The 248,033-nt window shown below is 52.8% G+C and overlaps 1 protein-coding gene across 2 annotated transcripts; it reads right to left on the bottom strand.

The window, feature by feature from the left end:
* Positions 1–12,891: 12,891 nt before the first annotated feature.
* EPHB2 (EPH receptor B2) lies at positions 12,892–226,117 on the bottom strand. Of its 2 annotated transcripts, none has more exons than XM_043909168.1 (16): positions 225,910–226,117; positions 152,241–152,305; positions 148,233–148,917; positions 68,493–68,648; positions 66,883–67,218; positions 50,401–50,525; positions 40,560–40,722; positions 37,604–37,712; positions 36,516–36,583; positions 24,679–24,801; positions 23,857–24,104; positions 21,788–22,003; positions 20,292–20,441; positions 18,793–18,986; positions 16,901–17,056; positions 12,892–14,119 (listed from the first exon to the last, which is right to left on the bottom strand). In XM_043909168.1, exons 1-16 carry the CDS (start codon positions 225,968–225,970, stop codon positions 14,011–14,013), a joined length of 2,964 nt encoding a protein of 987 aa, XP_043765103.1. In that variant the 5' UTR covers positions 225,971–226,117; the 3' UTR covers positions 12,892–14,010. The 2 variants fall into 2 exon arrangements, with proteins under 2 accessions (XP_043765103.1, XP_043765104.1); XM_043909169.1 differs by having other exon boundaries at positions 36,516–36,580.
* Between the last annotated feature and the right edge of the window lie 21,916 nt (positions 226,118–248,033).

Genomic DNA, 248,033 nt, shown 5'->3' with positions numbered 1-248,033 from the left:
TTCCAATCTTTTTTTAAAAGATTTATTTATTGATTGGCCGTGATGGGTCTTGGTTGCTGCATGCGAGCTCTCTCCAGTTGCAGCAAGCAGGTGCTAATCTTTGCTGTGCGCTGGCTTCTCACGGTGGTGGCTTTTCTTGTGGAGCACAGGCTCTTGAGCACTTGCTCAGTAGTTGCGGCACATGGGCTTAGTTGCTGTGGAATCTTCTGGAACCAGGGATAGTACCCTGTGTTCCCTCCATTGCAAGGCAGACTCTTAACCACTGGACCACCAGGGAAGCCCCAAATCCAGTCTTTAAAACAGAAGCAGAATTATTCTGGAGGAGGTGGAGCTGGGAGGCGAAGCCCAGTCCCCCAGGTCCTCACTTTTTTCCTGTCCATGGTCCACTGGGCACCTCCTTGGAACCCAGGATTGTAAGGCACAGTGTTTTAGGCCTCTTCCCTGGTGAGGAATCAGGGGGCCTGTGCACTTCTGTTTCCTCCGGTTTTCACATGACTGCCCCTTCTCATTCCTTAGGTCTCTACTCAGATTCTCCCCTTTCCCTGCCGCTCTGTCTAACATCTGCCACCTTCTCGGGCTGCTGTCCCGGAGATCTTCTAGTTTCCTTCCCAGGACTTGTGACAGTTTGCCTCTATTCCATTGATTTGCTTCAGTAAGGGCCGCAGAGTTCACGAAGGCAGGGGCCTTGTCTCTCCTGCTTCTGGGTACAGCCCAGTGCCCAGCATAGTGCCTGGTGTGAGAACACACTCGAAAATGCCTGCTGACGGAAGAAGGAGGCTCAGAGAGGGTCAGCAACTTGCCGAGGTCACTCGGGGATGAAGGTCAAGTCATCCAACATCATCCATCATCAGTCTCTGGCCATGGTGACCTCTGTGGGCAGCTGAGGGGGAGGATCAGGACTGGTCAGACACATGAAGGGCTGGTTGCAGAGAACCATGAACCTCTCAGAATAACCCAGAGGGACTGCAGGTAATATGGTGGGGTTTCCCTTCCAGCAAGATCAAGACTCATGAAGGAAAGACCTAAGCCAGGGCCTCCGGTTGTGGGCCTCAGGCCAGGGCGGCTAGGCCACAGCTTTCCTGCCTACAGGAGAGGGAAGAGGGAAGAGGGGAAGAGCCCAGGGTCTCAGGGAAGAAGCCCGAACAAACTCCTTCTTGAAGATTGGATTGATCAGCTGTTCCTGCAAGCCTAATGGAATTAAAAGGAACAGCTGGAGGAAGGCAGTGCTGGAAACCCAAGGGAAGACCCTTCAGGATGGAATCCCAGGCTCAAGGTTGAGCAGGGGGCTCCCTGGCATCCACCCAATCACACCATTTAAGGAAACTGGGAGAGAAGGCAGGCAGCAGTTAGACAACGGTCCTGGCAACCCTTAGGGCAGGGATCGGACAGTTCATGTCCTCCAGGAAGTGAAGTGACTTGCCCAAGGTCAGAGGTTAGCAGTGGGGCTCTGCCGCCTCTCTGCAGGGCCCCACAGCTCTTCCTGCCACTTAGAGAGGTATGAACCAAGGGGGAGCTTTTGGGGGGCAGGTCACTCGAGTACTTGCTAGCTGGGCTGGGTATTCCTCACCCTCCCCTGGATCTGAGGGCTCCTTCTTTGGCATTAGAGGCTCCAGGGTTTAGTGTTCCAGGAATGGGAGGAAGGGTCCAGCCTCAGGATTGATTTTGAAGAGAGGGGAGGAGGAAGAAGAAATTCAGTAAATTGTGCTGAAGTGCCGGAGGGATGCAGAAAAGAGGTGGACAGAGAAGATGCCAAGTCTTCTCAAGCAGGGAGTTTGAAAGTCAGTTTTAGTGTAAAATATACCTGAGTGCTACCCCACCAAGCTGCATTCATCTTGACCTTGAGCAGTTAAGACACCCCTGTCTCTGTGAGCCTCAATTTCCACTGTTGTAAAACAGGAAGAAGGCCCAGGGTAGTAGTACTAGAGCCGGTTCCCACTGGCTGGCAAGAGTCAGCTGTTACATTTTCAGGAATTTTGTGAAGCTGTTGTTAGATGCCATCATTAAAAAGTGAAATTCTATAAATTTACATTAGTATACAATATATTCAATACAAAGAAAACACAAATCACTTTTCTACCTCTTTTACTGTGTGCTACTGTTATCTGTGTTCTTGAGGTTGTTGATATCTATCGTATCTGAATTTTGGGAACATTTTATAACCATGTGTTGCCGAGCTCTGTTCTCTGCCAGGGCAATCTGCAGCCCAGAAGAGGGCCCTCCCCAGAACCAGGGCGATGCAGGCACACTCGTCTTGGACCAGTAGCCTCCACAACTGTGAGAAACACATTTCTGTTGTTTATAAGCCAAAAAAAAAAAAATGCTACCCAGCATCTCTTCCAAAGTCTGTTGTCTAGTGACTCACACTGGTAGTTTGAAATAGACCTTGTTGCCCTTTTATGCCATGGAAAACGGCCATTGCTACACATCACGACTTGATTTATTTATCATTTGTTGATTGTCTAGGCCTAAGAAAGTAATGGATAACATGTTAATGCAGATTAAGTAGAAAAATGTGACATGGTGAATAATAACACAAAAAAACTGAAGAAATATTCTTGCAGTATTTGAAAACTATTACCTGATTCAGCAAAGAAGTCACCCATGTCGTTGTGGAGCAAGTAAAGTCCTAAGATAAGCCTTTGTTGTTTCACTTAAGAACAGGAAATATAGTTGATTTTCAACGTTATATTGGTTTCAGGTGTGGAAGGTAGTGATTTCGTGTTTTTATAGGTTATGCTCCATTTAATATTGTTATATAATATTGGTTATACAGCTCTGTGCTGTATATTATTTCCTTGTATCTTACTTATTTTATAAGGTCTGTATAGTCCTTATAAAGCTATGGCTTTTCCAGTAGTCATGTATGGATGTGAGAGTTGGATCATAAAGAAGGCAGAGCGCTGAATAATTGATGCTTTTGAGTTGTGGTGTTGGAGAAGATTCTTATGGGCTTTCCTTGTGCACAGATGGTAAAGAATTCGCCAGCAATGCAGGAGACCTGGGTTCGATTCCGAGGTTGGGAAGATCCCCCGGAGAAGAAAATTGCTCCCACTCCAGTGTTCTTGCCTGGAGAATTCTATGGACAGAGAAGCCTGGTGGGCTACAGTCCATGGGTCACAAAGAGCCTGACACGACTGAGCGACTGACACTTTCACTTCACTTTCAGTTTCAGAAGACTCTTGAGAGCCTCTTGGACTGCAGGGAGATCAAACCAGTCAATCCTGAAGGAAATCAACCCTGAATATTCATTGGAAGGACTGATGCTGAAGCTGAAACTCTATACTTTGGCCACCTGATGCGAAGAGCCGACTCATTGGAAAAGACCCTGATGCTGGGAAAGATGGAAGGCAAAAAGAGAAGGGAGTGGCAGAGGATGAGATGGTCAGACAGCATCACCAACTCAACGGATCTGAATTTGAGCAAACTCTGGGAGACAGCGGGGGACAGAGGAGCCTAGTGGGCTATACTCTATGTGGTCGCAAAGAGTCAGATAGGATTTGGTGACCACCATCACCAACAGTCTTATTTATTTTAGCCTGGTAGTTTGTACCTCGTCATCTCCTTCTGCTGTCTTGTCCCTCTCCCCCGCCCCACTCCTCGGTCCTGTTGTTTCACTCTTGTCTTACCTGTTGACTCAAATGGAAGTGTCAGTCAGCATTTGTGAAGTATGTTTGGCAAGTTGGTTGGTACACGCTAAATAGCACACCCCTGGTAATGAGCGTCTCTGATGGTTGTGGGCATTTGGGGATAAAATGTGGGTGGTGGTGCCAAGGGGTAGCAGTTTCCATCAGCTGCCTCCTCCCTGAGCCCTTCCCAGTAAACTTGAAAGCTACAGATAAACAGCATGGTTGGGTAATTACAACCTCCAGAAAAATTTCCTAGTTCCTCATCTCAGCCAGATTGACTGCTCCTAGGTCCTTATTGTAGAGACATTCTCAGGCCAGCAGCCTGGACCTGAGGCACAGTATTATCATTAAGTCAGGAGTAGGGAGTTGGGAACTCAACATTCAGAAAACTAAGATCATGGCATCTGGTCCCATCACTTTATGGCAAATAGATGGGGAAACAATGGAAACAGTGATGGACTGTATTTTGGAGGTTTCCGAAATCACTGCAGATGATGACTGTAGCCATGAAATTAAAAGATGCTTGCTCCTTGGAAGAATAGTTATGACCAACCTAGACAGCATATTAAAAAGCAGAGACATTACTTTGCCAACAAAGGTCTGGCTAGTCAAAGCTATGGTTTTTCCAGCGGTCATGTATGGATGTGAGAGCTGGACTATAAACAAAGCTGAGCACTGAAGAATTGATGCTTTTGAACTGTGGTGTTGGGGAAGACTCTTAAGAGTCCCTTGGACAGCAACCAGTCCATCCTAAAGGAAATCAATCCTGAATATTCTTTGGAAGGACTGATCCTGAAGCTAAAACTCCAATACTTTGGCCACCTGATGCAAAGAACTGACTCATTGGAAAAGACCCTGATGCTGGGAAAGATTGAGGGCGGAAGGAGAAGGGGACGGCAGAGGATGAGATGGTTGGATGGCATCACCGACTCGATGGACATGAGTTTGAGTAAGTTCCGGGAATTGGTCATGGACAGGGAAGCCTGGCGTGCTGCAGTCCATGGGGTCGCAAAGAGACACGACTGAGTGACTGAACTGAACTGAGGGGATTGGGAAGGGGCACCTAGGTAAGGCAGCCAGTAAGGGGGTAACCTTTGGTTCAGCTTTTCTGCCTCCTGCCCTGTCGCTGTGCTTCTGGGTCTGCACCTATTGGCCCGGACCTTTGCCAGGGTGGGGAGCAGAGGGCTCATCTCCGCGCCCCCCCGGCCCCGCACTGCCCCCCCCACCCCCAGCCCAGCCCAGCCCAGCCCAGGATGCCAAACTTGCTCTGGGGCTCAGTCTGACCTGTTACCAGCCTCAGCCCCCAGGGGGCAGCGTGGCTCCATGGAGGGAAGGCCTGGCTGCCTCTTCAGTTCCTCCTCCTGCCTTCATCCCACCAGGCCTGGCAGGGCTGCTCCTGGGGGCAGTAAGAGGGGAACTGCTTACTGAGCCCCTGCTGTGTGCCAGGCTCTCTGCCTGGGCACTCTGGCGCCCGTTAACTGTTTAACCCTCATAAAGGTCTTGCAAGGTGGAGTCTGTTAGACTCTCCCTGCCTGAATGTCATGCCATCAAGCAGACCTCCTCCCCCCGCCGCTCACAACCCTCTGATTTCTGCCCCCTTCATGTTTATGAGCCCCGTTTCAGCCTCAGCCCCACGCTCCCACTAAGCACCAGGGTGTTACCCAGATGCCGGTGAACTTCTCCAGGTGTGATCCCGGGGACGCTGGTCCCACGAGATGCTCCTGGCGCGGTGGGAAACCCTGCAGATGATAACAGCTTCTTAGAGGTTCGCCCCTGGGTCGGGAAGATCCCCTGGAGAAGGAAACAGCAGCCCACTCCAGTATTCTCGCCTGGAGAATTCCATGGTCCGGGGAGCCTGGTGGGCTGCGGTCTGTGGGATTGCAAAGAGTCGGACGCACGACTAAGCACACAGCACACACATTGTGCTTTTGGCACATTTAAGGCTCTACAATATCCCGAAGTAAAGAGATCTGATCCACCTGCCCAGACCCAGAATTCGCCTAGTGTATTTGACCATGGAGCCCGCCCCAAATACCCGGTTTTGAATCTGACAAACGTTCATCCAGAGCCTCCTGTGAGTCAGGCTTTGTCCTGGTTGCGGAGAACACAGCTCCGTGTGTGGCAGCGGTGGGCCCTGCTTCCTCCCGGCGGAAGGCTGAGAGCTGACAGTTGTGACGCTGAGTGCTTGACATGCTTCATTTCATCCTCATGTCTACTCCAGGAGATCGGTCTTACTGTCCCATCTTAAAAGACGTGAAAGTGAGGCTCCAAGCAATGATGCGTCCTCTCCAAGGATGTATAGTTGACAAATGGCCGAGTTGGGACTTGAATCCTTAGGACCCCTCAAAGCAGAGCTCAAACTCTTAAACATGAATGAGTGTTCTTAGAACACTTAGGAATTACTGCTCGAGTTCAACATCCAGGCCAAATCCCCACCCCAGCCTCAACCCAATCCCAGCCCCAACCCTGACTCCATCCTTAGCCTTGGAAAACTCCTAGTCATGCTTCAGAACCCTGCTGAAGACCTCCCAGGGCCTCCTCTTTGTTCCCTGGGGAACACTGGGGGAAAGTACACTGCAAGTCCAAGTGGTAATTTTTGCAATTCACATTTATTTTGGGAAAAAAAAAAGAGGATCTGCTAAAAATACTCCTACAAAGGCATTGGGGAAACAGGGTCAGGGTTGCTCACAGACGCAGCTGGTGAGATTTCTTCGGTCATGATGGGGGGTTCGGGGAGCCAGGTCCGACCCACAACCATCAGAACCCCAGCTGCGTCCCTCCCTGACTCGCCAGCATTGTTGGGGAAGCCCATGTTCTTGACCAGAAGAAACAGATTGTGTGAGACCACAGCACACCCCAGGGGCCGCTGCCGAGAGCTCTGGCCTTTGTGGCCGAAGGTAAGAGTGAAACTCCAGGAGGGCGGTCCAAGGGCCCGTCCCCACCGCCTGTGGCTCAGACAGCAGTTCCAGGAGGTCAGGGTCGGAGGGAGCGTCCAAGTGCCCACAAACAGGGTGCCCCTCGGGGCCTGGATTTGATTGGCACAGGTTCTGACAGTGGAGAGGGCTGAGTGGGGACCAGAGGTAGCAGCTTAGCATGGTGACTGTGCGGGCAGGCGCTGGGGCAGAGACCGTCGGCCGACCTGGGAAGGCCACCACGCACGTCTCTTGAGTTCCCCGGTCTGTGGAGGGATGGGCCCCATCTCACAGAGCTGTGGGAGGATTAAGCAAGACACTGGGTATAAAAAGTGAAGTGCGGCACCTGGCACGTCGTTGGCACTCAAGAAATAGCAGCGATGATGAGCGTTGGGGGCTGGGTACAGCCAACCAGGAGTCGCTCTTTTCTGGGCTTGAAAGAGGCTGGCTGTGGGTGAGTGTCCCTGCCCATGCTTCTCCGGGCCAGCCTCGGGGGCTCAGCTTTGTGCCCCCTGCCCGCCCGAGTCCCTGTCCACGGCGGGGAAAGCAGCCAGACCGATAACCGAGCTCTGAGCAACCCAGAGACACCTCTTCCAGCTGGTCTCCCGGATTCCATAGGCTCACCGGTCTCAACTGGGATGTGAGGAGGCCGGGGCTGTGTCGCCATGGAAATTGCATCCTGAGTGTCGGAGGGAACTCCCCTGACTCCGGGCTCTGCAGGCAGGACCTGCCCCTCTGGTGCCCAGGGTTAAGACTCGGGCTCTGAACAGGGAGGCGGAGACCTTGGGGAGGGTCCCTCAGTGCATCCCTGGCCAGCAGCTTCCTCTCTCAGGGGCCAGAGAGTGTCCGCCCCAGAGGAGTCCCTCCCTGAACAGAGCCCCTGGGGCCCCTGCCAGCCTCCTGACCTGGGCTCTCCAGCCCCCCAGCCCCTGGGCCCTGTGGCCCGCGCGGGGCTTTGCTGCAGCCTGGGAAGTCAGCCCCCTGGCTGCCGGGAGGGCCGGGGGTGGGCAATCCTACCCCTCTACCAGGGAGAGAAGCCCAGCATCCCGCTCAGAACGACTCAAGCTCGAAGGATGGCGCTGGTGCTCATCTTTGTTTTGGGCTGTCTCCCTCCCCATCTCTGTCTGTCTGTCTCTCTTTGTGCTTTCACTGCTGGGACCCTCGGGTGGGGAGCAGGGATGGACAGTGGGACTTGAAGTCGCATGGTGGTGGAATCTTAAAACACGGAATCCTTCTGTTGGAATCTTAGAATTTTGAGGTTCTGCAACCTAGAATCTTGGCATCTTTTGCCCAGGAAACGTTAGAATTTTGAACTCTTGCAGGGTCAGCAGGGCCCTCAGAGTGTATGTGGTCCTGGCTCCGACCTCCTGCCTCCCCTCTCTCTCATTCCCTTCCTCCAGCCGGGGCCGTTAGACCAGGAGCAGAGACAAGGACCTTCACTCCCTCGTCTTCCTCTAGGGAAAGCCCTAGTCTGGGGAGCAAGGGCTGGTGGAGGGGAGTTATAGGAAGCCCCAGGTCCAGCTGGAAGCCCCACCCTGCCTGCTCCTGGCCCACCTGGCCAGGTGTTGAGTGACCAGGCCTGGATCATAGCCTCCAGGTCTGTGCGGTCTGCATGGGGTGGCCCTGGGTGGGCTCTTGGGCCCCTCTGAAGTATTAAGTTCCTGCTGCTTCTTTGCTATATCAGCTTTCCTGAAGCAGCCTTCATGCTGTGAAGCTAAACTCAGACAGACTCTGGGTCTGGGGTGCTGGGGGGGCAGTTTGGGGGGTGCGGTCTTTCTAATTTTCCTGAAAGCTTAGCTCAGAATACATTCCTCAGGGCCAGCCCTGCCCCCACCTCAGGGGTCCTAATCCCTGTCTGAGTTTGGGCATCTTATCTGCCGATGTCCTGCTTTTTTCCTAATCCCTGTCTACGCCAGACCCTCTCTCTGTAGACATCAGGGCGCAGTTCACCGTGGGGGAAGTGAAGAGAGGGTTTCCATGTCTGGAGCAATCTCCCGGAGGAGCTTGTTAAAAACAAGAGGCTCCTGAGCCCAACCTTGGCTCTTGTGATTTAGGAGGTCAGGGTGGAGCAGGCAGACAGCCTGCCTGGCTGGACTCCTCTGGGAATCATCTCTGAGACTCTGGTTCCTCCCTTGTTGCGTGGTGGGTGTGACACCCTTAGGGTCCCACGCACGGGCCTGGCCCAGGGTGAGCGTTCAGTGATCAGTCGCTGTGGTGTCAGCCTCCGGAGCCCGGCCTCCGATGGGCTGTCCCCTGAGCCCTCCGGTGTCAGAACAAAGGCCAAGTCATTTCGTTTGGTTTCCTTAAAGGGGGTGCGGCCAGCTTCGAGGGCACAGTTGGTACTATTTTATGGCAGGAGCCATTTCATGGGACAAGGGGTCAAGGCGGGCGGGTGGAGGGCGCGTGGGTGGCGTGGCTCTCCTAACCCGCCCCTGGGTTCCCCAGCATAACACACTATTGATAGGGGCAGGACCCCCACCCCCTCCCAACAGTGTGGGTCATCTCTACGGGGCCGGGGTGAGGGGGGCGGGGTGCAGAGATGGGCTTCCTGAGCAGTTTGCATGCCACTTACCCAGCCCCCAACCCTGTCCACTTCCATCACTCCACTCCGCCCCCCCTGAGGGAATGCCCACCCACCTGCCCGCCTTCCAGAGCTCTTACCACCTCCAGCATACTCGGCTCTGGCCGTGAGTGGCGGCTCTCTCAGTGGCTGGCCTGGAGGTGGTGTGGGCCTCTCAGCTGGATGCAGCCGAATTAAGAATCAGGCAGCGCAGAATCCAACCCTGCTGTCCCAAGCAGCTGGAATGACTCTTTGGATTTTCTGCATCATTGAACGAGGACGGACGGGAAAGGAACCAGTGGGGCCTGGATTCTCTGGGAATAAATGAGGGCTTCTCCGGGGAGGGGGGGAGCTCTTGCCCCCCAGGGGGTGCTGGAGGGGGAGCTGTGAAGCATCCTGCTCCCACCTGATGGCTGAACCGACTCCTCCTTCTAGAACCTGATGCTGGCGCGGCCACTCTTCTGCTCAAGAACCTGCTGTGGCTGGGCCGTCCCTCCTGTCCAAGCGGCCTCAACCTTCGCTAAGCCAGCCCCCCAACTTCCAGCACTGCTGTGGCCCATCCAGACACGACGCCTCACTTTTAACCATACTGGCCTGTGCGTCTTTGGGTGCACTGCACCTCCCACTTGGAGTGACCTTTCTCCGAACCTCTGGTACCGTCAAGATAGCCTCCTCCACGAAGCCCTCCCTGACCACTGCAGCCCCTTTGACCTTCCCCTTCTCTTAGCAACCAGCGTTCAGACTGCCAGGTGCTTCATGCTGTCTTAACTGAGCGTGGTGGGGTGGGTATTGGAAGCAGGTAGACCCAGCCTGGTCTGCCCCTTCCTGAGCAACTTGTTTCCTCCCTCTGAGCCTGTTCTCCCCCAGTCCATCCCCATTTATGGAAGGAAATAGCCCCTCCTCACAGGACTGGGGTGCGTAAAGTGTTTTGCACCCTTGGCACACCCAATCCAGGCCTCTTGTTTTAGACGAGAGCCTGAGGCTCAGGAGGGGAGCTGGCTTGCCCAGATCCGTGTCTTAATGACAGAGTCAGAGCAGCCACTCAGGCGGCAGCGTGCATCTTCGCCAGCATCATGCCTCAGCCTGACCTTTGAATGCATGTGCATTATTTCCTCTGACAAGTCTTCCAGCCTTTGGTACCACTGATGACTTCAGGGGTGCAGGGGGGAGCCAGGAGCAGCTGAAGGCCCAGCACCGGGGTGGGCAGTGGTCTGGGGGGTGAGGATTCTGGAGTTGAGCTGTCAAACTAGTGACTGCACACAAGAGGGCCAAAGAGGGCTCCCTGAGAGGGACCGGCCAGAAAGGATGGGGAAATTCACACGGATGCTGTCTGGGCAGGAGGCACCACTGGCTGGAGTAAACAGCCCCTGCCCCAAGTCCCTAAGTGTCTCCCCGGGTGCCACCCCAGCCCCTCCTCTGGGGCCTTTCGGTCGAGCCCTGAGGCCATCATCTCTTCTGATCGGTCTGCCCACATCTTAAACCAGTTTATCGATATTTGGAATATCATCCCCCAGGAGGAGACCTGCTGATCATCAAAAGTAACCCATCTGGGGGTGGGGGGGCTTGCGGGGCAGTTAGGAGTGGGGGTGATGTCATGGCTACTCTATTACCCTGCCTGGCCCTGTGCAGATCTGCTGGTCACACCCTCTCACAGCAGCTGGTCCCCATTTCCACGGTGCCTCGGCCCCTGTTTACAAGGCAGCTTTCTTTCCTCAAGTACCAACTGCATGCAGGGCAGCCGGAAACGCCTCTCCCACTGCTGGGCAGGTGGGGGCTGGCACTTGGGAGGCTGAGCCAGGCAAGGATTAGTAACCAGGCAGCGGGTGGCTCCGGGCTGTGTGTCTGGGTGAGCGGGCAGCGTTGGGGAAGGCGCTTGGCAGCGTGGCCCACCCTCCCCACTGAGAAGCAAGCTAGAGGTGGTGGGCAAGCTGCCCCAGTCGTGGGGAGACCTAAGCATCTGGCTGCACCCGGGACAGTCACGGTGGCGTCCGTCTGCTACCCTGAAGTGGGGACAGAGGGTCTGGGTAGCACCCTTGCTCTTGAGAGGCAGGCACATGGACCCGAGGAGTTGGGCCCTGAAGGGTGGATGGGCAGATGAGCTGGCTAGCAGACACCAGCCTAGCGGCTTAGGACAGGAAGCCATCTGACAGGAAGCAGTGAGTGCCAGCCCCCTGCGGGGCCCCCAGCAGCGGGGCTGGGGGTGGGTGGGGGGGCGGGTTGGGAAGACGGGGCGTTAATCTAAAGAGCATCAGGGCAGCTCCCTCCAGAAGGTGACCTTGTGTGCTGGGACAGCTGCCACCCGTGCTGGGCATCTTTGGGGCACAGAGGGCAGCTGGCTGGGCCAAGGCTGGCCGGTTCGTGGGAAGCCAGCCAAGGCCTTCCCTGTGGCTCACTCTGCTGCTCCCCCTGGGGGTCCGTGCTCCCCTCTAAATCCCTTCCTTCCCCTTTCGTCTTGGGCTCTGAGAACAGGTGAGTGACAGACAACAGGCCGGTCCGTGTGGGATGCTTGCTCAACCCGAGGGGCCTTTGGTTGACTACCTGCGGCCCGAGTCTTTCTCAACTGGTCAGTCTCCTAGACAAAGGCAACGGTCCTGAGATGCGGCAGCGACCCTGGCTCTCCCCTCCCCAGCCACCTCCTCACACAATCAGAAAGAATTCTGATTGTGAGTAGGAGCCCGTCTGCTCAGAGGCTGTCAGAGTCGACCAACATAAGATGATAATAGCCGTGGCTTTGATGAGGGGTCCACAGGTCCTTCAGGACCCTCACACTCTCTCATCACAGCTCACTCAATTCCCCGGGCCCCCTTCATCTGGCCCAGATATGCTAAGGGCACAGCGGTCAAACTCCCTGCTCCTGAGGTATCCTGCAGTGGCTCGCCCTGATTCACAAGACATCAGGCTCCCAAGTTCTGAGCCGCTTCCAACCCCACTTTCATTGCCTGTGCTTTTGACAAGCCAGAACCAGAGAAGGTCACCTGGATCACTGGCGTCCTCCATGCATCTTCTCAGCCCCAGGACTTCTTGAACCCGGAGGAAGGAACGGTCCCTTAGAAGAGCATCATGGGTCACTTGACGTGTCCCAAGGGTGCCAGAATCTCTTGTTGCTTACAGAGAACAGGGGTCATTTTCTAACTAAAGCCTTTATTTCCATTCAATCCACTAACTGATTGTTCCGCTCAGGTACCTGCATTTGCCCACAGCAGAGAGTCTGGCTAGACCCCTTGACGGATGGGTTTTCTCCTGGCCAAGGCCTTCAGGCCTGGGCAAGGGTCCAGTGGAAGGTAGGGGATGGGGAGAGAATCACGGGCTGTCCCGCCAGGGGAGGAGAGGAGCCCGGCAGCGCATGGTCTGCGGGTGATGCGCTTGAGGGCTGGGGTATCACAGTGAACGATCCGGGTCCTAGTCTCTGGTGCAGCCCGATTGAGGCTTTCCAGAGACAAAGTGGAGGCCATCTGGCCATCTGAGGGCACTCGGGAACCTCGGAAGGGCCGATTTACCTTCAAAGTACCAGACAGACGGGGCCAGAAGGAGCGCCAAGATGCGGGCAGAGACTTCTGACCCCGCGGCCGTCTCTCCCTTCTCAACCTTGCTCTCAGAGACAGTCCTGGGGTGGGATTGGTCCTCCACCTTGGCCCCCTACCCTCCGCCCAAACCTCAGTCTCTGAACGGCCCAGATGGCCCCGAGGCAGTTGGCTTTGGTGAGGCCTGGCAGCACGTGGGAAACTCTCTGTGGGGCGGGGGAGGGGAGAAGGATGTCAATGAAAACCATATAAAAAATCCAGAAATGTGCATATAAAATCTCGCCCTTGGTGTATTGCCTAAGTCAGTAAGCAGAAAGCACCTTCTTCCTGGAGAAGGATCAAGTCCTCAAAAGGTAGGAAATGTCAAAGTGTCACTTCATTGTCATTAAAAAAAAAAACAACAAAAAAAAACAACCAACAAGTCCCACCCTCCCCACCCACCCAAACCAAATCCACCCCTGACCAAAAATACCCCCGAGTCCGCGAATTGCTGTAAACAAACCCAGATGCAGAAGCAGTCCTTGGTGGCAGTCGCAGCTAGTCCTCCGGATGGGGGCTGGTGGGAGTGGGTGCCCCGCCGGGCCGGGGCCGAGGAGCCGCGCCCGTGACCTGGGCCTGGAGCTTCAGGTCGAGGTGGTGGTGGGTGCCGTGCCCAGCCTCAGGAAGGCTGGCCTTTCAGGTGTCCCCATGTTCTCCCTGACCCAGGGGAACAGAAGTCCCTTGCAGCCCCGGGAGCTGACAGGAGAAACAAGTCTCTTTCATTGGAGTTTCTAAAATATTCTCCAAAGACATAAAAATTCTTCTGATCGCCCGGTGGCAGTGCGATTGGGTTTTCCCAGGCTTGTTCCAGGGGTGGCTGCCTGTCCGCCTGTCCGTCCGCTTGGCACGTGGCTGCTGAGCAAGACCTGGATGAGCAGCCCCGGGGACAGGAGAGAAGGGTGGCCCCTGCCTCTCCCTTTCACATTTGTTTTCCTGAACTCGTTTCTTGGCTCCCGCCAGGTCACCTTCCCAGAGGGAGCTGGAGAGAAACTGCTTTTGATCTCCAATGGGACAAACTGCATGGATCTCCCAAGCCCTTTTTTTTTTTTCTTTTTCCTCCAAGAACGATGATCACTTTCCTTATGAGAATCCTCTTTAAAAAATATTCCTCGGTATTTCCCGCCCCCTCCCAGGATCCATTTTCTCTTGTCCCCATTCCCTTTTTTCCATCATCTGAGTTGCACATATTCTTGGTGACGTCTCCTGGCTGGAGCGCTGCTTGGTTCTTCCTGTTGCCGGTGGCCTCCTGGCAGGTGGCTGCTGACCCTGCGGTGGACCGAGGACCGGGGGCCGGCTGGGGGGCGCGGAGGGGGCGGGGCCTGGAGGAAGCGGTGAGCCGAGGCAGGTGAACGTCAAACCTCCACCGACTGGATCTGGTTCATCTGTGCCCGCATCACCTGGATGCTGTTGAGGATTTTTTTCTGGTGACCAGCCAGGGTGACCCCAACCCGGAGAATGTCCCTTTGGGAAGAGAAGCACACGTGGACACGTGAGGGTGGGGGGACCCCATCCAGGTAGAACCACCTGGGCTATTCCAGGGGTTTCCCACTGGAGAGGGGAAGGGGGAGGGGAGCTGGAGTGAGTGAATGTTAAGATGGGGGGAGCAGGGGATTGGGAGTGAGGGCACCTAGGTGCACATGTCTCCTTTGCTGCAGGAGGGCAGAAGGGACCCTGCATGACCCTGCAATAACTAAGTATCCATTTGTTCACTTTTTATCTCTGTTGATCTTCCTACCACACATCCCAGTTCACAGAAGAGAAAACAGGCTAAGGGGAGTCCTGTGGTTTGTTCAAGGTCACTCAGATGGTCAATACTGAAATCAGATTGATTATATTCTTTGCAGCCAAAGATGGAGAAACTCTATACAGTCAGCAAAAACAAGACCGGGAGATGACTGTGGCTCAGATCATGAATTCCTTATTGCCACATACAGGCTTAAATTGAAGAAAGTAGGAAAAACCACTAGACCATTCGGGTATGACCTAAATCAAATCCCTTATGATTATACAGTGGAAGTGACAAAATAGATTCAAGGGATTAGATCTGATAGACAGAGTGCCTGAAGAACTATGGATGGAGGTTCGTGACATTGTACAGGAGGCGGTGATCAAGACCAGCCCCAAGAAAAAGAAATGTAAAAAGACAAAATGGTTGTCTGAGAAGGCCGTACAAACAGCTATGAAAAGAAGAGAAGCGAAAGGCAAAGGAGAAAAGGAAAGATATGCCCATTTGAATGCAGAGTTCCAAAGAATAGCAAGGAGAGATAGAAAAGCCTTCCTCAGTGATCAATGCAAAGAAATGGAGGAAAATAATAGAATGGGAATCACTAGAGATCTCTTCAAGAAAATTAGAGATACCAAGGGAAATTTTCATGCAAAGATGGGCACAATAAAGGACAGAAATGGTATGGACCTAACAGAAGCAGAAGATATTAAGAAGAGGGGGCAAGAATACACAGAAGAACTGTACAAAAAAGATCTTCATTACCCAGACAATCACGATGGTGTGATCACCTGGAGCCAGACATCCTGGAATGTGAAGTCAAGTGGGCCTTAGGAAGCATTACTATGAACAAAGCTAGTGGAGGTGATGGAATTCCAGTTGAGCTATTTCAAATCCTGAATGATGATGCTGTGAAAGTGATGCACTCAATATGCCAGCAAATTTGGAAAACTCAGCAGTGGCCACAGGACTGGAAAAGGTCAATTTTCATTCCAGTCCCAAAGAAAGTCAATTCCAATGAATGCTCAAACTACCGCACGATTGTACTCATCTCACACACTAGCAAAGTAATGCTCAAAATTCTCCAAGCCAGGCTTCAGCAATATGTGAACTGTGAACTTCCAGATGTTCAAGCTGGTTTTAGAAAAAGCAGAGGAACCAGAGATCAAATTGCCAACATCCGCTGGATCATCGAAAAAGCAAGAGTTCCAGAAAAACATCTATTTCTGCTTTATTGACTATGCCAAAGCCTTTGACTGTGTGGATCACAATAAACTGTGGAAAATTCTGAAAGAGATGGGAATACCAGACCACCTGACCCACCTCTTGAGAAACCTGTATGTAGGTCAGGGAGCAACAGTTAGAACTGGACATGGACCAACAGACTGGTTCCAAATAGGAAAAGGAGTATGTCAAGGCTGTATATTGTCACCCTGCTTATTTAACTTATATGCAGAGTACATCATGAGAAATGCTGGACTGGATGAAGCATAAGCTGGAATCAAGATTGCTGGGAGAAATACCAAAAACCTCAGATAGGCAGTTGACACCACCCTTATGGCAGAAAGCGAAGAACTAAATAGCCTCTTGATGAAAGTGAAAGAGGAGAGTGAAAAAGTTGGCTTAAAGCTCAACATTCAGAAAACTAAGATCATGGCATCTGGTCCCATCACTTCATGGCAAATAGATGGGGAAACAATGGAAACAGCGACAGACTATTTTTTTGGGCTCCAAAATCACTGCAGATGGTGACTGCAGCCATAAAATTAAAAGACGCTTGCTCCTTGGAAGAAAAGTTATGACCAACCTAGACAGCTTATTATAAAGCAGGCACATTACTTTGCCAACAAAGGTCTGTCTAGTCAAAACTATGGTTTTTCCAGTAGTCATGTATGGATGTGAGAGTTGGGCTATAAAGAAAGCTGAGCGCCGAAGAACTGATGCTTTTGAATTGTGGTGTTGGAGAAGACTTTTTTTTGGAGAAGACTTTTGAGAGTCCCTTGGACTGCAAGGAGATCCAACCAGTCCATCCTAAAGGAAATCAGTCCTGAATATTCATTGGAAGGACTGATGCTGAAGCTGAAACTCCCAATACTTTGGCCACCTGATGCAAAGAACTGACTCATTGGAAAAGACCCTGATACCAGGAAGGATTGAAGGCGGGAGGAGAAGGGGACAACAGAGGATGAGATGGTTGAATGGCATCACTGACTCAATGGACATGAGTTTGAGTAAACTCCAGGAGATGGTGATGGACAGGGAGGCCTGGCGTGCTGCAGTTTGTGGGTTTGCCAAGAGTCGGACACGACTGAGTGACTGAACTGAATTGAAAAGCCAGTGGGTGGCAGGAGACCTGGGTGTTGATAGGAATGTGATTTCTGCATTGGCCATCTTGCTCGTTGGTCCCCCATATCCCTGCTGAGACACTGTCTATTCCTCACTCTCCAGAGCCCCCCTGCTTGGCGGGATGGGTGGGGAGGGGGGCTCACAGCAGTGGGTAGAGGTGGCTGGGCACTTACTCCATCATCATCTGCGACACGACGTCGAAGGAGGTGAAGCCGGCGTTGGCGAAGCTCTCCTTGTACTGCCCCATCTTGATGGCCTCCAGCCACTCGTCCACCGTGTTAAAGCTGGTGTAGTCGGGGATCGTGCGGTCCAGCAACGGCAGGTTGATTCTAGGGGGTGGGGTGGACGACAGGTTTGGTAAGCGCACGTGCTGACCTAGGGGTGAGGGTGAGCATGGGCGTGAGCACAGGTGCAGGCTGCGTGTGCGTCCATGTGTGAGAACACAGTGTGTATGCATGTGACCACTTCTGTGGGGGAGCAGGCGCGAACCCACATAAATGTGCACACGGGTATGCGTGAGTAGGTGAGAGTGAGTGTGTGTGCAGGCTCAAAGCGGGGGCTGTCTGGACAGTCTAGGGAAGCCTCTCGGGGACTGCTGAGAGGCTGGACTGCAGCGGTGAGGCGGGGACATGTCTCCATGCTGCTGCGTGGGGAGGGGGTTTCAGCTGGACTAACGGCGCTGATTTAATCTATCTATCTATCATTATTTCTGCCTGGTCTTAGTTGTGGCATGCCAACTCTTAGTTGTGGCAGGTGGGATCTAGTTCCCCGACCAGAGATCAAACCCAGACCTTCTGCATTTGGGAGTGCAGAGTCGTAGCCACTGGACCACCGGGGAAGGCCCATCACTGTGCTGGTTACCTGTCGTTTCCTCTCCCAGTGCCCTTCTCTGTCCTGCCCTACCCTGGCTATGCTACAGGAAGCCGATCTTGTGGACCGCATCGCCAAAGTCCAGACACAGCTGCTGGGGCTGGGGGGAGTGATTTCCGTGCAGACGAGGTATGAAGAGACCGTCATGAGGCTAAAAGCTCAGAGTGATTTTTATCCAGAGAATCAGGAGTGGTTGAGGCAGGGTTGTGGTGAGGAGGGATGGGCCGCGGCAAACACGGACATCTCCTGGCAGGTGAAGGGCTCGGGCCCAGAGAGTCTCTGGACACAGCCCGCCCAGGACCCTGAGGACATCTAGCCGGACACCCCTCAGACACCCCGTGTGGTCGAGGGTCCTGAAGAGTAAGGATGTGCAGGGCTGGGACCGGCCTGTGGAAGCTGCCCAGGGAGAGCCAGGGTGCCCTGGGGCCACTGGGCAAAGGGAAGCACCCGGATCCTTGAAGCTAACGCCTGCGCACCCGAGCCAGTCTCTGCCATGAGGATGGCAACCCCAGTGTGGGGGCATGCGTGCCTGTGTTTTCTGTGGTATGTGAGTACTTCTGAATGTGCGTGCTCAGGTACCTGTGGTTGTGTGTACGCCTGAGAGCTTGGGAATGAGTGTATCTATGTGTGTGAGACTGTGAGCATAAGCATGAGCGTTTGTGTGCAAATGTGCGTTCATGTATGTGTGTGGGACTGTGTGTGCGTGTGAGCATGGCTGTGTTGAGGAGGATGCAAATGCAAGTTAGAGCGTCCAGGTGAGGCAGGAAACTGAGTGAGGAATAAATCTATTCCTGGACTTCCCTGGTGATCCAGTGGCTAGGACTCCGAGCTCCCAAATGCAGGGGGGCCCCGGGTTCCATCCCTGGTGAGGGAACTAGATCCCCCACATGCCACACCTAAAGATCCTGCAAGCCACAACCAAGACCCAGCACAGCCAAATAAATATTTTACAAAAAGATATCGATAATTTCTTTTAAAAGTGTCCTCTCTGACCACGTTTTAAAAGATGCTTTCTCTACCACCCATCTTGGCTTCCTTCTCCTCCTCAAGATAGCCTGTGCTCTGCACTCTGCACCGCAAGGCAGGCAGCCTCCCCAAAAAAACCTTAGCACTGTCCTTCCCCATCCCAATTCAGATATCCCAGGAGGGGGCGGGGCCAGGCAGCGCTGGGGAAAGGGGTGGGGCGGGGAAGTACCCGGAAGAGAGCGGCGCCATGGCTTTGAGGCTGTTGGGGTTGCGGATCATCTTGTCCAGCGTGTTGACGATCTGGCCGAACTTGGGCCGGTGATTGCGGTCCTTCTGCCAGCAGTCCAGCATGAGCTGGTGCAGCGCGCTCGGGCAGTCCATGGGCGGTGGCAGCCGGTAGTCCTGCTCTATGGCGTTGATTACCTGGGGAGGGGCAGGGAGGGGTTGTGGGGGTCAGGTAAGAGCATCTGTTCTCTGGTCTTGCCCCCAGTGCCTTGCAGGACAGGCTTGTTTGGTTGCCACAGCAACCATCTCCACTTCCTGGATAGCAACCATCTCCACTTCCTGGAGGCAGCCCCAGTATGTGCCTCTCCTGGGTTCCCACCATCTCTGACCTCAGTCTGGCCTGGAAGCTGGGCGTCTGGCTCCCCTTCCACTCAGCACCCAAGATACCCTCTGTCTCAGGGTCCACCAGGCCCACCCTCCTGTGAGCAACTCCCCTGTGGCTGCTCTGTTAGGGGAAAGGAGCCCAAACACCTTTCCAAGATGTCCTGCCCGCAGGGCCAAATTTGTCTTCCCCAGCTTGACTGTGGGTGTCTTCCCTGCTCAAGTATTCATTCCCTGTTCTGCATTGTTGAAAATCAGAATTCCTAGAGGGGGACTTTCAAACACCCCACTACTGAACCTCAGCAAGCTTTCTGATCAAATTTTCACTGCTCCCCAACATGACTCCTCATCATCCCACTTCTGGGCCTTGGCACAGGGTGTTCATTCCACTTGGAGTCCTCACCTCTTCAAGTCTCACTACTGTTTGAGTCTCAGCTGTCGGTGTAGACCTCCTGGCTAACCATGCCCACGTTCCCTTTCCTGAGCACCTGCGGGGTTTGACGCCTGCCTTCTTCACTTTACCACCTGACCATACCTAGCACCTGATAACTCCATCTGGTTCCCTGAATGACTGTCTTGTCCCTCATATGGGTGGTGAACCCCTGAGGGGCAGACATGGTCACTTAGGTTGGCCACAGCTGGCTGCATCCTGAAGATTTGCTTATTTGTGGATGGGTGGGCCTTTTCTGGGCTTCCCCGGTGGCGCTAATGGTAATGAACCTGCCTGCCAATGCAGGAAACATAAGAGATGCGGGTTTGATCCTTGGCTCGGGAAGATCCCCTGGAGAAGAGAATGGCAACCCCTCTCCAGTATTCTGGCCTGGAGAATCCCACAGACAGAGGAGCTGGCTGGCTACAGTCCACAGGTTGCAAAGACCTGGACATGAATGAAGCAACTTAGCATGCATGCACGGGCCTTTCCTACTCCTGACGCCCCTGGAGACTCCAGGGTCCTGTGCAGATGTTTGAATCAACCAACTCTGTGCTGGGAGCTGCCCAGACCCAGGATCTCAGAGACCTTGCTTCTACCCACTGAAAGTCGATCAAAAGCCCAGGAGTTCTGGGTCTTCCCCTCCCGCCGGGCTGGTCAGAGAGGCTGCGCCCACCTCCTTGCAGACTTACGTCTTGGTTAGTCATGTCCCAGTAGGGCCGTTCCCCGTAGGACATCACCTCCCACATGACGATGCCGTAGCTCCAGACGTCACTGGCCGAGGTGAACTTCCGGTACTGGATGGCCTCTGGGGCCGTCCAGCGGATGGGGATCTTCCCACCCTGGAGAGCAGAACGGGGGGCGTCAATGGGTGGGAGGCTGAGCCGAATGGCCTCTGCTGGCGAAGTTCCCTACCCTCAGCCCCGTGCTGCACAATCACGAAGTGCCTTATTACTTCCCTAGACTCGCCCTGCTGCACTGGACCTGCGGGCACGTGCCTGTGACCTTCTCTCTGCATGAAGCGCCTTTTCCCACCCTGTCATCTGGTAACCTCCTCCTCATCTTTCAAGTCCCTCTGCACGGCTTTCCCTAAGTCCACAAAGGATGGTGCATGCTCTTACTCCTATGACTGAGGTCATCAGGAGGCACGTCTCCTGGAGAGGGGTACTCATCCCATTTGCCTGCTTGCCTGCCTCCACTCCCCTGGTGGCTCAGATGGTAAGGAATCCGCCTGCAATGCTGGAGACCTGGGTTTGATCCCTGGGTCAGGAAGGCTCCCCTGAAGAAGGGGATGGGAACCCAATCCAGTATTCTTGCCTGGAGAACCCCACTGGTGGGCTACAGTCCATGGGGTCGCAAAGAAGCAGACACGACTGAGCGACTAACACTTTTATTTCACTTTTTCACTGCTTCCACTTGAACTACCTCTGAGATCTTCGAGGGCAAGTACTGTCTTATTCCTTTCTGTTTAAAACTCTTCAACAGGGCCTTCTCTGGTGGTCCAGTGGTTAAGAATTCATCTTTCCAATGCAGGGGACATGGGTTTGATCTCTGGCTGGGGAACTAGGATCCCACATGCCATGGGGCAACTAGGCCCGTCCGCGGCAACTACTGAGCCCATGCTCTGGAGCTGCAACTAGAGAAGCCGCAATTGCATGCCTCAGTGAAAATTCAGCCCAGCCAAAAAACAAAACCACCAACCCCCACCCCGCCCCGCCTCCCTGCAACCCTTCAACAACCCTAACAGCTTTCAGGAGAGAGTCCTGAGCTTGGGCAGTCAAGGGTCTCCGAGATGTGGCCCTGCCTACCTCTCCAGCATGGTCGCCCACCACTTTCCCCGACAGCCTGTGTGCCCGTCACACCTGCCCATGAGAATACAGCATCTGACAAACTTTTATTGGCACTTGGCTTTCAGCTCAGCTATCATTCCCTCTTAGCAAGCCTTCCTCTGCCTCCCAAGCCTGGTGTCTGACTCCTCGCCCCATCGCTCGGTGGTGCTCTGCACATCTGTGCCCACCAGCCTGTGAGCTCCAAGAGGGCAGAAAATGGGGTTTACGTCTCTACCTCTCCGGGGCTCAGAACAGCGCTTGGCATGAGCAAGTGTCGGTGAGAACGTGTTGTAGGGGGAGACAGATGTCCGCCCTCTTTCCCGGCCCCGCGGCTCCACTGTCCCCTGCCTCTGTCTTACCAGGGCACTGGTGTACGTGGGGTCTGAGGTATCGTCCTCCAGAAAGCGTGAGAGCCCGAAGTCAGACACCTTGCAGACCAGGTTGCTGTTGACGAGGATGTTGCGGGCGGCCAGGTCGCGGTGGACGTAGTTCATGTCGGCCAGGTACTTCATGCCGGCCGCGATGCCCCGCAGCATGCCCACCAGCTGGATGACTGTGAACTGCCCATCATTTTGCTTTGGGAGAAGTGGAGGAAACACAGAGTGAATGGAAGCGTGTGCGTCAGATCTCTGGAGCATTCTCACAGTGGGACACCAGACCGGGACCTGTCGCCCTGGCCTGGGCTCCCTGTGGAAAGGACTCAGAGGCTCAGGGGCCTTAGAGAGGCCCAGGGGAGGCTGGTTTCAGCGTGGTGGAGAGAATGTGGACTCCGGGGCTGGTTGGGTTCTGGCTTTTCCCCTTGCTGGCTGTGCAACTTTGGACATGTGACTTAACCTCTCAGAGTCTTGAAAGTCAAAGTCGCTCAGTCGTGTCCAACTCTTCGCAACCCCATGGACTATACAGTCCATGGAATTCTCCAGGCCAGAATACCAGGCCTTTCCCTTCTCTGGGGCTCTTTCCAACCCACTGACCGAACCCAGGTCTCCTGCATTGCAGGCAGATTCTTTACCAGCTGAGCTACCTGGGAAGCCTCTGTTTCCTCAACTGTGTGTTAAATGGGAATAAGTAATGCCCACCTTCTAGGGCACTCAGTGTTCAACAAGAAGGCGCATGGAAGGCTCCTGGCACATACGAGGTGCTTAGTAAATGTTTGTTAAATAGCAAGTAGTTCAATGGCATACTTCTTTAAAAAAAATTTTTTTTATTGCAGTATAACTGATTTACAATGTTGTGTTAGTTCTAGGTGTACACCAAAGTGAATCAGTTATACATATGCCCAGTCTTTTTTTAGATTCTTTCCCCATACAGGTCATTACAAAGTACTGAGTAGAATTCCCTGTGCTATACAGTCGGTCCTCATTAGTTATATGTGTGTGTGTATATATGTGTGTGTATATGTGTATATATATATATATATATGTGTTGTTGTTCAGTTGCTAAGTCCTGTCTGACTCTTTCTGATCCCATGGACTGCAGCATGCCAGGCCTCCCTGTCCCTCACTGCCTTCCAGAGTTTACCCAAGTTCAGGTATACTGAGTCGGTGATGCCATCTAACAATCTCATCCTCTGGTGCCCTCTTCTCCTTTTGCCTTCAATCTTTCCCAGCATCTGACTCACTGGAGAAGACCCTGGTGCTGGGGAAGATTCTGTTTACAGTAGTATGTATGTGTCACTTCCCATCTTCCGGTTTCCCCTCCCCTTCCGATGGCACACTCCTGACTCCTAGTCAGCGCTCTTTGTCTAGCTGGTTGACTGTGACATCTCGGGGGGCCTAGGAACTTTCCTCTGTTGCCTTTTGCGCCAAACTCGTTCCCTGTACAGCTTTGGGGAAATCCAAACCTGGTGAAACTCTGGACTAAGGGTCAGGAAACCTGGTTCCAGTCCTGGCTCTCATCTCGAGCCTCTGGGTAACCTTGGGCACACTCTACTTCTCTTAGAGCCTCAGTTTTTCTCTTGGGTGTAAAGAGAAGGCTGGCTAAGTGCTTGGAGGGAACAGATTTCAGGTTGTATGCCAACTCTGATCAACTGGCTGTGGTTTCCCCGATAGAAAAGGATTCTGAGGTTGCATCTGGGTTTAGTGGGAGAGAGTCTGGGATTTATTAGCAATGCCTGTCCTGGGTTCAATCCCTCTATCCCTGGGTCAGGAAGGTTCCCTGGAGGAGGGCATGGCAACCCACTCCAGTATTCTTGCCTGGAGAATCCCATGGACAGAGGAGCCTGGACAGCCACAGTCCATAGGGTCGCAAAGAGTCAGACACAACAGAAGTGACTTGGCACGCATGCATGCCGTGGGTAAAGGAATAGAAAGCGGCAGCCAGCAAGCCATTCTTGACCATGATCCTTCCAAGACCTTTCAGGCTCTGACAACATAAAGCTATGTTTGTTCATCGCTCCTCTTCCTGCCCCACTGCTTTTGGCTTTCCCTACCCGGAGGAAGGAGTCCAGGGAGCCGTTTTCCATGAACTCAGTGATGATCATCACAGGTGTGCTCTTGGTGACCACGCCCTCCAGGTGGATGACGTTGGGATGGTCGAACTGGCCCATGATGGAGGCCTCGCTCAGAAAGTCCCGGCGCTGCTTCTCGGTATAGCCCGACTTGAGGGTCTTGATGGCCACAAAGATCTCTCTCTTGCCCGGCAGCTTCAGGTGGCCGCTGCATACCTCACCAAACTCCCCTGGGACAGACGCACGGAAAAAGGCAGGATGTCACTCAGCAGGTGGAAGCGCCCTCCCTCTTCCCTGTCACCTTTGCCCCTGGGGGCTGCAGGAGCTTTTTCCTCCTCCATGGTCAGTTAATCCTAGCAGACACAGAATCCCTTTAGAGAATGCAAGGGCCCCAAAGAGTCTCAGCCACCTTCAGGAGGAAGAGTAAACCCTTTGTGGCCAACCTGTGGTGTTTGGCTGGGCGAGGGGTGAGGATGTAGGGGGACCTGGGGAGATGGAGCGAGGGACCTGGGATGAATGGCAGGAAGGACAAAGCATTAGACAGAGTCCAGAGTACCGGGTCCCAGAGCTAGCTCAGTCTCTGATGTGATGTGTAAGCTCCATCCCTGGGCCTGTTTCCTCATGTGATGATGAGGTAGTTTTACTGGACATCTTTGGGAGCCCGTGCACCTTGGATATTCTGAGTCTTCAGGCCTTGGAGGGTCCTCTGAGGCATACTACCCTCCACCCCAGGAATACACACTGGGGTGGTCCTCCCCACCCATGGCTGAGGCCATGGTACTTGGGAGGGTACCAGTCACCTACCTGCTCCGATCACCTGCTCAATTTTGACACAGGAGATGTCAATTTCCTTGGCAAACTCCCGCACTGCCTCATTGGGGTCTTCGTAGGTGAAGGGGTCAATGTAGATCTTCATGCCTGGGGTCACTGGGAGAGAAGGTCAGGCTCAGTCACATGCACAGACTCAAGAGGTGGACAGATGGAAAAGTGTGAACCAGTCCCTCTGTGGAGGGCAGGACTCTCCCACAGGATCCCAGTAAGAGCTGGGCAACCCCCTCCATTGTCACTTGACCTCTCTGGGTCTCAGTGAGCAGGTGGCCACTGAGCTAAGTAGAAGGCTGAGGGGAACAGAAAGGTCAGCAGGGATAGCAAATAGGTTCTTATTTTTGCTCCAACTGTAATTGATTAACAAGGGCTTCCTCCAGCAGCTAAAAGACTGTGGGGATTGATTAACAATGTCTGTTCGAGCGTGGGCATGAAGGATAGATAGGCTTGTCACTCTTGTGATAGAGAATCAGGGGGTGCAAAGTAAAGGAAGAAGAAGACAAGGAAGGGGCAGAGGGAATTGGAACAAAAATACAGAAAGAGCAGGCAACAGACTGTGTTCTTGGTCTTTTGTTAAGGAGATCTCCCTGCTTTTCAAGGCCTAATTCAAGCCTTCTCTCCCCTCAGGAGACTTTTTGGCTGCCTCAGGCATCCCAGGCACTAGAGGGGCTGCCTCACAAGCATCTGAGTACCCACAGCTCCTAGGCCCACCTCCTGGGTCCCTCTGCTAGCCAAGTCTCAAACTTTTCTGGATCTCATGTTCCCTGGTGATCAGCAGGAGGCTGGACATGGGGCATATGAATTTAATTCCTGATCTGATATGGATGTTTATTTTTGATGCAGAAAGGAAGATGGTAACTTGGATACTAAAGACCCAATTCTGACCTCAGCAGTGAGTCAGCAACGTGCTTTGAAGGAAGGGAAAGACGATCCCTCGTTCCTCCTCCCAAAGGACTGGTCTTCCACTTCCCAGACCATCTGGCTCTCACCCAGCTGGGGCCTTCCTCTGGGTCCCCAGCTCCCTGCCCGCATTCTCCGCCTGCACCAGGAGCTGTGACTTTGGGGGCAGCAGCTCTAGGAATTGGGTGCTGGAGTCCCTGGACCGTAGCAAGGCTTGGCAGGTTGGTGAGTGGGGCCACAGCCCTGCTCAGCTGCGTGACCTTGGACTTGTTAGCTGACCACTCTCAGCCTCTAGTTCAGACATTCCAGTCGTCTAAGAGCTGGAACCTCTAACACAGGGGTTGGCAAAATGGCCCACTGCCCATTTTGTAATAAAGTGTCATAAATAAAGTTTTATTGGAACACAGCCACATACATTCCTTTGTCTGTGACTGCTTTCACGCTCCAGTGGCTGAGTTGATCAGTTACAACACAGACCATAAGGCCTGCAAAGCCTAAAATATTTACTGTCTGACCCTTTACAGAAAAGCTTGCCAACCACTGCTCTAACACATTAGTTTTATTTTGTATTATTTATGTGGGTGTCTGCCTAGCCCTTTAGGTCAGGGTTTTCTTCATTTGGGTCTGTGAACCACTTGGCAGCCCCAGGATGGGTAGAAAGGGGGCTGCTGAAATGGAATACATTATTATTGTCTTTTTGGATTAGAAAAATAATTTATGCTCCTATAGTTTAGAATTATATAAATAAATATTGTTGAAAATAAATGTTCTCCAAAAATCTATCTCTGAATATAGAAAATTTTTTTCTGGATTTCCCTTATAATTTTATACACATACATATGTATATTTGTGTTTCTCTGGGCATAGGATCCAAAACATTTAGCAGACTTAGAGGAGCCTCTGACCTCAAAAGAGGTTAAGAACCACCGTCTTGCAACTTTCCTACGGGTCCAGTGGTTAAGAATCTGCCTTCCAACGCAGTGGACTTGGGTTCGATCCCTGATTAGGGAACTAAGGTCCCACATACTGTGGGGTAACTAAGCCCGTGTGCTGCAACTACTGAGCCCATGTGCCACAACGAAGACCCAGCACAACCTAAATAAATAAAAATAAAACCATAGTAATTAAGTGAGATTATTTAAAAAACCCACCATCATGGGGGCCGGGGACGGGGGGGATGGGTGCACATTTTTTTCCCATCCCTCCCTGGTGCACTGCATAATGAACGCTCTGCACCCAGCTGACACTCCATGTGTGTAGGTTGACAGAATCTAGACGATAGAGACAGAAGAATAACAATACCAGTTTCCACTTTCTGAGCCCTTTGTCTCTGCCCAACACTGTGCCCGGCTCTTTATATGTATAATCTCATCTCCTCCACCCAACAGAACCTAGAGGTTGTTGTTTAGTTGCTCAGTCCTGTCCGACTCTTTGCGACCCCACGGACTGCAGCACGTCAGGCTTCCCTGTCCTTCACCATCTCCCTGAGTTTGCTCAAGCTCGTGTCTATTGAATGGGTGATGCCATCTTGTCCTCTGTTGCCCCCTTCTCCTCCTGCCCTCAATCTTTCCCAGCATCAGGGTCTGGTTCTTGGTAATTTGCATCAGGTGACCAAAGTATTGGAGCTTCAGCTACAGCATCAGTCTTTCCAATGAATATTCAGGACTGATTTCCTTTAGGATTGACTGGTTTGACCTCCTTGCAGTCCAAGGGACTCTCAAGAGTCTTCTCCAATACCAGTTTTTGAAGGGATCAATTCTTCTGCGCTCAGGCTTCTTTATGGTCCAACTCTCACATCAATAATAATAGTCATTTACAATAGTTTGTAAATGACTATTGGAAAAACCATAGCTTTGACCAGATGGACCTTTGTTGGCAAAGTGATGTCTCTGCTTTTTAATATGCTGTCTAGGTTTGTCATAGATTTTCTTCCAAAGAGCAAGGATCTTTTAGTTTTGTGGCTGAAGTCACCATCTGCAGTGATTCTGGAGCCCAAGATAATAAAATCACTGATTCCACTTTTCCCACCATCTATTTGCCATGAAGCGATGGGACTGGATGCCATGATCTTAGTTTTTTGAATGAGCTCATTATTCTCATTTCACATGAGAGAAAACTTTAGCTCAGAGAAGCTAAGTAATTTGGCCAAGGCCACACAGCTGGCAAGTGGCATAGCCAGCATTTGAACCCAGGCCTGTCAGAATTGAGCCGAGGGCCACTGCTCTGAATCACCATGCTCACTGCTTCCTGAAGGAAACCCACCCAGATCTGGCCCATGCTTCCTCCTCTTGGATTCATCTGTGATTCCTCCTTCTCCAAGTCAGCCCTCCCCAGAAAGGGGGCATCAGCTCCCTCAGAGATGCTCTCTTTTTTGCCCAGACTCAGTGTCTGGGCTGTGGCTCTTGGTGACTGACTTTTCGCTTCCCTGCCAATGGAACTGGGGGAAGGTCTTCCTGCTGGGCCAGCTGGGGAGGGAGGACAGGAATGGGTCAGTTCAGGGAGCTAAGGAGAAGCATGACGGGAGCTCAAAGCCTGCTTGGATGCCGCCAACCAATCAGATGCTGTCCCCAAGCCTTGGACAGGAGTGCTAGTCAGGAGGACTCCATCACTTCCAGCAGGGGTCCCCAACCCCCCGGGGCATGTGGACTGGTACCCATCAGGAACCAGGTCACACAATAGGAGGTGAGCGGCAAGCAAGTGAGCAAAGCTTCGTCTGTATCTATAGCTGCTCTCTATCACTCTCCCCAGAGCAGGGAGGAGAAGGGGATGACAGAGGATGAGGTCGTTGGATGGCACCACCAACTCAATGGACATGAGTTTGAGTAGGCTCTGGCAGTTGGTGATGGACAAGGAGGCCTGGCGTTCTGCAGTCCATGGGATTGCAAAGAGTCGGACACGACTGAGTGACTGAACTGAACTGATCACTCTCCCATCACCCCCAAGGGGGACCATCTAGTTACAGGAAAATAAGCTAAGGGCTCCCACTCATTCTGAATTATGGTGAATTGTAGAATTATTTCATTACATATCACAATGTAATAATAACAGGGGGCTTCCCTGGTGACTCAGATGGTCAAGAATCTGCCTGCAATTCAGGAGACCTGAGTTTGATCCCTGGGTTGGGAAGATCCCTTGAAGGAGGGCATGGCAACCCACTCCCGTATTCTTGACTAGAGAATTCCATGGACAGGGTTGCAAAGAGTTGGACATGACAGAGTGATTAACACACACTAATAATCACAATAGAAATAAAATTCATAATAGAAATCACAATAAGTGTGATGCACTTGAATCATCCCTCCACCCCTGCCACTGGTCTGTGGAAAAATTCTCTTCCACGAAACTGTCGCTGGGGACCTCTGGCTGAAAGGAGGTCCTTGAAGGCGAGTGCCTTCATCTGGCCTTCCAGTGCTCCGTAATGGCCTCCCCTGACAGCTCCCTGCTACCCCACATGCCAGCACAAGAAGTCACCCAGAGGTCCTGGACACGCCTCACAGTTCCTGGCCGCTCTGCTTCTGTTCCTGCGGTTCCCTCTACCTGGAGCACCCTTCTCTTCCTTTGTGTCCAGGTCGAATGCCACCTCCTCTGTGCAGTCTGCCTGGATCCCTCCAGAGGGGACCAAGGCCTTCTCAGGCTAGCACTGCCCTGTCCCCACACCCACTCCCACACACGTCTGTATGTCTTTTCTACCTCGTACTAGGGCTCCCGGATTCGCAGGCCCACAGTCTCCCACCAGCCCTTTCTGGAACACTCTCCTGCATGTGAGGGCTTGCTTTAGCCCCTCTCCCCCAGGGGCACAGAGGCCGTGTCTGTCTTGTTCTTGCTAAATCTCAGGGCCTGGCACACAGACAGTGCTCAATAAATGCTCACTCGGAGAATACTAGCCTTACTCACTGACATGCCCTTGTTTTCTCTCTCCACCTGTTTGGGGTCATGAATACCTTCGGGAATTTTATGAAAGCTATGAATTCTGCTTCCTGGCCAAGAATTCACATGTGCGTGCATGTGCCCACGGTCAGCATATAATTTTGGAATGTTCACAAGCCCTGGAAGCTCTAGGAGTTATGAACTCTTAAGTTATGAGCCCTTGCTCTAAAATGTTTTCCTTAGAGTATATTTGAGGATGGTATACAGTAGGTACTTAATAAATACTTTTTGACTACATGGCTCTGAGTGTTGCCGTTCCTGCTTCAGTGAGCCTCTGGTTTCGCCTCACCATTGATAACATGATTGGCTCACAGTTTAGCATGGTTTCACCACGTATCAGACCCTGTTCTAGGCACTTAATAGGTATTGACCCAATTAATCTTCCCTGACAATCTTTCTGGGTAAATACTACTATTAGACTGAACCCACGTGGATGAGATGGTTGGATGGCATCACCAACACAATGGACATGAGTTTGAGTAAACTCCAGGAGTTGGTGACGGACAGGGAAGCCTGGCATGCTGCAGTCCGTGGGGTCGCAGAGAGTCAGACACGACTGAGCGACTGGACTGAACTGACTGACTGAGACTGAGCCCTATGAAATAGTCAATATTTGACTCCTCCTGATCTATAAAAACGGCCATTTCATTTGGTCCAACCTAACAGTCCCCCCCATTTTTTTGATGAAGAAACTGGTATAAGAAAGGCTAAGTGGGGCTTCCCTGGTGGTCCAGTGGTTAAGAATCTGCCTGAGGGACACAGGTTCGATTCCTGGTCCAGGAAGTCCCACCTGCTGTGCAGCAACTAAGCCCATGCGCTGCAACTACTGGGCTTGTGCTCCGAGACAAGAGAAGTCACTGCAATGAGAAGCCTGGGTACTGTAATGAAGAGTAGCCCCCGCTCGCCAAAACTAGAGAAAGCCTGTGCACAGAAATGAAGACCCAGTGCAGCCATAAATGAATGAATGAATGAAAGAATAAGGCGAAATAACTTGCCCAAGGGGACATGGACATAGCTAGTTAGTGGCAGAAGTGTTGTTTGAATCCAAGTTGTCTGCCTTGAACGTCTACACTTAACAACTGCCAAGCTACCAGTTTATTCTGGGTGCTTCCTCACCTGTGTCTTGGGATAGAATGCGAGCTCCTTGTGGCCAGAGCTTTGCACAAGGCCTGGCTCCCAGGAGGGACATTTTATTTTTTTTTTATTTTTTATTTTTTTTTATTAGTTGGAGGCTAATTACTTCACAACATTTCAGTGGGTTTCGTCATACATTGATATGAATCAGCCATAGATTTACACGTATTCCCCATCCCGATCCCCCCTCCCACCTCGCTCTCCACCCGATTCCTCTGGGTCTTCCCAGTGCACCAGGCCCGAGCACTTGTCTCATGCATCCCACCTGGGCTGGTGATCTGTTTCACCATAGATAGTATACATGCTGTTCTTTTGAAATATCCCACCCTCACATTCTCCCACAGAGTTCAAAAGTCTGTTCTGTATTTCTGTGTCTCTTTTTCTGTTTTGCATATAGGGTTATCGTTACCATCTTTCTAAAGAGGGACATTTTCTTAACTGAAGTTGGATGAGAACCTTGGCAGACCAAGAGTCTTCAGAAAATATTGGGCTACTGTTTGGATGATTTATGACTGTCAGGGTCACCAACAGGGCCACGTGCCATCCTGAACCCATGTGGGAAATTCAAGATGAGGGAAGGAGGAACCAGGCATCCAGAGACCTGGATTTGAATTCTGGATCTGCCAGCAATAATGGTCACAAATGAGTTGCTTTATGAGTTTGAATTCAGGATCAACCACTGTATTGATCTGGCTGTGTGCCCTTGGGCAAGTTACTTCACCTCTCCCTATCTCACTTTTTTCATCTGCAAAATGGAGATAATAAACAAATCCCCTATCTCGTAAGGGGGTGGCAGAGATTAAATGAGAATCTTTTGAAAAGGTTTTGTTCAGTATTTGGCAACCAGAAAGCACTGAATAATTATTAATTGTTATCATGAAGAGTTGGCTATTACTAAATATTACTATTGTAAAGCACTTTAACATCCATTAATTCATTTAACCCTCATAAGTCTGCGAAAGAAGCCTTATTCCTGCTACTTCCCCCGTAAGGATGCCAGGGCTCAGAGTGGTTCTTCCTGAGCTTCCGATGACTTCTCCAAGGTCACCGAGCTGGCCAGTAGCAAAGAAGTGTTGAGAAACCCAGTGCGTCCCTCTGGCTCCACATCCGGGCACCTTAGATGTCAGCATTTGTTCAGCATTTGCTGGACAATGGAAAACACGAGCCCATGAGGGTGACCTTGGGTCAGTCACACACATACCCAGGCCTCAGCTTCCTCCTCTGTCCCAGCCACACAGGATTACTGGTGGATATATGATCACGGGGCTGGCAGTGTTTTGAGAGAAAAAAACAAAACAACAAAATCCTGCTCAGATGCAGGGAGTAGGAGCATGAGCTTGAGAATGTGTTGATTTATGAGCAACCTGTTCTATTCTGGAGTCTATTTTTAAAATAAATCCCCGCTGCCACCTGTTCCCTTGTTACTGACTTGCTGCTCTAAGTAGTGATGCTCCTGAATGGCTCCAGGTGATGGAGGGCGTGAGCCTGTCTTACTCAGAAGGGTGTAGGTAGCACAGCGTGGCCAAGATTGCGTTTGTACACCAGTGTTTGCCCTGCGCAACTGTGGGAACTCTCTGTGCCCTGGTTTCCTCATATTTAAAGTGGGAAATTATCAGGATTAAATGAGGAAATACACGTTGAGCATTAAAGTAGCTCTTGGCCCATAGAACACAATATGTTTAGCTATATCTACCATCATGATTTCATAACTTGGGGCACAGGATGGGGCGATGGAATTTATGAGTTTTATTTTTAACATACAGGTGGATTTTTATTTCTGTGTAGTTAAATTTGTCCACTTTTGTCTTATGATCCTCTCATTGCTTTTGTGCTCAGAAAGTGCTTTTCCCTCCACGTTTCAATTAAATAGTTACCTAAATTGTCTTCTGGAAATTTTAGTGGTTTAATTATTTTTACATTGATGTCTAAAAATGATTTTTAAGCTCAAGAACTTTTACTTTAAATTAAGTCTTCCCCAGAGGGGCCTCCCAGGTGGCTCAGTGGTAAAGAATCTGCCTACCAGTGCAGGAGACGTAAGAGACACAGGTTTGATCCCCGGGTTGGGAAGATCCCCTAGAACAGGAAATGGCTACCCACACCAGTATTCTTGCCTGGAAAATTCCATGGACAGAGGAGCCTGGTGGGCTACAGTGCATGGGGTTGCAAAGAGTCGGACATGACTGAGCAAAGTGTGCATACGCCTGTACACACACACACACACACACGCACACGCACACACGCACACACACACTCACAGAGGCTTAATGTCAAGAACACCCTGACTCTGCTCTTTATCGTATACCCCGTATCTAGTGCTGCAGCGAATCCACTGGCTCTACTTTCAAAGTGTGTCTGAAATCACCCCTTCCGCCCACTTCCCCCGCTGCCACCCTGGTCCAGCACCATCCCATCTTCCCTGGATTATCCCAACAGCCACCTCCCGGTCCCTGCTCCGTCCCTGCCGGGCACCGACCAGTCCATGTTCCACAGGGCAGCCAGAGAAAACCGTACGTGTGAAAACCGTAACTCCGAGCATGCCTGTCTTTTGCTTAGACCCTTCCAGAGGCTTCTCATTTCACTCAGAATAAAAACCAAGTCCTGGACTTCCCTGGTGGTCCAGTGGTTAAGAATCCGCCTGCCATTGCAGGGGACACGAGTTCGATCCCTGGTCCGGGAAGATTCCACATGCCGCAGGGCAACTCAGCTTGTGCGCCACGACTGGCCCAAGAGCCCACGCTCCGCAACAAGAGAAGTCACTGCAAGAAGCCCACGCACCGCAACTAGAGAGTCTCCACTTGCCACAGCTAGAAAAAGCCGGCAAGCAGCAAGAAGACCCAATGCAGCCCAAACAAACAAAAACCCTGCAAGGCCCTACGCTGGTTGACAAGAATCTGCATGTCGTGGCCACTCACACGTCCCGCTCCTGACCCCTCACTCTGTTCCAGCCACACCGGCCTCCTGCCTGTTCCTGAACCTGCCAGGCATGTTCTAGCCTCAGGGTCTTTGCACAGGCTGGTCCCTCTGTCTGAGATGCTCTTCCCTCAGGTTCTACACATCTCAATCCCCCAGCTCCTCTGCACCTTAGTTCAAAGGAAGCCCCTTAGTGAGGCCAACCCCTTCTACCCTGTTTAAAAACATAGCTCTGGGACTTCCCTGGTAGACCAGTGGTCAAGAATCTGCCTGCCATTGCAGGGGACACAGGTTCGATCCCTAGCCCAGGAAGATTCCACATGCCCCGGGGCAAGTAAGCCCATGTGCCACAACTGCTGAGTCCACGTGCTGCAACTCCTGAAGCCCTCGAGACCTAGAGCCCACACACCATAGCTGGGGAGTAGCCCCCTCTCTTGGCAACTAGAGAAAAGCCTGTGCGCGGCAACAAAAACCCAGCGCAGTGTTCCCAAACTAACATTAAAAACACTGCTCTAACCCCTGCTTGGAGAACTCTGAGCATTACTTTGCTGGGGTGTGGGATGAGTACAATTGTGCAGTAGTTTGAACATTCTTTGGTATTGCAAAATGAAGAAGTGAAGAATTAAAGAGGCTCTTGATGAAAGGGAAAGGAAAGAGAAACAGTTGGCTTAAAATTCAACATTCAGAAAACAAAGATCATGGCATCTGGTCCCATCCCTTCATGGCAAATAGATAGGCAAAAAATGGAAACAGTGAGAGACTACTTTTTTGGGCTCCAAAATCACTGCAGATGGTGACTGTAGCCATGAAATTAAAAGACGCTTGCTCCTTGGAAGAAAAGCTATGACCAACCTAGACAGCATATTAAAAAGCAGAGACATTACCTTGCCAACAAAGGTCCATCTAGTCAAGGCTATGGCTTTTCCAGTAGTCATGTATGGATGTGAGAGTTGGACTATAAAGAAAGCCGAGCACTGAAGAATTGATGCTTTTGAACTGTAGTGTTGGAGAAGACTCTTGAGAATCACTTGGACTTCAAGGAGATCAAACCAGTCAATCTTAAAAGAAATCAGTCTTGAATATTCATTGGAAGGACTTATGCTGAAGCTGAAGCTCCAATACTTTGGTCACCTGATGTGAAGAACTGACTTACTGGAAAAGACTCTGATGCTGGGAAAGGTCGAAGGCAGGAGGAGAAGGGGACGACAGGATGAGATGGTTGGATGGCATCACCGACTCAATGGACATGAGTTTGAGCAAGCTCTGAGAGTTGGAGATGGACAGGGAAGCCTGGCGTGCTGCAGTCCATGGGGTCGCAAAGAGTCGGACACGACTGAGTGACTGAACTGAAACGGAACCCCTGAAGCTCTGAATCACCCTTTTCTACCTTGCTTTTTCCCACAGCACTTTCATTTTCAGATATACCATACACTTTGCTCATTTATTCCATGTATCTTTAAAAAATTTCCTAGGATTTTTTATATTCTTTTTAAAAATTGTGGTAAAATATGCATAATATAAACTGCACAATTTTAACCATTTCAAAACCTGCAGTTCAGTAGTATTAAGTACAGTCATACTGATGTACAACCAATCTCCAGAATTCTTTTAATGTTGCAGAAAATGTAAACCCTATTTTTTAAAGTTTATCAATATTTTGCATTTATTTAAAAAATACCTGTCACTTATTCTTTTGAAGTATAGTTGATTTACTGTGTTGGGCCAATCTCTGCTGTACGGCAAAGTGACGCAGTTTTACACATATATACATTCTTTTTTTGTATTCTTTTCCACTATGGTATATCACAGGATATTGAGTATAGGTCCCTGCCCGATCCATGGGGACCTTGTTGTTTATCCACTCTAAATGCAACCGTTTTACTGTCCCTCCCACTAGAATGTAAGTTCCACCAGGGCAGGGATATGGGGTTTGCTTACTTGCGCGTCCCCAGCACCTGGAGCAGAGCCTGACGTACGTAGCGGGCCACAAAAAATACGTGACAACTGAAGGGATGCGCGGATGACCCCCTCACTGGGGACCATCTGAGAAGCTCTGGGGTACCCCACTGAGGACAGCTTGAGAGCCTACAGGGGACCCACTTGGAATTCCCATTTGCCGAGTGAGCCAAAGTGAGGACCCCCATCTCCCCTCCCCCACACAGATGGTCGGTTCTGCCAAGGTCAGACGGCAAGGAATCTATACTCTGTTCTTCTCTCTGCTTGGCGCCCCCGGGGGAGACATCTGCTCTGGGTGTGTCTGGCACATGTGCCCCCAGCCCTGGCCGAAGGTGGCATGGGACAGTGAATTAAACGGGGGCACCATGGCGGGGGGTGGTGGAGAACGGGCAGCCAAGGAGTCATGGGGCGGCACAAGAATGGGCCTCCCGGCTCCCTTCTCTCCCCTCCGTGGTCAGAGCCTGGGCTCCTCATCGTCTCACTCCGATCATGTATTGCGTTGGCCAAAAATTTCATTTTCTATAGCATTTATGAAAAAACCCGAACGAATACTTTGGCATACCCGATACTTATTCTGCCAATCTGTTCAGTGCGCTGGGCAGCCAGCTAACACCAGGGAGGCGGTGGGGACTGTCCAGGCAGGATTTCAGGTCCCCAGGTGCCCCCGCTATGATGGTGGAGGGACAGGGAGACGACCGTCACCACGCAGCCAGGTAGGGGGCGCTGTGCACCCAGGGTAGAGGGGGGATCAAGGAAAGCTTCTCCGAGGGGCTTGTACATGATGAAGCCTGAGAGAGTGAGCTAGCCAGGCAAGAGAGGGGAGAATGCACCAGGCCGAAAGAACAGCATGTCCACGTTCAGGGAACAGCTCAACATTCAGTCTGATGGCAGCAAGGGAGGAGGCAGACAGAGAAAGGAGGCTGGAGAGGTTGCTGGGGAGCTGACAAGGGAGGGATCCCAGGGTGCCAGCCCCCCCGGGGTATACGTACTGTGGCCGCTGGTGTAGTGTTGCAGCTTATCTGTGTACTCCGAGTCAGCACGTTCAAACCCCCGTCTTCTGGAACAAGAGCAAAGGGCTGGAGCCACCTGAAGGTGCCCGGGGAGATGGGAGCCACAGCAGGTGATAGGGAGAGGGTAGGCAGGCCCTGGAAACCATCTCCTTGCCAGAGGACTCCCTGCCAGCCCCTTGCCTAGCAGCCTCACCCTCCGTGGTTCCTCCTGCCCTGAGCCCTTCCCACTTCTCCAGCTTCAAGTCTAGGCTCACTGTTTCCCCTGTCTCCTCTCCAACCAAGCCCCTTTCAAAGAGCAAAGGCATCTCTGGCGGTGGCCCCTGGTCCCAGAAACCCAGAGACTTCTGTCCATCTGACCTTAAGACCTAGTCTGTTCTAAAGCGGGAAGCTCTTGGGACTTCCCTGGTAGTCCAGTGGTCAGAACTCTGCCCTTCCACCTGCAGGGGGCATAGGTTCAATCCCTGGTTGGGGATATAAGATCCTGCAGGCCGTGCAGTGAGGCCAAAAATAAAGTAGAAAGCTCTAAGGAAGAAGGGACAGTCTTTGCATTAAGTCCAGCAGAAGTCCAGGAACCAGCCCCACTCCTTGCCTTTGCACCTGCTGTGCCAGTCACTTGGATGCCCTTTTTCCCACCTCGTCCTGTCTATGTCCCCTCTCTTTCCAGCCACCTCAGCCAGCTGAGCTCCTCAGCCTGCTTCTGGCCCTGTTCATGAAGGGGCTTTTGCTAGAGCAGAAAGTGGGGCGATCTGTACCCTCCCCCCAGTCCCCTGGCTTCCTGCATCGTGCAGTCTTTCCCGCCCACTGTTCTGAGCTGTCTCTTTGCACTGAAGTATCAGCGTCTCGGTGAGCCACCTCCGCGGAGCGCGGACTTGTCCAGGGCAATACCTGACCAAAGGGATGGGCTGCCAACTGTAGCCGTTTAGGCGGTGGGAGGCCACTTGGGGGTCTCTGGGCCTCCCCGAGCCCCTCCTGCCCCCTCTGGTCACAGACCCTGTTCAGGGATGGCAGAATGGATGGACAGCCCTCTCGGAACCCAGGCCTGGCCCAGGCAGGGGGACACCACCCACCTGTTACACACAATGGCGATGACAACCACGGCGATGAGGAAGACCAGGCCGGCCGCCGAGGAGCCAATGATGAGTGGCAGCTTCTCCTGGATGCTGGTCTGGTACTCGGCTGGAGAGGAAGCACAGTGCACTGGTCTCAGCCTGGCTGAGGGGTCATAACCCCCTGCATCCCCACTGCCCCAGGTCTCCTGGGAGCCCTAGACTCTCTGCCACTCCGGATGAGCATCGGGTGGGGAACTGGCTGTTACTCCCTCACAGGTAACCTTGGACAAATCCATGAGCTGCTCTGACACTCAACTTCTCATCCATAAAATGGGCATAATAATGCCTACATCTCAATGTAGATATGCAAATCAATAATAATAATAGGCTGATACATATACAGAGGCAGGGCAAAACACAGACTCTCAAGCCAAACTCCTTGGGTTTCACTCCCAATGGTGCCATTTACTATCTGTGTGATCTCTGCTAAAGGGACTTATCTCTGTGGCTCAGTTTCCTCATCTATAAAGTAGTCAAAGCTATGGTTTTTCCAGAAGTCATGTATGGATGTGAGAGTTGGACTATAAAGAAAGCTGAGTGCAGAAGAATTGATGCTTTTGAATTGTGGTGTTGGAGAAGACTCTTAAGAATCCTTTGGACTACAAGGAGATCCAACCAGTCCATCCTAAATGAAATTAGTCCTGAATAATCATTGGAGGGACTGATGCTGAAACTCCAATTCTTTGGCCACCTGATATGAAGAACCGACTCATTGGAAAAGACCCTGATGCTGCTTGAAGGCGGGAGGAGAAGGGGACCACAGAGGATGAGATGGTTGGATGGCATCACCAACTCAACGGACATAAATTTGAGTAAGCTCTGGGAGTTGGTGATGGACAGGGAAGCCTGGCGTGCTGCAGTCCATGGGGTCGCAGAGAGTCGGACACAACTGAGCTACTGAACTGATACTGACTGAAAGTGGGGAGGATAATAGCTCCCATCACAGGATTTTTGTGTAAAACACTTAGAGTGGGACTTCCCTGGTGGTCCAGCGGTAAAGAATGTGCCTGCCAGTGCAGCGGACATGGGTTTAATCCCTGGTGTGGGAAGACCCCACATGCCACGGGGCAGCTAAGCCTGTGCACCACCACTCCTGAGCCTGCAGACTCTAGAGGTCGTGCTCCGCAACTAGAGAAGCCACTGCAGTGAGAAGCCCGCACACAGCAGTAAAGAGTAGCCACCAGCTCACTGCAACTAGAGAAATGCCGACTGCACCAACAAAGACCCAGCCCAAAATAAATAAATACATTAAAAAAAAAAGAAAAAAGGCCACTTAGAGTAACTTGTAGAACATAGTAAGTACTCAGTAAATATTAACTATTGTTGTTTTTAAGTGTTTCAAGAGGCTACCATGGGTAGGTATGTACCTTGTGTGATTCTCAGAACAATTCTATGATGTACTACCTGTAATTATCCCATTTATCAAATTAGAAAACTGAGGCTTAGGAAGATCGTGACTTGACTAAGTTTATACAGTTAGACAGTAGCCAGTGCCAATATTTGAATCCAGGTCTGTTTAACCCAAGGCCATGGGCTTAAGCGAGATAATGTGTAAAATGCACTCAGCATTGGCCCCGGTTCTTGGAAACCCCTCAGTGCAATCTCAATGGCATCAAGATCTTCACTATTTAATGTTTTATTGTTACTACTTCTCATTGCCTCCAGGCCCAGGCAGGAGCTTGTTGAAGTCAGGGACTAGGTCATTTCTGGGTCCTTATCACAAGCACATATGTGTTGAATTAATAAAGATCTTGGGACAGTCCCCCAGTTCCCAGGTCAGTGACCCTCAACCAACATACAAGAGGAATAGAGAGGTGGAAAACCCTGGCCATGAGGAAGGGGGATTTACAGAGGAGCCGAGTACTAGAAATGGTGGTGGAGCTATAGGGGAGGATTTCTGTGATAAGACAAGAATTCAGGGGTCCAGGGGCCCCCTGAAATGTTTAACTCGGCAAAGGCTGAGGCCTCTGTCCAGTGGTTGAAGCAGATGGTAAGAAGGGATGCTGCAGTCTGGTCATAAATATTCTGCTCTGGAGTTTGGTTGGTTGGGGAAAAGGCCCCCAGACTCACAGCAATGAAAATTATGACCTTAACTCTATTTGGTGAGCACTAACCATGTGAGACCGAATGCCAATCCTATGCTAGGGCCTGTACATTTACCCGCTTCCTGACACTAGTTTCATGATGATGATGATAATGAGTTAGCTGTTATCATCCCCATTTATAAATGGGAAAACTGAGGCTCAGAGAGGCAAGATGAGTTACTCAGGACCACACAGCTGGAGCTGAATCAGAACTGTAATTTCCATCTGTCAGGCATTAGAGCCTGCATTCTTTAACTATGCGGCTTCTCAACGATTATTGGAGCAGGAAGGGTGCTTAGAGACCATGTGGCCCCAGACTCAGACACACAAAGCACATGGGCTGCAACTTCAGGGGAGACATTACTAATCCATCCCAGCACTTCTCCCTGTTGAGTTCCGATGTCACTTCAGAATTCTTCTCAATCTGACTGCATGTCATTGGAGTGATGTATGGCTAAGATACGTTTGCTCTCTCAGATGGAATATAACACTTTGATTTTTATAGATGAGAGGAAACTGGACCAGGGAATGGAAGTGGCTTGCTCAGAGTAGCTTTGCAGGTTGGGGCTGGGCTCCCAAGGATCCTGGGAAAGGACATGATGGTAACAGAGGAGTCCATATCCTGTCTGGGCCACAGAAACAATGGCTGCAAATGTGGCTGGGCAGTTTGCACAGTGCACGGAGGTTCTCACCCAGGATGGAGGGAGAACTGACATCTGGAAGGGGGAAGGAGCCTTTTCTAATCTACACAAAGGCACTCTACAGAAGCGGTGGTCCTTGTTCTGTTTGTAGAGTCAATGCCCTCCTCCTGCGCCCTGGCCCCCGCTTACCTTCGGTCATGGTCTGGAAATACATCTTGCCACTGTAGCGCCCGTAGCCTGCCACGGTGCGTGCCCGCACCTGGAAGACATAGATGGCGCCGGCTTTGAGGCCCTGCACAGTGACCGTGTTGGTGGGGCTCTTTATGGCTGTGGCGTTGTACTCACTCAGCTCCTGCCGAGGAACAGAGAAAAGAGTTAGTGAGGCTGTGCCCAGAGTCCACCACCTCCTCCTGCCGCTTGGGGCAGGTCTGGCTACTGGACAAATTCTGGGGTTCCAAATTCTTCACTCCTTCCCTATAACAGGATGACATACCTGCATCTTTGGCATATGATTTGCAACACTTCCCACAAAAGAAGGAAGAATGTATTTCTTTGCCTCACAAATGGTGAGTTTGTTCCTGTGACTTGGGTTTGGCTCCTGGAATATACTAGAGGACGTAATGCAAGTAGGGGTTTTACAGGCACTTGTTGATTTGACTCGGTCTCCTGGGCTTCTGCCATCTGTCATGGTGAGGCTTAACTTGGGTAACCGCTTGTTCCAGAAAGGGAAACATGTGAAGAGGACCTTGACTTAACTCCTAGGCTGAAACAGCCCCACCTCAGTTGACCCAAAGACAAAAACCTATGAGCAGGAAAAACAGCCACTTCTTGTAAGACACTGGATTGTTGGAACTGTTTGTTCTGCAGCATCATCTCAATAATAGCTGACTAATACACATAGATTGAGTGGCCACCGTGTGCAGACCCTGAAGATGAAGCTGTGAGTTCTTAGAGACAGCGGGGAGAGGGTCCACCTTATTCACTTCTGCATCCCCCTCTTTGCCCCATGCCTCAGTGGATTAAGTGGAAGGACCCCCATTCAGCATCAGCATATTTGAGTGAGGCAAGAATTAAGACCAAGAAAGGGGAAATGATGCTCAGGGTCACATATATCAGTTGGTGGCTGTCTTAGGAGTCAAAACCAGGTTCCTGCATGGAACCACCTCACATATGCATGCTTTTGGATATCCAGGACCTGATGATGTTCCCTCCTTTGAAAGATGCAGAATGCCAATTCTGATCTGAGCACTGCCCAGGGTGACTTGAGGAGTCTGGGACTAGACAAGGATCCAGCTGGTGCACTGGGAATGGAGAAGTGCTTGAGCTGAGGCAGATGTTTACCAGGCTAGATGGTGCTTGTTCTGGTACCTGTCAGCTACCCAGAAAACCCTCCCCACATGCCCGCTTTGCACTAGACCCTGAGATGGGAACTAGGGGCCCCCAGTGGGTAAATCACAAGCCCTGGCCTCCTTGGGGAGGTCAGTTTAGTAAAGCAAATGGTGTGGAGGTCTTAACACTTGGAGGATCATGAACCTCTTTGAGAAACTAATGAAAAGCTATGAACCTTTATGTAGAAAAATGTGCATCTGAGTGTACAGATTAGTCATGTATATGTTTGGGTACACAGAGCCCTTAAAAACGTTCATGCAACAAATTCAGTGTGGGCAATGTTATCATAGATAATAATTGTAGCTACTATCCTATTATGTAATTATACAACTACACTGTAATTACAGTGTTATTACAGTATAGAGGTTAAAACAGGTTAAAAGTCTGAACTGGAGCCAGACTTTCTGGGTTCAAATCCTGACTCTATGACTTTTGTGATCTTGGGCAAGGTTCTTAACTTCTCTCTGCCTCCTTTACTTCATCTGTATTACGGGGAGGATAATCATAATAGCTACCTCAAAGGATTGTTTAGAGAAAGAAATGAATTGATCCGGTAGGGTAAGCACAGTCAGACCAAGGGTGTGTGGCCTGACCTGGGTCGGGGATAGCAGATGAAGCCTGGAAAGAGTCTTGATGAGTGGGGGGAACTGAAGTGGAATCTTAATAAATACAAGTCACCCAGGCAAAGAAAGGGGAGGGTGGTCCTGGAAAGGAGCAGTAGGTACAAAGGCAAGGAGGTACGAAAGAGCTTGGGATGTGGGAGCAGCAGCAGATAGGAAGTCTCTTTACCCACGCCAGATTGCCTGCCCCCTCCTCCAGGAAGCCCCCTTGATTTCCCAGCCAGATGTGTCTCCCCTCCTCTGAGCCCTGGAGCACTTGCTGTTGGTACCACAGGAGGGGGTTTCGGCCGTGTTCCAGTGCCCTGCGCCCAGGCTTATCTCACTCCCTTGATTGTAAATTCTGGAGGGAAGGGACTGTGTTTTGTTCCCCTGGACCAGGCACAGGGGCCTGCATGCAGAGTCCTTCCCCAATTCTAGACTTTCCATGACTCGGCTTTTGCTGGTCTCTCCTGCCACATCCCCAGGGTCCTCCAGGCTCCAGACATATGTAGCTGCTTCCCCTTTCCCTGCTGGGGTTGCCAGATTTAGAAAAACAAAACAAAACAGAATGCTCAGCTAAATCTGGATTTCAGCTAAACAATGACTGATTTTTAGTATAAGTATGTCCTGTGCATTCTTTGAGGTATACCAAAACATTAAAAGAAAATTCAAATGTAACCTGGTGTCCTGTATTTTATTTGCCAATCTGACCTTCCTTGGACACCCCGAGCCTTTGCAAGTGCTGTTGCCCATCTGAACTACACTTTCCTCATTTGTCAGGCAGTTCTCTTACTTATCATTCAAGACTCAACACAGTTACTACCTTGGCTGGGGAAAGTGGAAGTGAAAGTTGCTCAGTCGTGTCCGACTTTTTATGACCCTATGGACTGTGTCCACGGAATTCTTCAGGCCAGAATACTGGAATGGGTAGCCTTCCCCTTCTCCAGGGGATCTTCCCTATCCAGGGATTGAACCCAGGTCTCCCGCATCACGGGCAGATTCTTTACCAGCTGAGCCAAAAGGGAAGCCTAAGAATACTGGAGTGGGTAGCCTATCCCTTCTCCAGGGGATCTTTCCGACCCAGGAATTGAACCAGGGTCTCCTGCATTGCAGGTGGATTCTTTACCAACTGAGCTACCTAGGAAACCTGGGAGCCCTCCCCAATGTCCCAGTCAGAGGCTGCAGGTCCATTGTCTCCTCTCCTACCCATCGTTCTGATGTAAACGTGTCTTCTCTAAAGTCTGTGGAGTCTCTGGGGCATAGATCTTGTCTGGCTCATCTCTGGGACCCTCAGGCTGGGCACCCAGTATGTGCTCACTAAGTACTGACATAATGAATGAATGAATGAGTATTAAACTGTTGACTATTCACTTGTGGAATCTAGGGAGCAGTACCAGATTTGGCCAGTAGGTGCCGCTGTCCAACATGGGATGGGCTCAGGTTTGAAAAAGGGGCTTGGATTCTGCATACTAGGTGGGTTCCCCACTTAAGAGAGGCTAGAAGTTTTTGATTCTGTGAGGTAGATGGGAGGAAACTGCTAGAGGCAGAGTTGCCTTGGGAAGCTGAGGCACTGCCTGAGTGGATCCCGTCTCTAAAACCAGACACAGAGCTGAGCAGGGGATTGGTATGTGCGTTAGTTGCTCATTCGTGTCCGACTCTTTGCAACTCCATGGGCTGTAGCCCACCAGGCTCCTCTGTCCATGGAATTTCCCAGGCAAGAATACTGGAGTGGGTTGCCATGTCCTCCTCCAGAGGGTCTTCCCGACCTAGGGATCCATCCCGGGTCTCCTGCATTGCAGACAGATTCTTTACTATCTGAGCCATGCAGGGGACTGGAAGTCATTTCAGATGCCAGTTCTCCCACTGCTTTGCATTATAGTCTTGGGAAAAACCCTTCACTTCTCTGAGCCCCTGTTTTCTATTCCAGAAAATGGAGCAATAAACGCCAATTTTTCAGGGTTGTTGTGAAGATAAAGTCTGATCAGGCAGTGCTTGGCACACTGGAGATGCTGCCTAGAGCCATCAGTTTTCTTCCCTCTCCCCACTCTCTTTTTTCTCTCTCTTTGAAGTTCCATTATCTGAATAAAGATTAAGCAATGATGGATTATGGGAAGAAATTTAGTATGAAATTCACTAGCACTTCGTTTGAGGCCTTACACAGTGGACCAATGAGGCATGGGTGCATTTATTAAGCCCTCTCAGTCTCAGCGTTCTCATCTCTAAAGTGGAATAACACCACTATATACCATACAGAGTGGCTGTGGAAGTTTAATAGGAAAAAATGGGCAAAGCTTTTAGCATAGCAAGCCTCTGGTCTTTCCGGTAGTCATGTACGGATGCAAGAATTAGATCATAAAGAATGCAGAATGCCGAAGAATTGATGCTTTCGAACTGTGGTGCTGGTGAAGACTCTTGAGAGTCACTTGGACAGAAAGGAGATCAAAACAGTTAATCTTAAAGGAAATCAACCCTGAATACTCATTGGAAGGACTGATGCTGAAGCTGAAGTTCCAATACTTTGCCCACTTGATGCAAAGAACTGACTCATTGGAAAAGACCCTGATTGCTGGGAAAGATTGAGGGCAGGAGGAAAAGAGGGTGACAGAGGATGAGACAGTTGGATGACGTCACCATTTCAGCGGACATGAACTTGGGACAGAGAAGCCTGGCATGCTGTAGTCCACCGGGTCGGAAAGAGTTGGACACATCTTGACAACTGAACAACAACCACTAACACAAAAAAGAGTAAACGGAGGCTACCGCCATCATGGTTATCATCAACACGTGATAGGATAAGCCTTCACCAATGCTCATTAAATGAATGAATGCATGCAAAAGTGAGTGAATGAACGATAAGCATCTCCATGTCGCTACTGCTCCACATACACTCGGCAACAACCTGAATGCAGCCTGGCGTTTCATAGTTCACCCCCTCCTCCCCCGGCCTTTGCTCCCTCTCTTTGGAATATCCTTCCCTTCCACTTCTGCCAAGTAGAAGTTTCTGTTGAATAAACACATAAATTGATGTGGCCTACGCGGGCCCATCCGCCTCACAAATGACTCTTCTTGAGCTCTTGGGGGAGCCGAGGGGAGTGTGAACCTGTGTGCTTTGGGGCGGCTGCCAAAGGAGGCCACCTCCCCTGGGACGCCGGAGCCAATGGGAGCGGCCCGCCCGGGTCTGGCCAACGCCATTCGTCAGCGGCATCCAGAAGCCTTCCTGCGAAGCGGTTGTCAGCTCCGGGCTCCGGGCAGGCTGGGAAATCCCCGTGGAGCTGGGGAAAGGCCAAGCGAGAACCCGCTCCAAAAGCGCCCTCTCTGAAGAAGGCTGGGGGGTGGGGCCCACACGACGGCGGGGCTCGGTTCGGACTTCCCTACCTGGGAGGATCTGGAGCACTCGTTAAAGAAATCGATGGCAGGCACCAGAAGGACTCTGAAGTGCCGGTGAGAGCCGGCTTACCTAGAAATAAATCTCCCCACCAGCAGCCTGGCCGCGCCTCGCCAAGTGGGGCTGGTTCGTGAAGGCAGAGGTGGTGCGGGGATGTCACAGCCCTACCGAGGGTGCGGGGCAGAAACCACTCTTGATTCTCCTCCTACCCCTCCTCTGCTGGTGTCTCCTCTGAGACGTTCATCTGCAACTTTTTCTTTCTCTTCTTAGACCCGGCCACTCTCCTGGATCCTAACCTCTCACTTCCGTGTCCTCTGCACACTTGTCTGTTCTTGACTACACCTCCCTACCGCTGGCAAAGAACCCTCCTGCCAATGCAGGAGACGCAAGAGACGCAGGTTCAACCCCTGGGTTGGGAAGATCCCCTGGAGGAGGAGATGGCAACCCGCTCCAGGATTCTTGCCTGGAAAATTCCATGGACAGAGGAGCCTGGCAGGCTACAGTCCATGGGGTTGTAAAGGGTCAGACACGACTGAGCAGCTAGGCACACATACCCCTGGCAAGTACCGAACCTATACCTGCAAATCACACAACCTACATCTGTCCCGAGGAAAAGGCACCACCATCCACCAGGAGTCATCCTTCACGCTTCCCTGGTCCTCTGAGTTCCAAAATACTGGTTGAATTGGTCCTCCTCGCATCTCTGCTGCCAGCCCTCCAACTCCACGCCACGCCCATTTCCCACTTGGTATCCCATGAGAGCCCTGTGCTGGGTCTACCTGTGTCCCTGGGACCTCCCTTGCAGTCTGTTCTCCATGTGGCAAGTTATAGGAATCTTTAAAGCAATATGAATCAGATCACATCATTCCAAAATCTCCTGATGGCTTCCTATCAGACTCTATCAAATTGAGTCCAGACCCTAAAGGCCTGGAAGACCCACCACAACCCAACCCGCCTCCCTCCCCAAGCTCCTCCCCCACTGATCTCTCCCTCGTTCCTGTGGCTCTTCCACACGTTTCTTTGTTCACTGAAGGCAGCTAGCACATTCCTGCCCTGGGGCCTTTGCACAGGCTGTTCTTACTGCCCAGAAAAACCCCACCCTCATCACTTGTCTGTCTAGTGAACTCTTAGCATCTTTCAAGGTTCTGCTCAACTGTCACTTAAATGAAGACTTCCTCTCATCCATGCCAGAATTATGGGTATTTCCTTGGTGCCCCCCGAAAACTTTGCTGGCTTTTCTATGGTTTGTATCACATCTTGTCTAATGACTGTGTCCAAACCTGTCTTTTCCCCTGGACTGTGAAGTCTTCCATCTCCAGTCACATCCACAACTCAGTTAGAACTGGACATGGAACAACAGACTGGTTCCAAATAGGAAAAGGAGTACATCAAGGCTGTATATTGTCACTCTGCTTATTTAACTTATATTCAGAGTACATCATGAGAAATGCTGTGCTGGATGAAGCACAAGCTGGAATCAAGATCGCCAGGAGAAATATCAATAACCTCAGATATGCAGATGACACCACCCTTATGGCAGAAAGTGAAGAGGAACTAAAAAGCCTCTTGATGAAAGTGAAAGAGAAGAGTGAAAGAGTTGGCTTAAAGCTCAACATTCAGAAAACTAAGATCATGGCATCCGGTCCCATCACTTCATGGCAAATAGATGGGGAAACAGTGGAAACAGCGGCTGACTTTATTTTTTGGGGCTCCAAAATCACTGCGGATGGTGACTGCAGCCATGAAATTAAAAGACGCTTACTCCTTGGAAGGAAAGTTATGACCAACCTAGACAGCATATTAAAAAGCAGAGACATTACTTTGCCAACAAAGGTCCATATAGTCAAGGCTACGGTTTTTCCAGTGGTCATGTATGGATGTGAGAGTTGGACTATAAAGAAAGCTAAGCACCAAGGAATTGATGCTTTTGAACTGTGGTGTTGGAGAAGACCCTTGAGTCCCTTGGCCTGCTAGGAGATCCAACCAGTCCATCCTAAAGGAGATCAGTCCTGGGGGTTCATTGGAAGGACTGATGTTGAAGCTGAATCTCCAATACTTTGGCCACCTGATGTGAAGAACTGACTCATTTGGAAAGACCCTGATGCTGGGAAAGATTGAAGGTGGGAGAAGGGGGCCACAGAAGATGAGATGGTTGGATGGCATCACTGACTCAATGGACATGAGTTTGGGTAAGTCTGCGAGTTGGTGATGGACAGGGAGGCCTGGCGTGCTGCAGTCCATGGGGTCGCAGAGCAGACACAACTGAGTGACTGAACTGAACTGAACTGTGAAGTCTTCAGGTCTCCAGGCAAGCTTGGTTACTCTGCATAACCCCAGCATCCAGCTCAGGGCCCAGTCCAAAGCTGATGACAGCGAATGCTGAGTGAACTGATGTCTATCTCCCCATTGGCAGAGCCCAGCTGCCTCTTTCTGCACCCAGGCCCTGGGAGGAGGGGCTGACAGCTGTACCTCCGGTCTGCCCCGCTCTCATCACTTGTGCCTAGAATTCTCCATCAGAGTCTGGTCCCATCCACCTCTTAACAGTCATCCTAGAACATCTCTGGGAGAAAGCTGGGAGGCAGGAGGGCCAGGTGAAGAGTAAGAGCAGAGCGTCAAATCCTTGCTCTGCCACTTAGCAGCTGGGTGCTCTTGGACACTCACACAACTGCTTGCCTCAGTTTTCCCTCCTGTCTAATGGGATGAATAGCACTGCTGCAAGGAGGAATGGGGTTACCAGAGGTGATACCCTCAGCACATAGTGGGTGAGCAGGGGATAATTGCAGCAGCTGCAGGGCCTGCTGGTCCTGCACCCCTGGCAGGGGCCTGGGGATGCCTGGGCAGCTGCAGAAAGTAGGGCAGAGCTGCCTCGGGTTCACACCTCCGTCAGCCTCCCCAGCCCCTCCCGTCTCGGTAGGAAATGGGTCGTAGGCAGGACCCGCACTGGGATTTCTCATTTCCGCTCCCGTCTTTGGGGACAAACACTTTCAGTTTCATTTAATCATAAAGCTTCTTAATTAGTTTTTTTTTTTTTTTTAAAATTCTGGGCTGCTAAGCTATCCCTGCCAGAGCGGGTGGGAAGGCTGGCTTCTGCAAAGCCAGAGGCTCCCTGGGCCTGACAGCAGTTGGTCCAGCCACCCTGGAAGCTGGGTGCCCAGCTCCCTCAAGCCTCTCCATGGTGCAGTGAGGGAGAAGCTGATTGCCTCCCATCATCTGGGCTCAGGCCGACCAACAACACCTGGAGTGCCTACTGTGTGCCAGGCGGGGGTCATGGCAGAGACAAGGCAAGGACTCCACCCTCCACCAAGACTGCAGGGAGGAAGGAACTCACTTGCTCATTTGCCCAACATTTATCAAGTGTCTCCTTGGAGGCAGCCGCAGGGCCCTGGGAGAACGTGGTGAACAGGACAATTGTGGTCCCTGGTCTCTTGGAATGCACTGCTCTGAGGAGGGGATGAGCAAGGAAACGATCACAAGCCAGCTGGGTGAGGCTGGACAGGTGTTTGCTGAACCTCCGAGACTCACCAGAGTTCAGCTGAGCCAGGAGTTAACGGAGTGGAAGGGCTGGGCGGGGCCTCAGAAGGCGGAAGGACTGGGCGGGGCCTCAGAAGGCGGGGCTCCAGCCAGGCTGGCTGGAACTGCCTCCATCCCTCCCTCTCAGTCAGGGAAAGCCTTTCCATTCTTTTCTGTTTTTCAGTGGGCTTACCCTTAACTAATGCACATCCTATAGTCATTTACACCTTAGTCTGAATGAGGGCTCAGGGACCCCTTTCTCAGGGGCGGTCTCTGTGGCTCCCTGGGACGGCCTCAGGGAGCAGGTGAAAAAGCCATCAGTCAAGAGTTCCCTGGGCCTCTGATGGTCAGCTGCTCTGTCCCCCGCTGCCTCTGTACTGGGCACCACATCTGCCTCTTCTCCTTCACCTGCACAGCGACCCCCCCACTCTGACCCGAGAAAGGTGGTCTCATTTGTGTTTGACACGAGAGGAAATGGAGGCTCAGAGAGCAGAAGATGCCTGCTCAAGGTCACACACAGCTGGTTAGGGATGGAGCTGCGGTTTGAACCTACAGTTCCTCCTTCCTTGTCCACAGCTCTTTCTTTGACACCAGTGGCTTCCAACCCTGGGTCCCCGAGGGAGTCATGGGGGTCTGATTTAAAAGCTCAAAGAGAGACCCCTGTCCCCATACAAAGGGCACTCGGGCAAATGCAAACAGGTGTTTTACCTGGAATCAGAGCCACGTGGATTGGAGGCTCCGTTCTCTCTCCCTGTATGGAAGCTCTCTTGAGCAGTTTCAAATCTCTGCTTCAGAATGGATACACCACTAATTAGAATTTCAGAAATGCGGCTTTTGGGAAAACCAGTTTTCAGAACACCAGGCCCTTCAGGGTCCAGATGAAAGGGTCTTGGTAGGGAAAAGCCATGACCACTGCATTTTACTGAGATTGTGGCCTGATGCCTAGGACCAGAAAAGCAAGACTCAGAGAAGTCAAGGCACCTGCCTGAGGTCTCATAGCTGGGCAGGAGCAGAGCTGAGGCCAGGGCTCTTTCTGCTTCACCGGCCTGCCTGGTCTGGCCGGATGGTAGAAGCCCAGAGACCAGCCTGGGGGGGGCGGTCCCTGCGTGACGTGGGGGGCGGGGGGAGCGCCCGGGAACACAGGTACCTTCTCATAGTACTGCAGCTCATAATCCAGGATGACGCCGTTGGGCTGGTCAGGCTGGGACCACGACAGGGTGATGCTGTCCACGGTGCGGCTCACCTGGTGCATGATGGACACGGCCGAAGGCGCTGAAAGAGAGGTCAGAGGTCAGGGGGCGGGGCAGGCACGGGAAGGTGCAGCTTCTGAGCCGACCTCAAAGGTGCCCAGACAACAGACAGCTGTGGGACCAGAGACGGGGAGGCATCTGGCCTAAGTCACACAGCCAATCCGCAGGCGATGACAGAGTGAGGGGCCATGGGCGCTGCTCTCATGGGCCACCTTCAGGTTATGGACGCCGGCCGCTCCAGCCACACCCTCAGAAGCTCGGCCACGTCAGGTCAAGACAGAGCCGCTGGGCCCCTTCTCTGATCTGGCCCCGGGTGGGTTGGACCTAATGTCATTCATTCTCTCTCGAAGCTTACGGTCTATGGAGTCCCTAGACATGGTGATGGGCTCCAGAACAGGGAAGCAGAGAAGGTGGGAGATTCATTCGTTCCTTCAAGAAATTTACATTGAGTGCCTCCTAGGTGGAGGGATATAGCAATGAATAAAACTGACCGCCAAAAAGAAATATATAAAAATAATGTCATTCATGTCAATGTATGGCAAAAACCACCACAGTGCTGTAAAGTGATTGGCCTTCAATTAAAATAAATAAATTAATTTAAAAAATAAAAGAAAAAGAAAAATTAAAATCAATCAATCAATCAGTTCATAGCTACTCTGGAAAAGTCTGGTGGCTCCTTAAAAAGTTAAACATAGAATTACCCTATGATCCAGCTATTCCACTCTTAATCACATACCCCAGAGAACTGAAAGCAGCTATTCAAGCAAATATTTGTATATGGATGTTTACAGCGGTACTATTCACAACAGCCAAAAGGTGTGCTGTGCTGAGTCTATCAACAGATGAATGTCTATCAACAGATGAATGAATAAACAAATTGTGGCATTCACATATAACAGAATATTACTTAGGCATAAAAGAGAATGAAGCACTGTCATACGCTATGATAAAGATAAACCTCAAATCTGTGCTAAGTTAAGGGCGGATGCCAACTGTGTGGAATAGATAAGGTGATGGAGACAGTAAAGTAGATTGTGGTTGCCAAGGGTTGGGTGAGGGGGCATGGGGAATGCTGGGTTTGGGGTCTTCTTCTGGGGTGATGAGCATGTTTTGGCAGTAGGTAGAGGTGGTAAGCGCCCACATTGTGACCGCACTATGACGTCACTGAACCGTGCATGTTAACATGTTAATTGCATGTTATGGGAACTTCACCCATCCCTCCCTGCAGGGCTGCTGGCGCCCTCATGGAGGGGAGTTAGATGAACGAGACAAGAAGTCACAGGAGGTTGTGTTTGGAGCTGGAAGGACCCTTAGAAATAATTTAGTCCCGTTCCCTCATTTTACAGATGTGGAAGCTTAGGTCTGGAGAGGGGTGTAAGCTGCCCCGGGGTCATAGTGAAGTCAAGCTCGTAGCGCTTTCTTTGACTCCTTTCACAGAGCACCCCCCCACCCCCGTGCTAGTTGCCTTCTTCTTAAATGGAATGAACCTGCACAAAGCACCTACGTCGTGTTGGCCGTGGCCCCGGACCCTTCACGCACGTGTGTCCTGAGCTGACTGTTGACGAGGGGGCTGTATTAGCCCCACCAACAGGTTCAGCTCCCGAAGCTCAGAGTCGCACAAGGCTTCCTGAGATCACACAGCCCATCCGGGGGGATGCTGGGGTCTGAACCCAGGTCTGCTGCTCCCAGAGCAGGGTTCATCCAGGAATTCTGGCCTGGTTCTTCCCTATGGCGTGGCTGGAGTGGGGAGCCCCCTCAGCTCTCTGGGCCTGAGGGTTTCATGGTCCCAGGAGGGGCTGAGGACTCACTGGGGTTGGGGGAGCACCTCCTGTAATCTCTCCTGGCTCCTGGGTGGGTCCACGACAAGCGGATGCCCTGTCTCAACCATCTTGGCGATTATCACAGGAGGCTGAGGCTGACTCTTCTCCTCCCACCCAAATCCTGCTTTGCAGGGGCTCTGGCCACACCGACAGGAGCGTAGGCCAGGGACGGGTAGGGGGTCCTGGAGGATGAGCACTTGAGATGCATCATCTGTTTCCTGCTCTGTCTCCGCCCCTTCGTCCCCCGGGTGGAGGGAGCAGTCTCTCGGTCAGAAGACTCAGGGCCTGCTCTCCGGCCTGCTGCGAACTGACTGCCCTATGAGCTGCAGGCTATTAATATCCCCAGTTTATAGATGGAGAAACTGAGGCTTGGAGCTACTCAGTGATCTGCTCATGGCTCATGCAGCCAGGCAGTGGAGGGCTGACTCTTGAAACTGGTAGCTCAGGCTCTTCACCAGTGCAGCTCTGGTTACCGTGAGATCAGCCTGGTTTCAACCAGGCTGGGGCAACCTTGGGCAGGCGGCCCCCCTCTCTGGACCTGGTTCCTCCTCTGCACCGTGGGCACAGCTGGAAGATCCCAGAGAGCTTGCAGCTCAAATGCTACCTGCCTGTCCTTCCTGGTTGACCTTGGTCCTGGAGTTGCATCAGCCCAGGAGGGGCCAGCGTGGGCCCGAGCAGGTCCAGGCTTCCTTCTAGCACCTCAAGGAGCTGCGAAAAATGGGCCCGAGACATCCTAGAAGGGGTGGCATCACCCACAACAAGGACTTGGAGCCTGGACCAGGTGTCCCTGAAGTCCTCTGTTCTTTCTGCATCTGCCCTACCCCCCACCCCCAAGGGAGCTCGTCTGTCCCTCAATTCAGCTTCTTGTCCCGCCACGGGGCAGCAGGCTTCTTGGGAAGATTAGAGACCTGCCTCCTTGCAAGGAGATCCAACCTGTCCATCCTAAAGGAAATCAGTCCTGAATATTCATTAGAAGGACTGATGCTGAAGCTGAAACTCCAGTACTTTGGCCACCTGATGCGAAGAGCTGACTCATTGGAAAAGACGCTGATGCTGGGAAAGATTGAAGGCAGGAGGAGAAGGGGATGACAAGATGAGATGGTTGGACGGACTCGATGGACATGAGTTTGAGTGAGCTCCGGGAGTTGGTAATGGACAGGGAGGCCTGGCGTGCTGCAGTCCATGGGGTCGCAAAGAGTCAGACACGACTGAGCGACTGAGCTGAACTCCCTACAGTTTCCTCCTTAGTCAAACAAGGAGACTCCGTCTTCCTTGTTCCTGCCTCACTAACCACTGTTTATTGAGCACCTGCTAAGCTGGGCACTGTGTTAAGCCTTTGACATTCACGAGCCCATTTAATCCTCACAGCTACCTGTGAAGCAGAGCTCCTTCAGCCCATTTAGCAGATGGGGAAACTGAGAATCACAGTAAAGTGACTTGCCTGAAGCTACATAGACAGTAAGCAGCAGGACAAAGCAACATATATTCATGCTTCATGAAGTCACTTGAAGGGTTTTCAGGGCTGTGTGCATGAGTATAATCATAACAAGGATAAAGCCGCTAACCTAACTCTTTCTGAGTACTTATTCTGTGCCACGCCCTATTCCAGGCACTTAACACCTATTAACACAGCTGTAGAGACTTCCCTTGGAGAAGGCAATGGCACCCCACTCCAGTACTCTTGCCTGGAAAATCCCATGGATGGAGCAGCCTGGTAGGCTGTGGTCCATGGGGTCGCTAAGAGTCGGACACAACTGAGTGACTTCACTTTCACTTTTCACTATCATGCATTGGAGAAAGAAATGGCAACCCACTCCAGTGTTCTTGCCTGGAGAATCCCAGGGACGGGGGAGCCTGGTAGGCTGCCGTCTATGGGGTCGCACAGAGTTGGACACGACTGAAGCGACTTAGCAGCAGCAGCAGAGACTTCCCTGGTGGTCCAGTGGTCAAGACTCCGTGCTCCCAATTAGGGGGCATGGATTCAATCCCTGGTTGGGGAACTGAGATCCCACATGATAAACAACACCCCCCCCTCCGCCACCAAAGAACCAGACACAAGTGTAACACAGCATTCTCACAACTGCCCTATGAGCTGGGGGCTATTAACATCCCCAGTTTACAGATGGAGAAACTGAGGCTTGGAGCTATTTGGTGACCTGCTCAAGGCTCATGCAGCCAGGCAGTGGAGGGCTAGCCCTTGGAACTAGCCCTCAGGCTCTTCAGCAGCACACCTCTTGTTACCGTGAGATCAGCCTGATTCCAAGTAAATGCACACTGGAAATTAACAAGGAAATTGATAGACCCCCAGAGCTGGGGGTGGGGGGTTGGGGGGTGGTCAGAGCTCTCAGCATCTGGGTTTCCTCATCTGCAAAGTGAGCCTCATGGTTACACGTGTCAGGGCTGTTTTGAGGACGGAGGAGTGAAAACACTTCGGACGCATAGTGTGGTGTCCGGCACCTGGTCAGCGCCGTGAGTGATTGGGGGTGTGTCCCTGTTCGCTGGCCACTGAGCAGCTGACCTGAGCTTTGTTCGAGCCTTTCAATAACAGTGTGGGGTGAGGGTTAATAGCTGCAATTCGCAGAAGAGGAAACTGAGGCAGGAGACATGGGTTCGATCCCTGGGTTGGGAAGATTCCCTGGAGAAGGAAATGGCAACCCACTCTAGTATTCTTGCCTGGAGAATCCCATGGACAATGGGGGCTACATTGTCCAGGCTCCTGTCCAGGAGGAGCCTGGCCGGCTACAGTCCATGGGGTTGCAGAGTCACACACGACTAAGCGTGCGTGCGCGCGCGCACACACACACACACACACACACACACACACACGCTCTGAGAGGCATGATGACTTCAAAGTCACGGCTAGTGAGGAGCTGAGCTGTGCCTGGAGACTTGTGCCCAAGACTGCCCTCTCATTCGCCCAGGCCAGAGTCTTCTGGGGCCTGCAGGCTCGGAGAGTCCGGACGCAGTGGGACAAGTAGTTTCGGGACAGGCATAGGGACGGGGCTGCAGAGGCAGGTGGGGGCCAGACCTCCAGACTTAGGCTTTATCCCCGAGGCCCTGGGTGGCCATAGGACGTCTGCAGTAGGGGTGGTAACACACACAAGAAGGAAGGCCCACAGCTAACACCTGACACTTCCTTGTTCACTCCACGCCAGGCACTTCGGCAAATGCTTTACATCAATTAAGTCATTTAACATTCACAGCAACCCGATGAGGCTGGTATTATTATTATCCCCATTTCACAGATGAGGAAGTGGAGGCACTGAAGTATGAGGTAAACTGGCCCAAAGTTACCAAGCCCCGGAGCTGGGATGTGAACCCAGGCCCACGCACATCCATCTCCTGTCCTCTCCGCTGGCTGTGGCAGAGGCAGGCTGACCACGGAGGTCTGGAGGCCAGGGGGTCTCAGCGGGCCTCTGAGGACAGCGTGGCCCACCGCCCACCCGGCCATCCTGGCTCTGGGCGCTCAGCTGTTGGTGGAGGCAGGTCGCCCACGGTCAGGGGGGTCTGGGTTTGGTGGGCTTAGCTGGTAGGCTTGGGTTACAGGCAGCGAACCCGGGTTCTGATCCCATAAGCCCCGTCACCCTGGGTGTGGCAAGGAGGAGGCATTCGCCGGGAAGACGATCAAGGCGGGCCAGCGAGGGCTGGCCTTTCTCCTGGAATCCAGGGGGATTAACGGCGGAGAAAAGGGAACAGCTGGACGATCCCCCATCCCTCCTGGCTGCCCGCCGCCCACCCTGAGGTGTCAGGTTGCCCTGTGAGTTGCTCTTTAGGGAATTCTGGTATTTTCAATTACCAGCCGGGCGCACCGGCAGGGAGGTGGGGTCAGGGGCGCCCCGTGACCCCTGCAAGAAGATGGAGCCCCAGGGAGCGAGCACAAAAGAGGCTTGCGGGGGTCGAGAGGGGACGGGGGAGGCCAGCCGGGCAGGGCCTTGCTCAGTGGGAGCAGGTGGTCAGGGGCCCCGCTGCCCCCAGCAAGCCCTGGGGGGAAACTTCCAGTCTCTTCCTCAGCTGAAACCTGGAGAAGGAGCCTTTCCTTCTGTGAGCCTCTTTCTCCCCCAGGGCCTGAAGGAATAGGAGGAGGGGGTTTCTGGGGTCTTCTGGGACTAGGGTCCTTTGACAGGCAGGAAGTCGGGAGGCCTGTGGGTCTGGCTACTGCAAGAGGGTGTGGGTTTGGGTCTCATTCAGTGCTGAGCTCTAAGGAAAGAGACCCCCACTCGGTATTTGCCCTTTCACCAGAAGATTCCATGAGCTTAGAGGGGCAGGGAAAGAGTCGCTGGCACTGGGGGGGGTCAGAGACGCCACCCCAAACCCCAGACTCTCAGACCCCACTGCCTCCCTGACATCTTCCCACGCCCTCCGTGGATTCCACCGGGAATAAAACCCACGGGCTCCCAAGCGCCACCCACACTGGCTGCCTCTCTGTCCCTGATCACACTGAGGTCATTCTTGCCTCGGGGCCTTGGCCTCACGGTGTTTCTGCCCGGAAACCTCCTCCCCCAGCTCTTCCATGACCAGTGCCTCCTCGTCATTCAAGTCGCATCACCTTCTCAGAGAGGCCCTTCCTGACCACCAGCCCGGCCGCAGTCACTGACCAGGCCACATGCTCTTTTCTTTATAGCATGAACAGTCTTCTCTGCAGACGGGGGCCTTGTGGCTCTTGTTCAGTCTATCCCTAGTGCCTGGAACAGTATGTAGCTCAGAGCAGGCACTCGGTCGATTCTTGGTGGAGGAAGAAAGGAAGAGGAGAGGAGGGAGGATGGGAGGCTGGCTCTCATTTTTTAGCCCTTTCAGCAGCGGCTGAGTCCACTGACCTTGGGGTTCGTAGCCTCAGGCAACATCCAGGAGAAGGCTATATGGCTTGTGTGATGCATGCATTGCTCAGTTGTGTCCGACTCTTTGAGACCCTATGGACTGGATCCTACCAGGCTCCTCTGTCCATAGGATTCTCCAGGCAAGAATACTGGAGTGGGTTGCCATGCCCTCCTCCAGGGGATCTTCCCGACCCAGGGATCGAATCTGCATCTCTTACATCTCCTGCATTGGCAGGTGGGTTCTTTACCACTAGTGCCGCACAGGAAGCCCTTTTCACATAATAGCTATTGTGTTTTGGAACCAGTAATCTGAGGAACATATTTTGGAGGGGGAAAAAAGTTGGTCCAGGAGATACTATTATTCTTTCCCTTAAACCTGAGAAGAACTCCTGTCTGGGGCGGCAAGGGGCAGTTCACCTGCTCATTCACTCTTCCCTTGACTCACTGCCGATTTAGCTGTATCCACCTGGTGCCACACGATCAGACAGAGTCCATCTTACAGATGAGGAAAGAGAGACTCAGATCAATGTCTCCTGCCCAGGGTGCCTCAGGTCCCAAGCAGTGGGGCTGGGATCAGGACCCAGGTCTGCCTGACTCGAAAACCCAGGTTGTTTTTCTCTCCTGGTTGTTTGGCCCTATCCACAAATGTGATTTGAGCAGGCTGAGGTCTGGCTCTGGGCTTCATGTTGTGGAAACATCCAATGGTCCACCCCCTAGTGGGCTGCTCAAGCACCCCTGATGTCATCTGAGGCCACCCAGTGGGAACCGGTCCCACCCCAGCATCTGGACTAGCAAGGGGGGAAGAGCCTGGACCTCGAATCAGGGGACCTAACTCAGCCTTCTGTGGGGACAGTGGCAAGGATGCTGGCAAGGTTAAATGAAGACCTGCATCTAAAGTGTTTAGCACAGGGCTTGGCCCAGAGTAAAGGATCTGGGTACATCAGCCATGTGTCACTGTCTGGGCCACTCAGACTCTCAAACAGCGCTGTGAGTAGCTGAGTGCTTAGCAAAGGATCATGAATGGTGGTGGTGACGGTGGAAGAGGGGAGAAGGAGCAACATCCAGGGTTCAGGTCCCATCTCTTATGCTCAGGTGACACTATTACTTCAGGCCAGTTACCCCTTCCTCTGAGCCCCGCTAAAATGTAAAATGGGTTGTGGCAGACAGTATCCACTGCCTACCAAATATCCATTCTTCCTTTCTCAAATTAACAGAATCCTGGTTCTTCACTGAGCACATTCTTCCTTAATAAAAGATTACACTTTCTCAAGCTTTTCAGCAGCTAGAAGTGGCCATGTAACAATGTGCTTGCCAATGAATGATAAGCTAAAGTGTGGGACTTCTAGAGAGTCTCTTTAAAATGAAGGAGCCCTACCCTTGTCACTTTTCTTCTTCCATCTTGCTGCCTGGCATATGGATGTGATAGCTGGAGCTCTTGCAGCCATTTTGGGCTATAAGGACAAGAAACTGTGTGCTGAGGAGTCTGAATCTCTAATGATTCCATCCAGTTGCCCTAACTCCTGTTTTCTGACATCCTTTACACATAAGAAAAATAAATCTCCATTTGGTCTAAGTTACTATGTAGACAGGTTGTATTAATTGCATCTCTATATCTACAACCTTTGTCCTAGAATTTGTGTAATCCCCCTCTGGCTATGGCTTTGGGCTTGGCTGTGTGACTTGCTCTGGCCAGTGGAATTTAAGTAAATATGATATAAGCAGAGGCTTGAAAAAGCCCTCCCATGTACCTGATGGCTGTGAGAACAGACCCAGGCTGACCTGTTGGAGGCTGAGACACATGGAGCAGCCTTGTTGCCCCAGCAGTCCCTGCCAGGGCCATTCTTGACTAGCTCACAGCACTCCACCCCAAACATGCAATAGAGCCCTGACAAAATCCAAAGAACTGCTGAGCGACCCGGAGTAGCTGAAGCACAAACATACGATTGCTCCCTGCCAAGACCCATCCAGCCAGGAGACTCACAAGCTAGATAAGTGCTTCTTGCTTTTACGGTTGATTGTTAAACAGCCTTACTGTGGCAGCGGCTATCTGTTCTTTTTCTTGCTCTCATAGGCAGCCAAACCAATCTCAGCTGAGAGTCTAGGCGGGCAAGGCCTCCCCCTGCAGAACGCTTGGGAGGATGAAAGAGGTTGATGCGTGCAGAGGGCTCGGCCCGGGGAGGGAAGTGCCCTCTTCCTCTCTCTTCCTTTCCCCAGGCATGGGCCTCACTGGGGGTTCTCTTGTTCTGTCTCTTTCTGATCCTCTCCACCCCTAGAGAGAGAAGTAGGTGAGCACTTGCTCATGCCAGTTCTGGAGACCAGCCACTCTGTGCCCACTCCACAGGAGGGCGAAAGGATCAGAGGCGAACACGGCTGGTAGAAAGGGCTTCGGAAAGTTGAAAGTTTTTCCGTGAGAAAGCTGCGTGGAGTGACGTTACGGACAGAGGCTGTGACAGCAGGCCAGGGGGTGGGAGACCAGCTCCGCCAAGCACCTGCTGCATGGTCTTGGGCAGGCACTTAGGAAGCTGCCGGGGCCTCAGTTTTCCTCCCTATAAAAGGAGGTGTTTGCACTGGATGGATGCTAATGTGTTTTTTAATTTGACCTCTGTTACCTCCCGGGTGTGATAGGCAGGATCACAGCTCCCGAAGATGTCCACGACCTAATCCCGGAATTGGTGAATCTGTTATCTTACATGGCAAAAGACACTGCAGATGTGATTAAGGTTATGGCCCTTGAGATGGGAGATTATCTTGGATCATCCAGGTGGACCCAGTCTAATCACTTGAGTCTTTAAAAGAGGAGGGAATCTTTCCCAGATGAGAGTCAGGCCAGAGAGTGAGAGTATGAGGAAGACTTGACGCCCGGTTGCTGCTTCTGAGATGCGGCGGGGGTGGGGTGGGGTGGGGTCTCTGTAAGGACCAGAGAGAGTCCCCTGGGAGCTAGGGAACCTCCTAGATGACAGTCAGCAAGGAAACGGAGATGTCTCTGCTACAAACACAGGGATCTGAATTCTGCTAACACCCGAACGAGTGAGGCCACCAGCAAGCAACACAGCCCTGCGAACGCTTGAGTTTAGCCTAGACTTCTGACCCATGGAACTGTAAGACAAAAACTACATCTCTTTCTCCATTGCTAAGTTTGCGGCATCTTGTTGCAGCAGCAACAGGAACCTAACACAACTTCTGATTTCATTCGAAGCCCAGCTACCATGTACTGTGCCCAGGGCTTCTACCACATTATTACTAACCTGGCAACGATCTTGGAAAGCTGGGATGATGAAAACATGTCCATCTGGAAGGGGAAGACTCTGAGGCTCAAGGAAGTAAGGGTCCCTAGACAGCCTGATCCCATAGCTTGGAAAGGGGCGTGCTACGTGAGGGTGGAGTTTGTCAAGCCCAGCACTGATGCCTCTTTTCCCCCCATGACTCCCTAGGACATGACGATGGGGGAATCTTCCTAACGGGTCGTTCAGTATGGGTGGCCCCAAAGGCTGCACTGCCTCAGCCAAGCGGTGGTGTGGCAGGTCCAGGCACACGGCTTGCCCCACCTCTGCAGAAGGTTTGGCTCCAGTTTCAGCACTGAGCCTTGAGTACGCAGTGATGTCATTATTCAGGGTCTGTCAGTGACTTGAAGGTGGGCAAGTCATTTAACTCCTGCCTTTCCTTACCTGTAAGATAAAAGAATAACAGGACCTACTGAGGTTGGGGAGATTTATCATCCAGCACTTCGTTATCTGGCAAATAATAAACACTTGCCAAATTGAGCTATTATTATGATTAGAGTGAATATAGGATGATTTGTGTGTGTTTAGATTTCCTGTGTTTTTATTTTTTGGCCATGGGATCTCAATTCCTCAACCAGGAATCGAACCCACGTCTCCTGCATTGAAAGTGTGGCGTCCCAACCACCGGGCCACCAGGAAAGTCCCGATCCCTGCTTTTTGAGTACTGACCACTTCAGGCAGCCTCTGAGGCACCTTCAGAGCCTGAGCTCACAGCACCCCACAGGCGAGTGTGGTGATACCCAGGAGGAAGATGTGATCGGATGCCGGCTAAGTGACCTGTCTGGGCCTATGTGCCTGTGAGCAGCTAGGCTTGATTCAAAACCAGGTTTGTTTGCCTGATTCCAAAGCCCAGACCCTTCTCTCCACCCCTGGGACCAGGCAGAGACGCGGCTCGTCAGGGCTTGCTTGGGGTGAGAGTGAGTCCGCTGCAGCCCTGGAGGGCCACCCAGAGTACTGAGGCAGGCTAGAGGGCCAGCCCCCTGTGGCTGAGGTGCTGCATGCACCTAGGTCTGTATGGCTGTCTCCGCCCTGTCATCTGGATCTCGGCTCCCGTGCCACCTCCTGAGAGAGGCTCTCCTCCGATTCTCTGACGCCCTCGCCAAGGCTCCCCTTCCCTCTCCCCATCTGTCCCCGTGTTGTCTTGTATTTTTGTGTTGAGAACCATGGGCTCTGCACAGCCAAACTGAACCCTGCCTCCTCCCCTGTCCCAGCTGAGTTAGCCCAGGCACGCGCCTCAGCCAATGCTGTTTCCTAAACCTTCAAGTGGGGACATGCAGCCAAGCCTGGTCTCCTGCCTCTGGGCACCCCCATTCCCCACCAAGAGGACTTGTGAACACAGGCAGAAAGGCGTTCTGGAATGGCTGAGTGTGGTTCGAAGTCAGCGTGATGGCTTTATGAAGTCAGAAGACAGCTCTGGCCCCCGTGAATGCCAAGGGAGTACAAGCCAGCCCCAATCACTTGCCCCAAAGAAATACTTTTTCCTTTTAAGGCCATGAGCTAGCTATTTATATATTGAATTTTAGGGTCTGATTAAAACCGAGCACTGAATGCATTTGTCTGGAAATCCAGTCTCCGGCCTTATTTTCCAGCATCATCGGAATTCTCCACGCCTCTCCTCACTCCACGCTTTTCTAGACCCCTTGGCAGCTGCTCACGAAGCACCCACTGCGGTGTGCCCCCATCTAGGCACCAGGAAAACCACAGTGAGGGGAAGGGACCCATAGTGTACTGCCGAGTACTGACGCTGGGGAGACAGACAGGAACGAAATGATCACAGACACGAGACTAAAATCTCAGCCACAGGAAGCTGAGGGCCGTGGTGCTGGGGGCATGTGACCGAGTCAGGATGGTCAATGAAGATGAGCTAAGGTCAAGAGGAAGGGGGAAAGGCGCAAAGCATCCCAAGCAGTGGGAACAGCATGTGCAAAGGTCCTGTGGCAGAGGAGCTTAGTGCCTCAGAGGAAGACAAAGGAGAATTCCCCTCCAGTTTGCCTCCTGTATTCTTTTCTCCCAGGATACCTTCTTCCCTGCCTGAGTCCATCTCTGTCTGTTAGAAGCCTCTCCATTCTTCAAAGAAAGTAAAAGTGTTAGCAGCTCAGTCGTGTCCGACTCTTTGTGACCCCATGGACTCTAGTCTGCCAGGCTCCTCTGTCCATGGGATTCTCCAGGTAAGAATACTGGAGTGGGTTCCTACTCCAGGTGATCTTCCCAACCCAAGGATTGCACCTGGGCCTCCTATAATGCAGGCAGCTCCTTTACCTGTCTGAGCCACCAGGAAAGACCCCCCCATTCTTCAAAGATAAGCTCAAATGCCTCCTCTTTCAGGAAGCCTTTCATGGCATGCCTTTCTCCCATTCCCTAGGAGGAAATGATTTCTCCCTCACCTCCCAGGCCCCTCCTTGCGTCCTCATTCATGCCTTATTGTACATAAACTACATCCAGGTCTCATCTTCCCAACCACAGCAGAAATCTTCAATGGCAGGAGCCATGTCTTCTCCAGTGTAGACTTGGAGTCACACGGTTCTGGGTTCAAACCCTAGTTGAGGCCACTTAGTAGTGGGACTTTACATACATGGCTCCACTTCTCTGGGCCTCTGTTTCCTCCTCTGGCAGAAGGGGAGGATGTGGTGAGGGTGTGTGTGGTTGCACAGCCCTCAGCTGGGCTCTGGATGCCTGAGAGAGAGTGGGGCTTATCCTGGGGCTTGGAACAAAGAGGATGGGGAAAGAGTGGTTATGGCCCAGAAAGCCCCAGGGCTTACAGGGCTTTGTTGTTCAGTTGCTGTCACGTGCAACTCGGCGACCCCATGGACTGCAGCACGCCAGGCTTCCCTGTCCTTCACTGTCTCCTGGAGTTCGCTCAAAGTCATGTCCATTGGCTCGGTGATGCCATCCAACCATCTCATCCTCTGTCACCCTCCTCTCCTCCTGCCCTCAATCTTTCCCAGCATCAGGGTCTTTTCCAATGAGTCTGCTCTCTGCATCAGGTGGAAGGATTGGAGCTTCAGCTTCAGCATCAGTCCTCCCAAGGAATATTCAGGACTGATCATCCTTTAGGATGGACTGGGTTGGATCTCCTTGCAGTCCAAGGGACTCTCAAGAGTCTTCTCCAACACCACAGGTCAAAAGCATCAATTCTTCGGCACTCAGCCTTCTTGATGGTCCAGTTCTCACACCCACAAATGAATACTGGAAAAAACCATAGCTTTGACTATACAGACCTTTCTCAGCAGGGGTTTGGATTCACTTAAATTTTACCCTCCCAAATCTAATGGTAAGGAACACCTGAGCCACTTGTGAAAAGTGCTGATTCCCCGGGCTTATTCCTGGGGTTCTGATCCAGCAGGTCTGGGGTGGGGTCAGGGGACCTGCATTCTGGAAAAGCTTTCATAGATTAAAAAAATTATTTATTTATTGGCGGAGCTGGCTTCGTTGCTGTGCGCGGGCTTTCCCCAGGTGTGAGTAGTGGGGGCTACGCTTCATTGCTGCGCAGGGGCCTTCCCTGCAGCGGCTCCTCTTGTGGAGCACGGGCCCCAGGGCGCTCAGGGTCTGCAGTTGTGGCCCGCAGGCTTAGCTGCTCCATGGCATGTGGGGTCTTAGTTCCCGGACCAGGGATGGAACCCGTGTCCCCTGAATTGGCAGGCAGATTCTTAACTCTTGGACCAACAGAGAAGTCCCTCTCATGGACTTTTGATGCACAATTTGGTGGGGAAATTGAGGTCCAAAGGGAGGAAGTGATTTTCTTGAGTGCGATGGGTTAGAGGGCGGATCTCAGCTCCACCTCTCTTGTAACAGGACCTCACACCCACACCCTTTCCCAGGAGCCCTGCAGGCTGTGTTCACTGTGGACCACTGTGCCACAGGTGGTGGCACGGGTTTATGTGGCCTGATATCGCTCGGCCACTTACATTCCCGCCATCACCACAAGAGAAACAAGCCCAGGGAGTTGCTAGTCCAAGGAGGATGGGGAGACGCATAGAACTGACCCAATTCAGCCACATTCTGGAGCTCTGCCCAGATTGGTGCAGATTAGATAAACCCTAGCTGATGCCCAGACTAGTGAGTGAGGAAATGAACGTTATTATGGTAAAATTCTGGGTTTGGGGGTGGTTTTGTTATACAGCGTTATCGCAGCAATATCTGACCAATACAGTAAAGTCACAAAACAAAGGAATGACAAAACTGGGTTTCAAACTCAGGTTCCCCTGCGACTAACCCAGGGCTTGTTACTCACTGTTCCTGCCTTTAATCCTGAGGGCTCCCCCAGCACCTTCCTCTCTGGGGCCCTCATTTCCACTCTGCCCCACCTCTATTCTCTGGGAACTTCCAGCTCCAGACAGGAGGGGTCCACTCCAGCAGCCCTTGCTGCTAGCAAGCTGAGCATTGTTAAGTAGGCAGTTTGACTCTTGGGGATCCCGAATGGTCACAGGGGAGGCCTGCACACCTAGGGAAAGAACTCCAGGGACTCTGGGGAATTTCTAGCTTCTCCCAGTTGAAAAGAGTTCCCTCGTCTCCACCCCGCACTGGGAGCCTGGGCTTCCCTACCTCAAGGGCTTTGTCAACCTGGAGAGACTCGGAACCAAGGCTTCATAATCTGCCGCGTGTCTTTGCCAACAGCTGCTGGCGTTGGAGGGGTTTCTCAGATTGCCCGCCTTGAGTCAGCTCCATCCGGACCCCCATCCGAGGCGGGCTTAAATGCACCCGTGAGCCTACAAGGGCTGCAGCATTCACTCATAAACGTGCCCTCTCGGCCCAGCAACACCACAAGCACTCACAAACATGACTATGCTCTTTCTATGACACAAACACACGGATGGGCTGAGCCACCCTCAGGCATACAAACTCAAGCTCGGATGTAGCAGAAGTATGCACACTCACACATGGACACTCATCAGATCCCCCCAGTCCACGGTTCCTCGGAGGCACCATAGATGGTGCTGAGCACTGGAGTCTGTTAGACCTAGTCAATTCCTGCCTCACACCCTGCCTAGCTTTGTGACTCAACTTTTCTGAGTACCATCTGTGAAATGGGGACACAGATGCCTCCTACTCCTGGAGGCCGGGGGGTGGGTGGCAGTGAGGTCATGTATAAAAACACCCCTCAACCAGGTGGAGCTGGCTGCCGCCTCTCCTTCCATGTGCATGTGCATGCCTTTTCTTCCTCTCAAAATCCCATCTGTTTCCATCAAGCCCTTCAAAACTCTGTGAGTCTTTCAAACTGCAGGTCAAATTCTGCCCCCTCCTGGAAGGCTTCCTGGACCTCCATCTCTGGATGCCCAGCCCACTCACTGTCTGTCTTGGAGCCTGGTCTCCCTTCGCCCCACTTAGATGGGCCCCAGACCACACTCACAGCAGGGCCTTGCAAAGACTGCTGAGTAAATTACTAAGGCGCACACTCAGAAGGCCAACCACAGTCTTCAGAAGGAACTGCAGGAACCATGAAATGCTGGAAAATCTCACGTGTCCCTTGGATGGGGATGAGACTGGGAAGGGTCTCCTGGACCTGGCCATCTGGAGGTCCCAGGTGAGCCTGAGGACAACGGCCTTGGTGGAGAGGTGCGTCTGGAAGCTTGAGTGCCGTGGAGTGAAGGGGGATGAGGGGAGGTGAGGGGAGGTGGTGGGATGCATCATTTGGCAACTATTTTTTTTGTTTTAAAGGAAACCAGGGCAGAAGATGGGGGTGGGGACATGGGGGTCACAGATGGATTATTAAAGGTAAGCCTGGGGAGAAGAGTTTTGCTGGAATTAGACTGGAGGGGGCTGAAGGTTCAGAAAAAGCACATGTGGAAACTGCTAGATGGCCACTGAAGTCTGTCTCCTCACCTGCTGTTGTGATGGAGGTTTAAGTTAGGCTGGGAGAGATGATGTTTCCCGACCTCCTTTGCAGCTTGGGGAGGCCACGAGACCACGTTCCTTCCAGTGGACCGTGCCCAAGAGTGGGAGGCGCCGCTTCTGCCTACCTTGCTTAAAACATACCGCTGCCCCGGTCTCCTGTCTCTCCCGTTTGTACAGGTCAGAGAGCAGACAAGCCCGCGACTCAGCTTCGAACAGGCGGACGAGGAGCGTGGAGGCTCGTGAGACAAGAGAGAAGGAAGCCAGGTCCCTGAAACTCCAGGTGGATCAGAGCTGCCCCTGCTGACCTGGCCTGCTCACCCCTGGACTCTTACACGAGAGAGAAACATTCTTCTGTGTTCTTGGAGCCACTGAACACCGGGCCCTTTTGTTATAGCAGCTTTACTTTCGTCTTCAAGAATACATGCTCAACAAATGGCAGTGATTATGATAAATGCCACCATAGCCAAGAGGTAACACTGATTCTCCCAGGTGGCCGGATCACATGAACAGCCTTGGAAAAGAGGAAAGCGCTCTGCAGATGTGAGGGAGTCTTTAACGAGAGCTGGCAGGATACCTGTCTGGCCCAGCATGGCACAGCGCCGCCCGGGGAGCCCGCATCCGAAGCCGCTTACCTGCCTGGTTGGTGGTGATGTTCACGGAGGCAAATTGCGGCGAGAAGGGGCTCTGGTCAGTGACGCCGTTCACGGCCTGGATCTCGAAGGTGTACTGGGTGTGGGCCAGCAGGTCGCTGATGTAAATGCGCGGCTCGGTGAGGCCCAGCTGGCGGGGGGCGTACTGCACGTTGTCCCCGCAGCGGGTGCACGCGCCCCGGCCCGAGCCGCAACTCTTGCAGATGATGTTGTAGACCAGGTCCTCGCGGCCTCCCGAGTCCCGGGGCGGGGCCCACTCGAGCATGAGTGAGGTCTCGTTGACACTGGAGATCACGGCCTGGGGCGCGGAGGGGATCGCTGCGGAGGGGGGAGGGGTCTGTCAGGGGGGGTGGGGGTGCATTCCCCAAGAGACCGCTCTGTGCCCACTGCCCTGGCTCCAGCCTAGGCCTCCCCAAAGCCTTCCTCTAAACCCTTTCTCCTCTCCACCCAAGAGACATGCTTCTAGAATATAACTCTCCATCCTACTGTACCCACCTGCTCAAACCTTTCTCCCCGGACTCCACCCTCCTCCGTGTTCCTTACTAGGGACAGTCTTTTTGAGTTGGAATTATATCCACCCAATATCTATTTCCTGGAGAAGGAAATGGCAGCCCACTCCAATATTCTTGCCTGGAAAATTCCATGGACAGAGGAGCCTGGCAGGTTACAGTCCATGGGGTCACAAAAGAGTCGGACACGACTGAGTGACCAAACAACAAACATCTATTTCCCCCCTTTTCCTTATAACAGGACCCACCTTTATTGACGGTGGCAATATGTCCAACTAAAGACTCTTATTTCCCAGCCTCCTGGGATTAAGTGCTGGCCACTGATATACAGAAGTTGACAGTTAGGACTTTTTCTTAAAAGGAGATAGCTATAGTAGGTCCCCTTATCCCTTTCCCACTTTCCACGACTGAGAATGTGTGTGGTGGCTGGAGCTTCAGCAGCCACGTTGGACCATGATGTGACCCAAAGGGTGGAAACCGCCTGCTGCGGCTGGAAGAGCAGAATAAAGTGCAGGGTCTTGGGGAACTTCATGATTTACCGCGTTACCCGAGGGTTGCCTGTCTTTGGGTTTCCAAGAATAAATTCTTAAGGTTTAAGCTACAGGGGTCAGTTCTCTGCTACTGGCAGCTGACTGCCTTTCCTGTCTGATACAGGGCTGTGACATGGCCCTCGCGGTCACCCTGTTCTTGGAGAACCTTGGCCTGTGATTCAGGCAACCGCCGCCAGAAAAGAACACTGGGAAGCCTTTTCTACCACAGACACCACCTGTGTTGGCTCTTCTTCTGCCAAGCTTTCCATTCTCTGTCCCTTTGTGAATCAAGACCTTGACTTCATCCTGCGTGTGACTTAGCAGAAGGGGGTGAGGAGCCAGATGCCAGCTCTGCGGTGTCTCCGGTTGGCAGCACGACCACCCCAGGATGGTTCTTTCTAGCCAGTTTTCCGTTTCCCCTCCCACCAGGTGCCTGGCTGCCCCTCACTTAGGAAAGGTTACTGGAGCCGGACAGCCACCCCACCCTCTGAGAGTTCCTGCAGGTGGACTCGGGACTCGGTCGGGCATCCCATTCCAGGGGCCCTGGACGTACTTGTGCAGGGCATGTCCACGGGGTCCAGGTCTGCTCTGTAGTAGCCGTTGCGGCAGACGCAGTTGGTGGCCCCTTCTGAAGTGGTCCGGCTATTGATGGGGCAGTGGGTACAGGCCTCATCCCCTTGGTTGGCCTTGAAGGTTCCAGATGGGCAACCTAGAGAGAAGACAAGGAGAGTCACTGGGGAAACCAAATGAAAACTCAGGCCACAAGCCACGGAAGGACTATGCAACGTCCCAGAGGGGCCACACCGTGGGGTTCACTGATGGGGAACCTCACCTCTGAAAGCTCTTGAGGGTCTCCAGGCCCCAACACGGCAGTCCCAGCTGTGCCCAGAAGGTTCCCCTGAAGCTGGAGTTTGTCTCTGAAGCTGTCTGTGAGTTCAGCTGGGGCCCCTAGCAACCATCCCTTCCTCCTGCAGGTGGGCTGTACCACAGCTTCTAGGACCAATCCCGACTTAGTCTGAAGACTGTGACGAAGCCTAGGGCAGTGCCCATGGTCCAGGCTTGGTGACTAATGGCTGGCTGGGCTCTGATTCTAGTACCTAGATTCCTGGGTTCTAGGTGATTGCGAGGATAACATTGCAGGAGAAAAGTCCTAGCCCAGCACAGGGCATGTAGAGAGGTGATGTGGGAGAGCAGGAAAGGAGGCTGGCTTGGGAAGCAGACAGACCTGAGTCTGAGTTTCGGTTTGGCCCTTTTTCTAGCTGTGTGGCCCAGACAAATAGTTTATCCATTCTGAGACTTGTTTTCTTTTTTAGTAAAATTATGATGTGTGTGTGTATGTGTGCACACTTAGTCATACCCAACTCTTTGTGACCCAGTGGGCTGTAGCCCGTCAGGCCCATGAGATTTTCCTAGCAAGAATACTGGAGTGGTTTGCCATTTCCTTCTCCAGGGGATCTTTCCAACCCAGGGATCGAAACCGCGACTCCTGAATCTCCTGCAATGCATGTGGATTCTTTACCGCTGAGCCACTGGAAAAGCAAAATTATGCCAAGGCCCATTTCTGAAGGCCATTGTGAACATTTTGCATAAATATGCGAGGCACATGGCCCGAGGCCTTGCACAGTATAGATGTCCAATGAATAGTAGCTGTTAACAGCAGGTGTTTGATCTATTTAGTAAAGAGGGCTTGCAGTACCAGGGGCAGCCTGAGGAGGGCAGTGTTTGCACTTGGTGGGCATTCAACAAGCTGGGTTTTCCCCTGGGGTTTCGGCATTCTTCCCTGCTCTGGGGGCATGTTTAGGATTTGGATTCAGGGCCTAACGCTCAGCGCTTAGATTCTTCAAGAGGTGTCCACTCCTGTGTCTTCCTATGTGCAGACCCAGCCCCCCACCCTCCTCCTGGCCCTGGACTGGAAATCAGGAGGTATGGGGTCTAGGTCTTGCCCATTTCTTGGCCTCAGTTTCTTCTGCATTCTGGGGTTCATAATCTCAGCTCTCCTATGGTGCCTCAGGTCAGGGGGTCAAGCAAGGGGTAAGTGAGAGGTGGACCAGGAAGAGCTGTGCAATGTGCAAGCTCTTCCTGGGGATGTAATGTGGCTGGACTGCCCAGAGGCCAGGGGCTTCACCTGCCCCTGTGCATTCCATGCCCATGTTCTGTGTGACCTTTGGCAAGTAACTCCACCTCTCTGAGCATTAGTTTCCTCATATATTATAAATGGCTCACATAGATGTCCCTGAATCATTTTTCCAGTCCAGTCTAAGTCTTAGCAACTTTCTTTCCTCCCAGACCCCTCAGAGACGCTGCTCTCCTTAGTCTTACATGGTTCCCTAAGCTCCATGCCATGGGCTGGGACCCGTCTTCGGTCTGTTAGGAAGCGGGCTGCATGGTAGGAAGTGAGCAGCAGGTGAGGGAGGAAAGCTTTATCTGTAGGTACAGCCGCTCCCCATTGCTTGCATTACCACTTGAGATTGCACATGACTGTGGCCTTAAAAGTATGTTTGAGACAACTTCAAATCGCCACACATTCTGGATTCAAGTCAAGTTGGAATATCCTGAGATGGCCAAAAAAGCACTGAAAAGCCTGCTTCTATTTCCAACATCCTATCTACGTGAAGCAGGATTTTCTGCAATGACAGCAACCAAACAAGATGATGGAGTAGACTGGACACACTTTGGGTGTCACTGTCTCCTGTCACCCCAGATGGAACCATCTAGTTGCAGGAAAACAAGCTCAGGGCTCCCACTGATTCTGCATTATGGTGAGTTGTATAATTATTTCAGGGGCTTCCCTGGTGGTTCAGCAGTAAAGAATCTGCCTGCAATACAGGAGATGAGGGTTCAGTCCCTGGGTCGGGAAGATCCCCTGGAGGAGGGCATGGCAACCCACTGCAGTACCCTTGCCTGGGAAATCCTGCGGACAGGGGAGCCTGACTGGTTACAGTCCACGGGGTCAAAAAGAGTCGGACACACACACACAATTATTTCATTATATATCAAAATGTAATTATGATAGAAATAGAGTGCACAATAAATGTAATTGAATCATCCCACAACCATCACCCCTTCTCTGGTCTGTGGAAAATTTGTCCTCCACAAAACCGGTCCCTGCTGCCAAAAACATTGGGGATCACCACCTTACGTGACTTGAGTTCAGGGTACTTCACTCCTCTGTCATAGTTACTCATCAAGGGGACTCTCTTGGCCTTGTTCTTGGCTCCCCCAGGACTGAGCCATGTCTAATCCACGGCTTTGTCCCCTGCGCCTAGCACAGAGCCTGGCGCCGAGCAGCTGCCCCACACATACTCCCCGAAGCCGCCTGCTGAAGCGGAAAGGGCCTGGGCTTCGGGGACCATATCGGCCGAAAGGCAGGGAGGAGCGGAGCTTACTGTGCCGGCTGCTGAGCGAACCCCGGCTCCTCCTGTGCCTGCCTCTGGCCTGGAGCCAGATGCTTGTTTCCCCATCTGTAAAATGGGGCAATAGCATCTACCTCCTGGAGTTGTTGTGAGGATTACCTGGGTCAATTCAGGCAAAACTGCCTCAACAATTCCTGGCATTAGTAAGCTGTATCTGGTTCAAGCACCAGCCTGCTGGGTGACCTCAGAGAGGTGGTTCAGCCTCTCTGAACTACAGTTTTCTCCTTGGTAAGAGAGTGTCTACCTCCAAAAGTAGCCATGAAGGATTGCATGTGATGAACAGTGCCTGGCCCAGGGTCAGAGAGGGGTTGCAGTTCCAATCTCAGGGAAGTCTCCGTGATGAAGCAAACGGCGTTTCCCCCAGGGGTGCTAAAACACAGCACCCTCACTCCACCTGGGGTCCTACTTTGCCTGCCTTTTGCAGGGGAGCTTCCAGGTGGCAACCCCCCTAATTCTGCAGCCCTGGCTGGTGCCACCCTGACCAGGCTCTGCCAGGATCTTGGAGAAGAACTAGGTTCAGCCCAGTCCCTAAGGAGCTGCTGGACAAGGGAAAGACCGTACCTTGAAGCAACCAGCCAGGCCACAGCGACCCCAATGAGGAGGGTGGCAGGAGGTGCCTCATCCGTCACACAGAGGGGGAAAACCAGGGCTCCGGAGCGTAAATACGAAACGCATAGCATTTATTGAGTACTCATTAAGTGCTGGCCCTGTTCAAAGGACTGAACCCATAGGAACAGATCCAAACCCCACCCAGCCCTACATCAGAGGTAGTGTTTTCTGATGAGGGAAAGAAAGCAGAGAGGTGAAGTAGTTTTCCGAGGATGTGGGCTTACAGGGGCAGTGCTGGGATCTGATCTCGGCTGGTCTGACTGCGGAGGTCACATCCCTAACCGCCACACTGTTCTGCCTGTGAGAGACTTGCACTATGCCGATGGTCCACACGTGCTGGGCAGGGACTGGCGGCTTCTGCTCTGGGCGCCCGTCCAGGGCTTGCTGCGCTTTGTTGCGCTGGCCCTGGACACCCTGACCGCCCTCCCTCTTAGGCACCAGCCTTCCCCTGCTGGATGGATGAAGGGACAGCCTTGCCATCTCGGCCTCTCGGCAATGTCCCGTCCAGACACACGGGCTGCATCCCTGGCTCTAGCTGCGTGGTTGAGCTCTCTGAGCCTCAATGTGCTCTGCGGTAGAATGGGGCCACGGGGATCCCGTGAGGGCCACATGCTAGAGGCCAAAGGCTTTGGTCCCAAGACTGGGATCCTCCTGGCTCCCTCCCAGGCGAGAGCCTGCCCAGCTTTAGCACGCCTCTCCCATCTGCTGGCAGTTCCGTGGGCCTGGCCAGTGGGTGGCTGCCCGCTCTCCACTCCGCGCTGTGCCAGCCCCTCCATCTGGACCACCTTCCCGGCTGGCCTCCCTGCATCGCCATGTCCCGGTCCCCCTCTCTGATGCCCCAGTCTGCCTCCATCAGCAGGCTTCCTGCCTGGCCACCCCTCAGCCCTCCCGCGGGACATTCTGTACTTTCTGTATATTTGGGCTTCATGAAAACCACCCGTTGGTCTTGGGAAATGGCATCGCTCTCCACCTGGTCACCAGGAGCCCTGGGGGCCTCCTCCTCTCCCTCACCCACTGTGGCCAATCAATTACCAGGCCTTCCCTCCTCAGCAGGGCCTGTCCCTGGCTCTCCTCAGCCGCCCCCCGCTCCGCGGGCATCCGGAAAGCCCCTTCTGCCCACTCCTGAGCCTCTCATGGCCATCTGGCCTCCTGCAGCCCACCCTCCAGAGCCAGCTTTCCAAAGCACTGACTTTTTTTGCGTCCTTTGAAAATCCACAATGGCATATACAATGGAATATTATTCAGCCATAAAAAGGAACGAAGTATTGATACACGCTGCAACATGGATGAACCTTGAAAGCATCGTGCTTGGTGAAAGAAGCTGGACACAAAGGCCGCACAGTGCATGCTTCCATTTATATGAAAATGGGTAGACGGGGCACATCTAGAGAGACAGAAAGTAGCTGAGGGGTTGCCAGGGGCTGTTGAGAGCGGCGAATGGAGAGTGACTGCTAATGGCTACGGGGCTTCTTTCTGAGGTGATGAACATGTTCTAAAGTCGACTGTGGTGAGGGTTACACAATTCTGTGAAAATACTAAAAAAAAGAAAGGTCACTAACTTGTACAATTTAAAGAGGTGAATTTTATGGTAATGTGAATTGTATCAAAATAAAATTTCTATGTAAGAAAAATCCACGATCGCTCCCTAAACTCCTCAGGGTGCCCGGGACCCCAGAGCCGGCACCTGCCCGCTCTCAGCACCCACCGCCCCAAGCCTGACGCTGCACTGTCCACCGCGTGCGGCGCCTCCCTCCCCCAGCCCGCCCCCACGCCTGTGTCCCTCCTGCCCTCATTACCTGGAATGCCCTCCCTTTGTCATCAGGCACACTCTTACGCCCCGTTAGGACAGCACAGGTATCCATCCCCCTTCCAGGATGTCTTCCCCAAGCCACCTCCCCCAAAAAGGGTTGAGGGGCCTATTTGAACTACTTACACATCTGTAAGTATGACTGTAAACTCCCAATATGATGTTGGCTACCTAGCGAGTGATGGATGGAGGGAGTGAGGACCTGCGGGTATCCGCTCCGCTGCTGCGCTTGACATGTGAGTCAACAGGTCCACAGAGGGGCAAATAACACGTGGCTCTTTAGCAGCAGAGGCAGAGTCTGATCCCAAGTGTACAGTGTGATGAGGGTGTGCTGGGGTCTTAGCCCCCTACCAGCCACCTCTTCTCATACAGAGAAGGGGTCGGAGGCAGCCCCCAGTCCATGCTGCCCAGGGCCCCAGGGCCCACACTGCTCCTAGCATCTCAGCTGGGGAAGGCACAGAACTGCTAACACCTGAGTCTCGTGTATAGAAGTGGGAAGAAAACAGAGACAGCTGAGGTCACAAACTTCGGTGGCTTTACCCCAGATAGGTGTGGGTTCAGACAGGTCTCCTGCCCTCTCTGAGACTCAGTCTCCTCCCTGGAAAGGGAACTGACCCCTACGTGGTTTAGACGTGGCGAGAGGCCTCTGAGCGTGTCTCTTGCTCCACCTCGGCCTCCCTGCCAATCATCTGCAGTAGCTGGAGTGATCTCATGAGAAGAACCAGAGCTCAAGCTCACCACGGGGCCCCACGTGCTCAGAATGAATGCACGCACCTAGGCCTGGAAGGGCGGTTCTGGAGCCTTCCTGCCCCTTCCTGATACTCTCCCCTTCGTCTCTATTCCCTTCACTGACCCTCATCACAATTTGCAATCATATTAGGAAATAGCTTATCAACTTGTGTGCCATCTGTCCTTTTCCTGCATTTGGAAGTACCCGGAGAGGAAAAGAACCTGGTTGGTCTGGTTCTCCTTGGTTGCCTAGCAACTGGCAGAGTGGTGGGAACATAGTAGGTGCTCAGCATGCATTTCTTGAGGGAACAGATATGCCCCTTACAAGGTGTTGTGAGAATATGAGACAGTGGGAGAGAAAAGACTTAGTAAATGCCAGGTTGGGTACCACCGTTATCATGTCAATTTCACCAGAACTGCCTCAAGGCTCAGATCTCTCTCCACGTCTCACTTTTCCCCATGGGTCCTCCCATGGGCCTGTCCACCAGGGAGACCGAGTCATCCCTGGTTTTCAGACTGGAAGCTCTGCATCCCAGAAATAGCCACAGTCCCCGGACAAACCCTCCTGGATGCACAGCCCCATCTGTCTGTCACCTCTCTCTTCTGTTTGAAGGTCTCTGGATGCTCCGGGCGTGTACACACCAGTCCCTGTACCTGAATGCCCACCTCCCCCATCCTCCGATCCCGCTGGATCGGTGTGTCTGACATGTGTTCCTCTGGGAGGCCTGCCTTCCGCTGTCCACAGCAGATGACTCGACTCCACTGCAGCATATCAGGTACAGGTTACCCGGACAGTGATGTGCCGGTAAACGGCTATTTGGCGGGTGGGGGGAATGCCCTGATTTGTTGTGTTTGCCAATTGATATGGTGAAAATGCTCTCCCACCAGGGCAAATTTCAAGCTACCAATCTGAGATAACTAAACACTGAGTTAGGAAGAAATGCCCACAGTCAGCTCTTGTGAGCCAAACCAGCAAAACCCAGCCCATCCCACCACTAGACCTCACCTGTACGTCACCACCCATCGGCTGGTGACCCCTGGTTCAGGTAGGGGCCGGGCTTTAATCTACATCCTGAGCACCTAGTACAGGGTAGGGTGCATAGAAGGTGCTCAGTTAATTCAGTCTGCCAGATGAAGGCAGGTCTGTCTCTCTAACTGGACTGCGAGCAACCTGGGGTTAGGGGCTGTGGGTTTGATAGGTTAACACATGTAAAGTGCTTAGGATATAGAGCAAGTGCTATATAAACCTTAGCTGTTATTACTCATTCAGCATGTAGGGACAGTAATAATCACCCTTTATTACGTGCTTTCAAGGTGACAAGCCCAGTGCAAGTGATTTACACGGGTTCTCTCACTGAATCCACGCAACCACTCATTGAAGTAGGTTATCATTATCACCCCCATTTTACAGATGATGAAACTGAGGCTTGGAGGGGGTAAGTGAACGTCACAAGGTCACACAGCTACTAAATGGCAGAACTGAGGTTTGACTCCAGGTCTTTGTGGTTCCAGGTACTACCGGTTACAGGAATTATCAAGTGGCGGAGTGTCAGGGCTGGAGACCATTTTTCAGGCCAACTGAGGGGACAGGGCTTGCTGGGGTCACTCAGCAAGGTAGAGGGGCAAAGCCTGGGCCCCAAACCCAGGACCTGGAGCCAAAGTGGGCAGGCAGCACCTGCCTTCTGCAGATTCCTGGAGCCCTCAGCCAGGCAACCCGAGGCGGGGATGGCAGTCAGCCGGGAGGAGGAGAGAGGATTACGGGGAAACAGATTTTCTCCCTGCCTGCCCCCTGGGCTCCGGGGATAGGTGATAATTGACCGAGTGAGCCCTGAGTCAGGCCGAGGCGGGGCTCCATCTGGGCCTGGCACAGCGGGGCTGCTAATTGGCACAGAGCGATCCTCGAAGCCTCTCTGGCTGGCCCGCCGCTCGGCTCCCCCTTCTCTGCCCAGAGACTACGGGTTAATCCCCAAACAACTGATGGGCAGGGGAGTGGAGTGCTGTCAGGCCGCATGTGCCAGGCCTCGGGGTGGGGAAGCAGTGTCTCTCTCTTTCTGGGGGTGTCCAGCAGACCAGGGGAATCTGTCTGTGTTCTGAGTAGAGGCCGGCTCACCACAGTCTAGCTCCCACTCCTAAGAAATGGATGAAATTGAACCAGGGCCTGAACCGTGGAGCTCGCTGCCAGGGCGGAATCCCAGGCCTGCCTCTGGCTAACAGCGCAACTGTGGGTAAGTTCCCTAACTCTCTGTGCCTCAGTTTCCATGTTTGTATAATAGGGGGGAATGATGACACTGCCTTATATTTGCTGGGAAGATGACATGAGTTAAGGGAAGGAAGGCACTTGCTATAGTGCCTGCCTGGTTCATATGAAGGGCTATACAAGCGTTTACTTCTATTATATACATTCATTCTTGGCCCACCGCTTGCTTTGTGATAAGACCTGGGGATACAGAGACAAAGAAGATATAGTCTCTGCACTCAGGAGTGCGGGTCCATTTGGGGAGGTGGTGTGTTATGAATTTATTCAATAGGCACTTATTAAGCCCTTGTTATTTCACGGCTGGTGACTGCAGCTTGCTCCTTGGAAGAAAAGCTATGACTAACCTAGACAGCATGTTAAAAAGCAGAGACATTACTTTGCCAACAAAGGTCCATCTAGTCAAAGCTATGGTTTTTCCAGTGGTCATGTATGGATGTGAGAGTTGGACTATAAAGAAAGCTGAGCGCCGAAAAATTGATGCTTTTGAACTACGGTGTTGGAGAAGACTCTTGAGAGTCCCTTGGACTGCAAGGAGATCTAACCAGTCCATCCTCAAGAAAATCAGTCCTGAATGTTCATTGGAAGGATTGATGCTGAAGCTGAAACTCCAATAATTTGGCCACCTGATGCAAAGAGCTGACTCGTTGGAAAAGACCCTGATGCTGGGAAAGATTGAGGGCAGGAGGAGAAGGGGACAACAGAGGATGAGATGGTTGGATGGCATCACCGACTCGATGGACACAAGTTTGAGTAAGCTCTAGGAGTAGGTGATGGACAGGGAGGCCTGACGTGCTGCAGTCCTTGGGGTTGCAAAGAGTCGGACATGACTGAGCAAAAGGCTGCCATGTCTTCCTTTAACCAGGGCTAACTGCTGGCTGCCGTGGGCAGAGGGGCTAGGGAGTGGTCCTGGGCTCTGTAGTGCCTGGTTTGAAGGGCAGCTGGCCTAGCTTCCTGCCTTGAGATCTCCAGGAAGTTCTGGATTTGGGTAGTGGAAGGGTTTGGACCTAGAGAAGAGTCCTGGGCACAGAAGAGGGAAGAAGAGGGAGGGAGGGAGGCCAGGCCTCAGCTATGCTCCAGGTCCATTGCTCTGTGAACCCAGGCCACCTCCGGCCTACTTGGGTGGGATTGGGACCATCATGGCCTCTTCCAGCCATGGGACTCTGGCTGTGGACATGCTCAGGCACCCAGCCCTGGGCTTACACTCTCCCTGAACTGTGAAAGAACTGATTTGTGTATTTTCAGGGGTTTATGCTGAGCGCATGCTGGGACTGAGCTGGCGGTGCTCTTGTGGCTGAGTGGGCGGGGTTCTGGGGTCTCCTTCATGCAAAGTGGCTTTAGCATTTGCACGCTTTCCGCTTTGGCTGCTGAAGTTCAGCCAGGGAAGCCAGTGCCCCAGCACTGGGCTGGGCAGGGCGCTGATCCTCTGTGCCAGGGGCAAAGTCACATGAGGAGCGGGCGGCAGGCAAGTTCCCAGACTGGAAGGAGGAGCTTCCGATCTCTGGGTGTCTACAGGCACCGCCTGATGCTGGGCCAGGGGCTTCCGGAGCCTATAACCTCATCCATCCTCATTGATGGCCCTGTGCGGCAGGAGGTTTTACCCCCATTTTACAGATTAGGAAACTGAGGCTCACAGAAAGGAAGTGTTTGTCCCAAAGTCACTAAGAGACATAGCGGCAGAGCCTGTACCCTCAGAGTCCACCCTCTCACATGGTGTCCGAGACCCTCAGTGTTCCAACCTGATGAAGGGGGCCCCTTCTGGCCCTTCTAGATCTTCCTCTCTCAAGGGGGCGGGGGAGGGCCCTGCCCTTCCAGGTTAAACCCAAGAAGTGACTCGGGGGTCAACCCCCTGCTGCGGTAGCTCCTGCTGGGACCACCCAGGGGATGTCAGTCATCCTGCAACACCCCCGCCCCCCACCCCCACATGCCCAGGCTCCCCCTGCTTGCCCCTGCTGGGACCCTGGCTCTCTGGATCTCTGCCAACAGTTGGCAGGACTACAGAAGTCAGAAGGCAGCGGCGGGAGTTGTGTTAACATGCTTCCTCTCTGCCTGAGGGGGGAACCCAGGGTCTCCCCGGGCCAGCCTCCCACATGGCCATCTGCAGCGTCCTCTCCCGGCTCGAGACCCGTCCGGGGCTCTCTTGCGTCTGTGGTGCGTGGCGCCTGCATCAGCCTCGCCTGCACGGTCTACACGGCCAGCCTCAGCTGCCACGGCCTCCCAGCGGCGCCCTGGGCTCCACTTACAGGAGGCCGCCCCGGCTCCCCAGCGGGTGCGCTTGGGGTCACCTCTGCCTCATACTTGGGTCCCAGCTCCAGCCTGGCTTAATTCCTCTTCGTCCTTCACGTCTCGACTCCAGCTCCTTGTGGGTCCTTCTCCTGGAGTGCCGCCCCCCACCAGGGCTGGGTTTGGGGCCTCTCTTCTGTGCTCCTGAAGCACCAACCCTTTGCCATGGCCCCTGCACGATTACACGGGTGTGACTGTCTGCCTCCCTCCCAAGGCCTCGAGCCTGGGGGTGGCAGGAACCCACAGTGCCCGGCACCTCTCAGCCCCACGATCTGGCTGTGAGGTGATACACAGGAGGTCTCAGCAAGTGTTTGTTGATTGACTGACTGACCGAGGCTTAGAAAGGTGGAATCTTGGGCTTAAGGTCACTCCGCTTATGTGTGGACTGGAGGTTTGGTTCTAAGGCCTCCGGACCATGGTGGCCCCAGGACTCATCTGGGGTCTGGGTAGTGGGCTCTCAAAGCACCCTACCTTCGTTCTTCTTGGCATTTGGGTGACATCCGTCTCTGCCTCCCCCAGACTGTGGGCTCTGCGCACCCCCATGCCTTCCCTGTTCAGAGCTGGCCCTCCGTAACACCTCCCTGAATGACAGGCCCCAAGCGGGGGAAGGGGCGAGCTCACAGCCTCCTGGAGAAGGCAGACCCTGAACCCCGTGGCCGCAGAAGTGGGTGAGAGCATTTCAGTGCCAGCTCTCTGGCCCCGGGATCCTCTGTCAGGGCCCCCGGCCCGGCTCTGGCCCGCCTCCCTTCACGCCATCCCTGCGGTGGGGGTCCGAGAGCTCCCGCCCGCCCAGCAGGGAGCCCCATTCCTCCAATTTCCTCCCAATTAATCAAGCTCTGAACTTTTTAATTATCTGCCTGCAGGGTGACTCCCCACTCTGGTGAAGCAATTAAGGACATTTCCAAGTGTTGTGTGGCTGCCGGCAGGCAGCTTTGACCAGACCCTGATGGAGGAGGTGAGCAGAGGGAGGGGCTGGACACGGGAGGGGTGGATAGGAAACCCCTGGGGTCATGGGGCTACCGGGAGGCCGTCCTGGGTCCTGACCAGGGCTATTCCAGGGGTCTGCGGCTGCACTATTCTGGCGTGTCACCCCCCACCACTGACACGTTCATGCAATGGTCCTTTCTCTTCAGCTAGAATCTGGTTTCACGGATTCCCAACAGTTACCATGTGCCAGGTGCTGGGTTAAGGCGCTTGACAATTTTACTGTATCCCCACATTGACCCTGAGAGTAGGAAGTGTAATGATCAGAGGACGCAGAAGCTTAGACAACTCCAGAGATGCAGCCGGGATTTGAAGCCAGTTCCGAGTCCACAGCCGCTTTATCAACTGTCTCTTACAGAACAGCAAGCGTCGCCTGTCAAAGTGCCCCAGAACAAGGCTGGCGGCAGGAGATGCCAGCCAGCTTGAGAGCCGCTGAAGATCTCGGCCTCTCCCTGGGCAGGGCGGCTGGGGGGACGGGGCCCTGCAGGCAGAGTGGACAGGCTCTGCCAAGGCACGGAGGCCTGAAGTCACACGGTGTGTGTGTGTGTGCACGTGTGTAGCTACACAGAGGTCAGGGTCGCGGAGGCATGAAGTTCAAATCTGGGAGGGGTGGGAGGCAAGGCGGGAGAGGTGGCTGGGGTCTGGGTCACTGGAAGTCAGGAGGGTCTTCACCATCTTCTGTCCGAGCTCTTGGTTTTATGACCACAGAATACCTGACCCAGGGAGGCACAGTGACGTCCCTGAGCTCACAGAGCAAGTGAGTGGCTGATGGGGCTGGGGCTGCAGCCAGGAGTCCTGAAGCCCAGAATGGAAAGGATGAGACAGGGGCGGAGGGGCTGCAGCTGTCGGCTCACGGAGGCTGCCTCCAGGCTGGCCTCCTGGCCTTCGCCCCTGCCTCCTGCCCCCACCTCCCTACTTTGCGCTGGCTGCACCCGGCCCTCCACACACCAGCCAGAGGGATCCTGCCGGACAGGAATCGGCGGTGTGTTGCTTCTCTGCTCCAAGCCCTGCAACAACTGCTGCCTCACTTGGAATGAAAGCCAATAGCCGTACAAAGCCCCCTCTACCTCTCTGGTTACATTTACCCCCAGGGATTTTATTCTTCTCGGTGCAATTGTGTCCTCTTTTACCTCTCCGAACACACTTCCTACAACCTTCCCTCTCGTCCAGCCTGCTCCAGCCACACTAGTTTCCTGGCTGACCTGGAGTATGTCGGGTTCCTTCTAGCCTCAGGGCCTTTGCACGCGCTGTTTCCCTTGCCTGGCTCAAGTCCTCGTTCAGCTGCTCCTTCACTCCGCCCCTCTCTGAGCCTCACATCCCTCGTCTATAATTGGGGTTAATGTTGTATTCCCCGCCTTCCTCCCCAGGCTAACATGGGATCCTGATGAGAAAATGGGGAACAAACAGAGCTCCCCAAAAGCCCTCCCTCCATCTCGAGGCCACCACGGCAACAGGGCTGGTAAAGATCTCCACTGGGTCCTTGAGAAAACAGCACCTCTGACGAGCCGTGGGCTCCAGGCTCCCCCAGATCTGAAGCTGGAGCAACACGGTGGAGCTCCCTAACCTGTAATCCTCAGGACTCGCAGATGCTGGAAAAGCGAGTGTTAAATAATAATCACGATGTGCCCCGGGGGGAAGCCGGATGTGTGGGGAGAGCTTGACACATCTGGCAGGGCCCGAGCCCCCCGGCACGTCTGGCGGCTGTATTGACAGGTGGTGTGGCGGGTCACCGAGGAAGGGCCTGTCAGGCCCGGTCCTCGTATCACGGGGTGGGTGATGGCCGGACGGAGCTGGGAACAGCTCCCAAGGGCCCGAGGGCCATCGCCCCACTGTGGGTCGCCGCTTCAGACCCCACTTCAGGCCATCCACTGGACTTTACAGTTGTGCTCTGAGAGGCTGAATTAGGACCCAGAACCTGGGCCACCAGATTCCAAAATCCCTACCTCATCTTGTCTGCACTGGCCGCCCCTACTGGGGCTTGGGGAGCCTGGGAAAGCTCCCTCTCCTCTCCAGCTGGGCGGTGCATTTTCGGGGTCACCTCATGGAGCACTTCCCCTTTTATGGGATCCAGAAACGTGGTCATCAGCTCCACCTGAGACAGCCCCCTTGGGCTCCTCCCTCCTCCCACCTGCCCCGAGAAAGCCATGGTCATTAATAAAGGACACAATTAGCTGTCAGCGGAGAACATGTCTGGAATTTTTTTACCTGCTCTGTGAGTTCGGTTAAGGCAACAAAGCCCCAGACCCCCCCGGGGAAGCAGCTGCCATACACCTTTCAGGGGCCCCCCTTGCCCGGGCCCAGGGCAGGAGGGGGCCTGTGACTTCTGCGGTGTGGGTTCCGCAGGTCTGGGCCTGCGCAGGGTGGTGTTTTCCAGGCCAGTGGAGAAAGTGACAGAGTAAGAGAGATTTCCTGGCAGAAGTTGTTTTTTTCAACCCAACAGGCAATACAATTCAATACAATTTCCCCCTCCTTCCTGTGCGGACTTAAGGGTCTTTTAGAGCTCGAAGGACTTGAGAGAAAGGAATTAGTTCAGCCTCTCATTTTATACCTCATTTTACAGGTGGGGAAACCGAGGCCCCGGGAGGGGAAGTGACCTTGTTCGTGGCAGAAACATCTATGTGCTGCTCTTTCGGGTTCTGTATGCATCCCCGAGCTCTTTGACCACGATCAGAACCTGCAGTCAGCATCTTTGAAGTCCCCCATGGTCGCTGTCCAGGCTCTGCTGAGTCTCGACTATGTGCTGGGGGGCGAGGGTCAGTGGGGTCCGAGGAAAATGTGGTCCCTGCCCTCATGGAGCTGAGGGTCCTGTGAGAGGGACAGAGGGAAAGGGACAGTGGACAAACACGGACACTCTATTTGTGATGGCCACGAAGGAGACAAGGGAGGCCGAGGCAGGACCACAGGGGTCACTTTGTGGTCAGGAGAGACTTCTCTGAAATACGGCATTTAAAAGGCAATCCTTGGGGGAGAGGAATGAGTGGGAACAGGATTTGCAAAGATGGGACCAGTTCAGGGCCTCGGTTCCTCTCCGTGTAATGAAGCGGGACGTTACAGGCGCCTGCTACCCAGCTGCCTGGCCCCAGCTGACTCTGACCCTGGCAGGCACTTTCAGCCTGGGCACTCTCGTCTAAGAATGCCATGAGGTCAGGATTTGTCACCCCTATTCTGCAGACGAGGAAATGAGGGACTTCCGTGGTGGCCCGGTGGCTGAAGGCTCCATGGTCCCAGTGCAGGGGGCCCAGGTTCAATCCCTGGTTGGAGAAATAGATGCCACATGCCGCAACTAAGAGTTTGCATGTCACAAGTAAAGATCTCAGATGCTACAATGAAGATTGAAGATCCCGCGTGCTGTGAATAAGACCCAGCGCAGCACCCTGCCCCTGCCACTCCCACCCCTGCCCCCCGAAAAAAAGACAAGGAAACGAGGCTCAGAACAGTGAATTGCCTTCCTGGGACACCTGGATACCAAGTTCAGGAGGCTGGGCCTCCAACACCTGCCTCTCTCCGCCCTTCTGGGAGATTTCCAGAACTACTGCTCTGCCCCCAGTAACCCTGAAGGCTGGTCTGCTCAAGCCCTGGTGGCCTGTGACTTGAATGCTAATGAAAACCCCACTCAAGAGGTCCTGGCATTTGGCGCCTCAAGGAAAAGGGATTAAGAAACACGAATAGGGAGAGCCAGGAGCTTGCCTGCTTCACCCCGAGGCTCCTGGGTTGGGGGTGGGGGGTGGCCTGCAATCGCTCTCCTTCCTAGGGGTTCAGAAACCATTCCCCTTCTCCTGTCGGCTTCTGGGGAGCAGCAGTGAGCCTCAGCGAACCCAAGCCATAAATCAAATGTGCAAGATGTGGCTTGGCAGCCATCCCAGTGAAAAAGATCTGGGGGTTTGAGTTGACCACAAGCCAAAAGCTGCTGAAAAAGCCAATGTGGTCTTAGGCTGTAACAGTAGACGGAGATTGACAGCCCAGCATCACCCCCCACCCCCCGACCCTGCTGCTCAGGGAAGGTCAGTTTTGAACTCCACATCTAAGGAGGTCCAGTGAGTGATAGTGGACGGGTATCTCAGGCATCCAGCTGGTTGTCTATCTGCAGGCATTTCTGGATGGTGCTGGAGGGGCCTGGAGTAGGGTTCCAGGTCCAAACTCTCCAGGCAGCATTTTTCAGGCATACAGCAGAGCTCCCGGAGCATTTCTTCAACCTGGATCTCTGAGATGTATGAGTTCTCTCCTTAATCTCGGTCAGCCTCTGTCTCTATGTCCTAGCCTCCTGGACACTGGGGATTTGGGATCACATGTGTGGTCCCACCATGGCCTGCCCTCAATTAAAGACAGACTTCATTTAAAAAAAAAACAAAAAAACAAACCCAACATTCTAGATAAAGACTTTGTGCCCAGCCCCATGTTCGGCACCAGGCACAGACTGGAATAAGCCAATCCCTGGCCTTACAATCGCTATCTAGAATGGGAGAGTGAATATGATCAGTTAGGACATCAGAGCAGTTTTCCAGAGGAAGGGCCATTCGAACTGGGTGTTACAGGATGAGTAGGAGTCTGTGAGGGCCAGAAGAGGTGAAGGATGAACAGTGTGTACAAAGGCATGGAGGGGTGACGGGCAGGGGTGACTGGCGCGTGAGCTGTCTGGGAGAAAGCGGGGGACACAAGGCAAGAGAGGTGACCTGGGGCTAAGTCACAGAAGCCTTAGGCGCTCAGCGATGGAGTCTGGGGTTTTATTCTCTAAGAGGAGTGAAGCCAGTGGGGGTCCTGTGCCAGAGCGCAAAAGGTCATCATGTGCCCTCCGTCCGTCCCTCCCAGCTGCTTGCCTGGGCTCTCACCTTCTCGCAATACAGGCCCCCTCCGCTTGCCTCAGCTGACCCCCTCCCCATCTCAACTCTCACCCATCTCCTCTCTGTTTTCCCTAGTTCCCCAGCCTTTCCTCCTTTGTTGAAACCACTTCCACCTCTTCCATCATTAAAAAAAATGAACTGAGCGATTAACAACAACCATTAACACCATCTATTGTGACCCTGCTAAGTGCCGGACTGATGGCTTCATGTAAGTTATGGGGGGGCGGGGCTGTGCACCCCAGTGGGTTGGAGGCACAGGCTCTGGAGTCAGGGTCCGACTGGCCTTGGACCCTGGTTCTCCCACTGACTTTGGGCAGGTTACTTTTCTTTGGGCCTCCATATCCTCATCTGGAAAATGGGTCTATCAATAGGACTTAGCTTGTAGGGAAAATTCAGAGTCAATACCATAGTGTGTACAGTCATCAGCAGTTCCTACAGGAGTCCTAGAAGGCAGGTACTAGTGACATTCCTATTTAGAGCGGAGACAGTGAAGGCTTTGTGAGGATAAGTAACCCACCCAGAGCCGGTATCAGACCTAGGAGAGGAGCAATGGAGTGCTACATCTGAGGCCAAAGACGAGGTATTAACTATTCTATCACATGGTCTCACTTCTTCCAAGCTGGGGACTCGGCTGGGCCCAGGGACCTAAGTCTCAATGGGCTCCCAGCCTGGTGGGGAAGATGCCCAAGAACATAGGTGGTTTTCAAACAGTGTGACCAGTGTCAGGGGACGCATGGGGTAGGGGGAGGAGGTGCTGGGCCCGGAAGCCCAGAGGAGGGGACCTTAACTTTGTTTCCTGGAGGTGTTAACACTTGAGCTATCTTAGGAGATAAAGAAGGACAAGAGGAAAGAATGAAAGGAGGGGTGTGCTGGGCAGAGAGGGAACAGCCCCTGCCAAGGGGTGGCGATGTGAGACCTGCAGCTGGAACCTTGAGTCTCTGAATGTGGGGGTGCGGGATACGAGGCTGGGCAGGCAGGCAGGGGTGGCCAGCACTGAGCCTCCCACCGTGCCCCGTGGCCACTGCCTACAGATCAAGCAGCTCTGCCTACGGCTTGACAGCCTGTGAACCTACAGAGAATCAGGAAGAAGCCTGCTCAGTTCCTGGACTGGAACATTCTTGCATCAAAAAATCCCCCACGGCTGAGCAGAGACCCGGGGATCCCAGCCTCCTCTGCAGGGCCCTTCAAGTCTAACAGATCCCAAACCTTCCCAAAGATAGATGGCTTCCTTAACAGTTACTTTAAAAACACTCCTATCCCCAAAGCTTACAGAAATCCCACACCTTCTCAGCTTTAAAGGGTCGAAAGTTGAAAATTATGAGCCAACAGCAAGATTTGCAGAACAAGTGATCTTTGGCCAACAGCCGGGATACCTCACGACAAGTTGCCCAGATGCGGTCATTTAAGAGCGAACACCTTTAAGTGGCACTTCAACCTTCCTCTAAATGTCTCCTTTATTTGCACAGCGTGTTTATGGAGCCTGGAGCTGCTGTTCCCAGCTCGTGCTGGAACACAAGCTAGTTTTGTAAAAGAGAAGGAAACCGACAGAGAGACAGACATCAAAGCAAAGGATGATGACAACCCTGTAATCTCATAAACTCGCCTCTTATCTCAGTCCTTATAAAAACGGGGAGGCCTGGTTGTCACTAAAAGCAGCTCTGAAAGCTCATAAACTTGACGAGCACTTAGTTCTAGCACCCAGAGGGAAGGACTCGAATCCTTGAGAAGACTGGAGAGGCAGAATGGGGAGGCAGGGGAGAAGAAGGGGAGGGAAGGCCTATGCTGTCACCAAGTGAGGGCTGGAGAACGTAGCGTCCTCACTTACTTTGACCTCAAGGCACAACCCCGTTAGAGAGAGTCTCCTTGGTTACAAGAGAGGCCCGAAACCGCTATTTTAACATTCGTAATCTTCCAATAAATAACAGCTCACACTTAGAGCTTATTCTGGGCCAGGCACTATTTTAAGTGCCTTATGTGGATTAATTTATATAATCTCAAATTATACTGTAATGATCCTCATTTACGGGGGATACGGGCAGAGGAGTAAGTCCCTGGCCAAACATCACGGATTCAGCGAGTTGGCAGAGCAGGGCTTCCGAGTGAGAGGGGGGCCATGTGTTTTCCCTCATCCGCTGCTCGCTCATCATTCAAGGGGTCAGGCTCCAGGCTGGGGGGGCCTGGTTCATGTCTATCCCCTCCTCTCCTCCCATTCCAACATCCTGATGAACTCCCGGCCCTGATTCACAGCCGAGGAAGGTATGGCCCAGAGTGGTGGAGTGTTCCAGCCAAGAGCACGCAGTGGGCGCAGCTCGGACCCACCCCTGCTGCCTGGCTACCAGACCTGGGCACCTAGCTCCGAGGTTTGGACTCAGCCTCTGGGTCTGGCCTGCCTGTGAACCCCCAAATGGCTGGGATCAGTCAGGATCCTGAGGATCAGAATTCAGTGGCCGGGGACCACAGGTTTCGTTTACTCTGCTGGGCTTGGAGCCCCTTCCTGAACCAGAGGGCTCTAAAACCCTGCCTGCCTTTGTCTCCTCGGAGGGGCAAGTAGAGCACAGTGGTTAGCTCCCGAGCTTAACCCAGAGGTAACACTTCTAGCTGGGTGGTCTCGGAGAAGTCACATAACCTCTCTGTAGCTAGTTTTGTCATCTACAAAGTGGGTATAATAATGTTACCTCTCTCCCAAGATTGCTGAGATGATGGTTAATACACTTGAAGTACTTAGAACATTGCCACACGTGCCACACAGTGTTTTGAGCTGTGGTGCTGGAGGAGACTCTTGAGAGTCCCTTGAACTGCAAGGAGATCCAACCAGTCTATCCTAAAGGAGATCAGTCCTGAATATTCATTGGAAGGACTGATGCTGAAGCTGAATCTCCAATACTTTGGCCACCTGATGCGAAGAGCTGACTCATTGGAAAAGACCCTGATGCTGGGAAAGATTGAAGGCAGGAGGAGAAGGGGTGACAGAGGATGAGACTGTTGGATGGCATCACTGACTCAGTGGATGAGTTTCAGCAAACTCTGGGAGATAGTGAAGGACAGGGAAGCCTGGCGTGCTGCAGTCCATGGGGTCGCAAAGAGCTGGACACAACTTACCGACTAAACAACACCACGTGCAGTAAGTGCTCAACAAATATTACTGTGCTCTCCTCTCTCTGTGGGTATGCCCTGAGCCCTGGGTCTGCTGCCAAACCAGACAGCCTCTGCCCACCCCAACACCCCTTCCATTACAGACTGCTCCCTGACCGGGCCAGCCTCCCAGTCGCCTGAGCTTCCTGCCAGCCCTGTCCCTAGAGAGAAAGCAGCATTCCGAGTTCAAATCCCAGCCCCAGATCTTACTAGCTGAGGCCTTCAGGCCCAGGAACATGACTCTCTGAGTCTCTGTTCTCCTGTCTGGAAAACAAGGGTAATAACCCCTGTTTTAATTACACAGAAGTCAGAGTAGGGACTTAGACAGATGCGGGACTCTGCTTCTAGCTCTCTGTATGACCTTAGGAAAGTTGCTTGAACCCCTGGGGCCTCAGTTTTCTCAGCTGTAAAATGGGAGCACTCTGTAGGGCTTATCCTGTGAGGACAAAATGAGGTTACAGGCGGATAGTGCCATGTGTCTTCAGGGGCTCATTACGTGGCTGTTAGTATTACTCATTTCTTCTGGTAGGAATCATTCTTTCAACAGACATGAAGCCCTATTATGTGCCAGGCACTGTTCTGGCTGCTGGGGACACAGCAGCAAATAAGACAAGCGAGGTCCCCACTTGTAGAGCTTATAATCAAATGAGGAAGAAGGCCAACACACAGATATCAAATAAATACAAAGTGATGTCCTACAGCGTGTTGAGTTGGGGAACAACTCTAGCTGGGGCGGTCAGGGAGGGCTTCCCTGAGGAGGTGACATGTGAGCTGAGACCTGAAGGATGTGAAGGAGCTGTTGGTGAGCAGAGAGCAGGGAAGGGGATTGCAGGCAGGGGAAGTGCATGTGCAAAGGCCCTTTTTCAGGAGGGACTAGGGAAGCCCCGCGTGTCTCAGGAGGGCAGAGGCCCTCGTAGCTGGAGAGGCATTAACGAGGTCGAAAGAGTGGGAGACCAAGCCTCAGGCCTGTGGGCACAGAATGAAGATGAGAAAGCCCCGGACGGTGTTCAGCAGGGTGATGAAACGGCCTGTGACTTGAACAGGCGGAGATGACAGTGGATGGACAGGGCGGTGATGGTGAGCGTGGAGACAGGAGGGTGGGATTTAATGAGGGGCTGCCAGTGGTTTCTTCTGCCCCCAGGAACGCCCCACGCGGGCATGAGCGGGTGAGAGGGGAGTTGCCATGTTCTGCTCTGCGAAGGAATAGCAGTGTCTCCTTCCGGGTATTTTACTGTTTCAGCAGCGCCTTCTCCCCAAGGACGCTCAATCAGCGAGCGGACTGCCTGTTGAGAGTCCGTAATTAGGCTTGTGGGACAGGTGCCCGGCAGGGGTGGGGGGGTGGCTGGCAGCGACTCCTCTCTGGGCCGCGTGGAGCCCGTGGCCACGCTGTTCCTTGGCAGAAAGTTGAAAGGGAAGACAGCTGCTCCGGGCAGCTCCCGGCTCTGCTTTTAGGGTCCTCCAGCTGCCCTCCCCCAGCCTTGGGCATGGGGCTTCCAGAGCTACTCCAAGGCCCCGGAGGAACCCTGGCTCAGGGTCTCAGATCTTGCCCAGCTCCTGGCATCTGACCCTCTGCCCCTGGCCGCATCTTGTTCCCTCTGCACTCAGCTCATGGCGGAAGGGGTCAAGGATACATCTTGGCCAGGCAGTCAAAATGTCACACTGTACCTGTGCACCTCAACACTGGATCGCTCCCGGAGACACCAGGCCTTCAGCCCGGGAGGGCGTCAAACGGGGGCCGTTCAGGCATGAGCTCGGGGAGGGGAGGTGGACTTTGGGGCTCCCCTTCCTCTCCGATGGTCTCCTGCCGCTCTCATCTTCAAGACTGACTCACCTGCTCCCGAAACTAGACTGTAAATCACAACCTTCCAGGACAGTCCGCTTCAGCCTGAGCGTGGTCACGGGTGCCTCTCACAACAGCCCATGATGGGCTGTGATTACTGTACCCCTCGTGCTGATGAGGAAAGCGAGGCTCAGGGGGCAATGTGACTGCCCAGGGCCACACGGACGCCTGGGTCAAGGTCTCTACCTCCGACTTTGAGTCGAGCACGGTCTCCTTGGCACCAGGCCCTCTCTGCCACCCAGGTTCCCTCCTGCTTTGCAAGGACAGAAATGACAGCAGAGGGCCCTGGTGAAGACCAGAGGGATAACCGACAAGGCCGTTAATGGGGAGTGACAGGCGCGAATGGACAGCAAAGCACATGACTTAGGTGGGCTCTGAAACTGACCAGGACATCCAGTGAGAAATGACACAGTGGCTCAGATGATTTAGGCACGAACCCCCGTCATTTGTCTGCTATCAGGATTAGAGCCTGGCACATTGATCTAAGGTTCATTCATTCGTTTACTTACTCATTCATCCCCCAGACACTGAGAACTCGCTAGGTGGCAGGCACCTCGCCAGGACAGAGAGATGTCGGGTACAGGGCCTTGGCAACTGTGACCCAATAGTACAGCTCTGCCTTTTCCACTGGACTGGGAGCTTCTCAAGTGGTTAAGAGAGTGACCTTGGGATTTCTGTGTATTGATTTGGATCCTGTGATTTTACTAAATTCATTGACTAGCTCTAGTAGCTTTCTGACAGCATTTTTAGGATTTTCTATGTATCATGTCGTGTTATCTGCAAACAGGGACAACTTTACTTCTTCTTTTCCAATTTGGGTTCATTTGAGAGTGGTCTTTAGAGACCACATCCTGGCCGTGTGTGATCTCGGGCAACTCACTTCACCTCTCTGTAGCTCAGTTTCTGCAGATGACAAATGGGGATAATAACAACACCTATACCACCAAGGTTGGGCTTCCCAGGTGGCGCAGTGGTAAAGAACCCACCTGCCCATGCAGGAGACACAAGATGCGCAGGTTCCATCCCTGGGGTCAGGAAGATCCCCCGGAGTAGGAAACGGCAACCCGCTCCCAGTATTGTTGCCTGGAAAAATCCACGGACAGAGGATCCTGGCGGGTTACAGCTCACGGACTTGCAAAGAGTTGGACATGAGTGAGCGACTGAGCACACACAAACCATCAGGGTCACGGTGGGGGTGAATGAATAATACGGGTAAAGTGCTTAGAAAGGTGTGTCTGCACAGTTAATGCCAAGCTCTGCCCTTCCAGGTTCTTATGGATGCACAGGATTTCCCAAGCAAGCTCTTACCGTCCTGACAGGAACTGCTGGGTTTTGATTCTGACAATCATGTCCCAGCTTCCCGCCTCTTTTAAGCATCCTGGCAGAGAGTATGCAAAATGCACTTGTCAGGAACTATCTGTCAAGAGTGCCTCTACACTTGTGCTCAAACAGTCACCATTATGCCTTCAATACATATTTTCTGAATGCCAGACACTGTTCTAGGACTTTCAGCTACATCATCTTACTTAATCCCTACAATATCCCGATGAAGTTGGCACTATTTCCCACTTTGCAAAGGAGAAAACAGGCTTAGGGAGGCTGCACAACTGACCATCCATCCATCCAAGATGTACTGAGTATCCACTATGAGCCAAGCAGGCACTGTGCCAGCACTAGGTTGGAGTTCCAGCTAGTAACAAAAGATACCCAGTCCTTACCCTATCAGAGCTTCTGGTCTAGCCAGGAAAGAGTGACCTGTATTAAGCAATGAGCAGGGCCAGGAGGGCCCAAGTGAAGGAGTGCAGGGTGTGATGGGTGAGTTCAATAGGGGCCTGACAGTACGTGGAGTTGGAGGAAAGCAGCTTAGAAATTTCTCCTACCGTCTCCTAAACCTCTCCTCCCAGGTTCCATCTTTGCCCCTTCTCAGCATTCATCAGGGTCAGTGGCCCCCTCCCCCACCCCCCTGTGATGCCTCTCATCATCTCATGGGTCGCAGACAGCCTTCATCCCCAGAGAAGCCCAGTGTACCTGAACCCTGTCCTGCAGCTCACGTTTGCCACTTGTTTGGTGGCTGAGTGCTGACTGCAACAGGCCCTCCTTTGGGGGGGTCTTCCTCAGCCCCCAACCCCGTCTGTGAACACCAGCTTCCTCTCTTCTCCGAGTTCCCACAGAGACCTGTTTATATTTCCAAATCCCTCCATGGCATCATTATTTTCCTTCTGACTTTTCCCCCACCAGACTGGGAGCTTATAAGCAGGTCTTATTCATCTTTGAATCTAGTACACAGCTGAGCAGAGGATGGTTACTCAACAAAAGCTGGTTTAAGGAATAAATGAAGAAGCAGAGTGGGTGAGAGAACCTGGCTCTGAGTCCTAGCCTTGCTAATTCTGGCCGAACGGCTTTGGATGAGCCCACGGCTGGGATTTAGGGTTGGTATGCAAATAGTTCTGTGTCACCCTCAAACTTCAATCAGCTGGCTGGTAGCTGCCTGGAGCGTTGAGAAGGGTCCTGACATGGTATCAGGTTTAATGGAAGAGTGCTGCAATTGATTTGCAATGCCTGCCCTGGATTCAAGAGCAGTGGCAACGGGGGCTCCTTATTTCTGGTATCCTGGAAAGTCGTGGTTCTCTTTAAGGCCTTGTTTTTTTCCCAGCTATACAACGAGGGGACCAGACTCACTTATGTCTGACACTGTAGGATTCTGACTGAGCCCCACATTCACTTCCAGAATGATTTTTGTTTAGGGACAGGAACCACATGCTGGCTTAGCCCAGGGCCGAGCGCACAGCAGATGCTCAGGAAACGCTGGTTGGATGAATAATCTTCCTTGGTTATCACGAGACTCTGCAGGGAGAACAGGACTTACGCTTCCAGTTCTATATGAGGAAGTCAAGATTCGGGCCCGGAGCCACACAGAGCCCACACTAGTCCCCGTATCTGCAGATCCCTAGGCCACAGGGCTCATGCCCCGTGTCGGCGCCATGTCCCTTTCTCAGTCAATGAAATAACGGCGCCGATCAGCAGCCATATTGCAGTTGATTCCGCAGAGCATTTTCACTTTCATTCTTGCACTTGAGTTTCTTAAGGACTCTGGGAAGAAGGGGTGACCATCGTCCTCAGTCGGCAGACTGGGGCAGTGACGCTCAGAGTGGGCACGCGATTTGCCAGGTTGCACAGAGCTGGGATGCAAACCCAGGTCTCCTGGTTCCAACCCCGCCGCCCCCGCCCGCCCCCCAGTCCGGCCACCTGCCCCTGACGAACCAGCCCCTACATTCCACTGCATTCTCCCTTTCCTCACAGCCACCTCTGCTTCTTCGGGGAAGATGAAAGAGCAGAGACATGAAGGGGCTGTAACAGGAGCCATGCTCTCTCTCCTAGGAGGCCAAGCCCCACCTTGGGCCACCTCGTCAAGGGGGCGCCTGGAAGGGGAGAGATGGGGTCAGAAGACCTGAGCAGTGGGGCGCCAGCTAGACGCCAGGCCTCCCAGGTCTTCCCCATGACCCGAGCGTGGGCTCACGCCAGCTGGGTAAACAGGCGGCCCCGTCCAAGGGCGGGGGGCATTCCTGCCCCTCTCAGACTGCCTGTCTGTTGCTAAGGATTCTGGGAAGGAGGCAGGGAAAAGCTAAGGCCCAGAAGCAGCCACACACTGGTCTGGCATTGTCCTTGGGAAGACAGAGATGACCCGGAAACAGACGAGAAAATGGCTGGATCTGGTCTGGCATCCGCCCTCTCCCCGCTCTCCTGCTCCACACAAGTTTGCTTTCTCCAAGATCCAAGTTTGGATCTTCAACACTTTGCAGCTCCCAGTGTTAGACTTGGTCTCCTGTGACTCAACTTTTCCACCTGTAAAATGGGCCTGCTGCTGCTGCTGCTGAGTCGCTTCAGTTGTGTCCGACTCTGTGCGACCCCATAGACGGCAGCCCACCCGGCTCTACCATCCCTGGGATTCTCTAGGCAAGAACACTGGAGTGGGTTGCCATTTCCTTCTCCAGTGCATGAAAGTGAAAAGTGAAGTTACTCAGTCGTGTCCGACTCTTAGCAACCCCGTGGACTGCAGCCCACCAGGCTCCTCCATCCATGGGATTAATGGGCCTAGGGACCAACAATTCAGAACTAGAGCAACTCCTCCCCTTCCCCCATCTGTACCCTCTTTCCAGAGACCCTGTCCCTCCAGGAGGAGCAGCTCCTATAAACTCACAACATTATAAACATTACATCGTCTCCACCCCACCCCTCAGTCAACCAGGGCAGAAAAAGCAGGTGCCTGCGTGTGCAGGGGAATCAGTCCCAGACAGGAACTTGGGGATCCCAAAGGCCCCTCTGACAACGGGAAATCACCTCCTGTCTTTAGGCTTCAGCTGCTTCCTTCATAAGACCTGGGAGATGATGATAATTAGCCCTTTCTGGTTGAGACATTTTTTTTTTCTTTATATATTTATTTGTTAGGCTATGCCAGGCCTTAGCTGCAGCATGCAGGATCTTAGTTCCTCGACCAGGGATCAAACCCAGCCCCCTGCAGTGGGAATGCAGAATCTTAACTGCTGGACTCCAGGGAAGTCCCTGACTGGGACATCTTTTGAATGACTCCACACTTTCCACCTCTATGCCTTTGCTTACCCAGTGTCCGCATCTCCTCACACTCAAATTCAGCTCAGAGGTCCCCTCCTGAGTTATGCCTCCCCTGGTCTTGCCCCAACCCTCCAGATCTACAAGCCTCTCTTCCCACCTCCTGTGCCCCTATAGACTTGGTCTGCCTCTCTGAGAACACAAAAGGCCTGGGACTGTTGGCTCCTCAAGGCAGGGCTCTTTTTTTTTTTCAGGCTGTGCCATGCAGCATGGGGGATCTTAGTTCCCCAACCCCTGCCTCTGCCAGTGGGGGCATGGAGTCTGAGCCAGTGGACCGCCAGGGAAGTCCAGGGCCCTTCTTCTCAGCTGCCACAGCGCCCAGCACAGGGCCCAGAGCAGGGCAGGCACCCAGCAGGGGTCTGTTCACTTGACAGAAGACAGAAGCATGAGGCAGTCACACCCCTCCCTGGCCCCGGGTACCAGCTATAGAAGGTCAAGGGGGTATGCAGCTCTGAAATCCACTCATTTTCATGGTGCCCAGAGAAGAGGAGAGACAAGATCTGAGCCCCGGGCAGAGAGGGCTCAGGTTTTCAACTCTCCTGGAATCCAAAGCTGCAGGGCGGTGCATAAGGGCCACTAGAAGGTCAAGTTCAATTAATGGGCTGGCTCTAAGACATTAGCCAGTTGATCTCTGACCCAGCAGCAGCTACCACGCGCTCCCGTCTGTGTGCACGATAAAAAATTCCAATGCACAATATTCTAGGAACCAGGCAGCTACCTATCACAAAACCGAGATAGTGGTTCTCCTCCACGGTCTTTTCAAATAATGGGAAAATGAGAACAATCAAGGACCTCGACTCCTTGTCTGGTTCATCTCCGCACCACTAAGTGACTGGTGCAGAGCAGGACTTAGCTGAGCTGGGGGATGAGGCTGACCCCCGCCCCCCCACTCCACCCCGCCACCCCAGCGCATGGGCTGCGCTCTCAGCACGCCTCCCCTAGGATACACACACTCTGTGGAGTGTAGACGATCAGAAGTCTTCGGGGAAATCAAAAGCAGCTCTCAGGAAAGGCCGGGGCCCTGCTGCAGAGGCCGCTCTGCGGGGCTGCTGGGCCCCCGGGCTGGTGATTCATGTCTCGCTGGCCCAGGGTGGGAGCACGGGCCGAGTATGAGCTGAATTCATAAGACCTTCTCTGTTTTATCTCACAGATGTTTCTGGGATGGATGTGTCAAGGAAAAAAAAAAAAAAGGCTGAAGTTGAAAAATTCCAACTCAGCACATGTCCTCCAGCCCTTGGAGACGTGACGAGGGATTAAAACGCCTTTTCTCCTCATTTGCCCAACATCTCAGAAGAAAGCTAAATTGCATCCCCGTCAGAGCTGCTCTGGGCACCTGCTGGCTACGAAGACGACCTCCTCATTAGCCCGGCTCTCCTTTAGAAACAAACTCGCAAAAATCACATTATGGGGACGTGTGTGAACGTGCGTGGTGTCACGGACCCCTCGCTGCGTCTCCAGACCTCTTCCCAGATATCATGAAAGCTAACTTCTGAGTGCCTGCCACGTGCCAGGCGGCACAGCAAGCATCACCTCATTTTAGCCTCACAACCCACTGAGGTCTATGTTCTATGATCCCATTTTCTAGATGATTTGCCTACATGTGTGTGTCTAGTTGTGTGCACAAAATGTGCTCATATCTACACATCAGCCTTTGTCTCTTTATCTAGATGCAAACAGATCTTTGTGTCTGGGTCTTTGTACATACGTGCACATATATATATGTGTCCACACCCTCATGCTGTGTCCTTGTTTCACAATACAGACCAGTAACTGAGCTCATTCTGCGTAAGATGCTTTATTTCAATTACTGTTCTTTTATGTGATCATTAATCCTGGCAAGGCCAATGGTATTATCTACACTGGAGTAGATAAACTATGGTCCAGGGGCCAAACTGGACCTGCCACCTGTTTTGGAGAATAAAGTTTTATTGGATCACACCCATGATCACTTGTGTCTGAACTGTCTGTGCCTGCTTTTATACTGTGAATACAATGGCAGAGTTGAGCCTTATATTAATTCTCCGGCACTTTACAGTCTGCTGACTGCTAATCTGTTTCTTTTCACATGAGGAGACTGAGACTCAGACAGGGTATCTGATGATCCAAGGTCATGCGTCAGGTAAGGGTTTAGTTAGCCAAACACCTGGCCACCAGACCCTCTCCCACGTCTTGGTGCCTTTGTGGATGTTCACTGCAGTTGTGCCTGGACACTTGGGATTCTCTGTCCCTGTGCGCTTACACGCCTGGCAGAAGTTTTGTGTGTCTGTATGACCCTCTCTGTGTGTATAATCAGAAAAAAAAAATGTGCCATTATTATTTGTTGGGAATAGGGTTCTTATTAATTAGGCCATTCAAATCTAGTAACTTGTGTCTGCTTAGTCAATCAATTTCTGAGAAAGCTATCCTAAAACATCTCACTAAGAATGTGGATTTGAGAAGTCAGAGAAAGACAAATATCATATGATATCAGTTGTATGTGGAATCTAAACAAATGATACAGACGAACTTATTTACAAAAATGTAAAGACTCACAGACATAGAAAGCAAACTTATGGTTACCAAAGAAGAAAAGAAGGGAGGGAGAAATTAGGAGTTTGGAATTGACAGATACATACTACACATAGAAAATAAACAACAAGGACCTCATAAATAGTACAGGGAACCATATTCAATATCTTGTAATAACCTATAGTATGGAAAAGAATCTCAAAAAGAATAGATAGACATTAGAACTGAATCACTTTGCTATATACCTTAAACTAACACAACATTGTAAATCAACTATGTTTTGACTTAAAAAAATGAATGTGGATTTGACAATTTCTTTTTGCAAGTAATTTTTTTTTTTAAGTGTTTTGAGATTATGGTGTAAGTGCATGCAAGCTCAGGATTACTACATCTTCTGGGTGGATTTTTCATTTTGTCATTAAATAATGACCTCCTTTGTCCCCAATAATGCTTCTTGCCTTAAAGTCTTTTTTCTCCCTGATATTTATCTTGCCACCCACTTTATTATAGAGAATATCTGCTGATAGATCATTTTCTATCCCTTTACTTAACCCTTGGTGCATCATTATCTCTTAGGCATGTCTCTCACAAACAGAGCTGGACATTTTTCTCCCAGCTAAACTAAGAATCTCTGATTTTCAACAGTTGAGTTTAATCCATTTTCATGCACTGTGATTACTAAATATATTTGACCTTATCTACACTATCTTACATTATGCGTTTTATTTATCATCCATGTAAAAATTTTTTCCTCCTTTCTTGACTTCTGTGGGATTGATTAAATTTTCTGTATGCCTTTTTATTTCCTCTGCTGGCTCAATAGTTATATATTCTAGTCCTTTATGGCTACCCTTACATTTTAACTCTAATTTATTTTTATTTATTTATTTGGATGTGTCGTGTCTTTGCTGTGGCAGGCAGGCTCTCTTGGCTGCGGCATGTGGGATCTAGTTCCCTGACCAGGGATTGCACACAGACCCTCTGCATCAGGAGCGCGGAGTCTTAGCCACTAGACCACGAGGGAAGTCCTGACTCCTTAGATTTAAAATGTGCATATTTGTCTCAACCAAGTCAAAAGTTAATTGACATGCCCATCTACTCCCAAATGATCTTAGCATGTGTTTTTTCCCCAATCTCATCCTCCTATCTTCTATTAGAGTGGGTTGCCATTCCCTTTTCCAGGGGATCTTTCTGACCCAGGGATTGAACCTGGGTCTCTTGCACTGCAGGCAGATTATTTACCATCTGAGCCACCAGGGAAACCCCATTTTTGTTCCACCTATTATTTTAAAAATCACCCAAAGGTCTTCCTTTCTTTCAAGCTATGTCCATAGCATCTCTAATATGTTTGTATATTTCTGCAGGTGTGGGGAGAAGACGGCATCCATGTCAGCTTAGTCTACCATCTTCCAGAAAGTTCGCCCTCTATCCACACACACGTGTCCTCACCAACCCCCATGTGCACAACTGTGTATATGCCCACCTGTGTACTTGTGAGTCTGCGTCCGCCTGCATGTTCCTCTGTGTAAGAATAGCTGCAGTCATTACCAAAATATTTATTATGCTCCTTCTCCTTCTATAGCAAGCACCGTCAGGCCCACAGAGTCTTAGGTGGGGGCACTTAACGATTGTGACAAGAGCTAGTAAGTGCTCTGTCAGAGGAAGTCCAGAGGGCTGTAGGAAAACAGAGGAGTTGTACTTAACCAGGCTATGTGGTCAAGGAAGGCTTCCTGGGGGAAGAGGCTGAATGGAGACAGAGAAACAGACCAAAGTGGCCTGGCCGGGGTGGCTCACTGTGATGATCACGATAAAGTTAGAATCTGTGATTCGAAGTCCCTTAATCTCTCTCATAAGAATCCTCACATTTCTGAAGAACGAACAAAATGGTTGTGAACGTGCTTGGCAAGCTGCGGAGGGGTCAGGATTGTAAAACCACTGTAGCAGTCACCAGTCCTGAACTCCTACTACGTGTCAGGCGCAGTGTGGCTACTGCCCAGCGGCAGGAAGAGCTGGCATTGGTTTGCCCTTACTACTAGCAAGGAGGAATTGAAAGATCTGAGAGGTGACGTGACTCGTCCCAGGCCACGTGCAGACGGTACAGGCAGGGCGACTCGGGGCTCTGTGTTCGGATGGCCTGGGCTGTGCTCCCAGCCTGGATTCCCTTGTCCCTTCTTCCTGGCTCTGGATCCCTCTCCCCACTCCCTCCTCACAGAGCCAGGGGCCTCGAAGGCCCTCCGGGACTGCAGGAGAGGAAACTGGCACCATTGTCTGCTCCACTTGGGGCCTGGGGAAGCCCAATTCTTCCCTCCCCAGCGCCCCTCCCTCGCGGGGCTCCCTCTGCAGGTTTATGTGGGGCAGAGAATCAGGTTAATGGAATCCTGGCTGCCTCTGGCTAGGAGGTGGGCGGCGGGGACGGGTGTAGCCCCCTCTAGAACCCACCATGGTCAGCCCTCTGTCTCCAGTCCAGCTTAATACAACCCTGCCTGAGCCCTTGAAGAGCCCAGGGGAGGCAGCATTTCACACCTTCCTGAAGGAGGCCAGGTAAGCATGTCCCACCAATAGTTTCCATTGGGAAATGATTTCAGTGTTCATTCCCTTTCAAACATCGCAGGCAGCAGCTCTGGGTATCTATGCCAGCATGGTGTGGCACAGGGGTAAGGCTCTGGGTTCAGAAAGTCCTGGATTCCTGCCCTGCTCTGTCTGACCACAGGCAAAACACTTCCGGAGACTCAGTTTCTTCCTCTGTCAAAAGGAAATGATAATGGAGTTGTTTGAGCTCCCCAAGCGAAGTTCAGCTGGTAAAGAATCTGCCTGCAATGCAGGAGACCCCGGTTCGATTCCTGGGTTGGGAAGATCTGCTGGAGAAGGGATAGGCTACCCACTCCAGTATTCTTGGGCTTCCCTTGTGGCTCAGCTGGTAAAGAATCTGCCCGCAATGCGGTAGACCTGGGTTCGATCCCTGGGTTGGGAAGATCCCCTGGAGAAGGGAAGGGCTACCCACTCTAGTATTCTGGCCTGGAGAATACAGTCCATGGGGTCCCAAAGAGTTGGACACGACTGAGCGACTCTCGCTTTCACTTTTCATGGAGTTGTTTATAAGGGTTGATGGGTTTAAATGAGATGATTTGTGCAAACGGTCTAGCAGGTTGCCTGGCACATAGGGACTCAATAACTATTTCTTGTGTGCGTGCGTGCTAAGATGCTTCAGTCGTGTCCAACTCTTTGTGACCCCATGGACTGTGGCCCATCAGACTCCTCTGTCCATGGGGATTCTCCAGGCAAGAATACTGGAGTGGGTTGCCATGCCGTCCTCCAGGGATTCTTCCCAACTCGGGGATTGAACCCACGTCGCTTGTGTCTCCTGCATTGGCAGGCAGGTTCTTTATCACTAGTGCCACCTGGGAAGCCCATTTCTTGCATCGGCAATGTTATTAGTCTAAATAAGGTGCGTAGTGTCTACAGCTGTTTTTACGCAAAAATCCTGCCACTTTGCAGGATGGGGTTGGCAGGGGGCAGTCACTTCCATCCCAGTTTTGGTTTGTATCCAGTGCTCACACACCCTGCCGATAATCTGTCCTAGAACCTGGGGACCTACTGTGTGCAGCACACACTATGAGGAGCTTTAGTGAAATCGTCTTGCTTAATACCCCTCACCCTCAGTGGACCTGCTGCCCTGTCCCTCGACGGTGTGGTGAGGCCGCCAGTGTGGACCTGCAAAGCCACAGTGAGTGCCTGACACGCTTACCCGCATGCCCTGAGTTTACAGTCTGTCCTCTCATCCCAGGTTCAGACTCTGGGCTTCCCTCTTTACAGTCCACACTGAGCTCACCTAGCTCCCCACCTCCAGGTGACCAAATGCCTGGCCGTTCTACCTCTCAGATGTCTGCGGTCGTTTGAGGCTCAGTTTGCCTACCTATAAAATGGGTGGTTGGACTAAATGCTTCTTGTTGATTCTAAGACTGTTCGCATAAAGGGAACAAAAATGAATTGCAAACCTATTGGGGACAGGCATCCACTCCCTGCCAGGAGCCGTCTTCAGTCGCATATTACAGATGGGGGAACAGAGTCACTTGTTCCACTAACTCAAGTAATAGGAGGCCAGAAGGAATTGCATGGGCCCCATGTGGGTCCCACTCAGAGCCTGAGCATCTCCCGAGTCCCTGCCCTTAGAGCCTTGTTGGCCGCCAGCCTCCCTGGACAAAAGGCTGTGTGGCCAGCACCCGTCACACAGCCCTGGAATTCCCGCGAAAGCCCTTTCTCTGTGCTCTTGGAGCCCAGCCCAGGGTTGGCCCACCCGTCCTGGGAAGGAATTTGCAGTTTCTCATTTCTAAAGGAGGCAAAGCAAATTGCAGGCTCCTCAGCCCCCCTTCCTACCAGTCAGACTCAAGCGTTGTCATGAACTCGCCTGGCCATTTACCAATCCTGACCTCCCTAGCCTGGCTCCCAAAGCCTCAGCCCACGTCTCCCGCCCCACGTCCATCATCCGGCAGCTTTTGCGCAGGCCCACGAGAGCTGCCTGAGGTTCCTGAACGCACTGCACACGTGGCTGCCTCCGGGCCTTTGCTCTGCTGCCTCCTCTGTCTGCAATGCCCTTCCCGCCACCCCTGCTTTGCAAAAATGTGCTTTATGCCACTTCACTTTTTAAAAATTTATTATTTTTGGCCCCATCACGCGGCATGTGGGATCTTAGTTCTCCAACCAGGGATCGAACCTGTGCTGACTGCATTGGAAGCAATCCAGTCTTAACCACTGGATTGCCAGGGACGTCCCCAGAGCCACTTTGTTTTTTTTTTCTTTTTCACAAAGTACATTAGTACTGTTTTTGTTAAAAGAAAAAGAATCTGAGGAGGATTTTCGCTTTTATGATGAAGAAAATTGCATCTTGTCTTTACATCATTTCAGCTTATGAAAGATTTCACAGGAACACTGTGCTTTCAGACAGCAGGGGAAACCTGTATATCCCAATTCTGCCTCCCTCTAGGTCCCATCTCCTCCAAGAAGGGCTCCATGATGCCCTGGTCATTTCTCTCTGCTCTGACCCCTATCCACAAATGGCCCCGCGATTCCATTCCTTAGGGCAGAGGCCTTGTTTCAGGGCCCTGAATGGGGACTGGTCCTCAGAAGGTGACCTGAAAATGGCAACTGATGGAAGAGCTGAAGGGTGTTTGGTGAAAATCAGCATGGTCATCCTTGCAGACAAGCAGGTGAGGTCAGGGTGGTGGGGGAAGGCCTTTGAGAAAACCTGCACCCCTGACCCCTCACACCCTGGCTAGGAATCTGGGTGGGGCCCGCAGGGCTGACCCTAGGAGGCCGCAGGCTTCCTGCCTACAGGCTGGAAGAAGATTGCAGGCCCCGAAGCCACAGGTTAACAAAAGGAGAAGCACTGTCCGGTTCTCTCCTCTGGGTTTGTGTCGAGGGTGGGGAGGGGCCAAGGACAGGCCGAAACAACTCCTCCCTTTTTTTCTGCCAAGACTCCAGGGCCGGAAACTCCCTGGTGGTCTAGTGATGAGGATTCCACACAGTCACTGCTGAGTCTGTGGGTTCGATCTCTGGTCAGGGAACTAAGATCTGGCAAGCCCTGCAGCACAGCCAAAACAAGAAGAAAAGAGACTCCAAGACCTGCGGGGGGGGCTTGCATGTAGCTTCTGCCCACCCCCAGAGTTCCTTGTCCGTCTAGGAGGGGCTCACTTCATGGGCTGCTGGGAGGAGTAATGAGTTAGTTGGCGTCACATACTTTGCATAGGCTCCGGCAACAATACATGTAAAATGTTCTTCCAGATCTCACATTCTTGGATTCTTGAGCGTGACATTACAACACCTGAAGAAGATTGAAATATTCTACAGTTCTTGACTGCGACATTCTGCTACTAGAGCATTCTACAATTCCTGCCTTTAAGCCTACAAGTGTATATACTCTGCATGTGTGTGTGTGTTTACTGCAACAGGCCGCAGTTTCATGGTTGTAACATTTAAAACTCCTGCTTGTAAAGCTAAAATTTTAATATTCTAAGGTTATAAAATTCTATAATTCTATGATTATCACCTTTTTATGCCTGCAACATTCTCCAACTCTTGCTTTCTAGTCTTCCATGCGCTTATTCTTCTGAGTGCTACTATGATTACATGATTGCAACAGTCTATCATTCTATGATTACAACCTTTCTAGGCCTGAAACATTCTGAGATTCTTGCTTGATGGTGATGTTAAGACTGCACAATACTGTGGCCATAATAGGTGGAGGCCGTAACATCCTGGGAGGCCATGATCCCGGGCTGTCTGACCTCATGACCTTCCCTGAACGCCAGCCCCTGGCTGCTGGTGGTTCTCACAGGACACACGGTTCCTTCAGAAAGGCCTTCTGCTTTCTGTAAAGTCTGGACCCTCTGGCCTCGTCCTGCCAGAGCAGAGCTTGGGTCAACTAAATGTTCATCCGTGCAGATGTAGAAGGGGCCCCAGGGGCTCTGGGGTTGGGGTAGTGGGGGCTGGGGCTTCTGAGGCCTCCTGGATGCTTCTGCTGCAGCCCAGCCACAGCCAGGGGGAGGGCTGTGGAACAGCCCAGGCTCTGCTGCTGCTACATCCCACCAGGTTCCACAGAGAGGCATGTGCACCCTCTGATGAGCCCCCAGTCAGAACTAGTCAGGACTTCCCTGCTGGAGCAGTGGATAAGAGCCTGTCTGCCAGTGCAGGGGACACGGGTTCGATCCCTGGTCCGGGAAGATCCCACATGCTGTGGAGCAACTAAGCCCGGGCACCACAGCTGCTGAGCCCGTGCTCTAGAGCCGGGGAGCTGCGACCGCTGAAGCCCATGCGCGCCTAGAGCCTGTGCTCCGCAAAAAGAGAAGCCGCCGCAGTGAGAAGCCCACCTACCGCAACTAGAGAGAGCCTGCGCTAGAGAGACCCAGCGCAGCCAAAAATAAAGAAATTTTTTTAAAAAAGAAAAAAAGAAATAGTCAAACCACCACGCAGTCCCTCCAACTCCCCACAGAGCTGAGACCCGGGTGGTATCCCGGCTCTGGGCCACGGGCACAGATCTCTGGCCCTAATGGAACTGAACTGAAACCCACGCAGCGGGGCAGGGAAAGCAGAACAGGAGAGCTGTGGGCCCCACTCACTCTTGTTTTGCAATGCTTGCGTTTGCCTGGGAGTCAGCAAAAGTGGCCTCTTTTCCCCTATTCTGAGTGTGAGTGTGTGTGTGTGTGTGTGTGTACACGCATGTACGTGGGCATGTGGGTGTCTCTACGCATGTCCCTGGTGTGTGGGTCTTTGTATGTGCGTGGATGCGGAAGCCTCGTGAGACAGGAGTCAGCGGTCTGGTCACCTTTCTGCAGGTCACGCCTGCAGTAGCTTGCGCCCAGGCCCAGCTGTTTCCTGGCGGGATGAGAGAGGAAAAAGGAGCGTCAGCAGTGCTCACACAGGCCCGACTCCCAAACTGAGAATTTTTCCAACTCCGAGCGTGTCTCCCTGAACCACCCCGCCCCCAGCTGTGGGGGCGCAGGGGCTCTGGCCTAAGGTTCTAGCACTTCATCACCACCATCACCAGCATTAGCTCATTTTACTGAGCCCTTAGGATGTCCTAGGCACTTTACATGGAGTCCCGCGTTGAAGTCCTCACAGAGCTCCCATCGGGTAAGTGCTATCGTTACCCATTTTCCCGATGAGAGAAGTTAAGACTTTAAGCAACGCAGTCCAAAGTCGTCAGCTGACTGGGGTGGAGGTGCAGTTAAAACTCAGGCTTGTCGGACAACAAGGGCACCGCTCTGCCTACTGCTTTAGAGGTCAGGCCGGCGTCCACTGGCCCCTCTGCCAAGAACAGCTCAGGGAGCTTGTCCGTCCACCCGCCCGGGGGTGATGGGTAAACCTCTTCTGCAGGCCCTCCACTGTGAGCCAGGCACTGAGTGGGTGGAAGAAGGGGACATATGCCAGCACTTCCAGTTCCTGGCTGACGGTGGACACTCAAGGCAAGAGGATGACCGGGGTGGTGGGGGGCACATGCTTCAGGGGCTCCACGGTCCAGCAGACATATTTGGCTGGGGAAATCAGGGCGGGCTCTCTGGAAGTGGCATGGTCTGAATGGGATCTGGGCAACTGTGCAGGGTTGCTATGGAGAGGGGGACAGGTGTAGAAAAACGTGAGGCTTTTTCTCCTTTCAGAGGAGTTTTGTGCACTGGTGTGTGGGTGGAAGTGAGGGGGGAAGGCAGGAGCTCTGAATTCCACACTAATTTGCTGAGAATTTCAGGAAAAACTGGTTTGGCTCTGCTGGACTAGAAAACAAAGATCAACTGAAGGTCAAAGGCAGGGGGAGGGGGCCTATGGGGCTTCCAGAGAGAGAATTCACCTCAGTTCACAAGCCCTCTCTGGGTTCAGACCAGTGTCGGGCCATGGGGACGCGGAGATGAGCCAGAGATGGATCCTGCATTGGAAGGGTCTGCTGTCCTGGGGGAAGGCGGGTCTGACAGTGCTTCTCGGAGCCAGACAAGGCTCGGGCCCTGCGGAGAGGTAGATGTTCTTCTGTGGATCTTTATGGACTTTCTCTCCAAACCTCAGATGCCAGGCTGAGAAGTAAGGATGCTCCTCTTTGTGAGGCCAAGAGAAATTGGTGTTGCTTTAGAGATGGTCAAAAAAAAGATTTTTTTGTTTCTTTCTTTGGAATCAGCAGTAAAATCTAAACACAGAAATTCCTGAAGCCCTGAAAATACTACTGGGACCATACCTCCCTAAATTCTGGGGTTTGTAGACCCAGTTTGAGAAAACATGGGGTACAGCCTTGGCACTGGGGTCACAGAGAAACTCCAAACATATTCATTAAGCCCAAGGCCACAGGGAGAGGGAGGTGCACCCTGCCTTTCCTAAAAAGCACACACTTTACGTACATTAGCTCACTGCTTCTGGAAGTCTCGCCGAGCCTGTCCAACTCTGCAAGACTGTACTGCTTTGAGTAAGACAGCACCCCCCTCGCAGCCCTTCCTGCATCCTGTCTCTTCACTTCCCTTCACTCATGTCTGAAAGTGAAAGTCGCTCAGTCATGTCCGACTCTTTGCGACCCCATGGATTATACAGTCCATGGAATTCTCCAGGCCAGAATACTGGAGTGGGTAGCATTTCCCTTCTCCAGGGGATCTTCCCAACCCAGGGGTCAAACCCAGGTCTCCCACATTGCGGGCAGATTCTTTACCAGCTGAGCCACAAGGGAAGCCCAAGAATACTGGAGTGGGTAGCCCATCCCTTCTCCAGCGGATCTTCCCAACCCAGGAATCGAACCGGGGTCTCCTGCCTTGCAGGCGCATTCTTTACCAACTGAGCTGTGAGGGAAGCACTCATGTCTGCCAGCGCTCAATCACTGGATCAGGCCACACCCCTGCTCTAAATCCTGCCTTGGCTCCCCAGTGCCCTCAGGGTCAGAGTAAGCTCCTGAGCTGGCAGCCCTGCCTCAGAGGGGGCCTTTTCACTCCTCGAGCCTCAGCCCTCACCCCGCCCTACGATCCTAGCTCCCTGCGCTCCTGGACAAGGGGTCCCCACTTGGCTTCTGGGCTTTCCTCTCCCCAGCTTCTGCCACTGGCCAGCTTCCCCTTGGAGGATCCTCATTTGTCTCACTATCTTGACAGCTGCTTCTCCGGCTCCCCCCACGGGGCAGGCATGTTGATTTGTTTCCCACCTGCAGCAGGACCTTGTAACCAAGTCAGCCGTATCCTCCCTGGCAGCACCTGCTTTGCCTTGCAAAATGCGGAGGCCTCACCTGGCCGCCAGGCCGGCCCGAGCGCCCGGTTCCCACTTAGACCTCCTGTTTCAGATTTGGGTTCTCTGCACCACCTGCTCTTTAACTCCCCACTCCTGATCAGAGCGTGGGGTGGTGTGCTCAGGAAGTGTCTTGGCCACCCCTTTCTCTGTCTCTTCCACCTCCTGGGTGGGAGTGGGGAAGACGCCCAGACTGGCCGAGAGATTTAGAGGCGGTCGCACAGCTGGAACTGGGACCTGGGTATCCTGACTTCCGGTTCTGTGCTCCATTCCCTCCCTGATACAGGCTCCCCTTCAGCCCTCTCCACTGCTGACTCAGGGGTGGTTGTCACAGGGGTGGTTGTTTACTCTGCCTTGACCGTCAGGGAGGTGGGTGTGCAGATTCCCCTGAGCCCTGCATCCTAGGCGGGGACAGGGGGCCACGTCTAGATGAGTGCCCCATTCCACCAGGGGTCAGTGAGAGCAAGTGCTTTCATTAAGGCCACATACCTAGAAAGTTCCAGAACTAGGACACAAATCCTTCTGAACCTAGAGTCTGTGTTCAGAAAGTGCGGTCAGTGTATGGGGCCTGTTTTGAGTCCAAGAGGTAGTCACAGACTCTGCTCCTGACCTGTGCACGCTCTGGGAGCAACTGGTGGCCTGAGAACGCTCCCTTGAGATGGGGAGGAAAGCGTCCTGTCCCCAAGTTTTCTGCCCCCCAGGGCCAGGGAGGAGCCAGGCTGTCTGTCACCAGCTCTGCCCAACCTGAGGCTGCCTGGGAGTGCCCCCCAAGAACCTGGCATTGGCTGGCCCACCCTGCCCTGGCCGCAGGCACCCTGGGACAGAATACTCACAGGACTGCCATCCTGGGCTGGAGCTGAAAATTAAATTAAAGCCACGACAGGGACAGTTAATTAAAGCAGATTAGCGCGAGACTAATTAGGGACACTGACACTGGAACCATCGCACTCCAAGATGTTAATTAGCTGTTCATTAATGTCAGCTCCCTGTTCAAGAGAGAAATATGAACAACTCTTCTCCGGGGCTTCATTCCGGAGCTGAGTAAACAGGGGCGGCTGACCAGTGGCAGCCCCAGCCCCCACCCAGCTCCCCTCCCTCCCTCCCTCCCTCTGGCCCTGGTATCTGCCCACTCCCTTTGTCTCCCTCCTACATCAGTTTCTGAGCATTGGCCCTGCCAGCAAGACCCTGGACTCGTGGCAAGGAAGGGCTCAGTTGGAGCCCCCCCACCCCGCACCGGCCCCAGGCTTTGGAGGAAAGGTGGCTTATCTGCTCTGCAAGCTAGCCTTCTGCACAGGAAACCCTCTGTCCCTGCCTCATCACTCTCTGGCCTGGGTTAGATGGAGGCCACTGTCCTTCCCTCTCTTCCTTCCTTCTATTCACCCGTCCACACATCCATCCACTCTTCAGTCCCTCTATCGACACACTCTATACCTCCCATGTGCACAAACATACACACACTTTGCATACAGTTTTCATCCATCCATCCATTAGTTCATCCAGTCAACAGTCTAGCCATCCAACTGTCCATCGGTTCATCCATCCGAACATCTCATAATCCCTTAGGTAAAGAGAAAGTGTTAGTTACTCAGTTGTGTCTGACTCTTTGTGACCTCATGGACTGTAGCCTGCCAGGCTCCTCTGTCCATGCAATTCTCCTGGCAAGAATACTGGAGTGGGTAGCCATTCCCTTCTCCAGGGGGGGTCTTCCTCACCTAGGGATCAAACCTGGGTATCTTGCATTGAAGGCAGATTCTTTACCATCTGAGCCACCAGGGAAGCCCATCATCCCTTATATGCACATATAAAAATCTGGTGTACAATTTCCATTCATCCATCTATCCATTTGTCTATTCATCTACCCATCTCCCCTCCCATTCATCCATCCACCTACACATTCATTCACAAAACCATCTATGATCCATCGAGTCATGTGTTTTTCATTTTCACCTATCTACTGATTCTTTATATAAAAACTCACCTGCTTATCTACCTCTTCCCAAACATCAATCTTTCCCTTTGCTGATCCATTCATTTAGTCATTCATCTGGACATTCATCCATTTGTTCACTCTATTCACCCATCCATCAACCAATCTTCCTATCTACTGATTCATCCATCTATCCAATGAACCTACCAATGAACCTGCTGAATCTTGACATTCACCAGCCACTCACCCATTCACTCAGTTGCCATCATTCATTCTTAAAAACACCGATTCTTCCATCTACCTACCAAATTACCCATCTGTCCATTCCCCTCACACCCATCTACAGAACACCTCCTATGTGTCAGACACTGTGCTGGGTACTAGGGTAGAGGAGAAATACAGAAATGAGGAAAAGCTGAGTGGAATCTCTACTTATCCCCACTTTACGGATGAGAAAATCAGGATCAAAAAAGGTGAAGTTACTTGCCTAAGGTCATCCATCGAATTATTCATCCAACATTTCATTCAATTAATATTTATTGTATTGCCTGCTGATTACAAAGATACAGTGACAGACAGTTTTTAACTATAAGAGCATCACAGTCTAGAGCAGGGATCCTCAAAAAAACCTGATGAAAGTTTTTACTGTTATTCCTCTAAATGCACCTATGTACACAAAGAAAACATGTTGTGGACAATCTTAGTGAGTTTACAAACCTCCTTAAAGTCCATCCATCTATCTGTATATTTACGGGGCAGTTTAGAGTGATGCTAATGGAAGTAACCAATGATTGTCCCAATATCTGATATCCCCTCATTTCTTAATAACAGTCCCTGATTTTTAGTTGGACACATGGCCTCTTGGAATCAAGTCTACATTTCCTTCCTGTCCTGCAGATGGACTGTTCCATGTGATTTAGTTCTGGCCAGTGAGATGTTGCAGTGAGATGATGCAATGAGAGCTGCACCATAAAGAAGCCTGAATGTTGAAGAATTAATGTTTTCAAACTGTGGTGCTGAAGGAGACTCTAGAGAATCCCCCGGAGATCAAACCAGACAATTGTAAAGGAAATCAACCCTAAATATTCATTGGGTAGACTTGCTAAAGCTGAAGCTCCAACACTTTGGCCATTTGATGCAAAGAGCCAACTCATTGGAAAAAGATCCTGATGATGAGAAAGATTGAGGGCAAGAGGAGAAAGGGGCGTCAGAAGATAAGATGGTTGGATAGCTTCACTGACTCAGTGGACATGAATCTGAGCAAACTCTGGAAGGTAGAAGAGGACAGAGAAGCCTGGTGTGCTACAGTTCATGGGGTTGCAAAGAATGAGACATGGCTTAGTGACCAAATAACAACAGTGAAAGTGAAAGTCACTTAGTTGTGTCCGACTCTTTGTGACCCCATGGACTGTAGTCCATGGAATTCTCCAGGCCAGAATACTGGAGTGGGTAGCTTTTCCCTTCTTCAGGGGATCTTCCCAACCCAGGGATCAAACCTAGGTCTCCCACATTGCAGGTATATTCTTCACCAGCTGAGCCACAAGGGAAGCCCAAGAATACTGGAGTGGGTAGCCTATCCCCTTTCCAGCAGATCTTCCCAACCCAGGAATCAAACCAGGGTCTCCTTCATTGTAGGTGGATTCTTTACCAACTGAGCTATGAAGGAAGCCCCAATAACAACAGTGGATATTGGAAAAAATTGTAGGAACAATTTCTGGGAAGTGTCCTTAAAAGAAATGTGCATATCTGTTTTTATTCTTTCCTTTTCCCAGTTGGCTGGAATGCGGATGTGATGGCTGGAGCTGTTGCAGCCAAATTAGATCATGAGATCAAGACAGAAAGTGCCTAGGACCTTGGTGATCATGGAGCTGCCATAGCAGCCTTGAACTACTCTGGACTTCATTTAGTTGAGAGAGGAATAAAGTCCTATGTTGTTTAAGTCATTTTTATTTGGTTTTCTGTCACTCTCAATCCAAACTGAAACAGTTGGTTAAACAGGCATGCCACGGATTAAAACACCCGGTTTGAATCCTAGTTTTACCACTAACAATCTGAGTGATCTTATATAAGTCACTTGACCTCTGAGGTTCAGTTTCCCTACCTGTGATATGGCTATAATAATATATACTTCCCAGCGTAGTTCTAAGGAGGAAATATAGTTGTAAAGCTATTGGCATTGCCTCTGTTTCATAATTAAGAGCTCAATAAACAAGCCCTTGTTGTTGCCATTATTGATGCCACTGTTATTATCAGCTAATCCCTAGGAGTCCCATGAAAGCTGTAATTCCTGTAGTGCCATAGCTTTTAGGGGGATCACCATCACTTTACATGTAACACTTTGAAAGGTACATGTAAGAATAGGGAAACCCAGGCTTTGATGCCAGAAAGAGTTAGGTTCAGATCTTAATGTCACCATTTATTGGCTGTGTGCCTTTAGCCAAGTCTTGCCATGTTTTCGAGCCTGCCTCCTTTCTCACCTTTCCTTTGACATGGTGATACAAATCGCATGAGGGTGACTGTAAGATTTCAATCTGGGAACCTTGGGAAGGACCTGGGATGGGGTGACTGCCAAGGAAATGGGAGCTGTGGTCGTGGCTTCAGGAAGTTTCTGCTGAATGAAGGATACATGAATGGTGTGGGTATGACCAGACCTGGTCTCAGTTCTTATGAGGAGTAAAGTCATACCATCACTCATCTTTTGGCCTAACAAGCCTTGAGGGGTTAGTTAGGATACAAGAGAAAAAAAAGAAAAAAAAAAAACCACCAAAGCTCCATTTAAAAGAACCCAATCAATTTGCAACAATCCAAATAAAAGCCATTAGAGGTGGCTTCCCCACCAGAGACACCCAGGGGCCTTTTCCCCACCAGGATCCCAGGAAATTGATTGGCAATTACTGACACTAATGGGGGCCGGAGAGGCCTGGTGATTTCCCCGTCACTCTCTGGGGAACAGTGATGACACCTCAAGATCTGTCAGGCTGAGTCTTCCTGGGGCGGTCGAGACCCCAGATCTGGCCAGAGACAGGGCAGCCAGCTGGGGTTGCACCCCCTGGGGACCCTCACCCCGTTACTTATTTATAGCATCGTTTGACTCATGGTGAGTTAATGGCCCTACTGGGGCTGTGCAGATGGCTGGTCCCATGGCGGGAGGATGGGTAAGGGGCTGGGGTGGCTTCCAGGCCTGCCCTTCGACCTGGATCTGGAGTTGCATAAAGGAGGCCTCAGTCCTCACAGGAAGCCTGGGGGCAGAGAGGGAGAGAAAATGTCACCGAGAGGCCCAAACAGCTTGCAAGAGCTGGTGACTGGAGACGGACTTTCGAGACAGAATCAAGAGGCACAGAGATCGGCCAAGAGGGGTCCTCTGCTGGGTGTCCAAGCTGTGGAACTGTAGAGCTAGCCGGCCCTTGAGACGCCGTCTAGTTCAGACTTGCCCTTTTATAGATCTTGGCAGCTGAGGCACAGAGAGGAGAAGGTGCTGGGCTGAAGGCTCACAGTGCGGTCCTGGGGAAGCTGGGGCTACATACTGGCAGGCTGCCCAGTGAGCTGGGAAGTGAGGTTACCTGGGACAAGAGGGCTTGGGGTGCGGGTGTGGGAATACTTGCTCTCACTTACTATAGGGCCAACTCTGAGCCTGGAGATGGGGACCCCTGTCTAGTGGGCAGGGAGACATGTAAATAGACAACAACAGGACTTCCCTGGTGGTCCAGTGGTTAAGAATTAGCCCTCCAATGCAGGAGACACAGGTTCAATCCCTGGTCAGGGAACTAAGATCCCACATGCTGCAGGGCAACTAAGCCTGCTCTGCACCTAGGGAAGCCTGCGCCTGCAAGGAAGACTCAGCACAGAAAAAAAGAAAAAATAGATGATGACAGTTCAGAGGGGAAGCTGCTCTGATGGGGGTGTGGGTCCTCAGGGTGACCACCTCCCCATCCTGGCGCTTGGGCGATGAAGGATTCATGGAAGGAGGGCTGTCAAAGCCGAGACCTGAAGGCCAGATGGGTGTGAAACAAAGGGTGAGGGGGAGGGTGAAGAGAGAAGGGGATTCTAGGATAAGAGAATAATGTGTGCAGAGGCTTAGAGGTGGATCTAAGCGCATCCATCCAGTATGACTGGAAGAAGGGGGGTCGGGGGTGCCTGCTTTGGAGGATGGGAAGGAGGCGAAGGTTTATCCTGTGTGCAATCAGGATGCGTTTCAGGCCGTCACAACATGACCAGATTCTCCTTTCAGAGGCGTGGTTCTGGAACTGCCATAGGGGAATGGGTTGATGGGCAGGGCATGGCAGGGGGCAGCGAGGAGACTGCTGCATAAATTCAGGAGAAAGGAGGCCTGGATCAGGGCAGGGAGGTCGTGAGGCCAGAAGGGGAAGTGACCACTCAGATATTTAGAGAGGAAATGGACAGGGTTCAGTGTCTGACAGCCTGGAAGGTGTGAGGGTGCAGGAGGGCTGGAGGAGGACTCGGGGGAGGGCCTGAGGGAGAGGGGCTGTGGGGGACCGGCCAGGCGCACTGGGCTTCAGGGAAGAAAAGGATGTGCGCAAGGATCCTGAGTGTAGATGGATCGGCTGGCCTGGAGACAAGTGGAAGAGAGGTGACAGACTGAGGCTCAGAGAGGTTCGGTTTCTTGTCCAACGTCACACAGCAAGGAGGCAACACGCTGAATTTAACCCCAAGGCCCACACATTTCCTACCACTCGAGCTCCCGTTTAGGGAGAAGATCACAGAGCTGGGCCTGCTTTGCAGCTCCACACCTCATGTCCTGAGTATCTGTCCCACCTCCTAGCTTAACCCCATCTGGGGCTGGGGCTTCTCTTGCTTCGCCTGTGACGTATGGAGCTGGCCAAACCTCAGGCTGGCCTATCCTTGGCTATGGACGTGCTGTCTCTGGCCAATGGGCAGTGAGGCCGGGACCACTCCAGGCCAAGGCTTTAGGCCCCTGAGAATCCAAGTCAGCCAGAGAGGTCTCTCCTGTCCAGAGTGACCGCAGGGCACCTTAGACCTGCCTGCTCTGAGCTCTGGCAGAATAAGGCTGAACATGGATACCTGCTGGGTTGGGGCCTCCCCTAACCTATCCAGGAGCGCCCGCCTGGCAAAGAACATGCCAAGCATTGAAAATGCGGCTCAAGGCCCCATTGCCTAAGGCACAGAGGGAGCTGGGAAGGGGGTCCCAAGTGGGCATTCTGAAAGGCAAAGAGCCTGTGGTTGTGAGAGCCCACAGAGTGTTCTGTACGACCGAAAAAGCCACAGAATGTGCTTTGCGGAAGCTCTGAGTCAGGCAGGGGTGGATTCTGATCCTGGTGGGCTGCTTTCTAGCTCTGTGGCCCTGGGCGAGTCACTAAACCTCTCTCCGCCACATTTCATCTATAAAATGGGGATATTATCAGAACCTGCCTTATAGGGTGGCAGGGAGGATCCGGTGAGCTCACACGCTGGAAATACTTAAACAGAGCCTGGCACATGGATGTTGCTTGGCATGATGATATGATGACGATGATGCCACAGGTGGCCACATCAAAACTCACATCATTCTCGTCTGGCCTGGACTGACCCTACAGAGGGAGCAGGCCTGGTTATATTTATTCTTGGCCCGTTGTCACCCTCGGGGGTCGGCCGTGGCTTTGAGCGAAGCTGCCGGTCCGCCGCAGTATCGATCTTCCCGTCTCCCAGGAAAGCATGATGCATTTAGCACATCAGTTGGCTGCTGGTGGGTCATCTCAGCTGGGAGCCAGCCCGCCTGCCCGCAGCTCTGCAAGTGGGTCAGGGAGTTGCAGAAAAGTAAAACTTCTCAGAGGGGCCCCCAGGATGGCCTGGGGTTCCAGGGGGAGGAAGTCTCCATCAAGGCTCTCGTCGGAGCCTTGGATCAAGATTAAGGTCCTGGGGGCTTCCCTGCGGGGCTCAGTGGTAAAGAATCTGCTTGCTGATGCAGGAGATACAGGTTCCATCCCCGATCAGGAAAGATTCTTCATGCCTCGGAGCAACTAAGCCCGTGTATCACAGCCACTGAGTCTGCACTTTAGAGCCCCAGGAACCGCAACTACTGAGACCTCCTCCGGCCACAACTGCTGAAGCCCTGGCACCTTACAGCCCGTGCTCCGCAACAAGAGATGCCACCGCAGCGAGAAGCCCTTGCACCACAACTAGAGAGTGGCCCCTGCTCGCCGCAACTAGAGAAAAACCCACGCAGCAACGAAGACCCAGCACGGCCAGAGATAAATAAATAAATGAAATTAAGATTAAGGTCCTGGTTTGGCCCCTAAATTCCCCAGGATGACCTTAGGCAAATCACTCAGCCACCCTCAGGGCCATTACTTTAAGAGTTTCTATACCTTGCTCCCATGCATTGTCTCATTTAACCCCCACAATAAGGAGGGAGTTAGGCAGAGCGTGACTTACCATTCCCATTTTATGGAGGGGGAAACTGAGGTTCAGAGGGCTCAGCTGCAAGCCTGCCCCAGGCCACACTGTGGGGCAGAGGCTTTAGCCAAGCCTGGGGTCTGACTCCTCACCCCACGCTTAGTCCACACAGTGAGGAGTCTCTGGGGTAGCAAGAATTGTGGGGAGTCTGTGGGGCATCACTGGGGTAGCAAGAGTTTTAGCTCAGGAGGTGACAGACCCTGACTGTACCCCTCTGGCCACTGACATGAAAAAGGCAATGGGGGCTAGAGAAGGAGCTGAGGGAGTCCAGGAAGGCTGTGATGTGTGTGTGTGTGTGAACGGACATTCTGGGCAGAGCAAATAGCAAATCTGAGATATATACAGATGGGCGGGGACAGGGTAGTCGGGCCAGTGATAAAGAAGAGAGAGGGAAAATGCCAAGGGCGCCAGTGATGTGTGGAAAAGGCAACGGCAGGACAGGTCTTTGACCAGAGAGAACCCTCCATGGGGGCCTGGGCAGGAATGGGCGTTCTGGTCAACCAGGGCCTTCTGCCTATGGCTGCTCCTCCAGGAGTGGATACGGCACAGCTGGGCCTCGGGGTCAGGGTGGTCTGGTCTGAGCAGGACTGGCAGGCCAATTACTGCACCCTGGATACAGACCTCCCCTCATCCCCCAAATCCATACCCAGAAGCAGTCAGGAAAGTGTTAACCAGCCCTGGAGCTGGGTGTTCTCTGACTTAATCCTGCAAATGCCTGAGATGAGATGGGAGGGGGGACAATCCGGCCTGCAGAAGATGGCAGAAAAGGAGGCCCAGGGAGGTTAAGCAACTGGCCTCAGGTCACACAGCCTGTGAGTGGTAAAACTGGGATCCAAACTCTGTCCCCCTGCTGCCAGCACCCACGCACCTTCTGCTCCACAGAACAGCAGATGTCCTGACGGTCTTGGCGGCTCCCCAGGCCGAGTCCTTGGGGAGAAAGCTGGGAGCTCCTGCTGCCAGGAGCTCCATGTCCAGTGCTGCCTGGGGCTCTCAGCATGCTTCTTCCCCAGACCCCAACACTGTCTTGGGGGACAGTCAGCCGGGACCTCGAACTTCTCTGGAAACCATGCACAACAGCCTTTGCAAATGCAACATGTTCTGGGAACCTTTAAAATGGTTTTTGGAGCTTCCAAACAGCTTCCAGGACTGACAAATTGCTTCCAAAATGTTCAAATGCCTTTGGAATCTTCGAGCAGCCCCTGAGACTTGGACCAAAGCAGAGAGCCAAGGAAGGCCCGGGGCCAAGGAAGGGCTCAGGCCGCCTTCCCAGCCAGCGAGCCCGCCTCCAGATTCGGGCTGGCCGCGTCCAGCCTCGGCCTGCAGTGGGGGGCCCCGCCACTCCCTGGGTCTGGCAGCCCAGGAGCCCTGGGCTCAGAGGAGGCGGCAGCCTGGCTCCAGTTGCCCCTGCCTTGCTGGTGACCTTGGGCAAATTGCTTCTCTCTGGCCCTCGGGCCATGTACAGAACGGGATTTCCGTGTGAGTTTTAGGGGGCTATGGGTGTGCAGCCAGCCAATCCCTGGGATTCAGATCCAGCCCTCCCAGCACTCGGCTTTAGCCTGTGCAGATTCCAACGGGGGTGGGCTGGGCAAAAGCACTGCCTCGGTGGGGAGGGGGCGGGCGGGGGAGACAGGCGCTCCTGCCACAGTGAAGTGGCCTCGACCATTTCACATTCCGTGGGAGGTGGATTTGAAGCCCTGCCCTCAACAAGCATCTCCTCAGGAAAGGCCTCCGTGGGTGCCCACTGCCACCCCCCGACCCGGCATGGCACCCACCCCAGCACCGGGCAGCCTTCACGCGTGGCCACGGAGGCCGGCCGGTCTCAGCCACCCTGAGCCGTCTCCATGGTGACGGGCACAGAGCCGAGCCGGGCCTTTGAAGAATGGTCATAAAGGCGCAAACTTACCCCAGATGAGCCAGCATGCATTTGTGAAGCAAAACATCTCAGGCCAGCCCCGCGCCTCGTAAACCACAGATGCCAGTGGCCCCGGCTGGCCTGGAGAACATGGTTTCTGAGCTGCTACGCGTGGATCTCAGGCTTCCTCCCAGGATCCTGGGGCCCCACCCAGGCCCACCCTCCCTTCCCTGGTAATTGTGGAAGCAGATGCCCCTGAGGCAGAGTCAGCTTCTCGGCTGTGTGATTTCGAGCAAGTGCATTCACCTCTCTGAGCCGCAGTGGCCTCACTTGTAAAGTGGGCATGAGGAGGCTACCACGACAGGCTGCAAGGAGACTGAGATGGGGAGAAAGGGCATGGCAAGGTGCAAAGTACAGCTGGCTCCGCTCCACTTGCTCCCTGTCCCCGCCCTTCAGCATCACCCGTGTGTAGGGGCATAGGGTCACGTCCCCCTGGCAGCATCAGGGACTGCCCCCTCCTGTTCCCACAGGATCCTCTATGGCCTTCTGTGTTACAGCACTCAGCACGGTGAACTGCAAGAGTCTCTTTACCTGTTTCCCAGATGGGGGCTTCCCCGGCGGCTCGGTGGGTAAAGAACCTGCCTGCAATGCAGGAGACACAGGAGATGTGGGTTTGATCCCTGGGTGGGGAAGATCTCTGGGAATGGGAAACGGCAACCCGCTCCAGTATTCTTGCCTGGAGAATCCCAGGATAGAGGAGCCTGGCGAGCTACACAGTTCACGCGGTCCCAAAGAGTTGGACACGACTGAGTGACGAAGCACAGACAAGCTTGAGTAATTGATACTGTGCTTTACTATCTTCGCTGAGTCAGGTTCAAGGTTGGCACTCAACAGGTCCTCAGTAAATGAATAAGAATAAACAGACGTGGTGACGACCATTTCTGAACCTCCCGTCCAGGACTGCGGTCTGGGGAGAGCCTGGGGACATATTTTCAGGTGGAGGTGGGGATGGTGGGGGTGGAGGTGGTGGGGGTGAGGTACAAGACTGGTAACTGACAGGAAGACCAGCCAGGGTGCCCTGAGTTCTGCATGGAGGGCTCTGGATGAAAACTTCCATTCTCCCATTGAAGCTTCCATTTTGCAGGGGAGGAAATCAAGTTTCAGGGCGGTGAATCACTTGCTGGGGGGACACGGGCAGGGACCAGTGATGCTGGCACACATGCACTTCATCCAGGAGAATCTGGACATGCCCACCCATCCCCCAAGGCCTGTGATGCCTGCTGCTGACCTTGCCTCCCAGCCGACCCTCTCATCACTCCCCCTCTTCTTCCCTCCACCAGCATGCACCTCAAATGCAGTGTGGAGGTTGTCTGCCTGGGATGCAGGTCCCTCATGCCCTCAGGAGGAGCCAGACTGCACCCTGGACCAGGCATTGAGCTGCCCCACCGCCCCACCCCCTCCCAGCTTCTGACCTCTGATGTCCGACTTCACCCTATTTTTATTGATCCTGCCCCTGATGCGAAGAGCTGACTCACTGGAAAAGACCCTGATGCTGGGAAAGGTTGAGGGCAGGAGGAGAAGGGGGCAACAGAGGATGAGATGGTTGGATGGCATCACCAACTTGATGGACAGGAGTTTGAGCAAGCTCTGGGAGTTGTTGATGGACAGGGAAGCCTGGTGTGCTGCAGTCCATGGGGTCGTGAACAGTCGGCTACGACTGAACGACTGAACCACAACCCCCAATGCCTCCTTTATGCCTTCGTGTTAGGCTTCAAGTGATCCGAAACGCCCCAACCAGAGTGACCCACTCCAGCCGGCAGTGCCCCTGAAGACAAAAGACCCAGGGTTTGAATTCTGGCCCTGCCACTTATGAGCCGTATGTATGTCGCTAAGTTTGACAAGTTACCGAACCTCTCTGAGCCTGGATTTCCTCTCCTGGAAAAGAGGACCTGCCTGACAGGTTGTTGTGAGGATGAGACGGCCAGTTGATGAGTGTGGATGTGCTTTGTAAACAGAAAAGCACTGGGTAGATGGTGGACTTTAATTAAAGAACTATAATGGATTATAGAATTGAACCATAACTTAAGTACGTAACATAATATGCCCAATTATAATGAATTACAAACAATCAATCAAAAGGGTACTAGATGTCAGCAGCTGAGTGAGGGCTTTCGGGTGATAGAAGGAAAACATATAATGCAGATTTCAGCGCCTGAGCCCAGTGAGTGTGGTCTGCAGTCATTCACTCATCCCTTTGTCCATCAAGCCTGTCCACCCACCAATCCGTCACTCCGGCCATTCTTTTTTTTTTTTTCACTCCGGCCATTCTATCTACACTCACCAAGCTCCTGCTGGGTGCAGGGTGCTTGCAAAGCCTCAGATGGGATGAGCAGCATACCACTCCCACCCACAAGGGAGATGAATATCAGCTTCTCCTCATGGAGCCCCAAGGATGCCAGGACTGTTCCTAGGCCTTCTTTAATCCTCATACCCATTTTACAGGTGAGGACACAGAGGCTCAGGGAAGCTGAGACCAAGACCCAGGGGCTTGGAAGACCTTCCTGACCTTGGTGCCACATCCCTCTCTTCCACTGACTGGCCCTGATGTCCCCTTCTGGCCTTCCTGGCAACGTCATCTCATGTGTTTTATGATCACGCCACTCTCCACAGCCCCTGCTCCCAACTTCCTTCCTTCTGCAAGACCCCCTCCTTGCCCCCGCAGCTCAGCCGGGCGGGTCTGGCAACCTCTGAGTACCAACCCCGCATCTCCACCCTCACCCCGCCTCCCTGGCTTCCAAGAGCTCATAGTTTCCATCTCCAACCGTTCCTTATTAATTTTCCTAAAAATGTGTTCCATGATTGCACTGACATCACTACTGCTGCTACGAGTGGAAGCCTTGTGGAAAATCCCCAGGTGGGCCTGAAGGTCCCCCAGTGGCTCTGTGAGCCCACCTCACCACCCCCCACCCACCCAACAGGGCTGCAGTTTCTTTACTCTCTGCAAGGCTATCTTCTCTCCCTGGCCAGGCAGGACACCAGGAGTGAGGTGGCGCTAACGGATGGTGCTTAAATTTTGCCATTATTTCACACTGCTCAATATCCAGAGAGGCAGATGCCACGCCTGCATTTCACAATGATCTTCAGGGGTGCAGAGAGGTGGACTGCCTTGTCCCAGGCCACACAGCTAAGCAGGGCTGGACCTGGGGTGTTAAGCCTGCGTCCGACCTGCAGGCTCACCCCCTTGGCCTCCAGTACACTGTTTCCATCCTCCATTCTCAGCGCTCAGGATGGGTTATTTTTAGCCTCTATCTCGCCCAGGCCACCCACGGGGACAGCCTGGCTTGGGGACTGGCATGCTGAGAGTGAAAGTGAGGGGGAAAGATGACCTTCTGCCCTGGACATCCCAAGTGTGAGTGGGCTAATGGGGTCAAAACTGCCTTGCTCTGTGGTCCGGGTCATTAGGGTGCTAGGGGTCAGGCCTGGAGCAAGCGGAGAAGAAGAGATCACACATGTCGGAGCCCATCTTGGCCCTTAGGGATCTCCTAGGCTGGCAGTGTTCAGGCACAGGGTGGCTGGGCCCTTCCTCAGACCAACAGTATCAGACATGGGCTTAGAGGCCCAGGTGATTCGCATATACTCTTGGCGCTAAGAAGTATTCATTATCCAAACCCCCTTCATTGTACAGATGAGAAAACAGAGGCTCAGAGAAGGCAAAGAACTCACCCAGGGTCACATAGCAGGCAGGTTTTCAAGCTCCAGGCCAGGTCCTGTTTCTTCTGACTCCCCAGTTTAGGCCCCCTCCCTTGACCCCAAAGGCCGGGAATAGGGCATTTTAATAAAGGCCACTCGGGGGCTGTCAGCGGGCTGACTGGGTTGGGGAGGGGAACCTGGGGTTGCCAGAGCCCTTGCACAAATACATACCCTCTTTGATGTGTCAGAATGTCTGAATGTCCCCCATGGAGCTTTCCCAGACTTGAGGTGGGATGGCAGGGACCAAGCAACACATCAGGGGAGCTTAGGTAACAACGACCAAGAAGGGGCCTGAGTCGGGGTGGGATAGGAAGGCAGAGAGGTTGGAAGCTACACTTTCTGCTCTGACAGCTCTGCAGGCCATGGTCCTCACAGGAAGTCCCCAGACTCCCTGCCTCCATCCCCATCCACTGGGCAACTACCACGGGACAGAGCTTCCTCGCTCCTGTTCTCAGGGAACTCGGGGATACAGAGGTTAAAGGCCACTGAGACCTCTGATTTAGTTCCTCTTAGACTTTTGGGGAGACTGAGGGCCAGGTAGAAGTGACTTGCCGTAGGCTACAGAGTGCGTTAGTAACTGCCTGACTTGGGGAGGTGGGAGAGGACAGGGAGGGAGGCCTGTAACTCCTGGAAGACAGCAAGGAGGAGGTGGCCCCGTGGACAAGCAACCAGCTTGGCCCCCCCTCTCCTGCCCCGCCCTTTCATGCCACCGTGAGACCATCATGAAGCCCAGGGAACAGGAGAAAGTGTCAGAGGAATGGGGAACCCCTGCCATGTGGTACTGGGTCGGGGGGTGCCCATAGGATGGCATTGGCAACCAGGCTCCCGCTCCATCTCCTGGGCCTCTTCTGTTTGACTAGTAACCAGGTCGCCACTCAGTCGGTAAAGAATTCGCCTGCAATGCAAGAGACCTGGGTTCAATCCCTGGGTTGGGAAGATCCCCTGGAGGAGGACATGGAGGATTCTTGCCTGGAGAATCCCCATGGACAGAAGAGCCCGGTGGGGTGCAGGCCATGGGGTCGCGAAGAGTCAAACACGTCTGAACAACTAAGCACAGATCACCACAAGAAATGCCCGGTCCAGCCTTCAGGGTCCTTCAAGGTCAGCCAGGCCTTCAAAGTCCTTTGTCATCTGTCCCAACTGACTCCTCTGCCCTCTCTCTTCCTTCTCCTCCTGCCCCACCTCAATGATCTCACCAAACACCAGGCTGAACTCTGAACACTTCCCTGGCACACAGACCACTGGGGTGTCCATGCTGAATTCTCCCCTCTGGAATGCACTTTTGCCTATCTTTATCTGGCAGGCTCCTATTCAGCCTTCAAAGCCCCAAACAAGGTTTGTTTCCTCCATGAAGCTCTACCTTATCATCATAAGCATCTACCTTATCATCTACCTTATCATCTACCTCAAGTCAGCCAGATCTTCTTGGGATCGCGTTCGGTACAGCACACACCTCCCACACGGCACTCCCCAAGGCATGAAAGGGATCTCACATTCTTACTCTTCTCTATGTCGGGCACAGAGTTGGCACATAGCACGCATTGGATCAACTCTTGCTTCTGGCTCAACCTTGGTGCCTGATACAGGGCTATGTATGTTCAAAGACCAGAAAAGAGACCTATTCTATGGCAAGAAGCAGAAGTTTGGAGTCAGACAGATCTGAGTTCAAATCCTACCTCCCCTGTGTGACCTGCAAGATGTCCCCTAACCTTGCTGAGCCTCAGTCTCTTCATCTGTAAAATGGCAATAACCATGTCTATCTTGCAGAGAAAAGGTGAGGATTCAACATGGCAACCCAGGTAAGGAACAAAACGAATGACTATATATGTATATGTTATATATAAACATATTACTAGGTAATATACTAATAAGAATGAATAAAGACCCCAGTTCCCTGGAAACTTGTTCTCAGGCACTGATCCCTTGGAAAAACATCTTAGGAGGGTTTCCATCTGATCTGTAGACATCTCTGCACCCCGGCCTAAGCTCCACTTAATTGTCTTGCTCTGAGGGTGCCGAGTAAATACTCCAGGCCAGCTGGTGCCTGGAAACCGCCAATTGCCGGGGAGCAGCTCGTTAATTTTCCCCGACTCTGCACACAGACCCTGCAGCTTCTGCAACTCATCTTGGGAAATTGAGTGGAGCGGGTCAGGCCAGGGCCGGGGGTCGCAGGAAGTGGGGCTGGGGGTGCCAGGGGACTTGAAAGGGCCTGCAGAGGCACCACTGGGAAGCTGTCCAGGTTGGAGGAAGCCGGCCTGGAGCTGCCGAAAGGCAGATGGATCCCAGGCCTGGCCTGGCGCTGCCAGCTCTGACTAAGCTTTTGGGTCTCCGCTGTGGGGGAGGAAGCCAGGGCCTCGTAGCGAAGCTGGAGGCACAACAGCCCTGGGGGCGGCCAGCTCTGGGGGCCAGGAGGTCCCACGCTAGTGGAGGAGAGGCAGTGAGGCGTAGCAACAGAGGGTGTGACTCTGGGGCAAGGCTCCTTGGGTTTGGAGTCTGGCCTCGCAAAGTAATAATGTGTGCTCTAGGGTGGCGCTGTCCTTTATTGAGCCCATCTTTGCATGAAATGTTCCCTTGGTATCCCAAATTTTCTTGAAGAGATCTCTAGTCTTTCCCATTCTATTGTTTTCCTCTATTTCTTTGCACTGCTCACTGAGGAAGGCTTTTTATTTTTATCTCTCTTTGCTCTTCTTTGGAACTCTGCATTCAGATGGGTATATCTTTCCTTTTCTCCTTTCCTTTTCGCTTCTCTTCTTTACACAGCTATTTGTAAGGCCTTCTCAGACAGCCATTTTGCTTTTTTGCATTTCATTTTCTTGGGGATGGTCTTGATCCCTGTCTCCTGTACAATGTCACGAACCTCCGTCCACAGTTCATCAGGCACGCTGTTGATCAGATCTAGTCCCTTAAATCTATTTCTCACTTCCACTGTATAATCATAAGGGATTTGATTTAGGTCATACCTGAATGGTCTAGTGGTTTTTCCTACTTTCTTCCATTTAAGTCCGAGTTTGGTAATAAGGAATTCATGATCTGAGCCACAGTCAGCTCCTGGTCTTGTTTTAGAAAAGGCAGAGGAACCAGAGTTCAAATTGCCAACATCCATTGGATCATCGAAAAAGCAAGAGAGTTCCAGAAAAACATCTATTTCTGCTTTATTGACTATGCCAAAGCTTTTGACTGTGTGGTCACAATAAACTGTGGAAAATTCTGAAAGAGATGGGAATACCAGACCACCTGACCTGCCTCTTGAGAAATCTGTATGCAGGTCAAGAAGCAACAGTTAGAACTGGACATGAAACAACAGACTGGTTCCAAATAGGGAAAGGAGTATGTCCAGGCTGTATATTGTCACCCTGTTTATTTAACTTATATGCAGAGTACATCATGAGAAATGCTGGGCTGGATAAAGCACAACCTGGAGTCAAAATTGCCGGGAGAAATATCAATAACCTCAGATATGCAGATGACACCACCTTTATGGCAGAAAGTGAAGAACTAAAGAGCCTCTTGATAAAAGTGAAAGAAGAGTGAAAAAGTTGGCTTAAAGCTCAACATTCAGAAAACTAAGATCATGGCATCTGGTCCCATCCGTTCATGGCAAATAGATGGGGAAACAGTGCTGACTTTATTTTGGGGGGCTCCAAAATCACTGCAGATGGTGATTGCAGCCATGAAATTAAAAGACGCTTGCTCCTTGGAAGAAAAGTTATGACCAATCTAGATCGTATATTAAAAAGCAGAGACATTACTTTGCCAGCAAAGGTCCATCTAGTCAAAGCTATGGTTTTTTTAGTAGTCATGTATGGATGTGAGAGTTGGACCATAAAGAAAATTGAGCACTGAAGAATTGATGCTTTTGAACTGTGGTCTTGGAGAAGACTCTTGAGAGTCCCTTCGACTGCAAGGAGATCCAACCAGTCCATCCTAAAGGAAATCAATCCTGAATATCCATTGGAAGGACTGATGCTGAAGCTGAAACTCCAATACTTTGGTCACTTGATGTGACGAACTGACTCATTTGAAAAGACTCTAATGCTGGGAAAAGATTGAAGGCAGGAGGAGAAGGGGACAACAGAGGATGAGATGGTTGGATTACATCACTGACTTGATGGACATGAGTTTGAGTAAACTACGGGAATTGGTGATGGATAGGGAGGCCTGGCGTGCTGCAGTCCATGGGATCGCAGAGTCGGACACGACTGAGCAACTGAACTGAACTGAGGATGGTGCTAGTGGTAAAGAACCCACCTGCTGCCAATGCAAGAGACATAAGAGACTTGGGTTCCATCCCTGGGTTGGGAAGATCCCCTGGAGAAGGGAATGGCAACCCACTCCAGTATTCTTGCCAGGAGAGTCCCATGGACAGAGGAGCCTGGTAGGCTACAGTCCAAGGGGTCACGAAGAGTTGGACACAACTGAAGCGGCTTGGCACCCACACATGCTCTAGGGTCAGTTACTTAACTTCTTTGTGCCTCAACTTCCCCCTCTGGAAAATGAGAAGAAGAAAAATACCCATGTCATGGGTGCTGTAGGACTTAAGTATATATTAAGAGCTTAGAACAGCGCCTAGCATGTGAAAATCACTTAGTAAATGTTGAACTATTATTAGTATTGTACCTTCCTCCCCATTTGGAAACAACCTACTTGGAAATTCTCATCTGCAAATTGTGAGCCTGGACTTGACTCTGCAGTGATTTCACCACATACACCAGCTCCAAGGAGTCTGCCTGCGGCCCTTCTGGACTGAGCGGAAAAGTGTGGTGATGGATTGGTGATGTCTGTCCTGGACCTTGGAAGGGAGAGTGGAGGCCAGCAAATCTCTCATCTGCCTCCACTGGGCCATTTCATTGACTCAGCAGATATTTATTAAGCTCCTGCCCAGGTCAAGACTGGGCAAGGTCCCAGGCTATGAAAGTGAGCAAAAACAGACATGATTCCCCCCGATAGTCAAGAGTCCAGTGGGGAAGACCTTCATGGGCTGATTGCGGTACTGCATGCAGAGGTCAGGCTCCCTTTCTAACGCTTGCTTGCTGTGTGACCTTAGGCTAGTCACTCAGCCCGCCTGGGCCTCTGTCTCTTTATCCACAGTGGGCTTAGTGATCCCTTTTCTGCCTGAACCACTCACCTTTCTTGAAATTGCTTCTCTCTTAATGCCTGGACTTTGCTTACAATGCTTTTGCCCACTGTCCTCTTTTGAAAAATATTTATTCATTTGGCTGGGCTGGGTCTTCGTTGCAGCACACGGGAGCTTCAAGTTTCGCTCCAGCATGCAAGATCTTTAGTTGCAGCACGTGGAATCAAGTTTCCTGACCAAGGATCAAACCCAGGTCCCCTACACTGCTGGAAAAGTCTGCAAAGCCCTCTGCTATCACAGGGCACTGCCGCCGTGCATGGGTCTGTTCATAGCAGCTTCCCTTCGACTAGGAGCTCCTGGAAGCCATGGCTGTGTCTACGCTCTTTTCAGTACCCAGAGGGGGCCCAAGATTGCCTGGCACTTGGCATAGGCTCAGTCCCTGGGGGCCGAGGCAAGTGGAGAGGTAGACCAGATGACCATTTGAACTCTAAATAAAGAGGCTGGGCTCCCAGTTTGTTGAGATCCAACCAGTATGCTCAGCTCAGAAGGCCTCATCTTGATGACTGGTTCTGCTCCTTTCTAGTTCTGCCTTGCCAAGTTACTAAGCCATTCTCAGTGTTGGTATCTCCATCTAATATAATAGAATTACGCTGTGCAGTTAGAGTCTAGCCAGGGCCCTAGCATATAGCAGGTGCTCACTAAAAGTCCTTTCTCCCTTTTCCTTTCTTCTTAAGGGAGTACTCAGGGTCAGCATCTGTGATCAGACACAGGTCAGACACAGAGTTCTGGGAGAAAACACATGGGTGGCTCAAATTCTAAGAAGCAGAGCAGGAGAAAGGAAGGTGTCAAGTCCCTCCTAGGTGCCCCAGCTGGACTTGGCACCCACAGGCAATTCCTCGAAAAGCGAGACCCATGGCCCACGTGTGCCAGGCCACCCCAGGGTCCTTGGCTTTTCACGCTCCCCGGCCTCGCTGGGAAGCACTCCCTTCCCTTCCTTGAGCGGAGGCGCCTCTCTCTTGGTGCTGCAGCCTCCGTGCTGATAATAAAGGCACCTCTGTGCGTCTCTAGGGAAGCGGGGCTGGGGGCGGCGTCAAGGGGGGGCCCCACAAAGCTCCCGCAGCTGTGTGTTTGCAAACAGGGGAGCTGAGCTGTGCAGAGGGGCTGAAAGCACTAATTGTCTTTAATTAAAGGAGGTTGGAGGCAGCGCAGGCTTTGACAAAAGAGATTTCCAGCCTGTTACAGCTTCAGCCTGCGCTGGGGCTGGGCCGCCCGGGCGCGCCCCCGGCTTTGTCCCTGTGGGGCCTGGCCCTGCGGAGGGCACAGCCAACACCTGCCTGCTGAGGGGTGGGCAGGGGCCACGCACACGCAGTAGGACTCTGCTGCGAGAGCTGGGCTCCCGGGGCCTGGGAAGATGTCTTCGTGGTGAAGGTCCTCTCTTGCTCATTCACTCACTCAGCAAGCATCGCTGAGCACTTGCTATGTGCCAGGCCAGTGCTCAGAATTGGAAGGACAGAGACCTAACCGTCCCCGTGTTCAAGAATTCCACGTTCAAAGAGGCTGCATGGTACAGTGACCGCAAGCATGGACTCTGGTACCAGCTGGCCTGGTCTCAAACCCTGGCTCTGCTGCTTATGAGCTGTAGGATCTGGAGCAAATTACCTTTGTGGGTCTCAGTGTTCCCATCTGTAAAACGGGGATGATAAAAATGGCACACGTTTTAGAGGTTGTGTGAGGCTCACTGAGTTCATATCAAAGGTTTGCCCAGTGCATTTGACAGTTGTGACTCATTCCTTCATTTGTCCAACTCCGGACCCAGCTGCAGCCCCAGAGGCACTCAAGACATGGAAGAACCCTGGTCCGACAGGCTGGCTGGGTTCCAGCCCCAGCCTGGCCATTTTACTTGCCCTGCGGCTCCCCAGCCTCGGTTTCCCCACCTCCACAATGAGGTCTGGGCAGGATGGTGTGTGAGGGAGGGGCGCTGCCTTGCTCGCTCCAGTGTCCTGGGAATGGAGGCTCTTCTGAAGAGCGGGCCTTGCTGGGCTCCTGCTCCTGCTGCATACAAATGCGCTCAGCCTCCCGCGCCCAGCAGCAGCAGCGGCTTCTTCGGCTCATGCCATTCTTTTGTCTTCTCTCCCCGGGCTCACCCTGCCAGGTCCTCAGACACATCTGTGGCCCCCCTAGCAGCACATATGCACTGGCGATCTCTCTCCCTCTCACTCACACACACACACACTCACACACCCATACACGCACCTGCCTTATGCTCACCCCTGCCCCCACCCCACCCCCACTCGGCAGAACCTCGGTCTCCATCCCCTCCCACGCTCGAAGGCTTGCTGACCCGGGGTCCAGGCTGGGTGGGAGGGGGATTGCAGTGCGCAGCCTCTGATCCCCTGCCGCCCAGCTGGCTGGGCTGGGTGGTCGCAGGGCAGTGGGGGGAGGGGGCAGAGGGTGCAGGCGTCCTGGGGCCAGACTTCTCAGGCAGTGGGAGGGGAGGTCAGTTCCTGAAAGGGAGGGCCCAAGATGGGGCCCCCTGAGGGGCGGGGCAGGTCTGGAATTTCCAGCTTGGGGAGCACCCTGGGAGGTTGGGAGATGGTGACCCCACGCCCACTCTGAGGTTGCAGCCCCTTGTCTAAGCTCCTCAAGGGCCCTGATGAGGAAACTGAGGCTCAAAGAGAGGATGGGTGGGATTCAAGGATGCACAGTGGGGTCATGCCAACCCAGGGCAACACCAAAGTCTCTTGGAAATCAACAAGCCAGGCCGCCTGTGGCCAGCATGGGAGAGAGATGATGGGTGGATGACGCGGAGGTACGTGGCTCACCCCAAGTCTGCAGGGTTCTAACCTTGGTATGAAAGTGAGGGGCCAACCAGGCGTGCTTGAGAACCCCTAGACTGACAGACAGACTCCAGGCTGGCCAGATCGTAGGCTGAATCCCGGGCAATGGCTCCCACTGAGGCGTGGCCCAGTGTCACTCAGGATGAGACCTATCTCTTCCCTGTGATTCCTGACCCTGGCCCCGCAAACTGACCTCAGGGACAAATAGCCACTGATTATGGCTCTACCAGCTCCCCAGAGCCTGAGGGGGGTGACTTCTCCCGGCCACCTGCCTTCCACCGGGCTGTGAGTCCTCTGAGGGCAGAGCCTGTCTCTTCCAAGGCCACCCATGAGCGCCTGCTGTGTGTTGGGCAGAACATCCGAGCTTCACACAGCTCTTCCGGGCCAAGTCTCCTGTCCCCTTTTCAGAGGTGAGAAAACTGAGGCTCGGAGGCATGGAGAAAATCTGAACTGGGCTGTGTGAGTCTGCAGCCTTCTCCCCCACCTCGCCGGGGAGGGGCTCAGCAGATACGCGTTCAGCAAATCAACAGCCAGGCCAGCTGACTTCCTGGGTTAGCAGGTGAGGAGGCTGTGGCGGCCACCCCGGGGGTGTGTACCATGCCCCTTTCTGAGGGGGAAGATAGGGGGCGCTGCTTTTGGACCCCAGCTTGACCCCTGTGTCTGGATTGAGGAGAAAGTCTTCACTCCCCATTTCACAGTTTACCCCGGGCCCCAGAGGAGTCCAAGACGGGGTGCGGGGCGGGGTGGGGGGCGGTGGGGGCGTCAAGGGGTCTCCTTCAGATCTGAGGAGATCTGAGGGGAATAGGTGAGGAAGGGCGAAGGGAAGAGGGGAGACAAAGAGAAAGTGCCCAGCGGACAGACAGACAGACAGAGAGGTGGAAGATGAAGCCAAGACAATGGAGGATGAAGCCAAGACGGGAAACCCGATTAAGGTAGAGAAACCAAGAGACGGAAGGAGAAAGGAAACACAGGAGGAGGACGGGCTGCTGCTGCTGCTAAGTCGCTTCAGTCATGTCCGACTCTGTGCGACCCCCTAGACAGCAGCCCACCAGGCTCCCCCGTCCCCGGGATTCTCCAGGCGAGAACACTGGAGTGGGTTGCCATTTCCTTCTCCAATGCATGAAAGTGAAAAGTGAAAGTGAAGCCGTTCAGTCGTGTCCGACTTGTAGCGACCCCATGGACTGCAGCCCACCAGGCTCCTCTGTCCATGGACTTTTCCAGGCAAGAATACTGGAGTGCGGTGCCATCGCCTTCTCCAAGGAGGACAGGAGGGGAAGACAAAAGGAAGGAGAGAAGGAGGAGGCGAGGAAGGCAGGTGAGGAGGAGCAGTCAGGTTCAGAGGGAGGAGAGGGGCTGGAAGAGGCTGCAAGCCCGTGGGCAGAGCCAGGGCTGAGCCCAGGGAGGCCTCCACCTGGAGCTGGGGAGACAGAGGGGTGGGGGGGTGCGGAGGTCCCTTGCGGGGGGTGTCGGCTGTGCGAGAGTGTGTGAGTGGGTGAGAACGGGTCTGGGTGACTGAGCGCGTGTCTTTAGGCCCAGACAGGTGTGGGAAGCAGACCAGGATGTCTTTTCTGGCTCTCTTGAGTCCACACACACCCTCCCGTTTTGTATTCATGAGAACGGAGCTGAAAGATTAATTCACCATTAATATGGTCTTTGTGGGCAGGATGGGGACAGGTGCCAATTTGTTATTTTTCTTTTTTAAAGGTACCAGGTAAGGAAGAATCGCTCAATTGATTGATTGGTTTTCTCCACCCGTCTATCCATCCGTCTACCACTCACCCATTGAGTACCTCCTGTGTGCCAGGCATTGTGCTGGGACAGGAGAACCTAAAACATAAATACAACAAACTCGTATCTGCTCAGGCTGTGATAGCCCAGGGTGGGAGAAAAGGCCTGAGCTTAGATGCTGGGCCGTATGTTAACACGCCGTCTGAGTCTGGGCAGCCCCTCTGCCTCCCTGAGGCATTTTCTCACTGGTAAAACAGGGTGGCAGCTCCTGCTTCCTGGGCCGATGTGGGGTCCGCGGAGGCGCTGTGGGGAAGGGGCCTGGTTCTCGAACACGTGCTCTCCGGCCCTCTGCCGTCCCACCTCTGCGACAATTCTCCCTGAAGATGCTGAGCATCCAAAGCTGCCAACCCTTCCAGGCCCAGGAGGCAGTCATAGCTGGGGCGCTGGGACAGGAGATGGGTCAGCCCTGCCCAGCCCAGGCAGCTGCGGAATGAGGACGGGGATGAGGGTGGGCAGCTGCCCCTCCCCGGGAAGCCCCACACCTGCCCTGCCTCTCATGCCTGGAATATTCAGTTGGGGGGGGGGTGCGCTCCTCAAGCTATTTCGGCTTGTCCTCCAGGTCTCGGCTCAGGTGCCACTTCCTCCAGGAAGCCCTCTGGGACTCCCAGCCTGAAGTGTGGGCCCATCTCCACCCCGCATTTCTCCTGTGGGTCCTCACAGCCCCAGACTTCCCCTTTACACACCTACCACTGTGAGTTCCTGGAGGCAGAAGCCACCTCAGATCCAAATCTCCCTGGGTGCTTGGGCCCAGGACAAGGCCCAGTGCACTGTGGGCTCCAGCCGTTTCTGGAGGGGATAGAGCATTTGTTGGCCCATGTTCTGCCTGCTGCTCCTAGGGCTGGGGGTGAGGCTGCTATTTTCCCTGAGGGCTAGAAATCCACTTCTTCAGACATCAAATCCTTCCTTGGGGAGCAGGCATCGGGGACTCTCCTGACTTAGGAGGTGGGGGACAGGGTCAGGGTGATGCCGGGGTTAGGAGCAGGGGGTGAGGGGACAGGAATCCTAGCTCTGCCTCAGACTGGCCTTTGGTCCTTGGGACCCTCGTCTTCCGTGGCAGTAAACCAGGAGGATAACTTCATGGTGGTGGGCGGGGAAGGGCAGGGTCTTGGCCTTAGGCTGGTGGCCACACCAAGGAGTAGTTGCGGTGGGTGAGTCTTCAGACACCATCATGAAGTGGCTGCCCCTTTCCACTTCTCGGGGTTGCCTCTCCCGGTCACAAGTAAAGTGTTTTACGAATGAAGCTTCAAAATTAATATCCCACCCCTGCAAGCACTTAAAACCCCCGATGCCCCCACTAGGTGGAAATTCGGGTGTCTCCCCTACATCAGGCAAACCTGAGCCTGGTTGCCAGCTCCGCTTCGATCTAGCTCTGGAACCACATAACCCAAATGGGCTGGGCCATCACTTCCCCAAGCATCCTCTCTATCGGTCAAGGGGTGACCCACTCCACGCCAAGGCCACCCTGCCTCCTGTCCCCGTCCCCCCCTCTTCCCCATGCTGAGTTCCCTCCAGAGCAGAGGGGGGAATCCCCCACTCTCCCTGTGACGTGACATTCACCAGCATCACTTCTGGTCCCATCTGCGGAGAGGCCCCACCCCACCCCGGGCCGCTAATCCCCACAAAGCCCCGCGCTGGGCCTGGCATGACAAGCAGGCCCCGCGCAGCCCGCAAGCTCCGCCGGGCGTGCTCGGAGGGGCCGAGGCGGGATTCAGCGCCGCTGTCACTCTCTCTGCCCGCGCCTCTAATTGGATTCCCAACACGCAGAGGTCAGCAGAAACGCTGGGGAGAGGAGAATCAAAGGAAAGGGGCGCCCGGGAGATAAAGAGAGGCATTCTTCCCGGGCCACAAAGACGGCAGCACGAGGGATGGGAGGGGACCCCGGCGAGGGGGTGCCCAGTTGGAGGGGGCCGGGACCCAGAGAGCCAGAGCCGGCGCGCGGAAGGCCAAGGCTGAAGGGCCTGCCTTCCTCCAACCTGGGGCTTCCCCTCCTCTGTTCCCGCGGCACCTCGGGCTTGGACACCCTCCAGCCCCCGCTTTGGGGAATGGGGGTCCTTTGAGGCCTGACCTCTTTCTCCCACGGGAAGGGTTCTTGGAAGGCTTGAGAAGGCCCCAGAGTCAGCTGGATCTGGGTACCAATCCTGGCTTGCCTCCTGTGAGGTTCGGGCAGGCCCCTGCCACTCTTTGGCCTCAGTTTCCTCCTCTGTGGAATGGGGGTAACAGAGGACAGTGGGCAGGCCAGGATGAGGGGATGCTAGCTTACAGCACAGTGGGGATGCATGGGGGGTGTGGCACACAGTTGCCCCTTCCTCCTGGGGGCATCATGGTTCCTCTGCCAGCCTGTCCACCACCGGCCCTCATGTAGATGCAGCCTCTCTCCCCAAGAAGAAGGTAGAAGCACTGCATGAACAAAACACAGCCCGCAGATGTGAGAGAAACACCGATCCAGCCTGGGCAGGGGCCTTGCCATCAAGCCTGTACCACCGTTTGGGCCTCCTTGGCAGCTGAGAAGCTGGAGGCTCTGGGAAGTGAGGGGAGTGCCCAAGACCACTGCCTAGAAAACTGCAGAGCCTGGTGAGGAACTGACCCCAGCCCAGCACCATCACCGAAGCCCCCCAGGGCCCCTCCTGCTCTCCCGTAAATCGTAAGCAGATTCTGGGTGTATGTGCTGTGCCGACAACCAGCGGGGGGGGCGGGCAGGCCGGGGGACAGAGCCTCGCTGCAAAACGGGCCGATTTGCTCTAAGGATGTTGGAACTGCTGAGCTTGGTTCATGAAAGAGACATGAAGAGGACCTCAAAGGGAATTTCTAAGAGACAGAAAATCAATGACCCTGACATTCTGGCCCCCAGAAAGTGTGTGTGTGTGTGTATCCCTCCCTGACACACACACTTCACTAGTGGGGTCCCTTGCACGCACAGAGACACACATGCACACAAATACCCATTTCTAAGCATGTGTACATGTGGTTTGATACAATATATAAACGAACATATGTACTCAGGCTTGATTTCCTTGTGGGTTGGATATGCACAAATATACACACACCTACTTGACTCAGGACACACACGCACATGGACAGGGATGCCCTCACACCATGACGGGCGCACACACTCATTTTGTGGCATCTATGTTCCCCTGCGTGAACTGGTCCAAGTGAGCCAGCACATGCGTGAGCATGCTCCTCTTAGTACACACGTGTGCTGGGACAAGTCAGGCAGACAGAGGAAGCTACAAGCACAAGGGCAGTAATGACTAATGGTGGGCTCCAGGGTGAGCGTGTGGGCAAGGGCACATATAGGCCCCGGCCCTGAAATGTACGCACATGCTCTCATGTCCGGAGATGTTCCAATCGCACACGTGGAGGGATGTTGGGTCAGGGGGCATGCTTCTACACACACAGGCACACAAACAGACTCCTATCAGGCCCAGCGCACACTCTGTCACGTCTAACAGGGCCAGCGCACACATACATGCACATGTCAAGGATGCCCCGCACTGACCCAGCACACGCGTGTGTGTACACCCCTCCCAGGACTCCAGGGAGCTCCCACAGACAGACAGCTCTGACAGCAGCGTGTGGGGGGAACGCAGCCCAGGGCTGCAGTTGCCAAGGATACGGATGTGGGGCCCCCGAAGCTGCATGGTCCGCCCAGGCAGCGCAAAAAGGCCAGCGACCATGCTCGGGTCTTTGAAATGCTGCGAATCATATGGTGACACCTTTAAGGGATGACGCTGGAGTCTGGTTCCCTGAAAGAAGCCAAGGTAACATGAGGCTCTGGTCCTAGAATTTGCCAGGGACATAGGGGCCAGAGGCAGGAAATAGCTCTGCCTGGCCCTCAAGTCCCACCCCGGCCTCTGCTTTTGCTTGCCTGGACAACAGGGGTTAAGGGGCCTTACTTGCTGTGTGGCCTGGAGCAAGTAAGTCGCTCGCTCTCTCTGAACCTCAGTTTCCTCATCTGCAGAAGGGGATGATGAAAACCTTGAGCACGGAGGTAAGTTAGTCCAGGCTATGATCAGCACCGACCACATGCCACATGCTGGGTGCTTTACGTGGATTATCGCACTGAACCCTCACAACTCACCTGTAACATTCCATTCCTTACTGCACCCATTATTCAGATGGGAAGGTTGAGGCTTTTGGGAAGTGATCACACGCCCGGAGTCACACAGCTCGTACATGTCAGAACCGGTATGAGGATCAAAGCAGCTGGCTCTGACCCTTACCTTCCTGCTTGAGGGCACCAGGGTGTGGCAGGTAACAGGGGGTCACTATTCTCCTGTCACAAATGGTCACAGCTGCTCTGCTGGCCTCTCAAGCGGCACATTGAGGACCAGGAGGAACAGAATTAGAGGCTGTTGGTGCGTAAGAGTCACTCTATAGGTGGCAACTCTGAGCTCCAGAGGTGGGAGGGGCGGGGGAGGTGCTCTGCCAGGGTCCCAGGGTGAGTGGGTGGGGGGGCACAGAGCCCATATTTGGACCCAGGCACCCTGGGTGTGAGCTGCTCCTGTGCTGCTCAATCTGGCTAAAACAACGCCACGCCATAAGCATGTATTAAGCGCCTGCTGTGTACTCAGGCTTGCTTATAACTGAGAGGGGATGACCAGCCACCGCCAGCCCCCTGAATGAGGTACACACACTCTGATCTCCAGGTGCTTGGCCAGGGCACTGCCTGGTGCCCAACCCGAGAAACACCCCTTCCCCGACGGAGCAGGGGCGCCCCTCCCCTCCCCATCCTTCACCTGTCTTCTGAGCTCCCATAACTCCTCTGGGTCTCTTCTAAACCCGGCGAGGCTGGGACCGCAGGCCCCATTTAACAATGAGGAAACTGAGGCTCAGAAATAAGACCCCCTCAAGTAAGACAGGCACCGGGGCTGGGGTCTGACTCTGGAGGCTGGAGACTCTGTGGGTTGGGCGCCTCCTCTTGCTCTGTGTCTGTACAGACCAGGGCCCCTGGTGGGCTCCCGCAGGCTCCTGCTAAGAGATGGGTCCCCCAGCAGGTCCTGGTTGAAGACCACCATGTGGGGAGTCTAAACACACAGGCCAGTGCAGGCAAGGGAGCAAGAACTGGAATTATGGTTGTTAATAGTGAAGACGCAAAGAAGACAGAGATGCTTTCTGAGGCCCCCAGCTCCAAGAATGATTTAAGATTTTTACAGGAAATACTGCGTATCAAGATAAAGGACCCTCAATCCAAGTCTAGAAACATCTGTCCCAACCCCGAACACATCTGCTGAGTATCCTGGCCACTCTGGTTGCCCTGGAGCAGGAAGAACCCCCAGCCTCTCCAAGGGCCTTTGTTAGCATCATCGCTCACATCAGGGCTGGGAGGGAACAGGGCGTGAGACTGGGGTGAGTGGGGCTCTGCAACTCACATTTATGGAGTAGCTTCTATGAGCGAGGTTTTCCCTGGGGGGTTAGATGGCAAAGAACCTGTCTGCAACGCGGGAGACCTAGGTTCGATCCCTCGGTTGGGAAGATCCCCTGGAGAAGGGAATGGCTGCACACTCTAGTATTCTTGCTTGGAGAATCCCCCGGACAGAGGAGCCTGGCAGGCTATATAGTCCCTGGAGTTGCAAAGAGTCACACGCAACTGTGGGACTAACGCTACTTTCACTTTCAACGAGCTAAACCTCACTCTAGAAGCTGGAGACAGCAGTGGATGAAACAGAAACATCTGCCCTCCTGGAGCTTGCATTCCAGCTGGGGTGACAAGTAGTTAAGAGATAAAGAAGTGAGCCTACAGCCTGTCAGGTGGCAGTAAGGGTGATGCAGAGAAATAAAGAGGGAAGGGGGACAGGCTGTGTGCACAAGTGTGTAAGTGCACATCTGTGTAAGTGCACATCTGTGCGTGTGAACACATGGGCACCCTTTTGAAAACTAGGGCGATGGGGGACCTTGGTGAGAAGGTGATGTTTGGGAAGAGACCTGAAGAAGATGAAAAGGCAATCAATGTAGACACCCAAGGAAAGAACATTCTAGGCCATGGAATGGCCTCCATGAAACCGCTATGGAGGTGAGCGGGTCTGGAATGAAGGAGGCAAGGAGGAAGTGGGAGAAAAATCTGTCTGAGGTGGCGAGGGACAGATCACAGAGGGCTCTGTGGGTCCTCCTGGCTTTTGCTCTATGTCAGATGAGGGACTTCGGGGGTTCTGAGCAGAGGCGGGGCATGACCTATGTTTTAGAGGGACCTCTGGCTGCAGGGCAGGGAACAGACTAGGAGGCAGGGAGGAGGAAGGGTGGAGATGTCCAGTAGGTAGTTGGGTATGTGAGTCTGGACATTAGAGAAGGGGTCCAGGCTGGAGATCGGCCAGAGAGGGCCTGGATGAAATCAACTGGAGAGAGAGAGAGAGAAAAGGAGGAGACCAAGGACTCAGCATTGGGTCCTCTGGGGTAGAGAGGTGGGAAGTGAGCGGGAACTGGCCACTAAGCACCTGGCAAAACAGGAGGGACACCAGGAGACAGTGGTCTCCCTGTCATATGCCCCTGGGGAAGCTGAGGCCTAGCAACTGACCAACGGATTGCTGACACGGGTGTCATTCATGTCGGAGTTGGACCATAAAGAAGGCGAAGTGCCGAAGAATTGATGCTTTTGAACTACTGTGGTGTTCCAACCAGTCCATCTTGAAGGAAATCAACCCTGAATATTCATTGGAAGGACTGATGTTGAAGCTGAAGCTCCGATACCTTGGCCACCTGATGCGAAGAGCCAACTCACTGGACAAGACCCTGATGCTGGGAAACATTGAAGGTGGGAAGAGAAGGGGACAACAGAGGATGAGATGGTTGGATGGCGTCATCTATTCAATGGACATGAGTTTGAGCAAGCTCCAGGAGATAGTGAGGGACAGGGAAGCCTGGCGTGCTGCAGTCCATGCGGTCGCAAAGAGTCGGACATGACTGAGCAAGTGAACAAGAACATGGCCTTGATTATGAGCAGTTTTAGTGGAACGACAGGCCAGGGGTCTGATAAGAATGTGTTCAAAAGCGCTCTCAGAACAAGAGTCATCAGCAAGAGGCTGGGAGGGTCACACAGCCTGGGCGTCAGACTCAAACCGACCCAGTGACCCAGCTCTAGTCCCGGCTCCAGCCCTTCCTAGCGGTGAGCCTCAGGCAGCGTACCTCACCTCATGAGCCTTAACGTCCTCAGCTCAACAACGGGGATCAGATCGCTCTTACACCCTAGGGCTGTCAAGAATCAAATGAGATAAAGATTGTGAAAATATTTCACTCACAATGAAATGCCCAAATATTCCAGTGGGAAGACAGCAGGTTTTGTATTTCAGTGCTGGCTCCACCATTCATTAGCTGCGTGATCCTGAGCTGATTTATTTAACCTCTTTGAGTCTCCGCTTCATCCTCTATAAAATGAAAATAACAACCGTACCCAACTTCTGGGGACTGCAGGGATCCAGAATTCTATACCAAGCCTAAGGCAGAAGGCCAGGCACACAGTGGGCGCTCAACCAATGCACATTCCCTGCCTCCCTGGGCTCTTGTCTCTGGTATTTACAATCACGGCCCAGTGGGAGGTACAGGGAGCCCAGGACTGGACCCTGAGTGTGATTGCCGGGTCTCTGGATAAGCCATTTCGTCTAATGTCTTAGGGCCTCAGTTTTTATAAGCGTGAAGCCGGTGAGCAGTTGCCTTGGCCCCTTTGTTTAGGGGGTGCCCAGAGGGCAACAGGCAAAGTTCATGTAGTGCGTCTGGATGCCAGAGACACGGGAGCCCTTGCAAGTTTGTGACCCTCTCGTAGGTCAGTGTGATCAGGAAATAAATCCTCAGTTGGATGGAAACAACAGTATCATCCAACCTCCACGGATGGGGCTCCACGGAGAAAGACTGGGAAGGCCTGGTGAAGGACAGAAGAGCCCGAGGGAGCAGAGAGGGTAGGAGTCTGAAGGCCTGCCCACCCCTCAGGATGACCCTGGGGCCCCTTTATCTGTATGGTTGTATGCCAAACCCGCCCACACCTCCTCTTCACATAAACCACGCGTCCTCGGGGCGTGAGGAACTCTGCCAGGGTACCTCTCTGGTGGGGTGGAGACTAAGGTCTCCTGTGGTTCCAGGGGTCCCTGGGGTCTTGTTCTTGCAGGGGTGGAGGTAAAGGATGGGGGCCATTTAACAGAACATCCCGGGGATGACAAGGGGCCCCCATGAGGGCCTGGGCCTAGGAGACCAGAGCACTCAGTTCAAGTCCCGTCTCTGCCACCAAAGGGCACTGTGACCCTGGCAAAGTCTGGTTCTCTCCTGGTTTCAGATTTTCTTGCCTCTAAAATGGCGCTAATAATCTTCGCCTTGCTTCTATCATGTGGGTATCATTCAGATCAAAGTATCTCACAGGGTGAGACCAAATGCTACACAAAAGCAGCCTCTAATCTTTTTCTGGAATGAGGCAGAGTGTAAGTAAATAAATACTGTACATATGTAAGACATTATGATTACAAATGGCATTCCCTCCCCACCCCCCTGACAAGCAATGGAAAAAAACAAAACAAAAACAACAAACCTCGTTTTGTACTGTGTGAAGAATTCTCATTTGGCCTGAGTTCTGATTTCAACTCGATATCTGACAAGGTGAGTGAATCTGGGCAAGCCTCCCCACCCCCACCCTCTTCCCAAAGCCCTGGGAGAGATCAGATGTTGGCTTTGAGGGGGGCGGTTTGTAAGTCCTGCCACTAGGGAATTAACAATGGAACATCCTCCCGCCACCCTCCCCTACGCAAGGAAGGCAGTCTAGGGTGTGGGAAGGGTCTCAAGCTTTGCCACCAGACCTCAATCCAAGCCTCTCACCTGCTGTGTGGCCTTGGGCAGCTCCCTTCCCCTCTCTGAGCCTCAGTTCCCCTCTGAGGTCAAAGTTCATCCCTAGGCACTAGGAATGAGGGGAGCCGGGAGAAACAGCAGGATGGGGGCTGAGGACAAAGGGCCCCAGGGAGGAGGTGCCCCAGCAGGGCAACGGGTAGAGGCCAGAACGGGGCCTGTGGGGCCCGAGCCAGCTGCCGCAGAGCAATGAAAATCTCTTAACCACACAGAATTGTTAACGGCTCCGAAATCCTGTTGTACCACAGGCTTAGAAAGGCTTAAACTGTTAAATGCATAAACTTCCTCAATAAACGGGCTCCTCTCGCCAGATCCCGAAGCCCAGCCAGATGAAAAGGCAGCCGCTGGAGGGAGGGGAACTTCCCCCAGCTGTTTATGGTCCTGCCGGAGTGTTCTGGAGGCAGCCTGCGACCAAAGCCGTCAACCTGATGCCGTCGGGGTCCCAGGTCAGTCTGGGGCTGAGAGAGGGCAGTGCTGGGGCTCCAGGGTCAGATGACCTGGGTTCAAATCCTACCCCTTCCTGTGTCTCCGTGGACAAGTTTCTTCACCTCTCTGAGCCTCAGTTTCTTCTTCAGTAAAACAGGGGTGAGGATGCTAAACCTGTGACGGGGAGTCGGTGAGACCCTCCGTAGGGAGCTGCCTGGTCCATAGGAGATCCTTGGATGTGTTGGGTCTTAGCTGCAACACTCGGGAGCTTCGCTCTTTGTTGCGGCATATACAGGATGTTTTAGTTGCGGCATGTGGGATCTAGTTCCCTGACCAGAGATGGAACCTCGGGGACCCCTGCATTGGGAGTGCGGCGTCTTAGCCACTGGACCACCAGTGGAGTCCCTCGCAAGCCTTCCTGACACCTCCAAGAAGCAGAGGGTATCAGAAGTAGGAAGCACAAGAGTGCACACCTGCCTTGGCCACCTACGAGGGGGTGGGGTGGCTGGCCCTCGGTCTCTTTCCTAATCTGATGGGGGGATTCCAGAAGGTGATGGGCAGGAAGGCAGACGACACAAGCACCTGGTTAATGCTGTGTGGGGGCTGGCGGTGGGGGGCCCCTTCTCTCTGGCCAGAGGTTAACTGGGGTGGGTGCGCCCCTTTCATGGCTCGGCATGAAGAGAGGAGGCCCATGGGGGCTTCCCCACCCCTGAGCCTCTGCCCTGGGAGCGTGCTCCATCCTGCTAACACCTCTTGATACGAAAGCAACTCGCCCTCCACGGCCCAGCCACGAGTTTCCCTCTTCCCCTCGGAAGCCCCTCAGCTGCTCCCTCTTTCCTATGAGGTCTTACAATCTCACGCGTGACTCCCCCACCCCATCACCCCCAAGCTGGTTATCTGTCAAACTCTTTTTACTTCTGCCATCTCAGAGGCCCCTGGGTAACCAGGAGGTGGGCAGGGCAGAGGTACCTCCAGAGGTCCGCCCACTCCCGGGTAATCAGTTGTCCCAGCAAATTGGAGGAAGCTGGGTTCACAGTCTGCCTCTGCTGCTTGCTGCTGGCTGTGTGGCCTTGGAAGACTTGCCGAGCCTCTCTGGACCTCAGTCTCATTTGCAAATGGAGCTCATCTTACCAACCGAAGATTCAATAAGACAACAGAACCCAGCACATAGCACAGAGCTGGGCACACCGGAAGTACCTTTCACCCTCAGCTCTGGCCTTCTCCAGTCCTCCGGACTCCTTTCAGCCTCTGCCTCATTCAGCCCTTGGACAGAGTGAAACTAAAGTGCTGGCAGCCCCTCTGCCCTTCTCCCTTGGCTAAGAATACTTCTCCCATGCCCTCTGTCCCCTAGAAGGCTGAGGGTCAGCAAGAGACCAGGGTTTAAAAAAAAAAAATCAGTATCATTTCTGACTATCTTTTTTCTGGACTAATTTCTGCCCCCAACTCCTCCTATTCTCCAAAGCCCTGGGAAAATGGCTCCTCCTCCAGGAAGCCCCCCAAGCTGTCTCCTGACTTCCTCCAGAGTACCCCAAGGCTATAGTTACAGATGGAGCCATCTCCCCTATACCAGACCAGAAATGCTAGGAGGGTAAAAAGGGCCTTCCTCATGTCTGCAGTCCCTACACCTGATCCAGGGACTGGCACACAGTAGGTACCTGGAGAGTGTGATTTACTGTGTGTTAGCTTCTTGGTCGTCTATACGAAGACTCTCCAAGAAGCAAAAAAATCAGAAAACTGGAGTTCAGTGAATGGATGATGGCTGGCTGGGTAGATAGATAAACAGGTAGATCAGTGGTTGGAGAGATGGATGAATAGTCATGAATAAAAATGGATGCTTTGAGAGCATAGAGGAAAGGGGATGTGGGGAGTGGGAGGTACTTCTAATTTTTAAAAGCAAAGACTTGAATAGCCTGAGTGTATTGGCCAGGATTCCCATCCAATCCCCTTCCCCAAAGGCTGGTGTGTGTGGTCTCAGCCCTGGCCTGAGTCTGGGGTCTGGAGGGGTTATCTATGACCCTTCCCCCTCCCCAAGCTGGGTGTCTCCACCCTGCCCTTGAAGAGATGCTGCAGAACTTTCCGTGGGGGGGAGGGGGGGAAGGGGTCTGGGCTTTTCCTCCCACCCAGCATTCCAACACTCACACTCCTTTCCCAGCACAGGCCTTGCCAGCTGGACGCCTCCCTCCTCTTCACCCCGAGACTGACCGCACCCCACCCCCACAGACTCACCAGACACAGCTGGGCCACTGGTCCAGCCTCTGTGGGAAGGGCTGGAGCTGAGAGCAGGGTGGGAAGGAGGCCACCCTGGGGGTGGCCCAGGCTCCAGCTCTGAGGGCCTAGAGAGGATCTCTGGCCCCAGCCTCTCCCTACCTTGGCTGGGGAAGCACAGGATTCTAGAAGTAAAACAGAAAATAAAGCCACAGGCAGAATATCCCATGCTGGTGAGTATGTGGGGAAACAGACACTCCTGAAGGCTGCTGCCAGGAGGGTAACCTCAGCCCAGTGTTTCTGGAGGGCAATCTGGCAATGCGTGCCAAAAGCTCTAAAAAAAAAAGTACATATCCTTTGACCCCACAATTCCACGCCTGGAGACATATCCTACACAAATATCAGGAGCAGTGCAGAAAGGCAGAGGGACCATGAAATTCATCTCAGCATTTAAGATAGTGAAAAACTAAGCAATCTACATGTGGATCACCAGAGGATTGGTAAAAGAATTATGGTACAGATAGCCTATGGAATTCTAAGAGCCTTCCCACATGATCCAACATGACATGGAAAAATGCCCACAAGATATTAGTAAGTCAAAAATCCTCATGTATTCCCAGAAGGAATCTACTTTTTCTTTTAGAAAAATCAATATGTGTAAATACACATAAATACACCTCGAAGGATCCACATCAGTCTGTTAACAGTGGTTACTCTCTGTGATATTTTAATTTGCTCCTTTTGGCTTATCAGTAATTTCTAAAGATTCTGCAAATAACCTGTACTGCTTTTCTGATAAGGAAAAGTTATTTTTTCCTCAAAATAAAAACTCATTGGGAGAAAAAAAAACAACCTCACAGGCAAGTTTGTAAAAGTCCTTATTTTTCTGACACTTTTCTAGGTATTTTCTCACTTACTCTGCACAGCAGTCCATCTGTTTATTCTGTTTTGCAGATGAGAAAACAAACATCAGGAGAGGGTCTATGGCTTGCCCAAGGTCACACAGCTAGCAAGAGGCAGAACTGGGGTTTGAAACCAGGTCTCCAAGACCAAGGTCAAGGGGAGGCCATGGGTGGGGGAGAGAGCAGGGCCAGAGGCAGCCAAGCAGGGCAGGGGGAGGCTGGGAGGGGAAGCCCGGGGCAGCCGGGAGCTGGGAAGTCTGAGCTGGAGCCAGCTGATCAACATGTGCATGCGACCATCCCCACCCCCACCACCTGGCCGCCCCCTCACCCCTCTAACCCGCTGGCTCACAGCCCCTCTCCCTGTCCAAGCTAAATATTAAAAATCCCATTACACCCCGAGAGCATCACAGAGATCACACTCACTGTGGAACTCCCTCCGGACCCCTTCAAGACGTACATCTGCCATTGAGAGAGAGAAGGGCAGGGTCCCCAGTAGTTTCTGGGCTGGAGGGGTGGGGTGCCCACGCATGGGCAGGGAGGGGCAAGTAGGAGTTTCATTAGGGAAGGAGAGGCCAAGGCCAAGATAACACTTGGAGAAACTGAGGCCAGGACACGTTCCCAATCAACCCCGTCAATATCTGGAAAGAGTCAGGCGAACAGACTCAGGGCTTGGGTGGAGCAGCTGCTGCAGAGGTTGGGGGGAGTGGATTCCCGGGCCACCCTCCTGCCCCCCGAACCCCGGCCCTAGCAGATCCGCTGGTGGCAAGCCCCAGTGGGGACTGTGCTACCAAAGGGGCTGGGGATTGGGGTAGGGGGAGAAGGCAGAGGTCTTCTGCAGACAGTCCCCAGAGTCTCCCACCCCGAATCTCTATGGCCAGTGCAGGCTCAGATTGGGTACTCAGCGAACCATGAATAGATGAATCAAGAGGAGAAAGCCGTGCCCCAGCCCTACTCCCAGTAGGGTACTGGACACCCACCAAACATGCCCTGTACTGTCACACCACAGGCCTTTGTTCATGAGGCTTCTTGACCATGAGTTCCTCCCCTCCCTTCACCCATCCAAATCCTACTCACTCTTGAAGGCCTACTTCAAATGCCACCTCCTCCTTGAAGCCCTCCCAGATGCCCCATCAGAAAAGACAGCCTTCTTCTGTCAAAGTACTTGGCCTGGACAGATCTCATTTCTGGAAGGAACATGCTCTGCCTTGTTGTTGTTTTTTTTTTTTTTGCCTTGTTCTTTTGTGTCTGAATCTTCTGCTCACCCAGGAGCCACTTGAGGCCAAACCGTGAGTCTCAGGCACTCTCTTCCAACCATTTCAGGTCAGCCCTAGTCAGCTCGAATGACACCTCTTCCAAGAAGCCTTCTCTGAATCACCTAAAGCAGATTCTCCTTTTGATCTCTATTGTTACACCCTATATTTTTCTTTTCACTCCTCACAGTTTGTAATTATTTACTTGTTTATTTACTTTATTTCCTCCATCTTCCTCTATCCACCCACCTGGACCAAAAACTCTGGGAGGGCAGGGAATGTGCACTCTTGTTCACTTTGATGTTTCCTAGGATTGGCACATGCCTGGCTCATAGAAGGTACTTAACAAATACTTCTTAGAAGGCTAACTGGTGCACAGAGGATACCCAGGACATGCTGGTTGAGGGGTTAACTGGGCCCCTCCCCTGCCCTCCCCACTGTGCCCTGCACACAATAGGCTCCAGAGCAAGCTGGTCTGATTTAGCCCATAGTTTCAGCAACCACTGAGTGCATTAGAATAGCCAGTCCATCATTATTCACCATGGCCCACCCCTGGGATCGCTGCCACGCCCCAAGAGGACTCACCTACTCACCTCCTCTGCCAAGTTTTCTCTAAACTTGTATTTCTTTGAGAAAGCAATAGATTATTTTCCCATCAAATTATGCTTCAATATTAAATGGATCTTTCCAAACCACACCCTCCCAGAGATTTTGCTAATGTCCCCTCCCACCCTTTAGGGTGGATGCTCCCTGGGGTGGTGGTGGGCCTGAGCCTGTGGTCATTGCCTGGCCTTGAATCCTGCTTGGTCTGGCCAAGGATGTGTTAACACATCGTGTGTCTGAGCTAAGAGTCCTGTTAGAGAAGCATCAGGGCTGCTTGTTTAAAAAAGTGCCGATTCTTGGCGTCACCTCCGAGGCACAGAACCAGCCTTGGGATGAGGTTTGCACCAGACCCAGGAATCTGCATTTTAATAGACTTGCCAGTGGCTCTGGAGGGAGGCACAGAAAAGGTGGAGGATCCCTGAGCTGGAGATGGGAGAGCATTCTGCCGACCACTTGGATGTGAGCTCTAATTACCACTCCGACACGTCCCGGGCTGGCGGGGCCAGCGCCTCTGGGGCTTGGACTGGAGCAGCCCCACATCTGGGTGGCTGAACACAGGCCACGGCGGCAGCTGGTGTCCTTCTGGCTCCCCGAGCTCATTAATCACACCCTGACTGGCCTCCACTCACGCCCAGCAGCCGGCGGGGCTAGGCTGGGCCTGGTCTGGGGGTGGGGGGTAGAGGGGAAGCCAGCCCCGGACACACCCTGCCCTTGTATTACCTCGAGCCCCCAGTACTTGCAAGAAGCAGCCCAGACTCTGATCCTGTGACAGGCAACCTCCGCCATGGTCCCCGTGACCCTACCTCCTGGCATTCACACCCCCATGTAATTCCCTCCCCGGAAGCAAGGACAGAATCGGGTGACTCAGTTTTAATGAAGAGAACATGGGAGAGGTAATGAGACGTCCCTTCTGAAAACGAGAGGATCAAAAGATTGTGGCTTCTGTCTTGGGTACTCTCTCTTTCATACTCTGGGGAAGCCGCTGCACATGCGAGAGGCCCATGTGGGAGGGACTGAGGCCTGCCAACAACCATGTGTAGGAACGTGGAAGCAGATCCTTCCCTGGTCAAACCTCCAGATGCAACCTCAGGAGAGACCCTGAGCGAGAGGCGCCCATCCATCAAGCCATCCATGCCTGATTCCTGACCCTAAGAAACTGCGAGATAATACGTGCTTTCTGTTTTGAGCTGCTAAATATGCAGCAAGAGATAACGAATACACCTCCTCATCTAGGCATCCCTCCAATCATGGTTCTTTTTACCTCCCTCCTTGTGCCCTGAGCCACACCAAACAACTGACCAGTCCCTCTAATAAGCCACACTGATTCATGTCTCCAGGCCTTTGCTTATGCCAATCCAACCTCCAGAAGGCCTGGGCCACCTGGTCAATGCCTCCCTCTCCCAAGACTCAGCTCTGATGCCACCCCCTCTCAGAAGCCCTCCCTTTTTGGGGGCCCATCATGGCCTGGACCATTCCTATTAAAACAAATCTGACACATTCTCACTCTTGTTCATTTACAGTTGGTCTCCTCTGCTAGACCATGAGCTCCTAGAAGGCAAGGCCACAGCTGGATTCTTCCGTCTTACCTGGTGCCCAGCACAAGGTCTGACACCCAGAGGAGGGGCGGGGAAGGCTGGGTGAGTGAATAACCGGTGAACAGTGAGGGACTGATTCTGTTCCCCACGGCCTGTCTCACCCCCGCCATCTCCCAAGATGGAGCATTTTCACAGTCAAGCATACAAAACCAGATGTGTCTTCCCCAAGAAATCAGCTTTTTCTCCCCTTCTCCCCATTTCTTTCCCAAGATCACCAAGGCTCTGTAAACTGGAATTTCTGGTTCCCTCTGAGTCCTCTCGCTGCTCCCTTTCTAACTTGTCTTCACGTCTCATCGGTTCACTGCCAAAACACCCCCTGACTGTACCCCACCTCTTCCCCAGCACTGGGGATGCCCAGTCCAGGCGTCACCATCTCCTAAGATCACTGCAGCAGCTTCCCCAAAGGCCACTGCTCCTGTCTCTCACACACCCTCTGCTCCTCCCAGGGATCTTTAACCTGCTTCCTCCGAGGGCTGGAGGGAGGTGTCATGGAGATGGTGGATGTGATAGAATTTCATAAAGGTGAGGATCACTGTAGCTTCCCCAGGCTCAATTTTAACTGGCTTTCAAGGCTCCTGGACTAGCATTTGGAACACTCCAGGATTCAGTTCCAATCGGGAGGGTAAGAGGAACTGGCAGAAGCAGGCTTCCAGTCTCCTATACCATCACCATCGGCCACCACAGCTCCCCGTGCAGAGGATCTGTGCCATGCTGGGCTTCACATGTAGCATCTCATTAACATTTATTAGGTTTTTACTGTATACCAGAAGCCATTATATGTGTTTCACATGTTTTGATGTCTTGAATCCTCACAACTATCCTATGAGAGAGGGTTTCACACTTGGTTCAAGATATCCAGCTGGTAACAGGCAGGGCTGGGATTTGAACTCAGCTCTGTCGACCTTTATAGGCTTCTCACCACCATGTACCTCTTGCAACTTCTCATATTTGTAAAGCAGCTTTGTGACTCTTGGCTGTCATCAAATACCACCTGTACTATTGTTTACTTTTTTCCTTAAATTAACTTAAGGGGCACAGTGGTTAAAAGGGTGGTTTGGAATCACACGACCTGGTAAGCCCCCAGGTCACCTTCACCCACTCACTGTATGAACTCTCTGAGCTGCGACTTCTTCCTAAAAGATGGCATGGTCCTTCACAGGGTTCTTGTGAGGATTAAAAGAGTTAGACACACAAAATGCTTGGCACACAGTAAAAATAGCTTGCAGTGGGGCTGCACTTTCCCATCTCTTTGAATTGGAAGTAATCCCATTACCTGCCTTGGCCACTGAAATGTGCATAGGCATGACGTATGAGCCATTCTGGGGGGTGGGGGATGCTTTAGAGCCCATATACAATCTGTCACACTTGCTCCTTCCTTCTGCCTGGTGATCACAATATTCCAGAGTGGCTCCTCCATCTGCTTGGCTCCCATAGGGAGGAATCCCAAGCTGACTCATGATGGACATGCAGCATTAAGTGCGAAATAAACATTTATTGTTTTGTTACTTCAGCATGGCTTGGCCTATACTGACTGATACAGCAAAAGCTCAATGACTGTGAACTTATAAATATCATTTATGAGGACTCAACACATTTTCCCAAGCTGACTCGTGATGGTCATATAGCATTAAGTGCAATATAAACTTTAACTGTTTTGTCACTTCAGCATGGCTTGGCCTATATTGACCAACACAACAAAAGTTCAAAGAATATTATCTTATTGATGTTATTTACTACGGCATACACGTTTTCTTAAAAAGGAAACCACGTCACTTTTGTGAATGAAGAAACAAAGTACCACTTGCTATCATTACACATAATAGTTAAAAGGAGAAATGTTTATCCTCATACCAACGAAAATCAGCGGGCGCACCCCCTGTAGTATCTGCACACACCACCATTCATGAAGCGCTGTTCAACGCCTCCCTCCAAGAAGCTGAACCACGGCTATAGATCTGGAAATTCTGGCTGCAGAGGGCCTGCCAGTCAGCTCCAGGCCCCTGCCCAGACCAGCCTGCCCTCCCAGCAGCCAGGCTCAAGGCTGCAGCCGGTACCAATGCCACGCGCTTGCAGGGGGCACCCATCCCGCTGCGGCCCTTACCTCGGCAGACCGTGCCATTCTCCACGGCCTCGAAGCCCGCCTTGCACATGCAGCGCCCAATGGGCACCAGCCACTCGCCGTCCCCATTGCAGTAGAGCTTGATGGGCACGTCCACCTCCTCCGCGTTGGCGATGCAGCTGCCCCGGGCGGCCACCAGCGACGTGCTCTCCGCCCCCGACAGCGTCTCCTGGAAGACGGCGCCGTTCTGGATGATGCGGGGGCACTTGCGGTAGAAGACGCGCACGGCAATGAGGGACATGCAGCCGCCGTAGTCCTGGAAGGCCAGGTAGAAGCCACTGCGGGACACGGGCCCGAAACTCCGCACCTCGGTGTTGATCTTCATGACCCGGCCCCCCAGGTCCACCTGGGAGAAGCTCTCGTCAGCGGCAATGGTGTCCACCTTCACCCACGGGTTCTCCATCCAGGTGGGGAAGGTCTTGGTGGCCGAGTCGAAGTCAGCCTCGTAATAATAGAGGTTGAAGGTCTCCTTGCAGGAGCCGGGCACGCTGGGGATGCTACTGCAGTCACGCACGGAGAACTTCATCTCCACGTGGATGCGATGGGCGCCCCGGCGCCGGATGAACTTGGTCCGTAGCCAGTTGTTCTGGCTTGACTCAAACACATTGCACACCTGGTACGTGCGGATCGTGTTCATGTTCTCATCGTAGCCGCTCACCTCTTCCCACTGCGGGTGAAACGCCAGTCAGGTGGGGCAGGTAGGGGCTGAGCCCCAGGGAGCACCCTAAGCAGTGGGGGCACAGACTCTTCCTTAGGGAATCCTCCAGCTGAGAAGGCGGTGGGCAGGACACCTACCGTCATGGGCCTCCTCCTCTCACGGGGGGCAGGCACAGACTCTACCTAAGGGATCTTCCAGTTTGATGATGCAGACACGATACCTACCATCAGAGAAACCCCAAATTGAGCGGGAGACTTGGCTCTGGCCCTGAGGAATTCCCCGCTCTCTGCACACGCCCTGCTCTTGGTGGTATTCCCCTAATCCACACGGGAGATGTGACCCTTACCCCCAGGGATAACTAATCTGATAAAGAAGTCACGCCCCCGCCGCCCTCCACCCACCATTCCTGGGAAGCTCCCCATGGAACGGAAACCAGGGAGAGCCTCACCGGGTCTGAAAGCACACGAAGGATGTGCTCAAGGAGCGCCCAGTCTGATGGAGGAGACAGGGCTGCCGTCTGCCTGGGGCTCCCTGTCTGACCGGGTAGACACAGCCCTTGCCCTTGGGGACCCTCAGTCCAATGGACGATGAGCCCTCACCCCCATGACAGAAACACGAGGCCTTTCCCCACGAGAGTAGCTAATACGGAGAGTGGAGGGAGACCTCCCTGCCTTCCTGCCTGGGGTCAGTGCACCTCACCAGGCCCCGGCCTGGGCGCTCACCCACCCAGCTGTGAGCTCCCCACTCCCACTGCTGCAGGGGGCTTGGCAGGGCCGCGGAAAGCTGGGAATGGAACGGCACAGACCGTGGTCCACGCACAGACGCTCAAGAGCCAGGCTCACTCACAGCCTGAGCCTTTGCTCACCCTTTCACGCCCCCTCGGGCACCTCTCACTTCTCTATCCAGCCTTCCGGAACCTCCTATAGTGGAGTCTCCCTCCGGCCGCCGTGTCCAGGTTCACCAATTCTCCCTTGGGCTTTGGGGACAACCTGCCTGAAGGAGTGCCAGGCACACCCAACCCCTCTTGGTCTGGTCTCCCCCAGGGGGTCCGAGAGCGCACTGTGATCAGCTCCCCGATCCCTCCTTCTCCTGTGCCCCTCTTTGGTGCTGGGCTGGCTTCACCTGGGGCAGGCCCAAAGAAGGGCCCCAACAAACAGGGTGAACCCGTGCTGTAATAGGATCTCATTTCTTTGTCATGATTTTCACATGTGGGAAGCGTGGTTATCCCCATTTTACAGATCAGTAAGTAGAGACCAGAGAAGTGCAGTCACACACTGGCACTTGACCCCAGGCCACACAGACCCAGACTCAGACCCATACCCAAGCTTGTCCACCCTACCTCGAAACACGAGGACCCAGCAGTGGGCTTTGTCCCAGCTCTGTTAACTTGATGTGTGACCTTAGGCAAGTCACTGGCCCCCTCTGGGCCTCTATTCAGAAGCGACTGTCGGGGGGAGGGTGAGCGGTCGGAGAGGTGTCACCCTCGCGTGGGTGCTCTTTGTCTTTCTGCCTCCCTCAGATTCTCCGGGCCCAGCCTGCATGGGGCGGGGCGGCGGCTGTGGATGCTATGAAGGGCGGGTGTGTGTGAGCAAGGCTGAGCGGCCCAGCAACTGCTTCAATGGCGGCTCTGAAGCTCCCTATGTTGCATTTAATTTTTTTTTTTTTGGTGGCACCATGTGACAAAGTCAGCCCCTTGTTACAATCACTGCTCTTCTTCAGAACTTAATTAGAGCACTTAATTAGAGCACTCTGCCTTTCTCCCCTCTCTCTAATTAACATGCGGAGGCCCTGCAGCCTAAACACCCCAAATAATTGCGTCCGGGGGCCCTGCAGCCCAGCCTGGCCTCATTACTGGCAGGGTGGGGCTGCAGGCCCAGCCGCCTTCGCAGATGGAAAATTGGTGACAAGAAAGAGCCACAGAAAGAGGCCTGACCCTGGGGCCCTGCCTATTGAGAACACAGGCCTGAGGCGGGTAGCGGAGGACGCAGTTCCTTGGGGTAGCAGCTGAGTCCCCATGGAGGAGCTGGGATGGGGGGAGGGGCAGGGGTGGGCTGGGGGAGCCCCGAGCCCCTGCCAGAGACCAGGGGGGTGAGGAGGGAGCGATATCAGAAAGGATGCCGATGAGGATGACAGCGGCGACAGTTCCCATAGCCACTTGTCACTGGGAGCCCACTCTGCGTCAGGCATGCTATGCTGGATACTTTGCAGAAAAACCTCACAACAGTTCTATGAGGAAGACATGATCACCGCCATTTGATAGATGAGGAAACTAAAGCTCAGACAGGTTAAGGAACTGGCCCCCAAATCACACAGCTGGTAAGTGGCGGAGTTGGAATGGCTTCCCTGGTGGCTCGGGCGGTTAAAGCAAGGTGGGAGACCAGGGTTCCATCCCCGGGTCGGGAAGATCCCCCGGAGAAGGAAACGGCAATCCACTCCAGTACTCTTGCCTGGAGAATCCCATGGACAGAGGAGCCTGGTGGGCTACAGTCCATGGGGTTGCAGAGAGTCAGACACGACTGAGCGACTTCTCTTCCTTTCTTCAGGGGTCTCACTCCACAGACTATAGGTAACTGCTGGGCTGGTTGTTGTGAGAAGAAAGAGGAATCTCAAACTGCGCTGGATTTTTTTGGTGGGGGTGGCGTGGGGCGGGTATGTGGGATCTTAGGTCCTGGACCAGGGACCGAACCTGTGTTTGGTGGAAGCACAGTCTTAACCACTGGACCACCAGGGAAGCCCCTGGGCCTGAGTGTGTTCCTGGGAAGCTCATAGCCTACGTGGGCTCAGACCACCGGACCCAAGTGTGATGGTAGGCGCTCAGGAAGGTGGAATCTAGTGTGGTGGGGACCCAGAGGACTCGGTCACAGCCTTGGTTACAAACCTGAGCCCTCCTTACTTACTAGCTGTAGGGTCCCCGGCAGGTGGCTATAGCTCTCTGAGCTTCAGTTTCCTCATCTGTAAAATGGAGGTGATTCCTTCCCATAGGACGGGAGATGATGTGTGTAAAGGTGCTTTGATACAGTATGGCACCCAGTGCATGCTCAGGAACTGACAATTCACTTTCCCTGTCCGTAAAACAGGGGTTGTGAGTACCCACTTCTCAGCCTCACTCTTAGAATTCCATAGGACGAGAGCTAAAAGCATCCAGCCTGTTGTCACGGTAACTGGTACTCCATCAATGGTAGGGGACCAGTAGGGTGGGGCAATGAGAGCCCAGGTCCTGGGATCTGAAGGAGCGGACAGGGCTCGAATGGGGTAGGGTAAGGCATCCAGGCCCTGCAGCAGAACCAGAGGCATCCTGCAGACTAGGCCAGGTTTGAGGACCACCGACTTACCCCTGACGGAGGATGCACAATCCAGCCCAGCTCCGCCGTCGCTGTGGTTGAGTCCATCAGCGTTTCTGTGGAGAGAGCAGAGTCACTGCTGAGCTGTCTGTGAAGTAAGGTCAATCACCAAGAACCTCCCTCTTGAGGGCCGTCTGTACAGAGCAGCCACCTACTTCCCTTACTCCAAACAGTCACTGGGTCTGACCCTATAGACTACCCTCCCTTCAAGTCCTGCCTCTCACTCCATGATCCCTCCCACTCCCACACTCCAGCCAATCATCTGAGTCTCTTCTTCTAGACTCCACCCCTTAAATCCAACTCCAGCCCTTAAACACCCCGTCATGCCCCACCCTCTCAGCCAACCACATCCCTCCAACCTAGATATTATCACCCCTGCTTTGCTCCTTTACTGGGGAAGGGTCTTAACCTGGGGTCTCCTGGATGGGCTTCAGAGAGTCCTCAATAAATTTAAAATTTTCCTTCAAAATGAGGGTCCTAATTACTTTTCCACATGCATCAAATTCTCACCAACTGAAACGTTGGCCTTACAGAGGCCACCCTTGGGCCCCAGCCAAGCTGCCTCAGTTATCCCCATTTTGCCATCTGCCCCACGCTTCCCATCGAGATACCATTCCCCTTTCTCCAGGAAATGGGAGTTCTCCATCGTGTCCTCATCCCTGGGCCCCCTCCCCCAGGCTCAGCCAACTCTGTCCCAAGGACAGGGCCCTGGGGATGGAGGGGTGGCAGGGGTGAACACCGTGTCCAGTGGGGCCAGCCCATCACCTGCCCTCTGGGGGTTCAGAAAACTCAGATCAGCTTCTGAACCAGCTGAGCCCTACTTGCTTCCCGTTATTCTAGCTGGAAGGGAGGAACCGTATAGTCAGTGACAAAGGAGACCCACAGGGCCAGAAAGATCTCCATTCACCCCCAGATCGGGCTCAGCACCCCTCCCCTCTCCCCTGTTTCCTGCCACAGGGGATTCAAAATGCTTTTTGAACTGAACTGTGATGCAGTGAGTAGATTTAAATTGCTCGGGCATTCAATCCACAAATACATCCTGATACATTATGTACCCAAGCACTGTACCGGGTACCCTGAGGGTGACTAGCAAAGCCCTTCTAAGGGAGCAGTTCACAGCCTGGTGGTGGAGATGGGGTGTGAATACAAAGAGTTGTCAGAGGGCAGGCGGATAGACCTAGGGGCTCACAGCTGGAACTTCCACCACCCCTAGGTGAGCGAGAGTGAGTGAGAGGCAATGCTTGCCGCGCGAAGCTCCCATCCTGTGCCCAGCACAGACATCACTAATCAAGGCCCACACTCTGAGACTACACAGGCCTTCCCACCACAGTGCTCCAGGAAACCACCACCCACCATCCGAGATCCTATCTCTGGTCTAGTCCAACAGTCCCATTTTGGAAATAGGGCAACTGAGGCACAGAGAGGGGAAGAGGCTTCCTAAAGATCACCCAGGAGTTGGTGGCAGAGTGGGAGGTGAGGGTCTCCTGCCTCCCACCCCGTAAACTTCTAGACATTTCATTTGATGGCCTGGGTGGAATGAACTAGGGCAAGGAGAGTGGGGGCAGGGGGAAGCGTCCAGGTCGCTGTCAAGGTCGAAATGGGAGGAACAAGGTCTTGAACCAGGCAGGGGCAGTACGGATGGGAGGGTGGGAAAGAAGCAAGCGTTGAGCCAGAGGTGACCTCAGGCAGACTCGTGGGCTGACAAGAGAGGATGCGGCAGTGTCCCCATGACCGCCTGTGGCTCGTGTTTGCGGTCACTGTGTCCCTCTGCACTGGGGGCTGGCGAGGCGGGGGGAGGAGGGTGCCAGGGACGGTGGAGTCCAGTGCCAAGGGCGTCCTTTTGATGGCAAATTGGAGGGAAGTTCTATTGTGCTGCTTTGGAGCTGAAAAAAGGGTTCCTTTTCACACTCCGAATGCTACAGATTTTTCTTCCTGGAGAGAACAAGGGCTGAACTTTTAACCTGTTTTCTCTCATCGGCCTCAGCCAGAGACGCGCCAAGCCGGGCTCTCTGCCTGGGCCCGAGGAACAGCTGCTGGGAGCTGCGCGCAACAAGGGAGAGGGGAGACTATGCTTGGGACCAGAGGGGGGTCGGGGCGGGGGTGGGGGGAGGCAAACCCGCCAAGCAGGTGGCCCCACCCCTTGGCTGGATTCTTGGGCTGACCCAGGGGCCAAGCGCTAAAGGATTCCACAGCCCAGAGGAGGGACTGCGAATGGACGTCCTCCACGCCCAGGTGGAAACTCGGGCCCAGGGAGGTGCGAAGGACTCACCAAAAGTCACACGCTAAAAGCTGGTCTTCAAACTCTGGGTTCCCAGGGAGCTCAGGTTTGGGGGTCACACTGTTCTTCTCTGCCTCCCACCACAATTGGAACCAGCAAGGGGAGGATCTCAGAGGACAGGAAGTCAATGGCTGCTTGACTGGAAGGGGCTAAGAGGAGGAGCCAGCCTGCAGGTCCGCTGGGGAGGACGCAGAAGGTGGCCCCTACGCTCCTTTCTCGCAAAGGACAAGCCGGTCCTGGGCTCTGCCTGGAAGGCTGTCTCTGGGAAGGCTGTTACCCGTTGGAGTCGCAGCAGGAGGGAACCCCAGGGTGCTTTCCCCACAACTTCCCCTTGGCCTTTTGCCTTTCTGCATCCACATCTCCCTCCACTCTCTGCAAAAAAGGCAGGTAAGCAGAGCAGATGGACTGGGATTGGGAGGTCAGACTTCAATTCCAATACCTTTTCTGCCACCTTGGACTTGCAACCTTTCTCAGCTTCAGTCTCCTCATCTAGACAAAGGCCATAATTCCTTGTGGAGGGGAACAGGAGAGCTAAGTGAGCCGGGAGGGTTCTGAGCTTGCAGCCCAGCCCAAGCAGATCGTCAGTAAGTGGCGGCTATTCTCTTTTCAGATCCAGCATGGTGCGTTCTGGCTGACCCTGTGCTGGCGTACACACATCGTTTCCTTTGGGCTCGTCAGGTGGCCCCTGCAAGTGAAGGCGAGTCCAAGCAGCTTCCCCCACACCCCAGACCACGCCTGCCAACATCTGATGGACATCAGCCTCTTGTTCGAGGGCTGAGGCCTCCAGGGAGCCCCTCCTGGTCTGTCTGATGCCGCTTTCCTGGAATGCCCTGGTTTCCTCTTTGCTCCTCTTAACCAAGCACTGAAGTTCAAGCTCAGTTTCCCTGAGAACCTGGGTGGGTTCAGAAAGCCATGCCCTATTTCCATCACTAGCACTTCCCTCCTCCCCATAACACCCCAGACCTTGCCCCTCTGTTCTCAAAAATCTACAGAGGGAGAGAACTCATGTTCACTGAGACCAGAGATCCTGTCTATTAGGAGCCAGAAACCCTCACCAACATTCTCACAGTGATGCCAAGAGATAACCGATACTGTCCCATTTCACAGATGGGAAAACTGAGGTTTACAAAGGCTTAGGGACTTGCCCAAGGTATCATAACTATTCCGTTTACAAGCTGTGTTCCAGCTACACAGACTGTTTGGTACTCTCTCTTGCACACTATTTCTCCTGATCTCTTCCCCTTCCACCCCATCTGTAATTTACTTACCCCAAGACCCAGCAGAAGGCTTTGCACTTAGTAGGTCTTCAGTCAAAGGCTGAATTCCCCTTCCCTCCCCTAAAACTGTAGGGCTTGAACATGCTAACGTTCTGCTCCTTCAGGACAATATCCATGACTTTGGCTGTTTCCACCTACAGCCTGTACTATTATATAATTACAAAATTTCTTCCGACTCTTTTTTTTTTCCTTAAGTGCATTTTAAAGAGGAAAAAGTTATCATTATTACAAATGGGAAACCAATATCGCTGGCCATAAAAGGAAGGAAAACAAACATAAGACAATTACCATTAAAAAAGTTTGTCTGCAACCTACCTAATATCATCTCACTCCCCACACTTTGAGGGACCACTAGACTCCACCAAGCTGCCTCTCAGTTGCTTGAAATGTGCTCCCCACTCCACCCCACCCCCCACCACTCCCCCCCACTGTGACAATGACAATCCCACGTGCAGGGGAAGCCACTTTCACCATACACAGATAATTAATCACCACATGACGCGACAAAACCCTAACAGGAATGTGCGTGAGGTTTGTTATGTGATGGCAGCTGGGTACAGCAGGAGAGGAAGAAAACAAACCATCCAGCGGCGGCTTCCTGGAGGAAGTGACACAGATAAGGGGCGTGAAGGATGAGTTAGGAGAGAGTCATGAGAGGCTAAGTGGGAAAGCGTGCCAGGCTGAGCTGGGCAGTGGGAGCAGCGGCTGCCCAGTAAAGGTCAGTGACTGTCCGAGGCCCCCTTGCTGGACCACACCCATCTGCCCACATCTTTCCCAGCCCCCCCTGGTACCACCCACCCCTGCCCTGCCTAATACTGCCCTTTCACTCACCTCTGGGCCCTCCCAACCTTCCAGTTAGCCCTGGAAATGCCCAGATCCCAACCCCTGGATGTTCGAAATGACTGTTAAAAAAAAAAAAAAATCCCAGTGGAAAGATGGGGAAACTGAGAGTACGTGGACAAGATTTTCAGCACCCAGCCTGGAGTGCCTTACTTGATGGGTAAAACAGGGTCTGGACCCTGGGAGTGGCTCTGGCCCTCACCCCGCTGCTCCCACACCCCGCCCCCCGCTTCCTGGAGACCGCACACAAGAAAGCAATCAGGAGGCCCCGATCACACAGGCTGGGGAGGCCCGAAGACCCCTCCGGCTATGTGTGAATGAGAAGTGCACATTTCAGGAATATTTGCGCTAAAAAGGAGACACGCTGAAGTCGTTAGCGTTGGGCCGACGGGAGAGTGGCTGCGCGGGGCCCTGTTTTCAGGCTGGAGCAGGGTGGGGGGGTGTCACCCTCTGCTCCCGACCCAGCCCCCGGTCAGCTCCATCTGACCCCTTCTTGGATCAGACTTCTCTAGGGCCACAGATGCCGTCTGCACAAGTGACAGTAGGTGAGAGTTCCAAAGACTCGAGGAGAAGCATTTATTAAGTGCCTACTGTGTGCGAGGCATGGAGTTGGGCGCTCTACGCATGGCCTCAGGCCTCTGGCAACCTGTGGGGTACATGAGCCCCACTTTACAGATGTGGAAACTGACATCAGAGAGGCGAAGCGGCCTGCACAAGCCCTCAGAGGCAGGGCTGGGATTTGAACCATCTTCTGTCTCATTCTTCATCTGTGTTATTTTCAGGAGGCTGTAGCTATAGCCTTAAAACACACACACACACTCACACACTATGCTCTTTTTGTTTACGGGCCGGTGTAAGGACAGGAGGGGAAAGAAAGGGGAGGGCAGCAGGGGGGTGGTGCACAGACATCCAGGCTAGAACCTGGGCTCTAGCACTCTTCAGGGAGTGACTGTAGGCAAGCCTGTGCTCCTCTCTGGACCTCAGTTTCCCCATCTGTATAATGGGTCATGTGAGAATTAAGTGACATCACATAGGTGAGTCCTGTTGATCTGCAGTCTCCAAGGCAGTCCATGGGGTCGCAAAGGGCTGGACACGACTGAGTGACTGAACTGAACTGAAGGCCCTCACTCTGGGAGAGCTCTGTGTCTGCCTCCGTCACTGCTGTGACTTTAGCACTGAGAAATGATTCTGGTACGCAGTAGATGCATTTGATTTACACACAGGTGAGGTTTCTAAAGCCCATGTCTGATCATGTCTTAACTGAACTGAATGCCCTTCAGAACTCCCACTGCCAGCAAGGTCAAGTCCTAGCTCCTCAACAACCCATTCAAGGCCCCTGACGGCCAGGCCAGCTTAATTACCTTCCAGCCGTGACCAGCCATCCTGAGTTCCCTTCTGCGTGCAGAAGGCCCTATGTTTCCTTGGGCCTTGGTGACTTGAATGTTCCCATTTTTTCTGCTTGAAACGTCCTTCCAGCTTTGGAGCCTGGCTAACTTCTCTTCCAAAACTTAACTCGAGGGAGCTTAAGTTTCTGGCAGCTGTGCCTGAATTCTCCCGGTCTGAGAAAGGAGATCATGGTCATTCAACAAACATCTACTTGCCTCTACCTCTTGCGTGTCAGGCCCTGTGCTGAACACTGGGGACGTAAAAACAGATCAATAAGTCCTTCCCTCAAGGAGCTTCCCGACTAGTGCCCAAGATGCAAACTCTCTACAGAGAGAGGCAGAGTGAAACATCTGAGATGGGCTGCGAACCAGGAAACCCAGAGGAAGAAAGGATTAGCCTTGACCGGGGAATTAGCAAAGGCGTCTCAGAAGAGGTGGCATTTGGGCTGGGAGGAGAGGGGAAGGGCATGCCATGTAAAGGGCATGCCAGAATCAAAGGCTCAGAGGTGTGAAACTTGAGTCTGGGCAACAGTAAAACCTGAGGGTCTCGGTGGTGGGCTCTGGGCTAGAGGTTTAGCATTCATTATTTCATTTCATCGTAACTGTTTATAAAGTAAGTACTTTACCGAACCTCCCTTTACAGATGCGAAAGCTGAAGTTAGGAGAGATTGTTCGAGGTTTGCACGGCCAGGCAGTGTTGGAGCTCTGTCTGCCTCTTGCCAAAGCCCGTGTTCTTCACCAGTGCATTGGGCTGGCATGTGTGTCTGTCCCATGGGGTGGGAGCAAGATGCTTTGTGGATGAATCTGTCACCTCAGGATGGGGCCAGACCTTAGGGCCTCAAGTGTGGGGCTGAGGAGTTTGGATCTTGTCTTGAAGATCCAAAATGGGGCAATGGGGAGCTATAGAGGGTTCCTGAGGAGGGTAGTGATGTGGTCTATCTTAAGAACATGGACAAGAGAATACGATCTGTTCTGAAGATGGACAGATATCTTGCAGGTTATTCCCTGGGGTCTTTACTACAGATTGGCCAGCAGCCCTCAGACCAGGCAACCAAACAGCCTGGCACGTGAGCTGCAGATGCCACTCCGAACCCATCCCAGCAGCTCCAGCTGCTCCCTGCTGGGGCTAACTGGGCTCAGGTGACTTGAACCCAGGTCTGTCTACCCCGCCATGGCCTGGTCAGATGCTAGTCACAGAGTGGAGGCCACACCTGGGCTAGCGATTGCTGGGGGTTGGCACAGTCTTCCTATGGTCCGTGTTAGGATTCCAAGAGTAGGCAATAGTCAGGATCAGGAGATAAAGTTCAAGGCCAGGGATAAGCCGGGTGATTTGGAAAAGTTCACTGTACCTCTCTGAGCCTTAGTCTCTACATCTATAAAATGGGGATCATAAAATTCTCATTTTATGTACCTCCCAGGGCTGCTGAGAGGATCCAAGGAGGCTCTGGGTGCAAAGGGTCTTTATCACATGCACAGGCTGGGCCCTACGAAAGCAACAGCGAAAATCACTGACCCTCGTGGAGGACGCAGTATAGGCTTCACTGACATCATCTCTCTGACGCTTCAGAGCAAGTGATGGCGAAGCCAAAGCTCGGGGAGCTGAAGGACTCCCCAGAGGCCACGTGGCCGCTAAGAGGCAAGGCCAGATGGGACGTGTTTGGTCAGAGCCCAGAAGGCACCAGGTCACGCTGATTCGCAAACGGGAGGGGAAAAAAATCAGAGCATTCAGGTACCATGCTCTTGGTGCCAGGCCTCGAGCCGTCACTCCACACATCCTGCAAGGCTGGCACTGTTCCCCTCATCGCACAGATGAGGAACCTGAGTTCAGAAAGGCTCAGAGACCTGCCCAAAGTCACACAACCCCACAGCAACAACACTGGATTTGAACTATCAGCCCCGGGTTTCCTGTGGCCTCCCTCTCCTCTGAAAACCAGGCGAGAAGCATCAGCTGAGGGCATCTTGGGGTCACTGGTCCAAAGCAACCAAGTCGAAGGCGGCGATGCCAGCAAGGCAGCCCTGGGCCAGCTGTGGGCAGGCTGTGGATCTTACAGGCTGCAACGTGCCAAGAGGCAGCGTGATGTTTTTCCAGCGCGGCCCCCCACCCCCGCTCCGCCCTCAGGCTCACGGAAAGAGGACCCAGCTAATGTAAAATCCTTCTGCCCGCCGGCTCTCCCAGCACATACCCCTCCTTGTCCTCCTGCCATCAGAGGCCCTCCTCTGCCTCGGTTGCCTGCCTGGAGCCTGTTCTTGTTTTCTCAGGCCCTGGGCAGAGGAGTCCCCGCGACGCCGGGCTCCTCCGTTCCGTCCCCCTGCCTGCCCGCCACTGGCCTGGGCATCCGCCAGCGCCGGCCGCCCGGCTGAAACCCAATCCTCCGGGCCAGCCGGGGTGCTCACTAACAGCGGGCCGCATTGTGCGGCTGGGGCTTCGGGAGAGTTTGGATTCGCTGCTTGGGGACCCACTTAACCTCCGCAAAGGACAGGATGATGGATGGGGGTCTGGGAAGGGGTTGCTGGGGGTGGGGTGGGCGGTAAATGAACACCAGGGCTGCTGGGGAAGGGGAAGAAGGGAGGCAGGGATGGGAACAGCCCCGCACGCATAAGAGCCCTGTCAGTCTTCCTGACAACCCGGAGGGATGCCTGGTACTCTTACTGGATCCATTTTATAACAGAAGAAAAATGAAGATCTGAGAAGTGAGGCGACTCGGCCCAAGTCACACAGCAATCAGCAATTGAACTCAAGTCTGTTGCCCTTGACTTTCCCGACAACACCAGGCTGCCTCTCACAGCCAGCATTCGTCCAGTGTTTTTGAATTTTTAAAGCCCTTTTACTTAAATAAACCCACAGGCCCTTCCCATCTATTCAGCTAGCGATTGCTGGGGGTTGGCGCAGTCTTCCTATGGTTAATTCATTCATTCAGCAGTTAATGAAAATATTGTGATGGCGCTGACATATTTGAGATGGATAACCGACAAGGTCCTTCTGTATAGCACAGGGAACCCTGCTCAATGTTGTGTGGTAGTCTGGATGGGACGGGAGTTCGGGGGAGCATGGATACATGAATAGGTATGGCTGGTTCCCTTTGCGGTCCACCTGAAACTTTCACAACATCATCGGCTATACTCCAGTATAAAGTAAAAAGTTTAAAATTATATACATAGTGATGGCAACTGGCATTACTGAGCACCTACTATGTGCCAGGTCTGTGCTGAGCACGGTTTGGCTTTATCCGGTGAGACCCTGACAGTGGTTGATTAGTTGGGAACATTAGTCACAACCTTTTTTTTTCCCCCCTTTTTGGCTACACCATGAAGCATGCAGGATCTTAGTTCCTTGACCGGGGATCAAACCTGTGTCCCCTGAAGTGGAAGCACGGACTCTTAACCACTGGTCCACCCGGGAAGTTCCCATGATAACCATTTTAAAGAAGAGGAAGCACACTTAGGAAGGCATTGACTTCTGGGACCCGTCTCGGGCTGGCTTAAGGGAAGCAGGAGCTCAGGCACCCCAGGTGTTTACAGTCAGCACCCCATCTGAGTGGTTGTTAAACATTTTTTCATCTCCCTTCAGCCCCCTGCACAGGGCTCCCACTCTGCACTTCGGCACTCCAGGCGATCCTTCTCCCTGCAACGTTCCTCGTCGTCTTGACCTGCCCAGGACGCTCACACGCATCCTTCAAGCTCCACATCAAGGGATCTGCCTGGTAGGTCAGTGGTTGAGAATCCACTTAGCAATACAAGGGGCGCAATTTCGATCCCTGGTCGGAGAACTGAGATCTCACATGTTGCTGAGCAACATGCACGTGCTGCAACTACTGACGCCTGAGCACCACAGAAGACCCCACAGGACGCGATGAAGATCCACACGCTGCAGCTAAGACCCAACGCGGCTATGTCACCCCCTCCTGGAAGCCTTCCTCGAGGATCCCGGCACTGGGGCCTCCACAGCCCTGTGCGCACCTCTCATTGTCACCCTTGTAACCCTGCCCTGAGACTTTTACTCATCGGCCCAACTGGGTTGTGAGCATCTTGTGGGCAGTACTAGGCCTGGATCACTGTGATAGCCCTCAGTGTCTGTTAAAGCCATCGAACCCGCACTTTGGCCTGACCTCCAGCCGATCCAGACATCAAACGCCCTTCCCCACCTACACCACCTGGGTGCCCGGACTTTCCCTCCAAGAAAGGGCGGTTACTGTTATCAAAATGGCTCCATATACTATGTAATTCAGGCTTCCCTGAATTATACAGTATATGGAGTTCCTAGGGGGTACCCTGGAGAAGGAAATGGCAACCTGCTCCAGTACTCTTGCCTGGAAAATTCCATGAACAGAGGAGCCTGGTAGGCTACAGTCCATGGGATCGCAAAGAGTCGGACAGGACTAAGTGACTTCACTTTCACCAGTGGTAAAGAATCGGCCTGCCAATGCAGGAGACATAAGAAACAAGGGTTCGACCCCTGGATTGGGAAGATTCTCTGGAGAAGGAAATGGCAACCCACTCCCGTATTCTTGCCTGGAGAATCTCACGGATGGAGGAGCCTGGCAGGCTACAGTCCATAGCATCACAGAGAGTTGGACATGAGTGAAGCGACTTAGTACACACTATATAATTCAAAGCACTTACTTAGTCCCACTTCTGTGCTATCACTCCTTTGATGCTCACAACACCCTATCAGGTAGAATTACTATTGTCCCCATTTACCCATCCACCCATCATCCATCCATCCACCCTCTCACTTATCCCATCCATCTGTCTACCATTCCACTCACCCTTATAACCCACCACCTATTCATCCACTCACCCACATATCAAGCTTCCCACTTAAGTATCCAATCATCAGGCATACATTGTCCCATTAAACCAACTTTTTCTTTCAATTCTTCCTCCTTTTCTTCCCATAGATGGGGGGAAATGAGCTTCAGAGAGGTTAAACCACCTGCCCAACATCACACAGCTAACAAGCAGCAGACCCAGGGGCTGAACCAGGGACACTTTTATAACCACTCCGCTCTGTGGCCTCCCACTTTCTCACTTCATTTCAAACTCTCCTGTTGCATGCAGGTTTAGTATTGCAAGTCACCTCAAATCCTTTTGGATGTGTGCAGAGTGTAAATTACAAATCAATAAGACATAGGCCAGTGTAAGTCCAAGCTGGGGTCTGTCAGGTTGGAGTCAATTAGGAAGCCTGCTGCAAGACCTGCTGGGACTAGATCTATTTGCCTAATTGGCACCGGTTTCTTCCACTGAAGGACAATTAACTCAAATCCCAGAATCCAGAACACCCCTCTGCTTCTGGGCAAGATGTCAGGCATTTAGTCACATGGAATTCTCCTGCTCACTCATTCACCCATTGACCCCACACACCCACTCATCCATCTCTTTCCAACCACCCAGTCCTCATAATTATCCATAAAATATCCTGCCATCTACCCACCCACTCACCTCCCTACTCACCTATTTGCATGCCGATCTATTCACTTATTCATCCCCCCTAACCCTAACCCTTTGGCTGCATCCTGAGTTCTGCCCTGTTGCCTCTGAATCTGATTCCCCTCTGGCTCTAGACAGCCTATTTCACTGGGGTCCCCTTTGGTCTTCCCTCATCCTATCATGCATGGATATGGCTGAGGCCTCTCCCACCCTCAAAGAGGAGCCAATGAATGAGGACTTGAGCCCAGATGGAGCCTCATCGCCAACCGTGACCCCCTGTTGCACAGTCTGGAAGGAGGTGGTGGTGGTTTCGTCGCTAAGTCATGTCCAACTGTTGCGACCCCATGGCCCATAGCCTGCTAGGCTCCTCTGTCCATGGGATTCTCTAGGCAAGAATACTGGAGTGGGCTGCCATTTCCTTCTCTAGGGGATCTTCCTGACTCAAGGATTGAACCCTGGTCTCCCGCATTGTAGGCAGATTCTTTACCGACTGAGCCACCAGGGAAGCCCAGTCTGGAAGGAGAGCCACAGCGTAAAGACAAAATCGCTGAGCAGAGGAGAGATCCCAATCCTGCCTGGGGAGTCGATGGAGATGTCTCAAATGTGGGACATCCGGCCTGAACCCCAAGGTACTGAGTGGGAGGCAAGCCAGCCTGGAAGGAAAGAAAGGGAGAACTGAGAGCAGGATAAGTGGGGTGCTCCAGGCAGGAGGAACAATCTGGGCAAGGGCCAGGACGAGAGGATGAGCACAGCTCCTGCAGGGAGCAGCTCGAGGAAAGAGGAAGTCTCGGGAGAAAGAGAACGACGGATACCACAAAGAGCCTTGAATGTTAGGCCGGTCGGCCCAGGCCAGCCCGAGGGCAGCAGGGAACCGTCGTCGTAGGCGCGCGGCCTGGTTCAGTTATCACTGCATTCTCTGGTGTGACTGATCCGCTTTATAGGCGTGGACATCGCAGCCGAGGGATCAGAGAGGTGCAGAGGGCTGCCCAGGTGGCGCAGTTAAGCTGGTCGGGGCAAAGCAAAGATTCCACTCCCGGAGTGACGGCCCCAAAGCCCCCACTCATTCTGAAAGCAGCTTCTGTCTCAAGAGGAGCTGTTCTTACAGAAAGTCTGCATCCCCCTCAGTGCTAATACCCGCCTCCAGCTCTGCCTCTGTGGCCCTCGTGGTTCTGCCGTGCAGAGACAGAACCCCTGAGGCACCATCTCTGCTCAGCGAGACTCCGCCTGTTCCCTCCGACGCCCTGGGCCCACTTGCCAAGCGCATCTGGCATCTCGGGCAGTTAAGCAGACACAGCTCTGCTGGGGTGTTTTCTCCTGCGCCCATATACCCCATCACCATCCCCATGACTGGAGCCTCCACGTGTTCATCACCCTCATCACACTGTTCATTCCCCACCATCCCCAGCACCCTGAGGGGTGACCTCTGACAGACAGCCTGGCAGGCCCAAGAGCTTTCCACTAATGGGGCTCGTGACATGATGGCATGGAAGGTTCCTGACAGTGGACAGGCCTGATAAGGGACAGGACTTGAAATGAGGTGGAGAAGACTTGGAAGAAGAGGCTCTTTGAGTCAGGAAAGAGGTTATTCAGGAGGTGAGGGAACAGACCCCTACCACCAGCATCTCCGTCACCATGGAGACCATTTACTGAGCACCTACGCTATGCTAGGCACTAAGCTATGCAAGGGACATCCAGGAGCACATCTGAGCCTCCCCAAATCCTTCAAGGGGCATACAGTGTCTCCATTTTACAGATTAGTAAACTGAGGCTCAGTGAGGAGAAGTCTGGAGAAGGAAACGGCAACCCACTCCAGTATTCTGGCCTGGAGGATCCCACGGACAGAGGAGCCTGGGGCTATAGTCCATGGGGTCCCAAAAAGTCGGACATGGCTGAGCACACACACACACACACACACAAGAGGACAAGTTAGTGGGCCCAACTGGCCCTGCAAGTTGGTGGGGAAGGCAGAGTTTGTTTTCTGGGCTGTGTGACCCCAACTCCTTCCACAATCTGGAGAAGGCTTTTGGGAGTCCAGAGTCTCAGGTGAGGACTGAAGCAGGTGGTGGGGTCGGGAAGGAGTTGGGATTGGGGTAGGGGGGCTTCCATGGCAGCATGGAAGCAGGGCGCAGGCATGGTCTGATCCGGAGGTGGGAGGTTGTCCCCAGACAGGGGCAGGGGGCAGGGGACAAGGCTACAGACTTGAGCTCTTCCTACCACAGGCTGGGGTCCTTTGCAGCCTGAGGATCTTCAGAAGGAGGGCTCTGCCAGCTCAAGGAGGTGGGCTGTGACAGTCACGTCAACTGCAGTGGGCTTTTCTGCGTTTCCAGTGTAGGGGAGGGTACCGGGGACAGCAGAGGAGACTTCTTGTCTGTGCAAGAGAACATTCCATGAAGTCACGGAAGGCTTCCAGCAGGGCATCAGCCACAGTCCTGGGAGGGCAGATAACCTGTGGTTTTACAGGCCTCCAGGTGCCGACGGGCTAGACAGAGGCTTCTTCCATCTCCTGCCCTTGGGGGACGATCCAGACTGGCCTGACCTGGAAGGCCTTCTGTGGGCTGCCCTGGCCTCTGATGCTGACGGCACCTCCCTCCACCCCAGGCCAGTCTGCTAACTATCAGAGTCCACACCTTCTTCACAAGCCTTTGCTCTTGGTTATACCCCTGCCTGCAACACCTTCTCTGAAAAGACAGGGCCGTGGCAGGCAGGCAGAGCCGCAGAAGCGAAACCCAGGGCAGGAAAGAAGAGTTCCGACAACATTCTACACCTCCTTGTGGCTCCTGCCCAAGCCTCTTCCCCTACCCGGGATGCTCACCTTCCTTACCTGGAAAAGTCCTCTTTACCCTCAAAGACTTAGCTCAGGGATCTCTTCTTCTAAGAAGCCTTCCCTGACCCACACCTCTCCACTTTCCCAGCTTGGGTTAGACGTCCCTTCTCTGAGCAACAATTCTCCAGAGTGTATCTGATGCCCTGTCCTAGCCTGGTGTTTGGATGGAGGCAGGGAGTCCCGCCCTGCTGGCTGCTGGGTGGAAGTGGTGGCCCCTAGTGTCCACGGTGACCAGGACGTCAGAGCTCCCCCCAGGCATAAGCAGGGACCATGTCAGATGATGAGCAGGTGGTCTGTGCTGAGACCACAAGCATGACGGGCCGGCCCTGCCTCAGAGCTGAGCCAAGGAGCAGCCTCCTCAAGCGGCTGGGCTGTGCCAGTCAGCTGCGACACCTAGGAGCCGGAGAAGACCACAGGACCACTGGCCGTGGGCAGGCCATCTCCTTGCCCTGACTGATCAGCCCTCAGCTCCCCAGGCCCACACTGGGGCTCCTCCTCCCGAGGAATTCCACTGTAGTGTAGCTGCAGCCACAGCCTGGGTTGGCCCCATGGAGCTGCGGATGCTGGGAGCAGGCTTGAGAATTCCTGCTCTAATTAGGAAATTGGACCTGGAACCTCAAGCATCTTGCCACACTGGGATAGGATGCTTCTCTGACGGGGTTAAGGTGTGTGGTGGGTGGTCCTGTGCCCTCATGATGATAGCTTCCCTTCCCCGCTGGCCCTGTCTCTCTCCTCCCCAGACCCATTCCAGGTCTGCAGCCTCGATGACCTCATCCGGAGAATGGGAGCACGAAGCGAGGCTTACACGCAGGTAGGGATGCAAAGCTCTTGGCACAGGCCTGGCACAGTCAGCTTAGCCCAGGAGAGGTTAGTACCACAACTTGTATCACCCTTCATGACCCAGAGGCCAAAGGGACTGAGGAGAGCCCCCAGAGAAGGGGGGGCTGGGGGGATAGGATGGGCAGCTGCATTTAAGCTGGGAAAATTAATAACCCTACTCCTGACCTCCAGCTGGGCACCTCTGACTGCCCATGCCAGGCCCTATGCTAGTCCATTTTCACGGGTGATGCTATTTGGCCCCCATTTCACAGGTGAGGAAACTGAGGCTCCGAGAAGGGCGGTGACTTGCCTGGAGTCACCAGCGAGTTAATGGCAGCACTGGGATCCTCAGCGTCATCGTCGAGGGCTTCCTGCTGCCTCCCGTGGAAGGCAGGAAGTCCCCCGTGCTGGGCTTGGCAGGGAGCGCTCACTTGGCCTTATTTAAAGTTGCAATTATCTGTCCCATTTCCCGCTGGTTACAACTGAGCTCTCCGGGGATGCGGGAAGACCCTGATGGAGCAAGCCGGGAACAGGGAGTTTCCAGGGGATCCTCCCTGAGCCTGGAACTTAATGAGCACGGAGGACACGTGTCTCCTCCTTCCCGAGCCTCCCTCCCCTCTGCCCCTGCCTGAGGAGCTGTCCAGGCCAGCGTGTGTGGGGGGTGTTGCTGAGAGGGGCTGCCCCCACAGTGGGCAGGGGCTGCAAAAGGATCACACCACGGGCCGGGGCATAAAAATGGAGCCCAATGTAGAGATGGGAAGACTGAGGCACCCTGGGGATTGGTCCAATATCCTACGGCAAGGGGTCTTAGACACAGACCTAGAGAAGGGCCGCCAAAAGCTCATTGAGAGGGAGAATGATGGAACCGGGGAAGGGACCCAATAGAAAGTAACTGTGCTCACAGGGGTGGATCTGGGGTTTTCAGTGGGCTGGTGCCTCCTGAAGGCCTTGTGGGGGACAGAAGGCAACAGGCGAAAAGTCCCAGAAAAGAAGATCTGGGAGCCGGCTGTGCACTGGCCGCTCCACGGTGTGGGCAGAACTGGTGTCCAGATTGTCTGGCTCCCAGTACCCCACCTCCCACCCAGACACAGAATTACTCAGGCATAGGGCACCTACTCTGCTCTCCCACGCACAGTCCTCAACGCCCCTGCCCATCTCCTCCGCTCTGATTTTAGCACATTCGCTCACGGAGCACCTACAGCCACAGTCCCTGCCGGGGAAACCAGAGACTGGCCAGGCTGACACCGAGCAAGCAGTTCCGGCAGCCACCACCGGAGCGGGGTGCAGACGCTGGGCGGCGGGATGAGCTGGGCGGGACAGTGGGAGCCTGGTGGGTACGGGACGGGGGGCTGGTGGTGCAACCCAGGTGGGGTTGGGTCCAAATGCCAGGGAAGACACATAGGTGTATCCTGGGGAGCAGAGAGCACGGACTCAGCATTACATCTTGATTTGAACCCCATTTCCTGACCCTGGGACCTTGGGGGGGGGCAGTCCCCAGGTCCATGAGCTGCGGAATGGGACGTCACATCAGCACCTGCCTTGCAGTGGTGGTGATGGTTAATGAGGGCATGCCCAGAAAGCGCTCTGCCCAGGGCCTGGGCTTGGCAAAAGAGAGCACTCAGTACAATACTGACTGTCCTTATAACTCAAATTCCTACACAAACTGGGCGCCAAGCAGTCACTAGATAGGCTTCCCTGATGACTCAGATGGTAAAGGATCTTCCTGCAATGCAGGAGGCCTGGGTTCGATCCCTGGGTCAGGAAGATCCCCTGGAGAAGGGAATGACAACCCACCCCAGTATTCTTGCCTGGAGAATTCCATGGCAAGAGGAGCCTGGCGGGCTACGGTCCACAGGGTTGCAAAGAGTTGGACACGGCTGAGCGACTAACACATTCAGTCACTTAATAAATGGAGGGTATGATGCTATTATTATCAACATTAGCCAGGCCCCTCTGGTCAAGGTTAAGGTAGATGGCAGTTTTTCCGCCCATGGTAGACAGACCAATGACCCTCGAAAATGTCCACATCCTAATCCCTAGAACCTGTGAATGTTACATAGCAAAACAGACTCTGCAAATGAGATTAAACTAAGGATTTTTGAGATGGGGAGATCATCCTGGATTATCCAAGTGGGCCCACTGTAATCACGAGGATCCTTTTAAGGTGCAGGAGGGTCAGAGTAAGAGAAGAGATGCGAGGATGGGAGCAGAGGTTGCAGCGATGCCCTCTGAAGACAGAGGGAGGGGCTCCAAGCCACGGAATGCAGTCAGCTAGGGGAAGTTGGAAAAGTCAAGGAAACACGTTCCCTCCTAGAGAGAGAGAGGGCACCGCCCCCAGCACACTGATTTCAGCCAGTGACATCCATTTCAGACTTCTGACCTCCAGGACTGTAAGAAAACAATACATTTGTGCTGTTTTAAGCCATGAAGTTTGTGGTTATTTGTTACAACAGCAAACAGAAAGTGATACACCATCCTTAACAGAGAAAAAGTGATCACTCCCTGCACCCCAGCAATTACTCCACCCTCAAGCACGCCTTGCATGTATGTGTGTGTGTTAGGGCTTCCCCGGTGGCTCAGATGGTAAAGAATCTGCCTGCAATGCAGGAGATCCGGGTTCGATCCCTGGGTTGGGAAGATCCCCTGAAGAAGGGAAAGGCTACCCACTCCAGTATATTCATGCCTGGAGAATCCCCATGGATAGAGGAGCCTGACAGGCTACAGTCCATGGGGTCACAGAGTCAGACACAACTGAACAACTAACACACACACCCTCAAGAATGCCACATGCTCACTCCCTGCCACTGAGAAGAAGCCCCTGTGATGAGAGAGGGGAGTGTTTGGGGTTCCGGGGGGTTCAGGGCTGTGGTCGATGAGACCCCTCTCCTCTGGCATTTCCAGTTCTGCTGACCCATGAGCTGGGAGAGGCTTGGGACTCAGGCAGGGAAGGTGCTGGTCCCATGTAACTGGGTACCCATGGGCCCAGCAACAGGCTCTGTTCTGGATGGATGAGAGACCAGCTGGGGGTGGGCTACTCTTGGGGCCACCATCTAGCTAGTGCTTACCATGTGCCAGGCACTGCCCAGGATCCAGTCTTCCCAAAGCAGGGGGACGATTATCAGCCCCATTTTGCAGATGAAAAAACCGAGGCTCAGAGCAAGTTGCCCAAAGCTTGCAGCATGGTGTGGTCTGGCTTCGGCTTACACAGGCCCAGCACAGGCCGCTCCAGCCCCCGCTCACTGCTCTGTCTACCCCCAGGCCACGCAAATCTGACCGCCATGGTGGGCAGCGGGCCTCTGCTGCAGGCCAGGCTGGGGGACCTGGGGTGACCCCCTGCTCCCCGACCCTCTGGGCCTTGGGGGTGAAGATCCAGCCCCCTTGTCTGCCTCACAGAGGTCTGCACAGTAGCCGAGGTTACAGGTGCCCTGGAGAGCGCTGGACCTCTCCGAGGAGGAAGAGCCGCTCTGGGAATCACTGAACCAGTGCTCCTGGGCCGAGGCCAGGCTTCCTCGAGGTGAGCAGCTGCAGCCAGTGCACAACAAGCCCTCTGCCATCCGCATGACCTCTCTCAGGCTTCCGACAGCTTGCCATCACACCCCATTTCCCAGGAAACAGTGAGAACAGCTGTCATCGTGGCCATTCATGGAGACCCCTCCATAGGGAGATAAGAGCTTGCTGGTCTTGCATGCATCCCCTGGAGGACACGCCTAAATCAGCCTCATCTCCAACTAGCAACTGGGGTTCCGGAGCCCAGGCACAGGCCACCCTCTGAGCCTGCTGAGACCCTCACTGAGCAGAGGAGGAGAGGAGCCCTTAGAGGTTCCTGGTTTTTGCTCAAGGTGGTTCCTGGTTTTAGCTTAAGGTGGTTCCTGGTATTTGCTTAAGGTGGTTCCTGGGTTTTGCTCAAGGCCTGACAAGTCAGTGCAGGGGTAGCAGGGGTCAGGGTGAACCCAGGTCTCCAGGCCCCAGTGTCCACCCTCCTCTTAGCCACGTGGGGTCCCTTGATGCGACCTCCTTGGGAGGCAGAGGCCTCGGCCCCCAGCTGATGGCTCTAAATTCATCTTCTGCAGCCTCCAACAAGGCCCCAAGACCTCTGGACACAAGCAGGCTGGGAGCCTGGACATTAGGACCGGGGGTCCCCGACGACCCTTGGAGCTATAGGTGATGCTGTCTGCACCCTGGCCCCTTCCCAGGAGACATTCGCCTCAGATGACTTCCCGGTGGTATCGCTGCCAGGCTGGGAGGTGGGAGGAGGCAGGCTGGGCGTCTCTGCCACAGCAGGCCTCAGAGCTCCGCTCGGAATCCCAATTGAGCTATTTTTAATGCGCTTCAATTTTCATTTTCTTTTATTGGAAAACACAGATGGTGACTTGCTGCCCCTCACACACACTGAGCGAGGCGCCGACAGGGAGAGAGATGTGCAGTGAGCACGTGTACGCCTCTCCCACGGTGGGGGAGCTGGCGTGGCGGCCAAGCTCGGGGGCGGCTCTGAGCCTCAGTTTCCCCAACTGTAAAATGGATCGGCTGCGGTTGCGCCACCCCACCCCCCACCCCACCCCGCAGAGTTTCTGCCAGCCCCACAGTCTATGAGGGTCCAGCCCAGACTAGGGGACGCGGCTCCAACGGGACACTGGCAGAAAAGACGTCCCAGGTAACGGGCACCACGGCCGGGGGGAGAAGCGTAGGAGAGGGAGGGAAGATCATCTTACTTAATGCTTCCTGTGACACTTCAAGGTTTTCAGGCTTCCATCTTACAGATGAGGAAACTGAAGCTCAGCAGGTCTAGAGCCTGGCCCGAGAGTGCCGAGAGTGCCGTAGCAGGGAAGGGACAGAGCTGGGTCTGGGTAAGCGCACACAGTCTCTTTCTCACGCCTTTCCGAGCTGCTCCTCGCCTGATGCTGTTACTTACTTTCCTCATCATAAATGCCACTGTGCTTCCGCTCGGTCCCTTCAGTCATGTCCCGACTCTTTGCGACCCCAGGGACGGTAGCCCGCCAGGCACCTCTGTCCATGGGCATGAAGGCTGGAGTGGTTTGTCCGTTCTTCCTCCAGGGGGTCGTCCCGACCCAAGGACCAAACCCGCATCTCCCGCATGCACCTCCTGCACTGGCAGGCAGATTCTTTACCACTGAGCCACCTGAGAAGCCCCCGTAAGAGCAATACGCGCTCATTAAAGACACTCTGGAAAGTGTGGGAAAGTAGGAAGCAGAGTACCGAAGAAGCACAACCCCCCACCTCCGCCATCCGCCGTCCCGCCGCCCCTACATGATGACGACGCTGACGTTCCGGCTGGCCTGCTCTTCCAGCTCTTTGTTTTTCCCCTCGTGTAATTTGTGATGCTTTTAATACCGCTTGGTGGTGGCACAGGGTGGCAGCTGGCTGTGCATCACAATGGACTCAAGCGCCTTTTAAAAACACCCGTCCTGGCCTCCCTTCCCCCACAAGACGGGAAGAATCAGAGTCTTGGGAGGGGGCTGGCAAGTGGCAGCTGGGAATCTACATTTTCAACAAGCTTTCCAGGTGACATCGAGGCAGCCAGCCTGGATCAGTTCACAGACCTGCGCGTGGCCAGACCCCGGGGACAGCTGGAGACACTGGCTTGACCACAGGCTGAGCTGTGTGGCCTGGGGTGAGTGAATTCACCTCTCTGAGCGGCAGTTTTCTCATCTGGAAAAATGGGACACTCTTTTGCAGGGCTGTGAAGGGAATGAGGGCTTCCCTGATCGCTCAGTTGGTAAAGAATCCGCCTGCAGTGCAGGAGACCCCGGTGTGATTCCTGGGGTGGGAAGATCCCCTGGAGAAGGGAAAGGCTACCCACTCCAGTATTCTGACCTGGAGAATTCCATGGACTGAACGAGAAAAAGGCCAAGTAGCATTTTACGCTCACCTGAGACACTGCCACCCTCCCAAGGCAGTCATCATAACTGTCCCAAAGCCACCATCGTCAGGGTCCTAAGGCCATTTTCCTAGGGTGCAGTTGGTACGGTGGAGAGGGCCCCCAGAAGAGAGGAAGTGGGTTATAAAGGGGGAAGTGACCACCACAGGCCCTTGGGTGTGCTCAGCTGGCCGGGTCTCCATCTTCCTCATGTCCCCCAGTTCTATCTGCCCTCTGAGACACGGGGCACGTGTGAGCCATAGGCATCCGCCGGTCCCTTCGGCCAGGGAGACAGGAGGGCTTTGGGAAGAGTGAGGAGCTGCCCCCAAGGACAGGAAGGAGCCACCTGGGAAAAGAGACACAAGATGTGGCAGCAGGGTCTTTGGGAAGCAAAACCACAGTGGATATGCTGATTAAGTCCCTGACTCCCTGGAGTAGGTTTTTACAACATAAGCCAGACCTTGTCACTCAAGAATCATTCATGGCCCCCACTACCCACAGGCAAAGGTCCAAACAAGACTGACGGTCATTTCCACCAGTGCTTACTGAGACCCTACCATGTGACAGGCTTCCAGAATGCATCTCCTGCTCTTCCCTTCCTCACTCCTGCCTGCCCTTCCTATTCCACATGCCAGCCCCTTTTGTTCTTAAAAACCAGCCCCCATGGCCAGGCCCAGAAGTGGTCTCCGCCCAAAGCCTGCCCACTCCCCCCACCCCCGGCCCCTGCCCACCACTGCTGTTGTTGTTCACTTGCTAAGTTGTGTCTGACTCTTTGCAACCCCATGGACTGTAGCCCGCCGGGCTCCTCTGGCCATGGGATTTCTCAGGTGAGAGTACTGGAGTGGGTTGCCATTTCCTTCTCCAGGAGATCTTCCTGACTCAAGAATCAAACTTGCATCTCCTGCAGTAAAGGTGAATTCTTTACTACTGAACTCAGCTGGAAAACCCCTCCTACCTGCCCCAATTCTGCTCAGCCTCCAGGGCCTGGCTCAAAGGCCACCTCCTGGGTTCCCTCAGCCCCCCTTTCTGTGTTTCCTTAGCCTTCGCCACTCCGAGATATGATTATTTCTGAGTGCCCCCCACCACCACCAATCTGTGGGGTCTAGGAGGGCAGGGTTGGGTTAGATTATGCCCTGTCTGAATCAACCAAACATGAAGGTCTTTAAGCCTCAGTCTTCCTAGCTGTAAAATGGGGTAGTCGTGTTATCTGTCTCACTTGCCTCAGACGTTTGGCATCTATAGCAAATTAGAGGATATGGCTGCATTTCAAGAACGATAAAGTACATGGGCCTTTAGGCTGCTGGGGAGAGAGAGAGTTGCATCGGTGGGGCTTTGAGGCCCCCTGCCCACACACAGCTGCAGGCCTGCTGTCCGCTGGGCCCAGAACCGCCTTTGCAGGCTGTGGGCTACAGGATCCATCAGGCTCGCGTGGCCATGGGGGGCGGGGTACCCCAGCACCAGAGGGTGCTGCCGTCACCAAGGAAGGCGAGCTGATCGCCCCTTGTGAGAACACCCCTCACGCGTCCCCTCAAGAGTGTCACCGCACACGGCGCAGGGCTGGGGGCGCTGCTGAAGCCTCTGCCCAAAGACCCAGAGACACACAGAAAGGCAACCAAGACAGAGCCATGAAGGGTGTGGGCCAAGGCTTCCTGAAGGTGAAAACACAGCGCTTCGCAGCCTGCATGTCACTTCGTCCTTCACACAACAGTCCTGCAACCTGGACCTTCCTCCGTTCATCCGGCCTTCACTGAGCGTGTGCTATACGAGGCCTCACGCTGGAGGAAGGAAATTCAGCCCCAGAGCAGTGCAGCTAATGAGGGGGCCTGTGAGGACAGGAAGAAGAAGGGGCAGACAGACCACTGCTAAGTGCAATGAAAGGTAACAGGTGTGGGTGGTGGGGAGGGCTGTGGGGAGGGGGCACACAGAGGCACACAGCAAACAGACCCGCGTCGGTGTCATCTCTAGGCGACAGAACTGGGGCTCAGTGAGGCCGAGGGTTTTGCTCAAGGCCCGAGGTGATTAGTGGCTGTGCTGAGTGCCTCGGGAGGCCTCGTGGCAGGTGAGGAAGTGAGCCAGGAAAAGAACTGGGGGTAACAGTGTCCCACAGAGAAGAAGGACCAAGTGCCAAGGCCCTGAGGAGCGAGCATTCATTATCTGAGTCCATTTTCTGTTCTGCTCATTACCCGACCAGCGGATGGGTACCACGGTGCCTGCTTCATGGATGTCCCGAGCCCCACTCAGGAGGCAGTGCCCATGCAAACAAGTGCTGGCTGCCCCTGGAAACCCAGACCTTGGGGGGCGGGCCTGGATCCAAGGGCTGCCTGGTGCCCTATGAGGGGCTGCAGTCTCCCAGCCCTTGTCCAGATGCCTGGGAAGTCCCCTCCTAGGAGGAATCACCTCCCCTGCACGTTGCTTCACACAATCCTCCCTGAACCCTCTGCCTTTTCAGGCCAGGGTCTGAGATAGCTGGCAGGGTACTTTCAAAATCCCTGGGGCCATCCCCCAGTTTTTGGGACCTCTACACCTGAAAAATAATAGCTTACACCTAATGAGCACAGTCTGATTTTGAATAACATAGGATTCCCATTACACAGATGACAAAACCGAGGCTCAGCTCTCCCATCCATAGTCAAATCTTATCAGACTTCAAGGTCTACTGCCTCTGGGAGACCCTCACCTCCATACTCCCAAGAACCTGTCCGCACGTGGGTCAGCACTGTCTCCCACTGAGGCTGGGGTAGGGGCAGGAGGTGGGGGCAGGGTTTTCAGCAGAGAATGACCCGAGGTCTGAGCATCCTCAGTCCCTGGCAATGAGCAGGGAACATGCCACCCACCGCCCATGAGCACGGAGAAACCCCTCCCTTCTCTCCCTGACTTCACCGCCCTCCCCGCCCCCCGCCATTACTCTGAATTTTAAAAACACAGTTTTTAAGTGGAAAAAAAATACATGCTTATTACAAGACAGTGAAACATCGTATTTAGAAGAGTAGAAAGTGAAAAGTCGCCGCTCTTTCTCTGGAGGCAATCACAATTAGATATCATTTAGACATTTCGCTGTGCATAAAATGTATACGGAGAGACACAAATGCATATTTATGCCCCTGAAAGTCAGAAATGGAATCATACTCAACATACTGTTTATAACCTACTCTTAATGTTTCATAGACATCTTCTGACCCTGATACAGAAGGTTCTGGCTTTCTCCTGGCGGCTCAGGAATCTAGCTGGGACAGCCTCCTCACATCTAGTAAGATTCTCATATGTGGTCCCTCTCTACTCACCCCCACCCTGGAGAGTCCGTGAGGGGAAACTGAGGCAGCAGGTGCTGGTGCGGGGCCCAGCCCAGGCCAGGGCATGCTCTCGGCCATGGTGACGGAGCGGCGGGGTGGCAGGGGGGTCAAAGCACATCGGAGGCTGGAAAGCATCCTCCAATCTCCCCCCAACGGCCCGTCTCCCATGCCGCCACCCCCGCCCGCTTCCCCTACACCTCATAAATCTGCAGGCGGCCGGGACGCCCTCCGGAGGCTCCCAGATAAAGCTGAAAACTGGCAAAGGGAAGGAGGGTTGAGTCTCTGGGGCCCAGTCAGCCTCTCTGGCCCCGGGCCCTGACCTGGCTGGGACTTCTCCGGGGCCCCCAGGGTCAGTCTGACTAAGGGTCCCTTGTGAGCATCTCAGGGACCTTTCCAGTCCTACTGCCGGGCTGGGCTTCCTGCCTCCCTTCTGGACACTTCTGCCGCCCATCCATCCTGAAACCGCAGCCGCACAGAGCCTTCCCGAACACCCCTTTTATCATGTCACTCCCTGCCTGTGGCCTGCTGGTGGCTCCCCAGCGCCCGTGGGAGAGAGTGCGAGCTTCTTCTCCCGGAATTCCTGAGCCAGCCCCTCTGCCTCGTCCAGCCTGTCTCCCACCCCTACCCTGGAGCCCCCTGCTATGCGAGTTCAGCTCCTCTGACTGCAGGTCCCCACGACCATGCTTGGCCTGAGTCCATGCAGTGAACATCCGGGTACCTGACAGATGTGGGCTGCACCCCCACAACAGTGTGACCCTGGGCACCTCACTTATGCTCTCTGCTCATCGGACAAAGAACTACCTTCCTAGAACAATCCTGAAGATTGTGGAGGATGAACTATGCAAACTGCAGGCACAGTGCTTGGCCCCTTAGAAGGACTAAACAAATGTTAGTCTCTTTCCTTTCCACTTGTGCCTAATAATAACAATAATAATATCAGCAAACACATGCAGTGTGATGCCAGGACAGTTAAGAGCATTTACACACATCATCAGATTTAATCTTCTTAACACTCCTATGAGATAAGTATTGTACTACCCCCATTTTACAGATGAGGAAACTGAGGATGAGTAGGGAAGTAATTTTTCAAGGTCATGTGACCATTTGGGGGCAGAAAGGTAGATCTGAACCCCATGCATCCAGCTTTCCCAGGAAGCCCTCTTGAAGCCAGAGAGAAAGCTCTCCTCTCTGTTCTGTGTAATTTCTCTAAGGACAAGAAATCAGAGATCACCCTGAGGGCGCTGGGCTGGGGTGGGGGTGGTGGTGAAGAGGAGGAGAGACCGCTGGGACAATGGGCCTTTCTGAGGCTCTGGTTCTTTCTGCAGACCACAGCTTAGCTGATGGTAGCCTCCTGCCCATTCAGTTTTGGGGATTCCCTCTTCTGAATCTACTGGGACTCCCTGGTAGCTCAGATGGTAAAGAGTCTGCCTGCAGTGCTGGAGACCCAGGTTCGATCCCTGGGTTGGAAAGATCCCCTGGAGAAGGGAATGGCAACCCACTGCAGTACTCTTGCCTGGAAAATCCCATGGATGGAGGAGCCTGGCAGGCTCCAGTCCATGGGGTCGCAAAGAGTTGGACGCGACTGAGTGACTTCACTTTTCCTGTATCAGTCTGAAAATATTTCCTGGTGTTTGCTTTGAAGAAAACTGTTATATAAAAAAGTGAGTGAACATGAATTCAGGGAAGGCGGGTCAGGGCAGGGAAAGGAGAACCCAGCTTTCTAGCTCTGACGTGCCTTAGACAAGTCCCTTCTCCTCTGGGCGCTTGTTCGCTCATGGGGCCAAGTCTGAGAGGCGTTAGGGGGATCTGAGGCTGCATCCTAGGATGTCCCCTGATCCCTTAAAGAGACAGTCTCACCTGGGGGCTGCTGAGACATCAACACCCCTGTGAAACACGCTGCTCTGTTTAGCCGAGAGTGGCGAGCGGGCCTCAGCTCCGGCCCCTGCAGAGCTGCCTTGGAGGTCTCACCTGCCAGCCCTCCTGCTTCCACCCTGGTGTGTGCAGAGGCCTCACCCCCTCGCACACAGCAAACGGGGATGGGTGAGAAAATACCTCCCCGGGAGCAACCTTGGCTGGTGAAGGCGGTGGCGAGGCTGAGGTCCGTCTCCACCGCCCCACACCAGGTCCCCGTGAGACCGAGCCCCAGTGGCCCACAGCAGTGACAGCCCCGTCACTTGCTCCTGCACCCCCTTTGCCTGCTCCCCTGCGCCCCGTGGCCCCCTGAACCCCGTCTCAGGCTCCCCTCCCTCCTGCAGGAGCCGAGTTAAGAGAGCAAGTGTCAGGCTCGAGTTGGACCGTAATCACCCCGTGCTGTTTCTGCCGTATTTATAGTCACAGCTACCTTCTGTTTGTGTCAAGAGACATCGGTGTTTTATTTATGTCAGGGAGACGGGCTTCCCTTCTTAATACATTCACTCCGGTAAGGAGAAAAGTGAGTCATTTCAGGAACAGTGAGACCACAAGTGGAGAACGGCAGAAATTGGGACTGACAAGCGGGAACCACAGGACAAAAGGTTTCTGAGCCCCTTAAAGCCCGAACATTCGGGTTTGGTTTAGGGACATTCCTGTTCTCCTTCTGGCTAGAAAGAGCTTCCTGGCTATGCCATCTTCCCCCTGGGGTGGGTGCCCCTTGAGGAGCCCACAGATGCTCTGGCAGGCAGAACACTCAGGCCTGGGACTGGGGCGGGGGGGTCCTCTCAGTAGCCTGGAACCCCCCGGGTGGCCCTGTGCCCACGCCAATTCGGGTCTTAGGCCCATGGAAGGATGAAGCCAGGTCTGGGGAGCAGCCGCTGAGGCCTTCCCCTCGGCCCCCAATCCCGGCACCCTCTGGGCCCAAGGTAGAGGTTTCGGGAAGGCCCCCCCTCCCCACATCTGGAGCTCATTACCCCGTGAAGCAGAAGAGACTGAGGATATAAATGGGTCCAGCAAGGGTTTAGATAAATACAGGGATGATAGATCCGCGCCAGGTTATTGAGGGGAAGTGAAAGGATGTTCGGGGAAGATCCCTAACCTTGTCAAGCTCCCCAACAAAGTGTCCCCAGGGGGCCCGTCGACTCAGCAACCTCATCTTCTATCCCCCCTCCCCCACGCAGCCTGAGTGCAGCCCCTCTCAGGACCCCGAGCTCGCGCCCGAGCTGGCCCCTCTGCCCGGGGGGTCTCCTCCGTCTCTCCTGCACCCCGCACAGGAAAGCCTTCCCTGACTGCCCCGGCTGGACGTGACCCCCAGGCCTCCTCCACCAGGACGGAGGCTGACCGCCTCACCTGGATGCCCACCGAACCCGTGGGACTCAAACCCATGAGAGCCTGGTGGAGGGCCCAGTGTAAGGTAACAATACAACACCAATAGGTGACTATGTACTGCGTGCCCACCACGGGCCAGGATGTGCACCACGCATCTCACACGCATCGGCTTCTTTCATCCCCATCACAACCTGCAGAGGCAGTCCTAGGGTCACCCCCATTCTATAGACAAGGAACATGACAGCTCAGAGACATGAAGCAGCTTGCCCAGGGTCACCCAGCCAGGAGGCAGGGGAGCCAGGATGCAAACCCAGGGCGACCCCAGCTTGGAGCGCACGCTCCGTCTTCCATACCCAGTAGCGGGCGAGAAAAGATTGTTGGCTGGAAGAATGAATTGGAAATAAAACACGAGCCCAGATCCAGCTCCTCCAGGCCCCTCTCCGAGGCTCTCACTAGAAAGGGGATTTTATTTCCCTTCCGTGTCCTGTCTACACAGTAGGAGTGTCGTGCAGTGATTTTCCTGTCTACACAAGGAATAAAGCCAGTCATAAATAACATCTGGAGAGTGCCTCAGACGTTACAAACAACATCTATCACATTTAAGTCTCACGTTAACCCTGCGTGGTAGGCTTCATTTGACAAATGAGGAAACTGAGGCTGAGAGAGGAGAAACCACCCAGTCAAGGCTACTGGAGCCAGTGGTCAGCCAGGGTCCAAAGCCTGGGAGTGAGGCCATGGCTCACGGGGTGGAATTCCAGAGCAGCGCCAGGTTTTGGAAGAAGCCGGGCCCCCCACATGAGATCTCAGCTTTCTCCTCTCTGTGATGGACGATAACCCCAACTCATTCTCTTCTTCGATGGAGTCTTCTTCCTCCCAGGACACAGAGGTGGCCCTGCAGCCTGGTGACTCCAAGGGCAGCTGAGCAGAGGTCTCTGCGCCCGCCTTCCTGTGCAGCGGACATACCTCCCCTCTGGCATCCTCCAGCCAACATCTCGGGTCTTGTTCATCCTCACTTTACATAGGGGGACAGCGAAGCTCAGAGGGGCTGGCGCTCCTGCTGAAGGTGGGGACACGACAGAGCCGGGATTTGAGCCCAGGTCAGCTCATGTTGGGCTTCCCAGGTGTCTCTAGTGGTAAAGAACCCACCTGCCAATGCAGGAGACATAGGAGACTTGGGTTTGATCCCTGGGTTGGGAAGATCCCCTGGAGGAGGAAATGGCAGTCCACTCCAGTATTCTTGCCTGGAGAATCCCATGGACAGAGGAGCCTGGTGGGATACGGTTCATAGGCTCACAGAGTCAGACACGACTGAAGTGACTTAGCACATCCACGCACAGCTCACGTCTCTGCAGGGTGGAGGTGTGGAACTTTCTGGAAAGGTATGAAGGTAATGAGCAGGCAGAGGCCAGCTCCCCGCCCAGGCTGCACCCAGACCTGAGAGAGAAGGTAGAGAATGGAACGGCAGTCAGTTCAGCCGTGGCCCCGATGCTGATGTGGGCTTGGGTCTCAGGGCTCCGGCCTCCCTGTGCCGGTAACAGCAGAGATAATGGGAATCCTGCTATAGCCCCGGACACCTCCGGTCAGGTGAGTACCCCTCAGACTCCAGCCATCCGGCACCCCTCAGCCCTGACGGCAGGAAGGAGGCGTGCCTGGGCTGCAGGTGATAGCACAGCCCCACCTGCCCAGGCGGTTCACAGACTCACTTGCTGTGTGACGCTGGGCTGGTCCTGTCCTTCTCTGGGCTTCAGCTTCCCATCTGGCATGTAAACGGCCCAGACTTGACCAGAGGGCCTCAAACTTCACTTATTCCTGAACTAAGATTTTTAGGACTTTGGCCACATGCATGTAACCACTTGAACTACTGATACATTTTATTTTTAAATGGACTCACCTAGTTTTACTGAAATCAATTCATTAGTCAAGGAAAAATCAGGCTGCTACTGTGAAAGTGAAGTGAAAGTGTTAGCTGCTCAGTCGTGTCCGACTCTTTGCGACCCCCAGGCTCCACTGTCCATGGAGCTCTCCAGGTAAGAAGACGGGAATGGGTTGCCTTCTCCAAGGAACCTTCCTGACCCAGGGATTGAACCTGGGTCTCCCGCATTGCAGGCAGAGTCTCTGATGTCTGAGCCACCAGGGAAGTTGCACTGATTCCTTGATCAGAAAGAGTCTGGTGAAGTGTTTAAGGACACGGGCTAAGGAGCCAGCTGCCTGGGCTCACAGTCTTTGCTCTGACGGTCGTTAACTGTGTGACCTTGGGCAAGTTACTTAGCCTCCCTGTGCCTCAGCTCACTCATCGGTAAGACAAAGATGATAACCCTGCCGAGCTCATAAAGTTATTATGAGGATGAAAGGAGTGAATGTTTGCAAAGCACTGACACTCCGTAAGTGCTGTACATGTGTTTGCTAAATAAAAATACATAAACAAAGTACGCACAGTGAAGTGAGATGGCGCCCTGGTATTCTAGCTCTCTGGTCGGGGCTGAGCCTGAGGCTCGCTTTTTCCTATTGAAAAGGGAGATTAGGGGCTGTCAGAGAGGTGTTAGAGACATGTTGGCAGGAACCAGAGACTTTCTCCGTGAGTAATCAGCAGGCGTGGAGGAGAAGGGAAGGGGAACTTTCTTACCGTATGATTCAGTGTTATTTAATGCCATTTCCGTGTTCCCCCCCGAGTCTGCTCTGTCGGACACCCTGGTGAACATGGGACGAAAGCACGTCCAGAGTCTGGCTCTGATGACCTGGAACTCCAGGAAGAAATGGGGCTCGGAGGCCGAGGAAGGGTTTGTCCTCCACACCCGCTCCGCCCGCGTCGGTCCTCCTCTCCCCTACCTGCTGAGAACCGTCCTCCCGCCGCTGCAGCCACCACCTGGCCTGGATTTGCTCCATTGGCTCCAATTTAAACCATCCCATTCTGTTTCTTTGCATTGGGAGGTGGTACACGGTCAAGGTGAAGAGTAAGGATTCTGAACTTTACATTCCATTTCTGACCTGCCTCAGGCAAGTCACATCCCTGCTCTGTTCCATTTCTTCATCTGCCAAATAAGGAGAAAGCTACCTACTGGGGGTGGGGGGCTGGTGAGCTTGTCAACATGATAATGCAGTTTAAGGGTTTAACTAACACCACTCTGGTTCTGGGCCTTCCTGGTGGCTCAGACAGTAAAGAATCTGCCTGCGATGCAGAAGAGCCAGGTTCGATCCCTGGGTGGGGAAGATCCCCTGGAGAAGGAAATGGTAACCCACTCCAGTATTCTTGCCTGGAAAATTCCATGGACAGAAGAGCCTGGCAGGCTACAGTCCATGGGGTCACAGAGAGTCAGACATGACTGGGCAACTAATACTCACTCTTTACTTACAGCTCTGGGCACATAACAGGCACTTAACAAAGGAGAGCTGTTTTATATATAAGTTCAAAATTTGAGGGAAAAGTTCTTTGTCGAGCTGTGTGTCTCGATTACAGGAATTATACCGCTTCACACATTCTCTCCTCATCCCACCCTTCTGTTTTTCTTAGGGCTCCATGAGGGCAGGGACTCACTAGCTCAGGTCAGCAGCCTCAGCCCACTGTGCAGGGAAGGAGCCCCACGGAGGTCTGGCTGAAAATGTGTTCGTTGAATGAATGAATGCCACAATGGCTCAGGTGGACCTAAGCCCCCTGAGACGGGGAGGAAGCAGTGTCCCTTCCCCTCTCCATCCGGGATCCCACCCCTCCAGCTTCCTCTCCCCTTCCTCCAAGAGGAACCAGGAGGGACAACTTTCCTCAGTGGGAGTTGATGCCAGCCTGGATCTGTGACATCAGACGACCAAAAAACGCCTTCTGTTGTTACCTGTGGAACTGAACTGAACACCTTGAATCCCTCTGTTAGCTACCAGGTCTCCGATGGATATTTATGACATACCCAGCCCTGGGCTAGGCAGTGTGAGGGAGGAAGATTCCAAAGGGAACACACATGCCCCAGTCTCTGCCCTTCTTTCCTCTTTTCCAGGGCACCAATAGAGCTGATATGCAGCAAAGTCAGGAGTACAAAGGAATGCATGGAGAAGGGGCTCACAGACAAGAGACTCGATCATGTGTATCTCCCCTGCTGGTTTTCCTAGAATCCCATGCGCATGCATGCTAAGTCGCTTCAGTCATGTCTGACGCTTTGTGACCCCATGGACTGTAGCCCACCAGGCTCCTCTGTCCATGGGATTCTTCAGGCAAGAATATTGGAGTGGGTTGCCGTGCCCTTCTCATAAAATACCATATACTGCGTTGTTACTAGAGAGAATTAGAGGGAAGTTTATCAATTTAGAAAGTATGTGACATTTGAATTATATCTATATAAAAAGCTGTTGTTGTTGTTTAGTTACTAAGTTGTGATCGACTCTTTGTGACCCTATATGCTGTAGGCCGCCAGGCTCCTCTGTCCATGGGATTCTCCAGGCAAGAATACTGGAGTGGGCTGCTGTTTTCTTCTCCAGAGGTTCTTCCTGACCCAGGGATCGAACCCACAGTCTCCTGCATTGGCAGGCAGATTCTTTACTGCTGGGCCACCAGGGAAGCCCTATGTTAAAACAACATCCAGAAACTCCTTAGAGGTTAAGGAAAGAGAACTGTTCCATGACTCTGGGATGAGATAAAGACTGTAATCAGTAAGTCACATTTGCTTTGAGCTTCCCAGCAGCCTAAGTGAGAAAGGAGGCAACTTGAGATGGGAAGATGAAGGAAAATAAGAACAAGAGGCAAAGCTCATTGAATGCTTAAGAACTTTATGGGTGGAAACACACTGAATGTTCATAGTAACCCAGTGAGATACATAAGATTGAAGTGAAGTGAAAGTCGCTCAGACGTGTCTGAATCTTTGCGACCCTATGGACTATACAGTCAGTGGGATTTTCTAGGCCAGAATACTGGAGTGGGGAGCCTTTCCCTTCGTCAGGGGATCTTCCCAACCCGGGGATCAAACCCAGGTCTCTCGCGTTGGAGGCGGATTCTTTTCCCTTGAGCCACAGGGAAGCCCAAGAATACTGGAGTGGGAAGCCTATCCCTTCTCCAGCAGGTCTTCCTGACCCAGAAATTGAACCGGGGTCTCCTGCATTGCAGGCAGATTCTTTACCAACTGAGCTATCAGTTCAGTTCAGGTCAGTCACTCAGTCGTGTCCGACTCTTTGTGAGCCCGTGGACTGCAGTATACCAGGCTTCCCTGTCCATCACCAACTTCTGGAGCTGACTCAAACTCATGTCCATCGAGTCAGCAATGCCCATCCAACCATCTCATCCTCTGTTGTCCCCTTCTCCTCCCGCCTTCAATCTTTCCCAGCATCGGGGTCTTTTCCAATGAGTCGGCTCTTTGCATCAGGTGGCCGAAGTATTGGAGTTTCAGCTTCAGCATCAGTCCTTCCAATGAATATTCAGGATTGATTTCCTTTAGGATAGACTGGTTGGATCTCCTTGCTGTCCAAGGGACTCTCAAGAGTCTTCTCCAAGACCACAGTTCAAAAGCATCAATTCTGTGACACTCAGCTTTCTTTATAGTCCAACTCTCACATCCATACATGACCACTGGAAAAACCATAGCCTTGACTAGACAGACCTTTGTTCGCAAAGTATCAGGGCTATCAGGGAAGACCTGATAGGATTATCTGCGTCCATTTTACAGATGAGGAAACGGAGGCAAGAAGGATAAGTTGCTTGTTCAAGTTCCCAGAGAGCAGTGAAGCCAGGATTTGAACTAGAGAATCGGGCTCCAGAGCCACACCAGCGCTCAGCCATCATGCCACTCTGCCGGGCCCTTTATGTGTGCTTTCTTGCTGGCTTTGCACAACTCTACCAGGTAGAATTCTTTTTAACATTTATTTTTTTTGGCTGGGCCAGGTGTTAGTTATGGGATGCGGGACCTTTAGTGACTGCACGTGGGATCTAGTTCCCTGATCAGGGGTTGAACTCGGGCTCCCTGCCTTGGGAGTGAGGAGTCTTAGCCACTGGGCCACCAGGGAGGTCCCACTACCAGGTGGCATGATTACCCTCATTTGCCGAGCGACATAACTGAGGCACAGGGAGGCGGAGGGACCTGCCCAAAGTCACATGGCAGAGGGGGCCTGCCTAACCTGCCCGCGCCTCCCCTCTGGCAGACAGGCTCGGCTCCACAGCCATGCCACTGACAAGAGGAAACAAAGCATTCATTCCAGGGGACGAGACAGGCCACACCCGAGTTCCCTGAAGGCAGCGGAATCCCGACGGCTCGCCTGCCCACTCTCCCGCGGCTGCCCCTGCTGGCAGAGGTCCCTGATGACTGGGGGTCTGGCAACGCCAGCTCACAGCCACATGCCACTCAGAGGTGTTTGCTTTGCTTCGCTGGATAGGTGAGTCATCTCAGACCCCCACCCCTCCTCTGCTGGGCCCGTGTGAAGGTGTGGACAGATGGGACTGGGAGGACCCCAGGCCCCTCTCAACTTGTCCTGCCAGGAAAACAGAGAGTTCCTGGAACAGCCTGGTTGGTCCAGAGTCAGCAGACCTTGACTGAGCCTGATCTTGGGCGAGTCACTTCATCAGCAGTGGGGCAATGTCAAGGACTAAATAATATAAGGCAATAAAAGCTCTGAGTGCCGTGTCTGGCACATAAAACGTGCTTAATAAATGAGCTCTCAAGAATACAATTAACCTGGCCTGGGCCTATCTGTGGGCCAGAGGTGCTCTGACCATGATGGACAGACGTGAGCCTGCCTTACTGGGGCTCCGGCCCAGGGGCTGAGGTCATAGCAACAGGCCTCATCCGCCACTCCACCTGGGTTCCTGGTATGCAGCAGCTGGTGCAGAAACCGAACTGCAATCCCAGCCCTGCCTCTAACGGCTGTGTGAGCTGGGACCAGCCAGTCTTCCTCTCTGAGCCTCAGTTTCCCTTTCTCTAAGAGGTTTGGATTAAAAAAGAGAGAGACTTGGACTCAGAGGCTTGCCCACTCTGCCCATGTGTCATTTTGCCCTTTACGTCATCTGCCTTGGCAACACCCCCTAGGAGGCAGGCAGGGCTGGCCCCTAATACCTTTCCAGAAATGAGGAAAGCGAGGCTGAGCAGGGAAGCCGACTCACACCCGGAGGCTGTTGTAGATCAGAAAGACGCAGCGGGAAGTGTGCGGACACCGCCTCACACAGAGCTGGGTTTGGATCCCAGCTCCTCCACTCCCAGCTCGAAGCGCATGAACAGAACGCTTAACACCTCCCTGACCTCCTTCTGCATTTTGAAAGCGGCGAGGGAGTCCCTTGCAGGAGGCAGTCAGGATCAGGAGCTTGGTCAAAGGGCCCAGCACAGAATACGGCCCATGGTGGGCGGTCAGTCAGATCGCTCTGTTTTTCTTCTCAAAGGGTCGATTTCACCGTCTCATCTTTCCCCTGCAGAAAACTCTGGAAGGGCGGGTTTCCTGTGGCTCCAAGTATGAGGAGGTACCAGGTGGCCTCAGCCGCCCCTCTCCCTCCCTACCTCTCAGTTCCAGCCACTCCAGGCCCCTTCAGCCCCCAGTAATGCACAGGCCCGCTGGGTCTTCGCCCTGGCTGATCCCCCTGCTTTGGTGCACCCTCCTTTTCCCTTTGAGCCAGGTCAGCTCCCAACTCATCTTTCAGGCCCCCTGTGTGTCACTTGCTCTAAGAAGCCTTCCCTGGCCTCCCTAGCAATCTGCTGGAGTACATGGCAGTGGTCCCATGTGTGTGAGGGTCTTTGATGACTGTCTGCTCTGCCACCAGGCTCTAAGCTCCTTGAGGGCAAACACCTTGCGTGGTCTTTCCACGGCTCCACTCTGGCCTCTGGCCCAGCCCTTAGCAGGCACCTGGTCGTTCCCAGATTTTTGATCAGAGCAGAGTGGATGATCACAGGATTAGTGGTCTCTCTCTCCTAGCCTGGGTAGACTGCAGAGACGTTTAAATTGATCCTACTCTGTCACCACTTTCAGGCTGCTTGCTGCGGGTGGCGGGCAGGGGTGGGGGACAGAAGGGGAGATATACTTTGGAAGATAAGCTAGAGATTGTCACAGAAACCAGATGAGTGCCAGCTAGATGCCCTGGTCACATCCGTGGGTACAGACGCCAGGCTCCTCCTATGCTCATAGCTGCTGACGCAGCTGAGGCCCCGCCTGGGACCCTTCTGGACAGTGTCAGCACAGGCTCCCAGTGTCCGCCAGGCCCTGCTCAGACTGCAGTTACTCATTACATTCTCATAACCCCATAATGTGGGGAAGGTCACCCTCTTCTAGGGATGAAGGAAACTGAGGCTCCGACAGGTGGAGTTGGTCCCTCAAGGTCACACTGTTATAGACTGGAGACGGGTACTGCTTTGGATTCTTCATTTATTTATAGTATTTTTAGTTATCTGGCTGTGCCAGTTCCTGCTGCAGCACTCGGAATCTTTGATTTTTGTTGCAGCATGTGGGGTTACTTTTAGTCGCAGCATGAGAGATTTTTAGTTGTGGCATGTGCGATCTAGTTCCTTGACCAGGGATCGAACTGGGGCCCTCTCCATTGGGAGCTCGGAGTCTTAGCCACTGGACCGCCAGAGAAGTCCCTGGATTTCTTCATTTTTTAACTGAAGTGTAACGTATACACAGTGAAAGTGCACAGAATCATCCATATTCAGCCCGACGAATTTCTCAAATGGATGGACCCAAGTAACTGCCACCCAGCCAGTTCCTCCTATCCTTTCCTCATTAATGACCTCCTTCACTGCGTGCAGTGTTCTGACTTCCACCATCGTTGACGAGTTCTGCCTGGTTTTGAAGTTTTGGAAAGAGAACCATTCCGTATGGATTCTCTGGGGACTGGCCTCTTGCTCAGCGTCATGATTTTGAGATTCACCCATCATGCTTTGTGTTATCAGCAATTTGTGTGTGTGTTTTTTTAAGTTTTGACTGCACTGGCTCTTTGCTGTGATGTTTAGCTTCTCCAGTTGTGGTGCACAGGCTCCAGAGTAAGTGGGCGCAGAATTTGGGGTGCCTGGGCTTAACTGCCCCACTGCAGGTGGGATCTTAGTTCCCCGACCAGGGATCAAGCCGGTGTCCCCTGTATTGGAAGGCAGATTCTTAACCACTGGACCACCAGGGAAGTTCCTAGTTTGTGTTTTTATTTATTTTTTTACTGCAGTGTGGTATTCCATTGTGTGGCTTCACCACAATGTATGTGCCTGGTCTTTGCTGATGGGCATTTGGGTCTTTTCCAGTTTGGTGCTACTTTGAGCAGAGCTTCTATAAACATTCTAGTCTGGTACCTGCCTTGGTGAACATGTGTACTCATTTCATTTAAGTACATACTTAACTGGGAGTGGAACTGCTGGGCCATGGGATAGGCATATGTTTAGCTGTACTAGAAACTGCAAAATGGTTTTCCAAACGGGTTATATGACTGATTTTATTCACGTCACTGCTCTAATCTTTTCTTAGGGAAATCATGGTGTGGGGTGATTTTAATATTTTGGATGGAGGCAATTTATTGTGTTAATAATGAAATATGATTTCATTATTTTTAATATTACTGGGTGATTTCTATTAGAAACAAATTCACAAATCAATTATAAACTCTTTGTCAGACCTCCTATGGGCAATCTGGGGGTTCAGATAAACGTGGCTCTGTTAACAAGTGACCCGGACACCAGGCTCCCAGTTCAGAAGCAGATATAATTACCATTTGTGGAGGTGTAGGAAGAAGCCTACTATGTGCCAGGTACTGTACTCAGAGCTTTTTTTTTTTTTTCATCTCCTTCAATTCAGAAAACTAAGATCATGGCATCTGGTCCCATAACTTCATGGCAAATAGATGGGGAAAGAGTGGAAACAGTGTCAGACTTTATTTTTTTGGGCTCCAAAATCACTGCAGATGGTGATTGCAGCCATGAAATTAAAAGACACTTACTCCTTGGAAGGAAAGTTATGACCAACCTAGACAGCATATTAAAAAGCAGAGATATTACTTGGCCAACAAAGATCTGTCTAGTCAAGGCTATGGTATTTCCAGTGGTCATGTATGGATGTGAGAGTTGGACTGTGAAGAAAGCTGAGCGCCGAAAAATTGATGCTTTTGAACTGTGGTGTTGGAGAAGACTCTTGAGAGTCCCTTGGACTGCAAGGAGATTCAACCAGTCCATCCTAAAGGAAATCAGTCCTGGGTGTTCATTGGAAGGACTGATGCTGAAGCTGAAACTTCAATACTTTGGCCACCTCATGTGAAGCGTTGACTCATTGGAAAAGACCCTGATGCTGGGAGGGATTGGGGGCAGGAGGAGAAGGGGATGACAGAGGATGAGATGGCTGGATGGCATCACCGACTCGATGGACATGAGTTTGAGTGAACTCCGAGAGTTGGTGATGGACAGGGAGGCCTGAGGTGCTGCGATTCATGGCGTTGCAGAGAGTCGGACACGACTGTGAGAATGAACTGAACCGAATCCTCCCAAAGGTACTGTGAAGCAGTAATGACTACCCCATTTTACAGAGGAGGAAACTGAGGCTCAGAGATGCAAAGACCTTGGCCTGGGCCTCACAGTAAGTAAGTGTATGCAAAGAGTGGCCTCCTGGTATTGGAGGTCAGCAGTCTATCAGGACAGTGGAATGGCCTGGGCATTACTGAGCTGTGGGTCGATGTGACCGTTAATATCCAACACATTCCCAAGAGTACAATGCCTAGCAAAAAGTCTGTGCTCAGTTGAGGTTTGCTGGCAACTGAATGGCCAAGACAATGTGTATGCATAGTCACTTCAGTTGTGTCTGACTGTTTGTGACCCTATGGATTGTAGCCCACTAGGCTCCTCTGTCCATGGGATTCTCCAGGCAAGAATACTGGAGAGGGTTGCCATGCCCTCCTCTGGGGATCTTCCTGACCCAGGGATTGAACCTGTGTCTCTTACGTCTCCTGCATTGACAGGTGAATTTTTTGTTGTTGTTGTTTTACCGCCAGAGCCACCGGGGAAGCCTGGGCAAGTGTGTATAGCTAAAGTCAAAGCAGGAAAGGAACAAGCGCCCCAACCCTGTGGGGATTCTCTGATGGTTCAGTGGTTAGGACTACAAGATGAGGGTGTAGGTTTAATCCCTGGTTAGGGAACTAAAATCCTGCAAGCCATGTAGCATAGCCAAAAAAAAAAAAACACCCCCTGGACAAACCTGGGTGTTGAACTTCTCTGCCCACCCTGGCTGCAGAAACACTGTCTGATTCCAGCCTCTCTCTCAGGCACCCTCCTGGATCAGCCGGGCAGTGTCAATGGCAGCCACCCCTCAACTTGCCCACACCAAGAGCTGAGTTTTGCAAGACCACTATGGTCCTTGAGGTCATGTGGGCTCAAGGAAGGTAGAGTGCATGGACCCCGGGATGTGAGAAATAGATGGAGTTTTCTTGCTGAAAAGAAAACCGGGCTGTCAGAGCAAATACATCTTGCCCTCCCTCAGGCTTTTAGACTTCGTTCTAAATCTCCCCCAAAGAGGACCAGACGGCCCACATGGGGCAGGCACCCACTCGACAAGTATTCAGGCTCCCTACTATGTGCCAGGAGTTACTCTAAATGTCAGGCACCCAACACCTAAGGGGTAACTATGGTATCAGTGGGGGCGGGGAAGGGAATCCCCTTATCTCCCAAGGAGAGACGAGCTGGCTTGGGATTTAGATAAGAGGGAGACTTGGGGTGGGGGGGTCGGTCACGGGACAGGGGGGAGCAAAGACAGGTGTCGGGAGGAAGGGAATGCAGACGGCTCCAGGAACGCGGTTTTAAGGGGTTTTACTTAGAAGGAGGATAAAGCGGAGGGGATGTCGAGGTGTCAGGTTAGGAAGACAAGTCCCAGCGGCCCCAGGGGGGAGAGAGGTGCTGTCTCCTGAGGCGCCGCTGCAGGGAGGTCCTCAGGAGACACTGGTGGGGCAGGGGGGCAAGCGGCAGGCGGCGGGGGGGGAAGGTTTCCCAAGCCAGAGCCAGTCCCCACTGGGCCCCAGGGCACCCTCCTCGCCTATGTGACCAGGCCACTATGGTTGAGCAGGAAGAACTCAAGGAGGATGGGGCTGCCCCCCTCACCCCCACAGGGGAGGCTTGGGGCCTGGGAGCAGAGCCAGTGCAGAGCAGTAGGGTGGGCAAGGGGAAGGCGTGGCCGCAGCAGGCACTTGACCAGCACCAAGTTAAGAGCTTTGCAGGAACCAGGCTACTATGGGGTTGTGTGTGGGGGGAAGCCAGTTCTGTCCTGGCCTTCATCTCACCGATGAGGAGAATGAATGAGGCTCCGAGAGCTGCAGGAACAGGCCAAGGCCCCACAGCAGCAAGGCCGGAGGAGCCAGCACAGAGCCACCTGCTCCCGACAGACTTCTTGGACTAAGACGGGTGGGGTCTCCGGAAGAGAATGGAGGGGTGGGGAAGGCACTCCAGGCTGGAGAACGGCAGGAGCGCAGGCAGGCAGGCAGGCAGGCAGGCAGGTCAGGAAGCAGCAGCAGGGTGCATGCAAGGAATGGAAAGACACTGCGTGTGGAAGACTCAGGCAGCGGTGACGGCAGTGGGTCTCGGCACCGTGCCCCTCCGCCGCACTGGCATTCATATACTTATTTTTTTTTGAGAGGTCTTTTTTTTAAAAAGAATTTTATTTATTTATTATTTTTGGCTGCCCTGGGTCTTCGTTGCTAGACGCAGGCTTTCTCCAGCTGAAGTAAACGGTGATTGGGGGGGAGCTACTCTAGTTTCAACGTGTGGGCTTCTCATCGCGGTGGTGTCTCTTGCTGCAGAGCATGGGCTCAGGAGGCTCCTGGGCTCCACAGCACAGACTCAGTCGCTGCGGCGCCCAGCCATAGTTGCTCTGCGACGCCTGGGATCCTCCTGGATCAGGGATCGAACCCGTGTCTCCTGCATCGGCAGGTGGATTCCTTATCACTGAGCCACCCGGGAGAAGCCCGGGTTGGCATTTAGGAACGTGTAGCAGCAACTCTGACTGTTTTAATGATGATGGAGACTTACAGGCAAGCTTGCTCTCTGCTGACACCACAGGAGTGCCATCTGAAACCCAGGGCCATGGAGCCAACCATCTGAGAACCAGGGTGGCACAAGGACCTTGGGAGGGGGATGCTGTTGGCATTCCACAGGCAGGAGACTGGAGTACTAGATATTCTGCAATGGGCAGGACAGTCCCACAAAAGGAAGAATTATCCTGAGCAAAGTATAGTGAGCAATCTTGTTTTAAAAAAATAAAGGTAGATTAGAGTTGGTTCCCAACCTTTCTGGCACCAGGGACCGGTTTCGTGGAAGACAGTTTTCCACAGACTGGGGCGGGGAGCGGGGAGGGGATGGTTTCGGGATGATTCAAGTGTGTTACATTTATTGTGTAGTTTGTTTGTATTATTCTTACATCAGCTCCACCTCAGATCATCAGGCATTAGATCCTGGAGGCTGGGGACCCTTGGATTAGACTGATCATGACACTCAGCCTGCAAAAGAACCACATGTACTTCAGTGACCCTAGCTGAAGAGAATGCGAATGAGGCCAAACGGTGGGGACATCACCCAGATGGAGAGGACCTGGCTGCACTGGTACCACTGAAAAAGAACTCAGGGTCGTCGGGGACCTCAAGCGCCAGCAAGCAACCAGAGGCTCAGGCAAATCATCGGGGCCTGAAGCTTCAAAAATGGGGTTTATTTAGATAATCCCTCCCCAGGCCTCCCTGCCTCAGCGCCTGGTTTCTCTAAGGATTTATTTTGTGAAAATGTCTCTCTCAACAAGTAAGTTATCCTACCCTGAGCCGACGAGGGAATTCTTCCCTGCGATCAAAACCACAAAGCCTGGGCAGCCCTTCTGCGGCCCAGCACAACTTTCTGCAGCGTCAGGTAATGAATCACCCGTCAAATCCGAGTCTGATTCTGGGCCAGGCTGGGTGTAAGGGGGAGGGCGGCCCCAGTTCCATTCCCAGCTCCGGGCACTGGGCTGCAGTGCCAGGTGGGTTCAGTCTAGTTTCTGCTGCCTCTGACTCAAGGGTCATCTGCCCGTGACATCCGAAATGCCCAGACTGGGTTAGGCCCAATCGACCGTGCCAGGCCCTCCACAGAGATGAACTCCTTGAGGCCTTGGGATAACCAGCTGAGCTAGAGGCTGGTCAGCCCACTTCAGAAATGAGGCACAGGGAGTGATGAAGTGGTGGAAAGAGAACCATGGCAGCTAAGACAAGAAACTCCAAAACCCTGAGCATGCCTCAATATGCCCAAGACCCCTGAGCGTGCTGGCTCATTGCCCATGCCCCCATGGCACCATCATCCCCAAACTGCCAGACCGCAGGACCTCTAAGCCACAGGTTCAACCTTTCTAGGACTGTGGGTGAACCTGAGCCCTAGGGGTTCCTCCATCACAGCTTGAGAACCCTTCTCTTCCTCTCGACCAACCTCAAGTACCAACTCCAGTCTCATCTCCCCTAGAAACCTCTACAGCAGAGCCCTAGCACACAGTAGGCCCTCAACAGACATTTACTGAAGGCCAGGAATGAATAAATGATCAAAATGACTAATAACAGCATATGCATTCCATAAATGGTTACTGAATGAATAAATGAATGGATGTATGGGTGCAGAGTGGTCCTAGCACCGGAAAGCACAACTCATAAGTAGATTTGAATCCTGGTTCTGCTGTTTTTATTAGCTGTGTAGCTTCAGGAAAACTCCTTAGCTTCTGGGAGCCTTGGTTTTCTCGTGTGCAATATGGGATAATGGTCGTACCTACCACAAGGAGTTGTTAGGAAGACAGTTGTTAGGAAGATGGAGAAAGGTACAAGACATAGCACCTTACAATCAGGCAGGCCCAGAGATGGAAACTGTTCCTCTCACGACCATGACTGTTATTTACAACTGATGCTTCAGGGCTTGAGACCAAGAACATTTGAGGTTTCCTGGCTTTGGAAAGATGGTCCAGACAGACATGGACAGAGCCAGGCACATTTAGGCATAAGGACATGATCAAGAAAAGAGAAAGGGAAGCTCAAACCAAACTCCCAAGCGAATCAGTCATCCGCAAAGCAAGGCTGGGCCCCCACGAATCCTGCCAGCCCCGAAGTGGGCATTTCTCATCTCAGATGAGTTGGTGTATTTCACCAATAAATGGTTTCATTAGGGCCTACCTCAAGGGCACGAACTCAAAGATCTCTTCAAGGCGGGGACGATAAAAGAGCCACCCTGTTCTGGCCCGAGACCCAGCTCCCCGTCTCTGTCTCCAGATTCTACCCAGTTTTAGAAGCATCAGAACAGCCTGTGCATTACGATCACTTCCTCCCACTTCCAAGGTCTTGAGAGGGTGTCACGCTGAGTTGTAAACGCCTCTAGGATAGCGGAAGAAGTTATTTTTATGGGCAGACAGTGTATTCATTCATTCGTTCATTCATTAAACATCGGTTTGAGAGCCTACTGGTAACAGATCCTGAGCTAGGCACTGGCAGCCCAGCAATGAGCAAGAACAGCAAGTCTACATTCCAGTCTAGCGGAGGAAGCTGATGCAGACAAGATTAACCATACCTGATGTTCTAAAGTCATCTATAAAAGAACTGGAGCTAATGGGGGATTCCCTGGCGGCCCAGTGTTTGGGACTCAGCGCTTTCACTCCTGGGACCTGGATTCAATCCCTAGTTGCGAAACTGAGACCCTGCGGCCCAATTAAAAAAAAAAAGAGAAATGTGGCTAAAGGGGTGAGGGAAATACACTAGGGGGGCAAAATACACTAGGGGGGCAAAATATACTAAGGCGGCGACGTTTGAGTTGGGCCATGAAGGATGACTAAGAGTTCACTAGACCGGGAATTCCGTCCAGGGGTTAAGACGCTACACTTCCACTGCAGGGGGCATGGGTTCGATCTCTGGTCAGGGAACTAAGATCCCACATGTGTAGAAGCTTAAAAAAAAAAAAAGAGCTCACTAGATTGAAAAGTGAAAGAAGAGCATTCACTCCAGGGAGCAACTAGAGCCTGACCAAAAGTCTAGGGGCACAGGAGTTTACGCCACATGTGTAGGAAACCTACAGCTTATGGTTGAGAATGACAAGGACAGGCAGGGAGGTCAGCAGGGGGCCAGGGCCCCCAAGCAGCTGGTTAGCAAACCAGGTGGAAGGGTTTGACTTTGATTTTTCAGATGACAAGGAGCCTACGGTCTGAGCAGGGGAGTAATATGATCTAAGCTGCAGTTCTGAAGACTCAGTGGTGATGCTCTGTGAGGTCAGAGGTCACCAAGATGGTCCAGGAGAGGAAGGGGAAGGCCGCGAGGTCAGGAAGCAGTTGAAACGACCAGGGAGAGAGGGAAGCACAGATGAGAAGGACTGTGCAGGCTCTGGCCGAGATGCCTTCTTCCCACATCCACAAGGCAGCCAGGCTAGGAGACGGAAGCTCGGGATGACTGGCCCAGGATCCCTAGGCAGCCTACGGCTGGATTCACAGATACCCAGAGGCCTCTGGGGGAAATCCCAAGTTCTCGGTTTTGTCTTCCCTTCGGAATCTGCCCAGAGAGCCATTGCCAAGGTGGCAGCCAGGATTTCTGAGCCAACCAGCTTCCCCAACCTCCCCTTCCCGCCACCCCCACCCCCTGGCTCTGCTGGGGGGTGGGGGTGGGGGGCAGGCTGGGCCCTGTGTCTCCATCAACGAAGTTCCATTATCCTCCGGGGCCGGGTGACCCCCTGCCGCCGCCCCGCAGTGCACTGGGAAGAAAAGCTCCTCTCTGACAAGAAAGCCCCTTTCCAGGCTGGGCCCGGGGTCTGGGCAGCGCCTTTATGCACGGTGACCCTGCCGCAGTGTCAGCCGCACAAACACGTCGGCCTGCAGAGGCCGCCCCCACCCTCAAAGGGCCTGGCGCTGACGCTGTGAAGGGGCCTCCTCCCGAGGCCTCTGGGAACCAGACCACGGCCTGCAGGCCTCACTGAGGCTCCCAGGCCCCTTCCCACCCCCCGAGGAATCAGGTTCTGCCAGTATGGAGACCAAGGCGGGTCTGTGGGGTGGGGGGCAGCTCCATAGAGCCCTTGCTTGTGCACTGGGAAGGGGCCCCAAGGAAGTCTTTGTCCAGCCTCCAGAATTATTTGGGAGGAAAGCTGAAGGGGAGAGGCTTTTGTGCCCCTGGGCCCAGCCCCTGGGGTCTCATTCCTCCTACTGCCCAAGCAAGAGGGGCCTCCTTGTCTCCAAGCTCCCCCCAACCCCGCCACCTCCCATAAGTTTGCAAGCTCCTCACCCAACCCTCCTCCAGGTATAGTCTTGCCAAGGAGGAAACAGAGGCCTAACCCCTGACCAGCCTCCTGCAAACCCATCGGGGCACACCTCCAGAGGCTGGGCAGTGTGTTCCCTGAAAATCACACACCCGGCTTATGGCAATAGTCGTTACGACCAACGATCGCTATCATTAGCAAACACCTCCTCTGTGCCTGGCACCGTGCAAGGTGCGTCTTCGGACAGTCTTATCATCCTCAAGTCACGGATGGTGAACGGAAGCTCCGGGAGGGAGAGCGGCCTAAGGTCGCAGAGCGTGAGAACAGCGAAACCAGGGTTCAAACCCAAGTGCACCACAGCTCAGGGCCCACTCACTGTCTTTACCACCGACAAGGCCGTTAGCGAAGGGCAAACAGGTCCAGAGGCGCTGCTCCAAGTTCAGCGACCTCATCAACCCCCGGCCCTCGGGGCCGACTCACTGCCAAAGAACTCTGAGTGCCCGACAACAATTATGGGGCTGTCCCGGGTGGGAGAGGCACTTTTGGGGAAGATAAACTCCCCATAATTTAAGCCAAATGAGTTCAGTTTAAACGGCAGATTTTTCCAGTCCTACAACCAAGAGAGGGGCTCCCCACAAGGTCCTTCAGTGGAAGCCCTAGGACGTGGAAGGAAAGCAACCCAGCGGGAGTTCCCACGGGGCTAGAAAAGCTCGTTTCAGGGGTTCTCTTTGCTCTCGGGCCCCGAGGGCGATCAGCCAGCACCCCTTTCCCGGAGGCAGAAACTCACTAGGGACTCTGAACTTCCTAGAGTCCCAGGTTTTGGGTAACAGCTTCTGAAGGAGGCTGCAACCCCGTGCCCCCCAAGGATGGAGGTGGAAGAGTACAACCTTCAGGGTTGGGCGGAACTGGTTCAGACCTCTGCTGTGCTGCAGCCTTGGGGAGCGCTACTATCTCTGGGCCTGTTTCCCCACCTTGCAGGGAGGCGACAAGGATTCAGCAAAATAATGTACGAGAAGCACCATGTGCCTGCCACACGGTAGCGCGTCATCACCACCATCATCGGCTTCCCAGAGCAAACCACGGAAGCTTTGAATCTGTGAGCCCCTTGAAATTATATACGAAATTACACGTGTGCGTGTGTCTCCAATGTTCTGGCAGGTGGGGAGTTCATCGGTTTTTGTCAGCTTCTCCCGGCTCTTCATGACCCCAAAGAAGTTAAGAACCACAGCCAAAGAACGCTGATGTTTCTCAAGCCCTCTCTTGGGGTGTACACGTCTCTGGGCCTCAGTTTCTCCATCTGAAGACTGGGGATCCCGGCCCTGCTTGTCTCAGGAGGACGGTGTGTGGCTTAGTTGGGACTGTGGAGGTGAAAGGGTACACAGCTGTCGGGGAGGGAAGGGCAGGGTCAGCTGCCCCAAGACCCCTTCACCGAGGGACCTGGGAGAGACACCAGCCCCTACCCCACCCTAGGCTGGCCTCTGAGTGCAGGGGGGCACCCAGGGCAGGGCTCTGTCTTTCCCAACTCAGGAGCTCCCGATGGGGGTGGCCTCTTGCTTGTAATTCTGGTCTTGGAGGCCAAGAGGCCAAGAATCTATAGAGTCCGGGGTTCTTGGCTCTGTCCCCACCAAGTCCAGCCAGCCTGATGTAGTAGCCTGGAGCATGAGCTTTAGACTCAGAAGATGCTGGATTCAAATCCCAGTCCTGCCACTTCCTTGCTGTGTGGCCCTGGGCAAGTTACTGAACCTCTCAGAGATCCTCTTATCTGGAAAACAGGGATAACGGTCCTGCTTCACGGTGGCAGATTCAACAAGGCGACATTATTAACACAGAGTGAGGCTGCAAGTAGGCGAATTACTAGGATGGGAACCTCCTTTGTCTGGCCAACCCCTTGTCAACACTTTTTGTGGGTCACATCATCCCTGTCCTCTGGCCTCTTTGGGGCTTGGTCTCCCAGTCTCAAGATGACGGGGCTGATCAGAAAGACAGCGGAGGAGGGGAACACACAGTGAAAAAAGGCAGTCCTGGTTTGAAGCCGAAGAAAAATGCACTTGGGCAAATCCTTTCACCACTCCGAGCCTCAGTTTCCTCCTCTGTATAATGGGCCTCATTCCTCATCTGCATTCAATTGATATCAACTGGGTTTGAATGTGGAATGTGCCAGGTCCAGGGCCAGATGCTGCTGCTAAAAACATGAAGTTGCCATAGTCCTACCTTCAAGTGGTGGATCATGGGGACAGCCCCTCTCTCACAGGACTGCAGGAGCAAAAACAGAGACAGTGCCGGTGAACACGCCTGGTAAACTGCAAAGAGCTGCGGTGTCAGCTATGGTCACAGGCCCCCAAAGGGCCTCCAGCTGCAAGTCAGAACATTTAGAGGTGGGGGGTCCCTTATCTACCTGTTACACAAAAATAAGAACTCTTTAGAAGAGGCACGAGAGGCAGCTTTAAAATCTAGTTGTGTGTGTGTGTGTGTGTGTGTGTGTGTGTGTTGGGGGGGGCGTGGAATGAAATGAGGTCATATGGAAATGGACTATTTTTGTTTCAACACAGTATTTTAAAAATACTCTTAATTACATGAAGATGGGGAAAGGTTTTCTCAGAAATTAAAGAGAACTGTTAGAGCTGCCCTCTGGCCACTCCCAGGCCCTCCTCCAAATCCCTCTGCCCTTCATCTCCAGGGATCTGCCCACCACCCTCTCCACGCCCCAGCACCTTTCCCAGGCCCCTGCAGCTCTTGGTTTGCACTCTTGGGAGGCAACTGGCCCACACATCTGAGTAGAAGGGAGCCAGAACTTGCTGAGTCCCACCCTCCAAGCCCTTTCCAAATGGCTTCTTGATTTATCCCTAAGCAACCCTGAGAGGCACAGATGGGGACACTCCTCACCCCTGGAGCTCAGAGAGGCTGTGACCCCAGCCTGAGGTCACACAGCCTGGGAATGGTCTGTCCCATCCTTTCCTTTAGAGGGCACTGTCTCCCGGGGGGTCACTGCTGCCCAGCTCTGTAGGTCCTGAGACCCAGGGGTGAATCCTAGGGCGGCTGGAACCAAGGATCAGGCAAATTCTCCTTGGGTGGGAAGCGAGTTGAGGGCACAGCCTGGACAAATGCATTCCCAGCTCTGCCTTCCTCTACACCATGATGATCATTTCCTGAGCACTTTCTATGCATCACAACCTCAATAGGTGAGGACCATTATTATACCCATTTTAGAGATATGGAAGTGGGGCTCCAGGGCGATCACCTCTAGTAAGAGCTGACCCCAGGACTGGAACCCAAGCGAGTGTGTTTGCAGAGCCCCTTGGTCGACTGCCTCTGGTCATGCATTATTTAATCATCTTGGGCTCAGTACTCGTCTTTTGTTCAACCCAGTCTTCTTACTTTGACTCCGGCCTCCTTGAGGATGGCAGAAAGGCGTAGTCTTCTCTGTATTGCTCTAAGGAACTCCGCACACATCAGGAGATTAATATATGTAGATCCAACCAGAGGTTACGTCTCATTGCCCCATTCTACAGATGGATAAACCATCACCCGAGGAGGGAAAGGGACTTGTGCAAAGTCACTCAGAGGGTCCTGACCGAGACTGGATCTGGACCCAAGCCAGGCCCTTCCCCCTCCCCTCCAGCACACCCCCGCCCAGAACAATCCAGCCTCAGTCACCAACACGGCTGCTGGGAGATGGAGCTGTCAATAAATTATTACTTTATGTTAGAAACAAAAAGACAGACGCCTCCACCTCACAAACACTAACAGAGCCTCCTGGGGTGGTTGGAGGGGGTGAAGGGTCAGAGTGAGAAGGGGGGCATGGAGCTTCCTCACCCCTGCCCCTCCCCTCAAAGCAGCAAAGCCAAGGCCATCTATCGACCAGTTCCCACTCCCACCATCTCAGCCCCCGCACTGCCGCCTGCCTGGGCACCGCAGGGGCTCAGCCCTGTCCCCTGCTCGGCCTGTGCCCCACAGTCTCTTCCCTTTATTGCAGCCAGAGCCATGCTTTCCAAACACATGTCACATCCTCAAATCCATCCATGGCTTCCATGCTGCTTGAGGCAGAAGCCAAGTCCTGACCACGGTCCCACCCACCCCCAGCCCCAACTTTATTTTTCTCCTGAACATCTTCAACATCTAACCTGCTCACTAGATACCGTGCCCGCTGGAAGGAAAGCTCCGCAGAGCAGGACCATTTGCACGGCCCACCGGAACTCGTCCACAATCCCAGGGCTGGTTAAGAGGCTTGGATGTCAAGGTACCAGGCTGCCGGCCCCCAGGACCATGCAAGGACCCCTGGGTACCACTCATCTGAGTGCCAGACAGAAGTGGGCGAAGGGTCAGCAACTTGATGTCCACCAGATGAGTGTATATCCATTCCCCCTTACTCACTGAGTGGCCCCACCAAGCCACTTCCCCTCTCTGAGAATCAGAGCCTCATTCATCCATCTAGAAGAACAATCCCACTGGGACTTCCTCCCAAGCGGCCGTGCAGATCCAGTGCAAGAGCTCCCAAAGGCAAGACCCGTGATGCTTGATTTGCTCTGGAATCAAGCGAACAGAATAAGCCCACCCCCACCCTGGGGCCTGTCTGGCCCCGTGCCAAGCCCCCGCAGACTTCAGTACCAGTCTATTCAATTAAAGGGAGATGACGGATGTCACAGCACTCTGCCAACTGTCACCCCAAAGAACAAACAGAAGCATATCCTCCTTTCACTGATCCCGAGAACTGTTCATTCGTTCCATCCTTCCCTCATTCTTCCAATCAGTACACAGCTACAGAGCACCTGCTATGGACCAGGCTTTACAGTAGGACCGGGAATCTAGTGATGAAGCAATTAAATCACAGCTCCTGTTCTTAGGGAGTGTATAATCAGGTAGGAGAGAAAGAGAGAGATGATCAAAGAAACATTAATTTTACAATTATGACTTTGACAAATGCCATCAAAGATCAGCCGGTGGAGCTGTTGAGAGCTCAGGGAAAAGTTCCCTGAAAGAGTGGAGGATGGGTGAGTTATCCAGGTGACGAGCAAAGGAATCAGTCCAGTCAGCCAGTGCAAAGGCCCTGTGTTGGGAGGAAGTCTAGTGAGAGTAAGGAATTGAGAGGCTGGACTGGGTAGAACTGCTAGACCCATGCTGGTGATGGAGATGCGTCAGAAAAGGGAGAGTAGCCAGCCTAAGCAGGGCCCCTGGTCTATGGGGAGGGGGGATCTAGCCTTAAAGCAATAGGAAGTCATGGACAGGTTTTAGAGAAATCGTTAATTAGATTCAAAATCCAGTTGCAGATGATGCTCACCTAAATGAGGTCCATGTGTCTCTCTGTCCCAGTGTGGCCAGGGGTAGTGGGGTGTCGGGCTCAAGTCTCCCAGTTTGGAGGTGCCAAGGCAAAAGGTCCTCTCCTCCCAGCATCTCATGCCCAGGTAAGAATGCTGACCATCCTCAGAACTGAACATTCCAACGGTGTCTAGGTGCCCGCTGGCTGAGGTCTACCCACTGGCCAAGGTCTGCCCAACAGCACAGTTGTCAGAGAGAATGAAAATCTGCCCAGAAATTCAGGAAAACTCGGCACGGCTCCCCCTGTGATCCTAACTGGGAGGCATTACCCCGAGTGAGCAGATTATCAGGATGTGTAATTTCTGGAATAAACACAGCTGTGTTTGTTTCTCTGAGCAGTGCTCCAGACAGAGTGGCAGCCCGGCCCGCCGCATGCAGCTGGAGCCTCGCACCTTGGGACGGACAGCCGCCAGGGAATGGGGGACACGCCCCTCCCTGCAGGCCTCCGGGTGCTGCCATCCAGGCGGATCTGTCTGGCCGCCACTTCGGGGCCCCTTGGGAAGCTAGTGCAGAGACCACAGAAGTGGTACAGTCCCAGGAGGGGGAGGTAGCAAGGAGAAACCTCCAGGTCTTCTCCCTTTGGGATCAGGGGATTGGTCACGATCACTAGGACAATCTAGGGTTGTTCACTGTGGGAGCATCCTCCTTAGTGCGGGCGGTCCATGTGCAAGGACCCTGACCTCCCAGACAGGAGAATAGAGGTCCAGGGAAGGGGGCTGGGGAGAACAGGGCAAGGGGCACTGTGCGGTGAACCTCCGCTTTGCGCCAGCTGTTGAGATAGGTCCCCGAACACCATGGTGTTCACTCAGTTCTGCAGCAGCTGTGGAGTCCTGCCGCCTGCAGAGCTTTAATCTCACTTCTGTCTCCCAGGAACCCGGTGGCCATGGGCAAGTCACATAAGCCTCTTGCATGCGCACTAAGTCGCTTCAGTCGTGTCCGACTCTTTGCGATGGACTGTAGTCCGATGCTGTAAAAGAACAATACTGCATAGGAACCTGGAATGTTAGGTCCATGAATCAAGGTAAATCGGAAGTGGTCAAACAGGAGATGGCAAGAGTGAACGTTGACATGTTAGGAATCAGTGAACTATAATGGACTGGAATGGGCGAATTTAATTCAGATGACCGTCATATCTACTACTGTGGGCAAGAATCCCTTAGAAGAAATGGAGTAGCCCCCATAGTCAACAAAAGAGTCTGAAATGCAGTACTTGGGTGCCATCTCAAAAATGACAGAATGATCTCTGTTCGTTTCCAAGGCAAACCATTCAATATCACACTAATCCAAGTCTATGCCCCAATCCCTAATACTGAAGTTGAACAGTTCCATGATGACCTACAAGACTTTCTAGAACTAACACCAAAAAAGATGTCGTTTTCATCATAGGGGACTGGAATGCAAAAGTAGGAGTCAAGAGATACCTGGAGTAACAGGCAAGTTTGGCCTTGGAGTACAAAATGAAGTAGGGCAAAGGCTAATAGAATTTTTCCAAGAGAACACACTGGTCATTGCAAACACCCTGGTCCAACAATACAAGAGATGACTCTACACATGGACATCACCAGATGGTCAATACCAAAATCAGACTCATTATATTCTTTGCAGTCAAAGATGGAAAAACTCTATAAAGTCACCAAAAACAAGACCAGGAGCTGACTGTGGCTCAGATCATGGTGTCCTTATTGCAAAATTCAGACTTAAGTTGAAGAAAGTAGGGAAAACCACTAGACCATTAATGTATGACCTAAATCAAATTCCTTATGATTATACAATAGAAGTGACAAACAGATTCAAGGGATTAGACCTGATAGAGCACCTGAAGAACTATGGATGGAGGTTCATGACATTGTACAGGAGACAGGGATCAAGACCATCCCTAGGAAAAAGAAATGCAAAAAGACAAAATGGTTGTCTGAGGAGGCCTTACAAGTAGCTGCGAAAAGAAGAGAAGCAAAAGGCAAAGGAGAAAAGGAAAGATATACCCACTTGAATGCAGAGTTCCAAAGAATAGCAAGGAGGGATAAGAAAGTCCTCCTCAGTGATCAGTGCAAAGAAATAGAGGAAAACAATAGAATGGGAAAGACTAGAGATTTCTTCAAGAAAATTATAGATAACAAGGGAATATTTCAAGCAAAGATGGGTACAATAAAGGACAGAAAAGGTATGGAAGATATTAAGAAGAGGTGGCAAGAATACACAGAGCTATACAAAAAAGATCTTAATCACCCAGATAACCATGATGGTGTGATCACTCATCTAGAACCAGATGTCCTTAAGTGTGAAGTCAAGTGGGCCTTAGGAAGCATCACTACAAACAAAGCTAGTGGAGGTGATGGCATTTCAGCTGAGCTATTTCAAATCCTAAAAGGTGATGCTGTGAAAGCGCTGCACTCAGTATGCCAGCAAATTTGGAAACTCAGCAGCGGCCACAGGACTGGAAAAGGTCAGTTTTCATTGCAATCCCAAAGAAGGGCAATGCCAAAGAATGCTCAAACTACTGCACCATTGCACTCATCTCACATGCTAGCAAAGTAATGCTCAAAATTCTTCATGCCAGGCTTCAATGGTATGTGAACCGAGAACTTCTAGATGTTCCTGCTAGATTTAGAAAAGGCAGAGGAACCAGAAATCAAATTGCCAACATCTGCTGGATCATCGAAAAGGCAAGAGAGTTTCAGAAAAACATCTCAGTTCAGTTCAGTTCAGTCACTCAGTCACGTCCAACTCTTTGTAACCCCATGGACTGCAGCGTGCCAGGCCTCCCTGTCCATCACCAACTCCCGGAGCTTACTCAAACTCAGGTCCATTGAGTTGGTGATGCCATCCAACCATCTCATCCTCTGTCATTCCCTTCTCCTGCCATCAATCCTTCTCAGCATCAGGGTATTTTCCAATGAGTCAGGTCCTCGCATCAGGTGGCCAAAGCATTGGAGTTTCAACTTCAGCATCAGTCCTTCCGATGAATATTCAGGACTGATTTCCTTTAGGATGGACTGGTTGGATCTCCTTGCAGTCCAAGGGACTCTCAAGAGTCTTCTCCAACACCACAGTTCAAAAGAATCAATTCTTAGGTGCTCAGCTTTCTTTATAATCCTACTTCTGCTTTACTGACTACGCCAAAGCCTTTGACTGTGGATCGCAACAAACTATGGAAAATTCTTCAAGAAATGGGAATACCAGATCATCTTACCTGCCTCATGAGAAATCTGTATGCAGCTCAAGAAGCAACAGTTAGAACCAGACATGGAACAATGGACTGGTTCCAAATTGGGAAAGGAGTATGTCAAGGCTGTATATTGTCACCTTGCTTATTTAACTTATATGCAGAGTACTCATGAGAAACATTGGGCTGAATGAAGCACAAGCTGGAATCAAGATTGCCAGGAGAAATATCAATAACCTCAGATATGCAGATGACACCACCCTTATGGCAGAAAGTGAAGAAGAACTAAAGGGCCTCTTGATGAAAGTGAAAGAGGGGAGTGAAAAAGTTGGCTTAAAACTCAACATTCAAAAAACTAAGATCATGGCATCCAGTTCCATCCCTTCATGGCAATAGATGGGGAAGATGGGGAAACAATGGAAACAGTGACAGACTTCACATTTTGGGGCTCCAAAATCACTGCAAATGGTGACTGCAGCCATGAAAATAAAAGACACTTGCTCCTTGGAAGGAAAGCTATGACCAACCTAGACCGTGTATTAAAAAGCAGAGATATTACTTTGCCAACAAAGGTCCATCTAGTCAAAGCTATGGTTTTTCCAGTAGTCATGTATGGATGTGAGAGTTAGACCATATTGAAAGCTGAGTGCTGAAGAATTGATGCTTTTGAACTGTGGTGTTGGAGAAGACTCTTGAGAGTCCCTTGGACTGCAAGGAGATTCAACCAGTCCATCTTAAAGGAAATCAGTCCTGAATATTCATTGGAACGACTGATGCTGAAGCTGAAGCTCCAATACTTTGGCCACCTGATGCAAAAAAATGATTCATTGGAAAAGACCCTGATGCTGGGAAAGATTGAAGAAAGGAGCAGAAGGGGACGACAGAGGATGAGATGGTTGGATGGTATTGCCAACTCAATGGACCTGAGTTTGAGTAAGCTCCGGGAGTTGGTGATGGGCAGGGAGGCCTGGTGTGCTGCAGTCCATGGGGTCACAAAGAGTCGGACGCAACTGAGTGACTGAACTGACTGACTACAGTCTGCCAGACTCCTCTGTCCATGGGATTCTCCAGGCAAGAATCCTGGCGTGCGTTGCCGTGTCCTCCTCCGGGGGATCTTCCTGACCCAGGGGTGGAACCCCCGTCTCTTATGTCTCCTACAGTGGCTGGTGTAAGGGCCACTTGGGAAGCCCCCATATAAGCTTCAGCTCCCCCATCTGGTAGCGTGGGGATAATCATACCCACTCCATGGGGTTGTTGTTAGGATTAAGCAGGATTTGACATGTAAAGGACCGTGTGCCTGGTGCACTGTAGGAAGCTCATACATGATGGCTAGTCCTCCATCCATTCACTCTGAACCACCACTACTTCCCAGGATGCGCGGGGTTTACTTGCAAACAAGAGTCAAAGTAGCACAGGGAGCCCAGTCGGGTGCTCTGTGATGATCTGGAGGGATGGGATGGGGGAGGGGACGGAGGCTAGAGAGGGAGGGGATGTATGCATAATGATGGCTGGCTTGCATTTTATGGCAGAAACCAACACAACAACACTAACAAATTTTTTTAATTATTTGCAGAATATTAAAAAAAATTCCTGCCTTCATGAAGCTTACGTTCTTACAGGGAGGAAAATGTTTTGTTTTTCTCATTATTATTCCTGCCAGTTTACAGAAGGGCAAGCTGAAGGTTGGAATGGTTAAGTCATTTTTTAGATGCCCATTATTTATTTTTATCCCATGTTATTCTCAGAAGGGCTAGAGGCAGATGTTAAATAATTTATCCAAGTCTCTACAGCTAGAAAAGGGAGTTGGCTTTAAAGGCCTTCTCTCCCTTGGAAAGACTTTTAGCAACTACAGACCTAGTTCCAGGCCTGCAATGGGCCTACTGTGACCTCAGGCAAGGGTAGTCCTCTTCTGGGCCTCAGTTTCCCCCCGTCTGGCTCTAGTATTTTGCATCCTGGGATGGCTCCTGGTGTGCTGCCTGGATTGTACAGGCTCTGTGGGATTGCTGAGCCCTCTCAAGGTGCCCACAACCCTTCCCTGGCACGGAGGGGTGAAGTGGGTGGGCTGGGACCGACTCTCTGGAGAAGCTGGAGGGCTTCTGGAAGGGGAGCAGGGGCCAGGGAGACACATTCCCTCTGCCATGAAGTGAAGTGAAAGTCGCTCAGTCTTGCCCGACTCTTTGCTACTCCATGGACTATACAGTCCATGGAATTCTCCAGGTCAGAACACTGGAGCGGGTAGCCTTTCCCTTCTCCAGGGTATCTTCCCAACCCAGGGATCAAACCCAGGTCTCCTGCATTGCAGGCAGATTCTTTACCAGCTGAGCCACAAGGGAAGCCCAAGAATACTGGACTGGGTGGCCTATCCCTTCTCCAGCAGATCTTCCAGACCCAGGAATCAACCCGGGGTCTCCTGCATCGCAGGCAGATTCTTTATGAACTGAGCTATCAGGGAAGCCCCTCACTCTGCCATGGGCCCCACCTTTCTGGCCCCCTTCCCAGTGCATTCCTTACGTCTTGGCCCCTCGCACAACCAGAGGAGCTGGCTGGGCAAGATTCACTTGCACCCAGGGTATGGCTTAACCTTCCGGGTCAGACCAACACAGCCCCTCCCTGCCCGCCCCTCCCGCACTCTGGATCTTCCCCCGACATCAGCCTCCGTGGCCATCTCCCTGAACCCATCCCTGCTTTTGATTTCCTTCCATGGCTTCCTACTGCCTCCAGTGTCAAGTTCAAATACCACAGCTTGTCACTCAAGGCCCTGCTTCCCTGGCTCAAACCTTCTCCCAGAGCTTCACCTCCCTTTTCTTTCTTTTATACATTTTCATTCACTGTGGTTTTTACAGGGCTTCCCAGGTGGCACTAGTGGCAAAAAACCCACCTGTCAATCAATGCAGGAGAGAGAAGAGACACTGGTCTGAACCCTGGGTAGGGAAGATCTCCTGGAGGAGGGCATGGCAACCCACTCCAGTATTCTTGCCTGGAGAATCTCCAAGGACAGAGGAAGCCTAGCGGGCGACAGTCCACAGGGTTGCAAGGAGTCAGACACGACCGAAATGACTTAGCATGCACTTAGCACGTGGTTTCTACAAACCTGCCCGGCTCCAGCCTCTCGGCCTTTGCTCAAGCTGTCCCCTCTGCTAAGAATGTTCTCCATTCCATTCACTGTGTCAAAAATCCTACTGGGCTAAATACGCCTTCCACCAACCCAGGCTGGAAGACATTTCCCCTTTGCAGTAAACAATATTCCATCTTACTCTCCATTTATCACATCACTGAACATCTCTGAACCTGCATTTGTATCAGCAAAATCAGTGTTAATAACTATGATGCAGAGTTGTTGAGGGGAATAAATGAGAATGTGTCAGAAAAGCAGCCGGTATCGTGCCTAGTACTTAACAGGGACTCAGTGGTGAGCAGTTGCTATGATGATGATGATGTTGAGGATGAAAGAGAAAGAGGAGAAAGAGAAGAGAAGGCAAAGCGAAAGAAGAGACGGAAACGAAGGAATAGGAAGGAGAGGTCACCGATCCCTCTGTTGGGATGTAACTCTTTGACATGAGAATGTCAGTTCTTCTTTTTTTTTTTAACATTTTTATTTATTGTATTGAGTCTTAGCTGCATCGTGTGAGATCTTTCATTGAGGCATATGCTGGATCTTAGCTCCCCAACCAAGGACTAAACCCGTGTCCTCTGCACCGCAAAGTGGGCCCCCAACCACTGGACCACCAGGGAAGTGCCCAAGAATGTCAGTTCTGATTAATTCCTCCCTGTGTCCCAGCATACTGGAGGCTTTCATAAATGACTGTTGAATGAATGAAAGGATGGATGGGTGGGGAGAAGGAAAGAAGCTAGGATTGTGGGAGAGAAGAAAGGACGTATGGACAGATGAATGGAAACAGAAAAGCCTGGAGGAGACTGAGCGTGCTATCCCAGAAGTCTAGCAGCACAGCCTCCCACTGGCAGCTGAGGTTTCTGGGAACAGATGCCAAATCTGCTCCCCTGGCTCCAAGATCCTGTGCTCCTGGCCAGCATCAGGCTGCTCTCAAGGTTGAGCGAGTGGAGGCTCAGGGCAGCTGATGCCCCCGGGAGCGCCAACTCTTTCCCCACCTGTCACCAGCCTCTGAGAGCACCAGCCCCTGACAGCAGGAACATAGCTCCAAAAGCGTGAGCCAAGTCAATGGGAAAATAGGATTTATTTTACAGAAATTCACTTTGGGGGCCAACTTCTTTGGAACTCCCCAGTGCAGAGACGTTGGCAAATCCACAGTCAATGGCTCAGAAGGTTTCTCCAAACCTTGGGAGTGTGCAGTTTGCCAGCTCTTTTTTTAAGTCCCGAAAGTGGAGAATAAGGAAATATCACAATCTAGATGCCAAAGAGAATCTGAGGGGGAGAAATGTACTCTGGGTTTTCAGGTTTGTTCATTCTTCCATTCATCTATCCAACCATCTAGAATGTGCAACAATTTTGCCATTATCCATCCGTCCATCCACCCCAACCCCTCCACCCATCCAACCATCTCTCCACCCATCCAATCCTCTCAGTTGCCATCAAACCATCCTTTGCTCTCTCTCTCTCGATCCATCTATCAATGTGCCCATTACTGACCCAACCATCCAATCCATGCAATTATCCATGCACTCATCCTCTATCCAATCAGCCATCAATCACTAGCCAACTGCTCAGCTATTTACCTCTCCAATTGTACTCTATTCAACCAGTATGACTGAGGATCTCCTGGGATGATTGGGGGTAAACCAGACGTGCTGACACAGTCCCCAGGACAGTCTAACCGAGGCAATATAAAAGAGGGACATGACAAGGTGTCAGTGAGAACACAGTAGTCACCAAGGACAGTTCAACTCTACATATAGACGGTGGAGGGGTCAGAGAGGTCAAAGCAGGTTTCAAACAGGAGACAGGAGCTTGGTCTTAATAAGCAGCCAGAGAAAGAAGGTGAAAAGGGTACCCAGGCAAGGGGCAACAAATATGCTGGATTCTAGAAACCCCAAGGCCTGAGTCCTCATAACGACCTAATTCACTGCGGACCCTGGGCCAGTCCCCAGTTTTTCCAAGTCCACATGCCTCTATAATAATGCCCTCTTGATTCCTGGAGAGAATGGCCCGGATTCATCTGATGCTGGGAGCAAAGTTGCCATGTGTCGCCCTGGTGACCACAGTAAGGGCAGACCTGATGGGGAGGAAAGTGGGTCCCTCAAGTTCTGTGCAATAGGTTTTGCTGCCAAGTAGACACAGGTGTAAATCTCAACCTCACATTTTTCTCAAAGTTACTTAACCTTTAAATCTTATTTATTTATTGAGTCTTATTTATTTAGCGAGCTAGCTGGGCCGGGTCTTTGTTACAGCATGTGGGATCTCTGATGTTCGTTGTGGCATCTTTGTTGCTCCAGGCAGGATCTTTAGTTGCAGCATGCAAGCTCTCAGCTGTGGCATGTGGGATCTAGTTCCCTGACCAGGGATTGCATCTGGGCCCCCTGCATTGGGAGCGAAGAGCCTCAGCCACTGGACCACAAAGGAAGTCCCTCTTCCTTCTTTTGAGAATGAAGACACCACTAATAGTTTCCTCCTAGGCCACAGCAAGAACTGAATGAGGTAATACAGGGGGATTCTCTGGTTGGCTGTAGGTAATACCAGCTATTCTTCCCAACTGCTACCAATTTTCAAGTCCTACTGTGTGCCAGGCAAAGTGATCTAAAATGGTAGTTAAGAAAGTCCGCCTTAGAACTATATGTATCAGTCCTCAGTCAACATTAGTTCTTTGCCCATATCAGCAATTTATGTTCAAATGGCTCAGAAAAACAATATACACATACACATACTCTCATACAAAAAGGGATACAAATACAGCAAAATGTTCACAATTATTGAATCTAGGTAAAGGATGGGCTTCCCTGGTGGCTCAGTGGTAAAGAATTCACCTGCCAATGCAGGAGACGTGGGTTCAATCCCTGGGTCAGGACGATCCCCTGGAGTAGGAAATGGCAACCCACTCCAGTATTCTTGTCTGGAAAATTCCAAGACCAGAGGAGCCTGGCGGGCTATAGCCCATGGGGCTGCAAAGAGTCAGACACGACTGAACACTGTTTTCATTACTGCTATTATTATCAATCATTGAACCGCTGAGAAACTGAGGCTGAGAGGTTGGGTAAATACCACCTGATTTTCAAAAACACCTGCTCTTTTCTTTTAATTTCTGAAACAATATGATGCAGTAGGTGACATTACCCTCATTTTCCAGATAAGAAGCCAAGGCTGAGCAGGAAATGACCTACCCAAGGTGACACGGCTAGTGAGTGAGAAGCCAGGACGTGGACAGCCTGACTATCTCAAGTCCAGGATCTTGCCCCAGCATCTCCCGCCTCGCCTGTGTCCCTGGACCCAGGCCAAAAGGGGCTGGGCCTCATCGGAACCCTGTCAACTCCAGCAGAGGCCATTCAGAAGGGAGCCCCGCGCTTTGCCGGTGTGGGGCTGAGCTTCGGGGCCGCCCGGGAACTCCCAGCATCAGGGCCTCCTTGGTATCTAGGGAGCGTGTCCGACTGGTCTCCTGAGAGCGGCAGGAGCTGCCACTTGAAGCCGTGGGGAGTGACAGCTGACACTGATGGGGACAGGCTCTCGAGGACATCCCGCCCTGGGGCCCTGACTCGAACAGACTCCCTGGGCCACACGGCCTTTCGTGGGTTCCAGAAAGGCCCCGCAGGCTCTGGCCAGGGCTGTTCCCAGGCTCTGCCTCCCCGCGAGAGGCGGAGAAGCCCCCATTCAGGCGGGACGCATCCCACTGTGCGCTAAGCCGCTTTCTCCCCACTTACACGTTCAGATGCTTTTTGTCCTTCCGGCTTCCCATGGACTCAGGCCAAGTGACAAGTTGGTGCTGTGGACATATGTCGTCGCCATAATGGGAGTGTTGACCCCACGCTCTCTGCCTGCTGGGCCCAGGCAGCTTGCACCCCGCCCTGGTGCTTGGCATGCCTGGTTCTCAGCCGCACAGGCCTCCTTCCAGCTCCCAGAGACACCACGCGCTCCGGGGCCGCCCCTTCGGATCTCTGCAGATGCTGTCCTGTTGTTTGCCCAGAAGGCCTGCCTGCCTTGCCACTTCTCCGTCTGGCTGTTCCTCAACAAGCATCGTGGCAGTCACCTTCTATGAAACTTTCCTAACTCCAGTTTACCATGGAAGAAACTGAGGCACAAAGAGGTAAGTAAGTTAAAAGGGGCCAGGGCCTGGGATTTGCCTGGTGGTCCAGTGGTTAAGGATCCGCCTGCCACTGGAGGGGGACGTGGGTTCAATCCCTGTTCCGGGAACTCAGATTCCACCTGCCGTGGGGCAACAAAGCCCGTGCGCTCTAGAGCCTGCGCCCCACGACTAAGGAAGTCCGCACGCCTAGAGTCCATGCTCCACAGCAAGAGAAGCCCCGGCAAAGGGAAGCCTGTGCACTGCAACTAGAGAGAGCCCGCAGGCTGCAACAAAGGCCCAGCACGGCCAAAAACGAACAATTAAATTTTTCTAAAAGGGCCAAGGTCAGGCTGTTTGTAAGTTTCAGAGCCAGAGGTTCTACTCCAAGAACACACACCTCCCACTACACCAACTCTGCCTGCGAAGAAGAAACTGGAAGGAAGACATGCTCTCTGCCTTTAAATAGCGTAGATGCCTGCCAGGAGGAGCTTCTGCTCCTGGATTGTTCTGGAAGGCAGGAAACAGAAGCCACGGAGGGAAGTTCCAGGAAGAGTCTCCAATTTAAGATTAAGAGGCACTTCTGACAACGTCACTGCTTACCAGCTGTGTCTGTGTGCGTGCACGCTCAGTCGTGTCCAACTCTTTGCGACCCTGTGGCGCTGTGGCCCGCCAGGCTCCTCTGTCCATGGCATTCTCCAGGCAAGAATGCTGGAGTGAGTTGCCACTTCCTCCTCCAGGGGATCTTCCTGAACCAGGGACCGAAACTGCGTCTCTTGCGTCTCCTGCACTGGCAGGCAGATTCTTGACCACTGCGCCACCTGGGAAGCCTGTGGCCACCAGCCGTGTAGCCTGGGGTAAGTCACTACAGCTCTCTGAACCTCAACTTCTCCATCAGTAAAATGGAGGTAACGATGCCTTTGCTATTTCTCTGCCCAAATCACCTTAACCAGAGCTTGAAACTGCCAGCCCGTAAGCCAAATTCAGCCAACAACTATGACTTAGATTGGCCGGGATTGTATTTTAGAGGTGAGCAAACTTTTAAAAATCAATTTTTCCATAAATGTCAGCACTTGGCAAACCAGAAGATCTGGCAAAATTGAGCCCAAATCCCCACACAGCAAGATGGTCAAGAGTGGGTAGCACCTGCCTTCTTTATTTTATTGTTATTACGTTTTTGGCTGGACCACGTGGCATGCAGGATATTACTTCCTTGACCAGGGATTGAACCGGTGTCCCCTATAGTGGCCGTATGAAATCCTAACCACTGGACCACCAGGGAAGTCCCACTCGCCTTCTTTAGACAAGACATGCACTCTCCTGGGGGCACTGCTGTCTGTCAAATACCCATTCACAACCTGGCCAACTCATGGGTCTAGGGTCTCTGGCTAGGACTCTTAGGATTTGGTTGGTTGTTGATTTATTTTAATATAACTCTGTTTAATATGTTCAAGAAGGAAAAGACAGAATCTGTTCAGTAGAGACAAGGGCTATATAAAAGAAGACATAAATTGAAATTCTAGAAACAATACACCGGATGCTATAACAGCAGATTAGACCCTGCGGAAGAAGGCATAAGTACAAAGGTGACCATCGGAACAAAACCATGAACCTTCCTAAATACCAAGCATATTTAAATAAACCAGAGTAAAGAATGCACATCTTGTAGAAAAAGAAGCACGGCAAATAAAGTACACGTCATCATACTGGGTTGGCCAAAAAGTTCCTCTGGCCAACCCCCAAAAATATCACAACAGAGTTGAGACCCAACACATCCATTACATCAATAAACGTGAGCAGGATTAACTCACTTATTAAAAGAATAAGACTTAGGCTTTGAGTAACAAAACTAGAGCCCAAATAATAATTCAGCTTCCCTTGTGCAAACAAGAGACGTACCCAAACACATTTTTAGTTTTTTCTAAAAATAAAAGAGAGACAGTCAGAAGAACTGTGTCTATATTATCTGTGTAGGCTTGATTCCTATTCAGTCAGCAACCCCATTTCCTGCTTAACCTCGTGACAATAAAATTTGCCTATGTGTTGCTCATGGTCTTCAACACTTCACCACGTGCACATATCTCCGCAAGCTCTGTGAAGTGACCTGCCCCAGGCCACAAGGGTACCTTAGCCCCATCCTCTAAATTCATTCCTACCAGCCCAGTGCCTCTTCCTCATGCCTGATCCTGAATAGCTATGACTTGGGCTACCACGGCTCCCCTTGTGGCTTCCGCCTGCAATGTGGGAGACCTGGGTTCGATCCCTGGGTTGAGAAGACTCCCCCGGAGAAGGGAAAGGCGACCCACTCCAGTATTCAGTATCCCTAGGCCTGGAGAATTCCATGGACTGTATTGTCCACGGAGTCGCAAAGAGTTGAACAGGACTGAGCGACTTTCACTTTATGGCACAAACATATATTCAGCGCACATCATGAGCCAGGCCTTGTGCTGGGCAGGGGACGTGGTGAAGTGGAAGGTCCCTTGTCCTCTCAGGGGAGGCAGACAGCGCAGGAAGTCAGTGCAGCGGTGGGACAGGATGGAGACAGGCAGGGCATGAGGCTTCTGGCTCCCTGTTACCCACACCCTGTGCGGGACTAGAAACTCCCTGGGGTGGACTGTCCCTTAATGTGGTCACCGCCTATAGCTGCTGTCACTAGATGCAAAGCCTCCTCCCATTAAGGGGCCTAAGGACTTCCCTGGTGGTCCAGTGGGGAAGGATCTGCCTCCAAATGCAGGAGATGCAGGTTCGATCACTGCTCGGGGAACTAAGATTCCCACACACCACTGGGCAACTAAGTCTGCACGCTGCAAGTAGAGAGACTGCACATCCCAACTAGAGAACCGGCAAGCCGTAACTAGAGAGCCTGCATGCCACTAGAGGACGCGTGCATCACAACCAGAGAGTGCATGCGCCGTAACTAGAGAGCCCGAACACCACAACTAGAGACTAGCACACACACTGCAACAGACACCAGTGTAGCCGAAAAGAAAGAAAAAAAGAGGGAGGGAGGGGGTTGCTGAAGCCAAGTTTGGACCACAGGTCAGCCCGGAACACGAGGAGATGTGTGCACACGGTGAAGGGGGCGAATGGGGGCCACTGGGCATCACCTCCAAAGACGCACTGAAGACCACGGGCAACACACAAGCAAACGTTGCATGTTAAACCGTTCGCAGCAAATGGTGCTTCCTTTGAAAGACTGGAGAGAAAATCAAGCCCAGCGTATATCCCCCTTGTCTCTGAACTGGATGAGGAGGCCTGGGATGAATCTGAGACGGCTCTGTGACTTGCTCCGACTGCAGGGGTGATGCTTTGTGACATCACAGCCCAGGCCTCAAGGAGTCTTACGGTTTCCTCTTTACCCTCTTGGGAGCTAGCCACCGTGGAAAGCTCGGTCTAGACTGGTGACGGGTGAGCGATCTTGAAGAGTGGGAGGGCGGGGGGTGGCCTTCCCGCTCTCCCTACCAGGGTCTCAGAGATGTAGGGGAGGCCACGGCAGACCTTCCAACACAACCCAGCTGAGTGCAAGCTCCAGAGTGATCCAAGCTGACACCACATGGAGCAGAATAAATGCCCAGCTGCACCTAGCCACTCCACTGAATCAGGAGGAATAATACATCACTGTTGTATTGAGACAGTACATTCTGGGGTGGCTTATTAGGCGGTAATGGATAACTGATACACATCCCGGGGGCAGAGCCCTGGCCTTTGTCTAGCTCTCCCGTCCTTGCCTGGAGCCTGGCACTGGGCGTGCAATCCCAGAGCTGGAAGGAGCCTCGGAAGCCACTGAGTCCTACCCCCTCATTTGAGAGAACAGGTGGCCGAAGCCTGGGGAAGAGAAGCAATTTACTCCAGATCACAAGAGACTAGAGGCTAAGCAACACCAACACCAACAGGAGAGACGGGGCGGATGCAGGAAGCAGACCTGAACCCTGCAGGACCCAGGCAAGTAACACAAATGTGTGACGCAAGCTGATGGAGAGCTCCCCGCCCCCCCAGCCCGCGTTCACGTGCTCCGTCTGAAGAGGCAGTCACTATTCGGCTCCAGCCAACTGTGGCCATGTGGGAATGTGGGCCCAGGGAAGCCAGATTGTCTGACTTCTCACAAAGCCAGAAACAGGATTTCTCTATAAACTCTCCTGATTCTTAAATGTTGGCTAGGAATTCAAATTGAATTGATGATCTCTGAGCCATCGAGACCCACCTTGGGCTTCAGGCAGGGTCTGGCCACTGGCCTCCAGCAAGTCGCCTTATTCCCCCAGGTCTCAGTTTCCTCATCTCTAAAATGGGCCCCATGGTTCCTGCCCACTTACTGGGTTGCTGTGAAAACCCAGTGAGCTAACGGGTTTAGAAACACAAGCCACAAATGGCCCTGTGACTGTTCCACAGCCTCTGTTCTCTGTGGAGGCACCCCTCACAATGTAATGAGTTAACACCCGATTTGTCTAAGTTAGAACAACATTATTCTGACCATTATGACAGCGATTGCTTTTTTATGGCAGGTTTGTGAGTTCCAGAACCCTCCCACTTGCATTATCTCAGGATGTTGATGGAGTCAGAGGCTGGATGGCTGCCTTGGAGACCCTCGTCAGAGCCAAGCCTTTTCTCTGAGCTGGGAGGTACATTCCAGAGGCTGCTAGAAGGTGGTGGTGCAGAGCAGGAGCTTCAAAGTCCTCCAGACCTGGGTTCGAATCCCTGCCTCCTGCTCCCTAGTTATGTGTCCTTGGGCTAGTCGCTTTCTGAGTTTTAGTTTCCACATCTGTAAAATGGGCACAATAACAAAACCACCAGGGCAGTTGTTGAGGTAGCTGCGTGAGATGACATATATGGGGTTGGCCAAAAAGTTCATTTGGGTTTTTCCATAACCTCTTAATGGAAAACCCAAACAAACTTTTTGGCCAACCCAATACAATGTCCTTAAGCAGAGCATCTGGCTGTTTTTATTATCACGTATGAAATTTGGTGTGAATTCTCTGGTAGCTCAGATGGTAAAGAATCTGCCTGCAATACGGGAGACCCAGGTTTAGTCCCTGGGATGGGAAGATCCCCTGGAGAAGGGAATGGCAACCGACTCCAGTATTCTTGGCCTGGAGAATTCCATGGACAGAGGCGCCTGGTGGGCTACAGTTCATGGGGTTGCAAAGAGTTGGACACGACTGAGCAACTAACATTTTCACTTTTTCATGGAAGTTGGTGGCTGGGAGGCCAAGGGTCAAGAATGAAGTCGCAGTGATAGAAGATCCTGTCCCTTTCCTGGGGTTAAGGGAGGCTGACTTGGAGTGGGGATGGGCTCTTGAGGAAAACTGCATTGGAAGCAGAGAGGCAGGCTGGAGGGAACTGGCAACTACTCAGCAAGAGTCAGATAGAACTTAACTCTGTATCTTTGACTTTTTCCTGGGGTGAAGTGAAGAGGGATGGGGGGAGAGCTGCAGACAGAGTCCTCGAGTAAAACGGCACTGACACCCCCTACTCTGAATGCAGTTTCCCACTGGTTTTGAGAAATAACAGCCACAGTTAATATTTACTGTGCACTCATCACATGTTAGATAACAGATTTAGTTACAAACGCAAATTCATCTTTTATGGACTAACCCATTCATTTGTCATAGCCACCTCAAGAACTATTATTATCCCCATTTTAGAAGTGAGGGAACCAGGGCTCAGAGAGGTTAAATAACTGACCAGAGGACACACAGTAAGGGACAGCCTGACTCCAGACATCCTTGTAACCTCTAGGCTCTGCTGTTTATGGAACAAGACAGAGAGTGGTCAGGGCTTGGCTAAAGGGTTCTGGGATTTCAAAGACAGAAGCAAGGGAACAAGGGTGCTGACATCTCACAGTCCTGACAACTGATAAACACAGCCAGGGCTGCAGACCAGGCTGCTCTGCTGGCCGCTGTAGACAGGACCTCATTTAACCCTCACCACGAGCCTCCGACAGGTAGTATCCCCAGTTAATGGATCAGCAAACTGAGGTTCAGACAGCACACTGCTTGCTCAAGGCCACAGAGCAGACAAGGTCTCTTCCCTGACGGTACCCTCTATCCCAAGGGGGCTGCAGCAGGGCTCCAGATGGCTCCAGGAAGCTCATGGGGCACGGCCCAGGCTAAGGTGGTCTAGGCAAGCCCCCTATGCCCCAGGTGATACAGAGGCACCTGGGAGACAGGTGTCTCCTCTCCACCCTCCGGAAGGCACCTGCTTTAAAAGGCCCTAAAACCCTAAAATGCTTTCAAGGAAGCCTTATCAGACAGTTGATCCCAATCAGCAAGCTTCCAGGTGCTGTCAGATCAATAGCCCACCCCATCCCTGAGAGGTGTGCAAACATTCTGCCCTGCCCTGCCCTCCCCCCGCCAAGCCTCCTTCCGTTGACCAGCAGGCCAGTGGCCTGGGCTGGTGAACACCAACTCAGATTGACTTCACTTCGTTTCGGCCTTTCCCAGTTTCCTGCTGAGGTTTCTCTTCCTCTTTTCCAGGAGTCCCTGCCTGCCCAATGGAAAGACCTGGGAAGTGAGTTAAAAATTACAGGTCCCCAGCCTCCAGCTGGATCTATCAAATCTCCAGCAAAGTCAGGCAAGCAGGCCAGGCCACAGGATGGGATGGGGCTTTGTTCAGAGGTGCAGGCCGGGTCCACCACTGCCAGGAGGCCCTCCTGGCCTCACCCTTCCACCTTCAGAGGGAGCAGAGTACCCCCTCCCTTGTCCAGCCCAGGTCTCCTATCACCAGCCAGTTCCATCATCAGCCCCTTCCTTTATGGGTCTCTCTGCCTGCAGGGGTCCACCCTCCACCCCAGGCTCACAGATAAGCTCTGCGCAGGCCAAGCTGACCGGCTGCGACCCTGGGCCTCGCGGAGTCGCCAGCACAGCTGCCCAGACGACCTGCCCCCACCCTGGCTTTGGGGTTGATGCAAAACCTTGACGAAGTGGAGGTGGCCAAAGGCATTAGGAAGGACAACCCCCGCCCCCCCGGGAGGGTCTGGGGCCATGGCAGGGCAAAGGGAGCTGGCAGTGGGATCTCAGGGCCAACCAAGGATTCAAACCCCCCCACTGGGAGCCTGGGTACGGGCTTGTGTTTTCACAACTGTTTTGAGAATCTTCTGAAAGCTAAGACCCCGCTTCCTAGGAAGATCTACGGTCACATCTGACATTCTATTATAATTTCAGGGTGATCCCGGAGTCCCATAACTAAGGCCTGTGGACCCCAGCTGAGAGCCCCTCTCCCAATTCCCTGCCATGGTAAGAAGCAAGTATTTTCCCCTGACAGAGCCCTGAAGAAAGAGGCAGAGATGGGGCTCTGGGCCTGCCCCACAACTGGGGGGTCGCCACCCCAAGGCTGGGGCAGTTGGGAGTCTGTGTGCTGGGTTGGGGGAGACACTGAAGCTCGGTTTGTGGGCTGAACAGTCTGAATGCCAGAAACAGAGGAGGTGAGTCAGGACACAGCCATCAGCGATCACAGGCACTCACTCCAAGGACGAGGACTTTGGAGGGGCTGAGAACAGCCTCTACACAGACAAGTACCTGACACTTCTTTTTTTTTGGACTCTACTTTATATTGGGGATAGCCAATTAATGGTGTTAGGATAGTTTCAAGTGGACAGCAAAGGGACTCAGCCATACATACACGTGTATCCATTCTCCCCCAAACTCCCCTCCCATCCAGGCTGTGACATAACATTGAGCAGAGTTCCCCATGCTATATGGTAGGCGCTCGGCGGTTATCCATTTTAAACAAAGCCGCGTGTACATGTCCATCCCAAACTCCCTAACTGTCCCTCCCACCTCTTCCTCCCCCGTCGTGTGCCTGACACTTTGTGTGGGTGTCCCCAGGAACCCCTGAGGAAATGGGAGTCCAGCTCCTCGCCCAGGGCACACCCAGGGTGCAGGGCTGGGGGATTTGAACCCAGGTCTGATTGCCCAGAAAGGCCACACCTTTTCTATGCCCCACAGCATCCGGGAAATTGGCTGCCCTTGTTTCCCACTAGAGTCGGAATCCTTTCTCCCCACCCAGCGCCTGACATGAAGGGGGTGCCTGGCGACTCTTTTAAAATACACGGATGGATGGAGGAATAAATGAATAAGTCAACTTGCTTTTGAATTCTACAGCATTCGGGCTTTAAATCTAAGCCCTGATTTCCTGGCTAAGACGAATACATGAAAGCAGCCTCCTTTAAAAATGAGAAGCAGGAGAAATAAACATAAAAGGAAAACCAATTCTAAATTAATCCCACTGAAGGTCGCTGGATCTTAGATAGGTAATGCCCGAGAGGTGGGCCCAGCAGAGGGCTGGGCTGAGGGTGGGAGAGACGAGACATGTATGGCGGGGCAGGGGCGGGCAGTCTCCCTCGACCCCTGTAAGGAGCGGACTTGCCTGGCACAGAGCTGCCGCTGGTCCATTTGAATCCTCCGCTCTGGCTGAACTGATCTCTTTATTATCCCCAAACATCTTCCTGCATTCTGTATCTCTGCTCACATCTGTCTTCTGCTTCTCCCTCTGGGAAGACTTCCTTCATCTCCCGGGCCAGAGGGACTCCCGTTTTCGTCTCTGTATCATTCTCCCGACACTGACTGTATAGCACAATATAACATACACATTCATTTGTTCACCCCACACTCATTCATTCATTCAGCGTTCCCTAGCTGATTATATCTTTCAGTTACCGGGCACCGGGTGACTGGGTTCGGTTCAGGGCACTGGGCTGCCACAGCAAACAGGGAAGATAAAAACCTCGGGACTTCCCCGGCAGACCAGTGGTTAGGGCTTCATGCTTCCACTGTGGGGGCCATGGGTCTGATCCCCGATGGGGGTGACGAAGATCCCGCAGGCCGTCGTCTAGTGTAGCCAAAAAATAATAATAATAAAATTTTTTAATTTTAAAAAATAAATTTAAAAAAACCCCCTCGTCTCTTGGAGTTTACAGTCGAGGGGGAGAGATGGACACTAAACAAGGAAAGCAACAAGTCTCTGATACCATTTCAGGTGGCAGTGGGTATTCCGAAGTGCGACGAAGCAGGAGGGACAGAAAGTGTCTGAACTGAGTCTGTGTTAGATGAGGTAATCAGGGAAGGCCTCTGGGAGGCAGCATTTGAACAGAGCTCTTTTTACCACTGGGCTTCCCTGGTGTCTCAGATGGTAAAGCATCCGCTGGCAATGCGGGAGACCCAGGTTTGAGACAATCCCCTGGAGAAGGAAACGGCAACCCACTCCAGTATTCTTGCCTGGAAAATTCCATGGACGGAGGAGCCTGGTGGGCTACAGTCCATGGGGTTGCAAAGAGTCGGACATGACTGAGCGACTTCACTTTCTTTTTATTACCACCGTGGACACAAAACTGAGCTCCCTCAGGGAGTTCACAGCCTAGCAAAGAACAGACAAGCTGGCCTTTTCTTTACTGTGCAGGACAGGTTCTAGCCCATCTGAACATTCCCACACACTGGAAGTCAGTGCTCTTTCCAAAAACAAATCTGGCCAGGTCCCCCGTGGCTCAAGAACCTTCAGTGGCTCCCCAATGCCCTAAGCATCGAGTCCAGACTCCTCAGCTTTCCATCAGAGCCCTGCCGTCCATCCTCAGCCCCATCCCTCTTTGCTGCCGTTAACACCCATCTCCCTCAGATACACCCAAGTATCACACACCAATCATCATGTCTCTAGGTCTTTACACATGCCCTTCCTTCTTCCAGGCCAAAACTTTGCCTCCTCTAAGTCCCAAAGTCAACCTCCTTTGCTTTTTGGGAACACAGTTCATTAACATGACAGGTGGCTGAGAAAGTTTCGAGGCAGGGAGAACGGGAAGTAAGAAAATGAGGCAAAGAATAAAGCTATAAATGACAAAGCAACTGGCTTCCATCCTAAATGGCTGCTGCTCCCCAGGTGGTGCACGACTTCCTCCTGGCAGGACCCAGGGCACACTTATCACATTGCACCTCGCCAACGGCTTCCCTGTCAGTTTGTCCCCGTCTCCCTGCCCGCCCCAGGGCCCAGCACCACACCAGCGGGAAGACACGCCCCATAAATATTTGGAAACCGAAAGAACGAATGTACGGGGCCTTCTCTGGTAGTCTTAGTGGTTGAGGCTTTGCCTTCCAATGCAAGTGGTGCCAGTTCGAGCCCTGGTATAAGAGCTAAGATCCCACGCGCCTTACGGCCAGAAAACCAAAACGTACAGTGGAAGCAACACTGTAACCAATTCAATAAAGGCTTTACAAGTGGTCTATATTAAAAAAATCTTAAGGAAAAAAAAGAACAAATGTACAGAGGAGACGGGTTTTCTCTGGTCCGGGCCTCCCTGGCGGCTCAGCTGGTAAAGAATCCGCCTGCAATGCAGGAGACCTGGGTTCGATCCCTGGATTGGGAAGATCCCCTGGAGAAGGGAAAGGCTACCCACTCCAGTATTCTGGCCTGGAATTCCATGGACTGTATAGTCCATGGGGTCACACAGAGTCGGGACTGAGCGACTTTCACTAGCAGCTGGTCCACCATTGGCCTCTTCTCCTGTTGGACACAACCCTGGGGGCACTACCATCCTCTCAAAGCATCCAGATGCTCCAGACTTAGGTTTCCTTTTGGGGGGGCCTCATGGTCTGGGGAGATACGAAGCTGGCCATCCTAATCTAGCCCCCAAGCTGTGTGCTAAGTCACTTCAGTCGTGTTTGACTCTTTGTGACCCTAAGAACCATAGCCCACCAGGCTCCTCTGTCCGTGGGATTCTCCAGGTAAGAATACTGGAGTATTTCCTTCTCCAGGGGATCTTCCCCCACCCAGGGATCAAATTCGCATTTCTTATGTCTCCTGAATTGGCAGGTGGGTTCTTTACCACTAGTGATACCTGGGAAGCCCAACCTAGCCGCCCCCTCACCCCAAAAAACTGCACACATCCTCTCTCCTGTCTCAAAGGCTGGGAATTTCCTAGACCTTAACACTCAGGACAGCATGGTTACTACTGGGTAGGAGGAGGAGGACGGGCCAGGCATGGCGGCTGCACTTCTCTGGGCACCGGGAGCCCCGAGGGCTGCCCCCTCATCACCCCGGGCTTCAGGTCTCCTTCCACAGACTGTCCTGCTCCCGGGAGGCTCCCGTCTCTTCTGGGTTGTGTCACAAGCAGCAGTGCCCATCTTCCATCCCCCAGAGGCCAGGCAGATCTTCAGGGTGACTTCTTCCCATCCATTATCTGGTCTGAATCTCACAGACATGCCTGTGAGACAGGCAGGACCAGCGTGATTACCCTCACTTGGCAGATGAGAACACTGAGGCTCAGGGAAGGCAAGGAGGGTGCACGTGAATCCTAGGAGGCTCGGGCGAACATTCTAGACTCAGGGAAACTGAGCTCCCTGTAGGGCAGGGAGCTGGTCCAGGGGTCCCCGAGTAAGTGAGAAGCCAGGCCTCTGACCTCCACCTCACATCATCCCCCCCTCCGTTAGGCCAGCTCCTTCTTAAGGCCTAACGGACTAGACTTCAGAGTATCCAAGGAGCAAAGGAAGAGACTGAAGCAAGGTTCAGGATGCCCACCGCAGCCCGCCTCCCAGTCTGCCTCCAAGTGGCAGCCCACGCCGCCACGCCCTTCTGGGACGTCAGCAGCCGATCAGCCCTGTGTCCCGGGCCCAGGGTCCGCTCTGGTCAGAGCTCCCCAGATTCTGACCGCCCCCCGCCAGGGCCAGGCCTGGACAGATGTGGCCCTTCCATCTACCCCCCCCCCACCCCGGTAATTAAAAACACACCGAGGGCCTTCCAACGCGAGAGGGGCCAATTTTCTTCCCCTCCAGCACCGCTGACTACAACCCAAAGAGCAATATTTATGCCAAGCTCCCCATAATACTGTAAACATCCCAACGTATAGCGGGCCAACGCATGAGTCATTTCCCCAAAGCCAGAGCTAATAAGTGGTACCTCAGCCCTATTCCAGGGAGCTCCCGCCAGCAGCCAGGTCTCAGGGCTGCCCTGTACACCCAGGGCTCGTGGCACCCTGGTGCCCCAGGAGCCCCACGCCGGGAAACCTCAGGCAGCCGTCAAACCCTCCAGGAGCCTGGGGACAGCTGCTTCCATGCCAGAAACTATGGCTGCCATCCAGGGACACCCCTTCCATGCCCTGAACTGCGGTCACTAAAGCATTCATTACTGAGAGAGAAACTAAAGTTATCACATGGGATCCCCCATCCGTCCTTTCCCAGAGTCTGCAGGCTCCATGCCTGGTTCGATCGGGTTATTTTTGGGCTTGGCTTTATGGGGTTTTTTGAGCTGCAAGAGGGAAAGGGACTTTGCATCACCCCCAAATGGCCCAAGATGAAGGTACCCCTCAGGCCTCAGGTGGCAGAATCCTGGAGAGGTTAGCCTGTTTAGGGACAAGAAAACCCAGCAAAATGAACAGAGCCCAAGCTTCCCAGACTCCAGAACCCCATTCTATTTTTATCACCCAAGGACCAAGGCGGGAAGCACTGGCTTTTCTGAGCCTTGGTTTCCCTTTCTAGTAAAAGGAAGTTAAGACTCTTACCCATCTGGATTCCCTGGAAGGCTTAGTTTGGGGAATCCAACAAAATTGCGGGTGGGAAAGCACTTCGTAAAGCTTCAAGTACCTTGTCAACTGTGCCACACGTTGTAAACCACAGTACTTTGCATATAGTGCAAAGTACTTCATAAACTGTAAAGCGGTTTGAAAACTGTAAAGTGCAGTACACACGAGAACCATTATTCATGTTCATTTCTTGCCCCACAAGCTCGGCCATTTCTGGGGGACACACCCAGAGCCCACTAACTTTCCCTCCAGAGCAAGCTGGCTCGGGAGACTGGGCAGCCGCCCTGTTTCCTTGGGGGTCGGGTGGGACCGACACACGAGGCCATGGGGGAGAGGGCCCAGCGACCCTGGCCAAGGCCAACCCATGGCAAGAGCATCTGGTCCGGCCCCGGCGGCAGCTGGAGAGTTCCCGGGGCTCCAGCAGCCACGCTGAGCTCTGCCGCCAGCGGGGCGGTGGCCGGCAGGGGTGCCCGGAGACCCCGCGCGGCCGAGAGATGCCCACGGACCCATCCCCCCGCAGTCCTCCAGGGGAGGGGACCCCATTGTACGCCGCGGGCGATGGGCAGGCACCGGCGCGGGGTGCTGGCGCGCTCACTTCCACTCTGCCAGTCCCCCCTCTTCGGGGCTCCGACCCCATCCCGGGGGCGCGGACTGGGAACCCCCACCCCGGACCAGTCGCGGTGCCTGCCTCCCTCCGCTCCCTGCCAAACTTTCCAGCCCCGACTGCGCTCCGGGCCCCCACCCCCACCCCCCGGCCGGCGCCCCTCCACCCGGTGCCGAGCAAGGCCAGGCCGGCGCGCAGGGGGGTGCCCGGGCCGGGGGCGGCGAGCGCGCGTGGGCAGCCCCCCGGCCCTGGGCGGCGCTCGCCGGGCTGGCTACAAAGCCTCGGCAAGATGGTCCCTTCGCCTCCTCCTGGCACAGTCAATCAGCGCCCGCCGCTCCCGGGCGCCCGCGGGGCCCGCGCCTCCCGGCGCGGCCGGACACACCTCCCCGCGGCCACCTGCGCCGGGCGCGAGCCCCGGGGCAAACTTTGCGGGGCCGCGGGGCGGAGGTGGGCGCCGGCGGCCGCCCGTGCCCGGCCGCTCCCCGCCCCCATCGCCCGGCCGCCCGCCCGCCCGCTCACCTTCCACGGCGGCGAGCAGCGGCAACAGCAGCAGCGCGGCCCCCAGCCTCCGCAGGGCCATGGCTGCGCTTCCCGGGGCCTCGGGCCGCGGCGCCGCGGGGCCCGGGCGGCCCGGGCGGGAGCGCGCGCCCCGGGCTCGGGGGGCCGGGGGGAGCGGCGAGGCGCGGCGCACACACAGCCGCCGCCACCGCGCAGCCAGCAGAATGAGCCATCCAGCCCGGGCAGAACGGGGACCCGGGCTCCGCCAGCGCTGGGCGCGGCCCACCTGAGCCGCGAGCGCGGGGGGAGCCCAGCCGGGCCGCGGGCCCCCGCGCGCGCCCCGACAGCCCCGCCGGCCCGCGCGCGCCCCCGGAGCCCCCAGCCCCTGGCGTCCGCAGGGGCCACCCGGGGGCCGCGAGCCCGCTGGAGCGCAGAGACGCCCCGCGCCCCGGCCACCGAGACCCCGGGCTCCCCCCGCGCAGCAGTGGTCTCTCCCGGCGCTGTGGCTCCTCCAGATAAAGCAGCGATTTCAGCCCAAATGTTTCTGAATTTTTATTGAATGCTGCAAAGCCGGAGAGCGTCTGGCGCGGCTGACAGGGGCAGGGAGAGGGGACCCGGGGAGGGGTGGGGGGAGAGGGCGAGGGAAGGGGCTGCCCAAAGCGGGGCGGGCCCTACCTGTCAGGGCCGGGAGGGCCACCCCCTCGCCTCAGCCCTGCCACCCGGGTCCCTGCAGCTCCGAAAGGGGCCGAACTGCAATGAATGAAGAAAAAAAAAAAAAAAGAGGTGGGGGGGGGGTGTGGAGATGGGAACAAAACAGGCGGCTTTCCCAGGCGCTGGGGCTGGGCTGGGGCCTCCGCCTGGGAGAGCGGGCCTTGGCGCTGACGCTGGGCCCTGGGGTGGGTGGGGTGTGGGGGTCACTCTGGCACGGGTGGGCCGGGCGCTGGCAGGCAGACCCCAGGCCTACTCCTCCTGCCTGGTTCTGAGCAAGCCCGCGAGCCCCTCCCTGGAGACCCTTCTGTCTGTATACACTGAATTTCTCCCTCTCTGTTCATCTCGTTCCCAGGGCAGTTCAGGGGTGGTGCAGAGGGCGGGTATCTGGGCAGACCACCCCAACCTTCCGTGGGATGGACCTGCGCGTGCCGCCCATGGTTTTGTGCTGTGGCTTGTCCCTTCGGGGAGGACACAACCCCTGGTTCCATCCCTGCTCTGACAGCCTTCATCACCATCATCAAGGGCTTTGCTGAGGCCGGATGGTCGGTGAGCTGCAGGGGGGGCGGCAGGAATCACCCAGTCAGGGCCTCTGGCCTTTGGGAGCCACACTGCTGAAAAACAAGACTTCACCAGGAGCTTCCTGCCCCGTGGAGTGGGTGTAAGGGCCCTGCGGAGGGTCGCAGGGTTTCAATTCAACCGAAGTCACCCAGACCTCTCCAAACCCTTTGTCCCACGCACTATCAAAATGTCCCCGCGATCCCCTCCCTTCAGATGCACCCTACAGTTCATACCAAGAAAAGGACACCAGAGACTCGGAGACCCCACTGAAGGTTTGGAAAAGTGGGGTCATCTTCAGAGGCTTCCAGGGTCCAACTGAAATGGGCCTCATCCTGAAAGTTCCCCAGGAGGAAGGAGGCCAGAAGGGCTGGCGGAGACTGCCTGGGGAGGAGAGGAAGGGAGCAGGGAGAGGAAATGAGGTGGGGGGTTGCTCCCTGGAGGCTTCAGACTCCTGGGCCAGGGTCAAAATCCACTGGGGTGTGGCTGGCTTTTATTTTTAGTTCCTGCTTCTCAGCCTTTGCAGGGGACCCAAGGTTTGAGAGAGCCTGAGCTTGGCCCATCCTGGGGCAAGACTCCCTCTCCTGGGCAAGAGGCTCCAAGCTGCTCTCCTCGCCAGGGTCAGCATCCAGGTGCCTGCGGGCTAAGTGGCTTCACTCTTTCCGATTCTTTGCGACCCTATGGAGCGTAGCTCTCCAGGCTCCTCTATCCATGGGATTCTCTAGGCAAGAATACTAGAAGAGTTTGCCATGCCCTCCTCCAGGGGATCTTCCTGACCCAGGGATGAAGCCCATCTCTCTTAAGTCTCCTGCATCGGTAGGTGAGTTCTTTACCACTAGCACCACCTGGGAAGCCCTATCTCTTCCGCAAATCAAGAAATATTTTGTGAGCACCTACTATGTGCTGGTTAGATAGCATCACCAACTCAATGGACATGAATTTGAGCATACTCCGGGAGCTAGTGAAGGACAGGGAATCCTGGCGTGCTGCAGTCCGTGGGGTCGCAAAGAGTTGGACACAGACTTAGTGACTGAACAACAATAAAAACTACGTGCTAAGGGGGATTCAACACTTCTGCCCTGTTTCTAGCCCCTGGGACCCTTGCCCCATCTTCCCACCCCAGTGGTACCTCCTTCTCTGATGCCAAATAAAGTATTTATTTTGGTATTTATTTGATATAAATAGTATTTATTAAGAACCTGGTACCAGAGTTGGACACGATTGAGCACGTGATTAGCATACCAGGCACGGGGCTAAGATTTGCTTGCACAGAGTTTAACCTTCATCTTTCAACGCCAGGAAGTAGGTGCTCACCTTTTCAGGTGATGAAATTGGAGACCAGACAATTTGATCAAGGTCACACAGCAAGTCAGAGTTCAAATTCAACCCCAGGCCCTTCTAACCCCAACACTGATCCCCCCTTGTGCCTTTCACGGACACGAAAGATTTCAGGGAGTCATCTGTCAACTTCCCACCTCCCCTTTTCGCAGAAGAGAAAACTGAGTTTAAAAGATGGAAGTGACTCCCTCAACCCTGTAAGTTAAATAGATAGCAGTCCAGGGCCTTTAACTGACGAAAAAAGAAAATAGTGATAATAATAAAATAAAGCCCCCTTCTCTCTCATCTTCTTCTCGCTGCACAGTATCTGACTCCCTGTTTGGGAGCCCATAGCATAGGGTGGCTGGGTTTTGCAGTCTGGCCAGGCCCCTCCTCACTGGTCTCTGTGGCAACTGCCTTCAGCTGCGCCTTTGTCCCAGCTATGCACTCCACCTGGTTGCCCTCTCCACCCTAATGGCTTGGATTTGCCCCCGCCCCGTGCCCCCCACCAAGCGCTTTAATTGACGTTGGCCTCAGCGCCCTCAGACTGTTTGCACGTGTTATCTGTTTCCTGAAAGATGGGCAGCCCCTCGCAGCCAGCTGGGTGCTGGTGTCTCAGCTTGTTTGTTTCTGATCTGCATTTCGTCTCTACCACCCCTTCAGACTGGGCGCTGCCTGCGGGCAGTGCCCGGACTCTGCACAACACACGCTCAGGGCAGGAAGCCCCAGAGAACCTCTGACCCAGGCCCCTCCTCAGCAGGGGAAGAGGTGGCTTTAAGCCTCATTTGTCTAATGACAACAGCTACTCGCATTTGCAATCACGCTTTAACAGTTTACAAAGCAGCATTCACACCCATCAACTCGACTGATGCTAATTCAACCAGCCCATCCTGCCAGCCAGCCTGGCAGCAGTGGGAGCTCCATTTTTCAGAAGGGGAAACCGGGGCTCAGAGAGGGTGAAAAAAGTACTTGTCCAAGGACATATGGCAAATTTGGGGTGCAGCTAGAACTAGGCTTCAGTGACGTGATCTGTCCATGTCACTTTCAATCAAATTTGATTAATAAACATTCATTGGGTCCTTCCTACATGCCAGTTACTGGGGAGGCAGGGTACCCAACTGTGGATCTGCCCAATAAGGAAGGCACTGCCCTTCTAGAACCTACATTCTGCTGTGTAAGACCTGTGTATGGACAAGATACCTACGATAAATGCTAGGAAGACAGTACAAAAGGTGATGGGACAGAGAGGAGGGGGGTCAGACAAGGCCTGTCTGAAAGCTGGATGATGGGAGTCCTGCCTGCAAAAGTGCGGAGAAAGGGTTCCAGGTGGAAGGGTCTGCAAATGCAAAGGCCCTGGGGTGGTAATATACAAGGTCCCTTCTAGGAACAGCAGCTGAAAAATGGCAAGCAATGGGAGTGTGGAGGCGATGACATGGTGGGGGAGGAATATAAATGCATTTTAAGCAATGGGGAGCCATCAAGTATTATACGTAGAGAATGCAGAGGTAGAGGAAGAAGTATGAGCCTGGCTCAGTAGGGTCTGGGGGCAGCCTGGGTGCCAATCCATGCCACCATCCTCCTGGTCTAGAGGGTTCCCTGGAGCCTGTACCCTAGACTGAGACTCCAGGGTATGTCCCAGCCCTCCCCTAACTCTCTGTGTGAGCTTGGGCAGGGCACTCAACCTCTCTGGGCCCCACTTGGCACATATGAAAATGAGGGCCCTGGCTAAGGGGGTTTCTCTGAGGCCACTTTCCCCCCTGATTCCCTTGATGTTGTGGGTTTAGTGGGGCCAGTAGGACCTGTGTCCTCATCTCAGCCATGAGATGCTGGGGATGCCACTGCGTTCTGGGTCTGCTCAGCTTTCCCCGAGTCCTTCCAGCTGGAAAAGGCTTCAGGAAGGGCTTCTGGAAGGAAAGTGTGTTATGCTGAGTAACAGCTGGGAGAGACCATAGAGGTCATCTCTCAGTGTACCAAGGTCTCCAACTCCCATCCCATACCCTATCCCTGCTCAAGTGCAGGACTGATGAGCGCACGTGGCCACTTATGATTCAGACCTCAGCTGCAGCCATTGCCAGGCCCAGGGGAGTCTCGTAGTCGACTTGCCTCAAGTTCTAGTTTGCTGTGTGACCTCAGGCGGGGTCCTTCCCCTCTCTGGGCCTGAAATGGCTGTTTACAGATCTATCCTTATGAAGCTCAGGGACCAGCACTGTCCAGTAGAATATAACACAAGACCATTACGCAAATTTTAAATTTTCTAGCAGCTGCATTAAAAAAAAAACAAAAAACAGGTGAAGTTAATTTTAATGTATTTATTTAACCCAATATATCCAAAATATTATCATTTCAACATGTAATTAATGAACTATTTTACTTTTTTTTGCACTAAGTCTTTGAAGTTCGGTGCGTATTTTATATTTCTGCATCTCTCAGTTTGCCCCAGCCACGTTTTGAATGCTCAATAACCGCATGTGGCAAGTGGCTATTGGCTGCCATATTGAATAGCATAGATTTAGACATCGACATCAATAATTACCCAACGAAGTGAAAAGTGTCCTTTTATAAAGACAGTTCAATCCTTCCAGGGACACAGAGAAGGAAGTCACTACCTCTTCCTAGATATGGAAGGAAAGCTTCCTGATGGAAGGGACAGTTAAAAGACCAAAAAAAAAAATCTTATTGGTGGCTGATATCTTTCCTACTTCCCTTAAGAAAAAATTTTTCTACCTTGTGATAAAAGTAGCACACGCCTATTGGTAAACAATAGATATAGAAGAGATAAGAGGGGAGACAAAAACCAACCCATAATTTTCAGCCCGAGCAGCCCGAGAGACTTTGTTAACGTTCCTATCCATCTCCTTTCAGGCATTTTCCTAGGCGCAAGTATTTTGCATGTAACTATAATCTTACTATATGCAGAGTTCTATGTCCTTTTTTTTTTTTCCCCCCACCTGGCACTGTGGAGCAAGCATCTCTCTGGGTTGTTCAAAACCCTCTTGCAACAGTACTGCTATTGGCTGTGTCCTCTTCCAGGGGAAACAAAGTGTTAATTGCTACGTGGTGTCCGACTCTTTGCCACCCCATGAACGGGAGCCCACCAGGCAACTCTGTCCGTGGAATTTTCCAGGCAAGAATACTGGAGTGGGTTGCCATTTCTTTCTCCCGGGGACCGTCCTCACCCAGGGATCAAACCCGGGTTTCCAGCACTGCAGGCAGAGTCTTCACCGTCTGAGCCACTAGAGAAGTGGGCATTCCAGGGGAGGGCTGGCCGTAAAACCCTTGTGCCTTCCCGGGTGCCTGCAACCCCAGCTCTGCTTTGAACGCCCCGCGGAGCACAGTGGGTGTGGGGATTGGGGCGGGGAGCAACCAGGAAGGCCAGGTGCCCTGAAAGCCACGCTGCGCCTCCTTCCTCGCCGCCAGCCCCTGGGCTTTTGTGACTTGGGGAAGGAAGCCTGGGCTGGGCCGTGGCTGCGTGTCGCCAGTCTCCCCACTGCCACCTGGCGGTCCTGGAAGGGGATGCACCCTTCAGGAGCACAGCGCCCTAGGTAGCCAGTGGCAGGAGGTGCTGGGCTCCTGGGTTTCCAGTTTTGACCGCTGGGTCTCTGCGTCACTCTGTGACCAGCCTTCCACAGTGGAGCACATCTGAGTTTTTATTCTGGACAGGGATTTCCTGCCTCCTGCTTTCATTCAGAAGGGCTGCAGCTTTGAGAGAAAGACTGTCCAGGTTCAAATCCACCTCAACCTCTTAGGAGCCCTGTGGCCTTGGGACGCCACTCCACTTTTCTGTGCCTCCATTTCCTCATTTGTAATAGTGTGTATCTCATCGAGTTGGGAGGTCTGAAATGAGATAGTACGTGAAATGCTTGGCTCTGAGGCTGGGCCACAGTAAATGCTGGATGTTTTTAACTATTTCATATCAGATGGAAACTAAAGGCAAAGTATAGAGGGTGGATCTTCTTTAGTTTCATTTCCTTTCTCTAGATATCTGCTTCTAACCTTCCAGCCAAACCCAGGAAGGTTTTCCTGAAACTCAAAATCTCCAGTTGAACCGATTTCCTGCTCAAAAGTCTTCAGGGGTTCCCGGCTGCTCCCTGCAGTAAATATTAATACAAATGCCCTAGCCTGGCATTTAAGACCCTCGAGAACAGGGCCCAACTCCCCTTCCCAGTCTTGTCTCCTGTTGTTTACCTCTAGGCCCCTCTGCGCCAGCCAGACTGTTTCCCTCAAGACTCGAGGTGCTCAGTGGTGTCTACCTCTTTGCAACCTCATGGTCTGTAGCCCGCCAGACTCCTCTGTCCATGGAATTTTCCAGGCAAGAATACTGGAGCGGGTTACCATTTCCTACTCCAAGGGATCTTCCCAACCCAGGGACTGAACCCACATCTCTTGCATCTCCTGCAGGCGGACTCTTTACCACTGAGCCACCTGGGAAGCCCCAGACTCTAGGAACACCCTCCAATTTCCCACCTCTGCGTTCTACTCATACTCTGCTTCACTCTGGACCACATTCTCTCCACCTTCCAAAGACCTCATCACATACCACCTCCTCCAGCAATCCTGCTATAGACCTAGCCCTCTCTCTAAAGCTCCCCAGCGTGCTAACGGCATATGTGTCAGTTGCCTTCATCTTGGATTCTTGTAAATAGCCTCGTGGGATGGAGAGAGTCTGGGCTTTGGGGCTAAGGGAGGTATGTGTTTATATCCTGAGTGCTCTGGAGCAGGGAGCATACTTAACCACTTGGAGCCTCAGTTGTTTTTTGTTTTTTTCTGTGTAAATGGTCCTAATCCTTACAGGTTTGTTGTAAGTGTAGAAGGACAGGACACACACAACACGCTTGCCACCTGACAGGAAGCCCCTTTGGGGCAGACTGCATCCTGTCCACCTTGGAGCCCCAGAGGGCCTGGCACATGGGTACTCTAAAAGTGCTTTGCTTTAGTGAATCGAAACTTCTCTCCCATCAGCAGGGAGAAATGTCGTGGTATTTCAAATACACGGTAAAAGGCTATTCAGTATCTGTGAGCCATGGGAATTACCACCCAGAACCACAGTCACTTCCTCCTGGGAGCTGGGAGGGCCTGGATAATCCGTCTCCTAGCTGAGGGTCCTAGAAGGTTTGGGGGCGGCCTCTGGCTTGCAGCGGGCAGCCTGTCTCCACAGCGTGTTCTCACCCATGATTGCTTTGATCCTTCTAAGAGTCTAGTGAGCCTAGCGGCCCTCTCCATATTATTGTGGAGGAAACAGCACCCAAGAGGGGAAGAGACTTTGCTAACTTTGTCACTTAACAGTCTCACCAATGCTGGGCTGGGTGCCAGGTATCCTGACCCCCAGATAAAGGCCCTTTTGAGACTACAGATATGATGCAACATTGGATTAAATGTTAGGAGAACCCAGTTCAAATCCCAATGCCGCCATTTACGTTCTGCCCGGTTTAGAGAGGCTGTGTCACTTCCTGGCTCTCAGCTTCCTCGTGGCAGGGGGCCCTGTTGGGAGCCGAAAGGAGCCGGGAGGTAGGAGTTGCTTCTGTAAACTGTGGAGTGTTATATCCAGGTAAAAGGTTGTTACAGTTGACTCTGGAGCCTGATATACGATGCTTTGATCTCTGCACCACACCGGGAGTACACAGGGTTTTTTATGGCTGCTCACCTGCCTGGCCGTTTCCCAATTTGCCTCTCTCCCAGAGTTTGAAAGAGCTGTTTTGATAGGTGCCTGGCAACAGGGGTGCAGCAGGGTGGGGTTGATGGGCTGGTAAGCTGGGTGTGGGGGCACTAAAGGCCACAGGAGAGCTGCCCCCTTCCAAAGAAGCTCAGAGTGGGGTGGACACTGGGGTTGGGGAAACCCACAGAAAGATAAGGCATTCTTTAAGGACCCTTGTCCGTGAGAAGAAAAAGCCATAGAACCAAGTACGGCTGAGCACTCTGGGATAAGAGTGAAGCCCCGCTACAACTGGTTCATATTTACATAGGACCAGGCCCAAGGAGGTGTTTCAGAGGTATTGACCAAATGGATGGATGGGTGGATGAAGAGGAGGGAAGATGAAGACAAGCAGGCTTCCAGGTGGTGGTGACATATGCGCTGTGACAACTCTCTGGATTACAAGACACGGACTCAGGAGTTTTTGGAAGGATGCACCTGGCAATCAAAACACAGGAAGCTCTACACTATGGTCAGGCCTTAATGGAACGCAGCAAAAGCCGCAGGAGGCCTGAACGTGATCTGTGATTATTCAGAATCTAAGGCATCTCTAACCACTGAAATAATGATAGTAATAGCATTAGCTGCCAGGGGCTGTGCTGAGCATTTCATGAATGTTGTCTCATTCACCCCCGGAGAGATTCTCTGAGGATGCTCGTAATGAGGCTTCTGTGCCCTTTCTTCTCTCTGCAGGTTGCTCTGCTCTGCGTGCGCACCCTGATGGCCGTACGGTGCCTCTCGGGGGGAGACTGGGATTGGTCCAGCCAGCATCTCAGCCTGGCATAGGTACCGCACTCATACCACCCCATGGGCCCCTGGTCAGGCCAGAATCCTCTGCCCTTGGGTCTCATGGGAGAGGAAGCAGCTCTGTCCAGGGTCTCGGGGGGATTGGGGCAATGTCAGGACGAGAACTCAGGTCTCCTGGCACTTTTCTGTCTCTGTGCCTGGATGGGAACAGATATCTGGGGTCCAGGAGAGGTTCTGAGAAGAGGGAAGGAGAAGGGGCTGGCAGTAGTGGGCTCAAACTTTGCAGCCTTCTCTTGGACAGACTGTTCCTGAGAAGAGGATTTCAACAGGATATGCCTCAGTACAAGTGTTCACTGTTGGTGATGACCGGGACCCTTTTAAATTCAGAAGAGGCTGACGTCAGCTTCTGCACCCCTCTCCTTTTATAAATAAAGAAACCGAGTCTCAGAGAAGGAAAGTGACTAACTCAAGGTCAGCCAGCCAGTTAGCGGGTGACAGCGGTGAGGTATTCCCCGGGCTACGGAGCCGACTTGGCAGTTGGCCTCAGACTTCCAACCACGGAGCTGGGACACGGGACTCAAGGGGAGTCCAAGGAGACCGAGCAGGTGGTTTCCATCTTTCTTGGACCATCTTGAAGGCTGTGCGGAGCTCAGCACTGTAACTGCCTGAGATGGCATTGGAAAGCAGCCAGCTTGTCAATTCTATCCATTAACTAATAGTCTATTATTTTCCTCTGGGATTAATTTTTAAATGCAAATGGCATGTTTTATCACACAATTGAACACTTAACATCCACCGATGGCTGATCTCTGATCAGGGGCCAGGCCTTCCTTCCCCCAGTGGCTCAGGGGGCTAAGGCAGGCCCAGGGGAACGCAGGAATGAGGGGACACAAGAGAGTGGGTTCACACCTCTTGTCGCTGAGTTCCAGTTCCGCACCATACCCATGATCTAGTTGGGAGGGGCGAGCAGGATGGATGGCGTGGGGGAATGTGGCTGAAAATCGGGAGCCAGTTTTCCTCAGCCAGGACATTTTCCTCCACTTAATTAATATCACAAAGGGAAGCTGGGTCTGCACTGGCTTGTGGGGATTATGCAAATGAAGTCATGGAAAGGGAGATTTCTGAGCTCCCTGGTTATTCTGGCTTCCACAAAAGTCCTGTCAAGAAAACACCCTCCAAGGCCATGGCTGGGACTAGGGCTATGGAGGAGGCATTTGGAGGGACCCTGATTTATCAGACCCTAGACAGCATATTAAAATGCAGAGACATTACTATGCCAAAAAAGATCCGTCTAGTCAAAGCTATGGTTTTTCCAGTAGTCATGCATGGAAGTGAGAGTTGGACTATGAAGAAAGATGAGCACTGAAGAATTGATGCTTTTGAACTGTGGTGTTGGAGAAGACTCTTGAGAGTCCCTTGGACTGCAAGGAGATCCAACCAGTCCATCCTGAAGGAGATCAGTCCTGGGTGTTCATTGGAGGGACTGATGCTGAAGATGAAGCTCCAATACTTTGGCCTCCTGATGCGAAGAACTGACTCATTGGAAAAGACCCTGATGCTGGGAAAGATTGAAGGCAGGAGGAGAAGGGGATGACAGAGGATGAGATGGTTGGATGGCATCACTGACTCAACGGACATGAGTTTGAGTAAGCTCTGGGAGTTGGTGATGGACAAGGAGGCCTGGTGTGCTGCAGTCCATGGAGTCGCAAGGAGTCCAACATGACTGAGCAACTGAACTGAACTGACTTATTGGTGCCCAGCTGGGGACCAGAACTTCTAGACGGAGTCGGAGGGTAGGTTCTACTACCTGAGAGGATCTTGGACTGGTCTCCGTATGGGAATTGAGCCATAGAAAGAAAATGAAAGTGAAAGTCATTCAATCATGTCTGACTCTTTGCGACCCCGTGGACTATACAGTCCATGGAATTCTCCAGGCCAGAATACTGGAGTGGGTAGCCTTTCTCTTCTCTAGGGGATCTTCCCAACCCAGGGATAGAACCCAGGTCTCCCGCATTATGGGAGGATACTTTACCAGTTGAGCCACAAGGGAAGCCCGAGTCATAGAACCCAGAGCTTAGGTTTTTCCTCTTTTTTTTTTTTTGGTTGTACCACATGGCGTGCAGAACATCCCCGATCAGGGATCGAATCCCCACGCCTGCAATGGAAGCACAAATTCTTAACCACTGGACCACCAGGGAAGTCCAAGCTTAGTTCTTCTCCAGGGAGACAGAGGCATGGGAGAAAGGCTGAGGCCTTTGGAGTCAGAACTGAGTTCAAATCCCTGCTCTGCTGCTTGCTGGCTGTGTGACGCTGGGTGAGTTGTCTCACCCCTAAGCCTCCGTCTCCTCATCTGTGAAACGGGATCACACGGAGCACCCTCTTGGAGCTGACGTAAGGACTGAATGAGATAAAGTCCACTAACTGCCTGCAAGGCTAAATACTGCCAACGGCGCCTCCTCTTCCACCTGCTTCATGTGGGATGACTGTCACAATAGTTCATGTAATACAATAGCATCAGTAATAAAATAATATAATACTGTAACATCAAGCTATATGTATACACGCACACACACACACTTGTGCATATATAACAGTGAAAAATAATGCAACAGTGGACACCTGAAAAGAAACTGCAAGAGCTGGGGGCTGTTCTGAGCTCTTTATACCCATCAGATCATTTAAGGTTCACCACAACCGTACGAGGTAAGGAGTAATACACCCATTTTATGGATGAGGAAACTGAGGTAAGTTAAGAACCTTACTGAAGGTCACACAGCTGTGAGTGGTCAAGCCAGGATGACAAGCTGGTTCCTGAGTGTGGGCTGTGCCATCTCTTCACCATCCTCTGTGGAGGCAGAAGGATGGTAGGTACCTTGGGGTCAGGAGACCTGGGGGCCAGCCCTGACTTTCCCTGAGAGTGTAGGGGCTGGGCGTTCTGATCTGGGCTCCGCAGGAGAGTGTGTGTCAGAAGGGACGCTGCCTCTGAGCATAGCCTGGCTGGTCAGGGGCCTTGTTACCAGCTGTATAGCTGCCACTGAAGGGTCCTGGCATTCATCAAGTTTGATCTGCCCATTTTACAGTTGGGAAACTGAGGCCAGAGAGGGAAAGGCACCCACCCAAGGTTGCCGAAATCAGCAGGTCTCCTCTCTCCCAGCCCACTTTCTTACCCCCTCACCCCCACTCACCAAAGGGAGAATTGATTTCTGAACCACCAGCTGCCTCATGGGCTGAAATGTTTGCTGAGCCTGAGTCATGAGCTCTGAGCTCGGCCCTGGGGGCGGGGGCTGACTAGAAAGTGGAACAGCCTTCCTACTTGTCTGACCACAGACTGAGGCCCAGTCAGAGGGAAGCCCCGGGTCAGATGTGGGGGAAAGGGTTGGGGGTGAGGGCAGAGAATAAACAGACCCTGGTCTCTGCCCTGCAGGAACTCACAGGCTGGTGGAGAAGTCAGGCCTGTGACAGTGACTGACACCACCACTGCAAGCGGCCCGCATCAGCTCACCCTGCAGCTTTCATCAGGCCAAAGGCTTGGGCTCCGTCTCTTTATGAATCCGCACAATGGTCACTGCACTGGCTGCTATAATAAGAATAATAACATGGAAGATAATGATGTAATAACATAGTAACTCTACATATATAAAATGGTAGTGTCACCTACATAATAATGTCACATATAGAGAATCACAGACGTTTTGCAGATGAGGACATTGAGGCTCAGAAAGGCTGATTAACTTGCCCAAGGTCACCCAGCACTACAGCAGGTGAAGGAGGAAGTGTTCATCCCAGCTCTGCCGGCCCCCGAGTCTGTGCTCGCCTACCACTGTGTTCAGTACACTAGCCGCGAGCCACGTGTGGCCATCAAATGCTTGAAATCTGGCCAGTGAGAGTTGATATGTGCCATAAATGTGAAGCACACACTGGATTTCAAAGGCCTAGTAAGAAAAAAAAAAGAATATAAGTTACTAATATTTTTAATTGGTGATATGCAAAATAATAGTTAGGATATATTGGGTTAAATAAAATATTTTGTTAGAATTAATGTATCTATTTTTGCTTCCTTTAATGTAGCTGCCAGAGAGTTTAAAATTACACACGTGACTTGTGTTATCTCTCTATTGGACCTGCTGCTCTAAATCAGTGCTGTTCAATGGAACTTTCTGCAGCGACGCAAGTGTTCCATCCTGCTTGGTCCAATTGGGTAGCCACTAAGTCTGACGTGGCGATGGAGAACTTGAAATATGGCTATTGTGACTGAGAAAGTGAATTTTTAATTTGACTTAATTTACATTTGAATTTAAGTACCTGGACCATGTATTAAAAAGCAGAGACATTACTATGCCAACAAAGGTCCGTCTAGTCAAAGCTATGGTTTTTCCAGGAGTCATGTATGGATGTGAGAGTTGGACCATAGAGAAGGCTGAGTGCTGAGGAATTGATGCTTTTGAACTGCGGTGTTGGAGAAGACTCTTGAGAGTCCCTTGGACAGCAAAGAGATCAAGCCAGTCAATCCTAAAGGAAATCAGTCCTGAATATTCACTGGAAGGACTGATGGTGAAGCTGAAGCTCCAATAGTTTGACCACCTGATGCAAAGAGCTGACTCATTGGAAAAGACCCTGATGCTGGGAAAGATTGAAGGCAGGAGGAGAAGGGGATGACAGAGGATGAGATGGTTGGATGGCATCACTGACTCAACGGACATGAGTTTGAGCAAGTTCCGGGAGATGGTGATGGACAGGGAAGGCTGGCGTGCTGCAGTCCCTGGGGTTGCAAAGAGTCGGACATGACTGAGCAACTGAACAGCAACCATATATGGCTAGTGGCTAGCACAGCTCCAGACAATTATCCTTTTCTGCCCCATGAAGACAATTAGGCCCCACAGGGTGTCACGGGCATTCTGATAGCTGTGTTGACACTAGGTATCAGGGGCACAAAGAGGACTTCAGTGGGTATTAGTGTCTGGAAACAAAGACTCAGAGAGGTTTAGAGATCACCCAATGGCACACAGCTTGGAAGTGGTAGAGACTTAGTTTGGCCCCAGGGGAAACTCTCCAAGCCCTAGACTTGTCCTCAAAATTTGCTGCCTCCTTGGCTGGGGTACTGTCACTAAGGAACCCCTCCAAGGCTAACACTGGCTGCACCACACCACCCCAAAGCCCATCCAGGCTCCCGTCACCCTGCCCAGACAAGGTCACTTGCACCAGTCTGTCCTCGGGTACAGTCGACACCTGCCCAGTCTCTCTCTGTCACCCCTCCCCTGTCCCCACCCCCCAGCACTTCATGCTCGAAAGCCCACCATACCTCATCACGTCCCGTGTCTCCTGCATGCTCGCCGGAGCCCTCCCATCCTGTCCCACCCTCTCTTCCTGGAAGAGTTGCTGCCCTTGCCCATGGTCTGCTAGATTTCTATGGCTTCTCAGATTTCCTGGCACTTCTGACTGCCAAGCTTGAACTCCCATCTTGTGTGGAAGCAATTCGAGAGGTAGCCAGGCTGGTTGCTGTCCCACCAGTGGGCAGGCTTCCAGCCCTACCCTGCCACCAGTGTCTGCTTGACTCTAGGTAAGTTTCTTCTCTCTGAGCCTGTTTCCTTACCTGCAAGATGGAAATCATGACACCACAGGGTTCTTATGAACATTAAATGCAGCAAAGAATGCAAAGAACCCTGTTAATGGTCAAACGAAGTACAAACATAGGAAATAATCATGGCACTCACAATGAACACTTGCTTACCAGATCCTCTGCTAAGTAGGTTCACGCTGTCTGAAAATAGGTCTCCAAATTCTAAGGGAGACTAATTCCCTCCCCTTGAAGGTGGTCTGGGCTTAGTGACTTGCTTCTGACTAATGCAATAAAGGAGAAGTGATGATGCGTGTCTTCGGAGACTTGGCCATGAAGAAAGCACTGTGGCTTTCTCCTCTTGCTTGGATCACTCACTCTGTGGGGAGTTAGCTGCCATGTGTTGAGGACACTCAAGCGTGTGTCGGGATGCCCAGGTGGTAAGGAGTGTAGGCCTCCTGCAAGTAGCCAGCAAAAGAACTGAGGCTGCTTCCAACGGCCACACGAAGGAGCCAGCTGGGAAGCAGATTCTCCAGCCCCAGTCAAACCTTCAGATGAAGGTAGCCCCTGCCAGCATTCTGACTGCAGTCTGGTGAGACACCCTGAGCCAGAACCACCACCCAGTGATGCCAGTGACCCACAGACCCTGGGAAGTAATAAGTATTTGTCATTTTAAGCCATGAAGTTTGGGGGATAATTTGTTACACAGTAATAGGTAACTAAAACACATGCATAATCTCATTTAACTCTCATAATATAAGGATGTAGGTATTGTTACTATCCCCACTTCATGGAGGAGAAAACCAAGACTCAGACAGGAGATGACACTTGCCTAAGGCCACTCAGTAAGGATGCAGCGGACTCAAGCAAGACCTCAGCTCCAGTCCATTTGAATTAAAAGCTGGTCAGTGTGGATCCATGTGCCAGACATCTCCTAGAGGTGCTCCAGTGACTGAACACAGGTCTTTCCAGCTCCACTGGTTCTCTCAGAACAGGGATTATAAACTACATAGCTTGGCCGAATCAACACACCTAGCAATCAGTAGGTGCTCATTAAAAAAAAAAAATTATATCTATGTATCTATTTATCTGGTTGTGCTGGGTCTTGGTTGTATCACACAAGATCTTTGATCCTCGTTGCAGCTTGTGGGATTTTTAGTCGCGTCACTTGAACTCTTAGTTGTGGCATGTGGGATCCAGTTCCCTGACCAGGCATCAAACCTGTGGCCCCTGCATTGGGGGAGCTTGGAGTCTTAGCCAAGAGTTCACCAGGGAAGTCCCAGTAGGTGCTCATTAACTACATGTTTGAATGGGAGAGACAAAGCATTTGGATTACTTGTGGCCCTGGATGGATCCCTCGGCCAAATCCATCCAAATGTTTGTGGGTACAGCTGCGGCTGCTGCTGCTAAGTCGCCTCAGTCGTGTCCGACTCTGTGCGACCCCAAGACGGCAGTCCACCAGGCTCCTCCGTCCCTGGGATTCTCCAGGCAAGAACACTGGAGTGGGTTGCCATTTCCTTCTCCTGTGGGGTACAGGGCAAGATACAAATGGAGCTCTGCATACTATATATCTAAATATTTTAAAGTTGTGAATCAAGCTAATCAATAGTAAGTGAATTATGGCAACTTGTTCATTATAACAAAATACAAAATATGTGTAAAGTGATGGTTTTTACATGAGTGCAAGTCAGCCAGGCATTAACGATGACTGCACATGCCTCGGTTGTCTCTTGATGGGCTGATGATGTTTGAGTGAGCGATAAAATAAAGACAGACATGTTCATAAGTTATTACACATTCATTCTGTCAAATTTGTTTTTCCTGCCTTTATTTTGGCAAAAATCCATAATTGTGTTGTGATAATCAAGATTTTCTTATAATTCCTGTTCTGTCTCTAGTCATGTGAAATTAGACAACCTTTCTCAAGTCATTGTATTTCTCAGATAGTTTCTAATTAATTTTAATTGGTGAACACTTGCTCTGTTGAGGATGTAGGAAGAAATTGTCAATACCACTCTAAAAGCAATATTTAGATTAGGAAATGAGCTGTGAGTTTCACATAGCAAGCTTAAATGTGGTAATGGGATTGCGTGTGATAAATTATGATTGTTGTGGAAAATATTACAAACTCTCTTGAGTTCCTCATATAAATTGTATCGTGTATATCTTGAATTTTGCTGTCTCTTAAAGCAATATCTAGATCTAATACTCAGGTAAGTGATTGGTGTCATGCTGTAAGCTTGTTACATCTGGACCTACATGTATACCAGCTCAAGAATAATATGGATTATTTGATATTGCAAAATGTTCCCCAGCTGCCCTGTGCGACTCTTTTGGATTCTATACCCTTTTTATGAGTACCTCTGGAGCTGCAGACTGGAACATGAAAATACGCAAGGGAATGGACTCTGGGTACCACTGGGAATTTACTGCGTTTGTGCTAAGAGGAAGGATCTAACAAGTCAATTGATTTGTCTTTTCTCTTAACAAAGAGCAAGGGCTTTTCTTTCATTAAAAAAAGAATTATTTATTTACTTGGCTGTGCTGGGTCTTAGCTGTGGCACACGGGATCTTCAGCCTTCACTGTAGCTCCTGGAATCTTCACCGTGGCATGCAAACTCTTAGTTGTGGCATGTGGGATCTAGTTCCCTGACCAGGGATTGGACTTGGGCCCCCTATAATGGGAGTCTTAGCCACTGGGCTCCAAGGGAGGTCCCCAAGCAAAGGCTTTTCTTGCACTGTTCAAAGCCTCCCTGCTCTCCAAAGCAGGGCGCATCGGCAACGTCAGCACCCATACACTCCACAAGCGTTGGTGGCATTTGGATATAGTCAAGTTTTGTGTTGAGGACACAGCAAAGGATGAACAGCATTTCCCTTCCTTCCTTGGGGCCTGAACAGTGTCTGTCAGGGCCCAAACAGTCACGAGAGTGTGCTGTGACAGTTGACCGAGGCTCCAGGTTTCCTCAATAAATTGTTTGTGTTGTGACACGCAGGCCTCCAGATGACTCACGTGTGGTCCGGTGGACCGTGGCTGGTGCATGAGTTGTGCAGAAACGGACGGTGTTGCCAAACTTTCATCACTAGCTAGCATTGCTGCTGCATCCGATCTTGTGCTCATTTTCGGAGTCATTCATCTTTTTGTAATTATTTTATAAAATGTTCTAAGACAAATACAGTATGTTTGTCTCATTTCCTGCACAGTTTTAGCACTGTTGCTTTATGAAGCATCAACTGTCACTTCAAAATAGAACTTTCTGTATTGGCATCTATATCCCTGCAAGTTATGAGACTTTTTTTATTGTGGTAAAAAAAAATCATAACATAGAATTTACCATCTTAACCATTTTTAAATGAACAGTTCAGTAGTGTAAAGTATATTCACAAAGTTGTGAAACAAATCTCTTGTAGATTTTCATCTTGCAAAATGGTAACTCTGTGTCCTTGAAACAACTCCCCATTCCCATTTCCCCTCATTCTCCCAAATCCCATCCTCAGCTCCTGGGAGCCACCCTTTACTTTCTGTTTCTTTCTTGTTTTAAAGATTTTTTTTTAAAATATATGGGTCATTTTTAAAGTCTTTATTGAATGTGTTACAATATTGTTTCTATATTTGTTTTGATCTTTTGGCCATGAGGCGTGTGGGGTCTTAGTTCCCTGACCCCAGATCAAACATGCACCCTTTTCATTGAAAGATGAAGTCTTAACCACTGGACTACCAGGGAAGTTCCTACTTTCTGTTTTTATGAATTAGATACCTTACTAGTAATAATTTATTTTTACTGTCTTTTATAAAAGGTTCAGTCTGCGATGGATTGGAAATGGACTGGAAATTTTAAAAGCCAAACAGTCCTCTGCAAAAGATAGTTTGAGAGCACTTGCTCAGCTGTCTCTAAAGGCATTTCTTGCTTTTTATAGAGTCGGTTGATTGTTTTATTATCTCACTTCATCTTACATTTTTCTGTATAGATTTCATAAATACAGTTTTTATTGGCTTACATAGTCAGGTAAAGAAAATAGAGGGAAGGTAGGAACAAATACGTGCAGTTGAACTTGGTCCTAAAGGCATTTCTGGTTTGCTTTGCTGGACCTCCATTTCCGTGAGTGTAGAAAGGGGTGATAAAGCAGCCATGCTCTGAAGTCTCTGCAGCCACATTGCCCTGGAATGCTCTGGTTGTTGGATTCTCCGTGTTGGGATAGGCCGTCCAGCTGGGCAGCCACCCTCTGCACCCCCACCCCCACCCCCCGGCCCTGCTCCAAGTCCCATTTCACACCCTGAGGACGTGTTGTCTCCGCTGACACCTGGTTTCCTGCCTCTGCGGTCACAGAAGGGTCTTCTCATGGATGACACACTCGGGCAACTTCCACCGCTCATGTCCTGGCCAAAGGTTCACAGCATTTCCCCACCAAACCCACATCCCTCTTTGGTTGACCGTCACTCTTGTTTTCCATGATTCACACCAGGGCTGAGGGGGACGAGTTAATGTTAATGGGGACACAACCAGGGCGGGGCCCCGTATTCTAGAATTTCAGAGCTGAAAGGAACTTGATTCTATTTTATAAGTAATACATACTGCAAAACAACCCCAAAAGGATGTAAGTTTTTGAATCACCCTTAATCCCAGCACCCGATAATAACCATCTTTAACTTTTAGTGAATATTTTGCTTGTTTTTTTTAACATACATTTTAAAGCAACACTAATAGGAATGTGCTACCTATTGTTTATCATCTGCTTTCCCCAGTCAGTACTTTTCTACATCATATATGCACTGTGTATCACCAGCTTGAGTGGTTACAGGATTATTCCATTGTGTATATTCTTGGTAATTGCCAGTGTCCTTTGACACCTATCTCTGCCTGTCTGTCTCTCTCTTTGTCTCATTATATAAACAATGAACAGCATTCAATGTTTTCATTGTTTCCTTACAATAAAATCCTAGAAGTGGAGTTTTCTAAGCCAAAGAGTATGCACATCATATTTAAAAGACTTTGTCTGTAGGATTTGACAGTACTGGCTAACACTGCCTCATTTCAGTTGCTCATAACATTGCTCATTTTAGTTCATGCCTGCTGACACTGGGCATTATTACTTTTTATCTTGTTTTATTTATTTATTTATTTTTATCTTGTTGTTTTAATTTGTGTTTCTTTGTAAGATGTTGGACATGTTTTCCTTATTGATCAGTTACACTGAAACATATTTTGGAGCTAATCTATCCAGCCCTTCACTTTCACAGCTATGAAAACAGGGGAAGAGCTTCTTCCACAAGCAAATTAGGGACAGACCAGAATGGTAATCAAGTAGTTGATGTTCAGGTGAGGAAGTTTCCCATGATTCTGGGGTCCCTTGAATTGGCAGAGGGAGATTCAGGGTTAGGAGTGTAGATTAGAAGATGACCCTCCTGTCCACAAGAAGTAAGTCCTCCCATCCAAACCTCAATCCTCTCACCTGTAATTGAGGAGCTTGAATGAGTCAATTGCTCATATCTTCCTCAACTCTAAGATTAAGGTTACCTGCTATCTCCAAGTTCCTTCTTATTTCTAACAGTTACAATGAAAATCTTACATGTGCATAGCCCCTTATGGTTTACAAAACATTCCTGTGAAATAGAGGGGAGGTATTGCCTTTAATACCATCTCATGCATTCGTGCGTGCTACGTTGCCTCAGTCGTGTCCAACTCTTTGCCACCCTATGGACTGTAGCCCACCAGGGTCCTCTCTCCATGGGATCTCCAGGCAAGAATACAGGAGTGGGTGGCCATGCCCTCCTCCCGGGGATCTTCCTGACCCAGGGATTGAACCTTGTCTCCTGCATTGCAGGTGGATTCTTTACCACCGAGCCACTGGAGAAGCCCTAACACCATCTCACAAATAAGAAACAGAGGCTCATAGAGCTTAAATAGCTTACTCTGTAAGAACCACTCCACCTTAGAGAGATCCCCTAGCCACCTTGGGAAATGCCTTCCAACAAGACAGCCACCTTGAAACTTGTCCTACGGAGGAACGCACCAGTAATGTCGATCCACCTGCCACAGGCTTTTAATTTAGCTGCAAAATTCACTAAGCACCTACCAAGGGCCAGGCTGTGTGCCAGCAGTGGGGTGTACAGAGATGGGGGAGAAGCTTGCAATCTGGTAAGGGAGGTGCACCAAGGAAAACCTGAAAGGAGCTCTGAAAGGGGGCAGCATAGGAGTGGTGGGAGCACAGAGGAGACCAGAGGCATCAGGGCAGGCTTCCTGGAGGAAGTGAGACCTGACTCTGATCTTGAAGAGGCAATAGAGGAAGGAGGAGAAAGAGGGTATTTGGGGCAGGGGGAATAGCACGGGCAGAGATCTGGAGACAAAAGAGGGAACACAACCTTCCGGGAACTTTCAACAGGCAACAGTTTGGATTCAGTCCAGTAGACTGAGAAGACTTAAAAAATATTTATTATTTCATTTCAAAGTAACGGTAATAAACTCACCACATGTTAAAATAAATAATACATTTTTATGAAAGATAACTGTATTTTCCAAAATAGAAACATTCAGTGGGCAGAGTGTCACTGTTTTACATTTTTGTGGAGTTCCTTTTTTTTTTGTCTTGTGATATCTTTGTTTTTCTAAAAAATTTATTTATTTTATTTCTTGGCTGTGCTGGATCTTCGTTGCTTCGTGTGGGCTTTCTCTAGTTGCAGTGAGCTGGGACTCCTCTGCACTGTGGTGCTCAGGCTTCTCATTGTGGTGGCTTCTCCTGTTGAGGAGAACAGGCTCTAGAGCATGGGTTCAGTAGATGTGGCACATGGGGCTCGTTGCTCCGTGGCATGTGGAATCTTCCCGGACCAGGGATCGAGCCCATGACCCCTGCACTGGCAGGCAGATTCTTATCCACTGTGCCACCAGAGAAGCCCACAGATTGCTTTCAGTTCAGTGCAGTTCAGTCGCTCCATCGTGTCCGACTCTTTACAACCCAATGGACTGCAGCACGCCAGGCCTCCCTGTCCATCACCAGCTCCCGGAGCTTACTCAAACTCATGTCCATCAAGTTGGTGATGCCATCCAACCATCTCATCCTCTGTCGTCCCCTTCTCCTCCCGCCTTATCTTTCTGCATCAGGGTCTTTTCCAATGACTCAGTGCTTCACATCAGGTGGCCAAAGTGTTGGAGTTTCAGCTTCAGCATCAGTCCTTCCAATGAATATTCAGGACTGATTTCCTTTAGGATGTTCTGGTTTGATCTCCTTGCAGTCCAAGGGACTCTCAAGAGTCTTCTCCAACACCACAGTTCAAAAGCATCAATTTTTCTGCGCTCAGCTTTCTTCACGGTCCAACTCTCACATCCATACATGACCACTGGAGAAACCATAGCTTTGACTAGACGGACCTTTGTTGGCAAAGTAATGTCTCTGCTTTTACTCTTTATGACTGGCTTATTTTCATGAAAAAAAAATGTTGACCTTGCCAACACCCTGAAAGGGGCTCCCCAGAGCCCACAGTGAGGAGGGTGAATTGGCTGAGTAGGCCCTGGAGGCCGGGTTTTGAGCTGCCAGGGGGCCTGGAGGGGAGGGGCAGGTTCCAGGGGGTGTTGGTGGGGC

The sequence above is a fragment of the Cervus elaphus genome, chromosome 8 (assembly GCF_910594005.1).
Source record: "Cervus elaphus chromosome 8, mCerEla1.1, whole genome shotgun sequence".
Taxonomy (NCBI): domain Eukaryota; kingdom Metazoa; phylum Chordata; class Mammalia; order Artiodactyla; family Cervidae; genus Cervus; species Cervus elaphus.
The sequence above is the reverse complement of the archived record's forward strand: the minus strand, read 5'-3'. Positions and strand labels throughout refer to the sequence as shown.

Excerpts from the sequence above, each read along its gene's own strand:
- EPHB2 (XM_043909168.1), bottom strand. The coding sequence starts at position 225,970 with ATGGCCCTGCGGAGGCTGGGGGCCGCGCTGCTGCTGTTGCCGCTGCTC. Across the intron at positions 40,723-50,400 it reads AGCTGCAGTACTATGAGAAG|GAGCTGAGTGAGTACAACGC; the intron begins GTACCTGTGTTC and ends GTTCCTCGGCAG. Across the intron at positions 36,584-37,603 it reads ATCGCCATTGTGTGTAACAG|AAGACGGGGGTTTGAACGTG; the intron begins GTGGGTGGTGTC and ends CTCTTGTTCCAG.